This window comes from Ylistrum balloti, unplaced genomic scaffold, assembly GCF_031769215.1.
Source record: "Ylistrum balloti isolate Yb309-2 unplaced genomic scaffold, AGI_CSIRO_Ybal_v1 Utg369958, whole genome shotgun sequence".
Classification (NCBI taxonomy): domain Eukaryota; kingdom Metazoa; phylum Mollusca; class Bivalvia; order Pectinida; family Pectinidae; genus Ylistrum; species Ylistrum balloti.
In genome coordinates, this window is record NW_026782057.1 from 577065 (window position 1) to 865422 (window position 288358).

The window sequence follows — 288358 nt, forward strand, 5'->3', positions numbered from 1 at the left end:
ATGTGATTTTCCTGAACAAAATAACCAGCAAAGAATGAAATGTCATATGACATAGTTCTATTTATCTGGTCTGTCGATGTGTCAAAAAAAAAGTAAAACTTCAGTCCATCACACAAGTTCAAGCAAAAATATTGAAATCAAGTGATCATTCATGTTATGAATATAATCAGACTATGTGACTGCTTTTGTGTTTAAAGCAAATGGAATCTGTAGCAATTGTAAATAAGTTCATGCTTCGTAAGCCATGAGAAAGTCTCCCCCCAATTTACATTTACCTGACCACTACAGCTGTTTTAAATGAATGAATTAATAGTAGCGATATATTTATTTTTTTCAGTGTTATGCATCTAGATTATCACCAAGTTCATTTATTGAGCTGTTACTCACAAAGAATGAAAATCTCTTTTTGAAATAATGGAAAAATTGTTATATATAGGTATACATTTTGTATTACAAGGCATATAACGATACTAGTGCTAACAGGACATATAAAATGTTCATAATTTTCTAATCTCAACAAAGTAGCAAGGAAAACAAACAAAATAAAAGATATACAAGTCCATAAAGCTGATACACTGCGAAAGGTAATAATTCAATGATGAACAATAATATTCTGAAAGGAAATGAAAATTGATATAAAATTTTGTTTACATGCACAGGATTTATCTCCCTTTGATTTGCAAAGTTACTTTTTAAATTTCTTAAATAATAAACGCAATGTAAAATACAAAGAATAGCTTACTATAATTGATGCCCCAATAGATTTTCCTTAATTTTTGTTTATATTTGAACTGTTTGGTGCATACTAACTAAAATGTGTCAATAAAGAGCAGAGACTGCTTGAATTTTTACCCGGTATCAATGAAATCCAATAATTCTGTCCTTTTTGAACTCGCTAAACTTAAGGATTTTCCATGATGGAATTGACTGTCTGGAATTCTGTTATTGATCTAAAAATATCCTTTGATTTAAGTAAATTGCATACCATTAACTGTAGCAATAAAATTGACTAGCTTTGATTTCAGTTCTTGTACCAACGTAGAGTGCAACTCAATGGGATAAGATATAGATGCCTGGAAACATTTATTGTATGAGTTTGCCATGCTGGCAAGAGAAATACTAGGGTTGCTAAATTACGTGGTCTGCCAGACTTGTCTTAATTCTTCTCTATGTTGTGGCAGATTGAAAGTACCAACAGACAAATTTATATTTTGACTTAATGCCAAAAATTCAGGACCCTTTGCGCCAACTGCTTCACCTGCATTTATACATTAGCATAAGTGTAATTGATAATTATTAAAGGTTTGTATTATTTAAGTAAAATACTAGATGTGATATTTGTTTACATTGTTGAATTTGAAATCAGTTCCCATAATTCCAAAGTCTGGTACTCCCTCACATGATTTCCTGGATCTGACTACCAAAACTTACTGCTGATATCAAAGCTGTACTGAAACAGTCAAGACTCTCATGTCAAATTGCACAACAGCTTTACACAGCATCTGTTTTAGATCTGGCCAGCGTTTTTCAGATTATCAATACTCGAGTAACCAGTGAATAACAAGAAATATATCGCCCCTATTAGCAAAATTAATTATAATTAGAAATGAAGCAGAGATATCATCGTAACTTGTATTATACAATCATACACTTTTGTTAAGCTCAAATTTTAAGCTTTTACAACAATTTCCGTCGGCTCTTTGACTTTCTGGATAGACCTTGCTCACAAAATCTACTAGTGCTATAATCCATGTCAGTTTTGATCTGTTTATCTTTTTTGGACATATGAGAAAGGGAAACCACAAATTCAACTAAATTAACAAAACAATAGTAACTCATAGTGACACATTTAGAAAATGGTGAAACTTTCGGATATGACCATGTGGGTAGATTGAAACTTTTACAAAATATAAACTATCAATCAGTCGTGTTGATTAAGGTTGAAACCTTGAGATAAATTTAACAAATGTCCTGTAAATTTTGTTTAGGTTTACTTATATCAGCTGATAAAATAACTGCCACAATATATATTGTATATTTGTTTTATGTTTTTTAATTCACCATGTATTTGTTGTACACTATATTGCCCCAATGCAGAACAAACACATGTTTCTGTTACTCTTATACAGTGTGCCCCTATTTCCCCTTAATGACGATATAATAACCCCTAAATTTGTAAAATTCAAAATTTGTAACCCCAGTTTTTATGGGCCCTTCTATATGAATACATTGTTTGAGGCATACTGTACCCTGAGTTTTAAAAAGCAACGGGGAACACTGTTTAATGCTTTTCTATAAAACCCTATATATGGTATATATTGATACGGTAAGTAAAATTACATTCAAGTTAATTATCTGAATCTGAGTTCCAATAAAAGTGACCTATCATATGTTCATACATTAAAACCAGCTTAATATCATGTTCCATTTGTGAAGGGGAAATGTGATAATAAGTGAAATGTGACATTAACAGTTGACACAATTTTCCATGATGTCTGAACCTGGAAGTTAATTTTCTGATGCACTAAACTGACTTGTTTCTAACAGAAATTGTTCAAGACAAAAAAAATTTTCTTTAACATACCATTTTGCTCTTTTCAAATTCAATAAATCACTGCATACCAAGACATACTTAGTATCTTGCACCAAAATTTTGCATTATAAATATTAGTTTAACAAGTTAACTAACTGTAAAATTAACAGATCCATAACAAGTTGGTTACAAAACAATAACTTTTGCTTAAAAGCATCTAAATAGGGTAATAATTGATAACAAAGATAAATTTGAGAAAAATCTGGTTTTAGGATTAAATTTCCAGAAGACATTGCAGATTAAAGTACAATTTATTGTTATTTTTGCATCAAAGAGAGCAGTCTCTATTTGGTGCTACTTAAATATGATAATCTCAAACATTCTCTAATATATATCATCTGAACAGAAACATCATCACATCCTGTATGTTAATAGCCCAAAGTTTTTTTTATCAACATCTGATTTTATTGAGCTTGTAACATATTCTATATCTAATACAAAAAATGAAAAAAATCGAAACATTTCTATTGACAGCAAAATGAAGCTGTAACATTATATTGAATATAATATTGCTTTGTTTTTTTTTGTTTTTTGTTTTTGTTTTTGGTGGAAGACTAGACAAATAAAATTGGTAAAATTGAAAATTGATTAATTGAAATATATATAACAGGTGCTTTTTTCAGGTGACTAAATGATGAATTTTTTTTTTTAAATAAAGAATATTACACACTGACACATCAACGTTTCTAGCTTCTATGTAAACCTTATTAAAATTACAATGGAAGGCTACATTCTTTATCAAATTAAAATGAAAGGCTACAGTCATGAAATAACATGGCAAGCATCCATCAGTATTTATGATGCAAATGAGTTATTCAAGCCTGTTTCTTTAAGGAGACATTGCTTCATGTACAATGCCAAGGGGTTTATTAATGTACTTCCCCCGTATCTTTTTTCCCCAATATCATAAGATTAACTTATTTTTTAAAGTAACAAAAGAAACCTTTGCCATTAATGGTACATACAAATATTTACATGTGAAACAACACTGACTGATAACATAGTGGATATAAAGTGGTTTATAAGCCAAATGTCTACGCTCAAGGCAGGTGTGTTTTTAATGAAAATGACAGAAAATTATAACTTTTTTATATCACTCTGCAAATTAATTGGCAAGCAATATCTATCAAAAAATTGAAACTCGATCTCCTGAATCGGAAATGCAACAAATAACCAACAATTACAAAAGACGGTCGGCAATTCTTTTGATTAGCATTTAATTAGTGTTAAGAGTAGCAAGGGCATTAACCTTGTAATAGAAGAAAATTACGTAACATTTACATTTAATGAATATCTTGAAAACATCAAAAAACAACTATATGCGTCACTGATAATCTGCATCAAATATTTTTAAACAATATTATAAATAAAACTGGTATTTGTTCCTTTGTAACTTGTGCCAAGTTGTTTATCATCATTAAAATCAGTCACAAACGGTCAACAATATTTCAAAATTCTGAAATAATGATTCTATAATATCTATTATGTTGTTACTGGTTCTCCATCAGTCTACCTATACTAGACATTGACTTACTGATGAACGTCATTGTTATCGTGAAATTTATTATTGAGTACCATATAAATATATGTATATCTTAGGAAAACATTTTGCATTGATATATCATTTGCTTCCTCAACATATAAAGGATATAAAATGTAGACAGAAATCACACTGATTTGAAGGCATTCTAACATGATTGAAATTAATTTGATCTGAATTATCTGTACTGTAATTACAAGCATCGGTTTTCCACACACAATATACATGGTAAACAGATGTATTGCGAAACCTTGCATGTAAATGAGAATTTAAAATCACAAACAAGATTTCCTGATGGTTTTAGATAAAACAGGTTAAGAAAAATTTTTCAGTAATGATGAAATGAAAGGATAATCATGCGGTCAAATTTCTTGCTACCTTTCATTCCAGTAACATTCCAAACATAACTATGCTATTCACAGATACATAAAACTATACGATAATTCAACTGAAATACATAATGAACACATGGGAAGAATACTGATAATAAGGAGGGAGTTCAATCCCGACAAAAGAGAAAAGAAACAAATGATACGAAAAAATTGCAGATACTAATATCTCTCAAGCAGTACATAGGTTTGTTAACTTCCATGCCTGGAATGTCATTAATTAGCAATTCACACGCAGACCTATGATATAGAACTTGTATACAGATGACATATGTGATTGCAGACTTTTATAAAACAGTGACGTCACTAATATGTGTCGAGATGATGACAATTTTGGTGACAAAGTTATCATAAATTTCCTTCGTCCATCATTTTTCTTAAATTTATTACTATATTCGCCATCAAATCACGGAATTTTCCTTCTGGTGCAAAAATCACATCCATGAGATTTTCGTCACAGAATGACTGGAATACATAGTCTACACGTCCTTTTGTCTTGTCCGTTAGATGTCGGTCTATGAGGGTGTGAAGAAGTTGTCTACATTCTTCGATGCTCGACTTAAGAAAGCCTGAATCATATGTAAACTCCACTTCATGAAAACTAATGACAGTCATTGCTAGTGAATGAAACTTTTTCTTGAATGATTCAGCCATAGCTAATTCGTCCGAATTGAATTGATCATTTCGGTATAATATTCCAACTTTTACAACAATCTTGATAAGATATTTCATCATCTTCTCAGCATCCTTTTTGTTGGAATATTCCTTGATGATTTTGTAGGTGGTGTCCAGCACCTTACTTGTCGTTTCATCAATAAAATGTTTTGCAATTGACTTGCTAGACATTTTTCCGAGGAGTTTTTTCTGAATCCGAAGACCCATTCCTCTAGAGTCAAAGCCAGCCCCTGGCTCTGCCACTGAAACACACAAAAGAATTCCTTATCAAACAATTTTAAAAGCAAACAACATGTTTTAAGATATCGTAATTTTACTGTATTGATGGAAATGATATGTTTCAATTTAGATAGATCAAAACCTTCCTACATTGATTTTACGTATATTAAGACATGATGATTTAGATCACATATATGTAAAATTCTGAAAACAAATAGTATCGAAAACAGGAAAGGTTGAAATAAGGAAATACATTGTATACATAGTAATTGTTCTAGTGAGTGACCCTATCCCTAATCTATCATTTTTCTAGTCTTAAAACACAATTTATCACCTTCAAATATCTGTACATCCATGTATGCTAGACGATGCTGTACTGATTTAGTATCTAACCGTTCCAAGTTCTTTACTGTGCATATTATACAAAACCAATAATAATCCTGATTTTTGATGTCAATACTGTGAAATGAAAGGGATGACAGAGGTATTTATCTTAGAGAGTATTACAGCAACACGCATTACAGACCCTGAACGAAACAGCAACAGCAAATATCTGATGATTAACATGACATGGAGTTGAATCTACAGAAGATGGATAGAGATATCACATGATGGCAGGTAATGAGAAATAGCGAATGACCTTATAAAGTAAAAAAATGCTCTACTTTCAGACACAAATGACAATACTGCTGTGTAAAGATAAAATTTCTGTTTCTGTATCCTGTGGGTGACTGTAGCTTATTAATGTGTAATTGACTAAGAGATCCCAGATGGATCAACAAACTATTGTTTGATCTTTATTTGTTTTTTTTTTTTTAAAAAAAGGCGTTTCCTTCTTTTAGAATGTTTTTCTGATCAGTCCCAAAATCAACAGTCCAACTAAGGACCAAGGGGAAGGTACCTATGAAATTTGACAAAATATCCATTTGATACTTCCCAAGAAAAAGCCATATTGAAAATCCAAGATGGCCATCTGTCAATCATTTTGTTTCCTTGAACAGTCCCAAAATCAAAAGGGCACAACTTGGAACCATCATATAAATGATATGAAAACGATACATTCAATACTAGAAATAACAAGAACTGTTTAAGGGCTGACAATGGACAGAGGTATCACCACAGGCCATGGACTCGCACAGAAATTTCAACAGGCCACCATTATTAGAGAATCTGCCAAAGATATTTCTGAATTTGGAGACATCAGGGTAACTAACTCAAAATAAGTGGCCCAAGGTGCCAGCACCTCTCACCTGGCTAATTCAGCTATTCAGCCTTGTGGTCAAAGATAAAAACTGTTTCTTCTGCCCTAAGGGTCTATGGCCTATGGTCTATACAAGACTGATTCCCTATCACCTAATAAAACTTCAGACCAAATATTGGCAATACCCATTCATTCCTACAAGAGGAATAGGATTTTTAAAGAAACTTAAAAAAATTCCCCTCTCAGACCCCTATGGGCCGAGAACCAATATTTCTACAAACTTGGTCCCTAAAGATGCTTTTAACCAAATTTTGTTAAAGAAATTTTAAAAAATTCCCTCTCGGACCCCTATGGGCCAAGAACCAATATTTATAAAGACTTGGTCCCTAAGGATGCTTCTTACCGAATTTTGTCAAAATCTCTTAAGTTGTTTCTGACTAATTTTTAGTAAAAAGCTGACAGATAATGGACGCTGGACAGAGGATGAAATCCCCGCCATGAAGTGAGCTGAAACAGCTTTTAATCTGCCTTGCAATAGGTATAATTCTGAACATTATAAGACTGAAAAAGATGCTGCAAATGATTTGTCAGCTTTTCATTTGTTACACGACAAAAATTTCAATGTAGCAATACTTAAAGGGAAAAAGCACATGAGAATATTAAAAGAAAAGAAAGTTTTAAAATGTTAGTTTTATTTCCCATTCAGCTTGTAAAGTTCATCTATGGATTTATCAAGTGAAAAAATTCTTCAATCCAATGTATTCCATTTTTTGATAATTGGATTTAACACTTTCATGAATTTCTCTACCAAATCACAGTATATATATCGTAATACTATCATCTGCATTTACATATGTTTTAAAACAATTTAATTGAAATTTTGAATTTATTTATAAGTAAACTACAAAATACAATCCATTACACTAGAGTTGCTTCCCTTGAAAGTCCAAAGTAATATTTATATACTTTCAGGTAAATGTTTGAAATATAAGGGGAAGCAATTATCACAGAAAGGAATAAAGAGTTTTAACAACTTCAATCAATTCATTGCAGCTATTCTTGTTTGTTTTTGTTTCCTCTTTTTGTGGGTGGGTGGGGTGGGGGGGGGGGGGGGGGACTTTCCTGAGATTATTTTCTTTTATCAAAAACAATAAACATGTCAGAAGATACTAAGACACAAATAACATTACATGCATTAATATGTATACACTACTGCTAGATATGGGAAAGATGTCAATTAAGAATAATAAATAAAAGATAAAATTTTGCTCAGAGTTACTTTGAGGCTGTGAGTGTAACTTTGTCCAGAGTTACTCTGAGACTGTGAACATAATTTTGGCCAGAGTTAATTGAAGCTGTGAATCAAGTTTTTGCAATAAAAATGTTACTGTATTTTTATTTCGATTTCCTTCCTGTTTTGCTAACTGACATAATGACAGGATAAAATTGGCCTCAAAGTCACCTGAACTTGAAGTGAAGACAATAATAAGATAAAATCAGCAATTATATCAAGGTGCCACTAAAGATTAAAAAACAAATATGAATAATCATGACCATTTTAAAAATCATCTAATATCATCTGTCACTGGTCACTTAAGGTTCATCCTCATTCTAGCCCCCAGATTGAAAGATTGGGGGCATACTGTTTTTGCGCTGTATGTTTGTCTATTGTCAACTTTAACCTTGCCCATAACTATTGCACGGTAAGAGGCAGGGCTTTCATATGTGGTGTGTGTGTTCTTTGTGACAAGACCTTTCAGGTGGTACCTTTGACCTTTGACCTACACTTGAAAAATTTTAATAATGGCCATAACTACTGGACTGTGTAGGTAGGGATTTCATATGCAGCATGTGTGTTCCTTGTGTCAACACCTTTTTAATGGTACCAAAAATTTTCACCATGTGACCTTAACCATGACCTTTGACCTACATTTGAAAGTACAAAAAAAAGTCATTATCACAATGAAGACAAAAATGTTTCACAAAGTGTTCATGTAATTGGCACATGCCTTACACCGTGCAGTTTTAATATCACACTTCAGAATTTCGTTACAACCGGGGACAGTGTTGTCATAAACACAACTTGTTTACAATTAAAATGAGAGTTAACCTTAGGAATCCAGTGAAGACACTGAAAGGTAGTTCTTACATCAATATTAACATCATAACAGTCCATTCTCAGGTTAAATTATTTATATACAGCCATAGATATATTACTGTAGATAATACTCTAGGGTAAGCAACAACATTGGATAATCAAAAATGGAAGCAACGATAACAGGTGGTTAATATTCGTCTATAATTTAGTGATACAGAAATGAAAAAAAAAAAAAAAAAAAACCACAACACACAAAACGTAAGCTAACCCTTCTTAGTAATACCACCTTCATCAGTGTGTGAAGTCATATTGCTACAAAAAAACAAAATCATATTAAAAAAAATCCAAACATTGAAACAACAAATGTACACCTCTCCATCCTCCATTATCCAAGGTTTACAAGATCTGTATTACTCTGTACACCTCTGGAAAATGTCACAGCAAAATTGGCTCCAGGAGAAAAAAAAACCTGAATAATCACAGGCTGATACAGTCTCTCTGAAGATTACAAAAGGTGTAACACCCACCTTCAAAGCCATTATAATATACTGTTATGCATGCGACCTCGAGATTCGTTTGATGTACATCAAAGGATCAAACAAGTCTTTTCGTCTTGTCCACAATGTCCAATGTGAACCTTCAATTTTGCAATGACATGTTCTTGGGGTGCAGAGAGCAAAAGTGATCATAACCCCTTGAGTAGCAAGGATGACACCTCCCTAGCACACTGGGTTAGATCATTTTCAACCAGGTAGCATAGCTGTCAACCTGTGTTATTTTCACAGTAAGTCTCCTAGCTATTCATTCCAAATCATTATACGCTGAATTTTATCTAAATTTATTAAATCTATCGAAAATGAATTAAAGTAATTGCAATACATTCCTGAGCTTGAATAAGCAGGTTTTGTCATATAGAGTTTTCTCCAGAATTTTGAAGACATTCCTTATAACGGTAAATTTTCAGTCACTTTCTCCCTCATTTCAAATCTGCAAAGTTCTAGGCTACCAATGTCATATTTGTAAATATTTTACAGTTTCACATAAACCACACAAACAAAAAGTGGCATCAATTTAATTTTGAAAATGATATACAATCTATATTTTGTATAATGTTTTGAATTTGTGCAGTGATATTTTTCACAACTTCACCAGGAAAAAAAAATATTGCTGTATTATTTCAGATTGGTCACTGCATATCGGTTATTTTCATAAACTTCCAACACCTCCAGTTTGTAATCACATGACAGCCATGTGACACTTCTTTATATATATGGAATACTAGATAGAATAAGATCACCTATTATGATGAAGAATCCATTTGATCACCATGGCATTACTTTAAACCAGCTGAGTAGAAAGGAATCAAGCTTTATACTAATGTCTGCCTATGAGCATTTTTGCTGTATTTTAACATTTATGGTTTGATGTCATGCTACCAATGTGAAAAAAAGAATTTCCATCAAATTTAAGAAATACACAACATATTGCTACCAAAGAAAGATCCTCTTTTTTTCAAATGAATCTATTTTAATCATTGTTGAAGTTGTTCTACAATAAGTCAAGTGACCAAAACCAAAGTTAAGGATGGGATTATTACAAACCAATGATTATAGTATTTGCTGGAAGTTCTACTAAAACAGTGAGGGTAGGCTAACTACAAGCAAAGGCTTATTGATAAAGGAAGTGGTAAATAAGAAATCTAAATTTTTCATTTCTTTCCAAAATTCTGTAAATATGACATTTGTTTTCAATTTTTAAATGCATATCGGATTATAATCATGTATATATAATTATAACCTTGTTTATCTGATTATAACCTTATATATACTGCAGATTCACAAGTTATAATGTTCTGAACTGTTAGATCCTTCCATATTCACTCCAATTATTGAGCAATGATTGTACATTAAGATTACAAATGACAAGGATTAGCTAAGCGAGTTGGAAAGCTGCCTTGTGATTCACACTACCAGGTGTATTTACTTACTCTTGTGTCTGGGTCACCAGACTGTTTGTAGGACTCTTATGTTAGGCCTGTGGTGGAGTTTGTCACTCAGCTGTTGCCCACTAATTACATCTGAAACGAAAAAGGTGAAAGGTCAGCAACATCAATGTATGACACATTTATAGATGAGCTTTGGGGCAGAATTAGAAAGCATGATGGCTAATTCTGTCATTGGTACATTTACATATCAAACACATCCCCTGGCTTTGATATATATATATATATATATATATAGAGAGAGAGAGAGAGAGAGAGAGAGAGAGAGAGAGAGAGAGAGAGAGAGAGAGAGAGAAAGAGAGTGAGAGAGAGAGAGAGGAGAGGGAGAGAGAGAGATAGAGAGAGAGACACAGAGACACAGAGAAGAGAGAGCGAGAGACAGAGAGACACAGAGAGAGACAGAGACAGAGAGAGAGAGAAAGAGAGTAAAAGAGACATAGAGAGACAGAGAGACAGACAGAGAGAGATAGAGAGAGAGATAGAGTATTTCTACAGAAAGGTTTTCTAATTCTAATCAAAATACAATTGTAAATATATCTTTTGAAAATGATCAGTTTACAAACGTCCACTCTTGCTTTTCATTGGCCTGGACACTGAGAAAGGAACCATTCATTAACGCTGTCTGGCTTGTATCATGGCTAGTATAGATCTAGTGAACAGCATATCACTTTCCCTTTCAAATATCTATATCACTTAGGTTTTAAAGGGACTTAAATGACAACGTAACACTCCATAGAATAACTGAAAGGAAATACACTTTAATCTTTCTTCAAAATTGAAATGACTGAAGTGTCCGATAAGAAAAGTGATCAACAACTTTATAACCTTTTATGAGATATTTCTCACATAAAAGAATATGAATTGGTCTGAAAGAGCCTTCAATTACCATTAAACAGCTAATAATTCTATCAAATGGGACATTTAAAACCTACTCCTGCTATAAACTTTAAATATATATTACACACATACTGAGGCCTGGTGTAAACTTTCAACATCGTTTCACTAACTGACCAGGTATGCTGCACAAACTAACTGACCAGGTACGCTGCACAAACTAACTGGCCAGGTACGCTGCACAATAAGTACATCTTTTTAATGCTCTTCATCTTTAATATGTCAAGTTTTCATTTTAACAAGTATTCAATACATATCTGTTCATAAATCCAGTGGGTTAACAACAACAGAGAAAACACCAATTTGTCAATAAATAGTAATTCTAATGCAAACCTAATGGAACTAGGAAAAACAATTAAGATGTAGAGGCCCTGAATAAGTCCAAGGACAAACAACCAGGTGTTTCAGAAGGATAGGCATTTTTTGCTTCATGGACGACACCTACCATGTAGATTTTGGTAAATCCAAGTAAATAATGTCATTTTACCAAATGAGAAAAAGGTAAACGACAATAGGACCACAAAGTTTGCTAATGTGCATCAAACATGCCAGAATAGAAACCGAATATTTCCACATGACATTATTGTGACGACTGCAAAACTTTCTCCCAAAATCATCATTATCAACCTGCATCTCTCAAAACCCTAAGGGCTTGGGTTAATCAGATGCGACAGAGAGGCATAATTTTGTTGTCATTTCCACCTAACTGCAATTTATATGGATAGGCTTTTTACAGGATAGGATCATTGTTTGCTAATATGAATTGCACTTCACTGCAATACTACTTTCCATTAATATTTACTCTTTAAAAGAATTTTAATTGTTTAATACATACAAAAACAAAAAAAACAGGTCTTTAAGTCTTTCTAATTCCAAAAGATAAAACAATTCAAACATTATTCCTCATGTTGACTGCTTCTTATTTTCTTCATTGATTATCTCCCCTTTCTTTATGATTTCCGTTCCTTTAAACTGATGTGTTAATGAAAATAATCTGATAGTTTTGTCACGATAATAGACCTTCTTTAATTTCGTCTATCAAGATTACTCAATACATTAATTTTGAAAGGTATCTAATATTTTCAAAGTCAGAAACATTTCCTTTAGCTATGTTGAGTCACACCTTGCAGCCTCCTATTTCTGTGATGTTTTATTACCAAGTGTAAGATAAGCATCGTTAGATTTTCATTGGACTTTGATCCCCACCCACATTTGTTAATTACAGTATGACACTAGAGCTTTCTGATCAGAAAAGATTAAAACACCATGTTTTTTAAGTAATACTGCAAAACGTACATATTTTGGTGGTGATCTTATTTCAGCACTTTTCATATTTATGTGCTAAAATTTGATTGCGCTAACTATAGTTTCTGTGTGTTGTCTATATAGCAATTGTTGTGGTGTGCTATGTCATCATTTGCTGAAGAGTAATTATGTGCTAAAATTTATTGCATCAATATATGTATATTTACATGATATCTACAGGAAATTTTAAGAAATAATTAAAAATTATGACAACTAATCCAGAATCTTTTGTTTAAAAGTTGAAGATAAGCTACAAGGATCTTAAAGAATCTCAATATCATTTCAACATATTATTATATGGTTTCAACAGATTATCTCAAACCATGATTTCAACACATTATCTCACACCATGATTTCAACACAATACCTTACACCATGATTTCAACACATTATCTCACACCATGATTTCAACAGATTACCTCACACCATGATTTCAACACATTACCTTACACCATGATTTCAACATATTACCTCACACCATGATTTCAACACATTACCTTACACCATGATTTCAACATATTACCTCACACCATGATTTCAACATGTTACCTTACACCATGATTTCAACATATTACCTTACACCATGATTTCAACACATTACCTTACACCATGATTTCAACATATTACCTCACACCATGATTTCAACATATTACCTCACACCATGATTTCAACACATTGCCTTACACCATGATTTCAACACATTATCTTACACCATGATTTCAACACATTACCTTACACCATGATTTCAACACATTACCTTATACCATGATTATAACATATTACCTTACACCATGGTTTCAACACATTACCTTACACCATGATTTCAACATATTACCTCACACCATGATTTCAACACATTACCTTACACCATGATTTCAACATATTACCTTACACCATGATTTCAACATTTACCTTACACCATGATTTCAACATATTACCTCACACCATGATTTCAACATATTACCTTACACCATGATTTCAACACATTACCTTACACCATGATTTCAACACATTACCTCACACCATGATTTCAACATCAAGAGTAAGTTTAAATGAGTGTTTTTTCTGTCTTTTGATAAGCCCACCTTCTTACTGAAGTTCTGTCAGGTTGAGTAATTAAGTTTAGCTACCAAGTATAGACAGTTGACTTGGTCAAACCATGTATCATCTGATCAGAAAACGATGTTGTTTTACCATGGTGTGTCCAGAAAAAAATTACCAAAACACTTTTAATTAATGAGAGACAGACATGAAAATCCAAATCCCTGTTGGGCTTGTTTGAAAATCAAGACCAAATATTTATAAGAAAAACTTACTGGTACCGAATTCCTTTTGGTATCAGTCATACTTGTTTATATCAAGGAAGGAAAGGTACTTGATTAGAGATAACTGCACTGGTTGCTTGATTCACAAACATTTCCCGACACCTGACATCAACAATATGTAACTAGAATGATTTACAACTTTATATCATTATTTTCATCTAGCAATTACGTGGCAAACTCATGCACTTCCACAAATGTTCGGCATGTACAAAATAAGAACAGACCATGGCTAATTGTGAGCAGCTGGTTTAGTCAGTATAGATTAACGACATCTTGAATATTACATTTAGTTACTATTCAGAATGGACATATATTTGCCAACTGTATAATGCAGTGCTGCAATTCTACAGCGAAAATGTTGCTTAGGTTTGCATGAAGATCTGCAGTGTTTTAATTCTTTGTGTTTCTTTCATCACTCTACATCAATGTATGTAAGTGTGTATCTTATTTCATTTTTTGAAAAAAAATGATTTCTTTAAAAAAAAAAAGAAGTCTGCATTGCTATGTGTATATTTAAGGTAATATCCTTCCGGTGTCATGCATAAAAAGTACCCTTACTAAAAAGTACCTGGCTACTTTTTATGCATGCTACCCAAGGGATGGGGATTAAGAGAGTGGAATGGATCGCCATTGACTTAACGATTGTTTTGTGAGCATTTGGTTAATATTGAGGTCAATGGATAGGTTGGGAGGGGGTGGGGAACTTTTTATTCAGGAGAGAGGGAGGTGGTTACATTTTAGTCAGTGTAAAAACAGTATACCTTATATGCAGAAGGTACATTTGTTGCATTACGCGGTTGACAGCAGGATAAATATGGTACATGGAGTCTTAAGAACAAAGTGTATATTCATCATTAAATAATGTATTGTTTCTAATAATCACCCAACTCTTATTCAATTTTCTAACGCATTACTATCAAAGTAAATAATACAGCAAATACGTTAAATGTAAAGACTTCAGTCAGCCATTAATATCTAAATTTACATAAAAGCATCAGAAACTGAAATTCATATTTCATTTATTAAAGGAAACATCTCATCTACAGAATTTTCACATACAAGTATTTGTAACATGTCTTTTCTTTAAAATTGAATCACAAGTACTTTTATATATATATATATATATATATATATATATATAAAAAGTTAAGTGATTTTTACACCCACCTCAGATATGAATGACATTTTACATCTGTTTTACACAATAACAACCATTGGATTAATAATACAACTTCCTCTTATTTCAAGTTATAAACTTTTTGATCCAACTTCTGTTTAGATATCAAAATATTTTTCAAGTGATCATGCATATTTGTTGTTTCCGCTGATTAAAGTGACAAAATATATTAAATAAGATGATCTTTTTCTCTTTGATCTGAATGGAAATCAATACCAACATTCCAGAAAACAGTATTTGTAGTTTGTGTTTGATTACAGATCAATTCAAATTTTAATATGAATTATGTGATGCCACATGTTCCACCTTTCCTTCTTACAGTATTGAATTAAACTATGTTCTTAAACTTTACTGACAGAGTTAGTATCTAAATAACCATATAAAAATTTTTCAAGATTTCAATTAATATCTCTGTGTGTGTGCCTGTGCCAGATGTTCAACAAGAGGTCCATAGGGCCTGTATTATGCATCTGTTTCTTTTGTTATATGACTTTACCAATATTAACATACTCACTAAAAACCAAGGTCCCAGCCATCTTGTACATTGTATTTACCAGAACACTTCACTAAATCCAATGAGGCTACTATCCCCCTCCCTCCTGTGATGCAAGGTAGTCTGTGATTCTGATAGTTAAAAAAAGTGCTATCTTCATTATGTGTCCTTGCACAAGACATTAATCCCCAGCTGCTCTGAATAGCAGGTGACAGACCTCCTGTATTTTGTTCAGTGAGGTAACTATCAACTTCTATGAAGAGACCCTACCTCAAAACAACCCAAGCTGTTCAGAGGGTGGTAAACCCAACAAAACAAGATTTTTTACTTCAAATGTAAGGACTGTCAGCACACTGATGATGCTGGGTACTGTAGTTATTACAGAATATTTGGAAAGTCTCCACTTATCTACTGGAAAGTCTCCACTTATCTACTGGAAAGTCTTCTACTGGAAAGTCTCCACTTATCTACTGGAAAGTCTTCTACTGGAAAGTCTCCACTTATCTACTGGAAAGTCTCCACTTATCTACTGGAAAGTCTTCTACTGGAAAGTTTCCACTTATCTACTGGAAAGTTTCCACTTATCTACTGGAAAGTCTTCTACTGGAAAGTTTCCACTTATCTACTGGAAAGTCTTCTACTGGAAAGTTTCCACTTATCTACTGGAAAGTCTCCACTTATCTACTGGAAAGTCTGGAAAGTCTTCTACTGGAAAGTTTCCACTTATCTACTGGAAAGTTTCCACTTATCTACTGGAAAGTTTCCACTTATCTACTGGAAAGTCTCCACTTATCTACTGGAAAGTTTCCACTTATCTACTGGAAAGTTTCCACTTATCTACTGGAAAGTCTTCTACTGGAAAGTTTCCACTTATCTACTGGAAAGTCTCCACTTATCTACTGGAAAGTCTCCACTTATCTACTGGAAAGTTTCCACTTATCTACTGGAAAGTTTCCACTTATCTTTCCACTTATCTACTGGAAAGTCTCCACTTATCTACCAACTGGAAAGTCTCCTGAATGAAAGTTTCAACCTTCAAAACTCTGTTCAAACAGACTTGGAGTTGAATCATTAATCGTTAATGAAATACATAAGAACTACTATCTATTTTCATGGCATATCTACTGGAAAGTCTACCATGAATGCAGTTGGTAACAACCTGAAAGTTCTTCTACTGGAAAGCAAGCATTCAGGAAAGTTTCAATTGAATTTCAAACAAAACCAATTGATGAATCACTGGAAAGTCCCCCATCGATTGAAAGAACTTATCTAGCAAACAAAAAAATCTTGGAAAGTGTAGATCACATGAAACATGATACACCGCTAAAGTGAATTTCAGTGACAGGTAGTGTAGGAGCTGGAAAGTTTCCCTGAACAAGACAGTAGAAGGAGAGACGGAAAATAGCACAAAACTGAAAGTCCCACCCTCCCCAGTTAGTTCTCTATGAGAAATCAAAAATCTATGATGAGAAATGACAACATGGAAAGTTATATATTACATATCTGATGATCCAATATCATGGTTAAAGTTATTTTCAAGGAACTGGATCTTTCTGGAAACAACTTTTTAGGAAAGTTTCCAATTAAATAAATTTTACTTGGAAAAAACTAAAATTAGAAATTTTTTAAAAAAAAGTATACCATGCTATCTCACTGCAACAAAAACATTGGAAAAGGAAACTATGGAAAGTCTCAAGTTACACTGGAAACTTTATACTGGAAAGGTAAGCTTGTCTGGAAAGACACAGAAATACTGGAAAGTTTCCACTAATCTACTGGAAAGTCTTCTACTGGAAAGGCCACTTATCTACTGGAAAGTCTTGTCTGGAAATCTACTGGAAAGTTTCCACTTATCTACTGGAAAGTCTCCAGTTAGGTCAAGTGATACATTATCTACTGGAAAGTTTCAACTTTCTGGCAAACTTATTCTTTTCCATCTAGTGAAGTCTGGAAAGTCATCCAAGTTTCCAAAATTACAGAAATTACCCTTAATTGAAAGTCTGGAAATTCTCAAAGTCTGTGTTGAAAACGAAAGTTTCCACTTATCACTGGAAAGTTTCCACTTATCACTGGAAAGTTTCCACTTATCTCTGTGTACACCTGGAAAGTCTCCACTTATCTACTGGAAAGTCTCCACTTATCTACTGGAAAGTCTGAAACGAAAGTTTTCAGTTTGCAGCATGAGGAAAGAAACATGGAAAGTCTATATTGTTATAGGAAAGTCTCCTACATTGAAAGTTAAGAAAGTTTCCAATCCTGGAAAGTTCCACACACTGGAAAGTCTCCACTTATCTATGGAAAGTCTCCACTTAATGGAAAGTTGCCAGACACTGGAAAGTTAATGGAAAGTTTCCACTTATCTACTGGAAAGTCTCCACTTATCTACAGGAAAGTCTCCATTTACCAACTGGAAAGTCTCCTGAATGAAACTTTCAACCTTCAAAACTCTGTTCAAACAGACTTGGAGTTGAATCATTAATCGTTAATGAAATACATAAGAACTACTTATCATTTTCATGGCATATACGATACCATGAATGCAGTTGGTAACAACCTGACATTCTTCACGAAGCACAGCATTCAGGATCAATTGAATTTCAAACAAAACCAATTGATGAATCACAGTCCCCCATCGATTGAGAACTTATTAGCAAACAAAAAAAATCTTTGGTGTAGATCACATGAAACATGATACACCGCTAAAGTGAATTTCAGTGACAGGTAGTGTAGGAGCTGGAGCCTGAACAAGACAGTAGAAGGAGAGACGGACATAGCACAAAACTGTAGTCCCACCCTCCCCAGTTAGTTCTCTATGAGAAATCAAAAATCTATGATGAGAAATGACAACATCGTAATTATATATTACATATCTGATGATCAATATAACCATGGTTAAAGTTATTTTCAAGGAATGTGATCTTTCACAACTTTTTAGGATTGAATTAAATAAATTTTACTTAAAAAACTAAAATTAGATTTTTTAAAAAAAAGTATACCATGCTATCTCACTGCAACAAAAACATTGGAAAGGAAACTATAGTCAAGTTACACAACTTTGATACTGGAGGTAAGCTTGTCTAGACACAGAAATAGAGAAAGATTGGTCCGATAATTCCTGATCATGGGGCCCATACTATTGTAGGTAGCAAACAACTGAGAGGTCTTCCCTCCCAGCAGTTAGGCAAGTGATACATCACAACAAGAACGATACAACTTTCTGGCAAACTATTCTTTTCCAGCTAGTGATGTCTGGTCATCCAATTCCAAAATTACAGATTACTCTTAATTGTACAATTCTCACAGTCTGTGTTGAACGAAAAAATATGACATGAGTCGAGGACACTAATTTATCAGACTGTGTACACCGTAACAAGAATTTCCCTGTAAATGAAACGGTTTTCATTTGCAGCATGAGGGAAACATGGTGTCTATATTGTTATAGGATTTGTCCTACATTGGTTAAGATTAATCCTGTGGTTCACACGCAATGCCTGCCAATATCTCCCAATATGTTGCCAGACACTGTTAATAACACCACAAGGTAGAAGAAGGGCAATCCTGTTCTATTGATTTCAAAATCAAAGATATGTCATCTTTTCAATGTCCCGCTTTGTAGGATGTCATGTTTACAATGTCATGTTGTCGATATCATATTTTTGGATGTCATGTTTTTTATGCAACATTTCCAATGTCACATTGTATATGTCATGTTTTCAATGTCATGCTATCAATGTCACATTCTGGATGTCATGTTGTCAATTTCACTTTTTAGATGTCATATTTTCAAAGTCACACTGTCAATGTACCATTTTCAATGTCATGTTGTCAATGTCATATTTTAGATGTCAAGTTTTCTATATCACATTTTCAATATCATGTTATTGCCAACTGTATGAAAAAAAAGGTCACATTATCAAATTATTCAGACTGACATAAAATGGTTTGATTGTATTTCAGGAGTAATACTGAATTATAGATATTTTGGTAAAAAGATAATTCCATGGAGTATAATGGCTTCTCATTTCTGTCATTTAGAGCTACTTAATAATGAATGGAAGACCTTCAAAATGATATAACCATGGTAACAGATAATATTATCAGGTGGTATTTTTAATTGACAATAATTGTCTATCTACATTAAGTCAATGTAAAACAAAGTTCAATACTGTTTATATGATGAGAAAAACTAGGGAGTCCTATTAATTCATACCTACAGTTTCTATGTATGAAAACTTTACCACATCACCCTTCTATGAAATACATTAAGGACCACAATTTCTTGTCCTCAATCAAAATGTGTGTCTAATATAGCTTGTACATGAACCATCAATCTTCTTGACAGAAAATGAGTGTCTGTATTTATCCCACCATACACCTTCGCCTGCTAATAAGTCAATCAATGCTTATTGATGTTAAGTAGAATAACAGAAAAAATTCTATTTCAATGTCCTGTAATAAGCCCATCCATTCAGTAGAATGATAAACCACTGTTACTTCAATGTCCTGTTATAAGCCCATCCATTCAGTAGAATGACAAACCAATGCTACTTCAATGTCCTGTAATATGCCCATCCATTCATTAGAATGATAAACCAATGCTACTTCAATGTCCTGTAATAAGCCCATCCCATCCATTCACTAGAATGACAAACCAATACTACTTCAATGTCCTGTAATAAGCCCATCCCATCCATTCACTAGAATGACAACCAATGCTACATTGTTATTTCAATGTCCTGTAATAAGCCCACCCCTTGACTTTCTGAGTAAGACTGAAAGTACATGATGGCATGTGTTGGTTCCCTGGTCTTACTGATAGTAAGTAAAATAAGAACAAATTTACATGTACAGTCGAACCCACTTAATTTCAACTTGATTATATTGAAAAACCAGTTAATTTGAAATAGAAAAATAATTCCCGTCAAAATGTCTTCTTTGTCTTAGTATTTTCACCTCGTTCAATCTGATATCGGTTAATCTGAAATCCTGCATTATCTGAAAGGTAAACACTGGCCCTAAACAGTACTAATGAACTGTTTTCACATTGCTTGATTTGAAGGCCACCCTGGCACCCGTGAGCTTTGACACCACGCTATATCTCTAGTTCAATGTCCAGGTTAAAATATGATACAAAAGAAATAAACTATGAGTATCAATCAATGAACTGTGTTTGTTATTTGAACAAATGTTTTGGTTAGCGTAACTTTGTAGGTAGGAGAGAGCAACAGGTGTTTTACAATGACTTCGTCCAGCAAGAAGTGTAAAAAAAATGACAAAAAATACAAACTTATTCAAGCTGTAGATAGACTACTAAGCTGTTTCTAATGAAATATTATTAAACTGTAAAAAAGAACGTCTTTATATGCTTTGTTTCATCATTAATGTCTGATAGGCCTAGGTTCTAGAAAAGAATCTGAAGATTTTTTTCATTCCCCTGAGAATTTCGACAAAACCAGGTTTGACTGTATATATTAGGAATGCACAAGAATAACATTTACCATTTAGCAGCCCTGTCTTTTCTTGAGTGTTTTCTTTACTAGCAAAAATTTTTGTTTTTATTATTTTTTTAACCATTACACCAGATAAAAGTACATATTGTGATGGCAAGAGAGGTAGGAATGTTTAAACAGAAATGCTACTGCGGATGTCAGAAGCAATTCTAAAGTACAAACCAATCCTAAAAGTACCCTCATCTAAACCAAAAGTACCAGTCATTAGTTACTGATAAACCATACACTTCCCTAATGTTTAGTCTGTTCACACTCCTCACCAGCTCACAATAGGTCTGTATTTATAAGGGCTGCACTCATCAAACTGGAATCTCAATATTATCTAAATTTAAATTTGATTTTGACTACTAACTTGTCAATAAAATTCGTTGACTGTGATATGTAATACAGAGAACACCGTCTAGAAACTATTTGTCATCACAGATATAACTATGAGGGTTTAAATTTTTATTTGAAGTTTTAGAAAATCCTCTTATGTGAATCACAATGATCCATGATTAATCATGATTCATGCTACAATATTTCCATATTGAGACCTGAAACCTTACACATCAGCTGGTAAAATGGATGGACATGAACCGTAAAAATCAATCAATCAATTTTTTTAAAAAATATCAGCGTCTGTATTCAATGCCTATTTATATACACAAAACTATACTATAAATTCACATTTTACATACACAAAATGAATTCCTTTTTAAATGAAATTCAAAGCCTTGGCAACAGTTTTAACAAATTGAATATAAGATTTTGATTGGATGGTTCGGGGACAAGTTTTCTGTCTCCATGATTCTTCCCATTGTCCGGTATCGTCGATGAACGTCAGTGTTGTGGTGATGTGTAAATATCATGCATATATATATATATATATGTAAATATCAGATGCAGGAGTACCGATATTAATAATATTTTCATCATAAAGAGAAATTTTTCATCGTGTATTGTACATGCAGTATTTCCTCCTTTCTTACAAACAAAACACTGCTGTTTCTGCTGTACTCAATTTATTAGATGGACTTGCATTGATCTCAGAGTGACCGCTAATCCTGTAAAGCACTATATAGTTATCCAGGGAATCTGCCTGATCTATAAAGGACCTATCAGGAAAAACCTTGTAATATGGACTAGATCAGAAAATGAAACATCTCAGGTGCATAATAAGAGGCCTAAAGGGCCTTAAGGTCACCTTGTTACAATGCTCCCTGGAATGTGTGATAGAAGTAATCTTGTTAAAAAAAAAATTAAGATAACTTGTACAACAATGCGCATGTAATGTAAATGTAAACTATGCATAATATTACCTGCCATCCCATGCCAAGGCTTCTAACCAGCTTGAAATAAAAGAAATTGCATCCAAAAATGTATTTTTCCTATATAAACTCTTCCATCCATGAACAGTATTTAACAGATTGTATCATATCTGGGTAATTAAAAGATCATTAAAATAACAGTAAATCTGACTACTTTTGACCCCGCCCACCTGCCACTGCGGGTTGGACAGAATCAATATGTACAGAATCATCAAGGTGTCATCTTATATGAATAATTCTAACCATTAGCTCGAACTATTTAAAATAAAAAATAAACAAATTAGGCTCAAATATGTAATTTTCCTGTATAAACTATGGTAAACTTAAACCCCTTCTCAGGGGATGAGGTGAGACAACGGGGTCATGAAATTTACAGCTGGAGTGAAACACCTTAAGCCACTTTCATCTAAAAATAATATTAGGTTCTACCTCATTGGTATATTGAAAAGAAGATTTTTTAATTTCAGTCAAAGTTGACCCCTTTTTTGGGACCCGCCCATCAGCCCCTGGGGGTCAGCCAGGGTCAATATGTGTGTATCATAAAAATGTCATATCATAGTAACCATTCTAACCAAGTTTAAATTATTTCTAATAGAAAGTTAACAAATTATGTTCAAAACTGACTGACCCACTTTACCCACCCAGTGCTTAAGGGTACAGATTGACCCACTCTACCCAGCCAGTGTTGTATCAGACAGACTTACTCACTCTACCCACCCAGTGTTTAAGGGTACAGACTGACCCACTCTACCCAACCAGTGCTTAAGGGTACAGATTGACTCACTCTACCCACCCAGTGTTTAAATGGACAGACAACCCACTCTACTCAACCAGTGTTTAAGGAGACAGACTTACTCACTCTACCCAACCAGTGTTTTAGTGGACAGACTTATTCACTCTACCCAACCAGTGTTTTAGTGGACAGACGACCCACTCTACCCATCCAGTGTTTAAGGGTACAGATTGACCCACTTTACCCACCCAGTGCTTAAGGTTACAGATTGACCCACTCTACCCAGCCAGTGTTTTATTGGACAGACTTACTCACTCTATGCACCCAGTGTTTAAGGGTACAGACTGACCCACTCTACCCAACCAGTGCTTAAGGGTACAGATTGACTCACTCTACCCACCCAGTGTTTAAATGGACAGACAACCCACTCTACTCAACCAGTCTACCCAGTCTGTGTTTAAGGGTACAGATTGACCCACTCTACCCACCCAGTGTTAAAGGGTACAGATTGACCCACTCTACTCGGCCAGTGTTTTAGTGGACAGACAACCCAATCTACCCATCCAGTGTTATAGGGTACAGATTGACTCACTCTACCCACCCAGTGTTATAGGGGACAGATTGACCCACTCTACCCACCCAGTGTTATAGGGGACAGATTGACCCACTCCACCCACCCAGTGTTATAGGGGACAGATTGACCCATTCCACCCAGCCAGTGTTATAAGGGACTGACAGGCCTATCATTTTGACAGTATTTCAGGGAACAGGTGGCCAAATTATCAAGGGTTCAAGGAAAGTGAACTGTGGAGTATGACTTACCACACTTACGGAGATATATCCGGTTTATCCTTCCCTTTGATAGGCAGAACAACCACACTGTTAATACATTATCTAATATCAAGTGTCATACACACGGAAAACTTTTAATAACTGTTCCCGCCTGAATCAGTCACAACTCAACTAGATCGAGTTTCCTGTCTTTAGGTTTTAATTCACAATACATTAATGACTTTTACATGGGATTGTGCTATCCATCATGTATTTATCACTGTTGACTGGAGCACTGTAGGCTTAAATATATCCTATCAGGCCCTTCCACTGTTTATAACCCTCTACTTCAGTCTTATTCCTGGACTGTTACAATATCACAGCAGCACATCAAAATTACTAACAATCTCATTCCTTCCTGGCTTGTTATAGGATAACATCATCTAGGGGAGATAATCTCTTGAATTTTTAGATTATTTCATGGCTTTATGGCCAATAGATCCAGTTTATTTGTAGGCTGATAATGACAAAAGATGCCAATTGCTGTGGGTGGAGATAAGCCAAATCCACTCCGCATACAAATTGAGATAGATACCAATGATATTGTAATACAAGCTAGTCTCTTAAGATATGCATAACTCTCAAACAGATCTCTTTCCTTTTAATGATTATCATGTAAACTTTCCTAATAAATCTCACAGCATTTAACCATGATTTAAACAAAATATGGGAGCAATCCTTTACAATATTATGGCTGTAGATTTACTGAAACAGGATGATATCATTTAAGTGTTAAATTTGAAAGTCATTGATTTTTTTTTCAATGGCAGCAATTTCAACTTTTTACTAACCATTGGGTAAATCTAACCAAGCTGTAAGCAACTGGGGCCTATAAGCTTTAATCTTGGCCATATTTATAAGACTATTTTACTGTCATGACAGACATTATGAAGACTAAATGATGACATTCCTTTCCTTCACGATCGTCAACATGGTATTTTTAAGTCTGAATTAAAGAAAACAATACCTATTATCAAAACACTGATTCACCGATTTAAAATTTGAACCATTTATGTAAATTTACAATTTGCATTATCAAAAAAATTTTAACATTACAGTTACAATGCCTTGTAAATATTTATAAATAGTCTTCAAATGGAGCAGACAGCCAACATCATTAGGTATTCATTATATAACCCTGTAAAGTGTTCTCTGATTGGGTGACACATAAAAAGAACCAACTGCAAAGTACGTTCTATACATCTGTTCTATATTAACTATAAACACTTACGCAACAAGAATGCCGCCCTTCCCTAAACTAGAACTTTTACCCTTAAATGAACTGTACCCTTACCCAGAAATCAAGAACATTGTATATGGCGATCAATCATAGAAATGGGTCCATTCTCTGAATAAATGTGGTTTGAAACTCGTTCGACAATGAAATGTAAATACGCTTCCAGCATGCAGAGAAAAAATACTCGTATTAAAATGCTAAAACTTTTATAACAAGAGGCCTAGCAGCCTTGATAGTCACCTGAGATAAACAATATTAAATATGAAGGTTAAAGGATAGTTATCAAGTGTCATGAAACAGAAATTCTGATACTAAATATTGTAAGCCAGTGTTAATACATACATACCATCAAAATTGGCATCCTATACTGATAATTCTTATAAAGTTATTTCCAGTTGGAAATAACTAATGTTATGCTTTAAAATGCTATTTTTCTTTGAAAATTACAATAAAGTCTAAAGAAATATTCCTCTCCAGGAAGACATGTGAGACTTATTCTCATAATTAAAGCACCTTAAGGATACTTCCATTCTTGAAGAGCATTTGATTCCACCATATCTGGGTGTTGAGAAGAAGATTTTTGAAATTTAAGTGAATTTGACCCCTTCTGGCCCAACCCATCAACCCCTGGAGGTCAGTCAGTACAAAATGGGCATAAAATCAAGCTGTCATCCTTCACTTATAACTCTAACCAAGTTTGAAATATTTCCAATGAAAATTAAACAAATTATTCTCAAAAATAGTTTTCCTATATAAGTATATAGTAAGATTTACCCCCTCCCCAAGGAGAAACATGAGACTCTGGGACCATGAAATTTTCAATGTTGGTAAAGCACCTTAAGATGCTTCCATTCAAGAAGAGAATTTGATTCTACCATATCTGGGTCTTGAGAAGAATATCTTTGAAATCCAAGTCAATTTGACTATTTTTGGCCCCGCCCCTCAGGCCCCTGGGGGTGGGGACTGTATGATTCGCAATTTCAATTCATCTTAGGCCAGAGAAGGTTTCTGCAGAATTTCACTGAAATCGGATCAGGGGCTTTTGAGAAAGTCAAAAGTGTTTAATTGTTTACTGACGCACCACACCAGATGAATGGTATAAGAATAGGTCACCATGAGACCTTGTCTCAGGTAACCTAAAAATATAAATTCCAACATAAAGTGCATCAATGAAAAAGACGTTTCCTCAGACAACACAAATGACCAGATATCTATGCACTTCTGCCTGCATTTGCAATTATCTACTTACCCTATCATCCAAACCTTCGAGGGAATGCACTTTATATCACAGTGTGACTGTTACTGTACAGGACATAACTTGTAACAGAAGCCAGGCAGAAAGGCTGATAATTTTCAAATTTACAACTACCAACACATGAAACCACCAACCATTAAAGGTGACAATTACCTAAAATCACCATCAAATTTGTGTTATTAACCGTAGAATGCCATTTCCAATGTACAGATCCTAAATGTGGGTTTTATGTTAACTGGCGATCAGATCAGGCTGTCGTTTGTTAAATGCAACAAATACACTTAACACTGTTGAGAATGGTGCCTTCTTAATGTAACCACCTGTTGCCTATATCTAATGCAATGTGTTGCAAGATTTTAGTAGTAAAATTTTGTTTGGGTGTAATCTGAATTAGGATTTACTGTACAGAAATAAAACGGATGTGAAGACATTAACACTGGGGTTGATCAATAACATGCCCGCTAATACCAGACACAGAACACAAAACCATCCCGCAAAATCAAAATACTATAACATTGAACATATGTCTTTTGAATTAAATTTTCCAAATAAATATTAAGTTACATCTAATATTCTTAGCCAAGTCAGAAGTGAAGGAATTGATGCTGACCATTTGCCAGTAAAATTCAGGTACTCTGGTCAGTTTGGTCGTATGCATGATTGGCACTGGTCAGTTTGCAATAAGATCAGCAATGGTCACTTGGCTTAAACCTAAAACAGATCACTCATCATACAACCATACTGGTCACTTGCAACTGGCTGAGGTTGCTTGTTGCTTTGTCATTTTTCGCTTCGTAGCAATGACAATACAGCCACCAAATAAGGACAGTGTGACATTAATCTGTACTTAATACAATTCAGGACTTTTTTGGGGGGGATTTTTATTGCCAATAATGGGCCCCATTCCCCACTGAAATTGTTCCATATTTATGCCAAATTCCCAAACTTGTTTAATGCACTTCTGAAAATTTCTTCCCTGGTTCACCAATTTTCTTCTGAAAATGAGTAAAAAATGCCTCATCCCAAACCAGTAAAAACTGAGGCTTTGTAAATGTCAACTTCTACACAGTACAGATGTATCCAGCAAAATATCACACAGGCACCAGTATCATCAACACCTACCTTCAACGAAAAATAAATTACACAAGCTTCAAAACACCAACATGTTCCAGCAAAAAATAACCAATTCGTAGATCTATGAAATCCATCAGAAATAAAAACAACAATTGTATTAAAAATGTATTTAACGATGTTAAAATTCGATAAACATTAACTTGTTGAACATTTAGATATAATCGTCCACTTTCCCTAAAATATATCAAATATATTAAGTGAATTTAAAATAATTTCTTCCCCAAAGTATTTAGACCATGTGGCCCACATCCTTGACCTGTCAGATGAAATCTGTAAAGACAAACACCTCCTGGAGCTTAATCAATTTGTCTGTTCCCCTGATCTGTGTGGTATTCACACACAGCACACTGGAACTAACATTCAGATAGTGTCGTTTAACCTTGAAGATTTAACTTGTCCCATGTAACATCCCTGTCTAATATACAGAATGCCTGATGTAAAATTTAACATGTCACAATGCTTGAACTGTATATATATCCAATTGCCTATTATCAAATTGTCACAGTAAATTGTACAGATATTTAACAAGCATCAGTGCATGTATTTTTCCTTCTGCTGCCATACCCATGGTTTTAAAACTCATTTTCCATTTTATTGTTGTATCCTTGAATTTGATAAGTTCAATGCTATTAGATTTGCTGAATGCCCTTTTATATCCAACAGCATTAAATGCTATTGAATTTGTGATATCAAACCCACCCATGGACCTAATAATTGTGATCATGAAAGGAGAGTCACAATGTTTGAAATGCATCATTCTATGTCATATACTCAGACGATATTGACAATGTATATGAGTTAACATAAAAATGTCCTTTTTGTTTGTATTTTAATATCTCTGCAGACAGGAAACAAGTCTATATTCATCTGTTTATAAACTGCCCTTTGGTGATCATCTGTCCTTTTCATTGCAACACTAGTTTAGACCTAGTCCACAAACTATCACTTCCTTTTGGTTGTCTGTCCTCTGTCCTATTTACCTACAAACCTTAATTATCAAATATTTTTTTCTATCCTTTAAAAGTGATGGAAAAGTTAGAATTAGATGAAATAAACTAATCTTGCATCTTTTTATACGACATCCATCAAATGAACTAATTTAGTATACATAGTAAAACCTTGTCTTTATTGTGCTTTTACATTTGTCATATCACAAATAGCTACCATCAAGGTCAAATGAAAGGGGAGATCCCATCACATATAGCTGCCATCAAGGTCAAATGAAAGGGGAGATCCCATCACATATAGCTGCCATCAAGGTCAAATGAGAGGGGAAACCCTATCACAGATAGCTGCCATCAAGGTCAAATGAGAGGGGAGACCCTATCACAGATAGCTGCCATCAAGGTCAAATGAAAGGGGAGACCCCATCACAGATATCTGCGATCAAGGTCAAATGAAAGGGGAGACCCTATCACAGATATCTGCCATCAAGGTCAAATGAAAGGGGAGACCCCATCACAGATATCTGCCATCAAGGTCAAATGAAAGGGGAGACCCTATCACAGATATCTGCCATCAAGGTCAAATGAAAGAGGAGATCCCATCACAGATAGCTGCCATCAGGGTCAAATGAAAGGGGAGATCCCGTCACAGATAGCTGCCATCAGGGTCAAATGAAAGGGGAGACCCTATCACAGATAGCTGCCATCAAGGTCAAATGAAAGGGGAGACCTTATCACAGATACCTGCCATCAAGGTCAAATGAAAGGGGAGACCCTATCACAGATAGCTACCAACAGGGTCAAATGAAAGGGGAGACCCCATCACAGATATCTGCCATCAAGGTCAAATGAAAGGGGAGATCCTATCACAGATAGCTACCATCAAGGTCAAAGAAGATTAAAGGGAGACAATTCACTGCATATACCAGTACACAAATGTTAATTTGAACATAATCTTTTCACTAGTAACTATAATGCTGTTGTTATTAAAACCTGTAGTCAACATCAAGATCAAAATTGACCAACTCTATCGTATCAAAGGAAGTAAAATACATGTACAACAATATGTAATTTGCATGTTCATAATCTGTGGACAAGAATGACTGTACAACACCAGAAAATGGTGATAATGATGAGGGACTTGAGAATACATTAAACATCAACTATTCCAGATTGCAGGCATGTGTAAGGGTGTATCATTTAACATGACCACACAAGTTGTTGATAGGTAACTGGATATGTAAACAAGTAAATGCACTAATGGACAATGTATATGTTTAATGGCCTCTGTGTTGTAATTAGGTAGTGATATGCTGCCATGATTTTTACTATACATAGATACAAGGTCAGAGGTCAGATGTTCCTGATAAAGACTAATGTGAGTAGTGGACTAACATATAGTTGTACATAATTGAAAGTGACAAATATAACTCCATTTCCTTATCAGAAGTATTCTAGTATCATATTTGTTTTATGTATCATTCCCAATCAGTATCTACAAAAAGTCAGAGATGGGCTTATTACAGGACAATGTAATAAAAGCCTTATAATTTCACTAAACAGCAATTTAATATGGGTGGGTTTATGGGTAACTAGAATTTTGGTTTATATATCATACTGGTGATTAGATACAAAAAATTTGATTTAGTTACTGTACCAATGATAGGTAACCAGAATTTGGGTATATTTACCATACTTGTAATGGGTGACCAGAATGTGGGTATAGTTACCACACTTGTAATGGGTGACCAGAATGTGGGTATAGTTACCACACTTGTAATGGGTGACCAGAATGTGGGTATAGTTACCACACTTGTAAAGGGTGACCAGAATGAGGGTATAGTTACCACACTTGTAATGGGTGACCAGAATGTGGGTATAGTTACCACACTTGTAATGGGTGACCAGAATGTGGGTATAGTTACCACACTTGTAATGGGTGACCAGAATGTGGGTATAGTTACCACACTTGTAATGGGTGACCAGAATGTGGGTATAGTTACCACACTTGTAATGGGTAACCAGAATTTGGGAATATTTACCATACTTTTAATGGATAACCAGAATTTGGGTATATTTACCATACTTGTGATGGGTGACCAGAATTTGGGTATATTTACCATACATGTAATGGGTAACCAGAATTTGGGTATATTTACCATACATGTAATAGGTGACCAGTATTTGGGTTTATTTACCATACATGTAATAGGTGACCAGTATTTGGGTTTATTTACCATACATGTAATAGGTGACCAGGATTTGGGTTTATTTACCATACATGTAATAGGTGACCAGTATTTGGGTTTATTTACCATACATGTAATAGGTGACCAGGATTTGGGTTTATTTACCATACATGTAATAGGTGACCAGGATTTGGGTTTATTTACCATACATGTAATAGGTGACCAGGATTTGGGTTTATTTACCATACATGTAATAGGTGACCAGGATTTGGGTTCATTTACCGTACATGTAATAGGTGACCAGGATTTGGGTTTATTTACCATACATGTAATAGGTGACCAGGATTTGGGTTTATTTACCATACATGTAATAGGTGACCAGGATTTGGGTTTATTTACCATACATGTAATAGGTGACCAGGATTTGGGTTTATTTACCATACATGTAATGGGTAACCAGAATTTGGGTATATTTACCATACATGTAATAGGTGACCAGGATTTGGGTTTATTTACCATACATGTAATGGGTAACCAGAATTTGGGTATATTTACCATACATGTAATAGGTGACCAGGATTTGGGTTTATTTACCATACATGTGATGGGTAACCAGTATTTGGGTTTATTTACCATACATGTAATAGGTGACCAGTATTTGGGTTTATTTACCATACATGTAATAGGTGACCAGTATTTGGGTTTATTTACCATACATGTAATAGGTGACCAGTATTTGGGTTTATTTACCATACATGTAACAGGTGACCAGGATTTGGGTTTATTTACCATACATGTGATGGGTAACCAGCAGGTTTGATTGTTTACAGACAAAGATACACCAGATCAATGCTGTACCCTCTACATGCCTGTGAAAACCTGTTACAGATACAAGACAGTAACGTAGAAACACATAATTTGATTTGATAAGCTATAATACACTCAATCTTTAGTTACTAGTTTGATAGGATTTAAAGAAAAAAAAACCATATCATCAATAACGGGGAAAAATAACAGTAGGACACAAATGAGGATAGAAAGAAAATTATAGCGTAGACAAAGGATAAACAGGAAAGAGGTCAATATGGGGGAAATGAGAACAGAAGAAAGATGATTTATCTCTATCCACCAGCTTATTAAAGAGGGAAAGAAAGAAAGATGAGGACAGTAAAGAACCATTAATTCTATTGTGTATATAAATATGTCTGACATGGACTCATCACTTCCACCTAACAAGGTATAGAACATCTACTTCCACATATCAATTTCCTTACTCTGTAGTCCTGAGTGAGCCTTAATGCCTCGTCACTATATGTAAAGCTATATATATATAATTGACTTACCGCTTATACAAATAGCCAACCCAATCCAAAGTAAATATCTTCGTCAGAAACCCAACCAACTTTCAATGATGATAACATAAGCCTCTGTTACAAATAAAGACTTCACCTTTCAGAAATTCAGTAATATAAGAGAATCAAATATTGCGCAGTAAAACATGGCCTCTCCCATTTTTGCTAAGTCCACAACTTAAAAGTCAATACCAAAGTATTGGCTATTCTGTGAAATGAATCTGGATTAACATGTAACTTTAGAACCAACAACATCTCCATTAAAAAAAATGTTTTAATCAAACAAGCCTTGTGTCCCTGAATCAATAGTGTAACGGGCACTAGTTATGTTTTCATCCATTTTATAGTAAAAGACACTCTCAAGTACCTCCAGTCCCGATGAAACCTTCCAGTTTCATGATAAAGTCCTGAATCAGTACAATACACTTTCACACACAAGCACACTCATTGATTTTAAACAGTAAAGTTAAGAACTCTACAACACTGTTAGCTTCTTTTATAATCCTGATTTTATCTCTTATCAAGCTGAACTTTTCTTTTCCCGACTGCATGATTTGAACAAACAAGTAATTTCTTGAGTCTGTATCAAATCACCATTAAGATATCTAATCTTATGATAACTAGACAGGTGTTCATGTCAGGAACATCTTTCAGTTATATATTTCTGGTCAATAGTTCGTAAACACATGTTTGCTACAGAACTGGATGCAATATTCCTTTTTACAGTCAGTGTACATTGTCTGCAGCTACAATAAATACATTGTCATTCTGATGTGTAATTTTCTTTTTATATTTCCTGATGAAATTATTCGGAATAAATACATGAATCATGTTTTCGGTTTCTGTGAATTATGCATTGTCAGTGATGGGCAGATTGGGAATACAAAGGGAAATTGACCCGAAAAAGAACAATAAAGGCACATGAATCATTTCAAATTTACATTTTTCAGGTATTTTACCTGAATAACAACTGTCAAAATGCATTTTGGTAATTGACATTCTGAGTTGAATGATAATAAATCAAAACACAGATGGAAAGCATGATAGAATTGCAAGAAACATTAGATACAGATGAATAGAGGCTGCAGCACTACAGGAGAACATTGTGGATAGGAATTCTATACTTACATTTCAATGATAAATTATTGATAGTCTCTTTTCCATGGAAAACATTTAACACGGTTAAAAGTTATAAATGATTACGAAGCTTTATATCCTATCATCTGTGAAATACAGTGATCCATTAGATATCCTTTTCATTTCCCTCGTATTTCATTATGTATCATGTTAATTTCATAACAGCTGATTTAGATTTGGAGTCATTATCTGATGACAAAGTTTGAGTCATATATTTTGAAACAGGGCTGAAGCTGCAACGTAGTACTCTATAAGACATGATTCACCCCTTACAGTACCTATTACGACACAGCTAACTAACTATACCACTGTAAGAGAGTGGAGTTCTGACATTACTGCCAGAACCATAATCTTTGAGGGTTGATATTTTGTGGTTTTACCAATAGAATGTATTATCACAGAAATAATGAAAAGTAAGGCTCTTTGCAAAACTCCTAAAACAATAACCTAAACAGTGTATTGAAGACATTTTCTGATGGAATTTGCTTCATAGTGACAGAACCATCTAGAAATGGACATCAAACCATATAGAAATGGACATCAAACCATATAGAAATGAATATCAAACCATATAGAAATGGACATTAAACCATATAGAAATGGATATCAAACCATATAGAAATGGATATCAAACCATATAGAAATGGTCATCAAACCATATAGTTATGGATATCAAACCATATAGAAATGGAAATCAAACCATATAGAAATGGTCATCAAACCATATAGAAATGGGCATCAAACCATATAGAAATGGATATCAAACCATATAGTAATGGACATCAAACCATATAGTAATGGATATCAAACCATATAGAAATGGTCATCACACCATATAGAAATGGACATCAAACCATATAGAAATGGACATCAAACCATATAGAAATGGATATCAAACCATGTAGAAATGGTCATCAAACCATATAGTAATGGATATAAAACCATATAGTAATAGACATCAAACCATATAGAAATGGACATCAAACCATATAGCAATGGATATAAAACCATATAGTAATAGACATCAAACCATATAGTAATGGATATCAAACCATGTAGAAATGGGCATCAAACCATATAGAAATGGTCATCAAACCATATAGTTATGGATATCAAACCATATAGAAATGGACATCAAACCATATAGTAATGGACATCAAACCATATAGAAATGGTCATCAAACCATATAGAAATGGATATCAAACCATATAGAAATTGATACCTAACTATAAAGTAATACATGCTAAAACAAAACTTGAAAGTCTAAACAATCTTGATTAAGTTTAGAGCTCTATTTTAGTGCTCCATTTAAATCGTGAGGTTTATTTCTTACTTTAAAACAGCTAAGTAATCATTTTTGAAAGGGTAACATGAAAAGCTACATGTCAATAAAGCAAAGTGGCTGTGACTACATTTTATATCCTATAGCAAAAAGATTTTATCACACTGTAAACACTTTCCAAAAACAAAAGCAATTCCAGAAATTTCACACATAAACCCAAATATTATATGTTACTGGTTCAATGTTACATCATTTCATACCACAAATCACTTTTACTATGCTTCCTGTGGTGTCAGACTGTTATAGTATTAGAGTTATCTCCCCATTATAAACCAGACATATCAATCTGCATTGTCAATGGCAAGGGTTATAACATGAAAAATAGTAAGCATCAAATCTTCAGTATCACACCATATCTATACACTGATGCTGTATTGGCACACATCCATTTCTAAATCCATTTTGGCCTCAGTCTTCTCAATTGCCTAGTCTGCTATATATACGACAAAATGTCAATTTGAATTAGAAAGAGTTTCCACACCTATAGATTACAAATTTATATATATTATATAAAACTGATCATTAGCTTATCCACATGAATATTACAACTATATCAATCTCACAGAAAGATCACTGATATAATTAATATCATGACATTGTCAAGGAATGTATAGCTACAATATGGTGTCAAGGAATGTATAGCTACAATATGGTGACAGGAATGTATAGCTACAATATGGTGTCAGTAATGTATAGCTACAATATGGTGTCAAGGAATGTATAGCTACAATATGGTGTCAAGGAATGTATAGTTACAACATTTACAATATGGTGTCAAGGAATGTATAGCTACAATATGGTGTCAAGGAATGTATAGCTACAATATGGTGTCAAGGAATGTATAGCTACAATATGGTGTCTAGGAATGTATAGCTACAATATGGTGTCAAGGAATGTATAGCTACAATATGGTGTCAAGGAATGTATAGCTACAATATGGTGACAGTAAGGTATAGCTACAATATAGTGACAAGAATGTATAGCTACAATATAGTGACAGGAATGTATAGCTACAATATGGTGTCAAGGAATGTATAGCTACAATATAGTGACAGTAAGGTATAGCTACAATATAGTGACAGTAAGTTATAACTACAATATGGTGTCAAGGAATGTATAGCTACAATATGGTGACAGGAATGTATAGCTACAATATGGTGACAGTAATGTATAGCTACAATATGGTGACAGTAATGTATAGCTACAATATTGTGACAGGAATGTATAGCTACAATATGGTGTCAAGGAATGTATAGCTACAATATGGTGACAGGAATGTATAGCTACAATATGGTGTCAAGGAATGTATATCTACAATATGGGGTCAAGGAATGTATAGCTACAATATGGTGACAGGAATGTATAGCTACAATATGGTGACAGTAAGGTATAGCTACAATATAGTGACAAGAATGTATAGCTACAATATAGTGACAGGAATGTATAGCTACAATATGGTGTCAAGAAATGTATAGCTACAATATGGTGACAGGAATGTATAGCTACAATATGGTGACAGTAATGTATAGCTACAATATGGTGACAGTAATGTATAGCTACAATATGGTGACAGGAATGTATAGCTACAATATGGTGTCAAGGAATGTATAACTACAATATGGTGACAGGAATGTATAGCTACAATATGGTGACAGGAATGTATAGCTACAATATGGTGACAGTAATGTATAGCTACAATATGGTGACAGTAATGTATAGCTACAATATAGTGACAGGAATGTATAGCTACAATATGGTGACAGTAATGTATAGTTACAATATAGTGACAGTAATATATAGCTACAATATAGTGACAGGAATGTATAGCTAAAATATGGTGACAGGACTGTATAGCTACAATATAGTGACAGGAATGTATAGCTACAATATAGTGACAGGAATGTATAGCTAAAATATGGTGACAGGACTGTATAGCTACAATATAGTGACAGGAATGTATAGCTACAATATAGTGACAGGAATGTATAGCTACAATATGGTGACAGGACTGTATCGCTACAATATAGCAATTTAATATTACTCTACACAGGAAAGTAAACCTGGCCCTGAACATGGATATTTGGAAAGGTTACCTACACAGGGAAGTAAACCAGGCCCTGAACATGTATATTGGGGATTATTACTTTTCACAGGGAAGCAAACCTCTTGCTTTGAATATGTAAAAGCATACTGTTTCTACCTAGGAGTATTCACCCTGAAATATACCAAGGAACTAACATTACCACAAACTCAATGTCAAGGGATGAGCTTACAAGAGATCTGTGTACATCTAATGAGATACAAAATAGCATTCACAAGAAGCACATCTCTGCCTATCAATGTCACCAAATGACAATCTTCAAATGTTGGATCAGTGCTAATAGAAACTTTCATTGGTAAAGTCCTCAAAACAAAAGTCAGTGAACCATGTCTGGAGAGACTACATTATATAACCACATTGAATACTCAAAGTAACACAAATCGACAAGTTTGTTGTGAATCAATGTAGCGGTTCTAGAGGAGAAGTTAGAAGTCCAAAACAGCCTTCTTGACCAACACACCAAGTGACACTTACACTTAAACTTGTGTCTTAGGTCTGTATAAAAACCTATCTGAACCCAAGAAAAGAGCATACTCCCAAGGTAGAACTTTATATAAAACAGCTATCACAGGGGTCTAACTTCCAACATGAAAGGTAAACGATAACTGTGCAACAGTATATTTGGGATTTCAAACACTAACGACAACCCTACATTACAGACAGAATCAATCAATACTTACTCCACATCTGTGAAACGAATTATCAGCTAAGATAAGTATTCCTTATAAATCAGGTCCCAGATCCCCAATGTTGAACTATATTTGAAAACATGTGTCTATTCAGCAGAAACTTTATTTGAATCTTTATTACAGACAGAAATCCATTAAGTATACAATTGTACAGACTGTCAGTGATAAGTACATATATGACATCTAGGAATTACATAACCCATCATTTCACTGCACTGTCTGCACAATTTTGATGTACCACAACCCTGTATAACTTTACATTGGGTAATCCCTTATGCTTCACAGTTTGCACTTCTCAACATATTATGATCACCTCACAAAATATATCAGATAATGTGTCTGGCATTTTCAATGACTTGACAAGTAGCCAACTACATACCACAGCCAGGTTTTCAGTCAGTCCAAACTCACCTGTGATCAAGTTTGCAGGTACAAAAAGAGGTACAATAATTAACAATCAAAATTGAATCATTTTCACCTGTGTCATGTTAATTAATATCCAATATCAAAATGATAAATATTCCATTAATATGTTGGTGATTAATATTTACAAAATATCAGGCCAAAATATATTGAAATAACAACAAATTTTAGAATGATTCAAAAAGGAGTAAAATTATCTGAGATTCTTATTCAGCCTGTGAACATTTACATTCAGTTACCTGTAGGCCACCACTTACCTGTAGGAGATATATACGGAAGTAAATATTTACATTAACAAATCATTGATTTCCTTGAGCAACAAAACAATCCTCAGAGGGTATCCACACTTTGTGTATATGTATATGTTTTACTTTCTCGTCATAGTAGACCTATAAACTTATAACTACACTGCAGATTGCATCAACTTTTACACATGAATTTATGTCGGTTAATCATAAATTTACCTGACTTTATACAACGCACTTGAGGAAACACAGGTAAGAGGTCCTATTGCAAACAAACAGTTCATAACAGTGAGACTGACCGCTGAAGAAACAGGTGTCTGGTCACAGCATTACATTATTAAATGCTTTGCCAGGTTTTCTTCTAATCATCCTCGTGTAACTTGGATCTCCACACAGAGCTATTCTGTCTAATCACTCAGGTGGGACGTCACCTATTGTCCATGAAGCTAAGGTACATACAAACTGTTACGGAGGTTTTAAATAAGAAATATATTCTTATTTACCTAGCTATTGTTAGTGGCAGGTAACATATACGGGCACTTATCTTATAATACAAATACACAGGATGTGTATCATCTTTACAACACTGCTGTCAGCTGGACTTATTGTCACAAGTTAGGCACAATAAACCAATCAACCTATAACAATTAGAACTACTACAACAACTTTTCACCTGTAAACTACCACATCCAAGCAGTTACATCATCAACTCCTCCTTGCATTCTTCAATCATGCTTTATCAAATAGCTGAACTCAAAAACCTACAATACTTATATTGGCAGTAATGATAAATATATGATATTTAACCCTTATTTCACTTAATCTTGGGAATGTGACTAAATCTTGGAGTATGACTGGATCTTGGGAATGTGACTGAATTTTGGAAGTGTGACAAAACCTTGGGAATGTGACTAGATCTTGGAGTATGACTGAATCTTGGGAATGTGACAAAACCTTGGAAATGTGACTGAAACTTGGAAGTGTGACAAAATCTTGGGAATGTGACTTAATCTTGGGGATATGACTGAATCTTGGGGGTGTGAACGAATCTTGGAGTGTGACTGAATCTTGGGGATGAGATTGGAATACTTTATTTGAATCTCTCGACCCTTTTCACTGAATCTTGATTATGGTATGGATGTTAGAACATCCGAGAATTATAATACCACGCGATAATTTTCTAGCTACCACAATCTCCATGGAAAATACAGCCATAATTCCATCAAGTTTTGAGAAAAACCTGAAATCTGCACCACTGAAATTAAAACCTTTACAGTTAGTGGTAATAAACCCCAGATAGCTCATCACTATAGGCAACCTTCAGAGCTTCCTTATAATGAGTGACAAAGGTTATATGACCTCCAGGTTTCCTCCTGTCAAAGTCCTGATAAATGAAATGATTTACTATTCAACCTACCGCAAACTATGTTAGATTTGAAATAGGAGAAACCTGTCCTCCCAAAGGAAAAAGAGTTCCGTGATTCAACACCAATCGTCCTATAACTATCATGTGTCAGCCAATCTTTACGCAGTCTTCCATCAAGTGAAATTAAAGTCTTTGCAATATTTATTAAAAGTGTCAGAACTCTTAAGCCAAGGTTACTTTAATAATCCACCACCTAAAGTCTCTTGTTCTCTTTACTTGTTACTATATACAAGTAAACATTTGCCCTCCATGTCTTTAAATGTTACTGTATACAAGTAAACATTTGCCCTCCATGTCTTTACATGTTACTGTATACAAGAAAACATTTGCCCTCCATGTCTTTACATGTTACTGTATAAAAAGTAAACATTTGCATTCCATGTCTTTACATGTTACTGTATACAAGTAAACATTTGCCCTCCATGTCTTTACATGTTACTGTATACAAGTAAACATTTGCCCTCCATGTCTTTAAATGTTACTGTATACAAGTAAACATTTGCCCTCCATGTCTTTACATGTTACTGTATACAAGAAAACATTTGCCCTCCATGTCTTTACATGTTACTGTATACAAGAAAACATTTGCCCTCCATGTCTTTACATGTTACTGTATAAAAAGTAAACATTTGCCCTCCATGTCTTTACATGTTACTGTATACAAGTAAACATTTTACATGTTACTGTATACAAGTAAACATTTGCCCTCCATGTCTTTACATGTTACTGTATACAAGTAAACATTTGCCCTCCATGTCTTTACATGTTACTGTATACAAGTAAACATTTGCCCTCCATGTCTTTACATGTTACTGTATACAAGTAAACATTTGCCCTCCATGTCTTTACATGTTACTGTATACAAGTAAACATTTGCCCTCCATGTCTTTACATGTTACTGTATACAAGTAAACATTTGCCCTCCATGTCTTTACATGTTACTGTATACAAGTAAACATTTGCCCTCCGTGTCTTTACATGTTACTGTATACAAGTAAACATTTGCCCTCCGTGTCTTTACATGTTACTGTATACAAGTAAACATTTGCCCTCCGTGTCTTTACATGTTACTGTATACAAGTAAACATTTGCCCTCCGTGTCTTTACATGTTACTGTATACAAGTAAACATTTGCCCTCCGTGTCTTTACATGTTACTGTATACAAGTAAACATTTGCCCTCCGTGTCTTTACATGTTACCGTATACAAGTAAACATTTGCCCTCCATGTCTTTACATGTTACCGTATACAAGTAAACATTTGCCCTCCATGTCTTTACATGTTACCGTATACAAGTAAACATTTGCCCTCCATGTCTTTACATGTTACCGTATACAAGTAAACATTTGCCCTCCATGTCTTTACATGTTACTGTATACAAGTAAACATTTGCCCTCCATGTCTTTACATGTTACTGTATACAAGTAAGCATTTGCCCTCCATGTCTTTACATGTTACTGTATACAAGTAAACATTTGCCCTCCATGTCTTTACATGTTACTGTATACAAGTAAACATTTGCCCTCCATGTCTTTACATGTTACTGTATACAAGTAAACATTTGCCCTCCATGTCTTTACATGTTACTGTATATAAACAAATATTTTCCCCTAGTGTCCATACATGTTACTGGATATAATGAAACATTTTTCAGGTTTCCTTTGCTCTTGCAAAGATATGCCGTGGAATTTTCCATCTGTACAGTAATATCCACAAACAGTGACAGACATAAATCACCTATCATAATTTCTATGTATAAATCGTATCCTTTAATCTCTAATTCCACCTGTCTTTCTCACCTGTTGGTATGTTCTAATAGGAGGTGACAGGTGGCGGTTTGTCAGATCAATGACTACACTGTGCCTGGTATAAATGTAAATACTAACAGCAATGTCCTGTCTAAATACATCTATCTGCTGGAAAATAGACACGATTCTTATCTATTCTGTTTTAATTTGGTCTGCTTCCTACAGATCAATACACTCACCAATTTACTTACCAGTACTAGAAATAGAGTACAGGACGTTCATTTAGCAGAAACTCTAGCAATATTGTTTAGGCAGTGTAATCTCTGATATTGTATCATTATCAGTCAACAGCATTTGATAGTTAGAGTGCATGTCTGTAGACCAGTTTGGGACAAAAGGCTACATATTCTGCTGTCTTGTAATAAGCCTGGCTCATGTCTTTGAGACACAATTTGAATGTCAATGCCCTAGGCTTAGTATAGAATAAATACAGTGGAATCTAACTTCAGTGTCTAGCTGTTTCCCTGGCAACCAACTATAATTCCTATTTGGCTTGAAAACAAAATTGATGAATCATGAGTGAAGACATTTGACAAAAAACTTATACATGTCGCTTGATTTTAAACTGGACCAGTCACCAACAATTTATGTCCCGACGATCGTAAACAAGAGCTGATGCAAGATCACTGTAAAAGTTTCAAATCCCCCTGATACAATTTTTCAAGGAACTCAATGTGGCAAAACCTTTTGAAACGACAAACTGTATAAGTTAAGCTATCGCAATGTAATTTTAAAGAAAATATCTATAAATTTAAGCAGAAAATTTTAGTTCTGTACAAAATTTATGAATATTTACCACATACAATGACACATAAACCAGAATGTCAACATAATTTTTGTTTCTTGAATGCAGTAGTCTAAGTATCATTTAAGATACCTGCAATTAAATGATAACATCAGAGGCCTGTGGTCTTGATCTAAGAAGACCAGAACTGAAGTAATCATGTCATATAAGAAATGTGTCTTAAAGTCTTCAGTACATACCTTTCTGTAAGGTAGCTTCCAATTAGTGCTGAATAAAGTAGCTTTAAAGTTGAACACAATCCCTTCATATACAGGTACTATGAAACCCCCTTTCAACCTCTGACCTTTTGACCCGGTCTCTTTCCCAAAACAGGCAGGTTGAAACCATTCCCATCAATAAACAAGGACTTAGTGGGTAAATAAAATGTACTGATTTATGATGTATCTGCCTGCAAGGAGACTGCATGTTGTTGATATGAATCCTATAACCGAAGCAATGGCTGTAAAAAACGAAACCTGTAGGCGAAATTGTGGCCTGATATAGATGTTAACTTAATTGGTATTCCACGCAGACAAAATTGAACTCTATCAAACATTTACTGAAAATAATATATCTATAATGAAGTTCTATTGGGCGGCACAGGATCTTGTAACATTTTCTTACAACAGGTACCTCATCATGCAGGGATATCTTAGCCAGCCTTAACATATGCCTTGTTGACAAAATTTTATGATGGAATTCTATAAAAGCTAAGTGAAAATATGTGTTAAAAACTTGACCTGAAATAGGTTGTAGACAATATGTTTCTATAACAATGAAAATTTGAAAAAACTATAGTATTCAATCATTTTTGTCTAAGATGCTTTTGTATATCAGGAGTTATAAGGAACTTGATTCAACTTTGATTCCACTGAAGTAAAGGAAGTTTGTACAAACCCTATATTTGTACACTGATTTTCTAGACTGCTGACTCGTAGTTACGATATGGTTAGAGTATCAAGATAAATTCTCACTTTTTCAGTGGTATCACCTTCAACATCAAAGAAACTAGGATGAGCTACTCAGAATTCGGTAACTTTCCCATTACACATTCATACAGAAAAAATTATTACAACATGCTGAAAATGTTATCAAAAATGTATATCAAATTTTTTGAAAAGTGTATTAAATAATTTTTCATGCAAATTCACCTTTAATTGAATACAACAATAAAATCTATTATTTAAATTGGATGCGCTATGTGTGTACAAACCTGTTTATAAAGACCACTCCAGAGAGTTGGCAGTTATTTGTTGTAAATTAGAGGCCTCTAAAGCAGGTTTGATTGGTGTTCCAAAATTGTTTTAACTGGCATTTAAAAATCATTTAATATATGTTTATAATTGCCAGGTACCATCTGTTATCCAATCACCATTAAAGTTGTTATTTACCATAAACTTGCTCATCATTGAAAGTCACTAGGGCTTCATTCATATACAGGGCTCTCATGAATGGATATTAACGAAATTCTGTTCTGTAAGAAAAGTATGTGAGATGAATGCTGAGATCATTAAGGGTCACCAAACAATACCTGGTGACAACATACAGGTCATGGTAGACATGTCAAGCATAAGAACGTTTTTTTTACAACTTTTTTAGTTTTTATTGAAAAGTGTTGTTACTTGATACTTAAAGATTCTGAACCAATATAATATATTCTAGGTATACTAGGTATACAGAGAAACTCAAGTGAAATTTGATGGTGTTGTTATTTGATCTTGTACTTCATGTTTTCAAAAGAAATACAAAACATCTAAAAACAGCTACATTATGTACTCGTGTCAACCTACCTATATGCTACTAGTATAGTTAGCTATATACTGTTCAGGTAAATTTGTATGCACTTCTTTGTTATAACTTACTACTTGTATTGTAGTTGAGTAATATTTCATCTTAGTAAAACAGACACACTTATTTTCAGTGCATTTTATCCTGTTCTCAAGAAAACAACAAAAATATTGATAGAACCTATGGATGCTCCCAGAATAAATGGAAGTTAAAAAACAGCAAAGTTTTTTAGATATTTTTTTTCCAATAACTCTGCTAAAAAAAAAAAAAAATAACAAAGGGAAACAACTCCTAAAACTCCTTATCAAGACCTAACTACCTATGAAATTTCATGTTGATACCTTTTGTAGTGTTTGTGATATGTTCCGGACAACATTATGATGGACAAAGTGGCGACTATATGCTTGCCTTTCAGGATGCATAACAATTAGTCAAAGATTACATTGCTCACTCAAACATATTACTTGGTCCATCAAATAAAAAGTTACATATCCTTTACTTATGTAAAGCTGTTTGGTTTGTGTGGCATCTAATGTAACTACAATGTCCCATGCCTGTATCTTATCCTTCATACGAAGTTCAAGATGGCAACCAAGTTGAACTTTTTACTTAACTGTTAACTTTTTTCAGTCAATTTCCTGTTAATTCCAATCAGCTTAACTTCATAAATTCATTTAAAATTCTTTACCACTTAAATAATAAAATTTATCACCTTTACCTTGACCTTTGACCTCAGTTCCTGATTAGTTGCCTAGATGACTTAGTTTGATGTCAACAAAACCAAATTTTTTTTGTTATTATCAACTCATAACAAACATCTACCAGTTAAGAAATACAAAATTTAACGTTTATCTTTAAACCAAAAACCATGACCTTTGGTCAGTGACGACTAGTGTGATTCTTTACTTCATGATGGGTCAATAAAATATTTTACCTGTTAAAAAGAAACATAATTTTAAGCTGACCTTTAAAACAGGTCAGTTGAAATCATTTTCGATTCTGACCACAGATTGGGTAATTATAAGTCATTGTTCAGACCAACCTCATATGTCCAGAAGTCCGTAATTAAACCATGAAATATAGATAAGATGTAACATTCACAAAATGAAATCATTTTTACTAATCACCCTGAGATGTATAACTGGTAATTATTTCAAAACTGATTAATACATTGCTTTATACCTGTGTCATAACAAACAATCATGCATCATTTTTCGTTTTTTCAAAAAAAAAAAAAAAAAAAAATTTTTTTTTTTATAATTCTGTACAATTATATCAAATATGAGTCTCTTCAGCTCTGTTTGTCTCTTTCTTCCAACTAGTAAAGCTAAAGATATGAAAAATACACATTTTGATAATTCTGTATAAATTGTAGTAAAAACGGGTCTCTTGAGCTCTGAGTGTCTTTCTCTCAACTACTGCAGGTAAAGATGTGCTAAAATTTTACCTTGTCCAATCTGTATCTATTAGGTTTCCATAATATAACCATCAATCCCACAGAAGTACAGACACTTTCGCATGATACGTCCTGTATCAGTTCCAAAATGTTTTAACACTATTCTATAATGCTATATAGGAAATCGATGAATTATCTATTCCTCCAGGAGCCTCTTGAGATCGTATTTTTTCCCAGGAATGTAGGTTTCCATGTTTAATGTGTTGACAAGAGATAAGGGGTGCAAACAACCCATCAGCAGAATTTACATTCATCTTTTAAACTTACGTCAATGTGTAAATCGGCATGTTTTCCCAAACATTTAAGGATCTGTGAGAAAGATCTGTACTGTCTGAAACAAGGCAACCCTATTGAATGTTTATTCATCAACGTCATTCTTACTTTTTTTAATCAAGTTCTAATCTTTCAGAAAGCAAGAAATGGTGTCAATTTTTTTACACATCTTATTTGTGTCGACACAAACTGTGTGATGGCCATCACCGCTACAGTAAATAGTCTCTAAATCCTACAAACATACCTCGACCATGTTTGAAACAAGTTGTCTCTATGTTTCGTAGATCATGTGAATGCCAGAAACGTCAACACTGAGACATAAACACAACATCAAGTACAATTTACAGACAGGAAGGTGTCAGCGAAAAAGCCAGCCAGATGTTGCTAAATAGTTGATGTCCTTCATCTTTTGATAGTTCAAAACCAGACAAAATCATTCATTTGCAACTTGCCACCTTTAACGGGATCTGTTTCTGTGATTAATATCATCTACCACGTGACATAAAACCAATAACCTCAGTTTAAAACAGTAGAAATTTTTAGCAAGTCCCGTCGCACTAAAATGATAGATTAAGTGTACAAGGAAAGGTCCTGAAGACAGCATACCTAGTATGCCAAAACACGTTAACACCATTAAAACCTGCCAAGATCTGAGAATGTTTTCCACTTCTCTATTTTGTCTACACTGTTAATTCCTAGATTGCTCTCTTTATTCACCAAGGAGTCAATTCTACAGAAAATTACCGTTGATACTGATATGCCTGTATTTGGATGTTGGGTCTTTTTTCTGGTGTATTGTTCACAGAGTAGGAAAAGAATTGCTTTAATTGCTGAAAAAAAACAGAAATAAGAGAAAAAAATCCATTAAACCACTATTAACCAAGCTTAGAATGAAGATTTTGATCCTTATTCATGTTTTTTGTCTGGGGTTTTTATTCATGGAACAGGTGTTTTCCCTGGGTACTCTTGTTTAGAAAGGTCCCTCCCACACCGCCATCTCTACCAACAACGGCAATAGATATAAGTTTAACACTTTGTGAAAAAAAATGAAGTTTGTTCAACAAACTAAGGTGTCCCATTAGAAAAATCTACTTTCCCCTTTTTCATCTCCCACCTCCCCCCACCCCCCTCAAGTTTCTAACACACTAACACACCCAGTTTGAGGATGGATGCGAGGAAGTATGGATCAGATGGTACTAAAATTAAAGCTGCAAATTAAAATGCAGCAGTGTTAATATCATTTTCTTGTTGCTTGCTAAAGAATGAGGGAGATTTATATGCATATCCTTTGACAGGAAGTGACAAACAGGATGTAGCAATTACCATAACGACACTGTGCCATCAGTACATGGCGTGTAGGTGGTTACATTTATAAAACAATTTTCTTTCATTAATTGCCCTTTTTTTGCTTGTGTGACAATTTCTTATCCCAGATAACAGAATTGCATGCTATAACCGAACAGCATTTCAAACAACACATTCACGACCATCTGTCACTCATCTTCTGAACATGAATGAAACAAATATTGGGTCAGCCTGGCAGCAGGTAGTACCATATCCTGGTGATCAAAATTATTTTTAGACCATGTAACATAATACAGATGACTGAAGAGGCATATAAACAGAAGTAAACATAATTTCTTTGAAGCATTTTTGGTGCATTTTATGACAAATCATAACAAAGACATTCAAAGGCAGATTCTTCCTGATACAGCACTGGTGCCTTTATTTTAAATTTCCTGATTATTGGCAGACACAAAAAGGAAAACAGATGTGGAAATTACAACCAAGTTACTGCTCCCCTGATAAATCACAGCAGGGTTAACAGCTCCAAGTATTCTGTTGTTCCCAAATTACAATCTACAGATTACTATAGCACTGACCATAGAAATGATTCTACAACAATGGTTCTGTGTAGACCCATGTTTTGTTTACTGGGTTTATTGTCCCATGAGCAACAGCTAGGGTTGTCTCCCTGAAGCAGTCAATGGCTACATTACTGAACAACATACAGGAGGCCCATGGAATCCCATCCAGAAAAATTATTCTGTGGTATAAACAATTCAGTATGGATACATGTATCACATGACTGAATCATATTTCAGATATAGCACATGACTAAATCATATTTCAGATATAGTCACAGGACTCTCATTAGCAAAATGGCGGCCAATATGAAGCTATTGGATACCGTTGTGGAAGATTTCCCCGAGTCTGTGTCTCTAATAACTTATAATTCATGAATTAAAAATAATTTCCAGGCTAGTGTTCACGAAATCATGTATTCCCGAATGTCTACACAACTGTTTTTGCGAGATAAAATATTCGCCAAATTGAAGTGGTTTACTGTATCTCCATATAAACAAAACATTGACCATCGCATATGGTTTCTGTTAATTAGCTTTTGTACATTACAATACCACAAAGATAAAAATAAACACCTCTTGCCAGCTCTATTGTCATGAAAGTCAAAGAGAGATTGTAGGTTTATTATCATAAATCTATATTTCATTGAAATGAATCTTATGATCAATTTGCATAACTCTGAGATCAGTGAAGTGTAGCGGTGTGTTCTATCAAAGGAATCAATGGATTGTGTTTCCTATAAAACCCATCCTATAACTTTTTACATAAAGACTTGATGTCAGTACAATTATGGAAATGAAAATATTGACAGCAACTAAAAGCCGACTATCTATCATAGATGAGTTAATTGGCAATATTAACTGTCACTGTATTAATGGGAACAGTGGTAGAAAATAGTGTACATCATTCTCTATACTTTCACTTTTGTATACAAATATATTTGACATACATGTGATATGCTAACATATAAATTTGATTTCATTTATAATACCAAGACCAAGAATATGAAAGCATCTTTATCACTTGAAACAGAAATGAAAAGTTTGTTTGCTGTTTTTTTTTTTAATTTGTTCGTTTAATCACCCTGTGAACAGCCAGGTCCATCCCAAGGCAGTATCTCCTTGTAGTAATTATTGTCTACCTCACTGAACAACATACAGGAGGCCTGCCACTTGTCAACTAAATCAATAAGGGCAAAGTGTCTTGCCTCGGGACATAACCGTATCAGCTCACACTGGTTCCTTTTTCAGCTTACAAACCACCACTGGTAATGAGTGCTCAACCACTCACTTCAGATCTTTACTTGAAGTTGCTTAGGTCAGGGTTCAACCAAATGAGATGCAACACAGCTCTTGGTACCAATGTTAGCAGTGGCTCTCTTGAATAAGATGACTGTGATAACTCTGTTCGTTTTCTCAAAAGCTGGAATTACAGACCTGATTGTCCTGGTTGTAGGAAGATATTATGTTACTACAGGAAGACCTCCCTTACAATTTCAGTGGCTGTTCAAAGGACGATGAATCCAGGAAATAAACAAAGTTTTAACGCTAAGTTCATATATAGAAATTCATAAATAAGGTTTGTATGGCATCATCCATACAAAAAAGATACAGACCACTTTTGTTAAGTCAGGCAAAAAAAAAAAAAAAAATACAGATATCAGCTGAAACATATTTTTCCTTTCAAAATATTAAGATGATAAAAACCATCAACACTTATTCAATAAAGGCCTATTTCACAAGACAAACTGTGTTAAGAATATGATCAATTATATCAATAGTTTATTGGTTTACACTCAGCTGATCTTAATGTTTTTATCTTTTATGTTTAACCTAATTATTCTGCCCTGTCCCAAGTCAACACTAAACTCAAATCTGTATTGTTAATGAGTCGGTTATCAGCTGTGCTAGTGGCATGTAATTTGTTCATTAACAAATTTATGATTATACCTTTAGCCCCGAAGTATCAAGCTTTCAGGTTTGATTAAGTATAAGGCTCCTTTCTACATTCTCAATTGAGTTGTCCAAGTTACATAATTTTCATGAACTTTTGGCAAGTGACAAGGAATGAATTTGGCCAATGAAAACTCCTCATCAGGCTTAATAACCAAATATTGCTATGATATTATCCTTGGCTTATACCTTTAGCCCCGAAGTATCAAGCTTTCAGATTTGATAAATTATAAGGCTCCTTTCTACATTCTCAATTGAGTTACATAATTTTCATATACAGATGAACTTTTGGCTAATGAAGAGGAATGAAACTTGACCAATGAAAACTCCTCATCAGGCTTAATAACCAAATACAGTCTAACCTGTCATAACGGCCACCTTAGTTAGACGGCCACCTGCTTATAATGGCCGTTTTCAGACCCTCCCAATCGTTTTTGCTCATTAATGATACCTAATTTAACGGCCACCTGTCTAATGTGGCCAGCGGCCACCCTTTTCGCCCCAATCTTGCGATCGAACCTCGTTTAAACGGCCGTTTTGACCACAAGTCATTTGACAAGCTTTCTTGACTGCGAGTCACGTTTTCTCGCCACGTGAACATTCCTACAAAGAAAACAGTTGATGGCACGTAAACACAATTCACCATGCATTTTATATTGAGTTTGATTTCATTTACGTCACTAGTATACATAATACAGGCATTTTATTACTATTGTGGCAATTCACTTCGAAATATGAGCAGCAAACAAACTCAGACCGAACCACAAATTCCCAAGTACAGGAAGACAGTGACAATCCTGATTATTAAACTGTATTCAAATATCAATGTGCAAATTGCCGCAACTTGGGTTCGAAAATAAGGAACCTCAATTAAGAGGCAACCTCTCTATAAAGGCCACTTTCATAATTTCCCCACGGTGGCCATTTAATACAGGTTAGACTGTATTGCTATGATATTTTCCTTGATGGTAAACATTCTATACTGACAGTTTTATATTTAAGAAATATTAACCAAATGATGCTATAACAATTACTGAAGAGTTTCTTATTTTAGTGGCCATAACTGTTCCAAGTATCACTACCATGGTAACCAAAATATACCAAAATAGTTAGAGAGGTAACTAAGGGTGTCTCGAATTTCAGAGGAAGTAACTGTTACCAGTTTCACTACCATGGTAACCAAAATATACCAAAATAGTTAGAAAGGTAACTAAGGGTGTCTCGAATTTCAGAGGAAGTAACTGTTACCAGTTTCACTACCATGGTAACCAAAAGATAACAAAATAGTTAGAGGGGAAAGACATACACTGGCAAAGACTTACACTGGCAAAGACTTTCACCTGAGAAGAGGTTTACACTGGAAAAGACTTACACCTAAGAAGAGACTTACACTGGCAAAGACTTATACCAGGAAAGATTTATCCAAGGAAAAACTCACACTGGCAAAGACTTACATCAAGAAAGACTTACCCCAGGTACCCCATGAAGATGTGCCTTCCATAAAGACATTCAGACCCTCTACAGGGTGCTGTAACCCTCACACCATACAGACATTCAGACCCTCTACAGAGTGCTGTAATCCTTACACCATACAGACATTCAGACCCTCGACATGGGGCTGTAATCCTTACACCATACAGACATTCAGACCCTCTACAGGGTGCTGTAATCCTTACACCATACAGACATTCAGACCCTCTACAGGGTGCTGTGATCCTTACACCATAAAGACATTTCATGTTGACCCTCTACAGAGTGCTGAAATCCTTACACCATTCAGACATTCAGACCCTCTATAGGGCGCTGTAATCCTTACACCATAAAGACATTCAGGCCCTCTACAGGGTGCTGTAATCCTTACACCATACAGACATTCAGAACCTCTACAGGGTGCTGTCATCCTTACACCATACAGACATTCAGGCCCTCTACAGGGTGCTGTAATCCTTACACCATACAGACATTCAGACCCTCTGCTGGGTGCTGTGATCCTTACACCATAAAGACATTTCATTCAGACCCTCTACAGGGTGCTGTAATCCTTACACCATACAGACATTTCATGTTGACCCTCTACAGGGTTCAAACAAATGTTTCTTGTACATACTATGCCAATGATATGCAAACAGACTTAATTTGGCACAATTAAATTTCAACACATTTATCACTTTTTTGGCAAATTAGTACGATCAGAAATTCTGTTTCTACATTAGTTATAATATGAGCAGCATTAAAAAGCTACAGTTATCAGCCCAATCATATTTTAGTACCTTCAGTGCAGACACCACTAAAATAACAATACCACTAAAACTTGTAGGTTTACAGTAATTATCTTCACTATTTTGCACAAGTTATCAGAATCTGTTTCATATCTCTCCATGCTAAGATTCCTTTAAAACATGGTACAACACTGATAAGGTTTTTTATAACAAAATTTATTTAAAGCTTTCAGTCTGAACTTTTTAAACAGTTGAAGGAAAACTTCGGTGTTAGTTTCTGATCACTTTCCCAATAGAACAGAATTTGATATCAAGTCTACAGTAATTTGTGCTTTCTGTAGAAAAGAAGAAAGCATGCAGACTTAACCGATTTTAACAAAGTGTTAACCAAAACTCCACATCACCCAACATCAAATCAACTCAGCACACATGGCCAGTGGAATTTGTTAAAACACATTAGGAGGAACAACTCATAGAACATAAACGGTCCTGTAGATGTGATATGTAAAATACACATACAGTAACATATGGTTGCCATGTGCTCTCTCCAAAGATTTGCTAAACTTATCTGTTCTTCGTCATTAACTTAAATAACCTTGGTAGAACTTCATTGATCAAATTTCTCAAAGCCAATATCAGGAAATTTTACTCATTAAATAAAAATTTCATTTTGACTATAATACAAAAATGAAAGAAATTTGAAATAATGGCAATGTGTACCAAACCAACTAGATATTTCAGTGGGGAAAAAATATATATATTTTTATTCTCAGCCAAAAGTGGAATTCATAATATCAGTATATGAAAAACAGTGCTATTTTTACATAGGGGCAAGGATGATATAGTTTAGAACTGAAAACAGCAATATAAGGTGGGCTCAAATAGGAAGAACAAATAATTGGTGTCACATTTTATATCTACAGTAAATATTTTTATAAATACCAGGAGTAACTCATTATAGACACGTCTACTCTAATCCCTCACTCCAGTAAACCAAGCCCAGATAATTGTACCCACTTAAACCAGTTTAGTCATCCTGGATAGGGTTGATACACAAGGCTGTACCACACTGTATCCACTGAGAGACTAGACTTGTGTCTTTATCCCCTAAAGCAATATATGTATATTTTCATGTTTGTTATTGTAACTGAAGCTTTTTAGTCTACATCTTGAATCTAAATTCTCTGGAGGCAAAGATGTCTACATTTTGATTACTTGTTGATAAATCATTCTCAAGAAGCTATACATCCTGTGTTTGTGTTCACACTTTTTAACAGGTTGGTATACAAATGATAGAAGTGTTCTATAGATACAAAATGACATTTTATCTTCCTAACCTTATTGATGACAACAGATATGAAAATAAAAAAAAACCTTCACTTACCGATCTCAGTCTGTCACATTCTACAAACACGGAGGAGTATCAAATCGTGACCTTTGTATATTAACTTCAGTTTTCGTCTATAGTGTATCCCACACTCTTCCTGAACCTGCAATGGAAGTAAGTGACGACTATATCCAACAGAAATCAAATCTGCGTCCTTTGTATTCATTAAATAAAGCTTAAATACAGTGTAAGGACCAGGCTGGTTGTGTCGTGGCCAGATGAAGTGTTCCTAGTATACACTTCCTCCAGCATTGTAAAGGACAGCTTACCGGATATGTATGCATGTATATATACACCATATACATGAAAACAAAGTTAGATATATACATTTATAGAGTTACATATTCAGGACAAGAAAATTTGCATGCTGAGCAATTTATCAATATAACAATGGGAACCAAAATATCACTGGTCAAAAGGGCTGTAACTGATTTATAACTAATATCATCTCTTGGAATACTGCAAATATTTATACCAGTTAGATGTTTTGTGACATCTTTACTGAGAGAAGTGACATACCATGACAGTTTAATGCTTATATATATATATTTTTTTTTTCTAGAGCTCTGAACATCATTGTAAATTTAACCAACTATCTACAACTATTAGTAAACACCAGTCTATATACACCACATGTCTATATATACTACCTGTCTACTACCTGTCTATATATACTACCTGTCTACCTATACTACCTGTCTAAATATACTACCTGTCTATATATACTACCTGTCTACTACCTGTTTATATACACCATCTGTCTATATATACTAACTGTCTATATATACTACCTGTCTACTACCTGTTTATATATACTACCTGTCTACCTATACTACCTGTCTAAATATACTACCTGTCTATATATACTACCTGTCTACTACCTGTTTATATACACCATCTGTCTATATATGCTAACTGTCTATATATAGTACCTGTCTACTACCTGTCTATATATACTACCTGTATATATATACTACCTGTCTATATCTACCAACTGTCTATTTATACTACCTGTCTGTATATACAACCTGTATATATATACTACCTGTCTATTTATACCAACTGCCTATATATATTAACTGTCTATATATACTACCTGTCAATATATACTACCTGTCTATATATACTACCTGTCTATATATACTACCTGCTGTCTATATATACTACCAGTCTATATCTACCATCTGTCTATATATATTACCTGTCTACTACCTGTCTATATCTACCAACTGTCTATTTATACTACCTGTCTATATATACTACCTTTATATATATATACTACCTGTCTATATATACAACCTGTATATATATACTACCTGTCTATATATACTATATGTCTATATATACATGTCTTTATCTACTACATGTCTATATATACAACCTGTATATATATATACTACCTGTCTATATATACAACCTGTATATATATACTACCTGTCTATATATACTACATGTCTATATATACATGTCTATATCTACTACATGTCTATATATATTACCTGCCCTGGTTGTTATCGACGGGTGTTAGTGCCTTTTAACTTTTCTTGCCAAGTTATTCTTGCCTAACATTATGTAGTTTTGCCCATCTACTCTTGCCTATAAACAAATATTCTTGTTTACTAACTAGTATTCTTGCCAAGCTTTTACCTTCACTGATAACTGATAAAAATATTTCCAACGAAGGAAAATGTTTTAATTGTAAGGTTAATTAATGTAAAAATGGAGTAACCATATGATCTAGAATCTTTGTTGTTGTCTTTTGGGATTTTTTTTTTCACATCTCAAACATTTCAATAAAGTGCAAAATAAAAATTTGACAAATTCTTTTTTTCTAACAGTGGTATTAAGAGGTGAGAATTAACAATTCTGGAAAAATACACCTACATGTGACAGACTGATGGCATTACAATGTGGCATCTTTACTGCATATTTCTACACCTGGTATTGTCAGAAACACGAAATATTCATAACTCTGGGACACAAAATCTTTTATACTTTTTATACTTCAGGGGAAAAAAAGAAAAATATTTTCTATGATTATAGATAATTATAGAACATTAATATTGTTTTCTTTTAATACAAGGGGTCTAGCGGCCTTGACTGTCACTCGAGATATGTAATACTGAACATAAAGGTTCCTAGAAAAAGAAATTGTGACATTGATAAAAGAAAGCCAGTGTCAATACATGTATAACATCAAACTGTCGTCCTACGATGATTCAAAAGGGAAATAAACAATATTATGCTCAAAAATGCAAAGTTAACCTCCTCCCCGCGAAGAAATGCGAGATTTATTGTGGTAAATAGTAATTTTCAGTTCCTCCGTGAACATCCATGATTCTTTATTCTTTAAAGAATAAATAAAGAATAAAGAATCATAGTTCCTCCATGAAGATTCTACCATACCTGCATGTTGAGAAGAAGATTTTTAAAATTTAAGTCAATTTGACCACTTTTGGCCCACCAATCAGCCCCTAGAGGTCAATCAGGGTCACTATCTCAGGTGACCTAAAAATATATTGAAATGTGCCTGAAGTGGTAGTAGAATATTTGGCTTATCATTGGTGTCTATATTGATATGAACTTGTTTTTGATAACAGAAACATTTCCCAATCTTAAGTGATGCTTATGAACCAAGCCAGAGAGTAAACTGATATTGAAAGCTATAAATTACTTACAGCCTTCGGTTATGTTCACTTAACAAACTGACTCTGGTGATGTTACAGGGAAACCACTAATCCTAGGTCAAGGTACCCAGACCTTAATCAATGCAATACTTGGATGTGTCTGGTCAGTATCTCTGTGATATGATGTACAATACAATTTGGCTGTTGATATTAGTTCATTTTTCTGTATTGCTATCTTGGATATAACCACCAGTCATGCCAACGAAATATAACCATAAAGCTTACACATATAAGAACATTTGGGAAATATTAGGTGAAAAAAAATTGTAGCCTACAATTAAAGTCTTTATTATGTTTCTGTTTGATTCTGGCTGTTAACATCATTCATTATTTTCATTTTTCCTCACAACAAACGGTTTACAGGGTCTATGTATACCTACTGGCACCCTGAGAATCTACACAAGTGTAAATGCACGACTCACTGGCAGCGAACAAAGTAAATCGAGTTAATGTTTCATTTTCAAATAAGTTAACTCCAACTCAAAAAGAAATATTCAATATGATTTTCATGATCAATTTGGAGTAAGGGTCACTTGTACATCTGAAATGAATTAACATGCATATATAAATATACAGTCGAAACTTGTTATCTCGAAATTCAAGGGATTGTGGTAAATGTTCCAAATTTCGACTCAAACGACGAGTATAAATAAGCTTACTGACCAAGCACATACACATCATATATTTTACGCAATGACAATATCACTAGTTGGGTCACTATCTAACCTTATTCCCTTGAGGAGTCACTATCTGATGTTTTTCCTTAGTCCAGTCACTATCTGACCTTATTCCAGAGTTGGGTCACTATCTGACATTTTTCCTTAATCCAGTCACTATCTGACCTTATTCCACAGTTGAGTCACTATCTGACCTTTTCCTTAGTCCAGTCACTATCTGACTTTACTCCACAGTTGAGTCATTATCTGACCTTCTTCCTCAGTTGGGTCACTATCTTACCTTATTCTACACTTGGGTCACTATCTGACCTGACCTTATTCTATAGTTGGGTCACTATCTGACCTTATTCTTTAGATGGGTCACTATCTGACCTTATTCTACAGTTGGGTCACTATCTGACCTTATTCTACACTTGGGTCACTATCTGACCTTATTCTACACTTGGGTCACTATCTGACCTTATTCTACACTTGGGTCACTATCTGACCTTATTCCTCAGTTGAGTCACTATCTTACCTTATTCTATAGTTGGGTCACTATCTTACCTGACCTTGTTCTATAGTTGGGTCACTATCTGACCTTATTCTACAGTTGAGTCACTATCTGAACCTTATGCTACAGTTGGGTCACTATCTGACCTTATTCTACAGCTGGGTCACTATCTGACCTTATTCTTCAATTGAGTCACTATATGACCTTATTCCTCAGTTGAGTCACTATCTAACCTTATTCTATAGTTGAGTCACTATCTGACCTTATTCTATAGTTGAGTCACTATCTGACCTTATTCTATAGTTGGGTCACTATCTGACCTTATTCTATAGTTGAGTCACTATCTGACCTTATTCTATAGTTGGGTCACTATCTGACCTTATTCTTTAGATGAGTCACTATCTGACCTTATTCTATAGTTGAGTCACTATCTGACCTTATTCTATAGTTGGGTCACTATCTGACCTTATTCTTTAGATGAGTCACTATCTGACCTTATTCTATAGTTGAGTCACTATCTGACCTTATTCTATAGTTGGGTCACTATCTGACCTTATTCCTCATGCAACATTTGTATTTCCTGATTATTTTTTGTTCCCTAATGTTTTATTAATATAATGTGATATTGATATTGTCGATATGTTAATACTACATGTATGTCAATGATATTTATCATTATTAGTTGTTATAATTGTATTATATTCTACTGATAGACTCAGTATATATTACCAACGAGTACCTAATTAAGATGAAAGATTTAAAGTTCATTCAAGGAGTAAAACAAACTGCGTCCACCAATCAAATTTTAGTGATCAGTTCAAATCAATTTCTTCGTGATCGAACTGGCAGTTCGAGATCTGACTGACAGCTAATGGTTAGTGCCTGTTTCCAATCATCTGAGTTAGCAATTTGATTTCTAAGTAATATATGTACTTATGATTTAATATATGTATAAGTATAACTGGAATATGAAAAGTAGGGATTATTACGATAGTACATGTTATTGCAACTTACATATATTTGTGATCGCTGCTATTGATAAATATTCGGCTTGTATCTACATATTTGTAATTATATCATAAGTTTCTATTGAATAAGATTGTGTCCATCTCAGGTGTTCATTAGCACATAGTCGATTGTATGATGCTGGTCAAAATGTTAATCATTCTCAATGCTTTATTTTGATTTGTTTAATGTGTGTTTTTGTCTGTATATAACATATTGCAGATGAAAGACTTTCGTCTTTATCTGAAATAAAAAAGAATCAAACTGAAAGACTGAAGCAGAGGCTCTGTTGTTTTTTCTGCTGGTTACACTTAGCTGAGTCACTATCTGACCTTATTCCTCAGTTGGGTCACTATCTGACCGTATTCCTCAGTTGGGTCACTATCTGACCTTATTCCTCAGTTGGGTCACTATCTGACCTTATTCCTTAGTTGGGTCACTATCTGACCTTATTCCTCAGTTGGGTCACTATCTGACCTTATTCCTCAGCTGAGTCACTATCTGACCTTATTCCTTAATTGGGTCACTATCTGACCTTATTCCTTAGTTGGGTTACAACTTACTTCATTTCCTGGTTGAATCATTATTTGACCGTATTCTACAACTGGGTCATTATTTGACCTTATTCTTTATTTGCGTCATTACTAGACTTCTCATCATTCAACTGATCTAGGTCACAAGTCGTCTTTCTGCAAAGATGCTCTATTTCATATTTTATGAAAATCAATTCCCGCACATGTACTGTTGTATATGAATAGACAATGGATGCTGCATTGTAAGAACACATGAAAACTTGCTAGTTGGTGAAAAATTAGACAAGACAATGCTACATCATAAGATCACAACTAATTCCCTTTATATTAAAACATAGAGCATCTTCCATTCTTTAAACATTTTCATTCCAATTCTATCTTTAATATCATTTTTTATGTTGTATGCAAGAAATACCATCTGATCAAAAGAAGGGTACTATAAGTCAACTTGTAGATAAAGCAAACAGCTCTGAATTTTAATTTACTTTAAAATAAATTAATTCAATTTTTGTTTTATTCCCCTCTCACAAACTGACTGATTGATCATCAAATATTACACAACTTCTGCAATAAGATATTGTTTAGCACCTTATAAATTCTGACAGTTAAATTTTGAAATGTAAACAAAAGCCATACACATTGCTAAAGTTTCCCCTCCAGAGACCAAGTCTGCTAATCCTAAAGACAAGATTTATTAGAAGCACAGTACTTTTAACAACTGCCAGAAATCACTATAAATTCCTCTTCCAGGATTTGTTGTCAGAATCTGTGAAGGAACAGGCTATAAACTGTCCTGAATTAAAACCTTTCTTATGATAATTCCATTTCCTTCCTATTTTTTCAGCGAGATTTTAAGTTAAATCACAACTGAAGTTAATGGCCAAGCATTTGACTTTAATACTTTTAATTTCAATCTTTTACTTGTTAATTCATGAGAATTGTTACTTCTCCATTTTCCAGAGATTGAAAAGAGACATTTAGAATAATACGATGATAAGGTAAGGCAGAAGATGAAAATTCAACGAGGTCATTAAGTATAACATCGTACAAAAATGACGGAAATCCTACCAAGCTATGGTATTTACAGTCAATATGAATGACAAATCTTTGCAGACAAACATCACATTGTGAGAATTTAACCACTTATTTAACGATAATAAACACAGAATCGCATACAGCAGAGGGCGACCATCTCAGTTTAAAAAAAAACCATCATGTACATTTTTAACTAAGCTGATTTGTCCCTAAAATGAACAAAGAAACATTTCTTGATTTGAAATTTTCAAAACAGAAATTATCTCATTCATCCCTATTCCCTACAATGAATACCAACAAAAAAGGACTTCTTTTTCTAAAATGAAATGCTTTGGTGAAGTATATCTTCTTTTTGTAAATACCAAAAAGATGGTAATGTTCATCTCATTTTAAAGTATCTCATGTAAGTTTGATCAAATTCTTTCACTTAATGGAGAATGTACATCAATGTCAGTGTGGAGACCAGTGATGTATGTTGATAAATACCTGATTTTAATCTTCAATCAGTTCCTTCCAATTCTATCAAGTATCTACCAGCCTACATCGAAAATTCTCCTTTGATCAGAAAACTGGGTAGATTAACGTTTTCAGTACTGAATTACTTCTCGCGTAATATTGTAACAATTGTTCAAGACAAACAGCCGAGTCATTGTAACATCTATCAGACTGCGGGTGATTACTGAACTCAAAAAAGTATCTATCCTTGATTTAATTGAAAACTTGTCCATGAAAATGAGCAATGAATTACAGTTATAAACCTGTTTCCCCACAGGTAACAGAAATCCCTGACATTCTGCCATAACACTAAATAACATCCTATATCGGTCTAGCTGGGAATGCTAGCTGAACAGTGTATTACCTAAACTCCTATTTGATACATCTCAAAACAAAAAGAGGAGGAATCAATATAAGGCCCGAAACCATGACTACTTAACTATGATTAGAAATGATTAATAAATAATTGAGGCATGAAACAAAGCCGTTGATTAATCTAAATGAGCTGGCTAATAGTAATTTCTTCTGAGATCAATAGCAGACCACCTGATCAAATTGGGTCAATTACTTGTGCGTTTACTGGTAACCTATCAAATGCCTAGGATATCTAGACAAAGAGACACTACAGAAAACTTAACCTACTAACTTTGCTGCAGTATTCATTTACAATTATCAATGAATTCCTGTATTAAATATCTTGAATCAATTAATTTTTGTACTTATTTATTTTCACAATTAAGTATCAAATGACCATATTTATGAGGTAAGAATATAAAAGCAACACAGATTCTTAGGCTAGGCTGTTAAATCCAACATGAATTTCTCAATTAAATGTGATCATCCCCACAGGGACACATAATCCCTTTAGTCTACCTAGCTAAATAACAGTATGCAGGGAAGTATTTTTATGACAGACCGACACACCTAAATCAAGCATGCCCTATCATTGGCAACTACATTACTATGCGTAAGTGTGACAGCTAAAATAATACTAAAGTAAAAGTAATGTTTGCCCATACTGATAAATTGATGTACATCCACAATAACTGCTATATATATAACACACAGGAAGTGTTATTAGCATGATCATAATTTGCACAATCATATTTCAGCACAATTCTTTAACATCGAAAGGGTTCAAATAAACCACAAAGATATGTACATTTACAGTATGTATTAGGACTAACAAAGAAAGTCATCACACTCGGCAGCAGCATATTAATGTGAAATTAAAACAAATAATGAGGTTTAGAAATATTGACCTATCAGAGTGTTAAATACAGAAATACAAATGATAAATATATATCTGAAAATTTTAGTTCATGACTAAACAAGGGGAAGTAAGTCTGTCGCTTCTTTTGAGATGGTTACCAAAATCTATATTCGATTACATTACCATATACATGAGTAGTCAGCTGTACATAAAACTTTGCCAGATCATTGTTTTTTTTGTTTTTTTTTTTAAACTTTAATCATGAAACTTCAAGGAAAGGTAAATTGGTAAATGAATCTTGGATCAGTCTCATTAAATACCATGTACCTACAGATTTCTTCACGTTTCACATCATAAAATGTGTTAGCATGGGTTCTGTTGGTCCAAATTCTAAATCCCGGTTGAGCGTAAATCCCGGTTGAGCGGAAATTTAATCAATTGCCTCCAAAATACAGGCTAGCCTTTTCTAATTGAAAAATGGTGTAGAAATTTTTGGAAGTCATGGAGTCTCCTAATCTTAACTAACACTATTGGAAACTGTGAAATGTCGTTTGCTGGATACCAAACCAGAAAACTTTTTATTTAATCTCCAAAAATGTAATGTCTTGGAAATTCAACTAAACACATCTCACTGTTCATGTTATCAATAGGCATTGATTAAAAGTCATCAATTTGAATTTTTTGTGTTGAAAGACACTTCAGTTAATTGGAATCAAATCACATCACCCCAATATGCCATGTAATCAAATTTGTATAAAAGACTTTAAGAGAGCATTCTGAATGCTCCAATTAAGACTGTTAAATGAAGAAATATCTTTACATGGAAACATATGCCTAAAGCAGATATGCAAAACTGCAATTTTATCCATGTTTCATTTTCAGTCTTCTTACCCTTCAGAACATACATTTTTGCAGTTTTAAATCAATATTATACACGGCATAGTCAGCAAAGCTAGGAAATGTTTTGTTTTTAAAGACCCTTGTGTCATCCTTGACAATATAAGTGTGACTTCAAACACCAGTATAAAGAACAGTTTCAGAAATGGACAAGTTTCAGTGAATTGTTTGAACTTCGCCAATTTCAAATATTACAACACAATTTCAAAATTCTGCCTCGAAATTTTTTGAGAACATCAACAACCAATAAAACTGACACGCAGATAATCGTAACTTAAGCCACTAAAACAATTGAAAGTTGTGCAGAATTCGATACTTTAATAATAATTATTTTTGTAGCAAATTTTGATGTCAATCTTAAAAGAACTCTTTTATAAAACAATGCCATTTTCTCATTTTCTAAGAAATCCTTTTAAGGATTCAGTGTTGTTTATTTTGATTTCAACAGAATGTCATAAACCATTTTTTAATGATTCTGTTAAGAAAAGTGTTTATAAAATCTATGCACCAGTTTCATGTGAAATAAAGCAAAAAATCTCAAATAGAGTCAAATCGTCTGAGTATGTGAAAGAACAGCTTACTAAAATAATATTGTATTTCTGTCTATCACTGCATGTATGCATGAAATACAAAAAATCCAAACTCCATGCACAGCTTTAAATTACCTTAAATATCCTTTATATATTGTGTTAAGCTATCTGCATAGAAATGTGTTTGTGGGTATATTACCCCCTAAACAGCCAGGATCATTTGAGGCAGGGTTCCCCTTTAGTAGCTGGTGGTTGTGACCACAGTGAACAACATAAAGGAGGACCGTCACATACCATTTTGAGCATTTGGGGTCAAGTGTCTTGCTGTTGAACACAACCAAAACAGCACAAGACAGTCTCTTTTCTGAGCTTTCTGAGAGGATCATAAACAACCAAATTTTCTTACTTGTCTATCACTACTACAATCAACCAAAAATACACCTACCTGTAAAATGCACACTATTCTTTGTATTTTTCTCAATAAGCAAATTTTATCCGGTCTTGGTAGCTTGTATCATCCTTGTGTTTTAAGAGAAATCAAAAACAATTCTCTATTCATACAAAAACACCAAAAATCTTCAAGAACATTCCACTGATCTCTTTTAAACCTCCTACACCCATATTGTTCTACACTACCATCTGATCCCGTTTGTACATTAAAACAACAATTAACTCTACCATTCAGCTGAGCATGTGGCTCCCTGTGAGGAGGACATGAGTTTCATAATCGCCTTTTACCAGCTGGCCAAGGTCTGTAATTAGATAATTTGTGATTTGGGCACATTGGGGCCTAAGGTTCACCAAGGAGGTGGAACATGTTCTAAAGTAGCAAAGAGTCAGGGTCTTAATTATGTTTAAATTGTACACAGTTGAACAAGAAATCATAAAGCTTTTTTGGGGACATGACAATGCCACAAAATTAAAATTTTCATGGCGGTCAATGCATATGAAGACTAAGGTGGGGGGGGGGGGGGGTGGGGGGGGGGGGGGGGAGAGAGAACTTCTTTTTAAATAATTTTCATCAGATTATTTGAGTTACATTGTTGGATATTACAAAATTTCATACTTTACAGACTTATAAATAAAAGACATTGGAATTCCAATTCCATAAAATAGAGCTGTAAAGACCAATGTACTTCTATACACTGTTTGCTATTCCTTCTGCCTTCAAAAACTTATATTGAAAAAGGAGTTAAATCAAGCTTTAGAAAAAAAATCTAATTCCAATTCAGTTTACGTATCTCCTCTGTCATTCCCTTATAAAATTCTGTTTATTTTGATTCAAACTTCTGATAGAACTATAGTAATTTCATAACTGTACACTGATGACTGAATACAAAAACCAATTTTCAATACTCATCTGTAACTTGACAAATAATCATAGCAAGCATATCACTTTTCATCATACTGACACCGAAATAATCACTTGAAAAAAGATGCAATTATATTTTGACATTTCAAAGAGACAATATATTCTGATAAAGTTGACATTTAGTTTGACGTATGTATATTTCAATATCGAATCTATGACAAATGTTTGTAATAAGAGATGATTTTAACATGATCATTGGATATAATTCGAGCAGAAACAATAGAATATTTACAACGTCCATGTAAAAGTAAGGTAAACTGAAACCTCAACATGGGAATAGACTTTTAAAGGCCTATTACAATGTTTGATTCATTGACAAATGTTTATGGTTCTAGACAAGAACCTAAATCACCTCTTTATACCGTAGTATAGACAAATCCCAATGTCTAGTTGGACACAAAAATCAGACTAGTCCTATAACTGATGTATAAAGCTCAGAGTCATGTCTAATGAAGTCACTTGAATGGAAATCTCGGTCACATTGACCTAAATTTCAGACTGTGTTTAGCATGTAAACTCCTTGATAACAGTATACTTAACCATAGTAACACAGCTGAATATATTGCGACTTGTCATCCAGAATTTTCTAACAAAGCCAATTCTGTGTATGCATCTATATACCTTACATGTCAACAACTTGTAACGAAGTGCTGAAACTAGTGGAATATTTGACATCTACTATTTATCACAAATAAGAATGATATATCTATGTACCTCTCTGCTTCAATTTCATATTTTCTGCTTTGCTTATAATCTAAGACAGTTTTAATCTACTCTATGATAAACCCATTTGTCATTAATCTAATATCTCAACTGGATTGCTGGAAATATGTTGATTGCTGGTGCTTCATGTCCTACCAACAGCCAGGGTCATTTAAGGACATGCCAGGTTTAGGTGGTGAAGGAGTGCTGGAGTTCCTAGAGAAAACCACAAACTTGCAGGGAGTACCTGGCGTCTACCCGTATAGGCCTCAAACCCGCGACCGTAGTGGAGGGCTAGTGATAAACACGGTCTGATGCACTTAACCACTCGGCCACCATGGACCTGATTGCAATAAGCCGACTACAATGCTAAAAAAATATTGAAATGATTAGTAAGTGATAAAGACAGTCTGACACATTTTTTTTCTGAAATACATCATGAGCAATCTGATTTAAATAAGATTAGACAAGGGCCATCAGAGATCGGTTATGCTCCCAGAATGGACAAAATTTTGTGTGGGATAAGTATGAAAAATAACAAAGGGCTATAACTCTTATATTATACAATTGAGCGTGATGGTTCTTGTACACTACACTTCTCCATGTTGAGATCTATCTATCTATGAACATTCATGTTTATACCCCATACAGTTTTAGTGTAATGCTCTGGACAAATATTTAAGTATGAAAAATAACAAAGGGCAATAACTCTTATATTATACAATTGAGAGTGATGGTTCTTGTACACTACACTTCTCCATGTTGAGATCTATCTATCTATGAACATTCATGTTTATACCCCATACAGTTTTAGTGTAATAACAAAGGGCGATAACTCTTATATTATACGATTAAGAGTGATGGTTCTTGTACACTACACTTCTCCATGTTGAGATCTATCTATCTATCTACACTTCTCCATGTTGAGATCTATCTATCTATGAACATTCATGTTTATACCCCATACAGTTTTAGTGTAATAACAAAGGGCAATAACTCTTATATTATACGATTAAGAGTGATGGTTCTTGTACACTACACTTCTCCATGTTGAGATCTATCTATCTATCTACACTTCTCCATGTCGAGATCTATCTATCTATGAACATTCATGTTTATACCCCATACAGTTTTAGTGTAATAACAAAGGGCGATAACTCTTATATTATACGATTAAGAGTGATGGTTCTTGTACACTACACTTCTCTATGTTGAGATCTATCTATCTATGAACATTCATGTTTATACCCAATACAGTTTTAGTATAATGCTCTGGACAAAAATCAAGTATGAAAAATAACCAAGAGCAATAAGTCCAAAATCATCCAAAAGAAAGGGATGGTTTTCATGCACTGCACTTCTCAATGTTGAGATCTACCTCTCTACCAAGTTTTATGTTAATACATCTAACAGTTTTCATGTTCTGCTCTGAACAAATCATGACGAATGGACAGAGAGACAAAGCGGCGACTATTTGCCCTCCCCTCTTGTCAGCATAAGAAACTGAGACAGTGTGAAATTCCATATCTCAAGTTGCCTTCATACAATGTATGGCCAACAAAATCCTCAGATACAATTATAGTAACAAACAAAGATTTCATGCTGCATCATGATTTGAGGCACAAGTTTTGTATGCAAAAATTCTTGGACAACAAAAGTGAAAAGTGGACTCCTAAAGTTGTTCTTTTGCTACCTTTTCCCCTGGTGCCAGAAACCTCCTGTGTGGCTTACCTCCCTTGATTCAGACCCAATCTGGGTATAGGCCAAGTGGCATAGTGGTAATTCATGCATAATCACCTTTCACCAATACAACCAGGGTTTGACTTCCCGACCAGGAGAGTTTTTCTGTTTACTCAAAGTTGGTTAATTAAAATTTGTTGTAAAATAAACAAAATTGTTATCTATATTCATGAGCGAGAGTGACCTCTCCATCAAATATCAACATCTATTATGCTGCATGGCTGAAAGTGAAAATTACCGCGACCCAAAGCCAATCGTACTGTGGATTTACTCTTTTGTTAATGCTGATGTTGGCAATTTATACCACATTTGATGATTGTAATTATCAGTAATTTGTGGACATACATTTTTTGTTTTTCCTGAACAGTGTTTTAGGTTTCACAATTCACAGAAAGTAAACAAATGTCCTATAACTTTTATCAGAAATCTATACAAAAATCAATAGAATTAGAGAATCTTGTTAATTTCATAAGACTGAATATGTTAATATTACCCATACCTGGCAGAAAAGTTAGGGATCACAGTTTAAAGATAAATTTATTTGTATCAAAAGGCAAAACCTTTTGGAATATGAACTAAGAGAGTTAAGTCAAATGGTAAGAAAACAATTTTGACCTTTACTGAATGATTACATAAGAAGAGATCCAAGAGGGATCTTGGCACCAACCATTGTTTGATCTTTACATGAAAGTTGCATCTTTTCCTTTCTTTTCTCTTTTCTTCTCTGTTTTTGCTCTTAATGATAAGAAATTTGAACATTCCTCTGCAGAAAAAGCAATGATATTCTTTACCTGCCAAATCCAAAATGGTCCCCTGAAAGCCATTTTGTTCTTCTGATCAGTCCCAAATTCAAACGAGCACAAGAAAATACTAAAGGGAACACACATATGAAATTTGAGAGATACCTATTCAGTACTTCCTAAGAAATAGCGATAACAATCTCTACCAGGCAAAAAACTTGCAAAGTCAAAATCCAAGATGGCTGCCTGTTAGCCATTTTGTATTTCTGATCAGTCCCAAAATTAGACTGGCACAACTAAGGACTAAAAGGAACTATATATGAAATCTGAGAAAGATCTTTACAGTACGTCTTAAGAAATAGCAATAACAAACTTTCAAAGTCAAAATCCAAACTAGCCATTTTGATTTTTTGATCAATCCCAAAATCAAATGAGCACAATTAGGGACCAAGGGGAGAACCTACATATGCAATTTGAGAAAGATCCATCCCATACTTCTCAAGAAATAGCGATAACAAAAGTTCTTTAGAGACAGACCACTGACCACGAATGCAGAGTGATTTGAATGGTGGGCTAAAAAGTTCATAATCCTCTAAAACAAGAATAAAGTCCCAATGGCACTGAAAATTCTAAATGCTTCAGTGGGTTTAGCAACACTATCAATAGTGAGTGTGTCCTCCATTGGCCCCAATAAATGCACATCATCAACTCAGCAAGCTGCAAATCAGGGTCATGTTTCCATTTGTGAAAATCGTGGCCATTCTTGACAAAGACAGGAAGCCACTGCGATCGGTAATGCATGCTCGATTGTGTTAAGGATGGATGAAAGACTAGGTCAGTTATATGTTTGAAGGCACTCATCACACGTCTAGCTTTATGTGGTTGAGTAGAATCGTCCATCAGACGAACTCTGGGCTGACAGCACTCACAAAAGGGTTTTTGCAATTGGATGAAGGATTTTACAGTAAACCTTTGAGGCTATCACCTTTAATTACATACAAGTCGGTCCAACTTCAAAACTGATCCCTGCCCAAACCATTACCAAGCAACCACTGAAAGAGTCATGCTCAGTGATAAAGCAGTCAGTATACCTTCCATGCACACCTTGCCAAGCTCGCCTCCTGCCATCATGAAAGTCCATACAAACCTGGATTCATCTATGTTATGATTGTCAAGCTTACAGCGTCCCGACTGCTCGGCCAGCCTCTGCAGCTTTCATATCATGTCACATCTCATGCTAACAAACGTTCAAAACAGGATACAAAATAACAAACATTCAGAATAAACACAAAATTTGTTGATTGACTGACACAGACTTTCAGTAAAACCACAATTGACAGTTTAACTTTAATCCCGTGTAATATAATGTCTTGCTGCATGTTTACTGTAGGTTGCCGGAGAAATCGTTACCGAAAAGTTATTGTGCATACATTGGTGACAAAACAGTGATCAAGGAAGTGTCAAGCTTAACTTATTGCGATGACAGAAATTCATCTGTGACTGCTATTAAGACCATCCAGCTCTATTGCATTTTCATCTTGATAAACAACAAATGCAATATGATTGTCATTAGTCAGCCTATCTCTCTATGATGTGTCACATGTACAGTTGTGCATAAGCCCTCTAAGCTTATAAGAAACATACCAACATGTCAACATAATCCAAACCCAAAGTCAATAAAACTAGGGCAAAACATGAACAAAAGACAGATTTACATGGAGACTCCTGAAAAAGTACAAGAAGAATATATTAGACTAGCTGTTCCATGGTCAATCAAATTAGGTAATGTTGCGTTACCAAATGAGAACAAGGTATTAAACAACAGAATCCACAGGCAAACTAATGAGCATCAAAATATTTCTTTACGAGATCACTATGACAACCGTAAAACTTCCCCATGATTTTCATCAACCTGCATCTTTTGAAACCCGGTGTTAAGAGTTCGTCAGTTGACGACTTCTTGCATGAAAATCGTGAAAATGCGAATAATAAATGGTTCATAAAATATCATACTTAAACAAATCGCTGGACTCCTATTTCTCAAAGACTACTCTAATATTCCTTTTCTACAGTTCGAACGTTGGATTACTGAAAGTTTGGTGAAGATCTAAGATGTGGTCTAATGCTCTAAACCCATGACGGCTAGTGTTTTTCAGGAACCTTGATAAAGACACTTCACCTTAATTGCCCTAGACAGTTTGTGATGGGCCTCTCATATATTGTTCAGTGAGGTAGCTACCAGCTACTAAACGGAGACCCCACCTCTAAATGACCCTTGCTGTTCACAGGGCGATAAACTCTGCAAACTCTGTCGGAGGATTATCATTCTAGTTTATTTATATTCTTTTTAATTGATTTCTTTGTGTGGAACTCCTACGAAGGAGGTCTGAGCTTATACTTACATGGTAAAAATAGCCTGAAATAAGCACAAGAGAGACATGATCCATCACAGAGAGACAGACAGTTCAATGATTTAGCAGGTACATGTCACGTAACATTTACACACCATCGTTTACTGCCAGATTCTGTCCAAGCATCAAGACAAAAACAAATTATTAGGGTAATAAACACCTGGTTCTTTTACAGGTATCCATTACGTCTATATATCAGACTGCTGACTTTCATGATTTATTAAGAACTGTTCATTTGCCAATGACATTCTCAAAGCAAGAACTGTTTAATACATCTCTGGGGTTTAGAACAATCTACCAATGTCCTGGCCAATTTGATCAATAAATATTTAAACACAAAGATGTACTGTAAGCTGGATAGCCAACTATCTATTAAACCAATTCAGTTAATTGCGGAACATGTGTAAAAAGTTACGAGCTTTAGTGGCGTGTAAGACATCAAAAGTCTGCTGATTTTCCGATAGTGTTATGTATAGAAAGTCCAGAACTAATCTTCAACTCTCCTTGTCAAATGGTGGATTAATACAAAACAGAAGCTCCTTCACCAAAGGATGTTTAAAGGGCAATAGGGATAGAATCTATACATTCCTATAGAGGAAGAAGGATTAAAAAGATTTTACTCTTGTTGGGCCAAAACCAACCTTTCATACAAAACTGATCTGTCTTCTAACTAGGTTGCTTTTCTTCCAGAATTTGGTCCAAATCTGCTGATTCATTCATGTCTTGTACTAAGTATTTGTAGGAAAAGTTGACAGATGGACAGAAGGAGGAATGGATGAGGAATGATGCAGTATGCCATAAAGCTCACTTGGCCCTTCTGGTCACTAATGAGGTAAATAAAAGTTCTTAAGTTAACCTTGTGCAAAAAACACGTGCTGTCTCACAGTTGTTTCATTATAAAATGTATCATCATCTTAGCATGAGATTTTTGTCTAATTTCAATTTCAGTTGCATTTCATTACCTCAGTAAAACCTGTGTAATAAGTAGATGCCAACTGGATTTATTAAATTGATAGCCCATGTACACGCTATCCACATGCCATCAGGCCAATTTTGGGGTTTAGAACCGTAGTCTGGTTTTCTTATCTCCAAGTTTTAATCTACATACACATGTATGACACTTCACAGAAGTTTCTTAATATAAGTCACTTTACAATAGTTTGTTAAAAAAGACTACCTTGTATGTCATTGATTTCAGCTCAAACGTTTGTGCAACATTTCCATTTAAACACAACATCCAATTTAGGCTAGGAGTTTTCTGATCATTTATGTCTCCCTAACAACCAGACCAAAGATTGACCACCATATTCAATGTATAGTGTTACTATCTGGCTGAAAGGTCCAGACAACTTAGTGATGTACATTTCAAATTAATAGCGCAGAAATTGTCAAGTTCCATTTGGCAGGCTGTGACATAACTTACTGACTACATAAGGAAAAGAAACCCATTCATTTCATTTCTCAAAGTCTTACTACCATTTGAAGTTTTTTTTACTTCTGCATTCTGATGATAAAACAGAGGTAAATGGAAGGACATATAGAATAGATTCAAACTCACAACACAAAATATCACTGAAAACCACAGGGTCTTCAATATTATGTATTTTCCTATGAGTTTGAATCCTCCTTTCTATCTTGGTCCTGGAATACCAGGGAAAATGTTACAGAATTAATTATGACTGCCAAATTTTTCAATCATTCTTAATAATTTTAATAGCAATAGATAAGTCCATCCTTGATACTCCAGTGGTTACAATCACTTTCGTTTTCTACATCCCTGGAATATGTCATGGCAAAACTGAATGTTCCATGTGCTATACTTTGTGGACAAGACTAGTTTGATACTTTGATATACATCGAATGAACATGAATTCGTATAACATCACAATTCCAACCCTCATTCCACCAATACACAAATCCAACTCCCATTCCACTTACACACAAATCAAACCCCCATTCCACCAACACACAAATCCAATTCCCATTCCACCTACACACCAATCCAACCCCCATTCCTCCTACACACAAATCCAACCCCCATTCCTCCTACACACAAATCCAATTCCCATTCCACCTACACACAAATCCAACTCCCATTCCACCAACACAAATCCAATTCCCATTCCACCTACACACCAATCCAACCCCCATTCCACCTACACACCAATCCAATTCCCATTCCACCTACACACAAATCCAAACCCCCATTCCACCTACACACAAATCCAACTCCCATTCCACCTACACACAAATCCAACCCCCATTCCACCTACACACCAATCCAATTCCCATTCCACCTACACACAAATCCAATTCCCATTCCACCTACACACAAATCCAACCCCCATTCCTCCTACACACAAATCCAATTCCCATTCCACCTACACACAAATCCAACTCCCATTCCACCAACACACAAATCCAACTCCCATTCCACTTACACACAAATCAAACCCCCATTCCACCAACACACAAATCCAACTCCCATTCCACCTACACACAAATCCAATTCCCATTCCACCTACACACCAATCCAACCCCCATTCCTCCTACACACAAATCCAACCCCCATTCCTCCTACACACAAATCCAATTCCCATTCCACCAACACAAATCCAACTCCCATTCCACCAACACACAAATCCAACTCCCATTCCACTTACACACAAATCAAACCCCCATTCCACCAACACACAAATCCAACTCCCATTCCACCTACACACAAATCCAAACCCCATTCCTCCTACACACAAATCCAATTCCCATTCCACCTACACACCAATCCAACCCCCATTCCACCTACACACAAATCCAACCCCCATTCCACCTACACACAAATCCAACCCCTATTCCACCAACACACAAATCCAACCCCCATTCCACTTACACACAAATCAAACCCCCATTCCACCAACACACAAATCCAACTCCCATTCCACCTACACACAAATCCAATTCCCATTCCACCTACACACCAATCCAACCCCCATTCCTCCTACACACAAATCCAATTCCCATTCCACCTACACACCAATCCAACCCCCATTCCTCCTACACACAAATCCAACCCCCATTCCTCCTACACACAAATCCAATTCCCATTCCATTCCCATTCCACCAACACAAATCCAACTCCCATTCCACCAACACACATCCAACTCCACACTTACACACAAATCAAACCCCCATTCCACCAACACACAAATCCAACTCCCATTCCACCTACACACAAATCCAATTCCCATTCCACCTACACACCAATCCAACCCCCATTCCTCCTACACACAAATCCAATTCCCATTCCACCTACACACCAATCCAACCCCCATTCCTCCTACACACAAATCCAATTCCCATTCCACCTACACACCACAACCCCCATTCCTCCTACATACAAATCCAACCCCCATTCCTCCTACACACAAATCCAATTCCCATTCCACCTACACACCAATCCAACCCCCATTCCACCAACATACAAATCAAACCCCCATTCCACCTACACACAAATCCAAACCCCATTCCTCCTACACACCAATCCAACCCCCATTCCTCCTACACACACCAATCCATTCCACCTACACACCAATCCAACCCCCATTCCACCTACACACAAATCCAACCCCCATTCCACCTACACACCAATCCAACCCCCATTCCACCTACACACCAATCCAACCCCCATTCCACCAACATACAAATCCAACCCCCATTCCACCAACACACATATCCAACCCCCATTCCACCAACATACCTTACCAACTATTCAAACATTAGACAGTAGATGTTATTTTGTGATACAAATTAATTTATTAGTTCAAATTTACTTACCACTGAAACCAACTTGAATCTAACTGCACATCTATTCCAAAAGTGGATCACACAATCTGGATGGAGATTTCTTAGCCAACCACAGCTTGTTTATATATCTATAACAGTGCATATATATCTAATTCTTAGTATATCCTGTCTACTTCAGGAAAAATGTCCTGTTGTAAACTGTGTTCACGACATCCTGTTGTAGTCTAATAGTTGACTTCTTCCTGTTACAAAACTTCCATAGGAATGTTTATAAAATTTGATATATCACAATGTGTGAAGTTTAAATCGGACGATCAATATTTAGGCTTTTGATCTTGTTATGATTTCCAGCAATGATAAGCAATCTTGTCCTCACTTTCAATTGAATAAGTTAATCTACACCAGAATTAAAAGCCTGAACATACAAAGGATAACCTAATCTAAAGTTAACTATATGTATATATACAGTGGTACATAAATCCGTTCAAAAGTGATTTTTAAATGTCAACTGAATTAAGTCTACTTGAACAGGAATTGAAAGTGTACACAAAAAGAGACCAATACGCTTCACAGTCATGTGACATATAAATGGAAAAAAAAAAATCAAATAAAAGCTGTAGTAGCAGCAAAACCAGTTACTAATTATTAAAACAGTTTGGAATAGCTGTAAAGGTTAGATCACCTTTAATTTCTCAATGACAAGTGAAACTAAAATTCTTTTTTAAGATGGCCACCAAGGCGGACATGTTAGTTTGTGTACTGACCAAAAAATTAGTACCACCTGGTCTGGTCCATTTCAGGATTGTTTTAGGAAATACTGAATCCCACACGTGGCACTTAGGAAAAAGTTTTTAACTAGTGTTGTTCAGGAAAACCATGCAACTATGTTACAAAATGGCCGCCATGGCTGTCATAATGATATTTCAATTAAGGCATCTTATCAATTTTCTCTTAACATCCAAGTATCATAGTATTTGCTTTCCATGAAAAACAAAAAATTATTATCCAAAAAGGTTGCTGCAAAAATAACAATGAGTAAATTTTATTCAGGAGAAAATAAAAAAACAATTTGTGAAAAATTAATTACTTCCTGTTACACATTCTGACGCCTGTTTCAGAAACAGAAGTCTAACAACATATTGATTTTTTGCTTTTAAATTACTTTCTAAAAATCCAATCTTACAAAAAAAATCATCACCAGAACTAAAGCTTAGTACTGAATTTTACTTACACCTCAGAGGAGTACATCTTCAAAGAACAATTCCAATGTCAGTGCCTGCCCAAATAAGGACATTCCTAACAAGTGTGCTTACTCTAAAGGAAATCCAAAAATGACTGCTTGCCCAAATAGGAACATTCTACACACCTATACCTACCTTAAAAAGAAACCTCAAATGGTATTGTCTGTCCATATAAAGGCATTCAGTATAAGCGTACTTTATTTTGTGTTTATTCTGTGAACGGTGTCTTTCAATTTCCAGGAGCTTAACAGTCATCCAGTACCAAAAGGTCAAATCTGTGGTGTGGTCTCATTTACTTCTATATAACTACCACTTCCAATAGCCATATAGTGGTTATAACCCAAATAGGTCAAAATTATGTCTCTGGATGTGAGAGAAGTAGTATACCTAACAGTAAAATTTGACCCAAGGGATTTGTCTTGGGTCTGCAATAGTTCAGTCAGTAGATTCTTGGCCTATGTAACCTAAGGTGATCAAAGATGTGTTGTGTGGTTCAACGCTACCTACCTGTTGTATCCTTGAGCAAGACTCTTTACCTCAATTTCTTTTAGGTAACCATCTCATATTACAAGGAGCCTGGCTGCCATATTTATGAGGCAATGGAACCAGCCAACATAGAGACTTTGCTTGTACAATTTTTCATCATTACCTTCAGTTATCTACAGTCTATATCGGTTAGTTGTGGCATTTTAAGAACCACACAAAAGATTTTCATAAAAAAGTGAAAATTTTCCCATTCTGGCCCTATAGTTCCTTTCCCTGGAAGAGCAGGGCTTTAATTTTGCCAGAACAAAAATATCACTGGCCAAAACCAGACAATAAATCAAATATGAACCAATAATGATCACATGACCACCGTGTCTGGGCCTCGGTGAGAACTTAAATAACTTTTAATCCTTTCTCTCTAAAGGTTACTACTGCAAATTGTAATAGTAGCCACTGCAATCTTCAGAAGATTATTTCTAAGAAAAAAAAAAAAAAAACAGTAAAATATGTAAGACACTGAATGCATGATGCATGATGCACATTGATGGACATGAGTATATGGACGATGATATACAGTATGATAGTGAGCATAGATTGAGTGGCTGCTTGTGAAGCAAGCCATAAAGATAACATGTGCAAAGAAAAAAAAAAGTGGACATTTTTTACACCCACTATCAGTCATAATGATGCAACACAAAAGTGGAATTCTCAATAATGCTTTGCGCCAATGGCGGAGAGCAAGATGTCAGACAAAGCAACAAATAGTCTCACTAATCAAGATGTTCATCACGTGTGCATGTGGCTGAACAAGACTTCGCGATTAGTATCTTCCTCGACAAACACACAGAGAGTGTCTGAAAGAATAAACAACCAAAAACAAAACACCATGAACTAGTAAGGACCACACTAAATACAACATTCAAAGAAACAAGAGTTCCTTAATCTTAAGTTTAAATGATTATTGTCAAAATGATTTTGTTACATTTGTTTGAAATACATGAGTTACAATACCACACTCACTCCAAATGGCTTAGCCATAATTCTTATTAATGCTTTTTAGAAAGAAAAAAAATTCCATTGTAAGACAAAAAAAAAATGGCATAACCTTATAATTCATCTTAACGTAACATTTTTCCCTACTAAAATCATCTCTCTAAATTAGAGAAAGAAAATCTGGAAAAGTACATATTGTAACTTTTGCTGATGAAAACATATTGTATGAAGTCTTTACATCAAGTCTCTTAAAGATTCTGTCTTCATTTCAAATTCTATGGGATCCAATATTTTTGTATCAGATTTCCACATAAAATCATGAGTTGTCAGTTAAGTAAATATAATAATAATAATAAACAATAATAACAATAAATAATGATAACAATTAATAATAATAATAATAGAAGACTTAATTTAAGGTTGAGGACTCTTTGAGTTTACAACAGACTTCAGTGGCTGACGACAGAAATGTACAATATTTACAATCGATACTGATTCAATCAATATTGAATCATCCTGGCTGATCATAAGAAAAAAAAAATCTCTTATCCGTTTCAATATAGGTCCTATTTATACATTTACAGCTACAAGTAATTGATCAATGTTTCAGACTTGAAATTACTAGAGATATACACTTGTTTTTGGGTTTGTTGCTAGGGTCATTTTGAGGCAGGACCTCCTTGTAGCTGGTGGCTACCCCACTGAACAACATACAGGAGGCCCATCACATGTCATTCAAAGCAAAAATGGTAAAGTGTCTTTACCATGGATACAACTATGTCAGAACAGACTGGTCTAAAAAATACAAACTGCCACAGGTAGACAGTGTCGTACTATGCACCATGGTACTTCACTTGATGTTACGTAAGCTAATGCTACAACTGACTAAGTTTTACCTGTACAGACTAAAATGCAAATGTTTATGTACACATGTTTATTTGAACACTCATTTTATCTGAAATGTATTGGATATAAGTATACATATGATTCGCTACCATTACACAGGTAAATACAAATATATTTATGTTGTAACATACCTGTACAGGTAAAGTTACATACAGACATTTTTGAAAGTGAAATCATCTGTACTAAATCCTACTTACCTATATCTAAATCCTACAATACCTCAGGTAGAGCGTCACTGATTCCATTTGATGCCTGAAAAAGTTTGAATAATGCACAGTCGTCTATGGCACAATAAGCCAAGTGTATAAGGTTAGTGTATCAAAACAGAAGCCTGATTTAACACACACAAAAATGATAGGTTCCATTTAACATACAATGTGCCACAATTTCAAACTCCTGTCACAGAAAATACCATAAAGAACTGGAATTAAAAATAATGTCACGATAGAAAAAAAACATGCAGCCAATGCTTTCCCCGTGTGACACTAAACATTCAGCTTAACATCCTGTGTTAACTGTTAAAGAGCCGCTTGTCGAAGCACCCATACTGATCAATGAAACCAACTTCACGCTTGTCCCTAAACAGGAAGATTACATATGAAAGCTGTGTTTTGTCTGCTCTAACATTGCAGGTACATCTTTGAGTACATACTGTATTGAGATAAATGTCCTTCAAAAAGCTTTCTCCCCCAACTTAAAATCCTGTTCTATTTTCAACTTTTCTACATGATGAAGACATATGATGCTAAAGATCCTGAAGTAGATGTCCTAAGACATCGCTGCTGCTATAAACTGGATCAATGAAACCAACTTCAGGTCAATGTTGACACTGCACTGGCTCATTCACTGAACAACATACTGGAGACCTGTCACATGCCCTCCAGAGACAACCATTTCTTAGCTTCTTCAAAATAACAAACAGTATTCATCGATAAGGTTGTTAATTATGGTAAATCATCTATGTGATCTGGTTGTTAATTATGGTAAATCATCTATGTGATCAGGTTGTTAATTATGGTAAATCATCTATGTGATCAGGTTGTTAATTCTGGTAAATCATCTATGTGATCAGGTTGTTAGTTATGGTAAATCATCTATGTGATAAGGTTGTTAATTATGGTAAATCATCTATGTGATCAGGTTGTTAATTATGGTAAATCATCTATGTGATCAGGTTGTTAATTATGGTAAATCATCTATGTGATCAGGTTGTTAATTATGATAAATCATCTATGTGATTAGGTTGTTAATTATGGTAAATCATCTATGTGATCAGGTTGTTAATTATGGTAAATCATCTATGTGATCAGGTTGTTAATTATGGTAAATCATCTAAGTGATCAGGTTGTTAATTATGGTAAATCATCTCTGTGATTAGGTTGTTAATTATGGTAAATCATCTCTGTGATCAGGTTGTTAATTATGGTAAATCATCTATGTGATCAGGTTGTTAATTATGGTAAATCATCTCTGTGATCAGGTTGTTAATTATGGTAAATCATCTATGTGATCAGGTTGTTAATTCTGGTAAATCATCTATGTGATCAGGTCGTTAATTATGGTAAATCATCTATGTGATCAGGTTGTTAATTATGGTAAATCATCTATGTGATCAGGTTGTTAATTACAGTAAATCATCTATGTGATCAGGTTGTTAATTATGGTAAATCATCTATGTGATTAGGTTGTTACTTCTGGTAAATCATCTATGTGATCAGGTTGTTAATTATGGTAAATCATCTATGTGATCAGGTTGTTAATTATGGTAAATCATCTATGTGATCAGGTTGTTAGTTATGGTAAATCATCTATGTGATCAGGTTGTTAATTCTGGTAAATCATCACTGTGATTAGGTTGTTAATTATGGTAAATCATCTATGTGATCAGGTTGTTACTTATGGTAAATCGTCTATGTGATCAGGTTGTTAATTATGGTAAATCATCTATGAGATCAGGTTGTTAATTATGGTAAATCATCTATGTGATCAGGTTGTTAATTATGGTAAATCATCTATGTGATCAGGTTGTTAATTATGGTAAATCATCTATGTGATCAGGTTGTTAATTATGGTAAATCATCTATGTGATTAGGTTGTTAATTATGGTAAATCATCACTGTGATCAGGTTGTTAATTATGGTAAATCATCTATGTGATCAGGTTGTTAATTACAGTAAATCATCTATGTGATCAGGTTGTTAATTATGGTAAATCATCACTGTGATCAGGTTGATAATTATGGTAAATCATCTCTGTGATCAGGTTGTTAATTACAGTAAATCATCTATGTGATCAGGTTGTTAATTATGGTAAATCATCTATGTGATCAGGTTGTTAATTATGGTAAATCATCTATGTGATCAGGTTGTTACTTCTGGTAAATCATCTATGTGATCAGGTTGTTAATTATGGTAAATCATCTATGTGATCAGGTTGTTAATTACAGTAAATCATCTATGTGATCAGGTTGTTAATTATGGTAAATCATCACTGTGATCAGGTTGTTAATTATGGTAAATCATCTCTGTGATCAGGTTGTTAATTACAGTAAATCATCTATGTGATCAGGTTGTTAATTATGGTAAATCATCTATGTGATCAGGTTGTTAATTATGGTAAATCATCTATGTGATCAGGTTGTTAATTATGGTAAATCATCTCTGTGATCAGGTTGTTAATTATGGTAAATCATCTATGTGATCAGGTTGTTAATTATGGTAAATCATCTATGTGATCAGGTTGTTAGTTATGGTAAATCATCTATGTGATCAGGTTGTTAATTCTGGTAAATCATCACTGTGATTAGGTTGTTAATTATGGTAAATCATCTATGTGATCAGGTTGTTACTTATGGTAAATCGTCTATGTGATCAGGTTGTTAATTATGGTAAATCATCTATGAGATCAGGTTGTTAATTATGGTAAATCATCTATGTGATCAGGTTGTTAATTATGGTAAATCATCTATGTGATCAGGTTGTTAATTATGGTAAATCATCTATGTGATCAGGTTGTTAATTATGGTAAATCATCTATGTGATTAGGTTGTTAATTATGGTAAATCATCACTGTGATCAGGTTGTTAATTATGGTAAATCATCTATGTGATCAGGTTGTTAATTACAGTAAATCATCTATGTGATCAGGTTGTTAATTATGGTAAATCATCACTGTGATCAGGTTGTTAATTATGGTAAATCATCTCTGTGATCAGGTTGTTAATTACAGTAAATCATCTATGTGATCAGGTTGTTAATTATGGTAAATCATCTATGTGATCAGGTTGTTAATTATGGTAAATCATCTATGTGATCAGGTTGTTACTTCTGGTAAATCATCTATGTGATCAGGTTGTTAATTATGGTAAATCATCTATGTGATCAGGTTGTTAATTACAGTAAATCATCTATGTGATCAGGTTGTTAATTATGGTAAATCATCACTGTGATCAGGTTGTTAATTATGGTAAATCATCTCTGTGATCAGGTTGTTAATTACAGTAAATCATCTATGTGATCAGGTTGTTAATTATGGTAAATCATCTATGTGATCAGGTTGTTAATTATGGTAAATCATCTATGTGATCAGGTTGTTACTTCTGGTAAATCATCTATGTGATCAGGTTGTTAATTATGGTAAATCATCACTGTGATCAGGTTGTTAATTATGGTAAATCATCTATGTGATCAGGTTGTTAATTATGGTAAATCAGGTTGTTACTTCTGGTAAATCATCTATGTGATCAGGTTGTTAATTATGGTAAATCATCTCTGTGATCAGGTTGTTAATTATGGTAAATCATCTATGTGATCAGGTTGTTAATTATGGTAAATCATCAGATTGTTAATTATGGTAAATCATCTATGTGATCAGGTTGTGATCAGGTTGTTAATTATGGTAAATCATCTCACCACTGTGATCAGGTTGTTAAATTCATGTGTAGGTTGTTAATTCATCTATGTGATCAGGTTGTTAATTATGGTAAATCATCTATGTGATCAGGTTGTTAATTATGGTAAATCATCTATGTGATCAGGTTGTTAATTATGGTAAATCATCTATGTGATCAGGTTGTTAATTATGGTAAATCATCTATGTGATCAGGTTGTTAATTATGGTAAATCATCTATGTGATCAGGTTGTTAATTATGGTAAAAATCATCTCTGTGATTAGGTTGTTAATTATGGTAAATCATCTCTGTGATCAGGTTGTTAATTATGGTAAATCATCTATGTGATCAGGTTGTTAATTATGGTAAATCATCACTGTGATCAGGTTGTTAATTATGGTAAATCATCTATGTGATCAGGTTGTTAATTATGGTAAATCATCTATGTGATCAGGTTGTTAATTATGGTAAATCATCTATGTGATCAGGTTGTTAATTATGGTAAATCACCACTGTGATCAGGTTGTTAATTATGGTAAATCATCTCTGTGATTAGGTTGTTAATTCTGGTAAATCATCTATGTGATCAGGTTGTTAATTATGGTAAATCATCTATGTGATCAGGTTGTTAATTATGGTAAATCATCTATGTGATCAGGTTGTTAATTATGGTAAATCATCACTGTGATTAGGTTGTTAATTCTGGTAAATCATCTATGTGATCAGGTTGTTAATTATGGTAAATCATCTATGTGATCAGGTTGTTAATTCTGGTAAATCATCATTGTGATCAGGTTGTTAATTATGGTAAATCATCTATGTGATCAGGTTGTTACTTCTGGTAAATCATCTATGTGATCAGGTTGTTAATTATGGTAAATCATCTCTGTGATCAGGTTGTTAATTATGGTAAATCATCTATGTGATTAGGTTGTTACTTCTGGTAAATCATCTATGTGATCAGGTTGTTAATTATGGTAAATCATCTATGTGATCAGGTTGTTAATTATGGTAAATCATCTATGTGATCAGGTTGTTAATTATGGTAAATCATCTATGTGATCAGGTTGTTAATTATGGTAAATCATCTATGTGATCAGGTTGTTAATTATGGTAAATCATCTATGTGATCAGGTTGTTAATTATGGTAAATCATCTATGTGATCAGGTTGTTAATTATGGTAAATCATCTATGTGATCAGGTTGTTAATTATGGTAAATCATCTATGTGATCAGGTTGTTACTTCTGGTAAATCATCTATGTGATTAGGTTGTTAATTATGGTAAATCATCTATGTGATCAGGTTGTTAATTATGGTAAATCATCTATGTGATTAGGTTGTTGATAACAGTAAATGATCACTGTGTATCATCATGCAAACGAGACCTGACAATAGAGACAGTATGTATATATCTAGAGTACAGTTTCACTATGATAGATGCATATCAATATTCCCATAACACAAGTTGCTGACATTTTCAGATACAAAGAGAAATTCAATATATCATGATCTGTTATAAAGATCACAAAGTCTACTATACTGGTATGTATCAAATACAGCACATTATCTTCAATGTTTACATCAAGGCAAGAGACAAATTCTTTTAAAAACAAAATCAATATTATACTGACTCATTTATTCTATCAAGTCTGAAGCATGAAATTTTATCTCCCCTCCAGATCTCTTTGATCTGCCATCAAATGTGTTCATTTAGACCTGATCATCAACTTCTCTTCACGAGATCTATGTACATCACACTATCACTAAACAGAGCTTAAACATTATCTTTCATGTCGTCTTAATTATAATCAAATCAACTGCTTGGCCTGTATAATGCAAAGACATCCAATCATTTCTTTTAATCTTAATTGAAAACATTCAGATAGCAGAATTCTAAATTTTTCCTTTTTAAAAATTTGGCCTTTTCTGAAGGAAACAAAAACAATTTTAGATCATATTGTAAAGGTTAGATACCTGATGATACTGTTTAGTGACTGATGTATATACAAATATCTTTTTGACATAGTCAGTATTCTCCATTTATTACTGTAACCTTCACAGGGGTTGCATTGAATATTTCAGATATACTGTTCAGATAAAATGGTGTTCTTCTATATTTTTGGAATAGCATATTCCTGAAATGAATGGGGTGTTTTTAATTTTTTCCTATGCTTCAGAAGGCTAAAGGGACAGCATCAACACCAATTTTGCCTCCATCAAGGTTGAAAAAAACATTTCCGGAGGAAAGAAGTAAAAAAAAAATGGGAAATTACAGAGGTTAAAAACTTTTTTATCAACCTAGGTAAGTAACTTTTTTGTTATTAATGACACATCATAATAAATTCAATAAAATTTTTAATAAGCCATCTATGTATGGATGCATGTTTGTGCAGAAAAATAAATTTGATTACAGAATTTCTGAAATAACCATTTATAAATGTAATGAAAACAAAAGTAGGGAAATTTGCAGGAAACTCCCAACATATCACTATCTATAATGATTCCAATACAAACACCTCGAAGATGTCATCATTTTCAATGTCTGTGCAGATTTCTTTTAGATTTAAGTCACAAAAAGATAACAAATATCACTATTTTTTCATTTATAACTTCACTTTTTCATAAATATCAGTTCAATTATATCAGAGTCTGGACCAGTCAACTTTCTATACTTTTACAAACCAAACCCTCCAAAACCAGTCTAATATACAAGTTCCACTGTATATGTGAATGTTATGTTTGGCACTGGAGAATGATATCCATACACTTTAAGACCAAGATTGTTACAATTATATTTATCTGACTTTATCTCGTGAGAACTGTCTTTTTGAAATTGAGGTCACACAATTCATGTGTGTTATAGAAAGGCAAATAAGAGCTGGTCCAGTATTTATTGATCTTAGCATCATTTAAATATAAAACAGCAAGTTTAAGTAACAGTATCTTAGGAGCCACAGTGAAAGATTTACTTATCTGATATATAGACCAACACTGATCATTAGTGCAACCCTTATATTTCACTGCGTGCGTATAACCGATGGACTCATACCTAAAGCTCCAAAACTCATTAAAATGTCCAAAGTATTTCTTGACAAACTGAAACATATACAATTCTATACCAGTATATATATACATTGGACCATAAATCGACAAAATATCACTTCTGGTTAAAAGTTGACATTCCTTGGTGTTTAGGATATGATAAGCATTTTATAGTAAAAAAAAAGCTGTTTGACTGTGACAACAGATGCCACACTAAGACATTTCGGGCCATGTAAGCTAAATAAAATCAAAATGTTTACTGGTATTCTGGCCTTGACCTTCACTGCCCAGCTATATAGGGCCGAGATTTGTGTTTCTAAATCAATCAACCGTTATTCCACATACAGATTTAGTTCAGTTGAAATAAAAAAGTGATTCATAGCATAAAGGTCAAAACTGGAAAGGAATATGCAGTACTAATTAAGCTAGTGGCTGTAGGTTTGTGTCCATATCAAAGCCACATAGTGTCAATTTTGGCTCTTTTTCAATACTTTCTTTGGAAAAAGCAATTTTGATTGCTATTTAGCAAAATGATCATGCAGAAATTTTTTTTTCAGCCTAATATAACACAAAGGGAGATAATTAATTCAAACTGTATCCATAAAAGAGATTTTGTCAAGAAGTATTTTTGTACAAACCTAAGCACATATTAAGAACTGCTTTTTTCAGGGTTGACATTTACCTGTCCACCCTAATTGAGCTAATGAAAATTTAACCAACTGGATCAATGTAACTCTCATGTAATTAGACCTTAAATAACAAAGGTAATGACTTTAAAATTTGGCCTTCTATAAGGTTCTTGTCTATCTTTAGTAAAAGGAGATAAAATATTAGAGCAGTTTCATTAAGGTAAATAACCCTTCGAACATAAATAGTTTTCTAATTCTGGATGTACAACTATATGTAACTGTATTCCATTTTTTTTTTTTTTTTCAAATCTGTTTGACCTTTAAGAGCACACAAACAACCTGGTATTAGGTTAAGATAAGAAATTACCTACCAGATTTTTACTTTTTATTTGATTGCAGTTCATACCTTAATGGTATGCATACAATAATATACAAAATAATGCTTAGTGGAAACATTCAAAATATTAAAATGAAGATTTGTTGCTGATAAGTCTCTACCTACTGGGAACTCTTTAAAGACTGCATGGCAAAATTCACAAGCAAAATAAAGATCATGGTTACATGATAAGATAAAAACACAACTAAATATACCGCTATAAATATCAATATCTAGAGGTAGTAATTTTCAGCATATTTATTAGAACCATAGAAACATACACAAATGCGTGTTTATTTTCTGACACTCCATTTACTTTTTTCAGCTAGATGATCCTATTCCATTTCTTTAATTTCCTTTTAAATGTTGTTTGAATTTTATTTTGTATATCAAAAGAAAAAAAATGGAATTAGATGGTATGATATACAAATTGATTTTTCACATTTTTATGAATGTGGCAATTTCCTAAATACCTTGTTAATATAGTAACAATATCCCAACATATAATGGACCTTAGTAAGGATGAATCAACTGTATGATGCAGATTAATTCATTATTTGACTAAAATTCTAATTTGTATTAAAAGGTAAAAATTCAAATAACTGATCTCAATTAAGTTCCAATATAAAACTGATTTTTATTCTGACAACAAACATGCCGAGTGCAAACCCAATCGATAATCTAATATTTTCAGATAGCACAGCTTCTAACTCTAAATGGTATGTTTAGTGTAAGTTGTCCGTCTATTTATAGTAACAGTGACCTGACCTTTATCATTAACATCAGATAAATATCTTTCAATGTAACTAAAGTATTGTTGTAGAAACGAGTAGTCCGATCTCAGACCTTCATGAACAGAAGTAATCCAAAACACCTTTAGAAAAAAAGAAGAAACATTGGAGAAATGAAGTTTGAATTCCATGAGCCAAAAATATCAAATTCTTGTGTTTATGCTATAAACAAGTTTTTAAATAGTAGGATAGATCCACCACTGGTATTCTAAAAAGAATTTGTTCAGTTCCTCATATCTCTCACTTGAATAACCATCTGTATGCAGGGTGATCTGAGTAAAGGGGCATTTAACCATGAATTAGAAATAAACCGCATCAAGCCAGGGGTACGTTGTTTCTTCTTGTTCATCAGTATATTGACTGGTTTCACCCACACTTTTGAGCTTTGACATCAAGACAATAACAAAGAGAATTTTTTTACCTAAAGTACCTGGTAATGATATTCTGAGCACATTTCCATTGTTGAAAGTGACGTTATAGAACGGCATCATGTGACTTTAACAATACTATCACATGACTTCACTGTCTTGTTGTTTCCTTAACTTTCTTTAATATACACAAATTATGACATTTAAATGCCATTTTAAACCTACCATAACAAGCAAGCACTTTGCTTTCAGTAAGAATTATCACACTAAAGTTGACTAATGTTTTTTAATTTTCAATTATTATACTGTAACTCTGACCTTCAAAACCAAATGTAATCCTACACAAGTTTTCTTCTATAAGGAAGTATTCTACGAAGCTCCTGTGTGATGAGCCATGAAGCAGTTATCACATCTGTTTAACAGATAGTCTAAAAATCGAATCCCTTTACATAAATGCAGTAACATTTTTTCAGGAAGGACAAAAAGAAAAAGAGAGATACCTGAAATAGACACCAGAACTAAAGATACACCGACTATTATCACTAAATTTCTGTTACGGGCTTGAAACACTAGGATTTATGTGTCTAGAACACAATTACAATAATCAAACCAAGCAGATTAGGGGCCAGTGTTTATTGGTCAGGAAGGATTCTGAGTATTAATGCAAAATTCTGATGTGGGAGTAACACAATTATCTCTCTTTCATACAAGAGATCCAATTACATGTGGATGAGAAGGAAATCCTTTCTCAAGTAAATCATCTACTGTTTTGATGCCATTAAAATCTCGTTTTCTCACATCTTGCTGGTTCTTATGTAACACATCTTGGAATATAAAAAGAACAAGCTGTCACTTTGGGGAGGGTAGGAGTGTAGCTACATGTTCATGTTTATGGAATAATTTAATCAACTTCCTACCATAAGTTAAAAACATTCTTAAATTTATTAACTAAGCCCACAATGCTACTACAAATAATAACAGAATCCCTACAATGTCACACAGCAAAGTCAACTGTGGTCTCTGAAGGTTTCCTAAGTGATAAATTTTATATGCAATATAATAACAGAATAATTTCTAGAAGGACCCTAGGCAATAAAAGTACATCTATACTCAAATCATCGTCATAGCAAACAGGTAACTGGTAAAAAAAGCTGTACTTGATTATCAATTATTTTATCTCCTTATAAGGGAAACCTTCTTAATCTGAATTATGTGAGATGAGCTTGTAATAAGGGATATACAGAGATTCTTCATTTGGAAAATGACAGTTTGAAAAGGTTCCTTTCTAGATCTGAACACACATTTCCATACTAGTGCTTGCATGAGCAAACACTCTCATAGGAACTTTCACCACCGTCTCAATTTCACGTCTTTTCCGCCTCTAAAAACAAGGGCCGTCAGAGACAGGTTTAAGCTCCTGGAATGGGACCAAATTCATGTATGAAAAAACACCAAAGGGCATTAATTCCTATATTGTACAAAAGCAAGTGATGGTTTTTATGTACTGCACTTCTCCTTGCTGTGATTTATCTATCAATGATGTTTTATGTTGAAACCTCTTATAGTTTTTGTGTTATGCTCTTGACAATATTATCATGCACGGATAAATGGACGCACTAACTCCTTCAGTGTGCATAATGAAAGTTGGAATATGATTTCAAGTTAAAGATGAAATGTTAATTTTTCATGTATTTAGAGTAATTTTAATTAACAGACTGAAATGTGGGCAAAATAACCCTGAGTGAATGTTTCCCTGGTATAATGTATAGAGGACTATTTATTGATGTATACATGTCCTAAGTGTTTGTTTTCTGAATAAAGACAACAATCCATCATCTCCCAGCCCAAACTATGAACCAACAAAAAATCTGTAACAGATCCAGATTTCTATTCCTTAAGCCTAGTGATAGAGATCACAGGGTGAGGGACAAGTGAGAAGGTCAGTAGATATAATTATAGGAATAATCTGTGTGGACAGAAGTTTGACAGTCAGTAGATATAATTATAGGAATAATCTGTGTGGACAGAAGTTTGACGGTCAGTAGATATAATTATAGGAATAATCTGTGTGGACAGAGCCTCCACCTGCTACCCTCTCAGTTATGTATTGGAGCATAACATATCCATACAGGAGGAATAAAGTTGATATTGATAAGCCCTGGTGAAGTTCCAGTACATATTGAATTATGACATCTGTCCAGTCTTCTTCAGTGGCCTTAATGATAACTACATATTGATTTGTACGTAATAGTACAAGTCACACAATATATTATTGCAACCTCTGCAATCAAACCTTTATCACAACTAAATGCAATATATATTATACATTGAATCTTCAGTAGTCAAACCTTCATCAAGACTAAATGGTAAGTCAAATATTATAATTTATGAATATTGGAACTTTTGTAAACAAACCTTTACCAAGACTAAACAGTAAGACACATAATAATATATCACATATTGGAACATCTGTAATCAAAACTTTATATCTTGAGGATTTCCAAATATTTTTTAATACTGGTGCATGTATTATTCTTAACATTCATTGCCACAATTTGCAACAATTCTAATAACACAATTCTTACAGAACCTTGACAACAATATCCATATATATTCAAATCTTGGGTATTTCTGTTTGGTTGCTCATTGTGGAAAAAAATTATCTCAATCAGTCGACCTGTCAGTCCAAAACCAAGGCAGAGTGAACAAAGGGCTGTAACTCTGCATATCATGGAAACGTATGTAACACAACCCAATCAAAGGTTTACTGGTATAAAAAATAGTTATACATAACATAGTAAGTAATAAGCAGAGATTGTAATCATGTTTAGCGGTACAAACTGGCACAATGGTGGACTGATATACTGTTTTGTTTTTTCCTTCAGTAGAGAACCTGGTACAGGGCAAGTACTTACAACCTAAAAAATCAACATCATAAAATATTGTCTATTGGAAACTTCATATATATTTCAAAAATGTTGAATTTACACTTGACAAGTCAGACAAATAATAAACATTACTTATACTTGTAGTGAACTACATGATATAGAGAACAATTTGTGAGAACGATGCTGTTTTACAGATATATCTTTTATCATAGCAATCTTAACTGTACACAGCTGAGCTGTTTTTGTAATTGTTTTTTATACTGGTATTTGTTTCCTTTCAGTTAACTCTTTACATCAGATGGAAGATTTGTATCGTCTTTTTTACAGACATGAAGGTATGCATACATGTACATCATACCACCGCCTGCTTATGTGCGAATAAATCATTAATATCTTATACTCTACACCTTAGTACAAACATATCAATTATGAGTGCTGTATCATCTCATACTATGTTACTCATCTGCTGAAACACTGTCAAAGCGGACATGAAAACCATTAAAAAAATGTTATGTCTTCATTTTGTCTACACTGGAGCTGCTGCAACACTTATATAAATAGATCAATACTTCTATTAAACCTGGTCAGCTGGACATCCACTGGACATCCCTCATTAACAGCTTACACTGGACACAGGTCAGCATCTTATACAGGACACTGGTCAGCATCTTATACAGGACACTGGTCAGCATCTTATACAGGACACTGGTCAGCATCTTATACAGGACACAGGTCAGCATCTTATACAGGACACAGGTCAGCATCTTATACAGGACACAGGTCAGCATCTTATACAGTACACTGGTCAGCTCTTACACAGGACACTGGTCAGCACTTACACTGGACACTGGTCAACACCTTACACTGGACACAGGTCAGCATCTTATACAGGACACTGGTCAGCTCTTACACAGGACAGTGGTCAACACTTTACACAGGACACTGGTCAACACTTACACTGGACACTGGTCAACACTTACACTGGACACTGGTCAACAACTTACACTAGACACTGGTCAGCACTTACACAGGACACTGGTCAACACTTACACAGGACACTGGTCAGCAACTTACACTGGACACTGGTCAGCAGCATACACAGGACACTGGTCAGCAGCTTACATTGGACACTGGTCAGCACTTACACAGGACACTGGTCAGCATCTTACACTGGACAGCAGCATACACAGGACACTGGTCAGCAGCTTACACTGGACACTGGTCAGCACTTACACAGGACACTGATCAGCAGCTTACACTGGATACTGGTCAGCACTTACACAGGACACTGGTCAGCACTTACACAGGACACTGGTCAGCAGCATACACAGGACACTGGTCAACACTTACACAGGACATTGGTCAGCAGCATACACAGGACACTGGTCAACACTTTACACTGGACACTGGTCAGCACTCATTCCTGGTCAGCAGCTTATGCTTGACCTTGATTATCACTTAGGCTATACTCTGGTCAGCATCTTAAAAAGTTTTTACTGGGTATTAATCTACACTTCTCTATATTGGACCCTGATCAATGAAGTTTTCATTGATTCTGATCAACATTTACAGACACTGTTGAGGAACATGTTTCTGTTTACCAATCCCTGATGTAAAGAATTTGCCATGTTTAATTTGGTTTGTTTAACGTCCTGTCAACAACAGGACAAAACACCATTCATATTACAAGTTGCATCAGAGTTAAGGATATATGCTACATATTTGTAGAAGAGTTACCACCCTTTTTTAAAACTTTTAACTCAAAATTACCTGGTTTTGAATATTAAAAATTTTACATTCTTTTGTCATTTCAAAAATACCATTGAGATATGACTCACTTACATATTTTCTTAACTTTATCATTGACAATACAGGAGAAACTGCTAAAGTGATTTATTAAGGCATTATATGAATGAAAGGCATTTGAGGGATGAATTGAAATTTTAAACTTTTATAAGAAATTTAAAATGACCGCAGACATGTAAGTACTAGTCTCAGTTAGTCTATCCATCATAGGCACCACACCTCAACATAATTGGCCAATCATTCTATCTATTCTGTGTCCCAGATAGATTTTTATATTGCACTTTTATAAAGAAGGTAGAAATTAAGCTATTGTATAAAAGAGATGTGTCATCACACAAATGGTATGTATATAAAACCCAAGTATCCATGACATCAATTATACAAAAAATATGAGTTTAAAGAGCAAACCAAAACAATTAAAATTGAAATAATATAATAATTTGAGTAATTCTAAAGCATTTAAATAGGACAATGAAATAAACATTGAAAATTCAATAATGAAAAAGACAAGTTCATACTATGCTGTTTTTAATCTATATTTTGTTAATGATATTTAAAATCTTAATGTTTCTATATTTTTCACATGTTCTGAAGAAAAATTTGTCACATAAATTCAGAATTTATGTCCCCTTTTCACTTTAAAACTAAAAATTATCTTTAAAAATAAAACTCTCATATATCACTGATAAAATATTTTTGTAAATGCCTATACTTAAAATTGTTTTAATGATAGCATTTAACATTGGTAACAAGAGATAACAGGCTGATGCCAACATTATGCATTCTTGTTGCTAATCAATTCAGGTACAAGATTTCACAGTCTGTTACCCAAAATAATAGACTTTATCTATATATTTAAATCCTGCCAAGATGACACATGGAATTATAAGTCTTTTACATGCTATATGCTATTTGAACCTCTCATAATGTACCAGAGCAGATCCACAAGGAATGTCCAGATATCTGCTTTGACAGGCTGATAAGAGTTAAATGACAACACATTAGTTAACAGGTAACTATTTCACTAGGAATTTACTGAAGCAAGCTTTACTGGACATTCAATGAAACATTTACACTTGTGTAAAACAAACATCCTACCCTCCTTCCCCCACCAACAAAAAAAAAGTGGGGGGGGGGGGGGGGGGGGGGAAAGAAAGTCAACTGTAATAAACATGTATTCACTCAAACAGAAGAGATTGTCAGACTGAAGATTATCTAAGGGTAAATAATTTTGCAATAATTTCAAGATACAAAAATGTGGAAAGGAAAAGGAAAGTATGATATTACCACTGGGCCATGATACAGTTTTCATACATGTGCAAATGCAACCCTGAGAACAAGGTAGCAGATCATTCCAAACGTAATTATAAATGAAAATCTATGACTGATTTTGAATTTCAAATTTACATTTATAAAGTGAAAGTACACTTGCAATAAGTTGACATTTTTCAATTCAGTTAAATATCACCACTTTTTAACACTTTCTAAGCATTGTTTTTGACTTTTTTTTTTAATACAAGACATGTGAAGATCCCAAAGGAGCACTATACTATTTTAGTTGTTCAGCTATTTTGGCAATATGCATTCATTCCTACAGGAAGAGTAGGATTTTTAAGAATTTACTCCATTTCCCATATTAGGCCCTGCCCCTCCCACCCAAGGGGGCGGAGACCTTGTACCTATACAAGATTGATTCCCCTTTTGTCAAAATTTGTTCATTCAATCATGACAAGTAGTGTTTTAATAAAAAGGGACAGACACCCGATGCAAGATGGACTACAGATGCAGCACCATGGCATAAGCTCACTGCTCATCTTCAAACCAGGAAATAAACACCAGTTAATTGCAACATCCAATTGCAGGAATATGCACGCCCATACCAGGTTATGTATGATATGATATGCATTTGAATGCATTCCAAAAATGTGCCAAATCAATATGCCAATATTTCCTTTCATCCTTTACAGATATAACCACACTATTGTGATACTACCAAGGGGAGGAGATCTTGGGGCTGGAATTCCCTTAAAATGACAATTGAGTAACATCAGAGGGGTAAGAGGAAAGTAAACATTCATTCTCCTTGAGAGTGAGATACAACTCTGTTGGGTAGGGGAAGCACAGATCTCAAACTTAACAAGTTGGGAAAAGAACTTGGCAAATGATGTGCAAGCCCTACTTTGCAAACATGTTCATCCTACTGTTCAGGTTGTGATCCCTCTATCTCATCCCGCCTCAACAGTCTAAGATAAAGCTATCAATTATCCTTGGGATACAAGGAGGTACATGCATCAAAATGGCTATTCCTATTGTATAATGTAAGTAATGAGAGTGTTTACAAGCCATAATGTCAACAACAACAATTAATGCTGTTTATTTGAACCATATTGATATCAATGTAAAACAACAAAAAGTGTAGGAAATAAAGATTAAACCATAGCCTACATGGAAATTATAATTTATAGCAGACAGAGTGACAGTTATCTTGGATAGTTTTTAAGTCCTGTTATGCACAACCTGTGCAGCTATGTTTCTAGGAATTAACGCAATGAGAGGATATAGTTTTAAGTGTTCCATTAAACGATTATATCTACTCTGGTACTCATATGTACATTTCATATACCTAAACCAAATTTTATCTTCAAAATTAACATTGGAAATAAATTGACAAATGTAGATTACTAATTAATTAATCTTAAGCTAATTTATAACACTAATCACTGTTAATTAATATGTCTAATTAACTTCAAATCTTGTTGTTTTTTTTATAATTGTGTGTGACATAATTGTAAACACAGACCAAAGACACAAAAATATGACATAAAATCGAAATATTAAACAAATATTTCTGTTTACAAGCAGGACAAACTGTTGAAACAACCCATTTCACGAGCGAATGGTGAGAGCATGAGTCGATAGAATAATGTCGTTGTCATACTTTTCCAGATCAGCTGTTCCGTGACACTGAGTAATACACACCTAACACTGACATAAAATACTTACCAGACAGGAAAGAGTATCACCCTGTCTTCTCCTAGTCACAGTCGTGTCTGATATGTGTCAAAACAATGATATTTCTCCCCACTTGAAACTCTTAGCAACTTGCTTAAGTTTGTTCGAAGTTTGTGACATGTGACGTCACGAAAGCGGAAGAGGTGACACGGTTCGGAAGTAACTCTAAAAAAAGTGGGCGTGGCCTAAAACTTGCAATTAAAAGGACTTTAACGGCATTTAAATATTGAGCACGTGGCATTTACATGTAGAGACAGTTTGCGGAAACCAATTACATTTATAATTTGTTATGGGTTTGCCAACAAGTTCTGAAGTACATATGACAAGCCAAAGTTGAATAGGGTCACTATTTATGGATATCCATCAGTCGATTTAATGATATTCATAAATACGTATATATGGTACTTCATATTGATTTATGAATATCCATAAATAGTGACATATTGCTTCTTTGGCTTGCCATACTTAAGAACCAGATGCCTTTAAAAATTATACATGACTGTTACCAGAGTAAATATTGCTATATCATAAATATACCGTATATTAAATCGATAGAACAAAAGACACACACGTGATTACTGACAAATTCAGATACGATAGAGCAGAGTCAAGCAATGCAGAATACAGTTGTTTCGTCCCTCTAGGTCTCATCAGTGATGCTAAGGATCTAAATTTTAAACCTAGAATCCGACTGGGTAATCAAAAGAAATGTCAAAATCATTTGGGGGTGCGGCAGTAGCACCATAATTCAGTGAAATTTCGTAAGTTTCATACATCTGATCATTCTGAGTCGTGTCACAATTCGAATGAATTAAAACATGCAATGCATACAGCTAAGGAGATAGTGGGGCTAATGTATCTCGCGCTTCCATCTGAGAGGTCCTTAAAATTGGAAGGTATAATTACAGTCTCTTTTAGACTTTTGTGGATTAAGAAAATTGGTCTCTGCTACTCCTGACTAGCCTGACGAAGAGTACATTTCGAATTTGTGTTATTGCTGTGTAAATGAACTGTACAAATTTCAACTTTAACATTTTTTACATGTGCGCGGTCAAAGTTATGAACGATATAGGATAATTTTCTGTAGAGGACGGTCTTAAAGGTAAATGACCGGAGGACAGTACAAACAAACATGTTTTTCCCAATATAAAAAACGAGAATACGAAGTCATTAAAATGTATTGAATTCTGTATTATCAGTTCCTCGTATCAAGAAGGTGTGTTATTGGATATATACTTCCCTTTATAACGCATCTATCTGCTATATGCTGCATTATAAAAAGTCCTCTCTTATACTTTTTATGACACTTTTCAATCAACTCAAAACACAAACACACGAATAAAATGACAATTAATTTTCAATATAAAACGCACCGAGAAGCGGATTTTACACGGTTTTTGTTATTCCAATCGAACACAGACATTGTAAATATTAATCCATATGATATAAAAATTCCCACACTACTGTACTGGACCTATTTACAATATACCTGTCTCTGACAGTACTAGACTGGTACTGCATGGTTTCAAAAGGGTTAAAGTTTTCAACGATAATGTAAAATTAAATAGGTTGTTCAATTTTTACTCGCAAATCGGTAAAAAGGGAAAATGGTATGGCCTAACAAAAATATCTACTGGTCTATTCATCTATTTTCGATAAAGTTCCGCTATAAAATACAGGACTAATTTGTCCGCTGCACTTGGCCTACTGAGTATATGAGAGGTCGCCTTGTCATGTGCACATACTGATCCTTCGCTATTAACCAAGCTTTTTGGACGATATATATATATATATTGGTCCCTGTTATGTTGTATTAGTGTGTTCAATATAATTACTACAATTGCTACTATCAAGATAGCTCCTCCAAAATAACTTTAAAAAAGAAGATATCAACAGAAACGAACGCACATCGAATCGGAACATCTATAGGCTTATACAATGAAAGTGGTAGGCTTGTAAAATCACGTGAGAGAAAAAGCTATGCTCACTATGAGAAAAATATTTTTTTAATTGGAAGGAATTATATAACACATGTACCTTTTTTTTTTCAGATTATCTTTATTTGAAAACAAATGAAGAAATATTATATATTGATCACTTATATCAATTAGGAGAAAGCGCAAGGGTCTAAGCTCGTCGTACTATGATAAGGAGAAGAATTTTGAGTAACTATGAAAAACTCACGTGTGTTAGCACTGAGTCCGGGCGCCTCCCGTTTAGTTTGAAAACATTCACTTCGAGTCAGCAACGATAACAGATTTAGACTTTACATTGTATTTTGCGTCTCTTATCGAAAATGATTTCGGGAATCACATTTGTTCTTCTCTCAGGAGTAATTAATCCTTGCTTAAATTGTTCTTATCATGTTGAAGTGGACAATGTTGGGTTTTAAACTGCTTTACTTGAGTATCTCAATCATGATCAATCACTGAATTTCAAGGAAAATGCACATGAACTGTTTTCTGCTACCTCACTGTTACACATTCTCTATTGTAAGAAGAGGGACAACTCTTTGTACAATTGTCGGTAATAATTTTTTTTTTTTATATTAAAATGAAATAAATTCTTTCACATATGTTAGAGTAAGCGTTAATACTATTGATTTTTTTTTAAACAGATCATTAAACATATATCACAACCTTCAGGAATAGCATTAAAGTACGTCACTGCACATCGGTTCACATGAGCGTATGGATAGGTCTTGTGTGTGTTAAGTAATTCCAAGATGGCGACTCCCAGGTACACGTGTTGGTGAACCCATTCCTACTAAAACGGTGCAAAATACACTATCTTATACATACATATTCCAGTTTCGCCATGAAGAGGAAGCACAGAAATCCAGAAAATGTCTTGGACAAGGTAGGTTAATAATTAATAATGTGGATTTACATTTCTGTTAGGTCGATCTGGTGTAAAAGCAGTTAACCCTGTCAATTATTATCAAATCTGGCCCCACTTGTATAAAACATCTCAACTTGAGATTTCCTCAGCTAATATCTCCTTGAAAATATCTTGTATGAAAGTTCCTCAAGGAATTTCAGGACATCCTAGCCGATGACTTCCTCCTGTTCCTTGAGAAAATTTTATACAAGCCGTTTTTGAGGAGATATCAGCAGAGGAAAATCTCGACTTGAGGAAATCTCAAGTTGAGATGTTTTATACAAGTGGGGCCTGAATATATTAAATGTAATGGTCAGTATCCGTAAATCGTTTACAAAAATTATACGTAACAATGTGTCTGTAAAAAGTGTATCGCTCAAATTGTTAGAGAATGTGTTATAATCTGATCAGCAGGTTTTGACGTTACGATGTTGGTTGGCATATAGTATGCCGAGTACTTGGAGGGATGAAGACATTTTAATTCATGCCAATTGCGTTTGTGTAAATCATTTCATGTCTTGTAAGAATGGAAAGTAAGTGAAAAAAAAAATTCAAAAACGCAGAAATGCTTTCATAGTTTTTTCTTATTAACATTATTACAGGTAAAGTGCAGAGCATTTTTCACTTCTGGATGCTCTATGTCTTTCAGTGCCGAAAGAATTTTTCTCAGATGAATTCCTGGAACCACTCATCTTGGATGTGAACGAACATGGTCTTTCATAACATGTTACCTGTATAGAGCTTCACAGATCACATATACATAACACAGGCCCTAAGATAGGTTAAATGCTTTCAAATCTAAGGCTTAATAACTAAATTAGGACTCTTCACCAATATCAGGGGCATATAATAGAGGGATATGAAACTGTCCATATATCTTTGTAAAGCTACAGTGAAGAAATTCAATTAAAAAAGGTTGATATTTCTTAAACAAATGTTTAAGCTAGTTACAACTAAAACACCACCCTAAATTATATACAACTTTTGGTAAGCCAGATATATTAAGAAAATCATTTTTAAATTGATTGCATTATAAAGCTGAGTAATTTTCTGTTTTTACTCATTTTGTTTTTGTATGTCCTTTTACATCAATAGTACATGTACTATGTTTGTTATGAAAATGAGATTCACTTCTCACTGGCAGACAAAACTGCTCTGTCACTGCAAAGTCCACACTACATTAGTATAAATTTGGACATATGTAGTTAATTAAAATTATATAACTATTGTTATATGACTTACCTGTTATAATAACTACCTGCCTTTTTATTGGCACAAGCCACTCTGACCAATCATATTTGTGTTCTTTGATTCCAGCAAATCCAGGTAATAGTCTAGTCTGAATTTCATTGGTTTGTTTTTCCAGTATTCATTCAGGTTTCCATTGAGTGTGTTGGTAATACTACTTTTTCAGTCAAAGTGTTCTATGAAGTAACTATACAGTGAGAAAAAAGAATACTTCCTAATATCTAGACTACATTGTTTCTTTTGGTATCTAATAGAATCTCATTGTTAGTTGGGTTTCCTGGGGTAATTGATCATGTATGTTACATTTATCTATGTCTGACATAATATCATACATTTCTATCATGTCAGATCAAAGTCTCGAAGGGAGGGACTTCCTGATGACTTAATTGTTCAGTGAACAAACACAAAATCTATCACCAGGAAAGTGTCTACTGGGCCTAGTTTTCTTATCTCTCCATATTATATGTCCCTAACGTTTTAGAATATAGAACTTTCTTCCAAATTGCCGAACTCAGTCAAGATGAGCAATTCAGATTGAGTTGATGTCTCTATGTACCAGTAAACTTTATAACCTAAAAAATGGTGAATAATACATCTGTCCATTTGAAATAGGAGTCAATAATTGTTCTCACTGAGTTTGGAATACATTTGCTTTTTCAGATTTGATATTGTGCTTTATTTCTAGAATGTGTTTTAACACCTGTAGAAGAACATTGGAATTAGATCACTAAAGATTTTTTTTTGATAAACAGAATAATAAACAACAGAAGCTGGGTGACATTGACAGCGAAGATAGTGAGGAATTAGATGATTTTGAGGCAGATGAAGATGTCAATGCACAAAGTGATGATGTAGATGAGAGTGAAGATGGAAGTGAAGGTGAATTTGAAGACGATATAGATGTTGATTCAGGAATTCAATCATCTACAGCAGATGACACACTTTCATCCACAAAGATAAACAAAAAAAGCTTGTTCAAACCGCCATCTAATGATGAACTAAATCAGCTGAAAGAGACAGAGAACCTCTACCATTCAAGTCTGTTTCGTATGCAGGTAAAAATTATGATAATGGTTTTGGATAGTGACATATCAACACTTTAATCATTTAATTGACATGAATGTTTATACAACACTGTTGATATTATTGATATAATTCTTAGTCCACCATTATCAAATGGTGGAATATTCATATTGCCCTACATCTTTGGTCTATCATCTGTCCATCAATTTTCCACATGTAGATTCCCCTTGATCCCAATTTGATTTTAGCATCAATCAGAAAAACAAAATTGCTGACAGGCAGCCATCTTGGATTTTGACAATAAAACATTATCACCACTATCTCTTCTGAAGTACTGGATGAATATTTCTCAAATTTCATATATAGGTTTCCCTTAGTCTCTTGTTGTGCCTGTTTGATTTTGTTACTGATCAGAAAAAAAGTGACATTATACTTCGGAGGAAATCAGAGGACAGTATACAGAAAAGAAGGGAAGAGGTCCTACTTTAGAGAACAAATAAAGATCAGACTGGATGTTTTCTTTAGGATCTCTTGACATATCTATTGATAAGACTACACAAACAGTATATATCTTCAAGTGGGTTTAAACTGACAATGAAAAGTCAGATTTGTTGCTGCAGGTTGAGAAAATGTATGCCTCGATTTATCAAATGTAATTTGTGGATAATCATACCTTTTTTTAAATGCATTATTTCATTAACTTATTGATTTATTTTTTAATATATAGATTACAGAGCTTCTGTCAGAAGTAACATTGAAAGCAAAACGACAACAACAAATAGAAAAAGTCTTCACAACTGTCAAGAATTTGCTTTTAAATATTCCAAAAGGAAAACCCCATGAGGTAAGTATGTCATGGACGTTAAAAACTGCCTGAATTAACTGTCAATTTATTCTGCAGAAACATGTTAAAAAATGATACAACAATGGTTCAACTTTTGACTTTTAAATAATAAAGATAGATCTTGTATTTAGAAATGTCTCTCAATTCGAAGGAAATAAAATGGAAGTCAGGAATAGGCTCATTTTCTTGTCACTTTGAAATAAAATGTTTTTTTTTCTTTTTACTGAAATGACCAAACAAAACAGTATATACATTTATATAGATATATTATGTGTGATTTTTTTCCCCAGTTGATGGACCAAGATTGGTTACCAAAGAAATTTGTCAAAGTCCCATTCTGCCAGTCACCAAAAACAGTTAAGGGACGATTCCAATTTCTTCCTCCTGTCGAAGTGAAGATAGTGGGCAGCTTTTTGTCAAGAACTGCTGTAAAACCAAATGTGAATTTAGACATATCTGCTACAATGCCAGCGGTAAGTTTTATACAGTGTTTATCTAGATATTTCAGTCAATAGAATTCATTAATATAAAAGTCACTTTGATAGAGACAGATGTTTTCATATATCATCCATTCTTGACAGAAATTACATTTCTTTAGTAATATGCATTAAAATAGTGCTGTCAGATATTTATTAAAATGGAAAGCAATTGATTATTTCTACCTGTACTTGTCACACTTCCATCTTCTGCTGGTTGTGTTATAAGAACGTGTATGTTACTGGCATTACTTATCTGAAGAAAATGTTTTGAAATATCAGAGAAAAGACAAATTTAAGCGAGATGATATCTAGAAATCCTAAAACAAAATATCTGGATATTCATGGATGTCCCTATTAATAACAAAATGCTAGATGTTGTTCGCATATTAGTATACTTTGTTCTGTTATAGGAATGTCTTCAGAGCAAGGACCACCTGAACCAGAGGTACCTGAGGAAGAGAGCTCTTTACTTGGCTGTTCTTGCTAAACACCTGAGGAAGAAGGAGGAAGTGGAAGACTTAAAGTTTACATACCATCATGGCTGCCACTACAAACCTATCCTCATTCTACAGGTGAAAGGTAGGCAAAATTGTTCTCATGTTTTAACTGACAGAAAAACAATAATCAGTTGTTTTCATTCTGGTGCAATGTTGATTTAAAATTCGGTTCATTTTGAATTTTTTCTTTCCTTTTACAGGTGACACAGGAAAGCCTGTTACGGTACATTTACATGCGGTAGCTGCAGAGGGCATGTTCAAACTGCACCGTTTCCATGTTAACAAGAACAATGTGAGAAAACAGTGGTACCACGGTCAGACAGAGGAGGTCGAGGAAGGTAATGGCAAAATCTGTTAGGTGATGTTTTACAAACATAGATTCTTTATCATATCATTTCTTCAGGAGGAGGAGAGTAATTATAGCTTGTGTACATGAATGTCTGTCCACCCTGTTCTATCACATCGCAACATTTTGCATTCTGTCCCCATCATCATAAAATTTCACTCGTCAACTTTGACAATATCTTGGTTAAATTCACATTTCAGTTCTTCTGAAGCCACTTGACCGAAGCTGGTGTTAATCCCTGTTGATATATAATACATAGAGACTACATGGAAAATAAAATATAAGCAGTGTTTTGGTGAGGATGAAGAAAGACAGAAGTGGTGAGCTTCTGGCGAGCCACTTTCGTCTTTCTGTCCCGAGTCAAAATATAGGTTTGTTTTAAGACACTGACCATGTATTCTATTCATCCAGCAACATTGATTGAAAATCAGACTATTGAAACTTAAATAATTTTATTGTTCAATCTTTGTTTACCTGATGTTGATGTTGATGTTGACGTTATGCTGAGTTTTGCCTGATGACATGTGCCAAAATTAAGTGATTTTATGAGCTCTTGTAAATAAACTTCTTCATTACAAAATATATAAAAGCACTTATTTCAGCAGTTATATAAATTGTTAAAAGCAACTTTTTTCGTTAATTCAGAAAAAATTCTGTCGCAAAATAAATGTACTTAAGTTTAACTTACTTTGTTACTGTACTCAGTAGGGGTATTGTTGTCATTACAATAACGTACGTTTGGTGTTTGACAGGGGACCAGCCTGCTACATCCTCGTACAATATGGCTATTCTTAGTGACCTGACGATGGCCCAAAACAATGACCACTTGACCAAGACAGTTGGGGATAGCCAAGGGATCAGGGAGGGAATCCATTTGCTGAAAGTTTGGCTTCATCAACGGGAACTCAATATGGTTGGTATCCTTCGCAACAGTTTATTAAGAGAAAAGAATATTCAGTGAGATACAATGTAATTGCCAAATACTCTAAGATGCCTTAAAATAATCTTTCTGTTTAGTGGGCAATAAACACATAAAAGAAACCAACAAGCAAGCAAAAGTTGTTTTATGTAACTCGATTTATATGCAGAATGATACTTATTCTTCGTTCTACATTACAGGGTTATGGCGGCTTCTCGAGTTATATCCTGTCTATGTATGTGGCCTATCTATTGTCCAAGAGACGCCTCAACAACATGATGAGCAGCTACCAAGTCTTCAGAAACACTCTTTTAAATCTTTGTAAGTGTCTTCCTCAGGCTTGTTGAGGTGTGCTGCAATTAGAGATTGTCGTTTAGAGTTAAAATGAATTTCTCAAAATTTTATGGTGAAATAAGATTTATTACATCACATACAAATGAGTAATCTACTTTTTATGGTAAATAATGCATTTAAATTGTAGGGGAATTATTTTTCATTTTTCTGTTGAATTTTCAGCTAAATCTGATTGGACAGTACAAGGTATCACGCTGTGTGATGATAACATAGATTCCCAGCGCCCTCTGTTGTCTGATTTCCTGGAGACATTTGATGTCGTGTTTGTGGATGTTACTGGTTATTTCAATATCTGTTCTTGTGTGAACAAGACTTGTTATAATCGGGTAAGATATTGTGTAAATCTTTGTATATCTTATTAATTGTATGTGAAAATCTTCAATACTGTTTTTAGTATGATTAAATTCTTAATATTTTGGAAATTTTCTTCCTGTTGTACCAATAAGATAAACAAAAGATATCAAATATTGTGTGAAAACAGCTGAAATTTTGTGGTATTCTGTGGCTTCTGTCATTGAATCTATTGGAAATAATTAAGTGAAAAATTATGAATGGCAAATGCTGGACATAACAATATTAATTTAGGTCCTGATAAAATGTATCACTTTTCTCACCCTGTTTTCCAGGTTCGTCATGAGGCTGGACAAGCCATGCGAATGCTTGAGGATCATTCTCTAGATAGTTTCTCTTTTTTTTTCATGACACCACTTCCCTTCCTCCGCACATTTGACAATTTATTTCAGTAAGTTTTCATAGACACAGTTCTGTTCTACATGTAACTTCTAAATTTGTGTCTCATATAAAAAGGCTGTTGCTTATTAAATGTTCTCAGTTCACAAATTTAAGAAACATGCTGCCCTGATCTTTGAAATTATTTACCATTTTCATGCTTGTGCTAATGCTATATGTTTAAAGGCATTATAGAGGACTGACATATTATATGCTCATATTGTTAACTCTTTAGTCACTAAGATGGTACAATCCCGTCTTTCCCCAAGAAAAAAAAATTAGTGAAATTGTTTAAAATTATGGTATTAACTTATTTTTTCAAGATTTGGGAAGAAATGGCCATATGATTTGATTAAGTTAAATAATCAGAAATTTTTTTTGAAAATATGATATTAACTTAATTTTTCAAGACTAGGGAAGAAATGCCCACATAATTTGGTGCAAGTAATAATTTTTATAAAAATAATGTTTTTTTTCTCTGAATATACTTTTCAGCATCAGAGAGTTGTCTTGCCTTGAGACATCTGTAAACAAGTTCGACCTGACGGACAAAGTAATGGACCTGGGTGGCAATATGGTCGCGGCTGTTACTCCTAGTTTGGTCTCAGTACTGCAGCGTTCACTGAACAGGAGGATCAAACTATTACAGGTCAAACAAGAGTGCACACCACAGGTTTGTATTTTTCATGAGTAATTTTCAGTCTGATTGTTCCTTGTTTTATGATGTCATAAGAAATATTCAGAGTTTTGTAGAACATAAATAAAACACTGAAAGAAATCATCAAGCTCTTAAATCAAATTTGTTCAATTTTTATTTATTTATCTAATTGGTTTTGCGTCCACTATTACAGCCTTTTGACCTTTCAGTATTCTCTTCACCTTTGCATTGAGGAAATGATTTTGGCATCTAAGAAACATTATGGGGATACACGTTTGGTTAATATAATAACAGATGTTTTACTCTGATGGAAGATAGGTCTTTATTCTAATGGTTAATGACAGTGGTTGGGTGTAGTCATACACTTGTCTATGCTGACCAGGCAGGTTTTGCCTGGGTACTCCAGTTTTCTCTCACAGTTAGACCCCTTGCATGCATCTGTCTAGCCTAACAAAAATGTTAAGTATACTGTAAACAAGGAAACTTTCACCAGTTTATTTTAGTCCATTTTGCTCTTTTATCAATAAGGCAAAAACAAACCAGCAGCTAAAATTTCAAGTTAGAGCTGAAATATGGCTTATAATGCTTTTAAGACAAGTTTGTTATTAGGCAAAGATCACTATCTTATGGGAGGGCAGGGTAAAAATAATACTGAGCAATTGTTTCTCCGTATATAAGATATTGATATAATATGTTGTACAACTGTTGTGAAATGAACAAGTTTATATGATACTGATATAGGTCACATGCTAGTGCAAGCAGGTGTCTCAAGGGCAACAAAACCTTATTGTACTATCACTGTTAGTATAGTCTGAAGGGCAGTACAAAGAAGTTGAAAATTACTGAAGGAGATGCAGATTGTTACCATGATAAGAGAGGTGTACTGTACCCATTTAACATGTGCATTAGATTGGATTCATTGATTTCTAACTTTGGAGAATTCCTGTTAAATTTTGGCAGAAAGAGGGGTCAAAGGTTGTATTAGACTCTGTATATGAGACATATTGAATAGTTTAATGTGGTTATTTAACATTTTTTTACTGCATTTTGAGTTTCTTATATCTATTACAGTGGGGCATCATGGATGAACCACCTAAGCCTGGCAGTCAGGGGCAGATAACTGTTGGAATTTTGCTCAACCCAGACACCTGTACTAGTATACTAGACAAGGGTCCACCAGCAGACTCTCCAGAGGTCAGTCTCACATCAGTGTCAGTTTAAGTTAATTTTTCTGATTGCACTATTTCACAAAATCAAGTGCCCATGAAATAATATTTTTGTAAATTCTACGAAATTTGAATCCCACAAAAAATTGATAATATTGTTCTGTAGGTTGAAACTTTTAGTGTGATAGGGTTATATGACTCATTGAAATCTCAGAAAAACAGATTTTGACAACATTTACTTTTACATAGTCAGTTTTCATTTAAAACTTTGCATTTGGTATGTATTCATAGGCTGATGACTTCCGTGATTTTTGGGGAGAAAAATCTGAACTGCGTCGATTTAAAGATGGAAGCATATGTGAAGCAGTTGTATGGATGGAAGGGAATTCTGAAATTTCACTGAAAAGGACAGTTTGCTCGATTGCTGTCAAACACATTCTACAGAAGTATGTGTTGTCTAGTCTATATCCAACTCACAGTAACTCATGTACATCATTGCAGTTTTATTTCACATCACGCAAATTTCTCCATTTGGTGTCGAAACCAGAGTATCTAATTTAAGCCGTGTCAAATTTATGGCACTAAGGAGAAACTTAACAAAGATAATGTTATTCTTCCTCATTTCAAATTTTTTGTATTCATAGTGCAATCTTAAGTCAAAAATATAGAAAATGAGACACTTTGAATAGAAAACCTGTCACATAGTATTTCTGTAGTAACACATTTTAATACATTATTTTGTATGTGTAAGTATAAATCTATACCTGGCACACATTTTGTAGTTTATATTTACATAAGTATATACAAGTAATTTAGCTCACAGTAACAAAGTAAAGATGATTTGTTTAGGCTAATGATAACAAGGTTTGGGCTAACAGTAACAAGGTTTATGCTAACATTGACAAATTTTAGGCTAACAGTGACAAAGTTTAGGCTTACAATGACAAGATCTGGGCTGCTAGTGTCAAGGTTTGGGCTATCAGCTACAAAATTTAGGCTTACATTGCAAGATCTGGGCTGTCAGTGACATCATTTCTTGTAGCGTGTCAAAAGCAAATTTTAATTTTGTTTTATTGTCATTCCATAAAATATATGATGTATATGCGCTTGGTCAGTAAGGATATTGTACACATGTACAGGATGGAACCACATGAGTACAAATGTATTTGATTGGAGTTGTTATTACATGTTTTGTTGTTTGGATGAATAAACAATGAAAGGAGAAAGTAGAAATCAATCTATTGGTTTATTTACTGCCGTTTCAAATAACAGATTAAACTATGCTGTTTGGGTGCTATCATAGCTACTTTGTTCAACCTTAATCATTGTCAGGAAACAGATATCATCAACCTTATCTATACGCTTCGTTTTAGTCGAAATTTGGATAAGTCGAAATATTTTCCAGGGCCCTTGAATTTCAAGATACCAAGTTTCAGCTGTAGTGTTTTGTAGTGACATTGATATGAGTATACTGTGAGTGTTAACAAATGCAGTGATGAAGAGACAGATTTATTATTTCTCTTGTAGACAAGCTGGCATACCTACTGAGTCCATATGTTTCATTGGCCCCCAACTTGACCCACTGTTGTACCTGCCAGTCAGGTCAAAGAAAGGAATCAAGTGTTATGGTACAGGGGAAGAAGAGAATGTAGCCATTATGCAAAGCTATGACTCACTCTGTAAACTTCTACGTAATCTCAAGGACTTGCCACTCACAATAAACTCAATACAAGGGACATCTCCAGCATTTCGATTTACAGAGGTGAGTGAAACATTAAATTGACTTTGAAATAAAGTTTGTAATTTATAATTGTAACTGTGTTAACCCCTATTCCACTGGTTCCTGGTAATCTGTAGTCCACTGGTTCCCGTCGATCTGTAATCCACTGGTTACATCTGTAGTCCACTGATTCCCGTCGATCTGTAATCCACTGGTTACTGTCGATCTGTATACCACTGGATCCTGGTGATCTGTAGTCCACAACTGGTTACTGTCGATCTGTATACCACTGGATCCTGGTGATCTGTAGTCCACAACTGGTTACTGTCGATCTGTAATCCACTGGTTCCTGTCGATCTTTAATCCACTGGTTACTGTCGATCTGTATTCCACTGGTTACTGTCGATATGTATTCCACTGGTTACTGTCGATCTGTAATCCACTGGTTCCCGTCAATCTGTAATCCACTGGTTACTGTCGATCTGTATACCACTGGTTCCTGTCGATCTTTAATCCACTGGTTACTGTCGATCTGTATTCCACTGGTTACTGTCAATCTGTATTCCACTGGTTACTGTCAATCTGTATTCCACTGGTTACTGTCAATCTGTATTCCACTGGTTCCTGTCGATCTGTATACCACTGCAATCTTTATTACATATGCCACAGGTGCAAGTTGCATTTGTATTCTGTTTCATCTCATTATTTTATATAAATACACATTCTTTTTTCCACAGGTAATGTATACTATCCTGTTGTATTTTGTTATTTTTAGGTGTTCCCTGCCCTTCAAGCAACCTTCCCAACACAACTTACAAAGACAGACAGCAGTTTTCTTTGCCCTATATCCTCAAGGCCTACTCCTCCGTACACACCTGTTCACAAGAGTAAGTCATGGTTACACAGTGGTCGTTCAAGTGGTTATTATGACTTTGACTGTTTTCCTTTTGTTAGTTTTGTAAAGAAATGAAAGATATTTTGTATGTTAATCTCTGTATTGTCAACCTTTTAGCTGTTAATCTCTGTATTGTCAACCTTTTAGCACATTTTCAACAAAAATCAGGAACAGGGATTTACAGTTTTATCTACTGTGGCACATGTGCTCAACCTCTGACCTATAAGCTTAGCTGTACAATTAAATGATTCTTTTTTTTAAGTTGTGCAGTCAGCAATATGGGATATCATTTAAAAGTCCAGAGTTCTAAAGATATTTAAATTTGAAAGTGACATAAGTCTGGCCAATTTATTTGTGATTATTTGGTAAGGTATATTTAAATTCAATAGAAGTGTAGGCAGAAGCAGAAGTAAATTAACGTCAGAATAACAAGGATGTCGTCAAGGGATTAGTATAAATGTCCGTGAGAGATTTGAATGCATGATTGGCTCTCCTGCATTAGCTCTCCTTGCATGTTAATATGAAAATAAACATCTAGGTCGTTGTAACTATAAATAGAAATCAACAGAAATTTATTTGTCACTGTTCTAGAAGCTGCATTTCTAAATTGCTTGCTACGAGACACATAATCACAAACATCACTTCTTAGAAAAGTTTGACTTCCAATCTTGTACAGTCAAATATTAGGTCACTGTTACTTTAAATAGAAAATAATAAAATGGTCACGTCTTTGCTCTGAAGGCTCTATTACTTCTCCGATTCTTACCAAACTTCACACATGTGTTCACAAAGATCAACTTTAGTATAAGTTCATTCTTTTACTGTTAGTGGTTAATAACTAGGTCAACTCAACTGTAACAAGAAATTTGGATGTCACTGATCTACAGACTTCAATTGTGACATTAATGAAATGCTAAATGCATTGTCATTCATAAAAAAAGTTATCAGCAACATATCAAGTATTGGTATGTGGTAGCTTAATAGACTATATCTACGGCAGAGACATTCACATCATCATATTGGGCAGCGTCTTCCAGTATTACACAGACCACACTGCTATTTATGCAGCATTTTGATAAAAGGTACACCATTCTGCTTATTTATGGTAACTGTAACCTACATTTGCCCTGCAGAAGGTACAAATACAAACATTTAAAAGAGGTGATGTTTGTGAACACATGTAGGTTTCCCTTTACCCTTACCATGTCATACAAATTTGAGGCTTGAGGGTGCGATGCCTTGTACTGTTAGACTTTGGGTAGTAATGGCTGACCTATCAACATTTTTTTTTTTTTCAATTTTATATCATTTAAGTATTCTTTAAGATCACTACCCAAGTACCCATCAGTCATTACTGATATCACTATCTATCTCAAGAGTACAAAATGAAGCACCATGGTTGGTGACTGTTTACTCAAAGTTAATATTCTGTGAAATAGTCCATAATGTTTATAACCATATAAACTTAAATAGTCATTTTTCCAGATGAACAAACATCTTTATTCATAATAATGATATGAAAAGCAAACTGACAAATATCATTTGACACAGATACATTTATCAAGAATCTTGAAATGGTGTGAGCTGTTTACAGAGGTGTTATTTTGGTATCGCAATGCACTCTGGGAAATATTGGCTTTTTAGGTTAAACAGCTACATGTTATATCGTGTTAAATGACAGAAACAAGAAAAGAACATTTCATAATTAATCTTGCTTAGTTTTAAACTCTAACCTTTCAATTCTGAACTAGTATCATCAAGTTAATGATTCATACCAAGAAAAGGGACAGTTTTTAGTTTTCTTTTTCACTGTATGACCTACATACGTTCAATTATGCAGTAGTTGCCACAAAGGTGTTTATCATTTTCCCCGCTGCCTACAATATACATTGTATTCAATTTATCACAGACAACAGTCGTTACTTGCAGCTTGTAAATATGATATAAATATTTATCTATAAAGTTGTATTGTTCAACAGTTGTATGTATGATGGAAGGAAGTGGTAAATGGCCAGATGAAATAGAACCATTTCAGCGTCTGAAGGCTGCCTTTCACATAGCTTTGGGAAAAGCTTTGTCGAGTGATCACAGTCTGATCGTCAGGACAACTCCTGGATATGTAGATGTGAAAAAAGTGAGTTTGATACACTTGTTTAAATTTGTTCTGCAAAGCCACTATAAAAATCTGAAAGATGTGTAATCTTAAGTACCAAATAGATATCTGGCTGTTATGATGTCATTTTTGTTGTTATAGAAGCAACGCTGATACCTTGTCAAAATGGCTTTTCAGATACTTTTTGTTGTAAATTGTGTCATAAGTCCATTGAATATTGTGTATTTTCTGGGTAGATTTTATTAAATGTTATTTTCTCTGGAGAAACATAAATTTACATGTTTTCTCAGGAAAGTTTCTCTCAGAGATACTTTTGTATTTGCAGAATAATTACATCTTTCGAGTAGAGCTTGCCTACTTGCGTGAGATAGCCTTGACTAAGTCTTATCGTACACCTGAGGGCATGATGAAGGTTAGGGACACACCTGAGTCAATAGAACTGGAAAAACAGATTGTTGCTCTCCCTAAACTGACCAGCACATTACATGGGTAAGTCTTTTACAACTGGTTAAAAAATAACATATTTACACATAAAAACTGTTCATCTGTTTAAATGCCAGGTACTGAAAATATATCACGTCTGATATGATTTATATAATTCATGATCAGAAAACTGTTGGCAATGTCCAATGTGGCCAATTTTAATTATGCTTACCAAAGGGAGAGCATATAAATGCCACTTTGTTTGTTTGTTTGTCCATCCATCCATGCGTTTGTCCGTCCATCATAATTTATCCAGAGCATATCACAAAAACTATAAGAGGTTTCATCATGAAACTTCATAGGTAGATAGATCTCAATAAGGAGAAGTGCAGTGTGCAAGAGACATAACTCTCTTTTGCATAATTAGCCCATTTGGAACTAGCGTTTATTCGGGAAGTGTCCGTTGGTTCCACTGATTCTATTGTCTTGGGGGAAGCTGGTAATGTGTCCAAATGCATCATCACCCAGTGCATTTTATTGATAAAATCTGAATTGAAAGCATGAGTTGCACATTATTGTCAAAATCTTGCCCAAAAAATTTTGTACTGAATCCAATACTTTAAATAAAAAAATAGCTTTGTAGTGTAAAAGTATGCTGTGTACACCAACAGGTCAGTGAAATTCACAGCTCAAGGCAACAGGTAATCTTTGAAGGAAAATTTAGTTATGTTGTTGACTAAAAAAAATATGATACATGACACGTACCAGTATGTAAAACAATATGAATCACTCACTCGTGCCTATGGTTGAGATATTGTCAGGATATTGTTATTTATAGAGTACGGTTACAGTACTGTGTAGGTGTATGAGAGATGATCATGATCTGTCATTGTCTCTCTTGAGCTGCAGTAGGTCACGTAAACCATCACTAATCGTACAGCCAACAGTAAGAAGGTCCTTGTTATTTAGTTTTCATTTTCATAGTGTAGATGATTTTGTATTACTCCTTAGAAAAACAAAGGAAAATCAAACGAATAAATGAATATTATGAGAAGAAACTATGGATACTATTGTACAAAATGGCTGAATATCCTCAAAATCCATCCCTTAAGGAATTCATGGAAAAAGTTGGAAATATAAAGAATATATCATAGACTTAATAAATGTGAAAGACTTATGGCATGTCACTGTATATCATAGACTTAAAAAATGTGAAAGACTTATGGCACGTCACTGTATATCATAGACTTAAAAAATGTGAAAGACTTACGGCCGTCACTGTATATCATAGACTTAAAAAATGTGAAAGACTTATGGCACGTCACTGTATATCATAGACTTAAAAAATGTGAAAGACTTATGGCACGTCACTGTATATCATAGACTTAAAAAATGTGAAAGACTTATGGCACGTCAATTTGAAACTTTAAGCACTCTTAGAAAGTTGACTACCCATCATTAACAAACAAAAAAAATGGGGGGGGAACTTGTAATTGCAATGATAACAGAAATGTGTTTTCTTGTCTAATTTTCCAGTATACAACAACAGCACAACACATTCAGTGGTACAGTACGACTTGCCAAACGTTGGGTGTCCTCACAACTTCTGGCTGACCACATACCAGAGGAAGCTCTGGAACTAATGGCTGCCCAAATCTACATAGCTCCTAGTCCATTCAGTGTACCTAAGTAAGTATGTAAGGATTGTTTGTCTAATTAGTACGTACAGGTAAGATTCTGAAGGTCATTATTGAGAGTTTCAAATTGTAATAAATTTCCATTCATAGTTTCGAATTGGCATTGCAACAAAGAAAACAGATTTTTTTTCTTACATTAACCATTCTTATTCAAAATTATTGTCAAAACTATTTTCCAGCTCTAAAGTCATTGATCATTAATGCATTAATCATTTAAGTGATTAACACAAATTACACAAAATGAACCCATTGGTATCTTGTGCTGGATAATAACATCAAACCCCTAAGTTAATTTTCCGTTTCGTGTTTTATAGCTCACCGCTGGTCGGTTTCTTGAGGTTTCTTCATCTTTTATCCAACCATGACTGGACCAGAACACCACTGTTGGTCAATCTAAATCAAGAGTTTACAGGTAATTCTTGTGTCATCAGCATCGCTTTACATTAGAATATACAGCATTTGTAGCCAACCATTATCAGATGGTAGGCTATTAAAATCACCCTACGTCTCTGGTCTGTCATCCTTCTTAAACAGTTCTTGTTATCACAGTTTTTTTAGAAGTACTGAATGGTTCAAATTTCATTATGTAGATTCTCCTTATTCCATATTGGTGCCAATTTGGATTGGCAGGCAGCCATTTTTTATTTTGGCTATGAAAATTGTTATTGCTACTTGGTGTGAAGTACTGGATGGAGCTTTCTTAAATTCTATTGGCAGGTTTCCATTATGCCTAGTTGTGCCTGTTTGACTTTAGGACTGATCAGAAAAACAAAATGGCTGACATCAGCTATCTTGGATTTTGACTATCAAAGTTTGTTAACGCTAGTTCTTGAGAAGGGGATAGGATGGGTGTTTTTTCTCAAACTTGATATTTAGGTTTCCTTTTGTCGTGATTGGTGTCCTTTTTGGACCTGGTAGTTAAAAGTTATCGCTATGTATCAACAAAAATTTTCAAATTTTATATGATTATGAACAAAAACAGAGGAAAGAATATAAAGATAGGGAAAAGATCCAACTTTTAAAGAACATATTAAGACCACACAATAGTGGGCACCATAATCCCAATTGGATCTTGTTTTTTTTCTGTGTACATGTACCATCAGTGTGACCAGATGTGAAAATTCTACTAAGAAGCTTGCTGCAAATTCATGTAATACTTCTCAACTTCTCATTCACATACATTCCAATAAACGTGAACATTTAAGATATATTGTTAGATATATGTCCAACTATTTACTTTTGCATTGGGTGGTCGGGTGGCGCAGTGATAATGCACTTGTCTTACACCTAGTCATCTAGGGATCAATTCATGAAAACCAGACTGCATAGGTTTTACTTAGGTACTCCTGTTTTCTCCCACAATAATATGTGTGCTTACATCGGGGCAAACAAGAGTGAGAAGTAGAAGTTGAAATAACGTGTTTTGCAATATATTGTTATAAAATAAATTATTTTTTTTTATTATGTCTGCATTGCATAGCCTCTAGATGATCCTCACCAAACACAATGTTTGTGTTTATTGATATTATACATTGTAGTTAAACTTGCAAATAGTGTGCAGTCTTGTCACTACTTTTATTCAGTTAGATTTGTCCTGTTCGATGGTTGTTCCTTGCAAGTCTGGCACATGCCATTCTTAACTTTTGCTGATTTTATTTCCAAACTTTTCACACTTTGCTCCTAACCAAATCCTATTTATTTCACATATATAGGTGTGATACACTCATTCATTTTGTTTTCCTCCAGCTGGTGACTATGCAGAGATTTTGTCAAAGTTTTCAAAAGACAGGAAAACTCTTCCCTTGATGTTTATTTCTACACCTGGAGACAAACTGAGCTCCCACTGGACAGCAGGGTCACCAACGGCACCTATCCTCCAGCGCCTCATTTTACTGGCTAAGGAATCACTCAACATCCTGGAGAGTCAACTCAACTCTAATCTGACTCAAAATACCACAGACTTTAAGGTCAGTTGTTACCATAGTAACAATTTTAGTTTACGACATTAGATTGTTGAGAAAAAAATATCATTGTTACTTTGTCTTGACAGTATTTGTAAAAGAAACAATTTTTGGGGTGGAATAAAACTTTTCTTTTGTTGTATTACCAAGTGAAGTTCAACATTTTGTCAAAACTTGTCAGCAACATTTTTAGATATAAACAATTATACTTGTTGACATACATTCAATAATTACAACAATGGACATGGAAATAAACAGACTTACTAAAAAAATATCAGAAATTACAAACAATCACCAATTATACATAAACTTGGTAATACCATCATTATCTGGAACCCTGGCTTCTTCATTGACAAACATTTGAACATGTTTAAAAATGAAAAAAATAATTTGAAACTTGCTGTTTAATTTACTTGCTCATTAACATGTATTTTTATGTGACTGGCAGCAAATATTCCGTCCGCCATTGGAAATCTATGATGTGATCATACACCTGAGACAGAAGATGGTGCCGCGTCAGAACCAAGCTGTGGACATCACTAACGAAACTTTCATCCCTCTTCATCTCACTGATGTGAATTCTGAAGTGATGCCAGTGTACGAGTTTGACCCTGTACAACTGTATCTGTCAGAGCTGCGGGTTAGTATCACTAGCTCTACGTAATACACTCTGACAAGCTTTCACTAATTCTGTGTGGTGCTAGTTGTGCTTACTAACCCTGTTACAGAAATAATCAGTTTGACCAGATAATTTAAGAAACATTTTTTTTGGTAAATATTATTTGTATTCTCAAGTCTTACCTGCTTAGTCATGAGGTCTGCAGCATTTTCAACTAGAACAATATATGCTTGCCTTGTGCCAAAGAAATATTCTTGCTTTAAAAAAAATATAAATATTGAAATGGTAGTAGGGGATCAAAATGTCTAAAGGGAAAATTGTGTAATAGGTTTTAATGATAAGTTAAAGCAAACCAGGTTTTAAAGAGATCGGTTAAAAACTAACAGAAGATCTCTGAACAAGATGAAGATGCTGAAAAAGGACTGTTCTTAGATTTTGTTTAATCAAAATGTTATTCATGAAAACACATCTCAACAGGCATTTCTATTTGCACAAACAACCTATTACACACCTTTCATAGTAGATGTTGCAGGGTATAATATTTTACATGAGATGATAAATGGCTGATTAATTAATCAAATGCAATGGTGTGATAATTAGATTTGCTTCTACATGTAAATGACATTAATATGTTGATTAATCTTGTTTTTTAGGAAGTTTATGGTGAATACGCCCTGTTCTTCTATGATCACCACGGAGGAAATCTTATTGGTGTTCTGTGGAAACCTCAAGCATTCAACAAGGCAGCATTTTCAGTAGGTGGTAGTACATATGCCAGAGTGTAGGATTTGATGAACCCCTTTTTTCAGATGAAGATCGCACATTGTTTACTTGGCATGCAGGAAAAAGTTTTGAACAGATAGCTACAGTTAGTTACAGTAAATAACAGTTAGTTACAGTTATAAGTTAGCTACCGTTAGTAAGAGTTAACTGCATATAGCAACAGTTCGAGTTAGCTACATTTAATTATAGTTAGTTATAGTTAGCAGTGGTTAGTTACAGTTAGGTTAGTTACAGATAGCTGAAGTTAGTTACAGTAAGCTACAGTTAACTATAGTTAGTTACATTTAGGTATAGTTAGTAATAGTTACCTACAGTTACCTACAGTTAGTGAGGGAGTGAGTGAGTGTGGGTGGCTTGTTGGGTGGGTGGGTGGTTGGTGGGGGGGGGGGGGGGAGGGAGGTCGTTCGTTCGTTCTTCTTCTACAATTCACTTCAATGGGATGGATAGATATTTTATTGACAAATTCCTTACATATTTCCCATTGTTGTATATTGATGTTCATTGCAGGTCAACCGCATAGCAGGAAAGATGCCTGTGATGCAAACCACAGACAAACATTCGGACATTCAAATTGTTGCAAATGTTGAGGCTATTTTGGAAGATTTTGAGGTGCTTGGGGAAGGACTGACATCTAAAGTGGAGATAAAGAAGTGGGACTTTGGATCAGTCCAGTGAGATAAGATTAGACCAATTCAACAGATACCGGATTTGCCTTTGATTTCTGAAGGGAAAAATGAAATTAGCCAGACATATTCAGGATTTTGTGAATGGTGTACTTCTGGTCTGCTGCTTTCTACAATAAGTCAGATACAGATATACATTACTTTCATCATGTGTGTTTGTATATAAAACTATTAAATAAAACTATGTACATGTACGTTGACCTTGAAAGTTTGTTTTTAATTAGTTTATACCATGAGGCGTCATCCTTTGTCTTACTGTCATCTGGTATCTTTTTTTTTCAAATGCTAACATAGAGCTGTAATACAAAAAAACTGTCTGATTATTCTTTAAAAACAAATGGTCTATAGCATCCTTTGGTGAAGGGTATATATATTGTAGTGTTAGCCAAGGTTCAGGCTCTTTCAGGTGGCAGACAGATGGGGCCCCAATATGCAAAATTTGAAAATTCTGCTTCTGTTTTGAATGAAATTAATTTTTTTTCACCAGCAGATGCACTAAACTAAAAACTCTGTATTCTTTAATCCCAACAGATGAAGGATTTTTAATCCTATCCTTGAGTCCATCATCCAGCTAGCATCAACTTTTCTATTTAAACTTCTTCTTGATAACCAACAGATCAAATGTCATGGTATTTGTCCTATAAGTTCCTAGGATAAAGCCTGAAAACTTTGCAAAAAGAAATGACCTTCACCCTTACTCAAGGTCACAGGAAACAAATTTGGTAAAATCATTACACAAAATCATAAGACTATTCAGATGGCCCCAAAGTATGGTACTTGGCTGTTAGGCCTCTGGGACGAAGCCTGACAAAGTTTTCAAAAATAAAAAAGAAATGACCTTAGACCATCTTCACAATCACTTGGGTCAAATTTTCAAAACCTGTGAAAGAATTCATCTTAAAAACCAAAGTTTAAGAAGCAGGAAATTTGGTGGAAAAGTGTTTTTTAGGTTAAAGCCCAACATGTTTCAAGAAAAAAGAAATTACACTTACCTATGATTCAGGTCATAACTGTTACTGTTTAGAGTTAAGTATAAGAAGCTGTTTGTTGTGGAAATTAGTTAAAACTGACTGGATGTGCCAGCTTTGAATGCCATTGGAGTACAACTTAATATATTTGTGATGAATGATTTTATTTTTAGTGAACATTGAAATTCCTCTTTACGAACTAGCATCCACTAACTCTTGTTACTTTATCTCTCTAGGAACACAGTCCAGTTATTTCATCAACTACTCGTTACTCTGTGTAAAAATCAGAACATAGACTATTGTTTCACTCTTCATTCTCATAGTACTACATATTTTTGTTTGGAAAGTGATAGGCCCACACAAGAATGCATTTTAAATGAATGAAATAACAATGTATGATGTGACATGACATCATGTCTCTAATTGATAGCAATTTAATGAAAAAAAATCCTTTGTTAAATTTTTATATTTATGTGTTGATTTTGTTTTTGAAATGTATCCCAGAAATTGATAGGCTTTGATATTTAAGTGCTAATCATTCAGTTTGCAAATGGTTTTTTTCTTTTATACTGTTGTGAAACTAAAAATATTCCTATCAGATCTTAAATACAGAAAAAAAAATCTGTGTCGACTAGAACATCCACCTTTACCTGTTTTGGCATGCTAGGTAAGCCCTTTTCAGAATGGTTCTGAAGACAGCATACCTAGTATGCCAAAACATGTTGACACCATTAAAACCTGCCAAGATCTGAGAATGTTGTCCATTTCTCTCTTTTGTCTACACTGGTCTCTTTATTCACCAAGGAGTCAATTCTACAGAAGAATTACCATCTATACCAATTTGCCTGTATCAGGATTTTTTTTCTGTTTCATTCTTTAGCAGACTATGATGGAAAGAGTAAAATTTAAGCTGTTGGTCACAAATTCTGAAAGATGTATTTATAATTTGTGAAAATACATTGAACTTGCCCATATCAGTTAATTGCCTACACTGCTGAAAGCTCAAAGTCTTGAAAATTTGTCCTGTACAATGATTGGAATAAATATGGAAAAAAAACCAGAAAGAACAAAGTTTCACAAAGTCAAAATTTATTGTTTAACAACTGGTTTTCTCAAAAAAAATATCTCAAACATCAAGAAAACTGATAATACAAAAAGACGGGTTATAACAAAAGTATATGGTAATCCAGGTTTATCCAGTAAACATTTATCACTGGCACTCTCTACTTACACTCGTAAATACAAACATCCAATCGCTCAGCGTAATCAGGCCATTATTTAAAACACAATTTGTATCAACTATTACATGATATGACAACAATGTACAAATTCTATGTACAGGTGAAAATACAAAGGAGTGAGTGCAATCTACAACACCTCAAAATATCCTGGTTAGAGTAAGTTTTTGAGAAGAACAAACAATAACTGAATTAGTTGTTCAGATAAAAGTTACATGGAATTGGTGTGTAATTCTTAAGAGAAAGAGAGCATCATGCTCGGTTGAATAGATAATAAGTGTGCAATCTACACAAGCTCAAAATATCCTAGTTAGAGTAAGCATGTGAGAATTTTTTTCCATCAGAAACATCTTGAGTTCTAAAGCCAGTCACAGTTACAGCATACAATAAGTCTACATCAAATATACATCATGATGTACATACACTAAGTCTACATCAAATATACATCATGATGTACATACACTGTAAGTCTACATCAAATATACATCATGATGTACATACACTGTATGTCTACATCAAATATACATCATGATGTACATACACTAAGTCTACATCAAATATACATCATGATGTACATACACTGTAAGTCTACATCAAATATACACCATGATGTACATACACTGTATGTCTCTATCAAATATACATCATGATGTACATACACTGTCAGTCTATATCAAATACATTCCCCTGCTATAACCAATCTTGTAGGTAGGTATTATCATTTGGTATTAAACTCACATCAACATACACATCCAATCTGTTGTGTTTTAAAGAAACACTTTTGGGGAAATTAATAAATTAAGGAGGAAAAACTTCAAAAAAATACTGGGAGTCACAACATTAAGGTTTTATTGACCGGGACAGGTAGAGTACTACCCCTCCTTGTCCCAGTAGTCACATACCTGTGTATGCACAGACATAACAAAGTATCATTAACAAGCAGATTTTCTGATAATTCTCATCTGTCATTGCCATTCCATTAAAATATGAAAAATCTATTAATGTTTGCATCATTTTCCATCAAATACAGTAATAATTTGTACATGACCAAATGCTAACTGTCTAAAAAACAATACAAATTATCTTCACATACAATAACTAAATTAACTGTTCAGATAAAAAGTTACATGCTCGGTTCAAAAGATAATAAGGCAAAAGTGATGAGTGCCCTGAAACTTTGGTAGAACAGAAATTCACAGAACCAATTCTTCTAACATATAAACAAGTATATTTTATCATATGTGCAATACAAATGAATTGCACAACCGAAGTACTAATACATTTTCACAAGTAAAATTTTTCAAAGTATATTTGCAGAGTAGGATCACATGACAAAACATCTTTTAGTGGAACAGTGGTTTTCATGTTTATTTTAACAATCCTGATATAATATTTTAATCATTTCCTTATTCAGAATTTTTTGCAAACAGACCAGGTGTACTCATAGTTGCCATTAATAGTTTGTGCTACTGTACCCGTACAATCAAAAGGAATTTGTCAATCACCTGATACATAGGCACAAACCAAATGTACTGTTTAAAATGATTTACTGAACACAAACACTATAATTCTGAGTTTGTTGGCGCTACCAATTTATTTTACAATTTAATACAATGATTCTTTTGATAAATCTCGGGTCAATTTCATAAAAAATATTCTTACACTGATTACATGCTACATCACAGAGAGTGAAAGTTACACAAGTTACATAACCATCACTTGCCTGACATGTCTTCAATGGCTGTACCTTGTATGTGGGTAAGCATCATTTACAAAAATTTTACAGTTGAGTGAATCTTGCTACTGCTGGAGTTTGAACTAGAAACCCTTCCTTCTGTCTCTAGCCAGACACTGCTGAAGGGAAATTCCCACTATCCAAGGCTAGTAATTGTAAGACAACCTGTAACCTCAACTTCTATAAATATGGACCCTCTCAAGTCCAAGATACTGCCATTTCTATGATCATAATCATGAAAAAAACACATCTAATTGTCATTTCATGGCATGACTCTAGTTGTATTAGAAAAAACATACAAGACAGAAAAAAAAAGACATCAGTGTATTTCCTGAATGTTCAAGTTCTGTGTTCCAGTTTTGTATTTTTAAGTATTATTCTGCAGAAAACTATTAAAAAAAATCTTCATTTCATTATATTACACCTGGATTTCATTATGTAATATTAGCACTATTTGTACACATCAGAATATTCTAACTGTAAATTCTACTGTAACTTAAAACATACAGTAAATATTTGGTACTATTTACAATGAATATTCCAAGACTAAATTTGATTTCCATTGGTATTGTAAATGATTAAGCAGCTCTTGTTACTTTTTGTTCCTTTAGCTATACCAATATGTACGATAAAAACATTGTATTACTGATAATTTTTGAAGGAAACGAACATCTGACAATTTTTGAGGGAAACAAATATCTGAAAAGAAAAACGAAGTCCGATGTAAAATTACCATGTGGAATTGATCCTATTTATATATACCTAGTTTGACAGGGGGATTCAGGACACTATCGGAAAACTGTGCGCTGAATTGCATTGTACAGTCCATGGAACCAGCAGTTCACAATGCTGTGCCTGTTTCACTGACAATTCAGTAAACATTAAACCTATAAACCAATTGCCCAATCATTGATACTCGAAACTCTCTCCCAAAAAGACAAGTTTAATTCCATTTTAATTTGTTTGACCTGTACTAGATTGATTTGTTTATGATTCAGATATGAGAAAGGCCAGACAAGTATACTTATGTAAAGTCCTTTAGAACCATGGAAGATTTCCAAGCATTATAGGAACCTTAACAAGATCACTAATCTCAATAGCTCGAGGCTGATCAAACAGTGTGGTGCTGTGTGTAGATAAGGACTGTACCATTTTTTGTAAGTATACCTACCACCTACATGAGACTCCGATTTACACTGTAACTGTATAATTAGTTCATAATTACCATACCTGTAGTAACAAATCATTTACTATAATACAGAGATAAACAAAATGTCAATCTTGTTCACCCTCATGATAATACTGTAAAATTTTGTGTCTAAATGGTGTTAAAATTTCATGGTTTATCAAATACAAATTGCATTGTGGATAAAGTCTGGTGGATAAGTAGCACTCATGATAACAATTAAAACATCGGACAACAAAAAATCCTGCTGAACCTCCGGGCAAATATTATCTGGTCATACCGTTAACTAAAGATTTATGACAAATTTATGGATTTATGGAAAAAACGTACTAAGGAATTAATGTAAAAAAAAAAACATGAAAAAAATAATCATTTATGTCCAAAAATGATGTAGAGTAACCTCATTTCAAACATCACATAGCTTCTCTAACCCTCTGCTTGAATGGGATATTATTTCTATTGTCACTCCAATGAATATGTTTTTGGTTATGTAATGCATTCAAATGTAAATTAAGTTACAAGTCTTTTGTGACTAAACAAAGTTGACAGCAATACAAGGAAGATGTGAAATGATTAAATATCACCAGTCAAACTGATATCTCATGATAACAACAATTAATCCACATGCACTCTCACTAAACAAATCAAACAATGTTTTTTTTAAAAACACACAATCATACTTCCAGTGTAACAACTCAAATTTCCTCATGTGATCCTGTATATTTCAACTGTGTGTCATTTTTCTCCGTCAATTTGTTTGTGATTGTCTCAGCAACATTGTCTTTTTCACTGTTGGTTTCAGCCATTTTGTTATGGTCCATGAGCTGTTCTGATTGGTCCATTTCAAACTCAACAGGCGCATGAGCATTTGTCGGTATATGCACAGCTGGGGTTTTGGGTGGTATTTCCCAAGGTGGTCCAGGTTTCACAGACACTTGGATACCATAGGGGTCATCAACGTCAGTCTCAACGTCATATCCAGAATCATACAGGAGACTGCGTGACTTACCAGCCATAGGAATATTTTTAGCATCCAGGCTGTCTCTCTTTCCCAGTGGGCTGAAGTTGGGCACAATGATGAAAGCAAAGGACAACACCAACACCTACAGAAAGAAAATTTTCATAAAAATCAAAGAAAAATTCATCACATCTTTTCAAAATATATTATGCTACATCATTTTTATAAATAAATAATAATGTAATTTCCATGCTCTTAAAATAATGTACAAGAAATCATGGTGTAGAAACCCAGGCAAAAAAAAATAACATAAATAACAGGTTTTAACAATGATTTCATATCTATGCGTAACTTTCTACATGGTATCCATTTAAAACTTACCATAATACATGTAGATGTTTGTGGCTTATTTGCTTTTGATAAAATGTAGGACTGTAGTTTCTTTAGCTGCTGTGTGAGTGTTCTGAAGGAATAAAAAATAAGGAAATTTTACAACATTAATTCACATGCATTGAATATGAACAAATTCTTCAATGACGAAAGTGAACTTCAGGAAGTGAAACATAAATGTAATCTTATTCAAGTGACAGTGGTGAATTAACCAAACAAATATTTTTACCTATTTATTCTAGTGACAGTGGTAATTTAACTTAACAGATATTTTTACCAATACTTGTAAAGGATGAAATTAAGTTAAAATATTTCTTAATTTCCAAATAAGAACAAAAAGTGTTGTCTTTCTCATTTCCATCAAGCATAAGAAAATGATAACAACACAACAGGGCTGCTGAATCATCAATATTTATTACCGGTATTCAATAAATGTTACCTTAAATTAACATTCCATGAAAATTTTCAAACACAACTAAGTTGACTTACTGGTTATGACCTTAAATTAACATTCCACAAAAATTTTCAAACACAACTAAGTTGACTTACTGGTTATGATGTTCAAGGCTTTCCACCTTCTTTTTGAGGTGTTGATTTTCTGTAGTGGACATTTTTACTCGCTTTTCTAACCCCTCAACATATCCCTGCTTCCTTTTTCTGCTTTCTTTGGCTGATACCTGCAATCCAAAAAATGTACTAGTTGAGAGGCTGATCAGACCTTGATGAATTTGTCACCTATTAATACTTTATCAATTCATATATCAAGATAACTGAAAAATTACAAATGCATTGCCATGATTTTGAGTGAGAGTTTAAAGACAATTAAAGATGATCTTCATCTAGTTTTGATTGGCAGCTGTGATAACCAACCCTATAGAATAAAAGGCCAACATTTCACATCTTTATGTGCTCAATGCTTTCAACAGAGAGGTGACTGTCATAATCTCCTCTGAATGTTCCCACCTTGTTCCTTATTTTCCTGCGAACAGCTTTGAGGATCTTCTCTTCCTCTTTGGTGAGCGGCATGTCTGTTGGTAGTTGGACCCCTTCTTTAGCCAGCAGTTCTTTCTCCTCATCTGATAGTCGTAGCTCAGGAAACTACAAACAATTGCAAACATCATACTCTTATATTGCTGAAAGTCTATAGAAATTAGAAAATAAAAAGATAAAAACATACATGTGGTAAAATGTTTTCTCTCCATTCCTCTCTACTAACAAGTCCTATCATTCAGCATGTTTATAACACTGGTCATTATATCAGATAAAGACTGACATTTCAGTGAAAACTTTTCAAACCATTCACACACATGGACACAACTGTTTAAATTCCTAAATTCAATCTGTAATAAAAACTGACCATTTCTAACACGAGTAATAAACCACACACCTTTGTAGTTTTGGTGCTGACATCCTTCATAGTGAATGGCAGGCCGTCTGTATGGTGGGAAGAGACTTTAATGATACGGACAGTATTAACACAACTCAACCCTTCACCTTCACTGGTCAGGTCATCTGCAGCAAAAATTTTCTGAGTTATAACATATTCTGCATTAGATAATAACATATTAAATTATTTGTTTCAAATTTAAAGATTCTCTTTCCAGCTGAAAGGAGTTTGTAGATCTTGCACAGCAGTTTACAGACATTACAAACACACTTTGTACTTACAAACTGATCTGTTCAAAACTTAGTCACAGGTTTGTAGTTATTAAAAGCCGAAATCTTAACATAGATATACACATTATGTATAAGGTAGACCTATGTCTGTTATTTTTTGTCACTCTCTAACACTGCTTGAAAACATGTGGACCTAGGATATTTCGAAAGCAAATAAACATATGAGGTAACATCCTCAATACTCTTGGGGCTACAATTATTTCTGGTCTCTGCAACTCTGTAACATATCATGACAAAATTGAAGGTTCCATGCGCAACACCTTGTGGACAAGACTAAAAGACAAGTTTGATCCTTTGATGTACATCAAACGAATCTCAAGGTCACATAACAGTATATCATAATGGCTTTGAAGTTGGGTGTCACTTGTTTGTAATCTTCAAAATGAGCGCATAAGCCTGTGACTGCTCAGTTTTTTTCTCTGGTAGAAATCAAATAATTTTGCTTGTGCCATCAATTTTGCCATGACATGTTCCAGGGGTGCAGAGAGCCAAAGTGATCATAATCCCTGGCCTGGAGTATTGAGGATGATGAGGACACTGGTCAGCCAATTTCCTTATTAAATAATCTGATGCTGACAGATAGCAACATGTTGAACCTTTAAGACATTGATAAGGTCAACCTCGTTTAGCAGGTACTTTGGTCTTTCTGTACCTACCTAAACTAATAGTCACTGCTTCATTGTTTTTTGTAAGTGGATTATCAATATTTGTCAAGAAGTCTTGTTCACTGAGGAGATGCGATGTTGTTAAACCATCCACACCATCCATGCTAAAGTCCTCCATGTTCATATCCTCCAAAGCTAGAGGACTATGTTCTGATAGTTTATCCACAAAATCTGTTGTGAAATTTGTTGAGGAGTCTGATAAATAATATTCTTTTGGACTGTTCTGTAATTGTTCGTCGCCCATGCTTCTTGGCGAGTAAGCACTAGATTCTAACGACACTCCACTGTCACTGTTTGTTGGTGATCGTTGAGCGAAATAATCATGGTCTGTATGGGTAGAGAAAGATTTCTGTTGTGGTTGGTCAATATCTATATCAGTATTTAAGTCTCCTAGATTTGCTTCTTTAAGTACACTTTCCAGCAGGTCACCATCTCCTTCTGAGAAAAGCCCAAGATCTGACTGTAAATAAAACATCAAAATATTATAATAATGTACACTTACATTTACATGGTTTAATAATAAATGATAACTATGTTAGGCACACTTAATTGAAATAAAAGAGTGTAAAAAAAGTCATTACAGATACTGTGAAACTCTTTCCGAAATAACAGTTTGAAGTAGTAAACTGTTTAGTGTAAAAAATCTTGATAGAAACAATTTTGAGTTGTAATCAGTTGTAAGCACATTCTTGTGGTGAAAAAATGAAGTTTTCATGTAATTTAAATTCAAACAGAGTCATTTAGTACCAAAACATCCTGGGTAAACAAGTTCCAGTTAGCATCCTTTATAGAAGAACTATCACTGTCTGAATCACATACATTGGCATCATAAAAACTCTGTGTTTCAGTATCATCCCCATGTAGTTTAAATGGCATGAAGACATCATCTGTCAGGCAGTAATTATTTTGAATACAGTTTTCCAATGCCATTATGAAAACCAAATAATGCTTAGTTTTGAACAATCCAAGTCACAAACTAAACATCTAAGTGCATACTGCTTCTGCACATGTGCATTACATATATTTGCCTATAGGAATTAAATGTAGGACCACTTTTGACAGGAGACTCTTCTATTCTGAATGATGATGTGTAACAAAACAGTTGGTTCCCTGCATATGATGAAATATCCCTGAGCAATTGGGAGTCCCTGGCTACACACATACTGTAATCTCCACTTGTATATGAGTCATACTGATTCATGATAACTTGTATATTCAACTTTTTCCTTACAGATCTATTTCAGACAGCTGTCGCACAAGGTTTAATGATTGTGTAGTTTATACTACGACAGCAGGGTTATATTGATTTACAATAACTTCATTCATAACGTGAAAATTATACCCCGTGAATATAAAAAGCAAGCACTTGCGTGGGCAGTGTCGGTGATGGTGCCGTTTTAATTATTTTTACTTAATATTGGAAACGCTTTGAAGCGATTTATTGCCGACATCAAAATTGGTTGAATGATACTTACGAAGTTAACAGTCTGTATTCCCGAAACTTCAGATTTAAGCAGACCATCATCGTCATTAAAAAGCATGTCCAAAACTTGATTTGGGTCAGATGTGACCGCCATCTTTCTTGTTTACGGTGTTACTGTAATGCGTAAATTATGTACATGCAATTCCACTTGTCGTGGAATATCTATCGTCACATGAGAACACGTCACCGATCAAAACAAAAATCCTTCCTTCGTCAAAACCTCCACGTGTATCAGCGTATATAAAGCACCGATTGGAAAGCCCTGCCAGTTCAATTGTGCAATACACACAGATCGTCTACCATAAAATACGGGTGTTTACGTCCGTTGCCAATGTCAGTTAGGAAAACATTTGCAAATAAGCGGTTTAGTGTAATCAAAATGACATCAGTTACGACAGTACTAATGAGCAATTCATGCAATTTCAATGTCAAAGTTCCATTCTTTACCAAGCTGTACCTATCTCAATGAGGATGTTGTTCTAAATTTAGCGTCAGTGTCATCAGCCACAAGACACACCGCTGGAATGACGTGGAAGCGGAAGTAAACAATTGATTTTCGGAACAAATGTTATCCTTAAAACTGATCAAAATTCACGAGTTATTCCGAAACCAACTGCAACCCTCTGACCAAAATATCTTTAAAATAATGATGCCACATCACTCAAACAATTTTGTTTGCGTCCACTTTAGCGATTCACTGAAAGTGTTTGTATAAACGTAGATGCATTACTTTTGTATCATAAACAGTAAGCACTAACAATTGTTATCAAACGTAATGTCTTTTAGAGAGTACATTAGATACTGCGGGAAAATGTGAACATTCCCAACCACACAAGCAAGCAGCATAAGCCGAGATGTTAAAAAATAGTAAATTAAACACTAAATATTATTAAGCGCTGCTACAACGCAAATCTTCACTTATTCCCAGTTTCACAAATATCTGATACAAACCAGACGGACTTCGCACAAATTTCCATACCAGGAATAAATATACACGTGTGAGGTGTGTGTGTGCGTCTGTGGTGACTATATATCATATACATACATGGACCGTGGATTGGAAATTCATGACAAGTCTCTGTGGTAGAGAGGTACCATGCGATTATGCTATTTAAATAAACATTATCCAAAGCGTTAGGAAAGCTTTTCACGACGAAGAAAAATGTGAAAATCATCCTTTAATACAATCAACTAGTAGTTTGAATGGTATAATGAAAACAAAACTTTTTTTTCAATCCTGACTTTATATTAAGATCACGTGGATGGGTCTACACTGAGATAAGGCATCAAATAGTGTACAAAATACCAACGTGTTATAACCATAATCCAAACTAAGATTCAATAAAACTAGGGCAAAATATGAACTATCGAAAAATAAATATTTACACGTAGACTCTTGAAAAAAAAAACAAGGAGAAAAAGGTCAGATGATACGGAAGAGTAAACATCTTCATATCACACCAATAAATAGAATATTTCTCATTGTGATAACTATAATGACCGTAAAACGTCCCAATAATTTTCATCAAACCTGCATCTTTTGAAACCTCGTGTTAGTCGACAACTTCTTGCACGAAAATTTTGATAAAGGGAACAGGCCATGAATATCAAATTAATTGCGATATGTAAACACCGTAGGTAAGTGATGCGGAGATATAGCTATCCAGAAATGGAAAATTTACACAAGGGAATCATCCCGCTATCATACATTCATTTTAGACTTGAATCTGCAATTGGTTTAGCTTATTCCTTGTCTGCAATCACTACCCGTTACTTTTCGGCCAACAACTTACCTACACTTCCAAAGGAGAAATACTAGCTGATTATGCACTAGCATTTTTATACAACCAATCAGCCAATTAATTATAAGGCTGTGGGTCGTTCTCATTTACATTGGATTTCCTAACTCCATAAGAGCCCATAGAAACACTGCGCGTCATTGCCGGTTTGCTTAGTTGATCAGCAAAACCTTTATCTAAACGTCTCATTACAATTTTCCTTACAATCAAGTGCGAGATCGAGTTTTGACCAATTATGGACATCCTCTCCTCCAAAATAGTATTTTGAACATTTGTTTTTCCACTCTATGATTATACCATACCCTGTTCAGCTCCATTCAAAACCGAAGAAACGCCTTCATGAGCGTTTTTCCTTTATAGAAATGCAAATAGCTATACAATCATATGCTTTTTAACTACTTAACTATAACCTTTTTGTCGTCAAATTCAGATCAGATATCTGGTTGATAATATCTTTGTCGAGTGTAGCGGTAAGATCTTCCAATAAATTGCGCCCCATTCTCGACTGATCTAATTTTGCTCTCTTACAAGGATAAAAGTGTTACCAAAACAGGTTACAACGATCTTGCCAAGTCCTTCCATTCAATATCGATGATGTCTTAATTGTCATAAAACAAATGTAGATTTATTGACCATATCTACTCATAGATAACCACCATGATTGGTGGTAGAGGGTTGAAGGATATGTAGTCCTCGAGGTCACAGTCAAGTTGTGGTAGCTACATTTTGATTAACACTTTAGATTATAACCAGATTTACGGAAATTACAAAATTTATTGAAACATGGGGCAAATGCATCTCCCTATCTAGATTTTAACATTTTTTGATAACTCGCAATATTCCCCTCATTTGTGTCCTAGGTTTAAAAATCGTGGCTTTTAGCATCATTAACGAGTCCTAGAAGGACGAAACAGTTGTATGGCGTAGCATCACTGACGAGTCCTAGAAGGACGAAACAGTTGTATGGTGCAGTTTAATTAACTCTTTTCCTCTTTTGTATCTAATTCTAAATTTGCATTGATATATGCTATTCACGAGTTTGTACGTTTTACAATCATGTGCAATATGAAGTTACGTATATCATTTTCTCGTCAGGGTTTTTATTTGTCATTTTCTTTTTGATTTCAGCTTTCTATGGACTTAATAAAAAAAAAACAATAGTATTGTAAGGTATGTTTCTAGTCGCCTTATATTTATTAAAGTTTTTAAATTGTTGATATTTTTCCACCTCCCACCTGACCACCCGATAATGTTGTGCGTTCTAGTACATGTATTCCTTTCTGGGTGTTTGGTCTTCCTTTGCTCGCGGGTATATGTTGTTCAAAGATGTGTTTGTGCCCCCGGATCGGAAGATCGGGGACATTGTTTGGCGCTGTGTGTTGTCAACATTAACCTTGTCCGTAACTATTGCTCCGTTAGAGGTTGGGCTTTCATATTTTACGTGTGTGTTCCGTGTGACAAGACCTTTCTCGCGGTACCAAATGTTCGACCTTTTGAAAAAAATTGGGCTTAACATAAAACTGTAAAACATAAGTGTTTCAAGAAGTCATGCATGCAATTAGCACATTCCTTACACACTACAGTTTTAATGTCCTACTTCAGAATTTTATAGTAACTGGGGGCATAATGTTTCACAAACACATATTGTTATATATTCCAGGCTACATCTAGATGTATGGTATTTATGTTTTTCCCGCGTGATTGTAGATGGGGGCTTCTGTCTAACCGTTGTAATTACTTAAGCTGTAGTTCTTCCTGGCAGTCTATTGTTTGGTGACATGTTTAGGTGAAGAGCAGTGACATGTGATTAGCCTACACAGAGGCTAGCATTGGAGTCATGTTTTCGTCGTTTATTAGTACGTTACCTGTAAACACGTGTCGGTTCCCTCACATGTTGATACAAGAAGACATCCAAGTCACACGAAGGAACTTTGTAGATATATGCTTTTGTCTTGCTGAGCTTTTATTTTTATTTCAGTTTATTTCCTTAAAACTGAAGTCTCCGAGCCGTCATCAGCAAGCGGGCGTTTGCTATTTGGATTCTCAGAAACAGTCTCTACCGGACTAAATAGTTTTCTGGTGGGCTAATCGGGTTTCGACATACACAACCAGTCAATAAAGAGTTGTTGCCCCCAAATTCCATTTTACACCCAACAAATTCTTGATATTTTGAATCCTCAGTTGTATACAATTGAAATTTTACAGAGATAACAATTCCCATCGTACAGTGTTAATCTGTAATATCAGTTTGATATGTCTTTGCTAAAGTGACTTCTAGTTTGGCAGATGTTAGTATACCTACATTTGAATACAAGATGAACAGTCCATGGCTATTCAAATGTTTATAAACTAACTCCTAACTGTCATTATTTTTCAGTAATAATTACCATAACTTTAATACACGTATCTCCCACAAATTCCCATTTAAGAGAGCGCAAAAACCCAACCCCACCCCGACCCGCGCGTGAGGAGCCCCTTTTACCGCCCGTCGTACATATATCATGGACTCCAGACTTGAGGCGGTTAACTATTTGGAAAGGATCTAGTTCCTTTGTTTCAGACACCCTTTTTCAGGTGTTATTGCTAGGGCCATGCTGTAGTCAGCTTGTGTATCTGATGCAACTTCTATCGTCGATGTTTAGAAGTCATCATTTTCAACCTAATAGCACGCGCCTGTGTCTTCTCTTTGAAGTTTCTTACTATAGTAATATAACCCATTCAAGGTGCTGAATTGCCAATATGGATATTGTCCATGCCTTTTGTAGGTGTTCTTTCCTTTGGCTTTGGATGACTAGCTTTACTATCATATGTCGTTGTTTTCTTGTTTCACCTTTGCCTATTCTGTAGAACATAACAATTTCAAACCTTTCCAGTCCAAGGCTTAGTGCAAGCTTCTTATATTACTTTCATCTTCTTCTTTCTTTGATGTAATGGACACGCTTCTGCAATTTCTGGAACTTTAAACAAAATAAATTTTTTTTCTTTGCTCTTTCTTAAGTCTAATTCTTTAAGTTTTTATACCAACAGGATTACAAGCCTCCCTGCTCTCAGTCTCCTTCTCTACTTTGACCACTCGTTTTCCCTTCCCCGATTCCATTCTCTGTACCACTACACTATCTATGATTAACGATTGGATATTAATATTGCACTATCGCACCGCCACTTGTAGTTCTTGTTAATACTTCTGAAGAAACATGTGCACATGGCGCTGTCAACACTCAACATTTTGACACCATGCTAGTTTGCATCCTTTGCAAACGAGTCCGTTCTTTTTCAATGGTTCCAAAACACATATGTACACTTGTGATACAGAGGTGCCGGTTGTAAATTCGGGACCTTCTTAATTCGTGTGTTGTCTCCTTTACCTCCATCCAAAGTAGCGTAATAGGAAGGAGTATTGGAAACATCCTGTCACCGTTGGTGTTCCAACTAGCGACCCTTTGATCTGTAGGCAGACACACTTACGCTCGCCTAAAGCCAAGGAACTAAGCACTCGACTTCTACGCTACTCTCTCCTTCAACCCTGATTTCTAAAGAAGCATCTCAATCTCTTACCTGGTTCTACACTTCTACTCCTGGAGTGGTCAACGGCACAAACTCCGAAGAAGGAAGGAGTAATGCAAAAATTCTCTGACCCCTGGTCTGGCCGGACAATCTGTCACTTAACTAAAGGGAAATTCCCATTTGTCCACTAGTAAGGCGACTAGTGTGTTCTCAGAGGTTATGGTTACTGGCAAGTGTAAATTTTCCTTATAGAGCACAAAGATGTTGGGATCTTCCGTCGCTCGCATAATCTGTATTAGGTATTAGGGGATTAATTTAAATCCTTTCAAAAACCCGATGTTTTCGACCTTGGGAAGCTTCGGTTAACATTATGACGAGGCAAATCGACTATTTGTATGGGTACTTAGCATCGAACACAGACACTAGCTACTCCACGCAGAAAAAGGAAGAATAGGACGATTTATCCCGACCATTTTGGTAACGAAATAAGGAGGACTAGACATAAGACATACATGTCCAGAATTTAGTATAGTGGCTGATTTCTGCCATTTCGTTGTGTCGCCCCGACAGAACGATGATCTTTGTATTTTCCGACCCCCGCTAATTATTGTCATGCAACATAACGAAATGATGCCACAACGACATTGTGAAATCCTTTGGCCAATTAATTTTCGTCTTTTCGCCGCAACAAAACAAAACGTTATGTCACCCCGCTAGTTATTGCTTTTATCGGCTACAGAACAAAACAACAAAATGGTAGAAATAAGCTACCATGATAGACTAAGATGTGGTGATGGATGTACCTCGTCCTTGAGCAGTTTGATATTGCTAGAGTATCTGGTGTTACTTACCGGACAGACTGAAATTAGGAAGCTCTAAAAGGATCACAATCAGTAAAATGAAAAATATCAACAACAAGAATTTTGACATTAAATTATCGCTTCAGGGACAGAAGCATGTCCGTCTACCACCTCTAATTTTCCATTAATTACGGAATATTCGTAGCACCAGTTCATATTTGGTTCTCTTTTTTTTTCGTTTAATGGTTCTACCCGTCAAGGTCCATGCTATTGTCTCCCTGCTGTGGACAACCTTTGGATTTGTTCCACAACTCAATGGAATTTCAGATATTTTTGTTTGTAGTCCCTCTGCGAGCTCATGGCAGTCCAGTAAGTTGGTGTTTCTCAAGTGTTGTTCTAAAAATCTCCTTGAAACTTAATAAGCTTGTACTGCATATTATATTTTGAGATTGTGATACAGTCTTATAGATATTGGATTAAATATCAACGGGTAATTGTAATTCAAAGTGTACTTGGCAATATTGGGGTTGTTAGTGTGTCCACAAATTTCACAGCTTTTTGAGAAAACAAGATTTCGACACTGTGCATATTTGAACATTTAAACTCACGTTTTAGCCGTGAAATTACTGATTTAGCTTACAAAAATAAATAAGAAAGATTTTCACGGTGAATCTTGAAAAAGTACAAGGAGAGTAAGACCAGAAGATAATGCATCTTTTACCTCATCGCCGACACCCACCATGTAAACCTTGGTCAATCTAAGTAAGTAAGGACACATTCTCAAATGAGAACAAAGTATACAACAACGGAATCAATAGACAAACGAACAAGCATCAAACACGTCCAGCTTCATATAACACAAAAGATATTTCTCAACGAGATCACGATGACGATCATACAACATCCCCATAATTTTCATCAACCTGCATCGTTTGAAAGAAATATGTCGACTGCCGGACATTTTGTTTTGTCTAAATGGTCTGCAAAAATAGGAATCTGGAAACACTCACTTTCAATCTTTAAAATGACACTTCCAGTACTACCCAAGAATTAACAAGGAACGAGAATATTGTTTAAGGATAGACAGACTATTGTTGGGCTGGTGACTTTAAGTGTTTGCCTTATTAATAGCTCCGTCTAGATCTCCAGTCAGTGTGATTTTGAAATAGGGTCTTTGTGTGGTAAATGGTGACTTCCATGAAACCATCACATTTTTTCATGTCCAATTTGGTTAAAATATCCGAAGATACAGCCTTAACTGTGCAGGACAGGTTTTGTGAATTAAATACAGATTCATTTGCTGCGTAAAATGTTTAATAAAATACTAATACTTGTATATAAAAAGTTTCTTATTGGGAATTACATATACAGTGTACTTTATAATTGTTAAAAAATCAACCTGCATCACTGTTTACATGTATCTGATTATAGAACCTCAAACATATAAGTAGAGAACAGAGTAAACTGTAGCCACTTGGATCACAGCAAAAATCTATACCATTCCAAAAGTCAGATTTCCATTTAGTGACCTGTAGCGTGTTTTACATCTAAAGAACTTTTTGCTTCTATTCTTAAAAAGGAACATTTGGTTTAAATGATGCTTTGTGCTTCATGTTGATTTTAATTCAACCCCTGTATCATTCTTTTATTATTCACTAGCTATTGCTAAGTAAATAAGACCTAAAACCTAGTCACCAAAACATTTCCCAGATAGTTCTGGTACTAGAAATCTACAGAAAAAGCATGTAAACTCCTGGCTGCCAAGTCATTTAAATGAACCTTTCAGATTTCAACACCTTTGACCTCATTGAATTTCACATTTTAATGATTTTTATCATTTGAAAGTCTAATTCTAGAGCCAAAGAATTTTTCGGTGAGTGTAACAAAGGCCAACTCTGCAGATTGCTCAATATGACACAGACTAATAGGTTCTGAGGAATCATAGGACACTCCTCTGCCATGGCTGCCACACTATGATGTAAGCACATTTGGACCAAATGGGCCTGTATTGCTAACCTGGTATGCATTTTATAAAGAAGATTTTTCAGTCAAGTCCATTTCGGCAAGTTTTTCTCCAAGCATATTCTTTAATACAAGTACCATGACTTGAGACCTATTGAGAAGAAGTTGTGAGATATTTCAACAACAAACTTGGTAACCTTTCATCTCAGCATACCATACTGTCCCAATGTCATGACCCAGGGCTTCTTGTTACATTAGATTTTCATATATCTGACCCCTGTGATCATGTAAAGATCCATCATAAAAACTTCGTCTTTCATGGAACTAACCAAATATTATGAGGCTGGGCCTATTGGTTATTGAGAAGAATACCTTTAAAGGGAATTTGACAATGAACAGAGAGATGTTGTGACACACCATAAGCTTGTTTGCCCCTCTAACAGCATCCTAAATACTCCAGGGGTTACAATCACATTTGATCACTGTACCCTTGGAACATGTAATGGTAAAAAGTTTTTTCTCCTGGAAGCAATCAAATTACTTCGCTTGTGTATTCAATTTTGCCATGACATGTTCCCGGGGTGCAGATAGTAAAAGTGATCCCTGGAGTATTGAGGATTCTCCAGCAGATGAGTTAAAATAATATAACTTGCTTTCATTGTGACATTATAGAAAGCATGTAGTAGCAATATCCTGATATATTGTAAATAGTTTGGGAAAATGATTAAAAATATTATCATATAAGTGTACTGATGGAATTTTGATTGAATGGAAATAAAAATTGTACTTCATATTACAGTAGCATGTTAGGATCAACCAAACAAGATATAGAAATCAAACCAGTATATGTGCAACAACATATTTTGACCTGCATGTCCACAGAGACTAGAAATGCTGCAGGTCAATTATCCTTTATATCAACTTACCACCAAAGCCATTGACTTTATTGCACATTTAGCAAATTAAAATCTCCTTGGATTCCCCTTTTTATAAAGTACTGCTTTAAGTGAATCAAAATTTATATATATAACATCACTAAAAGTCATTATCACACATGTTAAAACACTTGAAATAAATACATTGCTCTCCCATGTACATCAAGTGATATGTACTTAACGACATTATTCTTAAAAATTATACCCTGAAACTACCAGTAATATTTCACATTTCTGATGACCAAATACTTTTTCAATGCTGAAAATACTGAGTTATTTGTTAAAATCATGAATGTCGTAATCACTAAAAACTTTTACGATAAATTTCTTTGATTTTGTCATCAACATTAACAAAATATGTCATTTTAATCACATGTTCTTTCGCTAAAGCAATATTTTTTTCTTTGAAGGCCTTTGATATTTCAACCAAGCAACCTTCCAAACGTTGGTTGTTTTCTGTCTGTATTCTCAGCAAGGCCTCTGGACAATCCACATCTGCCAGTTCTTCATTTATTTCCATGATCTCCATTAGAAAGTCTGGGTCCACATCACTATTACTTTCTTCTATAGGTTGATTGTTCAGCTCTAGTAGATACAAGGCTCTAGAAAGTGGTTTTGTTAGAGTCATATATGCCTTGTTGACTAAAGAAGATTGTGTCTCGGCTAGGTCTCTCTCTTTCTGAAACAGAATTCAAATCTTTTTGGTCTTTAATACGATGTAATTATGATATTTTTATTTTATTTTATATTGGGGCATATTGTTTTTGTGCTGTCTGTTTGTTTATCTGTTGTCAACTTTCTCCTTGCCCATAACTATTTCACTGAAAGAAATTGAGCTTTCATATATGGCCTGTGTATTCCTTGTGACAAGATATTTCTGGTGGTACCATGTGACCTTGATCATGACACTTTACATACATTTAAAAAATTTCAACATTGGCCATGCCTATTGCATCATAAGAGGTATGGCTTTCATATTTGTCCCATTTTAGAATTTTGTCGCAACCAGATGACTGGATATATGTAACCACACAAGTATTTGCTGAAATGATGTTACATGACAAGTTCAATAGAATTTTGTAAAATTTGGTCGATGCTCAATGAAATTCTTGAAGTTGATAGACACAGTATTAACTGCACATGCAATCTTCATCTCACCTCAGTCTTCTGGCTGTACTTATCTGGATGCAGAATCTTCTGTAGCTCCTTGTAAGTGAACGCTAATGCTTTCAAGTCAACATCAAATGTCTCCTCAATATCTAAAACTTGGAAATAGGTTAAATCAGACACTTCCTGGACAATACCACATTCACAAATAAATAATTCAGATCTACCATTTTGTGTTCTGCCACATTTCCAACAATTTCTCCCAGTCAGCGTGGATAACGATCTGTTCACAATACATGTGATTTCCGACAAAGTGAAAGTAGGCTTGTCACTAATATGACCTCTTTGTAAGACAGGCGAGGCTACCAAATGGTTTGGTTTAAAAACAGTAATTCCATAAAACTTTCTCTTGCAGAAGTATCCATTAAGTATATCTGAATGTACATCATTATTTTGTTTCACTCTAAAATACGTTTTACCGATAGATTTCTTCGACTCTGTGAGGCAACGGCGTAGCATGACTCTGATGGGGGCAGACATTTTGATTCTCGCGAGATTAAATCACGTGCTTACACTATCAGCCCTGTTCAAGAATCGTAAATCCCGCGAGAGTTGAATTCATTTTTCGTTTATCCGTCGATCACCAGTAAGTATCTTTTTTAAATTCTCTAGTTTATTAGTCCAAAGATGACCAACGCTGTCCATACAAAAAATTACTTCTGAACGACGTTTGAGCCGTGTCATATAATCAGTGCTTAAAAGTGACCACACGAAACAAAGAAAGTATTCTTGTACATGTTGAAGGGTTGCGTTAAACAAAAACACAAAATGAAAAATACATAATTTATTGGTAATATTAAGTAGTGGGTTATATGCGATAGTAAGATTTAAAGATGGTAATTTATACGTGTGGAAGCTAAGTTTGTAAATGAGAGGACATGTTACAGATACATTTAGATTATGAATTGTAACTTTGGGTGCAAACAGTACACACGTACATGCGCCATCATAAACATTTTCTTTTTGACCGATATGAGCTCCTTGACTTCTACATACACTTATTAAAGATAGGCTGAGTGTTGCAACTTGCGGTAAGTAACATATATTCTATGACCATGTCTCATCGCCCTTTATATACAAAATTTCAAATTATGAACTTTGTCTTAGCTTTCAGGTATAAGATTTCCATATTACCCTTTTTAAAATGAATTTAAACCAGTTTCATTGCATAACAAAATACAAATGGATTGGACACACACTATCAATGTTCTCTCCATAATACAAGTATACTTCAGTCACTGTTTCATGCATCAACATCAAATTTGTAATGTACATGTGTAGTTAGATTATGAAAACAGAACAACTTATGTTTCATACAATCACTTTTATGAGCAGATCAGTTTGACTTCAGACGCAAGAAAATTACCAGACTTGGTATACAAATCTTGAGTATTGATACAGGGTCCTCAGATGTACCACAGGATGCCACATATTTACATGTAGACATCAGACTTGATATCTTGTGTATCAATCCAGGGGCTTTAGATTAGACCACTTTACTTTCTTAGCATTAAGCTTTCAGTTTGTTTTTGGAGTATATCTCCTCTTCTGTATGTAGTCTTGAAGATTTGTGAACATATAAGGTAAAAGGTTAGGTCATTACATGTGACCTTCCAATTACCTTTGTGGGCAGTTTCTGTTGGAATTTGTTAGGTTAGGTAGACCCCCAGAATGGATAGGATCTGCAAAATTGCCTGTAGCAGTTTAGAATATATGCACTCGTTAGAAAGGAAATGTGTCATATATGGCATATACTGTTTGTTAAAGTCAATGACCAATGACCTACATTACCTGAAAAACTGGTTCTTTGGTATTTGTACCATTTCATATACTTAGGATCTTCAGGGTTTTTTTTATTTGGGTAGTACATGTTCAGAAGTTTGTGAAGTATTATTACCAGAACATGATTTTGACTTTTTGCCTTTATTTGCATCATTCTTTTATCATATTTTGAGTAGCATGAAAAATTGCTGTTATTTGGGCACATAGGACAGGTTGGGTCAATTCAAACCCATCCTCAATACTCCAGGGGTTACGATCACTTTCGTACCTGAAGGTTCTATGTGCCACACCTTGTTAAAAAGAAAAAAAGACTACAACACTAATTTGATTCCTCATATATTCATCAAACAAATCTCAAGGTCGCATAACAGTACATTGTGATGGTTTTGAAATTGGGTGTCGCACCTTTGTAATCTTTAAAAAGAGTGTATCAGCTTGTGATTGGTCAGTGTTTTTGTGCCTTCCATTTTGCCATGACAAGCATTTAAGGGATGCAGAGATTGCAACCCCTAGAGTATCAAGAGTATCAAGGATGATTCAAACCTGATAAAGCATTTAATAGTCTTTGCAATTCTGATTATAAATAGCCAAGATATATTATATTTGCTGTTGTTTGTAATATTTTAATGGAAAATTTTGCTTCTCTATGTGTTTACAATCATTAAATTGCATTAACATGGTACCTTGGTCTGGACTATCGTGAGACTGTGTAGGGATGCTTCTCAAAACAAATTTTAGGTATATGTATAGAGAGATTACTGAAACTGAGACATGAAATACAGCAAATATGTAATAAAAGAAAGTGGAAATGCCACAATTATTATTGTTATTGTCTGTTGAGCTCTGACCAAAATAACATCTACTTTTACTATATTTTACTGCTGGATGGACATGTGTAAATGTGTTGGAAGGGTTGGGCTTTATATCCTAACCTCTGGTAAGTCTTGATCCTATCTATTTAATATGTTGTCAGTCTTGCAAGGGACTGGAGCATAGTATAAACTTAAGGGGTTCCCTCAGAGTCTGTCTAGGAAGACTTCTTTGGTCCGATGTAGTTACTTCAGTGATGGTAAAGATTTTTGATATGTGTTATTAGTTAGAAAAAACAAATTGATGTTTTGCTTACATTTCAGAAATGAGTAGAAAACAAACACCTAGTGAATTTTTGAAACAAATTATTGGGAGACCAGTTGTAGTGAAGCTGAACTCAGGTGTTGATTACAGAGGTGAGTTACTGGATTTTATTTTATTTCTTTGCATCTGTCCACCTTTTTCTACAAATTGTTAATAGTCATGAACAACAGCAGATTTTGCCCAAATTTGGTCTGAAGCATTGCTAGATGAAGGGAAACCAATTTGGTATAAATGGTGGGTCTAAGCCTTTTGGGGCAGGAAAGGCAGGGCCTAGGGACAAAGGATGTTAGTCCAATAGGAAAATAGATATGTTGTGTGTTTTGTGCTGGATATTTAGAATTCCTTTTCCTTTAGATGTAATGAAGCAATTACAGCCAAGCAAAGCCAGATGAGTGATGCAACCCCAATGGACCTCTTGTTTAAGTCAAATTAGCCTCATAATTCCCTTGCAACTGCTTGGGTTGTATGTTTGCATCTGGTTCAATAGTAGACAGGGAAGCAGCTATTTTCCTGCACCCTGTCCAGGTCAAAGAATGAAACATTTTCTTCCCCATTAAAAACATTTCCTGGTAATAGTTTTCTAGGTTATACATTTCAATAAACAAACCATTATGATTTTATTTGTTTAATTTTTGGCATGATGAGATTTTGTCTGATTTTTCGTCAATCTAAAATTATGGTTTGAGATTTCCCAATGTCATGAACTTATCAAAGTTGATTAAGACAAAAAAAATTGAGGTTTTACATGTTCCCTCACCAACTATATTTGTGAGACTACCACAAACGCTATTAGTATTTGTAAGGGAATCTATATTTGCATGGAAGTTGCATCATATCATAGCTCTGTATTTATTCCTAGGTGTGCTGGCCTGTTTGGATGGTTATATGAACATTGCCCTGGAGCAGACAGAAGAATACGTAAATGGTCAACTGAAGAACAAATATGGTGATGCTTTCATCAGGGGAAATAATGGTATGCTTTACAAATCAAAAGTAAAAACAATGCTGTTATAAGGATGGAAAATGAAAATACAAGTGTATGAACTTTATTTTTGCTAAAGGCAGACTGCAATAACAATGTATGTAGCACTTCAGAATATGGACACAGAAAATTCTTGAATTCAGCAGTGGGAAATATCCCCTTTGCCCATTTTAAAACTATACTAATGGTTATTCCAAAATGAATTGCATTGGAAGGACCAATAATATTCACACTGGCATTATGTAAGGAAGGGTAGGATTAAGTCATTAATTACACATTTACATGTCTTTCAGATTAGCTGTTAAATATTCCTGGTATAAAAATGTTAATGACCAAGAAAGGTGTCATCCAGTTCAGAAGTTGGGAAACATTATCCGATAATTATTAAAAATATACTTCAGGGATAATTTGACACTGACATTAGCTAATAAGTTGGTAAATCAAAAACAGCATTTGATCGTTTCAATTAAAGGTAAATATTTTACAAGACCATTTGGGGGGAAAGGACTTGGCATCCAGCAAATTTCTTTGCATACAGATAGTTTAACATGTGTATGTTAATTTTATCGTACCAGATATGATGAATAAAAACTACAACTTTAGACCATTAAAGTAAAATCTTTCTTTTTCCCTTTCAGTATTATACATCAGTACACAGAAGCGGAGGGTATGAGGATTCCTGGACGTTAGTGATGATAGAGTGTAGAAAATGGAAGTGAATGTGCCAAGGATGCAGAGTGTATGTTTTGTGAAGTATGATTGGTATTGAAGTATGAATGTGTGAAAATAGTGGATATCACAGGAAGATGACAATATGACATTGGAAAAGTGCTTTGCATCATATTACCACAGGAATCATATCCAATGGCTATCAATTTGCAGTTTTAATTTTGGCTTGTTTAGCAAATTGTTCTAATTTAAGCAATTTTTGGTCTGTTGATCCAGTTGTCTACTTGAATTAAGTTTAGTATATCATCAGCAAATAAGCTACAATATTTTTTGTATTTTTTTTTTGTCTGGTGTATACTGGTTAATTACTCATAATGTTATCTTTTTCTATCAATTTGATCAAGCAAAGTCACTTTATCACATTACATTTGATATTTTATCATCATGAATATCATGGTCATGTCATTTTATCATAATAAAACAATTGATTTTGTATACTTTATGTATTTTGTTTTATATGACTTTTCTTCTTTTGATGGCAGCAATACAATGAAGTTTTGTCATCGAGTGAGTGATGAAAACTGGTGTAGATTTAGAGAGATTAAATCATTCATCTAATTTTGATGACTTTCTTGAAAAGACAACACAAAAGTGATTTACTACCAAGGATTTATTGAAGAGGAGATCTAACAAACATGTTCAAATTATAACATATTGCAAAGTAACTTTACGAGAACTGACACTATAAATACTGTTATACAATAATCAACATAATAAACTCTCCAATATTTAGGGATAAAACCACAACCATGTGGTTACTACATCATTAACACTAATCTCCAAACAACTGCAGTAGAGTGACCATTTTTTCTGAACAATAACATTGCTGTACACCGAGATGTAACAATACTTCTTGTATACCCTAGCATACTTGATATGGCTTATGGCGAATAACGGATAAGATAAAAGTAGTTCTCGTAAATTGTTTGTTAAAATTCATAATATATAACATGTTTTTGTACCTTTTAACTGATATTATTTATGTGAACACATATTCCGCATGAAATGTACTGAAATAAATTGTATGATGTTAGTTATTAATGTGCATTTGTGCACAGTACATATCTCCAAAATAATATATTGATATATTATGCAAGGCAAATATTGACACATGAAATACATTATTATATTATATGTATGTACTTGTAAAAGATATCTCATGTTCTTCCTACATAAAAATACTGTATACCTAGATAAGTTTGAATATTTCATGGTACATGTATACAGTTTGATTTACAAAATGCTTAGATCCTGTTGATATTAATTTGTATTTGGAACCAGATAAAAATACTGAAGGATGTTTAGCTCAAAGATTGGAAACTAAAAATCACTTAAATTATATAAAGCAGAAGTTTTTCTTTTAGAAATATCAATATATGTATTTCAAAACAGTATTTCATATTGAAGAAAATGAAATTCACCTTTCTTAACATGAAACATTGGATTCAAAATTCAAATGATTTCATTCTGTTGAGAACATAAACTTTTGCTGGAAGTTTCTTTTGATAATACCTTTAAAATCTACAAAGTTTTAGAATTATTAAAGTTTCTGGACCAATTTACAAAGAAATTATGAGTTCATTAACATTTTGACATTTATTGTCACTTAAGTTCTCGTTAGCCTTGTTGCAATACCAAGCATAACTTTTATGCAATTTTGTAAGCGCATGAGCACAAATTCTGTTATGTCTGCAAGAATAAGCATAGATGCCAGTAAATGAATGACCTATAGTAAAACATAACAATATTAAGATCTTATTATTCACAAATGTGTAGAATACATCTTATATATAGCTAGGAGTCACAATATTGTAGACACAGTGTATAAAGGAAATTAAATAAATTTGAACACATTTAATCTTAATATCAAATCAAATGTTTCAGATCTATCACATTACACATAACTAAATAACAATTATAGCAATTTCAATTGTAATGTACAACTATTTGACAAAATCAAATCGCAGAAGGAAGTTCCGTACTGTAAGCTATTTTATGCAATATACCCTGGTACTTAAAAGTTTTAAAGAGAAATACAGGGTTTTAAGCATGTATTTGAAAATGGCTTTTAGATTTAATCTTTTGATAGCTGCAGTTGGTCACTCCTAGAGTGAGAGACATGCTTTTTATTGATGGATATTATTAATAAAACTTGTCAAGTTAATTGACACTTTGTTCTTGTGAATTCAATGTTCTCTGAATCCTTAGTTTTAAAACCAATGCAATGTAAAGTTAATGCAAGTAACCAGATACTGTTGATACTACCTTTGTATTTCAAAACATAAATATACTGGAAAGAACACAAAGCACTTTAATGAAATAAATTATGAAAGTTTCATTCACAACATCTTACTTAACAAGTAGATCAATGTCCTAGTTCAAAAAAATAGTAAAGAAGATATGGAGGTTACAAACAGAATTTTACCCGTTTCTTTTCTTTGTTTTTTTTAAAAATGATGTCATCTACTAAACAACCATTTCACTGCCATTCTTGGTCGCTGATATAAAAAAAATAGTGATAACATGACTTCGTGAAAAGAAATTTACAGGACTGATCAGGATGATTCATAAACCAAGTTTTAATTTTTAGTAACAAAATATTTCTTCTAAGGATAAAACAATGCTTTGAAAGTCTTCTACACAATTTCATAATAATATCTTGTGATATTGCATTGTTTATCCCGAGGCTTGCACTTTCTCACAGATGGCATCGGTCAAGTCTGAACAAGTCGATGATCCACCCAAATCACCTGTTAGAGCCTGGAACAAATAAATTGTCATCCTTCAAAATCATTACAACTGATGTGTATTGCCATTCTGTACATTTACACATTCGTTAATACATGTAAGACAAATATCTACACTTGAAGTAGATCACACCCTGAGTATCATAGAACTTCAACTGTTTATCACACAATTGACCTATTATCCAGTGATTTCCCATAAACTATTTTTGCAATATGTCACTAGTGTAAAATACACTGGACTTTCTTTCTTTGGCTGTGCCAGTCAGAGGTCAACTATGATGTCATAATATGGACAAATGGTGTTACGTCATAATATAAGAGTATCAATGAAACTGATGAATGTTTCCAGAAAACAACTTCATTGGACACAAACTTATAACAAAGGGCAATAATTCTGTAATTGTGGGGTTTAATGCCCTGAAATGGGTACACTGCACATCCTCTTAGTATGACCAATATATCACAGTTTATTATGCCAGTTTAAATGCAAGCAAAATTGTACTACGGACGTGAAATTTTAACGAAGGGCTATACCACCACAGCTTAAAAATAAAAACATTGATGACTTTATTCAAACAAAATCTCACATAAAATGGAAACTCAAACAATATCCCATATTTCTCTCATTTCTAATTGTGTAATACTGGTCTGTCCAGAGCAATATACCCATGTTCGCTGTTCTTGTATTACACACCCATCCGTGCAATACAGGCACAAGTGTATGTTCGTAGAAATGTGACGTGTCCCTTTCCTACTGACATCATCGCCTGATACAATGTATACACATTGGTGTACAAATAGTTATTGCAGTGACTGTTTTGATTTTCTAGGACAGACTTTGTTTGCCAAAGCTAGGTACAGAAAATCAATTTTCCATGTTCATTTGCTGATTAATTGAATAAAAAAAAATATGATTTTTGTGTAATATGGCCTCCTTTATAGTACATTGTTCACATCTGCAGTTATTAGTTCCCAAAGTTTAAGGATGAGAAATGATAGAAAAACACTCTTTCATATGTTGGGATGAAGGATGGGAAATTTCATCCTCAATGTTACAAAATGTAAAACCCACTGAAACGCCTCATATTTTACGACATGTGACCCTTCAGGTGGAATATCACAATCCTTCACCCTGACATATGAAAGAGTCTATTAGTCAGGGTGAAGGATGAGGTATGTCACCCAAGAGGTCACAAAATATGGTAAAAGCCTCGGCAAAGCCTCAGATTTTACGACTTAAGTGACCCTTCAGGTGGAATGTTGTTGTCCTTCACCCCAACCTACAATAAAAAGTCTTATAGTATTGACTAAGAGTACAGACCTTGCCCTCCCGTATCACGTCAAAGGCAGCTGTTTCTATCCTGTCTCCATATGATGATAGACCCATATACCGCAGCATCATGACAGAACTGAGGAGAAGGGCAGTTGGGTTGGCTTTGTTCTGGCCGGCAATATCTGGTGCTGTACCATGGACCTAAGTGTGCAAGTGTATCAATTTATTACATTCAACTTTATCAAAGTATAGTAAAATGCCGAAAGTATATTCAAATTTTAAGGCTTTGGTTGAGTTTTGAACAGGTCAACAAACACAAAGAAGTTTCAATACCTTTTGTAAGTACTTCCTCTTACTAATATATTCATTACAACAAATCACAAATTTCCTTCTTTTTTTTTAGGCTATAACCAGGGTGAATGTTTTTTCGAGGGTGCATCTTGATTCATAAAATGTTGGTGTCCTGTTTTTGCATTTACCTTTGATTGACATTTCCTGTCATTGTTTGCACTTACCGACTCAAAAATGGCACCATTTTCCCCAATGTTGCCACTGGGAGTTACCCCTAGTCCTCCAATTAGACCAGCACAAAGGTCACTGCAACATGTACATGGAAATTACTACTACACATATCAACAATTGCATGTCAATCAATAAAAGAAAAAAAATCTAAAAAATAAATAAATCATGTGCACTTGCCATCTAATACAGACTTTGAGTTTCACCTTCAATCTAATACAGACTTTGAGTTTCACTTGCCATCCAATACAGACTTTGAGTTTCACTTGCCATCCAATACAGACTTTGAGTTTCACTTGCCATCTCATACAGACTTTGAGTACAGACTTTGAGTTTCACTTGCCATCTAATACAGACTTTGAGTTTCACTTGCCATCTAATACAGACCTCGAGTTTCACCTTCAATCTAATACAGACCTTGAGTTTCACCTACTATCTAATACAGGCTTTGCGTTTCACCTAAGTTCTTTAGAAGATACAATATACAAATGTATATTATTGTACATATTTTTATTATTCACATACAAGATGTAAACAAGAGATTGCAGGGGAAGCTTGGTGCCCATCATTGATATTTATTCTTTTATGAGATGAATCTTACCCCTTCTGTTTTACTAACATATATATATATATTAATGGGTAAATCAAATAAATCATATTCTAAAGTCAACAAACAAGGGAAACCTATATAAAATGTATGGCCGATGTATCTAAAGAAATGCCTTATGGTATTGACAACCTTCAAGTGACTATACATACTGTATACAAAATGGCCACCTATTGGCCATCTTGCTTTACACATCAGTCAACAAATTGAACATATGCAACTACCAGGGACCGAGGGGAACCAATATATGGATTTTCAAAAATATAAAGTAAGTCACCAATTTTAACTGACAAAATCCAATATGATCACCATTAAGCCATTTTTGTTTTTCTGATCAGTCCCACAATCAAACATTACCAAAGAAAACGTACATATGAAATAAAAAGATCCTTTAATACTTCTCAAGAAATAGCATCACAAACAAAGCAAAACTAGATGGATCAAAGGAAAACTGTATACAAAATTTTAGAACAATCCATCCAGTGCTTTTAAGAAAACAGTAATAACAAGGATGTTTTAAAGACAGATGCACCAAGGGAAAAGGCTTAAAAACCCCAACACCAATTTCAAAATATTTTTGATATCTTCTGTGAAAATAGAAGTGCTGAAATGTTTGAGTGTAAAATACAAAGTCATGTAACTTTCAGGAAATTCATTTGATGATTCGATATTTACCTGAGAATATCACCATACAGGTTTGGCATTACCAGAACATCAAACTGAGTGGGATCTTGGACCATCTGCAACAAAAAATAGATAAAATACTATACCAGAAGGATCTACAGTTTCTACAGCCCATCACTAAAGATTCTAGAGCCCATCACTACAGTTGCTATTGCCCTACCCTATAGTTTCTATAGCTCATCACTAAACATTCTAGAGCCCATCACTACAGTTGCTATTGCCCTACCCTATAGTTTCTATAGCTCATCACTAAAGATTCTAGAGCCCATCACTACAGTTGCTATTGCCCTACCCTATAGTTTCTATAGCTCATCACTAAAGATTCTAGAGCCCAACATTTCAGTATCTATAGCTCATCACTACAGTTTCTATGGCTTATCACTACAATTAAATCATAAGACAGGTTTCCTGGAGAAAATGGGAAGAAAAAACAGCATTCAAAAGTCTTTGTTTTCATTTAAACAGATGACATGATAGAAATCCCCAATCCTGTAGACATCTCAAACAGCCAACATACAACAACATGGAATTTATGATACAACTTAAGACTATCTTCCTTAAATCCTGAGCGAGAGTATAAGACTTGAAACTTGAATTTCGGTATTTATCTGGTTATCTGAGGGCAACAATAAAATTGCAGTTTGCTTTTAAAGACTTACAAAAAACATTACATTTTAAAACAAGTGTCCCACAGGGCCTGAATCGCTCACCTTGCTTTGCTTGGCTGAAATTGCTTCATTAAAACTAACAGAAAAGGAATTCTAAATATCCAAGCACACAACACAAAACACATCTATTTTCCAAATTTGTTCCCCTTCCTCCAAGGTTGCTCTGACAAAATTTGATCAAAACTGGCTTAGTCATTCATGACAAGTAGTGATTTGTAGAAAAAGGTTGATGGATAGAAAGATGGATGGACTACGGATGCCACTGTATGCCAATAGCTCACTCTGTCTTTTGGGCCATGTGAACTGATAACATCTGATAAATTTTATAGACCAAAGAACTGTACAATATATGTTAAGCTCTTGGTTTGACATTTCAAATGTCTTCATTCTAGAAGAAATACATGGATCAAACAAAGTTTGGTCAAAGAAGCCTGGCTTACATTTAAACAGACAGTGTCAAGATACATCTCCCTGAAGCGGATATCCTTGTTTTCCTCTGCCACTTGCCGACAACACTTAAGGAAAAGGCCATCTGACATTCGCCTGTAAATTCAAGTTACATGTATTTTCTTACACACTCAAACAAATGATTCATCAAAACCTTAAAGAAAAAATATTTCTTCAGGACATGTAAATCTTTAATGTGAAATACTGAAAACATATAGTAAAAGAAAGCACTTTTACAACACTGTTACACTGTTATAATTTTCATAGTGATTTTCTTATCAATTCAGAGACACTAGTAATATAACAAAAGATTAAACCGTCTCTAAACTTCACTACACAATACTAATTTAATCGTCTCTAAACTTCACTACACAATACTAATTTTTACTCTTTATTCTTTACTTAATTTATAAATCATTGAAGGAATGCCAAAAACAACACTAACAGTTAATCTTTATTAATTTGTGATAAAGTCTTACATGATGTTTGCTTTATGCACAGCTGTGACAGTGTCCCTGTTGTTGTCTCGAGCATATTTAAAAGCATACTCTGCCACTCGTCTAGAAGCGTCTTCCGTAATCAATTTAATACTCTGTACCACACCATCTACAACCTTAAAGAGAAATCATAGCAAGCTTAGTAAATATTAAAAACTACATTTGAGAATTTTAAAAATTTAAAGACATTTTTTATTGTTGTATGTATTTAAAGAAAAATAAAGTTTCAATGCTGCTTTCTTTTCTCTCTCTCAAAATATTGCAACTTTTTCCAGTCCTCCAAATAATTTACCTGTACCTTGGATAAGACTTTGATCCCTCATTATTTCTTTGTAAAAATATTAAAAAATGCATGCTTTCAAATGTACATGTATACTGTTTAAATCATAGAAAGCATTCTCCTTTTTCTGTAAACAGCTTGGATTATACAAATTATAGATTATATAAATTAAATATCTCATCAGCAAAATTGACCCTGGAGTACATGTTTATTCACCTCATGTTCAATACCACTGTATTCTCCTTCAGTGTTTTCCCGGATGGTAACCAAATTCACATCTGTGTAGGGAGTCTGGTATCCTTCTATGGACTTGCAGGGACGAACATTGGCATACAATTTAAAAGCTCTGAAAAAAAGTTTGTTAACTTTTGCAACAACTTATAGTTAGCTTCTGCTCTAAAATGTTCTATGTCATAATTAGGAGGAAACTGCATTTACAGATGATAAGACATATGAGAAAAATAAAGTCACAAAAATATGCAACCTCTACAATCATTTTCAAACTTTCAACCTTGTTGTCACATTACAAATTCTTGGTGTCACATTACACAACTCTTCACATTTTAAAACCCTTAATGTTACAAATTACAAAAGCAGTCCATTATCTTGTTTAATACAATCCCTAGACTCCATAAACAGCTCTTGATGTCACATTAAAACAACTCCTGATGTCATATTAAATAACTCTTGATGTCACATTGCACAGCTCATGGTGTCCAAAATAAAAAGTTCTTGATGTCACATAAACAGATTTTGATGTCACATTAAACAGCTCTTGATGTCATATTAAATAACTCTTGATGTCACATTAAACAACTCTTGATGTCACATTAAACAACACATGATGACACATTGCACAGCTTGTGGTGTCACATTATTCACCTCTTGATGTCACATTAAATAACTCTTGGAGCCACATTTAACAGCTCTTGTTTTAACATTAAATAACTCTTTATATCACATTAAACAACACATGGTGACACATTACACAACTCGTGATGTCCCAAATATAAAGCTCTTGATGTCACATTAAACATTTCTTGGTGTCACATAAACAGATTTTGATGTCACATTTAACAGCTCTTGATGTCACATTAAATAACTCTTGATGTCACAGTAAACAAATCTTCATGTCAAGTTAAACAAATCTTGATGTCACATAAACAGATATTTATGTCACATAAACAAATCTTGATGTCACATTAAACAATTTTTGATGACACATTAAACATCTCCTTATGTCACATTATAGAACTCTTGCTCTTTTGTTCAATCAACATTGTTGCCTAATTACAACCCTTGTTGTTACATGATATGGTACAAGTATAATCAATGTTAATTGGATGAAAACAACCTTGAATGTCATGTTACATTGCTGTCACATTACTTAAGAGACATCTGATACATCATTATATAATCTTTGATATGTTATTTTACTTTTCCTATACTCACTTCCTTAAGGCCAAGTTCAGGGACTGGTGACCTTTACCCACAGGAGTAGCTAGAGGACCCTTCAGACCAACTTTTGTTTTATCCATGGACTCAAAAATTTTCTGAGGTAAGCGGAAATTACCATCTGGTCCTTTTACTGGCGTGACATCAACATCTTCCCAGTGAATAGGTGCCTGGAAAACAGACACATTAATGTGCCAGTAACATCATTTTTATTTCTAACCAATATTTTTACCATGCTAATCTTAGTGTCTTTTACATCAGTACAATACATTGTTATGGATAATGGTACAGCCTTCTTTATCCAATAAGTGTTTACAGTATGGGATGGTGTTAAGGGCTGTAAAAATACTGTTTCTCTTGAATTTCACCAATTTCAGGAACTTTGTACCCTCATTAAGGCGTAATAGGGAAGACTGTTATAATTATCATAAGTGACTGTGGTTGGATAACAAATTTCATAAAACATGAATGCATTGCAAGGACTGAAAGTTTCATCACAATATTGAATAAAATTCTTTCACAGTACAAACATGAATGTGTTAAACTAATGACAAAAACAAAGATATGTTCATTACAGTAGCAAAAAGGAGAGAACAGGAATTTTAATGGATATCATATTATCTCTTACCCGCAGCATAAGCTGCTAACTTACCCCTGCAGCACTAAATATTTGTTTAACAGAATCGGAGATCTCTGGTCCAATTCCATCTCCAGGAATCATGGTCACCAGGCGACTCTGTGAAGGCAAACCATTTTTAAAATTACAACATTTTAAAAAAGTATTGAGGGTTGATTGACTTAAATTTGACAACTGTACATTGTATCTTCCATGACCATCAACTTGCTGCACTAGGTATTTTATCATAAAGAAATATATATATATATTCACCTATTTGACCACTCAGCAGGTAAAAGCAGATAAAATTGCAAAATGTGTTGCTTTTCAATTTTAATAATGTCGACAACATTACTGGTAATTTGTAAAAAAAAGTATAAATTAAACTCACCTCTGATGAAAAGTTCCTGGACAGAATTGCATGATCCTGAGGTTGTTTGGAAAATAAATGTGTGATATTTATTATCATTTATAATTCTTATATTGGTGATAACGAATTGGTAGACTTAAACCGATTCACCTTGGTATCACTATTTCGATAAATGGTATCGCAGATTTTTGAAGGAAAACGATTATTGCCAAAACCCATTAATGAGTCCGAAACTGATGAAAGTGATGTATTACTATTAGACTAATAATAAGATATTCGTTGACAGATTTGTCATTTTGTGTTTATACAAGTAAAAAATATATAAAAATCTAACCAGGAGGTAATTAGTAAAATATTCGATGCAAGAAAAATCAACAAGTTGGTAACAATTGCCAATTGATCGTATGACATGAAAAAATCGTCTGCAACACACGTGGGAGCATCGTGATTCGTACCAGACTTGTCTTACCAAATCACTCCCTTTCAGAATTGTGACAAAACGTAAATGCTATAATAATGCATACAACTTCATACAATAAACCAGAAACTTGATTGAAAATGAATACCCGTGCTGGAAGATCGACAATTAATTTCCTCAGCAACCGACGAGCCATTGTTGACCTTCACGAAGATGGCGCTGTGTCATTTCCTTATTCAAGATCAAGAAGGTGTTTACGTTGGATATCGTAACATTAAAGCGATGGGCGCGGTGGTTGAGATACAATTCGGATTTATTTATTTATTTTTCAGTCTTGTAACCAAATAGATTTTAAAAATAAAATTTGCACATGCACTATCAATCTGATTTCAATTGTTTCTAAGTCTACAGTATTGTGACTCATATTGACAGCTGATAGGACTGACAATGATGTACTGCAGTAAAATTGTTTTCACAGTTGCAATAACTTGTCATGTTCTGTATTTTAATAACAAAAAATGCTTGGAGTCCGAACTTTATATACTGTTGGCTACTTCCTACTTTACTCACATGCATGTTTACATAATCGGTAACGTTTTGTTATGAAATAGCAGTATTGGTTTTTTTTTTAATAGCCATGGTATAATTTCTATCAATACCTAATTATGCTCCTGACATTTACGTCATTCACCTCTTGAGCATTGCATTCCTAATGCAACTTTTTGTTTTTTGGAATTTATTTCCCTCTTCATTTTTTTTTTTTTTTTTGCGAGGTTGAGGGGAAGGAATGGAATTTCTTATTTAAATCAAAAGAGAACCATAAGAAAACATGATTGAATCGAGTAATGATTTAAAAGCAAAATAATAAATCTGTCTAAAAAATGGTGAAACGAGAAAAAATATGAAAAAGGAATAATTCTCACGTTGATACCCGGGAAAGAATCAGGACTGATAGGACTAAAAACGACAAAATCCTCCGAAAATGATTGTCTCTAAGAACAAGTACATCGTTTTCTTTTTGTTTGGTTCTTACTTCGTAATGCGAATTCACAGGTATATAATATTACATTTTACAAACTGGGAAAATGTGGTCAAAAAGATCGATGATATGAAAATTATGAAAACCATGTTTCAAACATTTTTCAGCTGGACTAAGATATGATTATTGCTTTATGAAACAATTACTTAACTGGCAGACTAGTCTTCTGTTCTGACGAGCCTTGGCACTTCGAACCATTTCGAGCTGGTTTTGATTTTGGTGGGTTTTTTTCAGAAAACCACATACTTATACAAAGTTTACGGTAAACGAATGTCTTTTTCCGGATTGCTTGTCACCATTGTTAATTCAACTATTAGACTCACCATCTCTATCATGGCGACGCTTTGTTGGTGTCAACATGGTGGGAGACGGGCAGACGGAAGTGACGGCCAGCTGACGACTCAGCTGCGACTCCGAACACTCGAGAAAAGGTTCTGCTAGATGCAGCCGAGTTCAGAAAAGTCTACTCAACTCACCACGAAGGTATAACTATTTAAGAAATGGAAACTTTAGCTCTATTAATAGAACAAAAAGAATGACAGCTGATCGCAGACAAGTACAAGTCACAATAACCATTATGATGCTTTACAGAAATATTTGATTTCCTCTAAATTTGCAGAAATCATTCACTCACGTAATGCTGTTTGTTTTAACTGTATAACGCTTATATGTTGAAGACTTTTCGATTAGTCCAATGTGTCTCGATTAAAAAGCAAAAAATACGAAACCAAAAAACCCAGCAAGAGCAATATCCGGCATTAGTCGAGTTTAGACTACCATTTGCACCCTTATGCATTTGAGTGCATTAAAGGCTTTCTTCCCTTACAGAACAATAAGGATACATTGTATCAATTAAATAGCTCATGAAAAGAGAATAAATTCTTGGTGCTCATTGATATGTAAAGAAGCTAATTTTTATGTAATTATATTTGAATAGGTAACTATGGCTGACAGATATCCCTCCCAGCAAACTGCTGAAGATGTAGACTTCTGTGTTGATCCACGGTTTACTGATCTACAGCGGATTGGCTATGGTGGGAATGGTATTATATATTCTGCAACAGACAGTGATTGTGATAAATCTGTTGCTATCAAGAAGCTGTGTTTTATCGACAAAAAAAGCTGTAAATACGTGTTAAGAGAGATAAGGATAATGCGACGTCTACAACATGAAAATATAGTCACAGTCTACGAAATACTGGGTCCGAATGGATTTGCTATGGGCTGCCATGGCAACATCAATGTAAATGAAATGAAGAATATTTATGTCATTCAAGAATTACTTGATATAGATCTCTACCAGCTTATTCAGCAGGGTCAGATGACAGAGGAGCATGCTCGCCTGTTTCTGTATCAGCTGTTACGAGGTCTCAAATACATACATTCAGCAAATGTTGTCCATAGAGATCTGAAGCCAGCCAATCTTCTTATCAACCTTGATGATATGGTATTAAAGATAGCCGACTTTGGACTTGCCAGAGTGGTGGATACAGAATATTCTCATAAGGTATTTTCTAATTTGCTTTCTTACTCAATAGTATAAGACTCAGTTTCATTTTGTCTTTCATAGTAAGTTGAAAATATAGAAATTAATCAATTGAAGAACTTTATACAAAAGTTAAGTGTTTTTTTTTTTCAAACATATACATATCATCTACTCTGAGAATTAGAGATTATTTTGGGCCATATTTGTAACTTACACTAATCTGGAAGAAACAATAAATTTACAAAATTCTCAAATTACTTTTTAGATTTATAAGTGTATGTCATTATACTGTGTTTGTTAGATATAACTGAAATAACTCTATAAAGTCTAGTAAAAACTTAAAAAATACATACCTCAGTATATTATACGTGTATGAATAAAGGCTGTTTCCCGAGCCAAAATGTGAATTATTTTCCCAAAATGAAGCAAAACACAAGAATATTTTCCAAATTTATCATAAAACCCATCTCTATTTTCCCAATTTATTAAAGCACAGGCTGCTGTTAAATCAACGTTGAAAAAACACTGCATGTGTTGTGTACAGCTGTGTTAAATATAAGGAATGTTTCAGGGTTTTCTGACAGATGGTGTAGGAACATGTTGGTATCGATCCCCAGAGCTGATAGTGTCACCCAGAGACTACACCAAGGCTATTGATATATGGGGAGTTGGATGTATCTTTGCTGAGATGTTGTCATGTAAACCACTATTCCCTGGAGCCAATGAAATGGATCAGATGGGGCAGATAATTGATGCACTCTCTCTTAATGACAATGAGTGGAATGTACTTACACAAGTTCTGCCAGGATCAGTGCTCCGTCAGCGGTCAAAGGCTCCAAAACACTCTCTCAAATCTAATTTCAAAGATTTTAGTTCTGATGGTAAGATTTATTCAGAACCAAGTTTGGTTCTTTGTTTTCTGTGTTTATCGCCCTGTGAAAGTCAGGGTCATTTTGAGGTGGGGTCTCCTTGTAGTGGCAGATCTAGACCAGTCTATTTCAAATTTCTTTTGAAACACATACCGAAACAGATGTGTCAATGTCTCGGGGAGAAAATAATGTCAAGTGTTCAGCTCAAAATTTACCTGTATTGCATGAGTTTTCTCTGACTTTCAAAGAGAACATGAGCACTGCTACAACAGAATCTAACACTGTTTCTGTGTGACATTGCATTTTATGGAACTTGTCCAACAACTTCATGTGACTCTCACCTTAAGATTTGTATCATAGCTATTGTTGGCCATGTATAATGAATTAATATGATTCGTGTGAGGTTATCTGTATAACTTCTATAGTTGGCACTTTGTCCACACTTCTATCCATTCCTTTGTTTGTCCATTTTTTTTCTGTCTGTCCATTTTGATTTGTCTGGAGCATATCACAAAAACTATAAGAGGTATCAACATGAAACTTCATAGGTAGATTGATGTTGATAAGGAGAAGTACAGTGTACAAGAATCATAATGTAGGAGTTCTTGAAATTTGGTTTGTACATTAGCCATACTAAGAGAATGTGGAGTATGCCAAATTCAGGGCCTACAACTTCTTAATTACAAAATTATTGCATTTTGAAAAAAATTTGTGTCCAATAAAGTAATTTTCGGGGAGCATTCACCAGTCTCACTGACATTCTTGTTGCTTTCTACAGCTGTTGATCTACTGGAGAAACTGCTGGTGTTCTGTCCTGGTCAAAGAGTCATGGCAGAAGAAGCTCTAGCTCATCCTTATCTCCAAAAGTACAGTTGTCCAGAGGATGAACCGATTGTCATCAAGTCCTTTCATATAGAACATGAGGTATGTACATAATTACATCAAAATTTTCTCTGAGAATAAATAGAAACCAGGGTTTTAGTTTATGCACAGTTGTTTTGAAATCATTGAAAATAATGACAATTATTGAATTTTAGGGTTATTGGTTCTCCCCATTTGGCTTTTTAGCAAATTTGATTTTCCTCCATCTATTTATAGTGTTCAACAATTAGTATCACCGATGAGTTCAGATCCGTGAAGGATGAAACAGCTGTATGATGCACTTCATTTTATTATTACTTTTTTCAGATTGACGATTTGTCTCCTAAAGTACTAAGAAAAATGATCAACCAAGAATCAATTGAAAAACCAAATCAATGTGGCAGCCATATTGAAGTCACAAGGGTAACAGATATCAAAGATATTTTGGTGGAGAAGCAGACTTTTTGTAATAAGCAGGAGAGTCTAAAAAAATCATTGTCTTCATCATCAACATCATCTGCCACTTCATCAACAAAGTCATCAACGAAAAACTCAGGGATATTTAATGAAAATCAGGATATCATAGATGATTTACTTAGCAACAGTACTGACTCTCTGACAGAAATTCAAATAGTCCCTTCAGATGATATATGTGAAGAAATTCTGCTTATAGAGGAAAGTACTCCTAAAGAAATGCAATTGAATGTAGTGGTAAACTTACCTGATGAGGAAAACAGGAAAGAACAACTTTCTCCAAAGGAGGAGAAATTCCATGAAGAAAAGGAGAGTGAAAATAGGGGAAACAAAAATGTTTTGTCTTCTCCAAGATCTCAGGGAAACAAAGGTTTGAGGAATTTCACATGTCCAAAGGTGAAAGATCGTCTTAATGAAGAAAAACGAGCAGAGTCACCAAGAGATGAGAAACAAAATATACTGAAAGGAAAAATTGACCTTGAAGGAGTCATACATAAAGGTCGCAGCAAAGAGAAAAGCAAGGGGGATAACTCTAAACAGGAAAAAATGAAAAACAATAAGAACAATAAATACAGTGTTGATACAAATCCAGATTTTGACTCCATGTATCGCTTACCAACAGAGCATCTGATGACACAACGACGCAACAGTATACAGGATAGAAGGATTCCGGTACCTACACGTGTAGAGGATCAGCTAAAACTGCATGAACAGTTAAACGAAAAGTTGAGATTGGCAGAGTTGGAACGAGATTCCTGCAGGTGCTCTGGGGCCAGTGGTGGGAATGTGACTTTTCCTGAGTCGGAATTCAGAGATGAAATCTTTGGAGAGCATATTCGTAGTCGCACAGGTAGTGGTAGTTCTGGGTCAAATCCATCTCGTGAAGACAGTCCAAGCTGTGAACTACCTCACAGAAGGTTTGAGCATTGATGTTAGTATATATATTAAATGCTGTTGATTCCTTAGAAAGATTATGTTATATAAAATTTCACCAATCAGTATTGTGACATGAAAAGAGTGCAATGAAGTGTATAGTACTACTGATGTTTTTCTGTAGTTAGATAATGATTCTACTTTAAAAGTAAAAGAAACAAATCCTTAAATTATTTTTCTTCTTATTACTCAATGTTCATTCATCTTGTGGTGGAGTGTTATATTGTGTCTTGATAAAATTTTAGTGTAATACTGGTGATGTTGGGAGTTTTACATTATGACAAGGTTTGACTTGACAGAGAAAAATCATATACCTTTAGAATCTATTTTGATTTTTTTGTCCTCATATTTACAAATACTTGTAATACAAATTAAATCTAGCAGCTAGGTCTTGTTTCTCAGTTGTGTTTTTTTGTTTTTTGTTTTTTTTTTTAATTTTTGTAACAAAACCATAAGAGGAACAAATGTTCCAGTCGCCCTTTTAACCCAATATCAGGTATTTTGAAAAGAAGTTTTTTATCACAACCAATAAGAAATTGGTGTGTAACATTTCAATGACCACTCTGTCATTTTCATTTGAAAAATAATCAGTGCGAAGCATATTAGCACCAAGGTATTTAATATACTTGTAATCTTGTGTCAAGAAAGATGGAAAGAAGTGTGATGAGATGGTGATAAGATTTTATCAAAAACAAGTCCAATAACTTATTTTTTACATACAATTTTGCTGCTTCTTATTAGTTTTTATATAAGATCTTATATATTACCAATTATTATTGTTGTACATATTTGAAAGAAAAAAAAGAAAAGATCTGTAAGGAATTTATAGAGGAAATTTTATTTGTTTTGTCTAGTCATGATCAAGGTAGAAACATCTTGAATGGCTGTCTTCTTTTATATGTTTAAAGGGTAGTAAATTTTTATTAGCTATTTAAAATTTATATCTAATTATGAATAACAAAATTCCATGTAATTAGCATGATCGTCATCATCATGAAATTTAATAATCAGTTGATCATGTGTGATTATATGTACAAAAGATTTAATGAGTTTTTAATCCCAGAAGCACAGACTGAAACTGACATTTACTGAAAGTCCATTTCCTGTAAAATCATTCCTTTTTAAGGGGATTTATTTTCAGTAATTCCATCGGAATTCTTAAACCATGAATTTATGTATTCACAAAATATTTTTTGTTGAGAAATATTGACCCAGGAACCAAATGTTGTCCATGAAATAGTGAACATGTAACATGAAAATTGAGATCCACAAATAATGGATAATTTTACAGCGTTCATTTAAATTTAGTTTTTGCCAGTCTCTTAAATAACATCATTTATGGATTGTTAAGTTTGAAATACCTGCTAGTATTTAGATTAATTGATTGATATATATATAAATATGTAGAGAGAGAGAGAGAGAGAGAGAGAGGGAGAGAGAGATTATTGAATTGCATATGATTTTCTTTGCATTTATAGCTTTTTACGCCTCAAGGTCGAAATATCAGTGGCATTGTTTTTGTGCTGCCTGTTTGTCAGTTGTCAACTATAACCTTGCCAATTACAATTGCACCATAACAGGCAGGGCTTTCATATTTGGTGTACATGTTCCTTGACAAGACTTTTCCAGTGGTACCAAAATTTGAAACCCTATAACCTTGACTGTGACCTTTGACCTACAAAAGACCATGTACGTTTGAAAAAATGTAGCATTGGCCATAATTTTACACCATAACAGGCAGGGCTTTCATATTTGGCGTGCATGTTCCTTTGACAAGATTTCAGTGGTAACAAAATTTGTGACCATATGACCTTGACCTTTGACCTACAAAAGACCATGTATATTTGAAAAATTGTAGCATTGGCCATAACTTTTACACCACAATAGGCAGGACTTTCATATTTGGCTTTTCTCGTGGTATCAACCTTGACCATGACATTTGACCTACATTTGAAAGTGAAAAAAATCATTACCACAACGAAGACACAAGTGTTTCACAAAGTGTGCATGCAATTAACACTTGCCTTACACAGTACAGTTTTAATGTCCCACTTCAGAATTGTTTTGCAACTGGGGACATAGTGTTACATAAACACCCCTTTTTTCATTTCCATTTTATAATTATGGATGATGTCAATGGATATCTTGCCAAATTGACTTTATTTTTTAGACTTATATAGACATATGTTTGTAAGAGATGGTAGATGCAACACTTAACATATGTAGAGAAATGACTTAATGAATTTCTATGTTGTGAAGATACAAATGAAGAACAACCTTAACTACAGTGGTGTTTTAATGCATTTTATTCCTTTGTTTATACATGTTTTGCCTGGTATTTATACATTTGTGAGCCAATGGTGTTTTTATGGAAATGTCATTTCCTTTAGGGTTCATAATGGTATATAGCTGTATACTAAGTATCATATGTATTGGTACACACGTACTTGCCTTCTTTTTACAAAGATAATCTTACATGAGTTTTTATTTATATGAGGTTTACTTTCAAGTCTTACAATTTTTCATTTTACAGTGCCTCTGGTGAAGTATGATGAAAGAAAAAATTGAACTGAGTTTCCAAATCTCAAATCAAAAATTGAAATGAATAAAAGATTCTGTTTCTCATAACTGAAATGTTTTGGCAACATTTTTGAAAAGAGCATTTTCCTCGACTGATACAAAATCTAAATTGTCAATCTCTCTTTGTCTCTCTTTGGTGATGTCACAATGCATACAGTACCATGAAGCACATACTTGCCCATCCTTGTTACTACAGGGGTTACGATCACTTTCGCTTTCTGCACCCCTGGAATATGTCCTGGCAAAATAGAAGGCACAAGCAATGTAATTTGATTGATTCTAGAAGAAAAAAATTGGCAAATGAAGGAACTTATTACAGAGCGACACATGGAACCTTCAATTTTGCCATGACATGTTTTTCAGGGGTGCAGAGAGCGAGAATGATACTATCCAACCCTCACAATTTAGGAGGCAGGCATACGATTTCGGACCCCTAATTTTGTGGTTTTAAACAAGTAAATTTGCTGAAATATTCTTTTATTCTATTTACAAGTTTGATTTCTTTACTGAGAATAGATTTTCACCCAAATACAAAGTGTAGTTAGATGGGTATATTGCCTAAATAAAATTCTTATTTGGGTTCTTAAAATCAATAAGATTGCCTGTTTTTCCATGAAATATGATTTACATATTATTTACACTAAACAAATTCTATGTCATTCTGATCTCCATGAGTTACTACCCTTTGTCAGATGGTATAGCAATGAGCTTGACTGCCGATAGGCCGAGAATGATTCTGTGTATATTGCTACTGTTGAAATGTCAAAGTCTAAGCTGTATACTTTATAGTGTTATCATACTGCATGTATGATTGAGGACTGGATATATAATGTTACCAATGTCCTTCCATCCTGTTCTAGTGGTCATTACTTGAATACCATTAAACATATCAGATTCTCGTTTGCATAGAAGCAGAGGCATTTATATCTTTATAGATTTCAATATATGATAAACATAAGAAATCTAAAATGTACTTAGAATACAGATGTATAACTCAGAAACACATTTGTTATGATGCAATGACTGATTATATCAAGCATCATGAACTCTGATTGCAATGTATTGTTATATTACAGTAATAAAGATGATTTGCGAAGTGTTTAACTGTTTTAAGTTGACATTTCTGGGCCAACTGGACCAGGCTTTGTTCGTGAAGTGTATGAACTATATTCTCTACATGGCAGACACAGTGTTTATTGCTGATACAGGGACATTGTCTTTAGATGACAAATTAATATTTATATACACTGTGGCAGCTATCCATGAAATTAAATTGTTTATTGATGACACAGTGACATTGTCTATAGAGGACATATTTCCTCCATCAGCCATTCCATGTTGGAATTTGCTGAAATGTAATGAAAGTGACACTGCATAGTAATGACATAATGACACTGTCTGATGATGACACAGTGACATTTTCTGTGTTCTAATTTATTATTGTGAGAGTGTCATTGTTTTTTAGGCAGGCATTCAGAAGTAAGTTCCTCATATGAAGGTGTAGTTTTGGATTGAAATAGTGATATTTCAGGATTTTTAGTCTAAACGTGCAGTTATGTTTTCATCCTATTATCACAGCCTTTGGAATTAATTGTTACTACCAATCCTAGCTTTCTGATAGGTGGAAATTTTCAAAAGTTCATCAGTGTCCCCTGGTGGCAGGTGTCTACTATAAACAATGCCACTGTCTTTTTTTTAAAAAAAAAACTGTCATGCATGCATACATTTTCTGTAAGACAAAAAAGTATTATTATACTAAAAACTTACCAAAATTGACAGTCTAGGTGTTCATAAAAATTGCGCCAATTACACACTAGCATTGCATTGGTTTGCAGGGGATTCTCTAATGCATGACAATATGGCTGAACACACAGAATTATAAAAAAGTCGATTTTGCTTTGATATTTGTTCGTAAGTAACAGTATCATTGGTTTTGATTTGTCAATTGGAATAATCTACTCCTTGACTTTTACCCCAAGTGAGGGTACATTCAAGTTCATGTTTCCAACAAGAGTAAAGTTTAGAGTAGTAATCGTTTTCACAATTACATCTGATATTTTCTATAGCTTGGGAGGTGCCGGTGGAAGGCTGGTGGTTTCCGGATGACACTTTTCCTTCATGAAGTAACCAACCCGATTCCTCTAGTGAAAGTAGATTCTCCAATCTTGGCCTTGTTTGAACCTGTAGGTACACTCTTTTAATGTGACACTTGGCTGCCGCAAATGTTGGAGGAAGCATGTGGACTTGCACTGAGGGTTTTCCACGAATGATCCATCTACAAACCTATGGTACAATAAAACTTGTCCTCTCGGCTTCCATTGGTCAGAATGGCTACTGTTTTTTCACCAGTGATGATGATTTATGCAGATGAAGAGTCTCTACAAAGACATCTGCATGTTTTTTCAGGGTGATGTCCGTTTTTTAACGAGACTGCAACGCAGTCTAAGGGAAGGAAAACCCCAACAGAAAAACCCTGGTCCTCTGAGTCTGGAGGTTGGGCAGGAGGCGAACTACCTCCTCCCAGAAAAAACTGATTACAAAATTTATGGACATCAATCAACATGAAAACCTTGGAGGAGAGGGGATTGCCGGCATTGGCACTATGGCGATGATGGGTGAAAGCTTACCGGAAACTCCGCGTACGACGAGATCTCTTGCAAGCCCCAAAACAACTTTTTCCATTGGACATCAGAATGTGAGAACGATGTACAGAGGAGGAGCAACGGCACAGATAGCAAGGGAGATGGAGGGGTACCACATGAATGTACTTGGGATTATTGAGTGCAGATGGACTGGAGCAGGCAGGATGAAGCTGGCAACAGGACAGACACTGATTTACAGTGGAGAGGAAGAACTGCACGAGGGAGGTGTTGCCATCCTGATTAGCCAGAAAGCAGTAACATCGCTCATGGAATGGACTCCTATCAACAAGAGAATCATAACAGCCAGATTCTATTCGAGGTATGGAAGAATAAGCAGCATACAAGTCTATGCCCCCCACAAGGAGAAGATCCTGAGAAGGAGCAGTTCTATCAGGAGCTCCAGGAAACAGTCGATGGATGTAACAAGAACGACATCATCATCATCATCATTGGGGATCTGAACGCCAATGTTGGGAGTGATAACACCGGATATGAGAGGACAATGGGTGTGTACGGGTTTGGAACACAGAATGACAATGGAGAGAGATTATGCGAGTTCTGTCAACTGAGTGGGCTGGTGATAACAGGTACATTATTCCCCCACAAAGACATCCATAAGGCAACATGGGTGTCAGCAGAGTAAAGAACCAAATCGATTATCTCTTGATCAGCGGGCAGTGGAGATCATCCATACTGGACACCAGAGTACAGAGGGGTGCAGATACCAACAGCGACCACTACCTTGTGAGGACCAATATCAAACTACGCCTTCAGTCACACAGAAATAAGAAAAAGGTTAAGCCAAAGATTGATGTTGACCGAGTAAAGGACGAGGAAACCAAGCGAAAATTCTGTAAGTCAGTGAGGAGTAAGCTTGAGGAGAACAGGACTGAGATTGAGGATATAGAAGAGATATGGGAACAACAGAGGAGTGCCTACACCAACGCGGCAGGGGAAGTGCTTGGGTCCAGGAAAGGGAAGAGCAAGCCATGGATAACTGACAACACCTGGAAACTGATAGATGAGAGGAAAGACATTAAGATCAGGACTGACAGTACTTGCTCAGAGAGGGTCAAGAACAGGATGAAGGAGGATTACAGGGAGAAATGCTCAGAGGTGAAAAGAAGTGTGAGGGAAGACAAGAGGAGATGGATGACGGAGAAATCACAGCTCAGCCAGCAACAGAGAACGGGCGACAGAAAGAACTCTACAGCATAGTAAAACAGCTGACAGGACATAGCACCAGGCAAGCAGCTGCGATGAAGAGCAAGGATGGAGAGCTGCTGAAGAACAAAGAAGCTAGGAAGGAAAGATGGAAGGAGCATTTCCAGGAAGTGCTTAACAGAGAAGAACCACCACAAGAAGAAGGTGAAGGAAACTCCATCCTTGCAAGAAATAAGAGATGCACTGAAAACCCTCAATGATGGAAAGGCTCCTGGAGCAGACCAAATTACTGCTGAGATGCTCAAGGCAGACCTTGAGCTGACAAGTATTGAGCTAAGATGGATTTTTGACTTCATTTGGCAGAAAGAAGCAGTTCCTACACAATGGAAAAAAGGACTCATTTGCAAATTTTCAAAGAAAGACAACCTACAGGAATGTGGAAATTGGAGGGAAGTTACGTTGCTGCCACTGGTCAGCAAGGTGCTCAGCAGGATCCTGCTCAACAGGATACTGACAGAAGTGGATTTATCACTCAGGAAGGCCCAAGCCGGCTTTCGGACAGGCAGAGGAACTGTGGTCCAGATATTCATTCTCAGGAATATCTTGGAACAAGTCAACGAATGGAATGCTACATTGTACATCCACTTCGTCGACTTTGAAAACATTCTTTGGATCAGTGTGGAATCCCTATGAAACTGGTCCAGATGGTCAAGACCCTTTATGAGGACTTCCAGTGCTCAGTCATAGATGAGGGTGAAACAATTGAGTGGTTTCAAGTGATGACCGGAGTGAAACAGGACTGCTGCATGTCAGGTGTCCTTTTCTTCCTTGTAATCGACTGGGTAATGCGGCGAACAACAGATGGGAAGAGAACTGGAATCAGATGGAACTTCACAACAATGATAGAAGACCTTGATTTTGCAGATGATCTTGCCCTTCTTTCATCTGCCATGAACCATCTATAACAGAAGACAGCAAGGCTTGAAGAAAATGCTGCCAAAGTAGGGCTGAAGCTCAACGACAAGAAATACAAGGTGATAAAAGCTAACAGAAGGAATGAGAGAAGTTGAAGGTGCGAGGGAATGAAGTAGAAGAGGTAGAGATCATTATATATCTGGGAGCTAATGTAACAAAGGACGGTGGAGGAACAGCGGACGTTAAAAAGAGAATAACCTTGGCAAGTGGACAGTTCAAACGGCTATCGAACATCTGGCAAGCTGGAGACATCAACAGAAAGGTCAAAGTCTCCCTTTTTAAGAGCCTCATACTATCGATGTTGCTCTATGGATGTGAGACTTGGAAATTGACCATGGGGGAGGAAGGAAATTAGATATCTTCAAAGTAAGTGTCTGAGAAGGAATCATTAGGATTCGGTGGGAGCAGCACATCTCGAATAAGACAGTTCTGGAGATGGTAGGGACAGTGAAGATAAGCCAGGAGGTGAGAAGAAGGAGATGGAGCTGGATTGGACGCGTCCTGAGGAAGGATCAACGGGATGACTGTGCTGTGGCCCTCGGGTGGACACCAGAGGGAAAAAGGAAAAGAGGCAGCCGTAAAACAGCTTGGCGAAGAATGGTGGAGGTGGAGTGGAATGGTGCTGGCTGGAGTACCTGGAACTCTGCACGCCGTGCCGCCGAAGATCGAAAACAGTGGAGAAGGGATGTCCAAGCCTTGTGTGCCTCCTGGCACAGAGAGACTTAAGGTTAAGATAAGATGGAGGGTGAAATGTTCAATATTATTCGTGCATTGTACAATGATATAAAATGTGTTAAATTAAATTAATATTTATCTGATTTCTTTAATTGTAAGAATGGATTGTTTCAAGGCGAAATAATGTCGCCGATTTTATTTTCCCTTTACGGTAATGATTTTGAGAAGAATTTTTTTCTAACTAATAATTGTCCACTAGAATTAAAAACTATTAATTCATTTTTATTAATGCATGTAGATGATATGATATAATCAGCTGAATCATCAGCAGGGTTGCAGAAAATTCTCTGTTCAATATACCGATAAACGGGATTTAACTGTAAATGTTGACAAAACAAAAGGTAGGAGTTTTTAGAAATTAATCTAAGTTAAAGATTACCGACAAATGATTTCATAATGGATACTGGTAAAGGTTAGAAAACGTTGATAGTTTTATTTATTTTGGTATTCTGATGATATTCAATGAAATCTTTTTCGGTTTGACACAACCAAAAATAACCGAGCAAGAAAAAAATGTTAATTGACACACACACACACACACATATATATATATATATATATATATATATATATATATATATATTGAAATTCAATTCAGTGTTTTGGAAACCTTTCTTAATAGTATTCTGAACTATTGTTCTCAGGTTTGGGGATTTCACAAAGCGCCTGATACAGATAAAATACATAAATTGTTGTAAGAGAATCTTGGGGGTTAAAATAGTATTTCAAACATTATGATTTACCAAGCATTTGGCAGATATTTCTATATATAATTCGCAAATTTAGAATTTTGAGATATTGACTCAAACTTAGAAACTCAGATAATGTATGTACTAAGGGCTAGTTTTGAAAATATATAAATTCTTATACAATGACTATCTTTCTTTTTCGGGGTGGTATTTCAACTATGTTAAACATATTACATTGCCAAGAAATTATGTCTCTTGTGCCATACCCAAGGGTCAATTCTTGCACCATGAATGTGTTCATCTATTGATACCTCTATAGTTATGCGATGAGGATATCGCCTGTTTCAACGATATAACCCATAGTTAAAAAGATAATTGTGACGTAATGATGGACAGACATAACAATTTTTAGACTGTGGTATCCATTCAGGAACCTAGCCACAATCTGAGACATATAGTGTGTTTTTGAGTTTATGGAGAACCCCTGCATCCTGTAAAGGATCCACTCCAACCCGCTGGTGTCATAAATCATGGCCGAAGGAAACTTCTCAATGAAATAACTGAGCAACATCATAGCGGATATTGAAGATACAAATCCTCTTAAACGAATAAGGATGGAAACTGAAACTACTAACACACCGCCAACGGACACTTCAGGAGACAATCAGCCAACCCTTGATGGTATCAATACTCAATCCAACACAATATCTGAATTTTTTAAAATCTACTTTATAAACCTTCACCTAAAACAAGAACTGTAAAATTTACGTCAGTATAAGAATTGTCATGTCTGTCCATTATTACGTCTCAATAATCTTTATAACCGCAAAGTTATACTTCATACGTCTTTATATTCTGTGAATTTGTCCTGATGACGGTCGCATAGCGGTCGAAACATGTCCACGGATTATTCTATAAATAGAACTACAACAATCGTTCCTGGATATTGAGAATCCTTTATTTTCGCTTTATATTTTCTTTTTTGTAACTAAGTAACATAACTTATATCACTTACTTAGAATTAATGTAAAAACCTTTATCTTTATTACGCATATTAATTTTTACTAAAATTTTGAATTCAATTTTGAAAAATAAAAGAAAATTAAAAAAAAAAAATAATGTCCTATCACCACCATCGCCACTTTTGATGTGAGATTTACATTTGATTTCCATATAACACTTAATGCATTAATAATATAAAACTTAAATTAAAAAGATAAATTGAACAGCATTGTATTTTAATTTTTTTGCAAAGCTTACATTAAAACCTTGGCCAACTTGACACACTCCCAGTCCCAAAATGTTTCAAACACGAGCAACAAATTGAAATCAATTTTCGAGATGACCTCAACTGCATGTACAAACACATGTTTAACGAGTCTAAATGTGGTTGGGTGGATGATACATGCGGAGGACACCTCAAACTTCCTGAGGCATCAGTATGCGCCAATTAATGTGTCCTGTCCTTGATCGGGCGTCCATGATATTTTGTGTTATTTTGATATTGTTAGATATCATCTGGGACGTATAATCGGGCGTCCCTGATATTATGTGGTTGAACGTTGTTGTTGGCCAGAAACTGGTCCCAAAGATGCTCCATCGGGGACAAATCAGGGCTATATGGCGGCCAATCTAGTGGTTGTATGTTGTTGTTGGCCAGAAAGACTTGGCAAATCCTTGCTACGTGGGGCCTAGCATTATCCTGCTGGAGGGCTAGATTATGATGCTGTAAGAAAGGGATAACATGGGATCGGAGGATCTCGTCTCTATACTTAGCTGCTGTTAAATTGCCATCAATAACTACCAATTGTAATTTTAACCCGTGTGAGATTCCTCCCCACACCATTACTGAACCGACCCCAAACCTATCCCTCTCTACAACGCAAGCGTCCGTAAAACGTTCGCCACGACGTCGGTAGACACGTTGACGGCTGTCAAATCAATAAAGACAGAACTTGTCTCCGCTGACTGTGTGGAAACCGTCGTGGAGCATGTGCAACGACCCAGGCCATACGGCGCTGACGTCGAGCAGAGGTAAGGTGTGGACCTACGTAGGGGCGACGTGCTCTTACAAAAACTTCTCGTAATCGATTCCTTACAGTTTTTGAACTTATAGGACGCCCATGATTTCCACGAACATTAAGTGCACTCTCAACGGCAGTAAGGCGCCGAATACGCACATGAGAGACGACGATATAGCGATCCTGACGTCGTGACGTTACGCGCGGACGTCCTGACCTAGGTCGATCGGCCAATCGCCCAGTTTCCCGAAGACGTCTTACAAGACGTTCTATGGTGGAAACATTATCACCAAAGTGCCTAGCAACCTGATTTTGCAGCTGTCCTTGCATCAGCATCTGAATGGCCTGACCCCTCTGAAATTCTGTGAGTCGTACCATTCTTAAAACGAATCGAATTCTCAATTAATTTTAGGGAAGCAGTTGGTCTGTATAAAGACTAACGAAGAGTGACTTGACCAACGCTGCATGAGACCAGAACAACACGGTGCACGAGATTCTTGTTTTTTCCTTCCTCCATTTACCAGTGCCATAGCGGGAAATACTTGTCCTTTGAGATATATACAGAGTTACTGTTCTTGGCGAGTGAACAGTTTCTTGTGCATGAAAGCCCGAGTTTGTTGAGTTTTCCGTCTGTTGTTCGCTATCGATGAAAAATTAAGTCTATTACTTTCGGCGAATTATAGTTGAAGTATTCATGAAAATGTACAATTAATTTCTAATTTAAAAGCAAACGGAATTTCACCGTCAAAAAAGGTTATCGTGAAGTCAGGAGATAGTCCGTGACTGTATACCGAGAGTACGTCTTGCAGGGGTTCCCCTGTTTTCGCGTTTATAACTTTTCTTTTACTCAGCCAATCGCATATCACTTTTAAAATGACGTAGGACGATTATCCATCATCTTATTATACCAACCAATGAAATCGCTTGAATAAAGCAAATGTCGTCATTTCGATCTAATTTAGAGTCGGGAAATTCCAACAAAGGGAATTTCTTACCCCGGTATTTGTCACGACAAATCCAGAGCTTAGCATGCTAAAATATGAGCGCATATGAGTTTTGAATAATTTCGTGATATAAAAACAGTACACTTACTTCACAATAAACGAGAAAGAACTTACGAATAACATGAAACTGTGTCTCCGTCCGGGCGACGAATTCGGCTTGAGCGGGCTCCTATCATGCTTAGCGTTGTAGTCAAGAACGACAACTCAATACCGCTTCAAGTTCGCGTGAGTGTTAATATTTCACGATATGTGCGCACTGTACCGTGACTAAATTTTCGATACATGACAAGGTGTAATATGACCTAATTACTCAATCCACAAAGTTTCACTTTATTTGGAGAACGCGTTTTTAAAATATCGGAATAAATATTACCCTGCGTTTCTTTATCCGTTCAGTATATATATCATTCCCTAAACCTCTGGTAGTGCAGATTATTAGAAACAAATTACATTAATAATTACATACGTGCAATAAACAAAATAAATTGGTCAATAAATCTTTGCTTGAGGGATCTTGGCGCCCATCATTGTTTAATCTTTATTTGCACTTTGAAAAAAATGGATCTTTTCCCTTCTTTTCTCTTCTCTTGTTTGTTTTTGCTCATAATGATAAGACATTTCAACACTGCTCTCCAGAGATTGCAATGATAATCTTTACCTGCCAAGTCTAAAATGCCCGCCTGGGATCCATTATGTTTCTTCTCATCAGTCCCAAAATTGAAAGGGCACAAGGAGATGTGTGGAGCATACGTATGGAACATGAGAGATATCCATGCAGTACTTCTTCATACAGTCCGTGGATATTGCAGCGGACTGTTTCACCATGATGCACACAACCAACAGGTCTCCGAGAGTTACTTCCTTTCGTATTAATTTAGTTAGTATAAATAGTCTCTCCTTATCACGTACAAGATAGACAACTTAACGGAAGATGGACAGCTCTTGTACAGTTACTTTATATAAGTGTACATGGACTTCACATAGAAATACATAGGCTAGACTAGAACCAGAAAGCGCCGTGACAGCATTTACTATCAACATTATCAAATAAAGGCAAACACGGCATACATATACATAGAGTGGTGTAGTCAGGAGATTAACGGCAACAACTCGCTTGTAGATACTCTCCTAAGTTACAAATTTCTTTCCTTTTACGTACAGATAGCAGGTAGACAAGTTGATATGAAAATGGGCGGTTCTAATAATACATTTTAATGAACTTTTTACGAATGTCTACATTTAGTGGACAGATAAGAACAAGATGGAGCTCGTCTTCTACCTGATTCAGATCATGTCTAGCACCTCTAAGACACACAGCATTCCAATAATAAATAGCAGTATTAAACTTAGATGTCAAATTTCCTGTTGACGACACTCTTAAATAAATAATCACTATATGCCATACAAAGCAAGCACACATCTAATAACATTGTATCCTATCAAGTTTCTACAAGATTTCTTCACTGCCCATGTCAGCTTTGTACGTATCAACTGGGATATGACACGAGAATTCCGGAAGTTCCTTCATGTGAAGAATTACGCCCCTTGGATAACACGACTCCATTTTGCCGATATCTATCGTTATATTTTTTTACTATTTTTACAGATAATGTACGGACCGAATCAGAAGACATCCATATCATTTTCGACTTCATGGAGACAATTGACAAAACCAAACATGATTTATTCCTAGCAACTGATTCCAACGAAATACAAAAACAATTCAAAAATAAATATTCTAAAAATTTCATTCTAAATATTCCAGGGAGGATAACGCACAGAGACAGAACAAAGAATGGTGATTTGTGTGACGGCTTTCAAAAACAACTTCTTGATTTTCTGTTATTACGAACTTGTGACAAACTAGTGATGTGTGAAAGTGGATTTAGTATGATGGCAGCTTACTGGCGTGAGGAGAATGAAGGGCTATACTGCTGGACCCGGCGGTCAGTTGTTCCCTGCTCTCGGTACACCATCCACGACATTTTCCCTCTACCCTTACTAAGTCCTCCACGATGAGCATTTAAACCGAAACGATGATGAATTGTTACTTCCGGTAAACGATTGACAAATCGTTACTTCCGGTGAGGTAGAGATTTACTATCAGTTCTGGCACAAAAAGCATATATTACAAGTTGTGATTGCTTTCATACTATGGTATACATTTAAAAAAGTCTTACGTAGCATAAAATAATCAGCAGAGGCCTTGTTCGAGCATTGGTCATGGTCTGTCACTCACGTGTAACAGATAAGAGCACTGACGAAGATATGAAGTCTATCATCTTTTCTTTGAAACATAATTAATGCGGTATTTTCAAGTTGCAGCAGAAACTTACACGAGATGACCTATCTACTGGTGACTAACCAGAATGTATCTGTATAAGGAAAAATTCCGCCCTGATTATTTCACACCCTTGTATCAGGATACAAGAATTCGCCTCGCACATTTAAATGAGGGCGACAATTTTACGGTATACAGCGTCTATACTGTGTGAATTTCATGTGATTTAAATCAAACTGCGTCATGTTTGTATGTTATCGCCAATCTGTTGTAAAGAAGTGAATGCTACAAGATACAAGGCCCGACATAAGTCACTGTCTAATTTCACTGGTATTCTTAAATTAGAGTATTTTGAAATGAATAGAATTTGAAACACCCCGATTAAGATTTATCCTATTGTAAGTATAGAATACAAAAACGTGTTTGGAACATGTTTTTAAAAAGAAGCACAATGTGATTTTCCTGGCCAGCCTGGGTTGTCACATGAACAATGTTAAAGAGTGTTCTCCACTAAATCGCCTGTTATACCTGTTAATTTCCGAATGTATAAATTTGGTATTGCGTCCTCAAAATCTTGTACTTTCAGTGATGAGTTTGAAACGATACCACATCTGTTTTATGATTGTCCATTTATTCAGCCTATAGTTTCTCTAGTTAACTCCTAGATACATAAAATTTCAGATAATAAAATCCCCACTGATTCAGGACTTTGGCGTTTTCGTGTCCCTAGTAGTTTATCTCTGAAATTGAAATTCCCTATCCTGTATTTAGTGGCAGAATTCATTCCCTCCATTTGGCTTATTCTGTGTTCTAAGAAATTTGAACATAATCTCCTACTTCTAATTCTCCCATCTGCCACTTCCACTGTAACATAACTTCCCCGTTAAGAGCAGATCCCCCCCCCCCACAATTTCCTCAAAATCTGTTCTCTGAGTATTAGTTGCTACTGACATTTTCTGTAATATCAAGGAGGCCAAAGTAATTATTAACCCCTTTTTGTAATTGTTATATAATCTGCTGGTGTTGTATTCCATTTATCTCGCGTATTCATTGTTTAACCATTTATCCATGTGTAAAAGTTTTTCTTGTTGTATAAATATCACTGGCATCATTGGCGTTTGTCTCATGATGTTTGAGCATGTTTTTTTTTTAAAAAATAAATATTTATGAGACACTAAAGCTTGGGTTGTCACATGAACAAAGCTGCCTAAAAGAATATTATTATCCCTACAACTAATCACTTATATGAATGCGGCTATGACAGGTCCGTTACGACATGCTTTCCATAAGTTTGGGTTATTCGTTACATTGAATTTTAAGTGAAACTGAACCATTATTCATTAATGTACACCTGAAAGCCCCTTAAATATACTGACCTCGTCATTGTCATTATTTTTCTTGGCATATATTTTGCATTCTTCACGAATACAAACGCACAATATGTTCAACAGTTGGAGAGAAAACTACATCTGTAATAAGATTACTAAATTTTCTATTAATGATATCTAACGTAACGGTAACACATCGGCAAGCTCTCTCCTCTCGACTCTAAAGGCCTCTGAATCGAAACAAACTAACAAACTGACTGACTGACTAACTAACTTACACTAACTAACTAACTAACTAACTAACTAACTAACTAACTGACTGACTGACTGACTGACTGACTTACACTAACTAACTAACTATCTAACTGACTGACTGACTAACTTACACTAACACACGCACACGCGCGCGCACACACCCTCACACACCACACACATATCTTCTTTGGCCATAGTTTTGGAGAAATCCGTGATGGTGGGACGTATTTTACATTGTTAAGTTTTTATGCTATTCCAGTATTTTTTAACAGTAGACTATTTATGCATAGTGAAGTTATATGCGATCCTGAAATTAGCACCAACTAATTAATTAATGTAATGAATGAATTTGATTTATAATTGAAGTGTACTGTGTATATAAACACTCTACTACCAATATTGCAGTAACATAAAATCTTTTCTTTAAAGATGTTTGTTCTTCTTTATCTTTTATTATTCAAGTCTCCGCATTGCAATTTCCTTTGTACCATTTCTAAATTGTTTTCGATCTCGAGAAATGTATTGGGCCTCTTTGGTTCCTGAAAAAGGACGAAATTGATGATAAGCAATAAGCCAAGCCAGCAATCGGATACTTATGTTTACAGACATGGAGTTCGATTGGAAACAATGTGTGCTTCCATTTATATTTTTTGTATGTTAATGGTGATTACAAAATACAAGACGGAAATGTAATCTCCCGCGTCAAATTCTCGATCATTAAAATTTCCGTCAGAGTCGGTGAACACCAAAACCAAGGTAAAATCTGCAAACACTGGAATTTTTCACAAAAAACTCCTTCAACACATCGTCAATCATATCTTCCGATCATCTTAGAAGTCGTCTGTGTTGAGATGTTTGCGATTTGAGATACAAGAACTTCCCACAATTATGAAAGCACAACTTGGTTTTCAAACGGTTTCTTCACTATCTTTCGTCTAGATTAGTGATCAAAAGAATTCACCAGTATCCAAAAATTAAGTCTGGAAGATGATCACGCTGGTCATATTTTATTGTATAATTGTCAAATATTGTAAAATTACAGAAACATATGAGATTCATCACGTGATGATATTAAAATTAATTTGACAATGGAATTCGTGCGATAACAATAAAATATATACCTAAAAGGTAAAAAAAATGTCATACGTTCATTATTTTAAAATGTCATGAACCACACAATACACAAACAAAATAAAACAATTCATACAAATGAAAAAAACTGTTAGCAAGATTAACCCATTTATACAATTCCTTCACATTTTCATTCAATTTTAATTTAATGCAGTTTCATAGAGAAGTAAACCGCGGAAGTAATCCCCACAGTAACATAAGTGATGTTTTCGTCGCACAAAAAAATTGTGTTAAGTGTGCGTGGTAGTTCGAATCTACACAAGAAAAACACTTCAGTAACGTTATGAGAATTTTAAAACAAACCAACTAATCATCAGATAACGTAGCTTAATGCAGGATTTCTTTGCATAAACATATAAAGACTAACTTTGTTTTTTACATTAAGGAACAATAACGGATTTCTTTTTTCTATAATTACATGTATATATGCTGCAATCGATTCCTACCGGCTATAAACATTATATAGAATTTCTTGTGTACAACAAATCTGCGTTAAATTGAATGGTTGATATAAACGAGTGAAAATATAGAATAAGTGTATGATGATTCCACCATCAGTACGTTAGTTCCATTCTCTAGAGTAATTATCCTCGATACTCCAGGAGTTACGATCACTTTCACTCTCTGTGCTCCTGGAGTATTTCCAGGCCGAACTGAAACGAGGTCATTTGGCCTAGATCGGGTTTCGGGACAAGAAAAAAAAACTTGACCAATCAAATACTCATATACGCTAATTTAAAAATTACGACACCAAACTTTGAAGCCAGAAAAGCACGCCGTTATGTGACTTCGATATTCGTTTGTTTTACACCGAATGATCAAACCAGTCTTCTCGCTTTATCCACTAGGTGTCACACAGGGAACCTTAAATTTTTCAAGGAAATTAACATTTTTTACAATATTCACCCAATTGTTTCTGTCTACGAACAAGTTTGTATTAATCTAGTCAGTTCTCCAAATCAAAAAAATTAACAAAACAAAAAAATTAAATTAGATACAAAAAAAAAAAAAAAAAAACGTTCACAGAACTGTTTTCAAAGACACGTAAAACATGCACCACCAGTCAGCATATAAACATTAGAATGTGTTTACGAAAATTCTTTGATTGTATCTACCATGGATAAGTAAAGCAAATACGCATTGTTGAAAATGATTGGAATTTCTTTGGCGGCAGGATACTATACAGAGTCTGAATTAATAAATGGAGAACGTTTCAGAGATTAAATTTGATCTTTCCGAGTATGTAATAATGATACTACCCTTTGTGCAAGCAGCACGATACAACATACTGCTTGCTTACTGGTGTAATATATGCTTAAGTACAAACCGATAAAAGCATACAAATAAAAATCTCTTCAATAATTCAGTACCTGTCATTGCATTCAGAAACACAACTTGGAAACAAACGATGGTGAAACTGTTTCACGTAAAATATTTCGTCGATACATACACTATCACGGAAACTGAATGTGGTAAAAACAACGCCATTCAACACAAGGACAATGCTGCTAAACCGAGAGATAATGGATAAACGAATAAACACAAACATAAAAGCGAAATAATAACTGAAGAACAAGAGACTGGTTGAAACTAGTCGTTACTCATGACATCAGTTTTGGTTGAATTGATATTTGGTTGAAAGAACTGTCAGGAGTGCCAATATGGTGACACCTGTCAGTGATTTACAATTAAAAGTTTTGACTATTGCTACTGCCTCTAATTAAAAAAAAATAAAAAAAGCTAGGTTTTTTTTTCACATTTTGTCCGAGTCACAGTTAACTTAATGTTAAGTCGAATTTTGTTGTCGATAGGGAGGACATGGTACAATATCAATTATTCATGGATCAGCTGAAAACATGATACTTTTTCAGGTCGGTCATATTAAGACATTTTCGAAAAAGTTCCAGTTAACAGTAAAAGAAAAAAAGGAATGTGTTTTTCCGACTGCCATTTGGTACGTGTTTGGTACCAAATACAGAGACATCCCGTCTCATAATCTGTCCAGCACTAACATGCAATGCTCGAAGTCAGAATACACAAAACAGCTGTTAGATCAGCTGATGTTACTATAAATACGTACATCAAAACAGCAGATAGAATAGAATAATATTTTAAGGCTTAACAATATATATATTTACAACACTGAAAAAGCAGTATTAAAAAGGGAACACATGAAAGCGTTAGAATTAATTGATCTATGGTGTAGTGTGTACTGGTCTTCGGTATGGTTATATAATCATATATATGTTCAACAAAAGTATACCACTTCATGTCTACCAAAATATTTTAAAGCCTTACTCCTCCATGTTATCCATTATCTTGCTTTCAAATAACACAGAATTAAAATATTACCTTAAAATTTAATGTTTCGTAAAATGTATCGATAATTCATAAAAATATACATGTACTCATTTGATTTTATCATGACAACATCTTTCATTAACATCTTTAAACAGAAAAAAAAACATAATGCTGATTACAAATCTTTCTTATAATGCTGCGTCAACAACCTAGATTCCTTCATCACAAAAATGAAATTATAGGTTTTTTTCAGTAATCACCATACACAAACCTGTACGTAGAAATCACACTAGAAGTGTAAAAGCAATAGTTTAAAGCAAGAAGCATCTCTCTACAGGTCCAAACAAAACGAAAATCCATTCAATGCAGGTACTCACCTGAACATCATACCATATAAAATAAAACTTCACTGACATCAATGACAGAAAAGTATTCTAATAAATACCATGTGACATAATCTCGCTATATAAATACCACGCTCATCATTAAGTAAAAAAACATCAAATAAATACAGCATCACAGCTCTATCAAGGACCCACACAACATTCCAATATGAAGTTAAGCAGTATACAGTGACTTTGATGATCATTTTCGTATTGATTTTATCACAATGTTCTCATCCTTCAAAACAGGGAGGGAAGTAATTAAATATAAAGGTATTGATTTGATTTATGAAACGTATCATTAACACTGATTTCTCAAAAATACATGTTGAATACTTTTGATTTTTAATGTATATGAAAACAACAGGCCCAAAAGGCCTTTATGGCTCATCTTGATATTTAAGTCAATAATGCAAAACTTTATATTTCTTTGTAAGGAAAATATTTCCCCTGATGAGCCTCACCCCACAGATACAGCTTCAAATTCCCTAGGGGTGGGGACAGAGATCAGTTGTTAATCTCTTGATGTCCAGCAGTGCTATCAAGTTATGGGATGGTAATTTCAATTTCAAAGACAAAATCAGTTCTGGGGTGGGACCAGACCCCAGGACAAATTATCAGTTATGATTGAGTTTGTCTCCTGATGCTCAGCAATGCTACTGTTATTCAGTGGGGATCACAACTGTTTCAAATAACCAAATGTCCAAATGAACTGTTGATGATGACATGAAAATAAAGTAAATCTACTTGGTGGTTAGAATTTCTCTACCGGGCCCCAACACTTTGACCCCAGGTGACAGAGAATTACAATTTATACAAAACTTATTTTCCTTTACCTAAACATGCTCCAGGCCCTATTGGGCCTCGCCCCTCTAGCCCCAGGGGGCCGAGACCCACCATTTATACCACACTGATTTTTCTTGGTCTAAGCATGCTTCAGAACAATTTTGGATAGCATCCTGAATTTCTTGAAGAACAAGATAAATTTTTAAGAATTCCATAAAACCGTTTTCCGTTTCCCCTAGGATGCCTCTGACCAAATATTATTAAACTAGTAGCAAAATATAAGTTTACAGATGCTGAGCGCCATGGTATCCTTAAAGCTCACCTGGCTCGATAAAAACTAAAAAGGATAAAAACATTAGGTTATATAAAAAGCTCATATCTATAACGGCTCAAAAACTGATTCACTGCTATGTGTTGCTGCTGATACTTTGATGCAAGATAAACATTTTCCATATTTAATTGCAATAAGTCACAGTAATATGTATAAACAAACATTTTTGGAATCTTTTATGAAATTGTTTGTCCTATTTTAATGACACTTTAATAAAGAATGCAGAAACTGTCCTTATACTTGAAAAACTACTTAAAGAGTTAATAAATTGGGGCCAAAACAGATTTTCAATTTCTAAGAAACTGATCTGTCATTGCTGAAAGGTAAGTCAAGTGGCTGCAGAATGAAAATATTATTTGTTTCTGATGTGCAGGTATTTCTCGACCACCCGAAATCTCATTGAGAGATTGTGCAATGTTTGGTGGAATATTCAAAATTTGAAAGTACCATGTCTTAAAATGTTTTCATTCTTGATTCATTGTTTTCATCTGTGAATTGAGTATTGAGGACCATAGAACCCTTGTTTTCACGATTGCAGTTGTGGCTTAAGAGCAGAAGCTCATTATATAAACTTAATTCACAGACTCAGCAAAAAGTCTTAGATTTGTTTCATAAATCCCATATTCAAAATAAGACCTCACTTTCAAACATGACAAACATCCAGGAAGACATTTTCAGCTATTGAACAAGGATGACAAGCTGACATCATTTCCTATCAATATGGTACAAACAGAGAGCAACAAGTACGAGAATTAAAGACAACACGAAAAATGAATTAATCCTTGTGTTAAAAACAGATACTGAGAGTCCTGTGGCGACAAGCATGGCACATGACACGACGAACAGACGTGTTATATTACTGGCATGCTTCATTATCACAGACATGATGAGACCGTTGGTGGCCTGTAAAAAGAAAATCAAAGGACTGACTCTCTTGACAGCAAATACAAGCCAAAAGCTATGAAGACAAAATTGAAGTACTGAAAGTTTGAATCATGATAGTAAAGTATGTTACAGCCTATTAAAGCTGTCCATTCATCTTTTTAACATGTCATGTCCATGGTATTGGCAAAATAATTATTTACTGAATATAACAGCAACCTAATATGTATAATAACAAGAGATCCCAGAGGGATCTTGGCGCCCACCATTTGAGGATCTGTTTTCAGTTCTTGAAGATTTGTTTATCTTTTTTTTGTTACAGGTGTTGTAAATGTTCATGAACTGGTCTTCATTGAATGTACTCAATGATGGCAAAAGATATTTTTATTAAGCACCTATTAGCAAATATCATTTGAAAAAGATCCCAAAGTATTATTAGATATCAGTCAGTTACAGGTGGATAATGGACATGGTCTTGAATCAATATGATAGAATATCGAAGAAAATATGCTTGTGCTGTATTACTGTCGACATCCAAGAAGGCTGCCTGTGGGCCACCTTGATTTCAAATCAGTCCAAAAAAGGTACAATGCACAACTAGGGACCAAGGGAAACCAATACCTATGAAATATCAGAAGGATCCATCCAGTACTTCCTTAGAAATAGCGGTAACAAGATTTTACTCTCAAAATCCAAGATGACGGCCTGTCAGCCATCTTGATTTCGAATCAGTCCAACAAAGGTACACTGCACAACTAGGGACCAAGGGGAACCTGCATATGAAATTTGAGAAAGATCCATCCAGTACTTTTCCATAAATAGCGGTAACAAGAATTGTTTACGGACGGACGGACGGACGGACCACGGACCACGGACGCAGGGCAATTTGAATAGCCCATCATCTGATGATGGTGGGCTAAAAAGAGAGAATGACATACATAAACATCTGCAAATTTCAACCTATGATAAGTAAATCTTGATGTCAAACTTGAAATGATATGCTACCATTAATGTGTTGTTGTGTTGACCTCATTTAATTTTTTTACCTGTATTTTCTTTGTCTGACCTCATTATATATCTTAACCCGTATTTTCTCTTTGTCTGACCTCATTATATATCTTTACCTGTATTTTCTCATTGTCTGACCTCGTTATATATCTTTACCTGTATTTTCTCCTTGTCTGACCTCATTATATATCTTTACCTGTATTTTCTCATTGTCTGACCTCGTTATATATCTTAACCTGTATTTTCTCATTGTCTTACTTCTTGACATATCTTTACCAGTATTTTATCATTGTCTGACCTCGTCATATATCTTCACCAGTATTTTCTCTTTGTCTGACCTCATTACATATCTTTACCTGTATTTTCTCATTGTCTGACCTCGTTATATATCTTTACCTGTATTTTCTCATTGTCTGACCTCATTATATATCTTTACCTGTATTTTCTCATTGTTTGACCTCGTTATATATCTTAACCTGTATTTTCTCATTGTCTTACTTCTTGACATATCTTTACCAGTATTTTCTCATTGTCTGACCTCGTTATATATCTTCACCAGTATTTTCTCATTGTCTGACCTCATTATATATCTTCACCAGTATTTTATCATTGTCTGACCTCGTCATATATCTTCACCAGTATTTTCTCTTTGTCTGACCTCATTACATATCTTTACCTGTATTTTCTCATTGTCTGACCTCGTTATATATCTTTACCAGTATTTTATCATTGTCTGACCTCATTATCTATCGTTACCTGTGTTTTTTTCCTTGCCTGACCTCATTATATTTCCTTACCTGTGTTACGACAATCATCCAGGTAAACACACTATAACCTCTGAATGGATGAAACTGGCTTTCTGTAAAAACATTATAAAGTTGATATCTAAGCCAAGTACTTTTGATTCAATTGGAAGATATCAGAATCTATTTAATGTAGATAACTGATCTTTTTGGGAAGTCAAATGATGTTAATTAACTTTTTTTGGAAATCCTTGAAGTCCTGATTAATGCACGAATCTCAACATATTTTTAATAGGGGTTGGGGGCTAAATTCTTAGCAATCTTACTATACACAATTGAAACAAGAGGCCCATAGGGACTGTGTTGCTCACCTAGTAGCGTTTGATGAAATTGATTGACTTAAACAAAAGGAAAAGTATTCAAAACACTTGATCTATTTCCCTTATCTGGCCCCACCTCTCTTCCCAACCGGGAGATTATTTCCTCTTCCCTCAAGGATGCTTCAGACCAAATATGCTCAAAATCCACTTATTCATTCTTGACTAGTAATGTTTTAAAGGAAAAGTTGACAGTCATATGGGTGGAAAGATGACAGACTGTGGTATCCCTAAAGCATATTTGTCCCTTTGAGCCAGGTAAGCTAAATAGTTAAAGAATCCTTGAAAATACTTGCTTTACATTACAATTCAAGTATTCCATGCAATTTGAACTCTTACTGCCATCCAAAGAATAAAACCTAAATATGACAACTATATGATACAGGGAATGAAATATGAAAACATGAACAAAGGACCATAACTTTGTAAATTGTAGTTATAGGTATCACACCACCATTGAAATATATATGGTTTAGAAGGCTCGACTGTAAGTTTCTAACTGTGGGTTGATAATTGTACCTGTTTTTGGGTGATCCATTTCCTGTAAAAACCAGCTACAGAAGTTGATGACAATTCCAAACATATACAGCAGAATATTCTGATAATGTAAAGACATCTGAAAGTAAAAGCAGCGAAGGTCAGTTGTGAATTCAATCAAAACTTATTTCATCTCAATAATATCAAACAAAGAAATATACACTTCTATTATTTCATAAATATACCATAAAACTTCTCTCCACCAGCTGAAGAGTTATAAAAATCTTAATGATTTTAAGACTTAAATAAAAAAATATTGATAAAGTTTTTATTCATTGAAATTCAGCAGTTTTGGGAAAGAGGTTTCATTGATGACCACAAGAACTAACACTTTGTGGAAGAGAATTGCTACAGCTACAATTATGCAGTTCAGATTTAGAATTTTTTTTAATCCATAAAGCATTTGCTAATTCTCTATAAAACAGTTTTAATGAGGATAAAGTTTCCATCAAGAACATTTGATCAAAGTCACAGAGTCAGCCTGAAGACGCCAAACACCAATAAAGATGTAACACAACGTACCACAACGTTCTTTTTCAAGATGTATTCTGTGGCGACACCTGCCAGACCAGACAACGTACAGTAGATCACCATCATAACTAGACCTAGAATAGTCACATGGATTTCTCCAGCAGTTTTCATCTCTCCTTTTTCTTGTAGTCCACCATAGCTGCAATTTAAATTAATATTAGATATTATCAAAACATCCTAATGCTGTTTCTAGAGATAGATAACATATGAAAAAAATAACTAATTCTTCAAAAATCAAACACCTGACACATCAGAGGAAAGATTTGTCAAACATTGATTTTCCTGTTAAAAAAAAGAAAACAGTTTTCAATCACTTTTATCCTGACATTAAATCCTTGATCATATTTAGTATTTTATCTTCAAATTTAAATAAAGAAATGAAACTACAATGGTGATGTGCTGTAATAAGCCTTACCCAATGGAATGTTGCATAATATGTGTTGAATATAAACCTTTTACCTATTACAAAAGCCAGCAAATGTAAGAATTCCAACAGAGAGCCACTGGTTTAGGGATAAATTTCTGAAAAAAACGTATTTATTATGTTATTTCATTGAAATACAAGAATCTATGAACGACCTCTTAGGGTAGACTAAAAATGCATCATGTTAACAGTGGTAATTAAATTTATTGTAGAGATACATAATTTTTATCAAATAATAATTGTATTAAATTGCATTAAACAATTGATTCCAAAACACAATCTTCTACATTTGTTTATTCCTCTTTAGGCAAGGTATCTGCTAGGTATCAGGCAGGGTATCTACTTTTGAACTTACCTTTTGATAATAAGTCTGTATAATATAGCCGTTGATACTATCTTCAAATTACTTAATACCTGGCAAAAGTTGATCAAATATATTGCATTCTTTACATAGGTACAAAATGTCAATTCTATGTTCTTGTACACAATATCAGTCAAGGCCGAAGAAAAATTAAAAAGAAACATCCATATAAAACAAAACGATTTTAAAAAATGAAATTGCCAAAATTGTTTCAATATTTCATGTTTTTCAATAAATAATTTTGCTAATTTTCTGTACTTGAATAAACACTTTTGTTTTTTTGTAGATCTAATTTCATAATTAAAAAACAAGACGGTCAACAGGACTATCAACCATTCTAAGCTACTCGTTAAACATGATCATGTTCAAGTATTGGCGCACACACATTTGAAAGAGTGAACAAAGCTGCATCTCTCAATTCATTTTACAGTATCATAGATTTCTCTACAAAATCACTTTTGAATGCAATTTTTTTTAATTCTTTATGAGTTGTTTAGATGTTTACAGATATTTGCCAAAAGGATGAAGTATTTGTTAAGACTTTTATGCGTACATGTTACAGGTCAAGCGTCAAACAATATAGGTGTTTTAAGAAGAAAGCCTTTTTCAGATCTTTGACCTCACCTAGTTGAAAGTAGATCAAAATTATTTACATTATTTTTACAAACTGTATCTCCATATTCTAAGTAGTACAATGAGTCATACAAGCAAAGATATCATACACTACCTGGTAAGAAGCAGGGTCCATCTGAAGCTGCATGTGTACAGCCAGATTGTTGTTGATAAAATAAAGGACTGCTGGTAGTGCAAAGGGGAGACACAGGGACAACGATGGTGGATGTAACTCATATCCACTGGCATGTAGGAGGATGGCAGACACCAAAAACTGTAAAATATGGCAACCAATTAAAGGTACATCTTCATACAGGGGGTGTAACTCCTACCGAATGACTCGTAGGAGGATGGCAGACACCAAAAACTGTAAAATATGGCAACGAATTAAAGGTACATCTTCATACAGGGGGTGTAACTCCTACCTAATGACTCGTAGGAGGACAGCTGACACCAAAAACTTTAAAATATGGCAACCAATTAAAGGTACATCTTCATACAGGGGGTGTAACTCCTACCTAATGACTCGTAGGAGGACAGCTGACACCAAAAACTGTAAAATATGGCAACGAATTAAAGGTACATCTTCATACATGGGGTGTAACTCCTACCTAATGACTCGTAGGAGGACAGCTGACACCAAAAACTGTAAAATATGGCAACAAATTAAAGGTACATCTTCATACAGGGGGTGTAATGACTCATAGGAGGACAGCTGACACCAAAAACTGTAAAATATAGCAACGAATTAAAGGTACATCTTCATACATGGGGTGTAACTCCTACCTAATGACTCGTAGGAGGACAGCTGACACCAAAAACTGTAAAATATAGCAACAAATTAAAGGTACATCTTCATACAGGGGGTGTAACTCCTACCGAATGACTCGTAGGAGGACAGCAGACACCAAAAACTGTATATACTTTCTGAAGTTGTTCTTCCCTTAATTTCATTTTTCTGACTTGGCTTCTACTGTAAGCTTGAAGTATGATTGTTCACCATGTTTGTGAATATGTATTTTCCCACTCCCATTTTAGTAAAAATAGAGTCCCTAAACCTATTTTTAAAAACAGAAAGACAGACATTTTCAGAAATATATGTACATGGCAATATACATATCTGGTAAATATAATTAATTACTAATTATAACATGTAATACTAGAGTTTGCTCTCTTCAAAGCAATGAACTGGTGAAAACCACTAAAAAATAGAAGTACATGTATTACAAAAACAGTTGTGAACTTCTTATTGCACATATTTATTTAAAAGACTGTGCTTTGTGCTCTTTTGATAAAAGTTTTTTATGGCCATTAAAAAGACCAAAAGGTAATATACTTCTAGTGGTATACTAAAAATATTTAACCAACAATCAGCTTGCTAAAACAATGATCTGGGAATGGAATAACACAACAAATGGCAGAAGCCAATCTGACTTACCTTCCCAATCTCCATCATCAGTACAACAGAGGATGAATTAAAGGGAATCTTGCCATCCACTTCACACAGATTGACAAAAGTAGAATATGACCCATACACCAAAGTTCTGAAAATTACAGAGAACTTTATGAATTCATGTATTTCTGAGAAAATCTCTGATCTAATTTAAAGTTATGGTGCACCCTGTTTTGACCCTAGCATTTTACATAACAGTAGTACGTACATATTTTTATCTGACAGTAAGTCCACCCGGAACTATTGGCAGTAATAATCAGTATCATTGAAAACTGGTGTTGCCGAGGGGGTGTATATATTTATTGTCCCTCTAAAATTTGTTACAAAATTATAAAATTATCATCCCTACAAAAATAACCTTTCATACAGTATTTTAATTCACATACTGTACTAACAATGTTTCAATATACATGTACAGATTTGAAAGACAAGTGGACCATCATATTTTTCCACATTTCAACAATCTGAGTAAATGACTTTCAGTAACAAGTGCATGCTTTTTTGTACAGAACATCTTTGAAAGATCAAAGAAAGTAACTTGGAGACAAGTCTGTCTTTCAGAAATTTTTGTGCCCAAATAATGTATTATGTTTTATTTTATTCCATTGTTTTTAGGATAATCAATTAAAGCATTATCATCTAACACTTCAAACATGGCACACCTTTTGAAAAATTAGTAAAAATTATATTGGTGGCTGAAAATTCTCTTTTGATAATGCAATCATTTATTTCATTATCAAATCAACAATATAGTTTTAGGAACCTACCCGGTGCAGAGAAGTGCTGCCCATCGCAGCGAAACAAACATGTCTTTACTGCATCTGTTTTTCTTAAACTGGTATACATGTGTCGGTAACTTGTTAGTCTGTAAATATAAAGAAGTGAAGACAATAAAGTTTTTATGAAAAATGAAGTTATAACCAAAACAACCACACATAACTTCCATCAGTACAAGAGTCAAATATCTCACGTTTAAACTTTATGTTACCAATTTCGTTTCTTGAGAACAAAAAAAAAATGAAATTTCAGAAGATATGTGATGAAAAATGGTATGCAATTGATCATTTAGATAACAAGAGATCGGAAAGGGATCTTGGCGTCCACAATTGTTTGATCTTTATTTGCTCTTTGAAAGTTGGATTTTTTTCCCTTCTTCTTGTCTCTGTTTTTGTGCTTTATGAAAAGGCATGATAATTTTAACCTGCCAGATCCAAAATGGCTGCTGAGAGCCATTTTGTTTCTTCTGATCAATTCCAAAATCAAACGGGCTAAAGGAGAGACCAAAAGAAACATACATATGATATTTGATAGATATCCATTCAGTACTTCTTAAGAAATAGGGATAACAAACATTACAAGGTGAAATACAAAATGGCTGTCTGCCTGCCATTTTGTTTTTCTGAAAAGTCCCAAACTCAAGCAGGCACACCTAGGGACAAAGAGAAACATACATATGAAATTTGAGAAAGGTCTATAAAGTGCTCTTAAAAAAGAGTGATAAACTTTCAAATTCAAATCTAAGATGTCCATCTATCTGTTTGTGTTTTTCTGATCAGACCCAAATCAAACAGGCACAACTTGGGACCAAAAGAAACCTACAATTGAATAATCTACCATCTGATGATGGTAAGCTAAAATAAAATAGAATCTTAATTCAAACTCAAACTGATGCAACTTCAGGGTGTAATATGAACAAAAGAAAGCAAGAGAACCCAGAGGGATCTTGGCTCCCACCATTGTTTGATCTTTATTTGCCCTTTGAAAGATGGATCTTTTCCCTTCTTTCCTCTGTTTTTGCTCTTAATGATAAGACATTTGAACATTCATTTGTTAAAATTGTGATGATAATCATTACCTGCCAAATCCAAATTGTTTCTTCTGATCAGTCAAAATCAAATGGGTACAAGTAGGAGACGAAAGGGAACATACGTACGAAATTTGAGAGATATCCATTCAGTACTTCTTAAGAAATAGGGATAACAATCTTTACTAGGTGAAATACAACTTTTGAAGTCAAATTCCAAGAAGGCCGTTTGCGGGCCATTTTTTTTCTATTCAGTACACAAAAATCAAACAGGCACAAATAAGGCAAAAGGGAACATCCATATGAAATTTGAGAAAGATCCATAAATTACTTCTAAAGAAATAGCAATAACAAACTTTCAAAGTCAAAATCTAGATGATCGCTTTTCGGCCATTTTCTTATTCTGATCAGATCCAAAATCCAAGTAACCACCTGTTGGCCATTTTGTTTTTTCTGATAAGTCCCTAAACTAGACGGCAACAATAAGGGACCAAAAGGAACCTAGTTCTAATATTTGAGAAAGATCTGTACAGCAGTTCTCAAAATTTAGCCATGACAAACTTTCAAGGTAAAAATCCAAGATGGCTGCCTTTTAGACATTTTTTGTTTTGACTAGTCCAAAAATTAGATGGGCACAACTAGAGACCAAGTGGAACCTACATAACAAATTCAAGTGAGATCCAGCCAATACATTTCAAGAAACAACCATAACAAACTTCATTGAAGAAATCCAATATGGCCACCTTTCAGCCATTTTGTTCTTTTTTATCAATCCCAAAATCATTTAGGACTTCTCAAGAAAGAGGGATAACAAAAATTGTTTAAGGACGGACGACAGATGGATGGACCACGAATGCAGAGTGAAAATGAAGAGCCCACCATCAGATGGTGGGGTAAAAATATACACCTTGAAATAGCAAATGAATAAGACCAGATGTTCTGGAATGGTATATGTATATCTTAAAGGTATAATGGCTTTTAATAAGTCTTTCACCACATCTTTATCAGTCAAAGTTGATGGTTTTATTTCCTCAGATGTACAGGATACATAAGGTATGTGCAGTGCTCCTGATATGAACTTAAGATTCAAAAGATGACACCTCTAAGTGCTCCACTGAACATCCTACTAGCTAAAAGTAATGCTGGTCTTTAAGATTAAATAGAAATAAAAGTTAGTTTTTGAAAGTCAAACAAGAATTAGGCACGATCATTGATATCCCAATAACAATGTAGCTTTATTTTATTGCATCAAACAATTATGATGACACAGCCCAGTAGAATGTCCCTGATTATATCACTTAGGGTAATTTTTATGTGGTACTTATGGTTTCCTGTGTATGCACTGAAAAATCTCAACTTAAACCAAGCATCTAAAATCTTAATTCTGTAGTACCCCCTATTTTCATGGTTATAAGTCGCACTGGCATATAAGCAACAGAGCCCATTTTCATCAGTTTTTTTTTTTACTTTATCCACATAAAAGATGCACTGGAATATAAGCCACACCCTTTCTTATGAAGTGGTAACTGTTATGTCGACCAAACTTTGTTGATATAACAGAAAACGAAAGTCAACACTTATTAGAATTTGCAAGTGGATTATGTACAAATAATCCTTTGTTTTATTGATCTATTTTAAATATTACTGTGATCTTTCAAAATACATAAAACAGTTAATGTTAAACTCTATAACTCCAAAGATTATGTATAGATATAGGGCCTGACATTAAGTGTGATTTACTAAACAATCTCTTTGTAAACCCCACGAATACTTTTAAACCAGGAACAGCAGATGAAGTCACCCATAACAGACAGAAGCCATTTCAGTATCCTCCTTCCCCTTAATTAGTTCATTTAGAAAGTGAGAAGATTTTAATGATCATCACAGTCACAAGTAAATGTTGTATAAATTTGGGAAGTTGAAAAACACACTGGAAGCAATCTATGAAAAACTGTTTTTTAAAACCCCTACCTTTTGTGTAGAGTCACCTGTGTCTGATTTATCATCCATGTTGGCAAGACTTGAGATCAAATGTACTTGTATGATTTATAATTCAGATTCACTGGTCACTTGATGCTACATCTTCAATCACAAAATAACCACTCATCACATTTTTTCAGCTAAATCACCCTAAATATTTTTAAAAAGCCTGAAAAACCACGTCAAACATACACCAGTTTATTTATGTGCATTCTTAGTAACTGCCTTAAGCAAGCAATCAGTTGACAGGCAACTTTCTTTGTTGTTTTCAGAACCACAGATAACATTTACAAACTATACGTAAACGTAAATTTTAATGTTCTTCTTTAAAGTCATTTAACTAACAAGAGGCCCAAGGGGCCTTAACAGTCACCTGAGGAATATATGTCAATAATCTGGGGATTTTAAAATGTTGCAAAAATGTAACAACACTTGTGCAGGACAATGTGTAAAACATCTGTACCAAGTTTGAACATGACCCACCCAATGGTTCTTAAGAAGAAATCCATAATGTCTTAGCCAAACAGAGGCCAGGGTGGCCATCTTGGATTTTGAATCGCCCCAATAAGGTAAAACACTTGCCAGGACCTTGTGTAGAACATTCGCATCAAGTTTCCCACTCCCCCCCTCCTGGGGCCCCTATTGGGGCCACGCCCTTTTTCTTCGCAAACTTGAAGCGGCTTCCCATGGGGATGCTCTGTGCCAAGTTTGGTCAAAATCCATCCACTGGTTCTTGAGAAGTAGTCATTTAATGAAGGTTTTTACATCTGGCCCCGATATTTTTTTCATTCGCAAACTTTGTAGACCTTCCCATAAGGACCATAAATATCAAATATGAATTTAATCTGACTGTTGGTTCATGAGAAGAAGATTTTTAAAGATTTACCTAATTTTACCCCCTTTTTCCTCCTCCTGCGGCACCTATTGGGGCCACCCCCTCTTTCTTCGCAAACTTGAAGTGGCTTCCCATGGGGATGCTTTGTGCCAAGTTTGGTCAAAATCTATTCAGTGGTTCTTGAGAAGAAGACGAATATGTGAAAAGTTAACAACGCACGACACACGATGACAGACAAATCATGATGGCAATAGGTCACCATGAGCCTTCGGCTCAGGCGACCTAAAAAGCAAACAGAATTCTTTTATCATAAAAATATACAATGTTTCTCACAATTTTTAACACAATTAAGTACACAAAATGATAACTTGAATATACATTGTAACCAACACAAAAAAATGTAATATTTGTTTCTAAAAGCCAAATTAAACGAAGTGTTAAAGGGGCACTAGAGCTTATAACTGTACACTTTGTATGATATCTAAATAATATAAATATATATACAATATCTAAGATTTAGAATGCAAGAATGAAGATTTCATAATAATATTTATTTTACTTTTCCACTAGTGCTGTAGTAAAGTTTCACCACCAGTGTTACTTAAGCATACTATTAGTATGTTCCATCACTGTTCTGACAGCATTCCCTCTGGTAGTTTTAAAACACATACACTGATTCACTCACAAGCCTTTATTTGTGATTTTTCCCCCATTATTTTTATCAACATCTACACATTTATATCCGGGATGTATTGCTTCCAAGCAAACAAAATATTTGTACTTTGTAACATACTTAAGAAAATGAATATTCTCAGATCATGAAATATATGTATAGGTAAACACTGACCTAAAAACATCAAAACAAGTTATATAACGATACATCTAGATATTTACACCACTGCTTTCACCTGTATGAAGACCTTTCAGGCATATGCAAAAATGATTTTAGCAGGTTTTGTCACATTTCCTCAGACATGACACATTATTACATACGTTTGTATGGGCTCATTACAAAGATATATCTATATATGATCAAGATCTTAAATGAGTTTTCCTTTCATGTTTCATAATTTCTAATATAAAATGAAAACAAATTTAGGCTTTGACTAATACCTCGGGTTACAGAGGCAACTGTTAATAAGGTTGATGCCACAAAAACAGGAACAGAATTAAATGCCTTGATTAACAACACACAGAATTGAGACAAAGGATATTTATAGAGAGAAATCCTAAGAGGTAGCCTCAATAATGACATGTGAAACCTATTGTTTTGCAATTTATTGGCAAAAAGTTGAGCATGTGGCAAAAGGAATCCAAGTTGAGTCTATAATAAATGTGATCTTTGAGAGGCCTGAACAAATTTTTCAACTTAGATAGGCAGTGTATCATGTATCAAAAGAAAGAAGTCACTCTGTACTACATCTTGACCTTTAACCTAGAGAAAAAAAAAATGAAAAAAAAACCAAGAGTCCCATGAGGTAGTACATGATACCCCCGTCATTGATCGAATGAGCATATTGCAACAAGACAGGGAAGGAAAGTGATGTTTAACACATGAAGGTCATTTACAGACGGTGCCAGTTGTGTAATAGTGGAGGAATCAAGGGGCCATAACTATAATGGTAATGAATCTCCCTATGAAACTTGAAGTTGATCAATTGAAAACTACTTGCAATATTGAGGAGACACTATTTTGATAATTCAATAAAGGGCCATGACTCCGTGAATTACAGTAAAAAAATGCATTCATCAAACTTGTGCAAGTGGTCATTGTAATGAACCTTCCTATCTATTTTGAACTTGAGCTGTGGAAAGCTAATTGAGATATTGAACAGGCACTGTTTTGGTAATTGAATGAGGGGCCATAACTCCCTGAATTACAATCCAAAAATTACGGCGATCGAATTTGTCTGAGCTATCGTGGTATTGAACCTCCTATAAAGTTTATAGCTGATATGTATAAAAATGCTTCAGATTCCATGCTGCAATACTCACCATTTGAACTTCATACTTGAGGATTGGATTCACCTTGGTGAGGGTGTATGTTGGTGTGAGACTGTCATTTCCCAAATTTCCTTGTCGTAAGAAATTTGAAAATTTATATTAAGAAATACAAGAGTATCAGTGAAACTAATGAATGCTCCTGAAAACAACTTTAATTTGTTGGACACAATCTTTTAATAAAGTGGCAATAATTCTGTGATGAAGGAGTTGTGGGCCCAAACATTGGTATACTGCACATTCTCTTAGTATGATTAATGTACACACCAAGTTTCATTATCCTACCTTCATTACAGGCAAAGTTATGCTCTGGACAAGATATCTTAATGAAGAGCAATTACTCTGTAATTGAGAGGTCCAGCACCCTGAATTTGGTACACTGCACATCTACTTAGTATGACCAATGTATACATCAAGTTTCATAATCCTTGTTTAGCTGTCATCAAAGTTATGCTTCGGACATGAAAGGATGGACAGACAGACAAGGCGGCAACTATATGCTTCCTTGAAAGCATCATCAGCAATAATATATTTAACTATTAAAATTTAAAGTTTTAATTTTTTGGATCGGTGTACCTTATTTCCAGTTTAAGGTTCAGGAATTTTCATCTATGAATGAGAAATACAATATCTGTTATGCAGAAGCAGCTGAATGATCCTGACTTGGCGTAAAAACTTATCCTGTCTCCTTATATTTTGATACAACTATATTTATGGATGTACTTACAATATTTGTAATTTATTTTTTTTTGTAATTTTTTATTTTTAAGCATTTTTTACAAGTATAGTTAACATCACATAAGCATACACACACTCCACACACAGAAACTTGCATACCTGTATAGGATTGTAACTATTTGTGAATCAATAACTTAAGTATATTGTAGATAATATCCTAGTTTACACAACATTCTTATCTTCATAGTTGCCATCAGCATTAGAATATTGCAATCAGGATTCATCCATAGATATATAATTAAGAAAATATGGTCTACAAAAACCAATTACCATTTCTATATACACAACAAAACACATTACACACACACACACACACACACACACACACACTTTCCTTCCACATAGAGAGACAGAGAAAAAGAAAGAGAAGAAAAGAGAGGGTGATAGTGGGCTAAACATTCATATCACATCTATGTATCTCACTCACCAACAATTTCTAATCTTTTTCACTTACATTTTGAAACCCTCACACACTTTAGAGGAGAATAGCAGAGATAAAAAGAGACAAGCAGCAAGGAACAAGACAGAGGGCTAGTGGAAGAGAGAAAAATTATATATGAGTATATTGAAAATCTAAAATACACAATGAAAGGTCATTTTATTCTTTGTAAAGTCTGCTAGTCCTGGAGAAATTTTGAGCTGGTGAAGATTTTATCATGAATATTAAGATAGTATCATTAAGTAGTATTAAGTACACATACTATTGAATGGTTCATCAAGTAACATTTATATATACATGTATGAGTAAAGCTTTATGATGTAGGTATATGAAAACTATGAGTATGATTGAAAGAGAAAGGGTGAAAAAAAAAAAAAAAAAAAAAATATATATATATATATACTATATTGGCCTAGTAATTATAATGTTATTATACAGCATCAGAGAGTAAAACCAACTGAGGGAAGACTACAGTATTGATACTACACAGTAAAATGAAACTACATCGGTCTATATAATGCATGCAGTTATTTCAGCATAATCAAGTTATCCTAGTGCAGATTGTAAAATGTTTACATACATTATGTCTGAAAAAACTCATACAACAATAGACACATAATAAATCATAGATTATTAAGGGTTTTCATTTTACAGTGAAGTATATTTACCTGCACAAATTATTATGCAATTTCTATCAAAGACTTCCATTTTCTCCATTCATTTTCAAATCTGACCTTTTTGGAGTCCCCTTGACTATTTGCTATATATTTCTGAACAGAGTAGTATTCTTTGATAAAATTTACAAATGCATTAATGTTTAATCTTCTATGATAGCATCTAGTCTTATAGATATAATTCTTAATAATTATTAGTATTACATTGTCAATTTTTGCTGATGTAAGCATTTGATGTTGTAATGAAAATCCAAAGAGAAATTTTTCTTTATTATAAGCAAAAGGAATAACAAGTGCTTCTAGAAGTACTTCAAGACTTTGTAAAAAATTTTGTACTTCTTGACATTCCCGCATGATGTGGATTATGGTTTCCTGTTCTACATTGCATAAGGGACAGAGTGGACTGGCAACTAAACCTAATCTGTAGATAAAGGAGTTCGTTGTCAGAATGTGATGGACTAATCTATATTGAAACCATTGTAGTTTTGTATTTTTAGTTACTTTAAAAGGAATTTTGTAGATTTCTTCCCATTGCAAATTATTTAATTGGATCTTATCCTCCCATTTTTTTCTGCCAGAGGGAATAATATCGTTTTTAATCATAAGATTATACAAATCTTTAGACCCTTTCATCTTTTTTATGAAAAAATAAACATTGATGGGTATAAAAGGATATTCAATTGAAACTGCCCTAGTATTTTCAAGATCAACTTGACCTAAATATGATTTTATAGAAGATAAGATACCACGGTATGTAAGAAAATCTGTGTTTATTTGATATAAGTGGAAAAATTCCTCAAAAGTATAGAAAGTGAGAGTATCACTGTCTTTTATTAAATCATTCACAACAATAACCCCCTTTTTGTACCATTCCTTATAAAATATAGTTTTCCCCCCAATAGTTAGACTCTCATTGTACCATAATGGAGCTTTAAAGATGAACTTTTCCCATGTTTGCTTTACACCACTTAAACTATTGAATCTTGTCCATGCCAGAAAGACATCCTTCCAGAAATCATTTTTACAATTATTTTGACATAGTTTAATATACTCATTACCACAATTTGAAAGCTTATGTAGGTCAATATATGTATTTAAAATGATTTGCCACTTTCCAGACTTTTGATACAGCCTCCTTAACCAACTTAGCTTAAGCGAATCTATAAAGGATCTTATATTTACCATTTTGAGACCCCCTCTGTAATATTCTTGGGTTATGATATCCCTCTTAACTTTATCAGAACTCCCATTCCACAAGAATTGAAAAAGCATTTTATTTAACCTAATCAAAAATTGATTGTCTGGATTTGGTAAAGAGATAAATAAATGAGTAAATTGAGGTAACAACAGAGATTTAATTAGCTGAATTCTCCCTATTGGAGTAAGTACTCTTCTACTCCATGTTTTAATTAGTGATTTTAATTTGATTATTTTCTTATCAAAGTTCAATTTGGGGATCTCATGCAGGTTAACACTAAATTCTATTCCAAGGAGGGTAAACTTATTCTTTCCCCACTGTAAATTTAATTCGGGTAAAAACATATCTTCACTATAAATTTTACTTCCTATCCAGATCACCTGTGTTTTATCTATATTCAATTTTAAACCAGAAATTCTCGCAAATGTATTTAATTCTTCAATGGATTCTTTCAAAGATCTTTCAGTACCATCTAATATGAGAGACGTATCATCTGCATATTGAGAAATTAGGATTGGACTATTATTTATCTCTATACCCTGAATCATCTTATTGTTTCTTATCCTTATGGAAAGTATTTCCACACACAAAATAAAAATATATGGGGCGATTGGGTCGCCTTGGCGACAACCTCTTTTAATACTTAGAAAAGAGGACAAATTACCTCCTTGATTGATAGTTGAATAAACATCTGTGTGTAAAACTTTCACCCAGTTTCTCAGACTAGAACCAAAATTGAAAAATGTTAAGACTTTAGATATAAATTCCCATGACACTGAATCAAAAGCCTTCTCAAAGTCAATCATTAATAACATACCTGGAATATTATTTTCCTCAGTAAATTGCTTGATATCATAAACTAATCTAGTATTTTCCCCAATATATCTACCCGCAATAAATCCTGTTTGATCATCACTGATTAATGTATTTAAAATATTTTTTATTCTACCTGCTATAGATCCTGAAGCAATTTTATATACAATATTTAACAATGATATGGGTCGCCAATTTTTTAAGTATTGTCTAGGCTTATCTCCCTTGGGAATGCATGTAATAATTCCTTGTCTCTGAGTTACAGATAGTGAACCTTTATCATACCCACAATTTATGGACCGAACAATAAAAACACCCAATTGTTTCCAAAAACACTTAAAAAATTCTACAGTAAAACCATCGGAACCAGGACTTTTATTATTTTTCATATTTTTTAATGTTATTGCTGCTTCTCCCAAAGTAAGTAACCCTTCTAAACTTTCAGATTGAATATCATCTAATTTTGGAACCACAAATGAGTTTGTAAAATCATGCAAGTCTATGTCTTCGGTATCATGACTGTCATAATATAATTTTTCATAAAAAGAGCGTACTTCTTCTAATATTTCATCCTGATCGGTAATAGTAATGTTTGATTTCTGTATCTTAGGGATGATCTTGGAGGTAAAATTTCTGTTTTCTAAACTCAAAAAATAACTAGTTGGCTTTTCCCCTTCTTCTTGCCATCTGGCCCTAGACCTTATAATACTTCCATTTACTTTTTTAAGTCTCAAGCTTTCTAGTTCCTTTTTCTTGCTATCTAATTATTCTAAATCTACACCTTCTTGTTCTTCTAATTCTTGTATCACTTTTTTCAAATTAAATTCGTGCTTATTTTGTTGTTTCTTTTTATAAGAAGAGTAAGAAATGCTTTTGCCCCTAATTTCCATTAGAAGTGTTTCCAGAAAAAGTTGATCATCGATCATAAAAGTTAAATCTGCATCTGGAATATTACTTATGTTGTTAATGTTGTAAACTGGCAGGCAATATTGTACTTTTACATCCAGAATAAGTTGTTTTACCATATTAAGATATTCTTGATCATATAAGAGAGATGAATTAAATTTCCAAAGCCCTTTCCCCCTTCTAAATTCATTAAATTTTAAAACAATTATAGGAAATGAGTGGTCAGATCTATATCCAGATTCGATGGCTGATTTTTGGATACTAGACAATAAATTTTGTGAGGCAAGAAAGAAATCTAACCTTGCCTGTTTTAAAGGGTTTTTCTTTCGCCATGTATATCTTTTACTTTCTTGATTTAATTCTCTAAAGATATCAACTACAGAATAATTCTCAATAAATTCTAAAACTTTCTCTCTGGCTTTCTGGTTATTAATATTTGTAATTTATGATTATACTCAAGTATTGGAATGTTCAAGAATTTTCTAGCAAACACCTATGTGTCACAATAATACGTACACAGGTATTGGAAATAAGAAAGTTTTTTTTCTTCCAAAAAGGCAAATTATGTAATATTGGTGACTTAACGAATACAGTAATTTCTAATGACAAATTTATTAAGAAAGATAACGCCAATACTGATTTTCTAAGATACAATAGAATAGTCCAAGAAATCAAGAAATGTTAAGAAAATTTTGATAACTAGGAGCAGTAATTTTACTCGTCCTGTTCTTCCATGGCCAGTCCAAAATTTTTCATCAGAGAGAAAAACGGAGGGGTGGAGTTGTGGGGGGGAGGAGGGGGTCAAAAGCAAGAAAATTCTCAACAGATTTTAATGACGAGATATGTTAAGGGAGGATTTTCATAAACATATTTGTTCTTTTGGTAAGATAAATGATAACAACATTCAAATTGATTACTTGGTTTAACAATTACATCCTTTTGGCATAAAATAAAGTTAACAATCATCTTATTTTGCATTTTTATAAAACAATGTAAGTACACAACTTCCACAAGTCACTATAAATATTAATTCATTATATTTTCCATCCTTGATCACTATAAAGTCAAAACTTGTAGTAAAGTAGAGATGCTTAAAAATGAATTTGTGTATGAATGGAAAATATTAGAAAGACTCATATAAATTACAAAATAATACATTCTCTTTACATAAATAGTGATAATTATTACCTTTAGATGATTTTGTTACTTGTAATTTTCAATACATCAGTTCTAAATATCCGACATAGTCATCATGTATAAGCTGCATCATTTTGCTAATACCATTGCAACCTGCCAGTTCCCATTCCCTCCTATTTTTTAAAACACCTTCTCATCCTCAAAATCACTCTCCAATCTTGTGGACCACGTTTTAAATGTTTTTGTATACTTGTCCTTTTTTCCTTTTTTCGTGGCTTTCTGCCTTCATGTTGTACGTATGTAAACTTCATTTATTTCAACTTACAATGATCAGTCTTGGTATAAGTGCATAAGGAAACTAGATCAAGATAATCTGAGGAAAGCCCACATTCGTTCTGAAAATAAAAACCTGGATGGCTAAGTGAAAGATAAGTGCATTACCACTGTGACACCTGTTCACCATCTTATGATCAGATGATTGATGTTGATACATTGGTATCAAAATAATGATAAGATGATGATGACGTTGTTGAGGAGGAGGAGAACGACCATGATACGGAAGACACATCTGTACATGTGGGTTTGTCAGATTGTGAATCTTGTTTATATGTATGTTTCAGAATCTTGAAAAATATAAAAACAAATAAAAAAAGACCGATTCAGTGAAGCCATATCAGGCAGTTCAAAATGTGCAGCTTGTTGATCAATTTGAGCTCAATTTTGAGCAGTGTCTTTTGTATATTAGAAATAGTATGTTTGTGTATGTACATGTATAAATGCAAATATCAAATTTTTTGTTCAAGAGATATCAAACAGACAGCTTTTAGTACACTCCTTCGATCCCATGGCATTTCCCAATCACTGCCCATAACCTTGACGTGCAGCTTGTTTGCATGTGTATATAGTGCATATGTTTTGAAATAAACACCTTGCAAAGTGTCTTACTTGAAAATGGAGGTCAAATTTCTTAAATCCATACATCACTAGGGTACATGTCTTCCACTTTCATTTTCAGCCACCTAAGTTTCTAATGCATAAGTCTAGAGGCATTCCGAAAAATAAGGCTAATTGTTCCGAAAAGTCTGTTGGACTTCCTTTTCCGGTACCTCCAAAATGGTGAGATATCCACCATATAATAAACAAATTTATATCCTGTAAAATCATTGAAATCGGGTGTCTTTCGTCTACATTGCCTATCCCAGTTGATAGATAGGAATATAAGCAATATTTTACTTACTTCTTTCAACTTTGTGGGTTTGAAAATAATTCAGATGACACGAATGTACGAAAGGTGTTCACATGGTTATGTTGACGTTTGATTTCGCCGTTTCTTATGTTGGGACAGTGTACACTATCTGTGTCATCTTGTATGGAAAATATTTACAATAATTTTGAAGCGTTCTGTGTGTGAATGCCATAATCAGTCAATGGAACATTTAGCACATATTAAATTCCTAATATCACCGGATTGCATGAAGCATAACAGTAACAACATGATCGTTACATCTAATCAATGCAACTATTCTAAACAACCCAATCATAAATAGTACATATACATATTCACATTGCTTCCACAGTGGGCTAATTCAGTGTGATTGACAAGTATTCATATTATTTTTTCATTAGAAGTTCAACTGAACCATACTCGCAAACAACGAAGTTTTTTTTTTTCAGAAAAGTAGTAAAAGAATCGAGGTTTGTACCCTAACACGAGAACCCTCGTCTTTTGCGAGTATGCCAGTCGGTTGACTTTATACAAGAGAAATGATTTGAATAATTGTCACATTGAATTATCCCACTGACTGCTTCCTGATCTTATAACTGTACTGTGTATTTGTTCAAATTAGTACATTTCCATTCGTAAATAGCGGGGTGGGGTGCGCTTTCATCTATTTGACTGAAATTTTAATCAGTTTTCGGTTGATGTCAAATTTAAGGGTTCCTTATAATTTCTAGAGGCCAATTGGATAATAAGAAGGTGTAATATTTACAGTCACTAGATTCATTAATTATGACAACACAGATTATTTTAGATAGCAATCATGTGTTGTTCAGACACCCTCATTCAGTGCATCATTTGTCTACAATGTAACAGTTTCATAATTGAAATTTTAGTAATGAGTCATTTTCACATGAAGGTAGCACTTTAATTATCACCTACAGAAGTGAGTGAGAATATTGCACAATTAACCAAAATGCCAACAATCAAACATACAGTGGAAGCTTAAAGGTATATTTCTGTAGGGCTGCATTGACAGCGTTGAACTTGTGATATCACATTTGTGGGTTACCCCTATTGAGTGGGTCAATGCAGAATCAAAGGTGTGCATTTCAAATAAATCCCAATAACTGGGAAACAAAATTAACTATGGTGTTTACGTTTTTTTCATCTTTTATTGTATAATATGAAGTTACAATTTAATATTTTGGCTAAATATAGCAAAACACTTTAAGTTAGACTAGGAAACGTGTAGTCCCAACCCATACCAGGACATAAGACATTTTGACTTGCATTTGTATTGGATGTAATTTGTTTATTTATCTTTTTTTGTGCAGGCTCGTGTCAGGACAAAGACGGTCAAGAAGGCTGCCCGAGTCATTATTGAGAAATACTACACGAAGTTGACCCTTGACTTCCACACAAACAAGAGGGTATGCGAGGAAATTGCTATTTTGCCTAGCAAGAAGCTCAGGAACAAAGTAGCTGGGTAACTATAAGATTTTACATAGTATTGTCCATTCAAAAAAGACTGCTGTGGATATCATTTTCTGATTTCCATAGAGTTTGTAATTGAAGTCCACATTTACAAGATACTTTGTATATAACCCAAATTCAACAAGTTCTGTAAGACATCATTAAGTCTACTAACTACCATGGTGAAGTCTGACATTATTTGTGATAACACGGTCTCTGCAGTTCCAAGACCTATGTAAATTGATGTCAGAAAAGGGAAATAATTAAATTGGGAATTTATTGTTGAAGGAAATTACATTATGGTTCCTATAACATGTATAGAATAAGATCAAATAAATAATAAATAAAGCAATTGCAGGGCATTCAGTATGCACTTCAGATTATGTTTTTGACTCCCAACAAGAGTTTTTACTCTTTAGATTGAAGATACACGTCTATTTCACATGTTTGACTTCTGAAATTGCCAAAAGTCACCTGATTTTCCGGGAGATAGAATCGGTTAGATGTTTTTTTAAAAAAAATTATGTACATTGATTGCATTTGAATGCTTGACAATTTATTCCTTTTAACGACATTGTAGGTTCGTCACCCATTTGATGAAGCGTATCCAGGCTGGTCCAGTCAGAGGTATCTCCATCAAACTCCAGGAGGAAGAGAGGGAGAGGAGGGACAACTACGTCCCAGAGGTATGTACATGGAATCTATAAGGGCACATTGAAACAGACTAATAGGGGCTCTAACATAATCTATTTACTTGACTTCATGATGAAAGATTTAAGACTCCACCATTTTGGTAAGTAAATTTTCTTGTACAGTAAATGTTGTGCAAGTTAACCTGATTTTTCTGTAGTTTGATTTATAAAAGATACAGTTTGTACTTGCAGTAGTGCTCAGAAAGTTTTATATCAATCTTAATCTGGAAACCATGGCACCACATTCTAGTACCAGAAATTTTGGCAGTTTAAACCAGCATATTTGTTAGATTGGCAAAGCAATGGAAATACGGTTTTCACAGAACTATATACCTGAAAAGAGAAAGATTCAAAGTCTTTTGGAGTTGCCACCTGTGTACTTTTAAAAAGCCAAGATTTTTTCTTGGTCACTGTTATTTTACTTGGTATAATTCAAAGAGAAGACTTTGATCAACAGCTCTAGAAGCATTTCACTATCATTCTAAGTCTCGGCAACATAGCATTATCATTGTTTACATGATGATCTGCACCAATAATAGAGTTAAGATGCATCTATTCCCTATTATATGTTCTGAAATAACTGACTATTTTTCACTTTTCAGGTTTCCCTTTTGGAACAACATGATGTAATTGAAGTGGATCCCGATACAAAGGACATGTTGAAGTCATTGGTAAGTCCATGTAAATTCCAATACTAGTACCATATTGAAAGTTTAATCCATTTTAAACACGGGGAAATGGCCTTTACAAAAGATACTACAGCATGGCAACATATGTCTTCTGAAAAATTATTTACGATGAAATAATTTACTGATAAGATTTATCATTAACCATTTCAGGACTTTGGAAACATCCCCGGCCTTCAAGTAACACAACCAATCACAGCCCAAGGAGGATTCCGACCGGGCGGCGCTGGTGGACCACGAATGTAATTGTACACTTCGTTAACTTATGTAATAAAGTCAAAAGGGAAATATATATCGAGTTTGTATTTTATTTTGGTAGATTTGATAGAAACTAATTCTTAAATTTCATCACTTAACCATATCAATGAGTTGATACATTCGAGTGTAGTCATTATGCCTGATATCTGGCGGTCTGGTTTTCATATCAGAATCTGAGTATGATGCCCAAGACTGGGTAAGAACTCTTTCAATTTAGGTTGTAGTGGGGGGGGGGAAAGATCCAGGTCACACATAAATGTAGAATTTTGTGTGAGCTTGGTGACATGTTGAGAAGGAACCATTACAAAGACTTGTTGAAGGTGTTTATGAAGATCCCCTGAGGGGAAGTAGTCTGTTCTTTGGGTAAATTGTAAAACTATAATTTTGTGGGGTTAAAACTTTGTGGTTTTACAATAATGTACATTTTGGTTTGCACTTAATTTCAGGGATACATATTAGTAAATCTGCTTGTGCTTATGTCAATTTTTTATCTGGTTATCATTTCCAGGAAATTAATAAATTTATAGCAACCAACAATGCAACGAAAATAAATCTCCCACCAAGATTAATGATTCTACGGTGGCATTGGCCAAGGTGGTCTAACTAAAGTATGATAATACAACTAACGAGACCTTAGATATGATTAATGAAGGAAATTTGAGGTGTTATAGACCTGTCAAGAAAACTTCCCTGGTCAATTACAACTGCCATAGATGTGTTGACAAGGAGAAGGATTGGAAGGAAGTTTCAGGATCCAGGGATAGAAAGAGCGGATGGATGGGACCAAAACAAGTGAAATTGACTAAATTATTAAAAATCTTCTCACACCAAATATTGAAGAACCAATTCTTTTTGGATTGTGAATTTCATGACCCCAGGGTCTCATTTCCTCTTGGGAGGGAGTACAATTTACTACACTTGTACAGTTTATAAAGAAAAATTACATTTTTGGCCGTAATATGTTATTTTTCCATTGGAAAGAATTCAAACCAAAATAGAATTGGATGTTGTGCACATATGACCTTGACTGACCCTAAAGGCTGATGGGTAGGGCCAAAAGGTGTCAAGTTGACTTGAATTTCAAAGTCATTTCAACACCAATATATGGTCAAATTAAATGCCCTTAATAGATTGAAGAATTTTGAGATGCTTTACCAAAATTGTGAATTTCATGACCGCAGGGTCTCACATTTTCCCCTAGGGAGAGGATAAAGTTTACTATGTATAGAAAAATTACACGTTTTGATTATAATTTGGTTTGTTTTTCCTTTGGAGAATTGTTTGATGATGTGCACATATTGACTGACCCTTGCTGACCTCCGGAGGCAGATGGATTGGGCAAGAAAGGGGTAAAATTGTCTAACATTTAAAAATATCTTGTCATCAACACTTGTTGGTACGGTAGCATCAAATGCCCTTCGATTGGATAGAAGAATCTGAGGCGTTTAACTAAACTGAATTTTATAGCCTCATGGTCTTGCTTTTCCCCACTCAGGAGAGCTTACAGTTAACTATTAGTTACACATTCTTAGGTCATGTGATCTGAATGGTCAGGATGACCAATTACTACATACTTTTTCATTCAAACAACTTCTCAATAACCAAAAAAACCTGGTGTACTGACATTAGGCCTGTAGCACGCTGGGTGAAGGGCTACGAATGAGCTAGAGCTACATTCAAGGTCTCATGGATCAAACGGGATTAAATCTTTCAACGACATCTTTACATAACCAAAAGACTCAAAATGTCGTTATTAGGTATGTAGCATACTAGGATAAAGGTCACAGGGGTCAAATAAGTTAAAGTCTTAAAACATATCAAAAACCAAAATTTCCAGGCTACTGATATTAGTTTTTGCAACATTCTGGGATGAAGGGCTACAGAGGTTGTTCAAATGAATGGCCTTGACATACTTTCAAGGTCAGAGGAAAGAAATGTGTTAAAAACTTCAAACGAGTTATAGATATTCAAATTGCCCAGGGTCACAGTTTTTAAGCGACGTTTTCGCAATAACCAAAATATTTATTGTGCTTTAAATGTATCGAACCATTTTCTTTCCAAATGACGTGGTCAAATCAGTACACAGTGAGAACCTAATAAGAACGTAGTAACGACGTTGCTGACGCTGTAATGACGTAACGGAAAACTGAAAGGGACTTCAAAGACGCAGTAGAAGCGAAGTTCACACGGAAAGGATTGTACTTCGTGCTCACTGCGTTGTCCCTTCGCTCTTGCTATGCCAATGTAGTCCCCACTATCACCTCCCTACATTCGTTCTACGTCAATACAGCTTTCACTACGACCTTCTGCGCTTATGTAATGATCATGGTACGCTCAGAGAATCGGTTATAAATACAGGGTACAAGTCTCTACAACCACTAGGGAAAATGGCAGTACAGAGATTTACCATTTGCCTCTTGTTGAGCATAATTTCCTTTAATTAATTCTTTGTTAGAACCCTTAAAATTTGAAGTCAATTATAACTTTTTACCTACAACAATAGTTTGTTTACAAAATGATTGCTCTGCTGTATATTACAAGAACAACAACATTTATAGAACTCGGGTGATAAGTAAGGCACTTGGGCCATTTGTTGTTTTGTTGGTTCACCCTAATCGAAGAATCAAGGTAAGCTGTAACCATCGTGTTTCTCCCATCCTCCTGCACCGTCCGCTGCGTGTTTACCGTTTCAATTTTAAAATTTTCTCAAGTTCCACCAAAAATCCTTTATGAGCCAGTCGGAAATCCATTAGGTCGCTTAACTGAGGAAAATCTCGTTTCGAACTACTTCTCTTGTCCCATTGATTTCATTTAGCTGAAGATTAATGTGAATATTACACACGATGGATTTCTTAGCTTTAGCTTGTATTATTGTTATATATGCTTATTATTAAGAAGACGTTTCTTAATCTCGTTAATTTGCAAAATGATGCGTACATAGGGGTTTTAAATTCATAGGTACAATATATACATAAATAATCGAACTTTAACTTTCTATTCTTCTTCACAAAATTACCACAATTCACTGATTCACTGAATCTTAATAAAGATATTGCTATCTTTATGATTAGCAACACAGTCAGAACTAGATTAGCATGTAAAGACACTGTTGTAACCACCAGTAAACTACCACTGTAGCTACTAATAAATTAATAAACACTGTTGTAACTACCACTAATAACCTAACAAACACTGTTGTAACCACTAATAACCTAACAAACACTGTTGTAACTACAAATAACTTAATAAACACTGTTGTAACTACAAATAACTTAACAAACACTGTTGTAACTACAAATAACTTAACAAACACTGTTGTAACTACAAATAACTTAACAAACACTGTTGTAACTACAAATAACTTAACAAACACTGTTGTAACTACAAATAACTTAACAAACACTGTTGTAACTACAAATAACTTAACAAACACTGTTGTAACTACAAATAACTTAACAAACACTGTTGTAACTACAGATAAGTTAATTAACACTGTTGTAACCACTAATAACCTAACAAACACTGTTGTAACCACTAATAACCTAATAAACACTGTTGTAACCACTAATAACCTAATAAACACTGTTGTAACCACTAATAACCTAATAAACACTGTTGTAACCACTAATAACCTAATAAACATTGTTGTAACCACTAATAACCTAATAAACACTGTTGTAACCACTAATAACCTAATAAACACTGTTGTAACCACTAATAACCTAATAAACACTGTTGTAACCACTAATAACCTAATAAACACTGTTGTAACCACTAATAACCTAATAAACATTGTTGTAACCACTAATAACCTAATAAACACTGTTGTAACCACTAATAACCTAATAAACACTGTTGTAACCACTAATAACCTAATAAACACTGTTGTAACCACTAATAACCTAATAAACACTGTTGTAACCACTAATAACCTAATAAACACTGTTGTAACCACTAATAACCTAATAAACACTGTTGTAACCACTAATAACGTAATAAACACTGTTGTAACCACTAATAACCTAATAAACACTGTTGTAACCACTAATAACCTAATAAACACTGTTGTAACCACTAATAACCTAATAAACACTGTTGTAACCACTAATAACCTAATAAACACTGTTGTAACCACTAATAACCTAATAAACACTGTTGTAACCACTAATAACCTAATAAACACTGTTGTAACCACTAATAACCTAATAAACACTGTTGTAACCACTAATAACCTAATAAACATTGTTGTAACCACTAATAACCTAATAAACACTGTTGTAACCACTAATAACCTAATAAACACTGTTGTAACCACTAATAACCTAATAAACACTGTTGTAACCACTAATAACCTAATAAACACTGTTGTAACCACTAATAACCTAATAAACACTGTTGTAACCACTAATAACCTAATAAACACTGTTGTAACCACTAATAACCTAACAAACACTGTTGTAACCACTAATAACCTAACAAACACTGTTGTAACTACAAATAAGTTAATTAACACCGTTGTAACTACAGATAACTTAACAAACACTGTTGTAACTACAGATAAGTTAATTAACACTGTTGTAACTTCTAATAACTTAATAAACATTGTTGTAACTTCTAACATAATAAACACTGTTGTATAACAAATAACTTAATAAACACTGTTGTAACTTCTAACATAATAAACACTGTTATAACCAAATAATAACGTAATAAACACTGTTGTAACCAATAATAACCTAATAAACACTGTTGTAACTTCTAACATAATAAACACTGTTGTAACCACTAATAACCTAATAAACACTGCTGTAACCAATAATAACCTAATAAACACTGTTGTAACTTCTAACATAATAAACACTGTTGTAACTTCTAACATAATAAACACTGTTGTAACCAATAATAACCTAATAAACACTGTTGTAACTTCTAACATAATAAACATTGTTGTAACCACTAATAACCTAATAAACACTCTTGTAACCACTAATAACATAATAAACACTGTTGTAACTTCTAACATAATAAACACTGTTGTAACCACCAGCAACTTAATAAACACTGTTATAACCAAATAATAACGTAATAAACATTGTTGTAACCACTAATAACCTAATAAACACTGTTGTAACCACTAATAACATAATAAACACTGTTGTAACTTCTAACATAATAAACACTGTTGTAACCACCAGCAACTTAATAAACACTGTTATAACCAAATAATAACGTAATAAACATTGTTGTAACCACTAATAACCTAATAAACACTGTTGTAACCACTAATAACCTAATAAACACTGTTGTAACCACTAATAACCTAATAAACACTGTTCTAACCACTATAAAACATCTCAACTTGAGATTTCCTCAAGTCGAGATTTTTCTCAGCTGATATCTCCTCAAAAACGGCTTGTATAAAATTTTCTCAAGGAACAGGAGGAAGGCATCGGCTAGGATGTCCTGAAATTCCTTGCGGAATTTTCATACAAGATATTTTCAAGGAGATATTAGCTGAGGAAAATCTGGGATTGAGGAAATCTCAAGTTGAGATGTTTTATACAAGTGGGGCCAGATAAACACTGTTGTAATTACTTATAACTTAATAAACACTGTTGTAACTACAAAAAACCTAATTAACACTGTTTTATCCACTAATAACCTCATAAACACTGTTGTAACCACCAGCAACCTGATAAACCCTGTTCTTACCACTAATAGCCTAATAAACAAGCTGTACTCTGCGAGCAACAAATACGTCTGGAAAATTCTGTTTTTAATTCGACTGTGTGCATTTGCTTTTGGCGGCATGACTCTTAAAGCCGAAAGTTTTATTCACGACATATTTGCAACTGCGGCTAAATTCGATACATCAAAAATTCTGTTTGACTTCTTGTTCGAGGGTTTCTGTCCAACACGCGTATCGTGGAAAACGTATTCTTGTAGGATAGTGGCGGAATTTTATTTTAAAAAGTGGCGGGAAGCAATGAACTATTCAGTTCTATCAGGAACGTATGGTGCGATTCACTCCAATCCAGGCCCTAATCCGCTCTGGATATTAAGTCGTGAATTTCCAGATAGCACATGGACGCTAGGAGAACTAATAAAGCTGTCGTATCGGTATGAAAGGAATGCAGTGGTGTGTAGACTTTGTAAAAAAGAAACAAACGATATCCCTATCCATTTCCTTATTTAATGTCCGTCATTGTTCAACAGTCGCGAAAAAATCCTAGAGTTTCTTGTCAATTTCCTAGATGTTTTTGATTACGTTAAATTTGATCACCTATCGGACAAAAGACAATGTCAATTTTTACTCGGTAGCAAACACGATATACAATTGGAGCGAGACAAGTGGGCTGCAATGATGGTTACAATGGCTAACCTGATACCTCTACTGTTAACAGAAATGAACACTCCACTTTAATGTTGTAATTACATTTAGTTGATGTTGAAGAAAAGACAAGATTATGTAAATTTCTGAAAAGAGGAAATAAAGAATGTCTGTCTGTCTGTTTTAACAACTTATAACCTCATAATCACTGTTGTAATCACCAGCAACCTGGAAAACACTGTTCTAACCACTAATAACCTAATAAACACTGTTCTAACCACTAATAACCTAATAAACACTGTTCTAACCACTAATAACCTAATAAACACTGTTCTAACCACTAATAACCTAATAAACACTGTTGTAACCACTAATAGCCTAATAAACTGTTGTGACAATCAGCAACCTGATAAACAATGTTGTAACCAAATAATAACGTAATAAACACTGTTGCAACCATTAATAACATAATAAACACTGTTCTAACAATTCATTACCCCATAAACAGTATTTTTATCACTAATAAACACGGTTGTAACACGGGAGCAAGAAATTCGTTGAGACGAATTTACAATGGTCAAGGGAAGTTCAGTCTTGCACTTAGATATTTTACATGTAGACCCAAACACTTGTACGTAAGGTTCATTTGATAATAATGTAGAATTGTTCTAAATGAAAAAGACTTGATCCTTGATTTGTAATGAGGAATATAACCTGTATAGACAGTACTAGATTGTGAAATTTTACCTGTATCGTGTTGATGATGATTGTGAGGTGCATTGTTGTGTCTGTGACAGTAATGGTATGGTTAACTCCTTGAGGTGTACGACTGTGTTGCATTGTGGCTGTGATTGCATTAATAGGCCTTAATCTGGATGCATCTCTCTCCATAGGTTCTTCCTAACGAAATGGGATTGTTATGCTCTAAATGAAAAACAGATTTGATCCTTGAATAGCTCTGTAATTAGGAATTTTACCTGATAATTATGATTATGAGGTGTTATGTTGTATCATGTTGTGTGAAAGTATTGGTGTAGTCAATCCTTGAGGTGTGTGCCTGTGTTATATTGTGGCTGTGATTACATAAATTAATAGACCTTAATCTGGATGCAGCTATCTTCACGAAGTGATTATAAATGTGTATAGGGTGTATTTGGTAATGGAAGTCAAACTGATAGCGAATATTCATATTTGTGAACTCCCCTCTCATCAATTTTATAATAAATATGAGACAAGTATTCATTGAGAAAAAGGAAGAAAGTCGAGTCTGTAAAACGTGATAGAGTTGATAAAGGTATGAGCTTTGAAACTAAAAAAACAAGAGAGAAGTCCAGCTCCTGTGTTATATTCATAACGTCAAGGACTTGCAGATATTCATTTTGCCAAGTCATCGAGTCCAACAACATACAATCCAGCACATATCTACCCACGACTTACATCTATCATGCCACCTCCTGAGATCGGAGATTTGTAACTGTTCAACGTTTACTATGTATAATGTACATATTGTATAACTACAAGGTGTTCATGAACTGTGCTGCCTTTACGCATCGTCGACGTCATCACAGAATTCCAATATCAACATGTATACTCCTCTCTTGGAAGAGACATTTACATATATCAACATTTTTTAACTTCTATGATTTAATGGAGAGTTCCCATGTGATTTCACACGTGGTTTGATATGTAAATTTTAACTCTACCATTCTATGTCAGAGTCGTAGTTATTGATGTGATGTTACACACACTTAAATGATATTTTCTCCGTTACTCACATGACATATTTATATCATCACTTTACAATACAAATTTACATATATACAATGGATTGGAAACATCTGATGCAGATATAATACCGAGAAGAAGAAGAGAAATAATCTACGTTTCCTGAGATTTAAACTTTTCACTACAACATAAACCTTGAACTTTTTTTTGACACTTCATTTTATCGATATATTCTCAGTATAGTAATATGCAAGGAATCATGTTTGGAAGAAAAGATGGTGGTACATCAGAAGCGACTATTCATTTAATTTTTCATCATAATAAATTATGTAACTAACAGCACATGTTTTCCACTATTCATCAAGATCCTGGACACGGGTATTTTCCACGAACTCAGTAATGGATTTTTATTTGTAAAACAAAAAACTTGTGTTTTTATTGAATGTTATTTGACTATTTAGCAATGGATATGTAGACAAGTTTATACTTTAAGATTTTAATATCTTTATGATAAGTAGCAATGGAATTTTTATATACACTAATAATATACATAGCACTGTAACTTAATGTCATATTGTTAATCTTATAATTCCTCAGTCATCATAGTTTACATGTCGATCTTATAACTCATCACATGCAGTTTGTTTCAACATTGACTGATGATATAAAGGTCAGGCTTATAGATTTAAAGTTAAATTCAAGTTTTTGTCTTCTTTATTTTTCATATGATAAAACTGTATGTATAGCTATTGTTGTCAACTATAAATTATCTACATTGATCATTCTACTGCCGTATTTTTCTATGATAACATTATTACATTCCTTATATCTGAATAGTATATTGAACCCATTATGAATAAGTAACCATTCCTTAACCAGGTAATTAAAATACTTCATCTTTACGACTTCACAAAAATGTTCTTAATTACTAGTGTTACCAGATCTAACCGATCTAGTTGTGTGTGTGTTTTTTCAAGCATTATCTTGATATTTTTAAAATTGTGTTGTTTTATACATTATCATGCTCAGAGAGTTTCACCTAAGTGGTATTACACGAGGATTAAATTGTTATAACTCTAGCATTTTATGTCAGAATTGAAGTCAGTGACGTGTACACGCACAATATTTATTTGAAATATTTCATTGATTTATAACACACATTTATTTATAACACAAATACACTGAAACATTTATATATCATTAATTAATTGCAACACAGCACAATGAAAGCATTTCTTGATTATTGAACTTTACTGAAGTCAAGCGATAGGGTTTTTTTTACATGTTTAAACACAAATGTAAAACTTGAAATGCTCACAGAAGTTAATTACTCCTAAGTCATTCCTTTTGTACAAGTATTGTCACGTCTTACCATCCAGTTGATTTTCGTCTTTTAGCAAAGTGGACATTTTTGCCAATCACAAATAGGTTTCACGTTCTAAATATTTTCTTCATGACAAAGTGACGTAATAAGCCCATGTACATCTTTACTGTACATTAATTAGCTGTCCTTGTCTAATTCTAAATCATATGTGATTTGAAACCATCCAATTACAAAGGGACGAAATGAGCCATCATAAGTTATTTTAGCAAAGTTATTATATAAAGTAATTCAGTTTGAAATACGAATGTATTATGTATGAACACTGTTCTTAGGTTGTGATAAGGTAGGTGATCAGATGTAGGTTTACAGTTGGTGAGCAGTCTTTGCTGAGCTACAGCTAATGTTACATGTACTTAATCATTCAATGCTAGTGAACAGGTCACCATAGAAAGGGCCGTATGAAATGTGTGTGGTCAGTACGACGGTGCTCATTTGTATGCTGGTGCCTAATGTGACTTAAGTAACACTTGTTTGTTCCATCATATCAAATAACTAGTTCAATATGGTCTACTCTACTGACCTCTATCCGTTATTAATAAACTGTAAGTATCAAAGAAAGTCCTACCATGGGTAAAATTGTCACTCCTCGTACATACCTTGTATGTGTACACTTATTAAACTACATACATACACTGGATTGGAAACACAGAGCCATTATCCTTCACATGTACGACTGAGATAGTGGTTTGTGATATACAAGTTTATGCAACATGAACAGTGACAGTGTGTGTGTTTAAAACAAAGGCTTTGTGCATGAGACAATAAAGAGTTGGTAATATTGTTGTTATTTTATTTTTATTGTTGCCACCATTGTCTCCATTATGTATTGTTATACAGATATTATATATATATATATATATATCTTATTTGACGTTTCTGATGTAGTTTGCATTCAATCAATAAAATATTCTTAAATATTTTCAATTGTCATTGTTTCTGAACGATGACGAAATAACACGAAATTACTAAGATAGCAACATATAAATCATAATCCAAATTTAAACTCTAGAAAACTACTGGAAAATATGACCAAAGTAAGATTTACGTGGAGACTCCTGAAAAAATGCAAGGATAAAAAACCAGATGTTCCGGAAGAGTAACCGTCTTCTGCTTCATCGACGACACCCGCCATGTAAACCTTAGTCAATCCGAGTAATTAAAGTAATGTTCTCAACAGACAAACTAACGCGCAACAAGCAATATCAGCTTCATAACACACAAAAAGATCCCTTTGGCGACCGTAAAACTTCTCCATAATTTTCATTAACCTGCATCTTTTGAACCCCTGTGTTTGTCCGTCAGTTGACGACTTCTCGCATGAAAATCGCGATAATGGGAACAGGCCATTGAATATGTCAATATAGGTTGGTCATGCAGGAATTTTGCTATCCAGTAACGGAAAATTCCCCATTGGGAATTGAAAACATCGCGTTTATCTCATTTGGTGGATTCCACATTTGGTGGATTGTAGGAAAAGACCGAGATAAGCAGCTGACGAAGAGAAGAACGATAATTGAAATGTAGAAGATGTGATCCAGTTCACCGTGTATAAATACATATGTACATGTAACCCTCTATTTCCTTCCATTGGGCGCATCCCTTTCAAACGTTTGCGGCCATTTGTATTTTCTAAGTTAGCATTTTGCTCAAATAAATAAATAATAATTTATTCCATTACCTACTAATACATTTATGAAAATATAAGTAAAATGTGCAAATTTCATGCAAATAAGGTTAGTGAAATGCGGAAACTGCTGATGTCACGGAGTAAATGGGCCTGGTTTAGTATGGGTTGACATCGAAATCTTTTTGAACGTAGATTACATAGGGTATCTGTAAGTACTCATATTTGACTCTCAGAAAGGTATAATTGATAAGATATTGTTAACTATGCTTTGCATGGCTGCCCAGTATGTACCACCCACATCAATAAATCATTTTTTGATGCTGTAATAAGTATATTGATGATTCAGCAATGCTTTAATGTATAACTAAATATCTACTGACTTGAGTTGAAATTATAGAGCAAATTTTAAACTATGACAAAACAAAATTGGAAAAAAATTATATCCTTCTATAGCTCTACTTAATTCAACTTTTATCAATAATGAGATGAATGCTGGTTAATAGATATTCACTTTTCCCCCTTTTTCTCATTATTATTTGTTCTTTCTGATTTATTCCCAGTATTTCAGTTATCATCTTATAATAAGGAAACAACTCTGATCAGCTCTTTATCTTGGTCTAAATATCCTTTTTATTTAGAATTGTAATCCTGCGATATAAGAAAAATGTGCTTTATGTGTACTTGGTCCCTTACTGAAGTGGGAGAGGGCTAACTTTTATATCATGGAAATTCTGGCCCAAACCCCTTTTCTATAAGAGAGAAAGTACATCTAATGTGCCTTTGATATCATAAGACATAGTAAACTGAAAAGCTGGTAGATTGTTAATTATTGTCTTATAATCATAACCTTAAAGTACAAAAATAACAGCGTTGTCTCCCATATTCTAAAATTGATTAATCTGTCAACACAAGATTTTTGATTGTATGCATGTAATGTATAGTTTGTATGTGTGTATTGTATTTATGTATGTGCGTGTATGTGTATGTGTGTGTGTTTGTGTGTGTTTGTGTGTGAGGGTGTGTGCGTGCGTGCGTGCGTGCGTGCGTGTGTGTGTGTGTGTGTGTTTATGGTGTATTATATTTATGTCTGACCACCGTGTTGTCTTGGGAGAAGACTTATATAGGCTCTAGCGTGCTGTCTAATCTTATTGATTGTTTTTATAAATAAAATATTCTGAAATGAATATATTGTAAATTCAAATTGAGTTTTGACAAAGAATCTTGAATCCGTGTTTATCGTTACTGTATTGTGAATATTTAAAATATTTACAAAATAATCCTAAAAAAGCTAAAGAATAGCATATGTAACCAGTCTTGGCTATGTAATGGGCACATTTATCGCCGAACGGAGTGAATTTTTGAACTTCCGATTTGTTTGAACGATATCTTGTTTTACAAATAACTTTTCAGGAATTCACTTGGATACTTAGTTATGGTCTTAAATAATTCCAATAAAATTAGCGAACATACATTATTAGTTTGAAACGCATAATGCAGAAAATGTAAAAATGTAAAAAATAAATTTCCAAAAATCAGTATCAATGAACTTTCCCTGTTATCTAATATTCTGTTTTAACTGTTTATTTAGTACAACTAAGACAGATCATCTAGTCCATACGTATATCCCCATTAGACCCTGTGAGCATACCAAGCCTAACAAGCACTCAATGTGGAGTCAAATAGACAAATATTGAGATTCAACTTTGTTCAGTGGTTTACTCGGGTGTCGATTATTTGCAAACATACCGAAGACTCATCATTATCATTACGACTTAATGAGTGAAAAAAAGTGAATGCTCGTTCTGAAACAGTGCTTTTTTGGAACATTAGATTGCCAAACGAAAACAGTTCTTATAATGTAACCAGTAAAAGATTAGAATGTGATGTTTCGATGACTACACGGTCACCTCCATCAGACAAATGGCCAGTGTGAAGCATATAAGCACTGACGCACGTAGTGTTCCAAACATGTCATCTTGAAGACAAATCTGGTGCCCAGGTTGTACGGTGACATTCCATTCTGCTGCTGTGGAAATACCAAACAACATTTGAAGTATGAGGTTGCATACAGCAAAAATGTTATGTTGGCTATTACGGATACGTGGATCATTCTAAAGACGTATAATGTCGGCATGTTTGCGCACTCCGATCAAGTTGCCTTTCACTATGACCAAAGGGGTCCTTTCCTGCTTTCCTGTAAAGCCACCCAAACACCGTAATGCTTCCTCCGTTGAGTTTCGCAAACACCACTCTAACGTTCTCCGCGCTGATGATGCGCCCAAACACGCTGTCACTGTTACCAAGATGCTATTCGGAATCTTCTGTGAATAGCACTTCTGACCAGTCCTTGTAGGTGAATCGCATAGTTTCTTGCATCATGCGATGTTCACAATTCTGCATCGTTGAAACTGTGCGGATAACCGAACGTCACAGACGGATATTAGCGTTTCCCAATCTGTGCGATTCTGAACCAGGTCCGTCTAATTCCTGCAATGCTTCTAGCAGCCAAAGAAGAGGACAAGAATATATAATGCAAATTTGACGTCCTTATATACGTATCTTGCCAACATGACGTCACAGACGGACGTACTGTTCGTTTCCAGTCTCGCACTATGTTCATCTACTAAAACACCTCCACAAAGCATTTATCTTATTAATATACACCACAAACTGTCTTCCCACATCATTCTTAGATATTTCATTTTCTAGCATTCCAAAAGCCAGCCTTTGATACTTCAAAATATAATTATTTCAAATTTCTTTTATTGAGTGCACAGTTTTCCTCCATAAGTATATATACATATATATATTACACTCATCATACTAAACCTGGTAGCTTTGTTTGCACATACATACATTGTACATGTTTGTTTGTTTGGTTTAAAAAAATAAGGCGTTACTGTGGTTGATATACATTAGATAAGATCTACAGGAGAATTCGTCAAAAATAGGATGACGTGAAATATAATACAGAAAAAAAACATCACACAAACAAATCACCCAGTAGGAAAAATTGCTCCACTTTAGTAAAGGATTATTGTTCAGGGTGAAATTTGATATTGCCTTTTTCCTATGGGCACTCAGAAAATGTCATCCTTTGTTCACTTTTGACGGGTTAAGCTGTATCGCTGTCGTCGATCTGATCACAGGTACATCAGTTGCTCTCCAATGCAATTCAAATCATTTGAGCATGGTCTGTTGCTTATAGAACAGTTTTGCGGTGTAACAAGTATAACTATTTCTACATAATCTCCGAGTTGGATGGTGGACAATATTACCTTGAAAATGTGTTTAACGCCGTACAAAACGTTACTGGTTTGTTTACTTCTTTTTGGGCTGCGATCTAAGAGGAAAGGTATGTGTTTTATGATATACGGTTTGTATCTCTATTTATAAAACTCTTTTTGATATAGCATTGATCATATAAACTCTCTGTATCAATCCCTTGTATGTAATCATTGTTTACCAGATAACGCGTCTGTGGATAAAGTAACTGAACACAGACATCTATATCATCCTTGTGATGAAAAGGTTTCAATCTGTATATGATGAATTAATCATTTATTTGCTAAAAGAGAAGGAATATCAAATGATTGACATTTGTATGGAGTTAATTCATTTTCATATTGATAGTCATTCTACATGTCTCTGTCATACCGATCGAGTGCGGCTGCATAATGCCTGTCTATTTGTCGAGAAAAAAAAATTCGTGTTTGCGATCAGGTAGTTGTATTCGTTTTATTTCAAAATCATGAATAAATCATTAGCTTAACCTGTCAACGATCATGTTGTTATTGTACTCTCATCATGTTTCTTTGACAAATGAATCATATTACACAATTACTGGTATTTTCTGTGGCTTAACACATGTATATACTGTATTTTTTATTTAATAATTTAGGTGTACTTGGAAATTTGAGGTCACAGTCTAAGGATGTGAACAGCTTAATCGATATTATTTGATACGTAAAAGCCCTAGCAAAATTGTTATCTAATGTTAAAAAACTTGAAACTAAGGCGAAAATATTCCATTTGAAAAACGGCGAATTAAGACTTTCACTAATGCACAAAGTTAATGTATTCTGCTACATAGACAATGTAAATATTGTTGTCACATTCTAAAATGTGAAGAATTGATATATTAGCTATGATATGACTGGAAATCTCGATGTGAGTCTGAATTTAAAAGCATAAACCTTTCTGTGAAGACAAGAAAGATTTTCATTTAAACAATTTGAAATGAGGATTATAGCCATAACCAGGCAAATTACAAGGTACGCTGTTTCCATCATCACCAACAACACAATGTTAGACTGATACCAAGTTCATGTAACATTCTCAAAGTGGTAACAGAGTGCCACAAAAACTAAAAGACTGAAATAATGGTAGTCGATCTTCAGATCCTCAGGCTATAATAGTGTGACAAATACGATATTCACTCTTTGATCAATGTATTTTAAGAGCTTAGTGTCAAATATAGATAAACATCAATTTATATGGGATGAAAACAAATTGGAGGAACTGAGCAATGATATTTAAATCAACACAAAAATTAGATAATTAATCGTATCGCAATTTTAAGTTTTCTTCGTTTACATATACTGTGATATATATAAAAAGTATTTTCATATTAAACACCATTATTTTCAGTCTTATTTTTATAACCTACATACTGGATCTTTATAATCAACATACTGTATCTTTAAAATCTACGTACTGTATCTTTATAATCTACGTACTGTATCTTTATAATCTACGTACTGGTTCTTTATAATCAACGTACTGTATCTATATAATCTACGTATTGTATCTTTATAATCTACGTACTGTATCTTTATAACCTTCGTACTGTATCTTTATAATCTACGTACTGTATATTTATAATCTTCATACTGTATCTTTATAATCTGCGTACTGTATCTTTATAATCCACGTACTGTATCTTTATAATCTGCGTACTGTATCTTTATAATCCACGTACTGTATCTTTACAATCTGCGTACTGTATCTTAATAATCTGCGTACTATATCTTTATAATCCATGTACTGTATCTTTATAATCTACGTACTGTATCTTTATAATCTGCGTTCTGTATCTTTATAATCTACGTACTGTATCATCTTTATAATCTACGTACTGTATCATCTTTATAATCTACGTACTGGGCCTTTATAATCTGCGTACTGTATCTTTATATTCTATGTACTACATGGTGTGTTGAACCAAGTCTTATCTTCTTGGGTTGTACCTTGTATTCTTTTTAAGCTGATCAGATCTGGATTATTTACAGCTATGTACATCACACACTGGGACACGTTTGTCATTAAAAAATGAACAAAGTTTGTCAATACATAATTCAACATCTGATTTATTTTGTAAAGGCGAAGCGACGAAATCGACCAATGAATCAGAATTTTCACTCAGAATATTTCTAATAGAATGAACATTATATTCTCTCGATTTTACATTTTCATACACGCACCTAGCATGAATTTGACTACCAGGTAAAGTCTAGTTTCAGTCTGAATGATACAGATTACCCGAATAAATTCTGTTACATTATCTATATTTTCTCTGTCAACTAAAATATTATCAATGAGATGGTGCCAACTTAACTACAATATTCTAAAACTTGTAGATTTACATAATGATAATAACTGTCTAACAAATGATTTAATGAATGGACCTATATTTTGCCGCATTACTTGAATTATCATTATCATGTCAGGTTTGGTATCACTTCTGGTATTAAAATCTCAAGTTATATACCCGTTATCATTCGATCTGTAATTTGTAAGAAAATCTCGCAAATTTTGGAACAAATATTTTTCCTCTGCGTTTTTTTTGTAGAAACCACTATTTTTCAGGACACAATGTAGTTATCATTTACATTTCCAGCAAGTTTTACCCATATAATGCTATCATGAATGTTCAGCCTTCAAACATAAGATTAAACTATAGTTGTTTACACAAGCCTTGACTTGAAAGGACAATGACAAAATGCGAGCCTTAGTTTACCTTAATATATCCTAACTGAATGAGATAATTAATGATTAATGGAATATTCCAACAACTGGAAATCAATCGTTTGTTTTCAAAAAACGTCAGTTTACTTGTCTTATTCTGTTTTGAATTTCTTAATCTAGGGCATGCATATCCAAGCTACTTCAAATAAATATTTTCGTATTTTCATTTTTCAAATAAAACACTAATGTTAGTAATCATTTTGGGTTGAACAGGCTAACAACGGGTTAATGATGAACTAAGTGATATTATGTAAAACAAATAAAACAGTTGTAATAGAAAATACATAACTGATTTTTATGACAAGTTGTCCCATACCCAGTCCTCCAAATAAGCACTTAGCGCGTCATTATCCTCAAATATCTGGCGCAATGTGGCCTTTTCAGTCTGGGAAAGAGTTGGAAGTCGCTTTGAGCTAGACAAGAGGAAAAGTAAGGAACTTCATAGACAAATTCAGCTGCCATCGCAACTTGGCTGATGTACATTGGCGCATTGTTCTGGTGAAGCTGAATTCCACGACGGAAGTTTCTCCATGCTTAAATGGAGCATCTGCTTCGGTAGGTTAGGGTAATACTCCCCATCAACTGTAGTTCCATGGGGCAGGTAGTCGACATGAATCACTTCTTTAATGTCTCAAAAGTATCGCCAGCACCCTCTTTGTAAACCTGGTGGCTTTGAACTTCTTTGTCTATGGAGACGCGACGTGTTGTCATTACATTGAGTCCTGTTTACTGTTTATTTTCCGAATCATAATGACAAAGCAAGGTTTTATTACAGGTTACAACCCTATAATGAAAAATTGTAAATAATATAGAGTTAGCAAGACCCCAACAATGGTGACTCTATATTGATTCATATCACCTGAAAGCGCATCCCATGTACTTATGTAGTTTTTTTTTATAAAGAATGCTATGTATTGTCAACTCATGAAGCAACGCTGGATTTCCATAAGAGGTTTGTTAACAGTGTCGATCAGGACTGACCTGGCGTCATCTAAACTCTTTTTCTCACTTGGATTTCCTTCTCCCCACAAACGACAATATTTGTTTCTCAACTGGATGGACAAATTGACCCTTATAACCACTCCATACTTAGTTTTGTCCACTTTACCAGTTCACTAGTGGTATGCCTCTCCAACAAAGTACTGTGATTAAACCATTGCAGCCAGTAAAACGACCTTACAAAAATCAGTAGCTTCGACAGTGCTTATTTTTTACTCTCCTACAGGGAAAAAGTGTGCGACTAAATACATTTTGATACCCCGTCGTAGATAAGCATTTATAATTCATTAGAAATCTCATTAAACACTAGACGACGGATTTTTTCCTGAATCTATTAAATCATTTATTTAGTCACTTCAGACTTCATGTTAAACATGCCCCCAACGACGCTGTATTGTAGATACGGTACAAAGGATTATTGAATACGTTGCAGTAAATTAAGTAAAAGGTTGATAATATTGAACAATAATTAGATACATATTCATGGGCTTCGAACTGTAAATACATTCAAAATTTTGAAAGTTAAAATCCTCTATTGTACGGTAAACTATGTGATTTTTGTATATTTGTCTGGTGTGATCAGTTGTCAATAAACGGGTTTTACGATAGAAGATTTTAGAAAAAAATACACAAGAGAATATCGCTTTTCAATACAAATTTAGAGTTAGCTACAGTCCTTTCAGCTATTTCGTCCTTCTAAACGAAGCATAAGAAGCAGCTGAGGAAAATCAAAAATGATCGAAAGAAATTTCAAAATCTAAATGGGAAGAAGGAATGGCCCAATAATTCAATATTTTTTTTAGTAATTTCCTTAGAGAAATTATAAATAATCAAACGAAAATCATTCTATTGAACAAACCTTGGTGGCATTGAATATCTTATCTGATTTCTTGTTTCTTTCCCGAGGCGTGTTAAGTTTGATATTTAGACCAAATTACAACGAGTATCTCTTAGTACACAATGTAAAATGGTTTTAAATAGTTGTCTTGGTTTCCCTTTTACTCAGCATTCATGCTATCTGAAAGGGGAAACAGGTTGACGTAAATTTATTCATTTCAAATTAGTATTATCGTACTTGGACATGGAAACCTACTAAAAACGAAAGTGATCTCATTTCTTAAATAAAAAAGATACCACATATCCTGTACATATTGTTAACCTATGACATAAATTTCGTAAAACACGTGTGAAATATATCATACTCTTTTGTGACGTCATAAATGAATGACGTCATTTCTTTATTTAATGCACAAAGTTTCTATAACATTCGCCTAATGCCTTGAGTCGGATTCTTGAACGCATGTTTACAATTCAATAGGGCAAGACCATTTATGTAAGATACTCTTTGTCCATTATAAATAACACTGAAGGGCTGATGGGGTCAAATTATGATCTGTCTTCATTATCTTAACAAAATAATTGAAGTATCTGTTATTCTTGTGTATCCTACTGGAAGGTCTTTGTATTCAGCTACAATGTATCTGAATGAGAATTTTCGAAACAATGGACTAGTTATGAAGGGTGTTTACAGTTACTTAGTCTGTACACTGTGCAAATATGATGTGTTAGACATTTACAATACTCTTTTATGGGGTCTTCGTAAACTTAGTAACAATATCGTTGTTGAGACTACACAATAGTGCACCAAACGTGTAAGGCATCTTGTGTAACTGGGTTAACTTATATCATATTTCTGGGATATCATCCAACTATTTTGTTGTTCAAATGGTGCGTGTTGATTGTTGTGGTGAAGAAAGACAACTATGTGTACCAGTTTCGGCCATAGAGTTGTGATCATAATAAGTAAAATCGATAGACATGATTCCAATGTGTGCCATCATGATATGAGTTACATCCTAAATAAGAATTAGGTCAAAGTCTGGCAGTAAATCCTATTGCTAAATATTATGACAATAAAATAATTATATCTAATTTAAAGGGTCGTTTTCCTACTGGTTCAAATTTTCGCTACTTTCCCAAATGTTGAAAGCAAAAATATATTATTTTTCAGGGAAATCGTGAATTCTCAATTTTATCTACTATTACTATTTTCCATCTTCCTCTAAAATACAGTAAAAAAAAAAAAAAAAAAAACAGCCCCTCGCGATACCCTATCATTTTAACATATTATATTAGGCGTATCATGGAAGACATGTCTTAAATTAGCTAGGCTGTGTAAAAAGCGTTATTTTCGTGTCTTATTACACATTAGTATATGCATATCATGTTTAAATGTATGGAGCAACATCAGGAACTAATATGAACAAGGGTGATTGGAGTTTCATCAAATGATTATCTTCTGACCTTTTTTTTCTTTTTATCTTAAGTCATGAAAAAATAATCATTTAAACAGGTATGAAAGCAATACAGCTGATTGGGAAAAGATTTACTCTTCGACTAGTAATTGTCAGGTATTTAAGTATCAGGGCTAAAAACACATTATGAAGAAGACTTCCTAGGATTTAAAAAAATATTGTCCAAGTATTGTTATAATTTCATTATAGTAAACCTACATACACAGATTGAAGATAAGATAGAATAAGTCGTGATAACAAGCATAAGTCATACTATCCCCCAAGGACACATTGTATTGTGTGTATTGTGCTGAGATATTAAGCTATATAGCACTTTGAAATGACTGAGAATTTAAATCAAAGACTTCTGTCTCTGTATTTACTCGTAATTGTTAAAACCTTAGGGCACTTTCCGTTTATGAATTCCGACAATTTTCATTGTTATCTCTGCCTTTTAAATCATTCCAGTAATGAGTAATGGACACGATATCTATTGATAGAAATTGACACTTACTAACTCTTTGTTCGAAACAGCTGATCCACAAACATGGCTGGTAAGGCCTCTCTTGTTAGAGAGACATACTAACCCAGGACCTGATCTACACACTAAGCAAAAGAAACTCCTGTTACTTAACTAAAATTATAACAAAGAAATTAGTCATATGCTTATTCAGACCTTGCAGAGGTTTATCTATCTATTTATTGATGTTGACTGAACCGAAAAGAAAGTTGTTTTTGAAAGGATGGTGTACTGGAAATAAACCTTTTAAATCTTAATCCAATTTATTGTTAGAAAAATCGAACACTACGATATCGCATGTCTTCGATGATGCTGACAAACACTTCAAAATACTGTGTTTTGCGAGGACATTCGCCTCATATCGAAACTAGCCATCCAGCATCTACCCAATATCCCTTTTTTCTTGTCGGTGAATCAGAAATGATCACTGTATCGTCAGTGTACAACAGCAGGAACTGAGACGACATCAAAATGGCAAAGGGGAAATTGCGAAAGAACACCGATATGGATGTGAAAAAGCAATAAAAGAAAACAGAACAAAAAAGAGACGAATATCCTCGCAAAACACAGTATTTTGAGGTGTTTGTCAGCATCATCGAAGACATGCGATATCGTAGTGTTCGATGCCTCGTTCTTAAAGAGAGAGACAAGGAAATCTAAACAAAAGCAAGGCAAACTCAAAGACATCAGAACCTTCGTTATTTATATCACACAATAAAAATTTTCGGTTAAAAATAAAAACTTGTTTACAAACACCTGTCAATAAAATGTGTTTTACAATCAACAGAAAATCCAGTAGGTAACGGTCCCTGTTGCTTATTTTGTTACATTATGGTAGAATTTGCTGGGGTTGAAGACATAGATAGTACATAGATCAGGGTATATGCTTTATGTAATCAGCGGATGTTTTGTCAGATTTGGGAAAATATCGAATTTTTCTAAAAATAAATCTTGGGGATATATAATTGTCTTTGCTTCATAACATGATAAACTTCTTGATGTATATAAAAAGTTTTATTCAAACGTATAAATTTAAAAGAGTGTACATTTAGACTTTAATACATCTGGATTCAGATCAAACCTGGAAGCAAAAACAGGTTCTACGAACGTTACACATCACGTTTAGGCCTTTATTTGTAAGTCACTATTGATCCAAAACACAAGCGAGGAACAGAAATTCCATCTTAATATGTACTTATAAATCAGTCAGTGTAGAAGTATAGATTAAATGAAAATTCTGCCTTATCGTAATACATCCATATATATATATAAAAACTCGAACGCGGTGTCGTTACGCTTCAATTACTCTGAATTATTCGCCCGAGAGATTAGTGTGAGTCTTTCGTTGGAGGGTGTTCCTTGTTGTTACAACTTTACGTTGAAATACGGTTACTAAGCACAGCTAACGGTACCTTCCTGGTGGTACACATACATGTATTTACGTCAGTGTCCCAAAGGACAAAAATGGATTACATGTACACGGTAGATGGAGCCTGTAAACACGAGGTCCAATTATCTTAAGAGAATTGTGTGTACGCGGAAATCTGTGGATGGTATAAATAGACAGAGTTATACTGCTTTAAGTAATCTGGTGTAACCGGACAGTAGAATTGATGGCAAATTATTTCTGGATCTTGTGATATATTTACGTCTGAATGATATCGTTTTATGGAAGGGTTTATAGAAAGTTATTGAAGGCGTGTTTATAAAGCAGCCATGCATTTTCCTGGATTATATCTAACTGGGATTATTCTTCTATCAAGTTTTAAAGGTAAGCTTCCTCGATTTGATTTTAGAAATGATTTTGTTAACATGACTAGGCCTCTACTGGTACAACCATCATCAGTTCGCCCATTAAGTCAACATTTCGCTGTTACACAAAAGTGTTTTGATTAAAAAAAATGCTGCTTGAACGATAGAGGTAGTTAGCTAGAGACCGAATACGACCTGTGTCACAAAGAGGGAATGTGATTTCCTCAAAACAAACTTTATCTGCTTGACTTAGTCCGCTAGGCTGTGACGGGAATATAGATTACATGTATTGTGTTGAAAAGAGAGTGTCAATGGCGTGCTTATATAACCTAGTATATATATGGGCACGTTGCAACATTATATCGTTTGTATATGACTTAATTTGATCGAAGGTGTAGGTAGGGGTTGGGGTAGGGTTGTGAGTGTCAGTGAACATACCTATCGCATTTATGTATATTTTGACTAATCATCCATACCCAGAAACCCCTAACCCCACTCCTATTTTGTCTTCAGGGAATTGACTCGGATAGACAAGCCCCCAACGCCTCTTTTCTAACAATATTAATGAGCAAAATTACAGTTTTAATTGTATTTATGCCAAGTACACGCGAAACAAGGTAAAATCCCAGATCGGTATTTTTTTTTTAATTTCTAGATGTTTACATTTAGAAGTTTAAAATAATAAAAAGAAGTCACACTTCGTTTGTATCTATTTTAACCTCGAATCTTTTAAATAATTATCCCCAAACAACTAAAACCATGACAGAATTACGTAGTTTCTCTGCATAATACCAGCCCGAGTCTAATTCAATATCAGTAATATAGAATTTACATTGGTACTTTTACGCACAATCTTGAAATTTTATTTTTCAAATAATCATTTTTAGTAGACTCAGAACACGAAACCATGGGTAAGCTACGTATTTGCACCAATAGACAACGCTATTTCCATATATGTATGATCTTGTTGTGCCCTTTCGAAATTTGAAAAGAACACACATGTATATAATTTTAAAATCCAAATACAAAAGGGTCAGAGATATGAGAACAATAAGTTAAATATTGTTTTAATAATGATAATCCTGATCCGTGTATATAAGTAATGTATAGGGAAACCATCAGTCATTTACTGTACAGAATTCATAATACGCATTGTCATGAAGTCATCAATCTGATCAATGATGCGGGACTAATTATCAAATTACACAATCTAGACCATTACTTTAAAGTCACGTTTGAAGTTGCAGTAGTTGTATACCAGTATATGAATATTTCCATTATGATGCAAGGTTTTATATTGGTTATTTTTCTTATATGGTAGGAGGGAAGGGGGTGGGGTGGGTGGTGGAGGGGGGGGGGGGGGCTGGGTGAATGGGTGGGTGGGGTGGGTGGGTAGACATTGGAGGGGTAGAGAAGAGATTGGAGGCTAAATGGGTGGTATGTAAACGGATAATTACACATTCAGCGTATTTAGGTTTTATAAGGTTAAGGGAATTTTAAGCCCTAGTTAAGAAAATGTCAAATGTGTTTTTGTTGCAATATAACAAAGCTTTGTATTGTAGACACAAATAAATCAGAACCACATTAACGCTTCGCGAGACGACAATACCTTCAAGAGATGATCAGATATATATGCTTAGCGGTTAGGTGTTGCGTGTAACTCAAAAGAGTTCCACGGAAGTGTCAAACCTTGTTATGTCACGAAATGTCAGTTTTTTTGTTAACAAAAACAATAAGAAGTACAACCAGTGCCATGCAATGAACATTATTGATTTTATCGGAGTTGAAGCCATTACGAGTTGTAGGGTCCAAACCCGAGTACAATCATAGTTCATAATTACCAATAAGAGATCCGAGAGGGATGTTGTCGCCTACCATCGATTGGTCATTATTCGTTATTAAAAGTTGGGTCCTGTCTCTTCTTTTCTTACGGAGCCCGTTAACTGACATGCTCCATACTTATTTTATTTCGTTTTTTCGAAATAATAATTCGAAATATTATTTCGTTTTTTCGAAATAATAATTCGTTTTATCGAAATAATATTTTATTTCGTTTTTTCGAAATAAAAACGAAATAATAATTCGTTTTTTCGAAATATTTTTTCGTTTTTTATTTCGAAAAAACGAAATAATATTTCGAAAAAACGAATTATTATTTCGAAAAAACGAAATAAAATAAGTATGGAGCATGTCAGTTAACGGGCTCCGTATTTTCTCTTTTCTCCTCTTACTTGCTTTAACTTATAAAATATTGGATAACCTGATATTAATCTTTAACTTTCAAATTCGATATCGTCGCCTGTTAGCCATTTAATTGACATGTCAATATCAAAAACACAATTGTTAGGGATCAAGGGGAACCTTCATGGTAAATTTGAGAAAGATCCGATTGGTTTTCTAAAGAAAAAGCGATTATAAACTATCATTGTCAAAATCAAAGATTGGCGCCTGTTAGCCGTTTTGTTTTTCTCGTCAGTCCTAAATTCAATAACGTACAAATAGTCACCTAAGAAAATCTACGTATGGCATTTGAGAAATGTTCATCCAGAAGAACGACGTTCAACCATCGGACGACGATGTATTTGAAAAACAAAAACAAATAAACAAAGGGGAAAATGCACTTTTACCGATTCGTTAAAATTGCGTACAGGAAATAACTTGTTTTCTTATTTCAAATGTAATAATGTGAAGTAACATTGTTCAATTATTCAACAAATATTGTTTCGTGAAATGTAAGGGAACATCATTGACCGTTAAACATTCTTATCATTTTGGTATAAAGAAGCTCGAAGGAATTTAATTCACTATTTATAAATTACCACAGAAATGAAACAAAAAAGAAACTGAAAAAAGAGCGAAGAAAAGACTGCATGTTATTACTTTTTAAAAAATCTTAACTGCTAACAATATTTTCAAATAGTTGAAAGTGGAAATACATCTGTAATTGTGTGTCGCATGGTCATTGTGTATATCTGAAAAAAATACCTTCATTCATGACTTCGTCAGGGTTCGCAAAGTGTTTGATAGTTCACACAGAAATGGTTGTGTATCTCTTCAGTTAATTGATTAACAGTTCAAGTTTGTTGTTGTGTCAGTTTTTAAAATTGTGTCTAGTAATTTAAAAATCAGAATCTACCTTTCTATTCATTATACATTTACATCATACTGACGATTTTTTTTATAATTGTAACCTGAGTAGAAGTTGAGAATATAGGTTGCCTTACTAGCCAAGGCTAATGAGATTTCCCTTCGGTGGAGAGGTAGAGTGCTAGAGACCTAAAAGGGTCGCTAGTTCGAATCCCAACGGCGATAGTGTGGTGTTTTTCGATACTCTTTCCTAATACAAATTTGGCCCCATTTGACCACTTCCAGGGTAGATGCTTGAGATAGTGAACCTGGGTTGTTATTGTTTTCGGAATCTGGACAGAGAGAGAGAGAACTGTTGAAGTTAAGAGTACAAGTCACCTTACTAGCATTGTCTATCGGGAATTTTCCCTTAATCGAGCGTTAGAGTGTCTGGCTAGAGACCGAAGGGTCGTAAGTTCGAACCCCAGCGGTGGCAAGATGTGTTCTATGACTCATTCCCTTACCCTTCAACTACATAATTACTGAGATCAAGACACTACTTTCGTTATCTTATCGATGCTTCGCCTCGTCATTTCATTACTATCCGGCCCACCTTAATGACTATTATTGAACGGAAATGATCAATTGCTTTAATGAAGGGTCTGACCGGACGTAGGTTGAGTTTGAGCATTTAAATACATTCATTTTGATTAACATAGGATGAACATCACAACACTTCACGATGGTATCCATAATTACATTTATTTTCATTGTGTGCGCATCAACTGGAAAATTTATCACAAATAGTGATTTAGAAACATTTGAATATATATTAAGTAGTTACATTTCCATTTATTTTGTATTGGTGAGTTTATGAGTAAAAATTCTATTGTATTGCAACATAAACCGAGGATGGTCCAGTGGCGTATTGGTAACACACTCGCCTGGAGGTCAGGGGTTCGATTCCCCGAGTGGACATTAAAAGGTATGGTGGTTACCCGCCCGACCATATGGGTTTATCTCGGGTACGCGGGTTTCTTCTCTTAGTCAGACCCTTCGTGCATATCAATTCAGGCCCACAAGAGTAATTGATAAGTGTATAGCTTGTATCACAAATGTTGTAAAATAACGTTTAGATCTATTACGATCTTTTATCCATGTCTTTATACATAACATCAGTCTTAACATCAAAGATGTAATTGAAATTGAATCTGGAAACAAGTTTTACAACTTACAGTGTATATAAATCCATCTCCAGTTAGAGAAAATGCAGTCGATGTTACGGACATAAACTACCAGTAATACTCATAGTATATTGTTTATAGGAGTAGAGGAGGGAGAAAGAGGGACTTGGTCGCTCAGATATACCATAAGACATTTTAAAAATATATACTAAGTGCATATATGTATAAACTTTCAGGTGAATAAAGGTCCTGGACATGCGTGTATTGAGCGAAAATAAAAAAAACACTTATTCAAGTTTTTTCGATCTGAGGAAAAAACATTTGTGTTTATTACAATGTATGCAGAGGGTGAAATAGCACCTAAGTTTACATTTGGTTTATTTTACTCGTAGATAATTTCACCAGATCTGATCTTCTTAAATAATTGCAATATAAAAGATACGCTTCTTTGCATTATATCAAGACGCATTTTGTCCGGAAAACTCGCTAACTAGACGGAAATGTTAGGGAACTGATTTCCGAAACGTTATTTTTCATTAACCAGTCCGGAAATTAAAATTCTGATTTCAAAAATGTTTTTGGGAACAAAACGGGATTTTCTTAACGATTCTGCTGCGGTATTCCGAATACCTTTTCATCGACTAGTAATGTTTTGTATTGGCCTGCGAATTTCACTTGTGTTTCAACATACTCGAGGCACTCACTCATTGGGTAGCACTTGATTGTATTAATAAAAACAGTCCCCGTGTTAAACAAATGCAGCAGTTTAAAGACTTGAGTAACGCGCGGTAGACCAGATGCCTCTTGGAGAGCTGGGCTGAGTGTGACATGTAGATATTAATTATATCAAAGAACAGTGAGCTGAAATAAGTCAGTTTGACATTACGAAAACAGTGTTAAATTATTGTAATATTTCACTTCTGTTGATTTCTTAGACACGTTGCAGTGAATATAATTTCGATAAAAGATCACAAACAATAATAACAAACACTGGTTGATTTTGTTGTTTCATCCTTTTGCCTCGAAAAGACATTTGACTTTCTTAATTATCACCCTTGCAAAATACAAATTACATGGTACGTTTAATGCAAATTTAAGTAATTTTGTTTAGACTGATAAAGTCAAATTGAATACAAACTAAAACGTAAAACACCATCTACCTAAAATTGATTCGTGATACCTAACATGTCCACTTAACTAAAATTGATTCGTGATACCTGACATATCCACTTAACCAGTTAATTTAAATCAATTTCTATCCGACGAGTGATCTAATATGGTGCTAGTCATAAAAAGCTGGCTTTAAATCAATTAGAATAAGGATATTATCGAACTTTCATAGGTATGTTCATACAAAATTTGTCATAGCAACACAAAAAAAAACAAGAACATGTATGCTCGTGTTTAAAGATGTCTTGTACTTTAAAATAATTTATAAGTGAAGTTATCACAATAAAAAACACTTAAGGTTTTGATTGAATCTATCATTTTGACAGACAGTTCTATTGAAAAGTAAAAATCAATTAGGGTGTGGTGAAGACAAGACCCCCCCAACCCCCAACCCCTTATAATCCTAGCGTCCTTCTATATTACCAAAGAGTCTGGGCGAGTGTAAATTAGGAAATAGGTGATCATTTGGAAATAAATCTTGTTTGAAGAAAGCTTTTTTACACTTTATCTGGTAGTGTACGATATCCCAGGGGCTTGTAAATACTTATCAGAACATCAAGATATCCAATCAGTTATCACGCCAGGAAACAAAATTGTAATAACTGGTTCACCATCTCGAAGCGAGCCGTCCGGGGTTCGATTCCCGGAATGGACGTGAAAAGGTATGAGGTTTCCTCCCACAGTAAGACCCCTCGCGCACTTCCATCCGGAAGAGTGATTCATATAAGTTGGTGATGGTAATGCACTGACCTTTCAACAACACATCCGTTGTTCGATTCCCCGAAAGGACATGAAAAGGTATGGAATCACATGCCCGACCAGGTAGGTTTTCCCCCATGGACTCCAGTTTCCTCCTAAAGTAAGACCCCCCTCTCCCTCCTCCCTCGCGATTTCATTCGGGCCAGCTAGAGTTGTTTATATAAATTGTTATTTCGTTTCGTAATTCTTGTAATGCAAAATATATAATAAAGTATATGATATATTGTATATAATAAATATTTGGCCTTAACTCTTAAAATGTAAAATTCGTCCGGACGAATACATTTGAAATCTTGCCAGAAATCATTAAAAAACCCCAAGTATTCTGTAAGAACTATTAAATGTATACGCTTACAGATATTACTCCTCGCTTCCTTTATTGGTTTTTACGGAGAAGACAGCAAAAACTTAAGCCGTAGGAGATCATAGTTCTGTCATGCGAGGCAATTTACCTGCTTCCCTAATAAAAATACACGTTGCATTTAATAAACAGGTGCTATATCAGGATTTCAAACATTACAATTTGTCTTATTGACCCACAGAAAATTAACATCCGGATTTCTTTTATCTGTTTGTTAAATCATGTACGTTTAGTGCCAGTTTCGAGATTAAAATGTTAGAAATGATTTAAACCATAAAAAGATCAAATGATATAGCGTTATAACATGTCTGTGCTGTTATAGCTAGATATTGTAATCAGAAATCAGCCAAGCGGTATGCAGTCAACTTCAGCCTTAATACATGCAACTGGAGTTAAATCTGGTCAGTTGATATTAGGTCCTGTACCTAGAATATTGAGTATCAACAAGATTATTCTACTGTTTAAACTCGAATTCTACAAAATCCCAGAATTTGGTCCTTTGATATGCAGATGCAGTCAACTTCAGCCTTAATACATGCAACTGGAGTTAAATCTGGTCAGTTGATATTAGGTCCTGTACCTAGAATATTGAGTATCAACAAGATTATTCTACTGTTTAAACTCGAATTCTACAAAATCCCAGAATTTGGTCCTTTGATATGCAGAATTATGTAGATGTTGTGAAAATGGCAATATCAAATTTCGTTATACACAATTCAGGGATGGGTGCTTTTAATAAAGAATACATTACAGTAAGATTAGGAAAACAAATTGTTCGAGTCCTACCCATTCTCATTGAAATATCATTTCCTTGTCGGTATCTGTTTGGTATTTGGATATACTTAAATGGTAATGGTGAAATTTAAGTATGTCCGCTATCACGACCTTTCGGTCTGTTAGCAGACGAGAAGGAAATTACCATTTTTTAAAGAGAATCCATATTTCCTTGTTGTTGTGATATTTATGAACCTAAAACGAAGAAGGGGACACAGCGCTTTTGTTCCTTTTCTTCTTACAGATATTTTGATTATTTTTTATTTCCTCCACTTTCTTCCGTTAGTGGAATTTAATGAAACTTTACACGAGCTTTCCTGTATGAGAGGCGATGGCCAGGAACGTTTTCTTTCTTCGATCGGTTTACAACAAACCAGTCAATCGCGGCCTGATTGGTCAAGATTTTGCCAAAATTTCGTCCAATTATCATGAAAATTGGTATCTAAGTCTAGGTTTTCACAAGAAACACAATGGTGACATTTCTTTTCCGATTGGACAAGATGGCCGTCACATAGTCACAACTACAGAATTGTGTTGAGACAGATGTAACGGATCCCGTTACAATAAGTACTTGTATACATTCCAGTGTAATAATATATGTTCCTTTTTTTAATTTTGAAGTTATGTAGGCAGACAGATATAGTTAAAATTGAATTCACGCAAATGAATACTGCCATATCTGAGAGAAGGGTACTCAGCACAAAAACACAAATTGAAACTAAATATCTGAAAGTTAATTTTGCATAATGTATGATTTAATGATTGAGGACAGGTTAACAAAACTAATAATTACGATTTAGGTAATATTAACTTTGAAGATGGCTATTTCCAAGAAGCTTTGGGAAGAATGCTTTGAATATCAAATTACCAAGAGACTGAAGCAATGGGTTGTAAATAATGCCGAATTGTACAAAAGACTCAAACGAATAACACCTTTCAATACAAATTTAAAATTAGATAAAGTAGAGCCGAACAATGGATTGGATTACATTATACAACTGTTTCCTCCTTCTAGTCAGCGATGCTAAGGGCCTAAATTTTGAAATCGTAATATTCTCTCTGATTATTCTTAAAGTACAAAGTACAAAATCCCAGAATTTGGTATTTGGATATAATTAAATGGTAATGGTGAAGTTTAAGTATGTCCGCTATCACGACCTTTCGGTCTGTTAGCAGACGAGAAGGAAATTACCATTCTTTAAAGAGAATCCATATTTCCTTGTTGTTGTGATATTTATGTCCCTAAAACGAAGAAGGGGACACAGCGCTTTTGTTCCTTTTCTTCTTACAGATATTTTGATTATTTTTTATTTCCTCCACTTTCTTCCGTTAGTGGAATTTAATGAAACTTTACACGAGCTTTCCTGTATGAGAGGCGATGGCCAGGAACGTTTTCTTTCTTCGATCGGTCAACAGATCGGTTAACAACAAACCAGTCAATCGCGGCCTGATTGGTCAAGATTTTGCCAAAATTTCGTCCAATGGTGACATTTTTTTTCCGATTGGACAAGATGGCCGTCACATAGTCACAACTGCAGAATTGTGTGGAGACATATGTAACGGATCCCGTTACAATAAGTACTTGTATACATTCCAGTGTAATAATAATATATGTAATATGGGAGGGGGGGGGGCAACTGGTGAAAATCTACGCTTACACATAAAACTATCAGAATCTAGACGTGGGAAGCCCTATAATTCAATAAAATTAGTAATATTCTCTCTGTTTATTCTTAAAGTACGTGAAGTACAAATGTATGTTGATTCTCGATGCTCCTGGGGTTACTTTCGCTCTCTGCACCTCTGGAACATGTCATAGCAAAATTGAAGACACAAGCGAAGTAGATGGAATGGTTCATGCAGAAAAAACCCAGACCAATCACAGGCAGATACCCTCCTTTTGAAGATTACAAAAGAACGACATCCAACTTTAAGTCGTTACATTATACCGTTATTCGACCTCGAGATTCGTTTGATGTTCATCAAAGGATCAATCTAGCCTTTCCGCCTTGTTCAATTTGGCAATGACAGGATCCACGGGTGCAGAGAACGAAAGTGACCGTAACCCCTGGAGTATCAATGATGCTTATGAACGATGCCAGTAATCGAACAATGTTAAACTGAGTTTTGCCTCATATCATAGTTTTGATTTTCCTTATTCACTCTGCCATTTTTATATTGTTTACTGAATTTAATTGATGTTCTGTTTATTTTCACAATTACTGCTCTCAAAGACTCTCTGTAGTTGTGTAAGATACAATGTTACAAGAGTCTAGACAATTCCCAAGAATGTTGGAGATTTAAACAAAAACTTTCAGGAATCTGAGCTAGAATTACGTGTATGACCTTTTTTCCAGACAAAATGAAAATGCTACATTATTTTCAAAGTTATGAATTTTATTATCATGCATGGAACTAAAATTAATGTATAATATAATACATATATATAAAGAAATAACAGGATAAGTGGATGATTAATTTTGAAAATACAAACTGTTTATGAGTTCCTAAACGTAAACGTAATTAACATATCATTATATATGTCGACGTACTTTAACTGTAATCATGGGAAGTGTTTGCAAAAGTTTGCTATATAAATATACACATTACTGTGCAAATTTGCTTCACGCTTTCAATATTTATATACTCGGAAAACCAACATTAAACTGACTTTTTCATTTTGTTGTTTGATAGTCGCACATTTTAGTTAAATGCTTTGATTTCATCTCTAGGAAAGTCAATAGAAATGTATTTGACGTTTTACTCCATACTGTGACCAGAGTCCTACAACATATTTGATAGTTTTATGGATAACGCTCCTAACAATAAAGTGTTATTGCTACAGCCGGGACACACACTACACATGGGAGTATATCGGACGTTTCTATCAGATGTGAAATCTTAGTCGATGTCTCACAGGCGAGATATTTTATTCACCATTAATCGTTATTGACATAGCATTGTGCCTATGCTGTCTAATAGGACATTTAAAGGAATTCTGGATTTCATTTTCCATATCAAAATGTCATAAAAATAAAATAAAAAATCTAATTTTCCGCTCGACATTACGATTGATTGAGAAAAATACCACTGTTTTGTCAACATTTAAACGAGATAGTGAAATAGTCACTACTGTTTGACCGGAAGTTCAGCGTAAACGTAAACTTATTGTTTACACAGCAGACTTACGTCAAAAGTCAGAAATGGCGCTGCCATCGTCGGAATACGCCTGCCCCATATATTGTTGCTGTAAGCGGCAGTGACGGAAAATAGGTGTATTTTTTGTCACGTGCGTTAATTGGACAAAATTACTCTCTAAGTCTACTTAAAAAATATCTTTACACTATAAATGACCGTTGAAAATTCATTAAATCGCTGTCGTTTCCTTTGATATTTGGAATATATTTCTGCGCGGAGGATTAGTTTGGCGTACGTAATCAGGCGAAATTCAGCGTAACGTCAACGTCAGGCAAACGCAGATTGGACAACAAAACTGTTCACATTTTGATGGTCTGATTTTCAATCAATGTTGCAGAATAGATAAAATATAAGCTGCAGTTTTGTTCGGGACACCCTCACAATAATAAAAACTTATATTTTAAGACACTGACCATATATTATCTATAAATTTCACAACAGGTCACAGGTCTCGTGGATCAACCAATGTGGTACCATTTCTATTCTAAAAGCCATAGGGCAGATAAGTCACCAATATCAATCAATATGGTCTTTATGTATTTAAAGGTCAAAGGTGAAATTGGTCATCACTTTCAATTAATATTTGATACTTATTATTTTATATATCAATGCAACAGTTTTATAACAAAAGTCAACGAATCGGTCTGGATGGTCGACATGGGTCACACATTAAACTGACCTTCAACACAAGTCAATATATGATACCATGGATTTTGATTGGTCAATAAGTTATTGCTTGAATTAATGATCGATAAATGATTGGTAGTCTGATATCATCGTTTTCACATTAAGCTGACAACACTGACTACTATGATAAGTTAATTTTGTGTATAAAGCTCCTATTTTCAGTAACCAAAGACAATAGAACATGAGCTACATGCACGTGACTTTGCAGATAGCCGGTAACTATGAACTATTCTTAAATGTTCGGGAACGGATTTTCGTGACATAATTTGTACATATCAGTCCGGAAAATCGGATATATATAGTGAACCCTTTAGAAAAGACAAGACACAAAACGTAACCTGAATCCTGACTAAGGGTAGAATTTCCAGTTGATGGACAGTGATACATATGTTGTCATGACAACTTTAAGGTTTCCAAAAGGCATGACAGATCAGTGTTAACAGATTGCTCCAAAACAACAACGACGCCGTCCAGATGTTACCAATGTGACTGTAGCCGAAGTATCAATTACATCTGTCTAACAACGTCTCAGTCATCGGTATGAACAAGTAGATTGTTTAAAGTTTGAAAACATGGATATCCATTTATGTTTCTGAACATATAGTCCTACTTTTACCTCAATATAACTTTCAGTCTGCCTTCTCTCATACACGTAAAATATGATTTGATCTACATATGATTTAAAACAAATTATTGTCTCTTGTATAAACTTAACACTAACACATGTTACTCTAATTGCCAAGTTAAAGCATATAACTTAACGTTACATAAACTTCTTTTTGAGAATATCATTCTTATTCTATTGCTTCAGTGTTACCAATAATGGTGATAGATAAAGACAGGTAAAGTTAATTAATTATCTCGCCTCTTAATACCGGTTCAGCAATCAAGAAATAATTCACAAATGATAAATAAAACATGTTACCTGTTACCTATCCACTTCGTGCCTTGTGGCACATAAGGCCTTCACAGAACGCTTCCATCTCTGCCGGTCTGTTGCTTTCTTCGGGGAATCACCAAGGGTCAAAAGAAAATACGACAGGGGTTGAAATTATTCTAATGAAATAGTTCAGGAAAAAACAATAAAAGAGAGACCTACGCTTGAAATGAGACACGATTACTGTTTATTAATTCAGATAAATGATAAATAATACTAACGATCTTGTGTATGGATGTTTCAAACTTGCTAACATTTAATCCTGTTCTGTTAATGTTCCGCATGAAAATAGCAGGCGCCTAGTTTTCTTTGACCTATGATCGACATTTTAGTGATCAGAAGGACAAGGCTGGAGGCGATATTACTTATATACGTTGTAGTTATAAGAGATGTATATCGATAGACACCTACATACCTTGATCATTCTCCTTTCACAGGCCATTAAACCTACATGTATATTCTACAGCGTTATCACAAAATTGTAAGGCATTTATATTTCACTTCTCTAATCACAATTCTAGACTTGTCTTTTCTGTCTGTAGTTTAAGAGCCGGATAATTTTTGAAAAATGTATTTATCAATTCAAAAAATATCTAACTATCATTTTACTATATCTTGTTTGTATGTCTATTTTAGCACTTTCTATAATGTAGTACATATTCCTATAATTTTATTAACCGTGATACTGTAATTACTATAATTTTATCAAATGGAATTATGTAATTACTGTAACTTTAGTAACCGTAATTCTGTAATTACTATAATCTTATTAACTGGAATTCTGTAATTACTATAATTTGATTAACCCTAATTCTTTAATTACTGTAATTTCATCAACTGTAATTACTGTAACTTTGTAAACCGTAATTCTGTTTCTACTACAACTTTAACTGTAATTATCTAATTGCTCAAACTTTATTAACTGTAATTCGGATTTCTTTGCAGGTTCTTGTCAGGCCCATACCCACATCATTACAACAACTTTATACAACGACCTTTTCGATCACTACAACAGCAGGCTCATCCCCGTATGTGCCATGAACGGAAATGTCACTCTTTATCTCAGCACTGCACTCCGGCAGATAATGGACCTCGTAAGTACTCTGTTTAATTACTTCTTAATGATCAAAAGTTAACTTAAATAACACAATGCTTTTATTTTAAATTAAAACAAAAACCAAAAAAACAAAAAAATCATGTTGAAAAAAATGTTATCATCCATCATATTGTTTTATGCGTCAGTTTGTCAGTTCACTTATCTTGAAAGTAAATCTTAATCAACATTCGCTATCCGAGAAAACATGTGATATTCTGCAGGACACCAAAACTTCACATTTACAAAGAAGTTTTTAAAAATGGAAGAACAAGCATTGTGAGATTTAGGATAGGATTGATCATTGCAATTAGGGTCGATCGAAATATGCACAAAAATGAAATTTAGTGATAATGCGTACCTACATACCTGAGAACACAGATAGAGAGAGAATTTGTTTTGATTTTTTTTGTTTCTTATAAATAAAATGTTATTTTACGTTAAAATGATAGATCGTTTTACTTTGATTATCAATATATTATTTTTTTATATGAAATTTGTATTTTGTAACATGCAGATGCATCAAAAAATGAAGATTTCATAAAGAATCACCTTTAAACTCGTATTTGAGTTTAATGCAACTTAGTTCATTACACATCATCCCTTGAATCCCACAATTATCTTTACTTGTATTATACCAACATGCATGTCTTTGTATCACAATTATCTTTACTTGTATTATACCAACATGCATCACTTTGTATCGATAGGTTTCAAACCAAAAAGATCACTAATGCTATTCAGGAAGCAGTTTGACACATCAATAAAACTGATATATCTGAATATGAATGTGATCGTATTTGGAACCTCCCTGTTAATACAACCCTGGAAACGGGACGAAAGTTATACTCTGTTTACTGCCATTGACTACTTTTATCAGGTTATACCCCTCTGTTAACTGCCACTGACTACTTTTATCAGGTAATACCCTCTGTTAACTGCCATTGACTACTTTTATCAGGTTATACCCTCTGTTTACTGCCATTGACTACTTTTATCAGGTTATACCCCTCTGTTAACTGCCACTGACTACTTTTATCAGGTTATATCCTCTGTTAACTGCAATTGACTATTTCTATCAGGTTATATCCTCTGTTAACTGCCATTGACTACTTTTATCAGGTTATACCCTCTGTTTACTGCCATTGACTACTTTTATCAGGTTATATCCTCTGTTAACTGCCATTGAGTACTTTTATCAGGTTTTCCCTTCTGTTTACTATCAGGTTATACCCTCTGTTAACTGCCATTGACTACTTTTATCAGGTTATACCCTCTGTGCCATTGACTACTTTTATCAGGTTATAGTCCTCTGTTAATGACTACTTTTATCAGGTTATACCCTCTGTTTACTGCCAATGACTACTTTTATCAGGTTATACCCTCTGTTTACTGCCACTGACTACTTTTATCAGGTTATACCCTCTGTTTACTGCCACTGACTACTTTTATCAGGTTATACCCCTCTGTTTACTGCCACTGACTACTTTTATCAGGTTATACCCTCCTCTGTTAACTGCCACTGACTACTTTTATCAGGTTATACCCTCTGTTAACTGCCATTGACTACTTTTATCAGGTAATAACCTCTGTTTACTGCCACTGACTACTTTTATCAGGTAATACCCTCTGTTTACTGCCATTGACTACTTTTATCAGGTTTTCCCTTCTGTTTACTGCCACTGACTACTTTTATCAGGTTATACCCTCTGTTAACTGCCATTGACTACTTTTATCAGGTTATACCCTCTGTTTACTGCCACTGACTACTTTTATCAGGTTATACCCTCCTCTGTTACCCTCTGTTTACTGCCATTGACTGCCATTGACTATTGACTACTTTTATCAGGTTATACCCTCTGTTTACTGCCATTGACTACTTTTATCAGGTTATACCCTCTGTTTACTGCCACCCTCTGTTAACTGACTACTTTTATCAGGTTATACCCTCTGTTTACTGCCATTGACTACTTTTATCAGGTTATACCCTCTGTTTACTGCCATTGACTACTTTTATCAGGTTATACTGCCCTCTGTTACTGCCATTGACTACTTTTATCAGGTTTTCCCTTCTGTTTACTGCCACTGACTACTTTTTTCAGGTTATACCCTCTGTTTACTGCCATTGACTACTTTTATCAGGTTATACCCTCTATTTACTGCCATTGACTACTTTAATCAGGTAATACCCTCTGTTAACTGCCATTGACTACTTTTATCAGGTTATACCCTCTGTTTACTGCCACTGACTACTTTTATCAGGTTATACCCCTCTGTTTACTGCCACTGACTACTTTTATCAGGTTATACCCCTCTGTTAACTGCCACTGACTACTTTTATCAGGTAATACCCTCTGTTAACTGCCATTGACTACTTTTATCAGGTTATACCCTCTGTTTACTGCCATTGACTACTTTTATCAGGTTATACCCTCTGTTTACTGCCACTGACTAGTTTTATCAGGTTATACCCATCTTTTAAATCCCACTGACTACTTTCATCAGGTTATACCCTCTGTTTACTGCCACTGATTACTTTTATCAGGTTATACCCTCTGTTTACTGCCATTGACTACTTTTATCAGGTTATACCCTCTGTTTACTGCCATTGACTACTTTTATCAGGTTATATCCTCTGTTAACTGCCATTGACTACTTTTATCAGGTTATACCCTCTGTTTACTGCCACTGACTACTTTTATCAGGTTATACCCTCTGTTTACTGCCATTGACTACTTTTATCAGGTTATACCCTCTGTTAACTGCCATTGACTACTTTTATCAGGTTATACCCTCTGTTTACTGCCAATGACTACTTTTATCAGGTTATACCCTCTGTTTACTGCCATTGACTACTTTTATCAGGTTATACCCTCTGTTTACTGCCATTGACTACTTTTATCAGGTTATACCCTCTGTTTACTGCCACTGACTACTTTTATCAGGTTATACCCTCTGTTTACTGCCATTGACTACTTTTATCAGGTTATACCCTCTGTTAACTGCCATTGACTACTTTTATCAGGTTATACCCTCTGTTTACTGCCACTGACTACTTTTATCAGGTTATATCCTCTGTTTACTGCCATTGACTACTTTTATCAGGTTATACCCTCTGTTTACTGCCACTGACTACTTTTATCAGGTTATACCCTCTGTTAACTGCCATTGACTACTTTTATCAGGTTATACCCTCTGTTTACTGCCACTGACTACTTTTATCAGGTTATACCCTCTGTTTACTGCCATTGACTACTTTTATCAGGTTATATCCTCTGTTAACTGCCATTGAGTACTTTTATCAGGTTTTCCCTTCTGTTTACTGCCATTGACTACTTTTATCAGGTTATACCCTCTATTTACTGCCATTGACTACTTTAATCAGGTAATATACCCTACTTTTATCAGGTTATACCCTCTGTTACTGCCATTGACTACTTTTATCAGTTATACCCTCTGTTACTGCCACTGTTATACTACTTTTATCAGGTTCTGTATACCCTCTGTTTACTGCCACTGACTACTTTTATCAGGTTATACCCTCTGTTTACTGCCATTGACTACTTTTATCAGGTTATACCCTCTGTTTACTGCCACTGACTACTTTTATCAGGTTATACCCTCTGTTTACTGCCATTGACTACTTTTATCAGGTTATACCCTCTGTTGACTGCCATTGAATACTTTTATCAGGTTATATCCTCTGTTTACTGCCACTGACTACTTTTATCAGGTTATACCCCCTGTTTACTGCCACTGACTACTTTTATCAGGTTATACCCTCTGTTAACTGCCATTGACTACTTTTATCAGGTTATATTGACTACTTTTATCCCTCTGTTAACTGCCATTGACTACTTTTATCAGGTTATACCCTCTGTTTACTGCCACTGACTACTTTTATCAGGTTATATCCTCTGTTTACTGCCATTGACTACTTTTATCAGGTTATATCCTCTGTTTACTGCCACTGGCTAGTTTTATCAGGTTATACCCTCTGTTAACTGCCATTGACTACTTTTATCAGGTTATACCCTCTGTTTACTGCCACTGACTACTTTTATCAGGTTATACCCCTCTGTTGACTGCCACTGACTACTTTTATCAGGTTATATCCTCTGTTTACTGCCACTGGCTAGTTTTATCAGGTTATACCCCTCTGTTAACTGCCACTGACTACTTTTATCAGGTTATATCCTCTGTTTACTGCCATTGACTACTTTTATCAGGTTATATCCTCTGTTTACTGCCACTGGCTAGTTTTATCAGGTTATACCCCTCTGTTAACTGCCACTGACTACTTTCATCAGGTTATACCCTCTGTTTACTGCCACTGATTACTTTTATCAGGTTATACCCTCTGTTTACTGCCATTGACTACTTTTATCAGGTTATACCCTCTGTTTACTGTGTTTACTACCCCTCACTGCCACTGACTACTTTTATCAGGTTATACCCTCTGTTTACTGCCACTGACTACTTTTATCAGGTTATACCCTCTGTTTACTGCCATTGACTACTTTTATCAGGTTATACCCTCTGTTGACTGCCATTGAATACTTTTATCAGGTTATATCCTCTGTTAACTGCCATTGACTATTTTTATCAGGTTATATCCTCTGTTAACTGCCATTGACTACTTTATAAGGTTATACCCTCTGTTTACTGCCATTGACTACTTTTATCAGGTTATATCCTCTGTTAACTGCCATTGACTACTTTTTTCAGGTTATATCCTCTGTTAACTGCCATTGACTACTTTTATCAGGTAATACCCTCTGTTTACTGCCATTGACTACTTTTATCAGGTTATACCCTCTGTTTACTGCCACTGACTACTTTTATCAGGTTATACCCTCTGTTAACTGCCATTGACTACTTTTATCAGGTTATATCCTCTGTTAACTGCCATTGACTACTTTTATCAGGTTATACCCTCTGTTTACTGCCATTGACTACTTTTATCAGGTTAAACCCTCTGTTAACTGCCATTGACTACTTTTATCAGGTTATACCCTCTATTAACTTCCATTGACTACTTTTATCAGGTTATACCCTCTGTTTACTGCCATTGACTACTTTTATCAGGTTATACCCTCTGTTTACTGCTGACTACTTTTATCAGGTTATACCCTCTGTTTAATTGACTACTTTTATCAGGTTATACCCTCTGTTAACTGCCACTGACTACTTTTATCAGGTTATACCCCTCTGTTAACTGCCACTGACTACTTTTATCAGGTAATACCCTCTGTTAACTGCCATTGACTACTTTTATCAGGTTATACCCTCTGTTTACTGCCACTGACTACTTTTATCAGGTTATACCCTCTGTTTACTGCCATTGACTACTTTTATCAGGTTATACCCTCTGTTTACTGCCACTGACTAGTTTTATCAGGTTATACCCCTCTGTTAACTGCCACTGACTACTTTTATCAGGTTATACCCTCTGTTTACTGCCACTGACTACTTTTATCAGGTTATACCCTCTGTTGACTGCCATTGAATACTTTTATCAGGTTATATCCTCTGTTAACTGCCATTGACTACTTTTATCAGGTTATACCCTCTGTTTACTGCCATTGACTACTTTTATCAGGTTATATCCTCTGTTAACTGCCATTGACTACTTTTTTCAGGTTATATCCTCTGTTAACTGCCATTGACTACTTTTATCAGGTTTTCCCTTCTGTTTACTGCCACTGACTACTTTTATCAGGTTATACCCTCTGTTTACTGCCATTGATTACTTTTATCAGGTTATATCCTCTGTTAACTGCCATTGACTACTTTTATCAGGTTTTCCCTTCTGTTTACTGCCACTGACTACTTTTATCAGGTTATACCCTCTATTTACTGCCATTGACTACTTTAATCAGGTAATACCCTCTGTTAACTGCCATTGACTACTTTTATCAGGTTATACCCTCTGTTTACTGCCACTGACTACTTTTATCAGGTAAAACCCTCTGTTTACTGCCATTGACTACTTTTATTAGGTTATACCCTCTGTTAACTTCCATTGACTACTTTTATCAGGTTATACCCTCTGTTTACTGCCACTGACTACTTTTATCAGGTAATACCCTCTGTTAACTGCCATTGACTACTTTTATCAGGTTATACCCTCTGTTTACTGCCACTGACTACTTTTATCAGGTAAAACCCTCTGTTTACTGCCATTGACTACTTTTATTAGGTTATACCCCCTGATTACTGCCATTGACTACTTTTATCAGGTTAAACCCTCTGTTAACTGCCATCGACTACTTTTATCAGGTTAAACCCTCTGTTTACTGCCATTGACTACTTTTATCAGGTTATAACCCCTGTTTACTGCCACTGACTACTTTTATCAGGTTATACCCTCTGTTAACTTCCACTGACTACTTTTATCAGGTTATATCCTCTGTTAACTGCCATTGACTACTTTTATCAGGTTATACCCTCTGTTAACTGCCATTGACTACTTTATAAGGTTATACCCTATGTTTACTGCCATTGACTACTTTTATCAGGTGATACCCTCTGTTTACTGCCATTGACTACTTTTATCAGGTTATACCCTCTGTTAACTTCCATTGACTACTTTTATCAGGTTATACCCTCTGTTTACTGCCATTGACTATTTTTATCAGGTTATATCCTCTGTTAACTGCCATTGACTACTTTATAAGGTTATACCCTATGTTTACTGCCATTGACTACTTTTATCAGGTTATATCCTCTGTTAACTGCCATTGACTACTTTATAAGGTTATACCCTATGTTTACTGCCATTGACTACTTTTATCAGGTAATACCCTGTTTTCTGCCATAGATTATATTGATGAGCTGATACGTTTTTAACCAAAAATAAAGAGAAATGTATATGATGAAGAATTGAAATATACATATACATTGATAATTGTTTAGAACACCATGAAACTGCTCGTTCTTGACCAACAACGAATTCTTTATTGCGTAACCGAATTTAATTTAGGTACTTATAAAATTTTGACTCATTTATATTGATTAACATTTGTATCAAAACGATACAATTGGATTATTTTATCAACATTTCCAATCGCAATTTCAAATTCATATTTAAAATATGACTACTTTGTAGACAGTTATACATAAATGTACCCTGGTTGTCAATCAAAATTTAATGTTTTCCAAATTTCAATAACTATCGCGTTTTAAAATACTTTATTTATAATAAGTTTTAGTCTATATAGATTATGCTACACCCTACCATGTTTTTGCCATCAGGGGTGCAGGAAGCGATTGTGATTGTAACCCCTGGGGTATCGATGCTATAGTGCCATGTGTCGCCGATAAAGCAAAAGAATATATTCTTTCAGAAACTATCGTCTTATTTCGCTGTTAGCTTTTACACTTGTAGTTATCAGACATGTGACCAGAACACGATTTTCTGAAATATTGATATGTTGGGATGAATACAGGATCTCGCATGTATTTCTATTTGATGTGTGAATCTATGATGCTGGTTTTAATTTTAGGAGCCTCATGCAAGCTGAAATGGAAATAAAATCATGACTTTCTGAATTATTTTTTTACATTAGTATTCTTTTTACCACTTGATCCATTTTTCAAGCAAATATAGCGCAGAAAGGACATTTCTACGCCAAAGTTGAAGTAATGTCAGGTGTTTACCTGTGGTCTCCGTTGTTACGTCACAATACTATCTGTGAATGTTTGATATAATTTCCTATCTTAATTGACTTTATAACAATCTATATGACACAAAATGCGCCAAAATATATCGAAATATTCATTGTGATAGAACAAGAGTAACTGTGAAACTAATGAATGCTCCCCGAAAACGACTTTATTGAAAATAAAATTCAATCAAAGGGCAATAATTCTGTAATGAAGAAGTTGCAGCCATAAATTTGGTACACTGCACATTCTCTTAGTATGACCAATGTATACACCAAGTTTCAATATCTCCTAAATTATACAAAATAGAGCTTTGGTTTTTCTACACTTCACTTACGGAGATCTATCTACAGGTGAAGTTTCACGTTGATAATATGCTCTGGACAAAATTAGGACAGACGAACGGACGGACAAAGCGGCGACTGTTATATAAATCTAGTTTAAAGGGGATTTGTGTTTTTTATTATTTCAGAATGAACGAGAACAGGTTATTTCCATCAACGTTTGGATTCGGATGGTAAGTGCTTAATTTACAAAAGAGGGATTTGAAACCGCCGATCTTTTATTCATGTTTCAACTATACAATAATCAATACTTTAAGTACAAAGTCTATGTCCCCCTTCGTCGAAAAATTTTGTAATTTCCATTTGAAAAAAAGTCAATTTTCTTGAAATCTACCTGAAATATGTTTTCATCTTGTTGAAAACCGAGTAGTTTTTGTAAAAGGGAGTTGTTTCCCCTTAAATGCTAACTGATCGTGCCGCCTTCGTTACAAATGTAAATGATAAAATTTAACATCGCATCATCATTATTTCCTCTGTGTAATCCACAATACTGACTGGATACCATTTGCATGCATGTTCGGTTCTTTACACGAAACAAGACAAGACAGATAAACATCTATTTTTTGTTTACTAAAGCGATGGAACGATTGCAGTATGAAGTGGAACGTTTCAGACTATGACGGAATCGACCACTTCTCTGTGCCGTATGATGCAATTTGGATCCCGGATATCTCGCTATACGACAGGTAGGTAGACATTCAATATTTCTATTAGACGAGTTTTGTTGTTTTGCTATAGAAATAAGGAGAAAAAAATAATTATATTGTTATGAAATCAGAATTTTTAAAATGATTAATCCTTGTTCTCGAAATCACGTAAGTGGATAATACATCAAAGGAAAGTTGTGTTTGATGTTTTAATTTACTTTTCCTGGTAGTACCTCCCGCTACGTGACTACGATAAAGACATGGATTCCTCGATTTTGCAGAATTCCCTCTATAAAGTTTCTCCGAAATTTCATGTGGTCATAGTGAAGCGATCACGTCAACACTTGAAGTATCGCCTTAAGGCAGAAGTGTTACTTTTCATATGATTTGTTTTTAAGTCCGAAGGAAACAAAGATGAAAAACAACTCTGACAAGTTAAAATTAGGTGATAGCGTGCATGTTTTTATGCACATACTGGAGATTGAATAATGAATTTTGCCGTTTTTACACGAAACGTAAAACCCAAATTAATTACTGACAAATTACTTGAAGCAAAGAAAAGTAAATCGGAAAATGTTACCAAGGTTTTCATGTGCTTTCCACTTCACATTTCGATGACACATTTTTGCATGTCGAAATACATTTCTTCTAGGTCAATGTCGATCATCGGCCTCAATCGGAAAAATGGCCGCTGTCTTTGGGCAAGCGTCAGAATTCATGAGTAAATCGGGGATTAGATCGTGAAAATTATCCAATGAAAAGACGCGTTACATAATCATTATGTAGATGTATGTAAATGTATGTAGTGGAGAAAAAACCAGGTATGATCTTCTGTATTTTTAGTGCCAGTGATGAAGTTATGATGCCAGGAAAGGAGGACTATAAGGCTACTGTAAGCAATGACGGCACTGTCAACTACAACTTTCCGACAGTACTCAAGAGCATCTGTCGGGTTGACGTTACATACTTTCCTTTCGACGCACAGAGCTGTAGTCTCAAATTCGGCTCATGGTCTCATCATGGCTTTGAGATAGATTTAATCAACTTAAAAGAAGAAGGTAGGTGTCCTAGTGTTGTTTGTGGTGTACTGAACTCATGAGAAAGGTGTTCATTCTTTTTTACTTTCAGACTCATTCAACAACGATATGTAGACAGGTGTTCACGATTCCAAACACACAAGACCAAGGTATCAGCATGATTTCAATGCAGCATAAGCATCTACCATAACTGAAGATAGATATCCTCTATTGGCGAAACAATGATAGGTTCACTTGTATAAGAATAATGCTTGTTCTGTGGACAGTAAAAGTTTACCAGAATGATACGTTTTGTATTCGCGTCAGAATTTTAGACATAATTTACTCATACCAATAAGGCTTGTGTACCTTTCGCACTGTGGCTCTATAATTAAAATAATCAGAGTAATTTTGTTAGACATTGTACAAAAACACAAAAGTGAATGAAAAATTTGAATTCAAATTTAGAAAAAGAAACATTAGAATCAAGTTATGAAATAAGCTACATCATGTTTCGTCCTTCAGGGACTCGTTAGTGGTCATAAAAACCTTTACTATGAAACTTATGAGACGACAGAGGATGCTAAAGATTGGCAAAAAGAAATGCCGAAATCTTTCAAAGAACGACAAATACACGCGAGCAGGTTACAGCAAATCTCGGGGACTGAAAGTCCACCAGCAATTTCTAACACCTGTTATCTCGGTGATTGTACAATTAATACACACGTAAACAGTTCGTTTCAATACAAGTTTAGAAGAAGTATAGCTAAATGATGCATTCAACAACATTGTACAACGGTTTCGTCACAATATACACAATGATATTTTAATAACATGATATGTCTTTTCTAAATGGTTAAAAATCTTTTATTTCAGCGGATTTGTCCTACTATGTTCGACATAATGAGTGGGAGTTAACCGGTATGCCAGCGCAGAGGAACGTCCTTTATTATGCCTGCTGTCCAGCGCCATACCCTGACATCACATATAGCATCAACATAAGACGAAAGTCTCAGTTTTACGTGATGACTGTATTGTTCCCCTGTATTTTGACTAGTATCGTCGCCACGCTTAGCTTCATACTCCCGGCTGAATCGGGCGAGAAGGTTTCCTTAGGCATTACAGTTCTACTGTCTCTCGCCGTCTTCCTCCTCCTGGTGTCCGAGTCAATGCCAGCATCATCCGACTCTTTTCCGTATATTGGTAAAGATGATATTTTTACCTGTGTTCCTATCGTGTCATTATTTGCAATATATATTCTTTACAAAATGACATTTCGTGGGTATTTAGCTTTTCAGTTTGATATTTGCTTTGACATTAAATTACGTCACACATACAGCAAATGTATAAAGTCAATTACCTAATAGCGGACGATATTACAAGTTTGCCATAGGGAGAGAACATATCTATACATGATCGAGGTAAAATGTGAAAGAACATGCCATCCCTGGTGTGCAATGTGCAATAGTTTAAAAAAACTCACCCGCTATCAATAGTTCACACTGAAAACATTTTGCCCTATTAAACATGCGGTAACTTCATCACGTGATTTTTCCTCTTTCATGATCGATGCTTAATTTTGTTTATGCAAAAATAAGTAAATAATTCAAATGGAAAAAAAATCTTGCTCAGAACGAAGGTAGTATCATGTCTGGGTAAAGATGTGAAGAAATAAGGTACCCTAAAAATATATTTTTTTGCATTTTTTTTTTAAATCAATGAGTGTTTTAGAGGTTTGTGTTATGACCCCATTGCATGCACTACTGTTACTGACACAAAGAATAATGCTTGTTTGGCTTTCCGTTTGTTTATTATCATAAAAAATACATCGACAGGAAAGATTTCGCGTCGATGTTGAAAATTATTTAGAGAGGTAATTATCATATACAGAGTTCCTGTTTTTTCATTGCTTTCTTATGTAATCGTATTGCCATCAATCAACTCACTAATTGTGACATCAGTTGTGCAATATATATTAAAAAATATTGTGCAAATATAGTTCAATATACATTAAAAATGATTTGCAATTAGTTACATCAAAGACTTTACAAAAGACGCACAGGTGAGTAGCATTTTTTGATACTAATTTAGTTGGAGTAGAGCCAAACAATGAATCAAACCTGATCATACAGCTTTTTTGTCCTTCTAGGACTCGTCAGAAGACAACTGGGGATAATCCTAAGGGATCGAAAGAAAAAATCAATATCTAAACAGGGAAGTGCACAGGCTCCCGATAATTAGATAAATTTCTTAATTTATATATAGTTGACAATTTCAGGACAATGTCAAGTACATGTGTATTTTGTCTTGTATCCTCTGCTCACATTTTTGTCTAGCGAGGTAACCGTATCATCCCTTCATTTCAGGAATGTACTTTGCTGCTTCCATGGTCCTAGTGTCATTATCGTGTACAATGACTGTTATTGTTCTGATGTTCCATTCACGAGGGTGTTCAGGCAGGAAAATTCCACTCTGGGCAAAACGTATCTTCATTGAAAAACTGGGCAAGCTGTTTTGTTCTCAGTCAGGAAAATATCTTCTGGACAATGCAAAAGACCTCGAGCCAGTGGAATTGGTGGGTGTATTATATATCTGAATTACATGTGCATTTTAAAGTACTTTGTGCAAATAAGACGTAGGTTTTCTTTTAATTGTGGATGATCTTTATATCATAAGTTAATCTTTATCTATTCATTTTAAAGTATCTGGATTGCATTGACAATTGCCGGTGTAAATGGAAGAGTGTGGTCGACTAATCTTGTGTTATCATTAATTTTGTATCTCTTAAGTCGTTCATGTTGTTTCTTGTCTAAAGAACACTGATTTCTAAGTCTGCAGTCATGTTTGTTGTCTTCTCCCATTAATATTCAAATCTATTGTGTTTTCCGTACGTCGTTTTCTATTGTTTGACCAGCTGCCTTCAGTGTCCTTTATTACTGTTGTCTTTTTGTCTTTTCATATCTTTTCGTAACTTTTTCTTCTGTGTTCAGAATGTTTTTGTCCTTAAAAATGATATTAACTTTCGTTCAGTGTTTGAAACCCTAGGGAGTTATTCTATTTCCTTGTGTGATATGAAGCTGGGAGTATTTGATGCTCGGTAATTAGCCTGTTGGTTACATTGTCGTATACCTTGTTCTTATTTGAGAACGTGACATTACTTACTCAAATTGACCAAGATTTACATGGCGGGTGTCGTCGATCAAGGCGCTTACATCTGGTCCTGTTCCACGTAGAATTTGAATTTCGAATTATGATTATATTCCTATATTGGTATTATCTTGCTGTTTTTATTTTCCGTTTGTGTTAAAATTAAGTAGTGTTAACGTTTAACTTTGTCGCTTTATGCTGATCTTGACGTCTGTTTTATTACATTTGTTCCAATATGTCCACGATATGACACATGTTCTCTTTATTTTCAGTGTGTGAACGGACACACCAATAAGGTAGGTCACTCAGAGATACCAGCGGAGCAAACAACCAACTTTGTTACAAACAATTCCACAACGGATGTGCTTCTACGGACCAAGGACCCAATAGCGAAACTCATGCGTACACAATCGGTCGTTCTAGAAAGACTAGAAAACAGTTTAAACAAAACCAATGTTTCTGACAACTTAGAAGATGAGTGGCACCAGTTAGCTCGCGTGCTGGACCGATTGTTTCTTTTCTTATATATAGTCATATCACTCATTACGTCATCAGTATTTCTCGGAATAATGTCAAGTAATTCATGACAGAAGATCATGTGACGTACATGTTTGGATTACTGCTGAAATTGTCTTAAAATCACACATAAGGATCGTATCACATACATTTTTGTCAAAACGATAACAAAAATGTATTTGAAATTTTTAACATATATCAAAATGCAATACAGATGCCTGCTGTGCTCTATAACGTTTGTATCTACTTTACATTTTTTACTAATGAAATAATCGTTTTTTCATGAGATAAGTTACGTAAAACATGCATCGACGTAGCCATACTTAAGGTATTGAACTAATATCGGTGATCGGTATTATTCTGCTTGTGCCAAATCCTATAAACTAATTGAACGACATTTTGTGTCAACAATGACATAATGAAGTCACATGCAGTTTATATATATATGGAAAATACTTCATTTTACAATGTATGTTAATGGTACATATTAAAATGTTAATATTATTTATAAAGCGTCGAGCTCATTTGCCTCGGATCGCTGGTTCGATCCGACATGGACGTATTAACCTTTCTGTTATATTTTGTTAGTTAAACGTATAATGTTCTCGTAAACTTGCCAACATTTTAGTGACTTAAAAATCGATGGTTATTGTAAACGACGGAAAATACCATCTATACAATACATCTATAGAAATCTAGGTCAAATTATTTTAAAATGAGAATCAAGGACGTAGCAAAAGACCACCAGGTACCTTATCGGGCACCATACACGTCGACCTTCATATCGCGAATGGAAATGACCAGGAGATACCACGATTGCGATATAAATGTCATGAAACTGTATAAAGAGAGCACAGTTCTTCTTTCATGAGTCAACGTCCATTATAAAAATTGTAGATCTTGATTCCAGAACATCCTAACAACTCAATGTAATTTACTGCAAAATAGGAAATCAGGACTGGACTAACAAGAAATAGGAAATTAATTACAAGCATTGCGTATCACTAATATGTCCCTGTTTGTTATGCTGTACACAGTCGTATTCAGAACAGTTAATTGTACATTGAATGCTAATCTTAGAAGATAAGTGTGATCGACTTGGTCAATTAAATGTTTTTTGAAGGTGTGATCATTGTGCCATGAATATAATGAAAACTAAATTCCAGATATCAACCTTTGTGAAAACCTACTTATACATATATGTACTTATACGAATACTGAGTATTTCAGTAACGGTTTTATTGATGACAACCACATCAATAGTGGCATGAATACACTTTCACTGTTTATCTGTTGTTGTTTGTGTCTAAAGGTAGTACTTTAATATTGAAATAAATAAGTTTGTTCAATAATGTTGAATTTTGTTGAAAACATATCACATTTTAACAATTCAAAAATAACGGTTTATTGTTAATACTATATCATTGATAATTTTAATGTCATTTACAAATATGATTGCTTTCTTAAAATTCGTGACACTGTTTTATAAACAATTGACTTTTCTCAGCAAACCAATTGTAATGTTTTAGACATGATTTTATTTCATATTTGATATATCATATGTATTGCTTAACAAAACCATTTTGTACTTTGATTTGGTTTTAGACTTAATCAGTTTACATTACCGTTTTCTAACTTATTGTGCTGTAAAAGACAATTTGTATCATTTTCCTCCTGTGTCATATTTCAGAATATTAACTTTTTATATACATGGTTATCTTGCTAATGTGTGTTTTGCAAGTTTGACAGTTTTGCAACTTCATTTCACGGCTTTGTTTATAACCAAGTTGACGATTTTGCTGATGGAACTTGTAAATTTTTCACATTTTATTTTTTTCAAATTGTTTACTGATGTATTCGTGAAAAAAACAGATACATGTTCCCACTGTCGGTTTGATATATCTACAAAACGATAAATATGCTAATTATCTTGCATTGCTGAAATCATTAGTTAAACACATTTCTTGTGACTCAATATCTTGTGATACCAAGTTTGTAAATATATGTCTTGTTTGAAAACAAGATAGAAATTAAGTAGAATACAGGAATAGATACATTAAATCCTAAATTCGGATTTCCTTAATACTGTTGCGGATAAATGAGTATTTTATATTTAAAAAAAAAATCCGGATGAATGAGGATATATTGAACGTATTTGAAAGTCGATGTGGCAGGTTTGGTTTTTACCGTTACTGTGCCTCGGATAAGTGGAGTGGAATGATCTGTTCATTTGCTTTCCCATCCGACCACTACTACTTTAAGGTATTATTACACGTATACTAAAGCATCTCCGTGGTTATACATGGATATAAAAAACAGATGTGGACAATTTCGGAAAAAATATTATTTTCCCGTTTTTGAATAAATTTTTGTCTGAGTCATTCATACTCAAAATACTGGTTTTACAGGTTATATGTCCGAGAACCATTTCTTACGGAACACTACCGACTAACAATGTGAGGATGAAATACATACAATTGTTTTTTCTTATTGTTTTTCAAATTCAAACTTCAGACATGAAAGGAACCGGCATGTACAAAAAGTAATGTAACAGAAACGAAATAAACATTCAAAAATTCTTGTCTTGACGACTTTATCGATACATAAGCAAGGGAGATAACTCTGGTTAAATTGGCTACTAAACACAGTCTGGAAAAACTCGTACTCCGGACGATTATGGACATGTAATTTGATATTTCACTTCAATACAAAAAAATCTGTATGATATCATCTACACTGTACATCTGTTTCATTTGCAACATCATTTGCAAAGATAGGGCCAAAAGCTAAAGGTACATGATAAATGTGTCAGACACTTATAAAGTCGTACAACAATCAAGTACCTCAAAATCGTCGGATATTATAACAAAATGTTCTGTCTTCTATAGCTCTACGGAATAATGTAGACATGGCTATAATTTCTCATAAATCTCCATCAATAGACATGTATTTATATACCGGAAACCAATGTCTGACTGTAATACATAACCGGATAAAGTGCTACTGTCGTATGACGATCTAATTTATCATTTCCAAATTGTTTGTACGGTATGGCATTGTGTTGAAGATACGGGACACTCGGTTTTTATCGTAGGTGTGTATTGTTTAATACATTGTTTAATTCAACTGCAGATTTCACCACAGAACATATGTTGTTAGTTGAGATTTAGGGCTAATATTGTGTATATATTACATGTAGATGTTCATGTATTTTTGATATTGTTGAATAGTGATTAAAAAATTGATACTAATTGATGCTATATATCTATTTATTCAACGGGTTTTACGTCCTCTGAGCGGACGAGAATATTATCTGTACCTGACGTCATCTTATGTCACGCAACATTGCGCATAACGTATTCTCGGTTTGATTCTTTCCCATCCATTACGTCACTTTATTCTTGTTTTTATACATCAAAAACATCCACCCAATCAAACTTTTAATTAGATTCAACATTGTATGCATTGATGAATAATTGTATGTCGCCTCAAGTAGATGAAACTATTTTTTGAGAAATTGTAAGTTCAAGGACTTTTGTGAATCCTTGGTCATTTGACTATAAGTACATGCTTCATTCAACATCACTCATTAGTCATTACCGTCACTGAACTCACCGTCTAACAAAGCATAAGAGTATTTATATTATGAAACGCAGACTTCTTTATAAACCTATATCCATTGGATGAAATAAGGCTTATAGATCACAAGTACTGTATAAATAGAAAAACAAATAAGGTCACATATGACTGATCCGATTGATCTTCAAATGAAGTGCAATATGCACGATTATTTAGAACGAGGGTAAAGCAAGCAAGAAGTGGTCATACGAGGCCGTGACTGTATGGACAATGTTCAGGTAAGCTCGGGACCTGCCATTCACATTTGTAGACATCTTCAAGTGATCCTCACTTGTGTGTATATGTCCTTGCTGTCAGTGACTTTCTTATAGATCTTGACAATTTTATCTTATAACTCTGCGTCAGTCATTTCGTGGCTGTATTACAGTACACAAAAGCAGAATAATGTTACCAAATATAGATTGTATGGATAGGCATTTATTAACAATTAGTGTTAAACATGTATTCAGTTTTATTGACAAACGAACAAGCTTTATTTCATATTAATGCCATAATGACATGGCAGTGTGTCATGATTATTTCCAACATTATATATCTATATACCCTGTAGTGATATCTATCTTCGCGAGATGACTTCTAACACAATTTTCACGAAGTGTATTTCTACAGATGACTGTTATTATCTTTTGTATCTTTAAGTCATATTTCAGGTGTTTAACATATGGTAAGTTATCTGATTACAGTCTACCACTAATAATCTATATAACATAAGTGGGTTTACTCTGCATTCTGCCTTCCACCGAGCGAGTCAATGTCCCCATATACGGCAGATGAAGGGAAGTAACCTAAGTGCATCGATTGATTAACATAACTCGCCAAGTCATCGCAGGTAAATCGGGACACCGAGACCCCTAATGATCCGCGGAGAATCGATCACTGCATATTTCGTGACAAAGTCACGTAACACAAGTCATCAGGATCCGCGGTGACAATGGTTTCAATGTCCCTGACAGGGATTTATCACCGCAATCTGTCGTCCAAAACAATTCTTTGTCACTAAATGAAAGTGGCTGAAGTGCTATGACGAGTATTGTATTTCTATGTTTTGTGTATAAACACTTTCAGTATTAAATTGGTTTTTCAAAATGTAAAAGTGAAATGAAATAATGGTTCTGATATACGTCTCTGCATTGGTGACGATGGACAGACTATTATTGCTATCGATGTCTAAACATATGTGGATTTTGCATTATCAACCAAGGAAAATAATGACATCTGCCTTTGTATCCAAGAATAACATTACGACATGCATTTATCATCTATATACTCAGTTCCATACATTCATCTAGACTGTGTTCTGTTATAAAGTTTATACAGGAAATTAAAAGCAAACTAATCTGAAAAGCAATTTTCTACAAGGACTGATTTGTAGGTTTTGAGCCTTGTATTGACGAAGTTAAGCATTGATGTCCTTTTTTAGCTCTACTATTTCCCGATTTTATACCCGAGTACTGATATCATTTGGTCATTTTATGTCGAAGAGGTAGCATTCTAAAGTAAACAAGGCAAATGACTTTTGCTAAATGGACAAAATCGCTGAAAGAGCACTCATTCAACAAGATCTGGCACCTAAGGATATCCATACAGATATTGTAGCAACACTAGGGAATGATGCCCCTTCATATGCTACAGTGAACACATGGATGGCGGAATTTGTGCCTAACAGGCAAAGCCATTGGGATGACGCCCGTCCTGGAAGGTTTTTCACTGTTGCAACCCCAGAAATGGTCAATAAAGTCCATGATTTTTTTATGGCTGACTGGCGAGTTACACAGAGAGATATATTCAGTACAGTTGAGATTTCACAGGAAAGTAATACATTCCATTCTTACGGAAGATCTTGCAACGGGAAACCTCTCACCACGTTGGGTACCAAGACATCTGACATTTGATCAGAAACACACCAGGCGGACTTTGTCGCGTGCTTATCTGAATATTTTAGAGGCAGATCCTACTAACTTTCTGCAGATGTTTGTGACTATAAATGAAACGTGGGTCCATCATTTTCTTACGAGAGGTCAAACAACAGTCTAAACAATAGAAGCACCCTGGTTCACCTTGGTTCACCCCCGCCAAAGAAGGCAAAGATTGTTCAATCAGCTGGAATGGCTATGGCCTCAGTTTTCTGGAATGCTTATTATACTCTAATGGTATTATTATCTTCAAAAGGGACAAACTATCAATGTCACATATTATACATCACTTCTTAGGCAGTTTAAAGAAATGCTAAACTCAGTAAAGGTATATTGTTCTACCAAGACAATGCTCCTGTTTACAAGTCTGCCATGACTGCCATTAACGATTGACGCTTTGAATTGATTCGCATGATCTCGCTCCATCAGACTTTCAACCGTTTTCCAATATCTGAAAAAGCCATTTCTGATACCAACTTTCGGTCAGATGGTGACGCTATACATGCAGTGGAGGACTTTCTACATGGACAAAAAAGGAATACTTTAAAAGTGGCACTGACGCCCTTAAACATCGCTAGCAAAAGTGTACAGGTACTGAAGAGGATTATGTTAAAAATTAATGTCCATCAAAAGTCAAACCCTTAAATAAGAGGCTCACAACTTATCAATCAGCCCTCGTATTAAGACATAACTTATGTATCGGCGAAGGTGAATTTAAAACAGTGAAAATGTGATCATTTACCATAAAATGAGTGTAAAGAAAAAAGTTTTCAGTAGTGAAATGGAACAATGTTACATCGAGATAAAGCACAAACTTAGAATAACTGGGTGTATAAAATTAGAATATTCTGCCACGAATACGCATGATATAATTGAAAAATGACGTTCATTAACCTGACCGTAAATGATTCATATACAATGTAAATATGTGTTATTGAAATGGATTAATATATAACACTCTGTTGAAGTACATCTGTACTGCTGACGTATGATATATCACTTAAATAAACAATGAGCTGTGATGCTGAAAGATCAAACAGATCGACTTCTTTAGTATCACATTTTGTACAAAGGAAATAACTATTATAGGGAACATATGCTGTCATTGATTTCATTCCGACACGTGCAACAAAATTATTTATTTTGATGCTTTAGATACTGAATATCGATGTATAATAGGAGTTTAAGGATTCAGACGTTGCATTTAGGGTTACCATAAATCTTTGTTTGACTTGACTGTACATAATTCTAACACTGAAGTGTGCTACTAACTTGTGAATCTTTTATTTAATCTCCGAGATTGTAGGCGGTAGACATTGCTAGTGGACTCAAGTCCTTGAGCTTTGCTGCAGTCTGCATGCCACATTTGAATTCATTCGAGTTGTGGCACAGTTACCATTACGCGCATGTACTAGATCTTTTTAATCAATTTTGAAACTTATGAAATTCGTGGAAGTTTGGGGTCACGCCCTTGTTGGGTTTTTAACATTGATATCGACCTTTAAATTATCGCTTTCTAGATTTTATTTTTAAAGATGTTGACAACACAATTCGCAAAAACTGCTTCCAGACACAGCAAATTCAAAGGCGTTTGCTTTTACGAAAGATAAATAAATGAAACAAGTACACAACTCTTTTCCATATCAATCTAGGATTATTGTAGAATCAAATAATATATCTAAAAGTTGACAGTGATGCTAGGAGTCAAAACTGCGGAAATCTAGTAGGCGGCATATATACTTCAAACCTACCTAATTAAGCGATAATCACATTTTCAGTTTTTGGTAAGTTAGCGCAGTGATGGATTGGAGCATCAACAGTAATTCCTACGTTTAAAAAATACAATATCCGGACGCGATAATAAAACTTTCTGTGTTGTGTCCTTTTAGAGTTTTTCTTATTGCCTGTCCCCATCTTCTATACGCAATGCGCATTATGTAATCATTCTTTGAGTCTTGAATTTATTTTCCGATGATATATATCGATAACGGTTCATATTTCATGAAAAAGAGACTAGTCTTACTCTCAACTGAATTTTTCAAGCAAAATTTTGACGGACTCTAATATGGTCTGTTGGTTTTGGAGGGAGGGAGAAGGAGTCGGAGGGTTGGGTTATTCCATTGTAAATGAAAACAATTTTCTTTGTATGCAATTAATTCAAGGAAACTACCATATATTTAATGTGACGAGAAAGACATTCTCCTTACTTTCGAATATATACGCATATTCATGATGAATGAGTCCAATTCGGTCAATATTTTGCGAGAGTAAACGAAAGTTCCATTATACTGCAAACTACAGATTTTAAGCAATAAATAGATTGAATTACAATTGATGCTGTTTTTTTTTTGTTATAAAAGACATTGATTTAAAGCCGGTTGTCCATGACTTCAAGAAAACAGATCGTGTTTAAACGACATTGTAATTATGAAAACATATTTGCAATAACATAACACAAATATTGACCAAGCGTGTAGGCTAACAGGTGATCGATAAATATCAATCATATGAACCCTGCTTCTTTAGCAGTTTCTTTTAATCATAGCTTTACTGCTAACAGAAGTTTGATGAAAGATCAAAGTAGTGACGTTGTCTCTGGTTTGAGTGGAATACAAAAATGTATATCGTATAAAATAAATATCTCGTCGCAGTTCAGTCAATACATTGAATTTTTCTTGAGTAAATATGTTTTAGTAACTTGAATTTCGATGGCAAAGGAGATGGATCAACGCCCATTCCATAACGCGATAATTGAATTACCTAATTGATTTTCCCTGTTCAAAATTTTGAACGACAAAGTGATCATATTTCCTACAGTTCGATTATCGTTGAAATGAATAATATGACTCTATATCCTTTAAATGATTTATTATTGCTTAAGACGGATTAACATCTAAATTACACATGTGACATCGATTTTATTGATTTGTGTAACCTGTCGCTTGAAAGTGTAATCAACTACCTTTTCCCCCATCCACACACTTGGGAACCGCTTGTTTCAGTGTTCACCTGTGCCTGTGGTTGATATACTGCCTTATACACCAATTTTCATTACATATGGTGTACAAGAATTAGTCCTATATAAGTGGTTAAGTCCTTTTCAAAATGAAAAATAAGTGAATAAATGACTTCCATACTTCCCGCCTTTATCGGAACAAAAGTCTGATTAATACGAGATGGTCATTTCAGTGTTTAAATCGTGTAAAAATGCTATAAAATTTAGGTAACATCACTGACTGTCAGATAATTAATTTTCCTGGAATACCTCTACGAATTTCTATGCCCAAGACATATGTTTTTGTACTTAATGTAATACTTTTTTCCCTCCAAAACTGTACTGAAAACAGATTTACGACAATTAAATATTTTTCTTTTCATTCAATTTCAGAGAGACAATTTAGATATAGCATTTGCCGTAAAATGAATTGAAAGACATATATTGCGTTCCGGTAGGGAATCTTGCTAAAAATGAACCAGGTGATGAAAAGATTGTGTTTCACCAGTAAAATGTCTGCTATTCTTTAACACCACCTTCAAAATACATGTATCCTACATTCGTGTTTTACAAGCTTCACAACATTAAGACTGTGTTAATGAAAACGAAATCAAGGACAGAACATTGGAAATCAATGTTTTTTCCTTATTCTTACATATCATTTCAGACCAGATTTTGATGTGGTCATAATAACGACAGAAGGCGTTATCAGTACATGTATTTATACCTCAATGTCCTGAGGTCGTCTTTGTCAATGGTGGTACCTTTGATGACAGTGAATTAAAATAATCTTTCACTTAATTGCAGAATGTATTTCATCACAATATTTTTTAAGATTTCAGATAGTACACACTGCTGATGGACTTTTAGTCTCCGACGTTTGCTGTTACCTGCCTGGCATGTTTCGATATATACACAACATGTACAATCTGTTCTTTCGAAATTATCAGATATGTGAAATTACAAAAGTTGACGAAGCAGTTGTACGATGAAGTTAAACTCATTTAACTAGATATAATTCTACATTCGTATAGAAATGTCCTATTCCCCTGTGTAGTTTGAACATATAAAAACATTAGGTTTTCTTGACATACGTTAATATTGGTATACCTATGGGAACCAACTGTGCCTCTCTGTTGACAGACTTGTTTTTGTTTCCATACGAGACTGAATTTATCGATGAACTTTGAAAACATATCGCAAAGACCTTCCAAAGTCGTTAAAGTTCACTTGCAGATATATTGACTTCTTTTCTTTAGATAAGTTTTTGACCACGTCCATCGTAAATACCCAACATAATTGGAAATTAAAGAAACGACAGACTCTTCTACATAGACTGCTTATCTCGATATTTTCTTACAACGTTTCCACTATGGACTGCTTTCCATCAAGCTGTATTATAAGCGTGACAATTCCATTTCACTATTATGAATTTTACATTTTTGGATAGTAATCTCCATGTATCCCCAACCTATAGTGTTTACATGTTGCAGTTGATTGGATATTTAAGGGCCTGTTTCCATTATCACGATTTTGATGTTCGTTGGTTTGCCTTCATGCTTATTGTTGTATTCCTTTTTCTCATTTGAGATCGTGACACTTCTTACTTAGATTGACCAAGGTTTATATGGCTTGTGTCGTCGATTAAGCAAAAGACGCTAGCACTTCCGGAACAACTAGTCTTATTGTCCTCGCACTTTTTCAAGAGTCTCATTGTATATATTAATCTATTACAACATTCTGTCGAAGTGCTGTTGGAGTTAAAAGTTGTTTACTCAAACAAGGAAAGTTGTATTTATCTGAGAAGTAGAAAAATTGCTGGTATTAAATTTGTAATCTGGTGATGATTTTTGAAAAAGTTGAGTTGTAGAAAGTAATTTTTGAGTAAATTTCTGATACAGGCGTCAGAATATGTGTAAGTATATCGTTGTTTAGTATTGTTTTTGTTTGTTTGTTCGTATTTTATCTCTGATTTATGTTGATAATTCATTAAATTGAAATGTATCAAAACACAAAAGTACAAAATAAAATGTTTGAAGTCATTTTATATGGAATGATACAGCATTTTGGTTAAAATCTTTGTCGAAATAGATGTATTTGTATTTGTAAACTGAAATAAAAAACACCCGAGAGATCGAACACCTTGTTAATATTCGACCGTTTTTTCACAGATTTTTAAGAGACGAATCAACAAACATAATAAGCAAGGTCCTCACAAAAATGTGAGACGTATTTATTAAATTCCGTAATGTAAATCCCTTTAAATCTAGGACATCTCCTTACCTAATAATATCTTTTTTTAATGTCCTTATCAGCTCTGATATATTATATATGATATACAATGATTGTATTACTGACTTTTTCTGCATATATATCTTCGTTATTACGAGTTTAAAATCTTCGTTATTTCGTGTTTTTTCGCGTTATTACGAGTTTTAAATCTACGTTATTACGTGTTTTTTTCGCATTATTTCGAGTTTTAAATCTACGTTATTACGTGATTTTTCGCGTTATAACGAGTATTCTGTTTGCGTAATAACGCGTTTATTCGCATTATTACGTATTTATTCACGTTAATATATAACGCATTTTTTCGCGTTATTACGTAAAAAAAACCACGTTATTTCGAGTTTATTTACGTATTCACATGTTTATTTCGCGTTATTGCATGTTTCCACGTTTTAATTTTTCTGCTTTGACACCATTAGGCTTTCGTAAATTTGAATAACAGTAATTGAATTAATGGCGAATATCACTAACTGAACCATATTTGTGTCGATAATGTATGTAACAAGATTTGTTTACGCCATCGAATGATCCAATAATGTTGAATGAAATCGATTAAAATGTGTAGACTTTCCACACCGATTATAGACGCATATAATGGTATTGATTTGTGTTTCTGTGATGTGTAAACAACGACAAATCACCAGTAAACACTTACTTTCATTCCTGTATTGTAGTAAACATTATGAACGATCGATCAGAAGTTATAGCGAGTGTCCCAATATTTATCTTGAGGAGATAATAATGTCGATTGGATAGAAAGTAGTTCAGCAAAGAGGAACCATAACCTGAGTAACACTATAGTGATCTGGAGAACACAAAACATCTTACGACGTTAAATTCACCCGTGCGATCTCTTGCTAAATTATGCGACAGGCGTTGAGGGGTTTTGGATTTTGAAAAAAAAGTCAGGTAAGATGATAATTGTCTTTTATAAGAATGTTGTGAGATATTTCTGTTTAACGCATCTGGTCGTGATCAGAATATTCATTACGTCTGCATCACAATGAGTTTTTGTCGTTATAGACTAGAAATATCTCTGGATCTCAATCTAAAAAAAATAATGATCCTGTGATGAAAATATATTTCGTAACGTTTAGGCGTACATTTGCTATATTGACATGTCACTGAGAAACAAAATCTGTAGAGACTTGATCAAAGACATTGGCTCTTCGAATCTCATTTGTTATCAGAATGTGGTTTTTGAACTGTAACTTCGGAAATCCTTAATTGAACCTTACTTGCAGCGTTCAATAGAAGTTAAGAATGACAAACTGTAGTTATAGTTCTATATTGTGGATATATGGCGAGAGAGAATGCATGATCGATAAAATGTACAGCGATTGAAGGTATGGCTTCCAAATGGCTTAGATAATAACAACGCTATGCTGTTAGCTGTGTAATGGTCTTCTTTATGATAAAAACGGTTTGTAAATGTATTTATCACTTTTGATGTTAATTTTGCAATAATCTTTTGTCATTTCCTTCATGAGTTTAACAGCAATTACAGTTTTAAATTTTAATCTCTTAACGATATATATACCGATTTAGATTTTTATTTTCTTTCGATCACTTTGGATTTTCCTCAGTCACCACTTTGGCTTCGAAATTTCTCTGACGAAACCTAGAAAGATGAAACAGCTACGGGATGCAATTTTATTCATTGTTTTGTTCTACTCTATCTAACTTTAAATTAGTTACAAAAAATGTTCTTCACTTATATGTCTTTTGTGCAAATTTAAAAAAAATCTTACTTCCTATGACCGGTATATGGTTATGTACATAATACTAAGTAAGTGTAAACTCTGTTTTTTTTCTTTGAAAGGTCTTATAACTTATGACGAAGTATATGATTATGTTCTTATAAGTAATTATAAATACTGATTATTTTCTTAACAAGGATACAACTTTACAGAATGCAAGACGTTTAGGGTAAAGATATTTCTTTACATACCATAACGGAGCTAAATAGCCTGGTCCTGATCATTTAAAAAGGTGACGAAATACAATAATTTTGCACTGTTAAACTATTATGTTTACGGGAAATTAGTGAATCGTTGAAAAATTGTAAACCAGGGAATAAAAATCGGGTGTTTTTTTCATCATACAACAACAAGACGCCCTGATGACAAAAACTTTAATAAGCTTAGAGGCTTTTCACTGATAGCGGTAATTGAAACTTTTTGGTGGTTTATATGAATTAAATATCAGGGTCTTTTTCTCCTTTTTACAATAATATTAACCCGGGTTTAGTGTCTGTATGTTTTTCTATTCTGAGATATTTATACTGGAATAACTAAGATTTTTTCTATCCATATTTGTTTTATGTTATTTTTCATAACTTTGAATGTTATATATTATTCAAATCAACTTGCAAACGTAAAATATTATTCATTTGCTAACAAGCTTGCAACTGATTTGAAACATTTAAACTATTAAATCGTCTGATACCGTCGGATTTAAAAAAATGTTGATACATCTTGGCGATTTTTCTCGAACCAATTAAGCTTTAGTTTTTCAAAATTAAAAAAAAAATGTGTTCTGATTTATTAGCAGTGATTAATCTTGTCTATCATATTCTGCATCATCTTAACACTGGTTTAAATAGTTATTTATAAAAACAAGCACAACAAAGTCGAAGAAAAACAAGATGTGTAATGTTACATGGCAAACATTACAGATCACATTGGTATTGAAACATACAATATGATTCTCATTAATGATGACTGTTATTAGTCGGTCGGGCGCACGCGATGAACATCCCTAAGGGGTGATGCTGGTGATGTTATCGGGCAATTTCAGAGCGAAATGACGCGCGGTTATCTAGTGTAAATAGCATCGTTAATTATGTATTATTCATTAATTATGTACAGTGAACGCCGACTTTTCATGATGTAAGCATTAGTCGGGACATTCAAGCCATATGTCATATTTGGTCAAGCTGAACTTGCCTGGCCTGGCGAAAATCATTGTGAGGGTATTGGTCAGTACTTCGTCCAAAGAAGGAAAATAAAGAAAAGAGCTACTTCAGCATTACAGCAGTTCTTCAAGTTTACTATTTTGAAGTTTTAATTACTACCTGTATAGTCCGCCATTGAAATATCCTCAAACGCTTTACTCAAAATAATGATTAAAAAGGTTATGAGATATATACATTGTATTAACTTTCTTGAAGTTGTAAAAGATTTAAGGTTAATTTTATACAAATAGATATGTAATCTATAGGACAGTTTCTATATAGTAACATTATAATTGTCATTGAAGAATTGTGTATTATATATTCTTATTTTCATTCACAAATTGTTTAAACACGAAGGTGTCGGAAAAGATGCATTTACTTAACGCTAATGAAACGTGTTTTCACTATCAATTTATACATATAATATATAGAAAAATTTTATTGAATTTTTGCAACGATTTATTAACATAATTTGTGTTCTCTGTACAGCATTTTCTCTGTCAATTTTACTAGATAAAATTTCGTACCATAAGAGCAATTGTCAAAGAAATGTTATATAAAAACACACAGGTGGATAACACACTTCATTTACAAATCAACAATTAGAAACAGAAACAACGGAGCTAAATAATGGATTAAACTGTATAATACAGCTGTTTCATCCTTCTGGGACTCTTCTCATCAGTGTTCTAATGCTAATGTTCCCGGCGTCCACGGCAGCCCCGATTACCCGAAACATTTTGACCATTTTTGTCTCCCTATCAAAGGTTTGTTAGGTTGTGCTAAGTTTCCTCGCGTTTATTTTGGTATCCGTGACGAGCGAAAAACGTAGCTCTTCCAAGGCGCGCTAAAGTTCGGGCTACAGTCTACCAGGGATGTAAACATGTGTTGCTTCCCGGTTCAATGCATTCTGTGTCCCTTCTTCTTCTTCTTTGACTTTATTCCTCCAGAAATGAAGAGTACATTACAAATTTAAGACAAAGAATCAGAAAATTAATACAAATATATAAGGTACATACAATATTAATGACAATTAGGAATAGTACTTAGACGAAAATAGCCATGGAAAAATATATATATGTTCACGTCTTCCCGGTTCAATGCGTTCGGAGGGGATCCCTCACGTTCTTCACGCCTTCCCGGTCCAATGCATTCTGAGGGGATCCCTCACGTTGTTCACGTCTTCCCGGTTCAATGCGTTCTGAGGGGATCCCTCACGTTGTTCACGTTTTTCCGGTCCAATGCGTTCGGAGGGGATCCCTCACGTTGTTCACGCCTTCCCGGTCCAATGCATTCTGAGGGGATCCCTCACGTTGTGCACGTCTTCCCTGTCCAATGCATTCTGAGGGGATCCCTCACGTTGTTCACGTCTTCCCGGTTCAATGCGTTCTGAGGGGATCCCTCACGTTGTTCACGCCTTCCCGGTCCAATGCATTCCGAGGGTATCCCTCACGTTGTTCACGTCTTCCCGGTTCAATGCGTTCTGAGGGGATCCCTCACGTTGTTCACGTTTTTCCGGTCCAATGCGTTCTGAGGGGATCCCTCACGTTGTTCACGCCTTCCCGGTCCAATGCATTCTGAGGGGATCCCTCACGTTGTTCACGTCTTCCCGGTTCAATGCGTTCTGAGGGGATCCTTCACCGTGTTCAAGTTTTCTTGCGTTTTTCGCGTTCTGTCAGGATACGTTAAGAATCAAAGGTAGACACCGGAGAGGTTTCGAGCATGATTGTGCACTCGGTATAATCATTATATAAAAAATACTTCAAAGAGTGAATATGAATGCCGAAGACGACGCAGATTTTGTGATCTGGTGGCGTTAGGCAAGGAATAGGACTTTCTGATAGCTCCTCAACTGGCACTTCCTTTGTAGGACTTGAAGCCGTTGCTCCACGCTTACTTTTTGGCATCGTATTACTTCTTTTATGTAACTTCCTCGAGTGCTTAACCCTAAGAAGGTCTCCTGACTAACACGACCTTTATACACCTCTCAAGAACGCGAGCACCATGTCAGACCGTACAACTCAACGTGCCGTAACGCTTCTGCCTGCAAAGCGTCACACAAAGGAACGCATCGTACGTGAAACGTAACGAAACGACTAGCGCACATCCTAGCTTGCCGTGAGAACGGAAAACGGAACCCAAATTAACAAAATTGGGATGATACTTTACATATGCGTGTATGTAGGATTGGGATATTCCACCCGAGGGTCACAAAATATGGTGAAACCCGAGGCTCTGCCGAGGGTTTTACCATATTTTGTAACCCCGATGGTGGAATATCCCTATCCTACATACGCTCATAATGAAAGAGTCTTTTTCTCTCATATCTTTACCAAAATTTTGGGAAAGGGACAGTCGGTCGGCCATTATCTTCATTTTTAATTTTTTTTTAATCCGAGGTATTTATAAAAAACGAACCGGATATTCTTAACGATCATACCCATATTTTGCAAACTTCTAGTTTGCTGTCAAATTTCAAACTATTTTTCGGTATATTGCAGGATGAATATATTATTCGCAGATGAAAAGAAAACCAAAAATGATCTCTGTGTGATTATATAGTATGTATAAGTAAACATCCGCGGAAAGAAATTGTTCCGTCAAATACTTAAAAGAAATCAACAAGGAACGGATTTTTATAATTCAACATATTTTTTATCATCAAAATCACATATTTGATCATTTTAAGAAATACATCAATGTATCTTTTTACTGTTTTAACATTTTTTCAAAATACTGTGACGCTGACATAACTTCACCATAGTCAAAGGAGCTCTATTCATAAATTCATGGCGTGACGTCACACGATCTCCTATTCCGAGTCGCTGTCGCCATCACCATGATTCGACGTTTGGGCAGTGGAACATTTGTGGTGATATATACGATGATTTGGCAATTTTCAATGTGAGAAGCAGACGACGCGCTAGGAGTTGTCTCCCCTGAACACAGATTACTCCGCGCACGTGTTTGCCCATGTAAGAATTTTCTTACATAGCTATCTTACATGGGCAAATTCTATCCAATATGGCGGGATATGAGAGAAATATGATTCCTGTCCCACTACGGACCACTTCCGAGTAATGTTTATGGCCTACTATCACGTAATGTTTAACATATTAAGTTTAGACTATTACGTGTCTCATCCGCACCGTGGCTGCCGTGGCAAATTTAAGTTTAAAATTCTAGCCTGGCAACCAAGGCATTTACGGACTGTCATGCTTGCCTATCCCCTGTGCCTACGTTGTCTAACGTTCGTTCCGTTATCCCCACTGTGACCTGAACCGTGATTGCCGTAGCTGCCGGGAACTTAGTGTTAACGTAGCATTAAGGACCGAAATTGTGAAACCTACTGTCTAGGAGGCGACTGTGAATGTTATAACTGGTGATGAAACATCGTACCCAAAGGTAATTAAAACAGATCGAAATTTATTCCGGTTCTAGGTATATGTTTGTTAGAAAACGAGAGAATTATTATCCTTTGACAGCAATGTCAATGGACACGGTGTCATTTTCATTGATTGGTTACGAGGCCTAAAGCGATTGTTAGCTCTTCCATCCCATCGCGCTAATAGGCGTGGGTCCAACTTCCGGCGCATCCGTCTCTTTGCATTCGTCCTCTTATAAAAGCATTGAACGAATTTTAAAGATACTTTGGGAAAAAATATTGGGAAGGTTTTGAATTTTACACACTAAGTTTGCGATTAATGTTTAAATGTAAAAAAGTGATAAATACCTGGAAACTTTGAAATATAATGCCCGGATGTAGCTATTGTTCTTCAATATAATTGTGAGTATAGTAAGTTGTGTACAAAGATGTACAGTGTAGTGACAAGGACAATGAAGGACATAACTGACATTTCAATACACAAATGTCCTATTCAGTCATTAATGTTACACATACTTCCCTTTGTATCTGAACATAAAAAAATGATGGCGTTAGTCCTGTTAGAAGTATACCTTATCTGAATTCCCTCACGACCAATAACAATCAAAATTTATCAATGATATTTACAGATTATAAATGACTGCTCACTTGAGATAATACGCTTTCCAGTGCACATCAATTAATCGTAAAAGTGTCCATATTAAAACAATGTAAGATCAGTAAGGATTGAGTGCTATAGTGGTTATACCAAAGGTCCGTATCGAATGACATTTCGTTGTTATACACAGTCCTTTGTGCTTTTATGATATGTTATTGGAATACGTTAGCATTAACGCATTAGTCGCCACATATACATTGGTCCACTGGGACGCTTGGTATTTCATAGTTCTGCATATGTCATTTATAATGATATGAATGCATTTCCCATCACATTGTCTGATAGTATTGTTTTATTTCTCATCCCACAGAGAGTATTTATAAACCTTCGGCAGCGGTTTCAGAACCCATACCACTATTTTCCAAACACTCGAGGCCGTCCTTGCTTTGATGTGTGTACATGACACCAAAAAAACACTGCATTAGTGAAAATGAAGCTGCATGGGATGGTCCTGATTTTGTTGGCTGTCAAAGGTATGTGGTTTTAACATTATAGTTTAAAGCAAATCTGTGTTAATCTACTCAAAACATTTTTAGGAGAAATGTAAATACAAAGTATTTTAGAAAGTAATGCACACTCATTCATTGATTCAACATGCTGAATATCTGAATTTATACTTCTAGAAAATGTGATTGGAATAAAAATCGATTAGAAAATCGCTGAAGGACCAGGCAGGTTTAGTAATTAAACAAAGAATAATGTTTGTTGAAATTTTACCAAACAAATATGATCGTCGTTTGCAATATGAATTTTAAATAAAAGGGCCAGTTTAGACACGTCATCTTCTATTTGTACAAATTTACCTGAAAATGTGTCAATACAACACATGTGATTCATAGAATATGAAATATGCGTGGTATTTATTCTAACATTTCTTCATTTCCGGTATATCTCTATAATAATTCATGAATACACGTGCATCTTTCAATGTGTTTGTGCCTTTCACACATGTCATATTTCTGTCTTCAGTTCACATTGTTAGCTCCTATCCAAGTGCACCATGCATTCTAGTGTACCTTTCAAATGTGTCAACAACTCTTATTTATTGTTTGTATCTCATAATAATGCATGCCTGCTTTGAAACATGTCATCCTTTAATTGACCAATTAATGATAATATCTATTTAAAAAGGATTCAATTCAATTTCCTGGAAACGACACGTACTTACAATTATGATATCAAATTTAGTAGTTATCTTGTCATCCAAATCCAAAGAGCAAAGTATGTACTAAGTGTGAACAATTGTCAAATTAATGCCTGATCATCGAGGACGTCAACACTGTATGATTAATCTTCAAAGAGAAAAACAACTGTATTTTAGCACGTGCAGTACGGCAATTTGACATAATTCCTCTCTGAATTTACCATTGAAATAAGCCATGATTTTACATGTTGTGATGAATAAGTTTATTTACGAAAATTCATGAAATCGCGGTCATATCCGTTCAAGTTCGGAAATAAAGTTTAGAGCAGTTATTTTGGCGTCCGTCATCAGGCAAAAGTCAGCGTAACATCAACGTCAGATTGAACAACAAAACAACTGATATATTGATGGTCTTATTGTCAATCAATGTTGCAGGATGAATAGCAAAGACAAAAGTGGCTCGCAAGCGACTCTCCACTTTTGTCTCCTTCTCCCTCGCCAAAATACAGCTTATATTTTAAGACCATGTATTCTCTATTTATATGTCTTTATGTTATTGTAACATTATTCATATGCACACAGTTAACCTTTAAGCACCGATCTTGTTGTAACGTAAGTATATCATGCCAGTGATTTCAGGGGTCGTCACGGATCTACAAGATCAATTGGTCCGTGACCTTTTCGCCAGATACGACCGTGACGTCAGGCCTCAGTGTGAACACAGCGACAAGGTTAATGCTACAGCAGATATGAGTCTACGCCAGATCATTGACCTTGTAAGTAAATCTAAGGTCCTCTATTTAATATCTTAAAATAATGAAGAACAACGCAATGCAGTTTGTTTCAATATTTTCACAATGCGGTCAATTTGCTTTGAATTCTTTGACAGTAAATAACAAAAATGTATTAAGATATAAATAAAAACGTCTACATTCAAAAATCTCATTTCAGGATGAGCCGAAACAAATTCTCAAACTGAACGTGTGGATAAGAACGGTAAGCTGGATCAATTTATCTTTTATTCTCATTTTTGTTTTCACAAATAGCATAGTTTGCCATCGACTGCTCTCTCATTCATGTCTTGCAGAGCATATGAATTCTATTTGAAAGAGACAGCAACATCTCAATTAATCATAGGATATAACAAGCTTGTTTTAAAAGTTTCCAAACTAACTATCTTCTCTTTACATCCAATCCCGTGGCAGTAAAACATGCAATAAATTGAATAATTTTACAGTAAACAGTAGACAAATACATTCCTTTTGTAAAACTTCGTCTTTAGAGATCTAACACTGTCTAATACAACAATTTCAAACTTTGTCAAAAACTTCAAAAAAAGTTTCCCTTGTCCATAAATTATATACATTTGTATATCAAGGCAGGGTTAGATGATGGCGTTCTTACCGTATATTTCTAAACTTCTTATTTCAGAGATGGACCGATTGTAGACTGACATGGGACCCAGCTAATTACAGCGACATTGATCACCTCGTGTTGCCCTACAGCCGTCTATGGGTGCCCGACCTCGTTCTGTACGATAAGTAAGTCAATTGAATCAAGAGAAAGATAAGTACGTCAAAATGAACTAAGTGGACCTCACCACGTAACGTTAATTTTAGGTAATGGTCCTCCTTCGGATTTTCACTGAGGTTTATAGTGTATATATGTTTATCATTGTAAACAATATAACCCACTAATATTAATGAAATAATTCATTAAAAAACGGTTTGACTTAATATCTAAGTAGATACCAGTATACCACTTTTACAAATATTGACAGTTAGACACAACGTAACTCCACACACCGTAACAAATAATGTTAAAAAGCAATATGAAATAAATATTGATTATATAGCATTAGAGGCAAACTGGACATCGTCACCATGAAATGGGATATATTGTTTAAACTCATATTGCATGTATGGTACAGCAATATCATGAGGACGATTTTTCAATTCATTATGTTTGTGGACATCAGGACTTGGCACATTACGGGATCAAATGATAGTGTGAAATATCGTTTTATAGGTAATTGTATCGTAATTGTATTATGTCGTTAATGACACGATTAACCTAATAGCAAGCTTTTTAAAATTAGATTGTCTATGGAAATGCTAAGTGCTTTTTTTATGGTTTTAGGAAAAAAGGTTCGATCAAAATACCAAATATAATCCAAATATCCTGATTGTGTACGTGACAAAAATATTCTGACCTTTCAGTTTATCCGAAAACATTTATACACAGGGTTGTTGCAATTTTCTTTTATATTCTATGGCATATTAATGAAATAACCCCGCAAGGAAAGCATATAGATAACAAACGTCATTCCTGACGTCATCAGTATTATGACGTCATAACGATGACGGCGCGAGTAATTTTTCATTTCCTGGATAATAATTTAAAGATACGATTTTTAATTTTGATTTTGTATGTGTTTTTTAGTTTTTAATTAAATAAAGCTTATCAATATATTACCTTCATGTAAAAATATATTCAATACGAGTTCATATGAGTACCAAAATGAAGCTACCAAGTACGTGTTTACGATATGTTTATTACGACGACTGATCAAATAAATTACTAATTTTATACACTAAGCCAAAATGATTTGGCATTATGTTTAATCTTCTTATATCAATACTGATACACGTGTTTGCGAAATACATTATTTATCACAGATGAATCACTTCGCGAAGCTACGCCAAAAGATCCCTTTGAGAGTTCGATATTTACTATCCATTAATAAGAGCGATGGCCTATATCTATATATCATGTATCACGTGACGTTTCCTGATTACGTTTATTTTATAATTAAAGGCTAATATGTTGCTCATGTTGACATTAATCGAAATCGATGAACTTGTCAACAAATGGGTGTAAATTACGATGTTTGACATGTTTTTCGCTGACCTCAACTGATATGGTGAATTCGGATACACTGTATATATTCGGAGCTTTTGAAATACATCTGATAAGTGGTGCCAAAAAACCAACTTTGAAAAATAAATAGATATTAATTAAATATGTTTAACATATAGTAAGTGACCTTGTATTAGAATCGATATCGTAAAACTGTTTTTATATTTAATACAGATATATGTATATATATTTACAGTGTTGAGATACTACTAAGTGATAATATTTTGATACATTTATAGTTGGTTTTTTCACCTGGATTTGTCCTAGCTAGATTTGGTATGTCACAACGACTAACACACAGATATGAAAACAGTAGTTGACAAAAGTTAGATATCCTGGGGAGTGACAGATCAAAGGTTGATATGTCAACAGGGACAGAGAGGGTTAGTGTTGGTATGTCACCAGAATAAGTGTTGGTATGTCACAAGGGTTTGACACAACTGGTGTTGATGTGGCACCTGGGTTAGACACAGATAGTATTGGGATATCACCAGTGTTAGTGTTGGTATGACACCAGGATTTCACACAACTAGTGTTGGTGTATCACCAGGATTTCACACAACTAGTGTAGGTGTGTCACCAGGGTTAGTGTTGGTATATCATCAGGGTTATTGTTGGTATGTCACCAGGGTTAGTGTTGGTATATATACCAGAGTTAGTGTTGTTATATCACCAGGGTTAGTGTTGGTATATCACCAGGGTTAATGTTGGTATATCACCAGGGTTAGTATTGGTATATCACCAGGGTTAGTGTTTGTATATCACCAGGGGTTAATGTTGGTATGTCACCAGGGTTAGTGTTGGTATATCACAAGGGTTAGTGTTGGTATATCACCAGGGTTGGTGTTGGTATATCACCAGGGTTAGTGTTTGTATATCACCAGGGTTAATGTTGGTATGTCATCACGGTTAGTAATGGTATGTCATCACGGTTAGTGTTTGTATATCACCAGGGTTAGTGTTGGTATGTCATCACGGTTAGTGTTGGTAGGTCATCAGGGTTAGTGTTGGTATATCACCAGGGTTAGTGTTGGTATGTCACCAGGGATAGTGTTGAGGTTAGTGTTGGTATATGACCGGGGTTAGTGTTGGTATGTCACCGCGGTAAATGTTGGTATATCACCAGAGTTAGTGTTGGAATATCACCAAGGTTAGTCTTGGTATATCACCAGGGTTAGTGTTAGTATATCACCAGGGTTAGCGTTGGTATGTCATTAGGGTTGGTGTTGGTATATCACAGGGTTAATGTTGGTATGTCACCAGGGTAAGCGTTGGTATATTACCAAGGTTAGTGTTGATATGTCACCAGGGTTAGTGTTTGTATATCACCGGGGTTAGCGTTGGTATATCACAAGGGTTAGTGTTGGGTATAGTGTTGGTATGTCTCTCCAGGGTTAGTGTTGGTATATCACCAGGGTAAGTGTTGGTATATCACCAGGGTTAGTGTTGGTATGTCACCAGGGGTAGTGTTGGTATATCACCAAGGTTGGTGTTGGTATATGACCGGGGTTAGTGTTGGTATGTCACCAGGTTAAATGTTGGGTATAGTGTTGGTATGTCTCCAGGGTTAGTGTTGGTATATCACCGTGGTTAGTGTTGGTATATCACCAGGGTAAGTGTTGGTATGTCACCAGGGTTAGTGTTGGTATATATACCAGAGTTAGTGTTGTTATATCACCAGGGTTAGTGTTGGGGTTAGTGTTGGTATGTCTCCAGGGTTAGCGTTGGAATATCATTAGGGTTAGTGTAAGTATATCACCGGGGTTAGTGTTGGTTTATCACAAGAGTTAGTGTTGGAATATCACTAAGGTTAGTGTTGGTATGTCACCAAGGTTAGTGCTGGTATCTCACCATGGTTAGTGCTGGTATGTAATCAGGGTAAATGTTGGTATATCACCAGAGCTAGTGTTGGAATATCACCAAGGTTAGAGTTGGTATATTACCAGGGTTAGTGTTTGTATATGATCAGGGTTAATGTAAGTATATCACCAGGGTTAGTGTTGGTATGTCACCGGGGTAAATGTTGAGGTAAGTGTTGGTATTTCACCAGGGAAAGTGTTGGTATATCATCATTGTTTTTGTTGGTATATCACCAGGGTTATTGTTAGTATATCACCAGGGTTAGTGTTGGTATATATACCAGAGTTAGTGTTGTTATATCACCAGGGTTAGTGTTGGTATATCACCAGGGTTAATGTTGGTATGTCACCAGGGTTAGTGTTGGTATATCACCAGGGTTAATGTTGGTATGTCACCAGGGTTAGTGTTAGTATATTACCAGGGTTAGTGTTGGTATATCAGCAGGGTTAATGTTGGTATATCACAAAAGGTTAGTGTTAGTACATCAACAGGATTAGTGTTTCTATGTCACCAGGGTTAGTGTTGGTATATCATCAGGGTTAGTGTTGGTATGTCACCGGGGTAAGTGTTGGTATACCACCAGGGTTAGTGTTGATATGTCATAAGGGTTAGTGTTTATATGTCACCAGGGATAGTGTTTGGGTTAGTGTTGGTAGGTCACTAGGGTAAGCGTTGGTATATCACCATGGTTAGTGTTAGTATGTCACCAGGGATAGTGTTGGGGTTAGTGTTGGTATGTCACCGGGATAAGTGTTGTTATATCACCAGGGTTAGTGTTGGTATGTCACCAGGGTTAGTGTTGGTATATCACCAGGGTTAGTGTTGGTATATCACCAGGGTTAGTGTTGGTATATCACCAGGGTTAATGTTGGTATGTCACCAGGGTTAGTGTTGGTATATCACCAGGGTTAGTGTTGGTATATCACCAGGGTTAGTGTTGGTATGTCACCAGTGTTAGTGTTGGTATATCACCTTGGGAAGTGTTGGTATATCACCAATGTTAGTGTTGGTATATCACCAGGGTTAGTGTTGATATATCACCAGGGTTAGTGTTTATATATCACCAGGGTTAGTGTTGGTATATGACTATGGTTATTATTGGTATATCACCAGGGTTAGTGTTGGTATGTCACCAGGGTTAGTGTTGGTATATCACCAGGGTTAATGTTGGTATGTCACCAGGGTTAGTGTTGGTATATCACCAGGGTTAATGTTGGTATGTCACCAGGGTTAGTGTTGGGGTTAGTGTTGGTATGTCACCAGGGTAAGTGTTGGTATATCACCAGGGTTAGTGTTGGTATGTCATCAGGGTTAGTGTTGGTGTAAGTGTTGGTATGTCACCAGGGTAGGCGTTGGTATATCACCAGAATTATTGATGGCATGTCACCAGTGTTAGTGTTGGTATATCACCTTGGTAAGTGTTGGTATATCACCAGGGTTAGTGTTGGTATATCACAAGGTTTAGTGTTGGTATGTCACAAGGGTTAGTGTTGGTATATCATCAGGGTTAATGTTGGTATGTCACCAGGGTTAGTGTTGGTATGTCACCAGGGTTAGTGTTGGTATATCACCAGGGTTAGTGTTGGTATCTCTTCACAGTTAGTGTTGGTATGTATCTAGGGTAGCGTTGGTATGTCATCAGGGTTATTGTTGGTATATCACCAGGGTTATTATTGGTATGTCACCAGGGTTAGTATTTGTATATGACCAGGGTTAGTGTTGGTATATCAAAGGGTTAATGGTGGTATGTCATCAGGGTTAGTGTTGGTATATCACCGGGAAAGTGTTGGTATATCACCGGGGTTAGTGTTGGTATATCATCATTGTTAGTGTTGGTATATCACCAGGGTTAGTGTTAGTATATCACCAGGGTTAATGTTGGTATATCACCAGGGTTAGTGTTGGTATATCACCAAGGTTAGTGTTGGTATGCTACCAGGGTTAGTGTTGGTATATCACCAGGGTTATTGTTGGTATATCACCAGGGTTAGTGTTGATATGTCACCAGGGTTGGTGTTTATATATCACCAGGGATAGTGTTGGTATATCACCAGGGTTAGTGTTGGTATCTCTTCACAGTTAGTGTTGGTATGTATCTAGGGTTAGCGTTGTTATATCATTAGAGTTAGTGTAAGTATAGCACCGGGGTTAGTGTTGGCATATCAACAGGGTTAATGTTTGTATGTTACCAGGGTTAGTGTTTATATATCACCAGGGATAGGGTTGGTATATCACCGGGGTATTGTTGGTATATCACAAGGGTTAGTGTTGAGGTTAGTGTTGGTATGTCACAAGGGTTAGTGTTGTTATATCACCAGGGATAGTGTTGGTATCTCCTCAGGGTTAGTGTTGGTATGTATCTAGGGTTAGCGTTGGTATATTATTAGGGTTAGTGTAAGTATAGCACCGGGGTTAGTGTTGGTATAACACAAGGGTTAGTGTTGGTATGTCACCGGGGTAAGTGTTGGTATATCAACAGGGTTAATGTTTGTATGTTACCAGGGTTTGTAATGGTAGATCATTGGGGTTAGTGTTGGTATATCACCGTGGTTAGTGTTGGTATATCACCAGGGTAAGTGTTGGTATGTCACCACCAGGGTTAGTGTTGGTATGTCACTAGGGTTAGTGTTGGTATATCACCAGGGTTAGTGTTGGTATGTCACCAGGGTTAGTGTTGGTATGTCACAAGGGTTAGTGTTGGGGTTTAGTGTTGGGGTAAGTGTTGGTATGTTACCGGGGTAAGTGTTGGTATATCATCAGGGTAAGTATTGGTATGTCACCAGGGTTAGTGTTGGGGTAGGTTTTGGTATGTCACCGGGGTAAGTGTTGGTATATCACCAGGGTTATTGTTGGTATATCACCAGGGTTAGTGTTGGTATCTCTTCACAGTTAGTGTTGGTATGTATCTAGGGTAGCGTTGGTATATCATTAGGGTTAGTGTTGGTATATCACCAGGGTTAGCGTTGGTATGTCATCAAGGTTAGTGTTGGTATATCACTAGGGTAAGTGTTGGTTTATCACCAGGGTTAGTGTTGGTATATATATGACTAGTGTTGGTTTAGGGTTAGTGTTGGTATATCACCAGGGTAAGCGTTGGTATATCACCTGGGTTAGTATTTGTATATGACCAGGGTTAGTGTTGGTATATGATCAGGGTTAGTGTTAGTATATCACCAGGTTTAGCGTTGGTATGTCATTAGGGTTAGTGTTGGTATATCAAAGGGTTAATGTTGGTATGTCATCAGGGTTAGTGTTGGTATATCACCAGGGTTAGTGTTGGTATATCACCACGGTGAGTGTTGGTATATCACCAGGGTTAGTGTTGGTATATCACCAGGGTTAGTGTTGGTATATCACAAGGGTTAGTGTTGGTATATCAAAGGGTTATGTTGGTATGTCACCAGGGTAGTGTTGTATATGGTATATCCAGGGTTAGTGTTGGGTCACCAGGGTTAGTGTTGGTATATCACCAGGGTTAGTGTTGGTATATCACCAGGGTTAATGTTGGTATGTCACAAGGGTTAGTGTTGGTATATCATCAGGGTTAATGTTGGTATGTTACCAGGGTTAGTGTTGGTATAACACCAGGGTTAGTGTTGGTATATCACCAGGGTTAGTGTTGGTATATCACCAGGGTTAGTGTTGGTATATCACCAGGGTTAGTGTTGGTATATCACCAGGGTTAGTGTTGGTATATCATTAGGGTTATTGTTGGTATGTCACCAGGGTTAGTGTTGGTATATCTCCAGGGTTAGTGTTGGTATATCACCAGGGTTAGTGTTGGTATATCTCCAGGGTTAATGTTGGTATATCACCAGGGTTAGTGTTGGTATATCACCAGGGTTAGTGTTGGTATGTCACCAGGGATAGTGTTGGTGTATCACCAGGGTTAGTGTTGGTATCTCCTCATGGTTAGTGTTGGTATATCTCCAGGTTTAATGTTGGTATATCACCAGGGTTAGTGTTGGTATATCAGGGTTAGTGTTGGTAGGGTTAGTGTTGGTATATCACCAGGGTTAGTGTTGGTATATCACCAGGGTTAGTGTTGGTATGTCACCAGGGTTAATGTTGGTATGTCACCAGGGTTCACCAGGGTTAATGTTGGTATGTCACCAGGGTTAGTGTTGGTATGTCATCAGGGTTAGTGTTGGTATGTCACCAGGGTTAGTGTTGGTATATTACCAGGGTTAGTGTTGGTATATCTCCAGGGTTAATGTTGGTATGTCACCAGGGTTAGTGTTGGTATACCACCAGGGTTAGTGTTGGTATATCACCAGGGTTAGTGTTGATATGTCATCAGGGTTAGTATTTGTATATGACCAGGGTTAGTGTTGGTATATCACCAGGGTTAGTGTTGGTATGTCATCAGGGTTAGTGTTGGTATGTCACCGGGGTAAGTGTTGGTATACCACCAGGGTTAGTGTTGGTATGTCATAAGGGTAAGTATTTAGATGTCACCAGTGATAGTGTTGAGGTTAGTGTTGGTATGTCACCAGGGTAAGCGTTGGTATATCACCAGGGTTAGTGTTGGTATGTCATCAGGGTTAGTGTTGGTATATCACCAGGGTTAGTGTTGGTATATCACCAGGGTTAGTGTTGGTATATCACCAGGGTTAATGTTGGTATTTCACCAGGGTTAGTGTTGGTATTTCACCAGGGTTAGTGTTGGTATGTCACCAGGGTTAGTGTTGGTATGTCACCAGGGTTAGTGTTGGTATGTCACCAGGGTTAGTGTTGGTATGTCACCAGGGTTAATGTTGGTATATCACCAGTGTTAGTGTTGGTATATCACCAGGGTTAGTGTCGTTATATCACCAGGGTTAGTGTCGGTATGTCATCAGGGTTAGTGTTGTTATGTCACTAGGGTGAGTTTTGGTACATCACCAAGGTTAGTGTTGGTATGTTATCAGGGTTAATGTTGGTATGTCACCAGGGTTAGTGTTGGTATAATATTAGTGTTACTAAAAAACCCAACATAAGCACCTCATTATCACCCAAACTAAAAGATGAATTTGATATTTTACATCGGACCGCTGACGTTTATATTCATCAGGGGTTTGTACACCTAGAATTAAATTCATTGGACATTCACACTACTAGGCTGAGCATTCAAGCTTTTTAAATATTTGATTATGATAATACACTTTTGAGATGATTTATACATTGTTATTGACAGTGCGGAGTCGGCCCTATCTGGTATCAAGGACTTCAGAGCTGGAGTGACACATACAGGATACATTTCCTATAATTTTCCTTCCATCCTAAACAGCCTGTGTGCCATCAACGTGCGCTATTTCCCGTTTGATACACAGACATGTCCCCTGATATTTGGATCGTGGGCCTACAATGGATTAGAATTAGATATATCAAATGCCTCTTCCCACACCGGTTTAGCTAGCTTTGTCCGTAGTATTGAGTGGGAAGTATTAGACGCTCCGATCTCTTACAGCCAGGATTGGTACGGCGACACGTACTGGTCCACCGTCACTTTCACGTTCAATCTACAGCGGAAACCACTGTTTTACATCATGAATATCCTGTGTCCATGTCTGCTTATCACATTCGTGGCTGTCTTCGGATTCATGCTGCCGCCAGACTCTGGTGAGAAGGTCAACCTAGAGATCACTGTTCTGTTGTCACTGGCCGTGTTTCAACTCATCGTCCTGGAGACCATCCCACCGTCTGGAGATAGCACACCGTTTCTTGGTACGACCTGACAAAACAAAAATAAAATTGTAATCAAACGTTTTATTTCAACAAAACATGAAACTGGAACCACGTATTTAAACGTATACTACATCATAACGACAGATAAAATCACTGATGATGTCAACTAACTGAATATGATGTCTTGTATTGTGTCTGGTGCCATTTAATTGTTCATTACTAATTTATAACGACCATTGAATCTGTTAGTTGTTAGGTATCATATCGAGGCTTTCTGCAGTTGGTTCCGTGTCTAGTGTTTCCAAGGGTATTGCTTTAGGGGAATACACACTTTTTCCCTATCAAATGGGCTGGTTCACATCTCAAACTAGATTTTGACATTTGTGTCAGTTACTTGTGTGTGTTTTGTACAATCTTTAAGATAGCAAATGGTAGACACTACTGGTGGATTTTAAATCCTCGAGGTTTGCCGTAACCTGCATGTCACATTTTAATTCATTCGAATAGTGGCACGGTTCAGAAAACACACATGAACTTGACGCTTTTATGAAATTATCTGATGTATGAAAATCACGAAATTTAACTATTTACGGGGCTGCCACACCTCCCCGTCCGGATTTTAACTTTCTTTTAATCACTTTGGATTTTTCTTAGTCGCCTTCGAGGTTTCAAAATTTAGGCCTAGAAGGAAGAAACAGCTTTACGATGCAGTTTAATTCATTGTTTGGCTCTGCTGTATCTTAATCTTAATTATGAAAAGGTGTTATTCACTTGTGTTTCGTTTCGTACAATCTTAGGATTTCCCTCTGTAGATTTCAAACCATCTCAGACAAGTCCTAAACGGCTGAAACAGCAGTATTGATACGGTTTAATTCCTGCGTGATTTGGTTCCACATCATCTAATTCTAAATATTTATCAAAAGGTGTTATTCACTTGTGCGTCTTATGTACAATCGTTGACGGTTTGTTTGGCTATGTTATGAAAAAGAGCATCGTTGATTAAAAAATCAGCATTAGTGATTAAATGACGAATATGATATAATTTCTAGGAATAATGTAGAGTTTCTTTTCATATACTAAACAACCCAAAAATTTTTGTGGGCAATTTACTTTCGTTGAAGTCGTGCACACTAAAACCACGAATTTATAGATTTACGAAGCAGATAAAAGTTAACATAGATAAGTGTATTAGCGTGTTCGTGAGCAAGATTTAATCACGAACAATATACCAACGAAAATGTACATTTTTGAAAAACCATGAAATTTGAATACCATGACAATGTATGATTTTACATCAAAACATATGCCTGTTGCTTTTGAAGACGTAAACATTCGGAAAGGTTATGTATTATGCATTGAGTAACAGACGTAACTGAAGTTATGAATTTATAATTTCTTTATCATCCTTTTTTATGTTTCCCCCAGGTGTGTATTTTATGGTATCGATGACGTTGGTTGGATGTTCATGTCTCCTCACTGTATTTGTGCTACAAGTGCATTACAAAGGTAACAACGGAACACGTATGCCTGATTGGGTGAAACGCTGCATCATGATGCCTCTGTCACGTGTCACCTGCGTGAAGACGACTCAAAACGAAAACATGAACTCCAGTTTCTCGGGGGAAAACAACTGTGGGCTTATTGTACGTTACTTGTGCTAATATATATTTATTTGTTTATTTGAATATATTCCCATTTTAAAAAATTTATTTCTTGTGATATAGTTTTGTTTTGTTTTTGTTTGTTTGCTTGTTTGTTTATTTCCTTTTTATATGTAAGTGTGATGCATATCAATTCTAATTCAATTTTAAGGATCGTACATCAATTATAATATGACAAACTCAAGTATTGTTCAAGGTATTGTTTATTTCTTTATTACGGGAAACCTACTTTTGATGTTTGTGCTTATAGATCCCAAACGGGCCAATGCTGTGCGAACAGGTAGAAAAAATAAATCACAACAACCAGTCAGACAAAGAGAAAATGCAGTCCACCACTCCAACGACAGATGGACGACAGCAGCTCTTTTCTCTCCACGCGGTACTCAAAGGAATTTTGGACAGACTTGAACGCTTCCGGAACCATTTAGATAGTCAGCAGGAAGAAGATAAAGTTGACAGAGACTGGAACCTTCTGGCCGTCATGATGGACCGTGTTTTTATGGTGATGTACGTTATAATTGTCTGCACGGTGGCGCTGTCGATGATACTTCCGGTTGTATTACGCGATCGGTCTATCCATACAGAATGAGGAAAGGAAAATGGTCAGCGGCTATTCCACTCCAAAAAACAACATATTTTACTTAATTTTTAGGGTGCCAAAAGTGTGTTGTGTTTGTAATCGCGCATAACGGATCTATTTCGCCACGCGCAAATCTCGCTATTTGGCTTCAAAAAACGGCATTTCTAATTTTAGGCACGTCATATTAAAGCCATTGAGGAGTAAGAACTAAAATAAACATATAGGGTCTGAAATGATTTTTCATTTCATATGAAATTTCATGAAAGGTATTTGAGAATTTTTCAGTTTTGCAAGCTTTTGGTCAACAAAAATTAAATCTTCGAGATGAGTTTCTTTAAATCTCTTATGAAACGAAACCCAATTAATGTTTCGCTTCATTACAGAGCACAGAAAAGTAAGTTTTTAACTGGTTTTAAAGTCAAAATGTGGAGGAAAATTCAAACGGATGCAAACATTTCTGACCGGCACAACCAATAAAAAACGCTCGGCAGTACTGTACATTGATGAACTATAATAAATTAATACATAGGCGGATTCACCGGATAACAGGCAGGTTATTGAGTACATAAGTAATTATTTATCACTTATAAAATTCAGTTCAACATTTGTCGTACAATCTTGTGCCGAAAAAAAACGAAAATTAAACACTTGCCAAAATATTATATAGAATTAAATCGCCTAAAAGATTGGAGCTTCATAGGTAGTTTATCTAGATATAAATTCGAAATATGTCTTTGTGTAGCAATCAGCATTTTTATGGTCAAATATTATTTGTTTCAGTATTAAGAATGTCAGATCTTGTACCTGACGGATTATAATATTGTGATGTGTTATTTTATAAAGCAAACCGGGGAGTCAGTATAACTAATGTGTAAATAGTGTGTCGTTCGAGTGATAGAAAAGAACATTGGATTTCCTTGAGTAGTTCGGAGTCATGGAGAGGTGATGATTATTAATGATGTTGATGACAGTATTGAATAATAAGCGTTATATGCAACAGGCAACAAGGTAGTGAATCAGAAGAATATCTATCATATTTATAATTATTCATTATATCTATGAGTAGCACCATTGCAATGGAGTTGTACAGTTATATGGTGAGATTAAAACCACCCCGCGATCCCGCCCGAACATGTCCGACAGAACATCGCTCCCGCAGCGATGACGAGTGATAAGTATTATAGAAAGCCTGTTTTTTACCTGGGCGATGTCGCGGGAAGATCGCTCCCGCGGAGATGGCGAGAAATGAGGATTAGCGGTATAGTAGACAAACTTCTTTCCACCTTGGCGAAGTCGCGGGAACATCGCTTCCGCAGCGATGACGAGTGATGGAGATTTTTAGACAGTCTTCTTTTTACCTGGGCGATGTCGCGAAAACATCGCTTCTTTTACGATGACGACCCAAAACCTCTGTCAAACTTTGAATAAAGTGTGATGTATGTTTTAGTATACAACCATACAACCGTGATGTAGAAACAATATAGTGATCTTTGTCGTTATAATTTTCCATCTTTTCGTTTGAACCATTTTTTCACGGATTGTAGTTTTATCAAACATACAATGACATTTATTCAATGTTCATATTTATTCATATGGAAAAGATATAGGATTTCTGTCACTATATATTTTTCCTTTATTGGACACAAAAAAATGAAGACTATATTTGTTTCTATGTTGTAAAGGGAAGCAATTTGAGTAGGCATTTCATTTACCTAACAATTATAGTGTATGTGTGTATATCAATGGAGAAATATTGATGGATAATTAATTCGTTCGTAACATGTAGACTATATCAATACATAAAATGTAATGTTGACAGAAAACACGTTTCATATACAGATTTCTTATATATTCTTTGATATGTATGTTATATGTTTTAGTCGTCTTCCATCCGTAAACGTCTTCTAGGACGATACTTTCAAGTTGTATGTAATATTTGTATAAATGTCAATAAAGTAGAAAATTGACAAAACTTAAAAGCTGGTGCTTAGTTTTAATTTCGAATTTGTAAGATTGGATTAATTTGAAACAAGAAGACAAACCTCATTGGATGTATGATTGTTCTATTTTAAGTAAATAATAAAAAAAAGTCAGCTGAAAACATCGACAAGCATTTACTAAGTAAAGCCTTGTCAATTAATAGCAAAATCATGTATTATTTCAAGATATCATTGATATGACGAAATTTTAAAGCGCGATCGTTCCTAGAAAGATTTTGAAATAAAAACAAGATCTAATTCAATCAACCTGAACGAATGTCTTAAGATATCCGTTCAAGTTTCAAAGGTGGCAAAATTGTCAGGTTCAATTTGTTTTATAAAGTTTTTATATCTGTCTACATTTTTTAACTAGTTTATATCTGTCTACATTTGTTTCGACCAGTTTATATCTGTCTACATTTGTTTCGACCAGTTTATATCTGTCTATATTTATTTCAACCAGTTTATATCTGTCTACATTTGTTTCGACCAGTTTATATCTGTCTATATTTTTAACTAGTTTATATCTGTCTACATTTGTTTCGACCAGTTTATATCTGTCTACATTTGTTTCGACCAGTTTATATCTGTCTACATTTGTTTCGACCAGTTTATATCTGTCTACATTTGTTTCGACCAGTTTATATATGATATAATCTAGATAGAAACAACAAGTTAAAAGGTACCCCCAAAGTAAATATTGTTTGGAGAATAAAACAATGAGATATAACAAGGAAGTGGGTATGCTAGACAGACGATTGGATATACGGATATACCCTGATCGATAATCGCATTGCATGTATTTAGTTGAGAGCAGGGCGTGAAAGTTTTATTTGTGATACCAGTGACCCTCCTTATTCAAAATTGATGAAAAGTTTTTAAAGATAACCATATGTGCGAATTTGAACAGATCCTCAAAAAATATCTTATCAAGTGATGAAAGAAAAATGTGACAGATAATTCTATTTTTAGCAATAATAACTTTCACTTCCGACTCTCATATTACAAATAGTTCGAACTGAACTTCAGATAAAGTGTTCTAGACGGGATAAAATGTGTAACCTGCTCATCGGAAGTCGGTGGTATGTTAATATTTTCTTTCACTGAAATAGTTTTCCTGTGTTAGTGGTTGTTTTTCATGATATTAAGACCGTGATAGATCCAAATATTTACCCAATCAAGCAAAATATGCTTAACGATCACCAAGACATATTTATTATCATTAATCAATTAATTACTGAAATAATAAAAAAAATTGTTTGTTATGGAATAATTAAAATTAATCTTAATTGATCATTCAGCTTTAGACATTTAAAGGGTTTTTGACCTGGTGACCGTCAGTGTCTCTATACAACAATGATTAACGTGTGTACAATACGACAAACAACAATTCCTTCTGTGTATCTAATCCATTGATATGTTTGTCAAGAACATTGATTCATCATTGACATGCTAATGAGGAAAAAACGACACACTTTGGTAATGAAACACTGATATTAGTAACAGTAATTTATCTCGTAGTTATATCTTCCTTAGAGTGCTTTGTCACACGCGCTATTGATTTATAGTAATTACTTCCGGTCGGTGAAGAAAGACAACAAAGATTTCCATTAGCTCACAGGAGCGACGTTCAGCAGATATGTATCCCTAGACCCCAGATGCGTTCTTACTCTCACAAATGGATTTGAATATTTTCTAACGAGAGTCAAGATACCTGTACAAACGTACCTGTAAAATTACGTGATGTTTTCCTGTTTACCATAAGGACAGAAACGCAAACGTTTATGGTTATTAAAGTCTTTCTAAAAACGAAATGCATTGGGTAGTGATTTGACGGCAGAGTTACAGAGTGATATCGATTTTCCCCCTGTTTTTAATGCATATGTAGATCCAGCCATTGCGTTAGGTTGAAATGTTCAGAGGTGGTGTAAATTATGAATTCATGATATACATGGGTTAATATATGTGAGTACATTATTACTATCCCACAGAATATGGATCTAGTTGGCTCCAGTATTGAAACATCAACGTGTCAGCTCAGCGCATCCATAACATTGCTTACATTTCAGAATTCCTCATGATGATTTTTGTTTTGCTCATAATTTTAAACCCAGAGTTCTATATATAAAGTACGTTAAAACAATTCAGGCCACTGGCCATTTCCTGTTATTGTTTTTATCTAATACAATTTCGTTTTACAATTTTTTGAACAGTCAAGATTATCATCTGTCGATGTCACTTTAACGTTCCGATAACAACGACAAAATACCTAAAACTCAAAACCGATGAAAACACCAAGAAAGAAAAGTGAAATGGCAATAGTTGCTAAAATAACATGGCGTATGGAGTTTTTCGAAAGAGTAAATATCATCTTCTTCAAAATCAAATCCTCCTTGTAAATAACATTCGTCAGTATTAGTAAGTCATGTCCCTATTTCAAACGAGAGCAAAGTAAGCTACAACAAACGGCTAGGTATACTAAAAAAGATAAAGAAAATACCAGGATGTCAACATAATCATAATTCATACCCAAATTCAATTAAACTAGAGCAAACTATGAACAAATGAAAGATTTACACGGAGACTCCTCAAAATGTACAAGGAGAATAAGACCTGGTGTACTGGAAGAGTAAGCATCTTCTGCTAAAGTTCGGAAATATCTTATTTCATATCGAACTATAAAGAGGATATCTTCCTTAGAAATCATGATGATCATGAAACTTCCCAAAAGTTAAGACATTCATTTAGTTTGTTTGTTTTGAGAAAAGATTAGCAGTTTAAAAGTGGTATCAAGCTTACTATGTTTTAATTATCTGCCTGTATAGTAAAGTACAAAGCATGCACCAATATCAACTTTTGTTTTTAAATGTATGACTAAGACCAAAAACATAGATTGTAAACAAAGCATTTTCTTGTTACATCTGGCAGGAAGTTTATAAGAATCACGTCATGATAATATTTAACCATATTCTGAGTTCACACTTGCCAGACATATGAATTATGTCTGAGCAAGACATTATGCCGTTCGTGTTTCGATTAATTTTCCTGAATAGCATGTGGTGTGTTTTGAGAATTATGACGTTATTTCTATTCTGCAGTGTGTAAGGTGATATTACATCAATTTGTACGATTTAGAATGTAATCATTCGCGGTATATCCTTGGCGAGTTTTCAAATATTGAAAATTTACGAAAAATATAAAGTTATGCCGTTTATCTATGCACTTTCCAAATTATATACTATTTAAGACCGCCCAGATTTTCTTATCTCGCTTTCCTGAGAAAGGACAACTGTTTGAAAGTGTAATTCACTTTTCGTCATAACCTGAATTGAATCATGATTTTCTTTACAGTTGCTTTATTTTATTTGTACATTTTTCAGGAATCTCCGTGTAAATCTTTCTTTTGTTCATTTTGTGTCCTAAGTTGTGGAATTTGATTTTGGATTTTGATTATGTTGACAAATTGGTATTTTCTTTTTGCTTTTCATTAATGCGTCCTTTGTAAAATCCTCACAAAGTAAACTTATCTGTATTGTATAAAGCGTTACAGTAAATAAGTCTATTGAAACATTGCAGTACTTGCCTAATGCTGTATGCGCCTTATTTGTTAATTTATTGGTAAAATATTGGAAATCGATTTTAATTGAAATGAATAACAC

The 288358-nt window shown here is 34.6% G+C and overlaps 13 protein-coding genes across 18 annotated transcripts; 8 read left to right on the plus strand and 5 right to left on the minus strand.

Annotated features, from left to right (window-relative positions):
- Positions 1-3626: 3626 nt before the first annotated feature.
- On the minus strand, positions 3627-94124 carry LOC132547492 (tumor necrosis factor alpha-induced protein 8-like). 5 transcript variants are annotated; one of them, XM_060211248.1, is made up of 5 exons: positions 94056-94124; positions 53301-53406; positions 10703-10792; positions 9002-9027; positions 3627-5439 (listed from the first exon to the last, which is right to left on the minus strand). In XM_060211248.1, the coding sequence occupies exons 4-5, from the start codon at positions 9021-9023 to the stop codon at positions 4871-4873; spliced, it is 591 nt and encodes a 196-aa protein (XP_060067231.1). In that variant the 5' UTR covers positions 9024-9027; positions 10703-10792; positions 53301-53406; positions 94056-94124; the 3' UTR covers positions 3627-4870. The 5 variants fall into 5 exon arrangements, with proteins under 5 accessions (XP_060067231.1, XP_060067230.1, XP_060067229.1 ...); XM_060211247.1 differs by lacking the exon at positions 94056-94124 and adding an exon at positions 73665-73706; XM_060211246.1 differs by lacking the exon at positions 94056-94124 and having other exon boundaries at positions 53301-53443.
- On the plus strand, positions 71700-73610 carry LOC132547509 (uncharacterized). Its single transcript, XM_060211265.1, has one exon. The coding sequence runs from the start codon at positions 71700-71702 to the stop codon at positions 73608-73610; it is 1911 nt and encodes a 636-aa protein (XP_060067248.1).
- Positions 94125-96825: 2701 nt separating the features above from the next.
- LOC132547470 (nucleolar protein 6-like) lies at positions 96826-116295 on the plus strand. Its single transcript, XM_060211225.1, has 23 exons — positions 96826-96923; positions 98945-99247; positions 99943-100059; positions 100350-100532; positions 100949-101117; positions 101236-101373; positions 102134-102294; positions 102501-102621; positions 102817-102980; positions 103281-103396; positions 103879-104056; positions 105113-105235; positions 105499-105653; positions 106735-106969; positions 107703-107814; positions 109802-109956; positions 110261-110424; positions 111895-112047; positions 112370-112467; positions 113802-114022; positions 114465-114656; positions 115289-115390; positions 115926-116295. Exons 1-23 carry the CDS (start codon positions 96882-96884, stop codon positions 116091-116093), a joined length of 3570 nt encoding a protein of 1189 aa, XP_060067208.1. The 5' UTR covers positions 96826-96881; the 3' UTR covers positions 116094-116295.
- A 1846-nt stretch (positions 116296-118141) lies between these two features.
- LOC132547471 (cyclic AMP-responsive element-binding protein 3-like) lies at positions 118142-126835 on the minus strand. Its single transcript, XM_060211226.1, has 7 exons — positions 126394-126835; positions 124910-125378; positions 123964-124088; positions 123540-123674; positions 123126-123253; positions 122568-122649; positions 118142-122331 (listed from the first exon to the last, which is right to left on the minus strand). The coding sequence occupies exons 1-7, from the start codon at positions 126493-126495 to the stop codon at positions 121924-121926; spliced, it is 1449 nt and encodes a 482-aa protein (XP_060067209.1). The 5' UTR covers positions 126496-126835; the 3' UTR covers positions 118142-121923.
- Positions 126836-133816: 6981 nt separating this feature from the next.
- LOC132547472 (iron-sulfur cluster co-chaperone protein HscB-like) lies at positions 133817-137048 on the minus strand. The gene is made up of 2 exons (XM_060211227.1): positions 136560-137048; positions 133817-136080 (listed from the first exon to the last, which is right to left on the minus strand). The coding sequence occupies exons 1-2, from the start codon at positions 137046-137048 to the stop codon at positions 135706-135708; spliced, it is 864 nt and encodes a 287-aa protein (XP_060067210.1). The 3' UTR covers positions 133817-135705.
- A 53-nt stretch (positions 137049-137101) lies between these two features.
- Positions 137102-141590, plus strand: LOC132547473 (U6 snRNA-associated Sm-like protein LSm6). The gene is made up of 4 exons (XM_060211228.1): positions 137102-137154; positions 139484-139576; positions 140344-140457; positions 141105-141590. The coding sequence occupies exons 2-4, from the start codon at positions 139486-139488 to the stop codon at positions 141137-141139; spliced, it is 240 nt and encodes a 79-aa protein (XP_060067211.1). The 5' UTR covers positions 137102-137154; positions 139484-139485; the 3' UTR covers positions 141140-141590.
- Positions 141591-141790: 200 nt separating this feature from the next.
- On the minus strand, positions 141791-151980 carry LOC132547474 (isocitrate dehydrogenase [NAD] subunit alpha, mitochondrial-like). Its single transcript, XM_060211229.1, has 11 exons — positions 151925-151980; positions 151380-151415; positions 151025-151108; positions 150370-150542; positions 149134-149263; positions 148620-148753; positions 148134-148236; positions 147017-147081; positions 145731-145812; positions 145264-145416; positions 141791-143955 (listed from the first exon to the last, which is right to left on the minus strand). The coding sequence occupies exons 1-11, from the start codon at positions 151970-151972 to the stop codon at positions 143872-143874; spliced, it is 1092 nt and encodes a 363-aa protein (XP_060067212.1). The 5' UTR covers positions 151973-151980; the 3' UTR covers positions 141791-143871.
- Positions 151981-153211: 1231 nt separating this feature from the next.
- On the plus strand, positions 153212-157833 carry LOC132547520 (uncharacterized). Its single transcript, XM_060211274.1, has 5 exons — positions 153212-153298; positions 153753-154322; positions 154873-155182; positions 155949-156094; positions 156359-157833. Exons 1-5 carry the CDS (start codon positions 153257-153259, stop codon positions 157433-157435), a joined length of 2145 nt encoding a protein of 714 aa, XP_060067257.1. The 5' UTR covers positions 153212-153256; the 3' UTR covers positions 157436-157833.
- A 5451-nt stretch (positions 157834-163284) lies between these two features.
- LOC132547510 (uncharacterized) lies at positions 163285-163878 on the plus strand. Its single transcript, XM_060211266.1, has one exon. The coding sequence runs from the start codon at positions 163285-163287 to the stop codon at positions 163876-163878; it is 594 nt and encodes a 197-aa protein (XP_060067249.1).
- Positions 163879-174103: 10225 nt separating this feature from the next.
- LOC132547485 (probable UDP-sugar transporter protein SLC35A4) lies at positions 174104-198490 on the minus strand. 2 transcript variants are annotated; one of them, XM_060211240.1, is made up of 10 exons: positions 198443-198490; positions 185740-185837; positions 184958-185063; positions 183635-183793; positions 182902-182960; positions 182582-182644; positions 182114-182261; positions 181574-181670; positions 180732-180793; positions 174104-178947 (listed from the first exon to the last, which is right to left on the minus strand). In XM_060211240.1, exons 1-10 carry the CDS (start codon positions 198476-198478, stop codon positions 178750-178752), a joined length of 1026 nt encoding a protein of 341 aa, XP_060067223.1. In that variant the 5' UTR covers positions 198479-198490; the 3' UTR covers positions 174104-178749. The 2 variants fall into 2 exon arrangements, with proteins under 2 accessions (XP_060067223.1, XP_060067222.1); XM_060211239.1 differs by lacking the exon at positions 198443-198490 and adding an exon at positions 188748-188830.
- Positions 198491-199614: 1124 nt separating this feature from the next.
- LOC132547512 (small ribosomal subunit protein eS17-like) lies at positions 199615-201862 on the plus strand. The gene is made up of 5 exons (XM_060211267.1): positions 199615-199635; positions 200054-200205; positions 200773-200878; positions 201487-201555; positions 201724-201862. Exons 1-5 carry the CDS (start codon positions 199615-199617, stop codon positions 201814-201816), a joined length of 441 nt encoding a protein of 146 aa, XP_060067250.1. The 3' UTR covers positions 201817-201862.
- A 34005-nt stretch (positions 201863-235867) lies between these two features.
- LOC132547513 (neuronal acetylcholine receptor subunit alpha-9-like) lies at positions 235868-251125 on the plus strand. Its single transcript, XM_060211268.1, has 8 exons — positions 235868-235901; positions 237569-237717; positions 245857-245901; positions 246305-246414; positions 247219-247433; positions 248268-248594; positions 249758-249966; positions 250811-251125. Exons 1-8 carry the CDS (start codon positions 235868-235870, stop codon positions 251123-251125), a joined length of 1404 nt encoding a protein of 467 aa, XP_060067251.1.
- Positions 251126-269319: 18194 nt separating this feature from the next.
- LOC132547476 (neuronal acetylcholine receptor subunit alpha-10-like) lies at positions 269320-282729 on the plus strand. Its single transcript, XM_060211231.1, has 7 exons — positions 269320-269362; positions 270664-270809; positions 270985-271029; positions 271465-271574; positions 279989-280518; positions 281905-282122; positions 282391-282729. The coding sequence occupies exons 1-7, from the start codon at positions 269320-269322 to the stop codon at positions 282727-282729; spliced, it is 1431 nt and encodes a 476-aa protein (XP_060067214.1).
- The last annotated feature ends 5629 nt before the right edge of the window (positions 282730-288358 follow it).

What these genes read in the sequence shown, in the direction of transcription:
- LOC132547492 (XM_060211248.1), bottom strand. Translation starts at nt 9,023, where the DNA reads ATGACTTCACACACTGATGAAG. An exon ending in GACTTCACACACTGATGAAG is followed by an intron (nt 5,440 to 9,001) that starts GTGGTATTACTA and finishes TGTGTGTTTCAG; the next exon opens with TGGCAGAGCCAGGGGCTGGC.
- LOC132547485 (XM_060211239.1), bottom strand. Translation starts at nt 188,786, where the DNA reads ATGGATGATAAATCAGACACAGGTGACTCTACACAAAAG. An exon ending in GCAGCACTTCTCTGCACCGG is followed by an intron (nt 185,064 to 185,739) that starts GTAGGTTCCTAA and finishes TGTAATTTTCAG; the next exon opens with AACTTTGGTGTATGGGTCAT. An exon ending in TACAGACTTATTATCAAAAG is followed by an intron (nt 182,645 to 182,901) that starts GTAAGTTCAAAA and finishes CGTTTTTTTCAG; the next exon opens with AAATTTATCCCTAAACCAGT.
- LOC132547520 (XM_060211274.1), top strand. Translation starts at nt 153,257, where the DNA reads ATGCAGCCGAGTTCAGAAAAGTCTACTCAACTCACCACGAAG. An exon ending in CTACTCAACTCACCACGAAG is followed by an intron (nt 153,299 to 153,752) that starts GTATAACTATTT and finishes ATATTTGAATAG; the next exon opens with GTAACTATGGCTGACAGATA. An exon ending in CAAAGATTTTAGTTCTGATG is followed by an intron (nt 155,183 to 155,948) that starts GTAAGATTTATT and finishes TGCTTTCTACAG; the next exon opens with CTGTTGATCTACTGGAGAAA.
- LOC132547474 (XM_060211229.1), bottom strand. Translation starts at nt 151,972, where the DNA reads ATGGCTCGTCGGTTGCTGAGGAAATTAATTGTCGATCTTCCAGCACGG. An exon ending in TTGTCGATCTTCCAGCACGG is followed by an intron (nt 151,416 to 151,924) that starts GTATTCATTTTC and finishes AAACAACCTCAG; the next exon opens with GATCATGCAATTCTGTCCAG. An exon ending in CTGTATGGTGATATTCTCAG is followed by an intron (nt 145,813 to 147,016) that starts GTAAATATCGAA and finishes TACATGTTGCAG; the next exon opens with TGACCTTTGTGCTGGTCTAA.
- LOC132547510 (XM_060211266.1), top strand. Translation starts at nt 163,285, where the DNA reads ATGGGTGTCAGCAGAGTAAAGAACCAAATCGATTATCTCTTGATCAGC.
- LOC132547472 (XM_060211227.1), bottom strand. Translation starts at nt 137,048, where the DNA reads ATGTCTGCCCCCATCAGAGTCATGCTACGCCGTTGCCTCACAGAGTCG. An exon ending in AGTACAGCCAGAAGACTGAG is followed by an intron (nt 136,081 to 136,559) that starts GTGAGATGAAGA and finishes ATTCTGTTTCAG; the next exon opens with AAAGAGAGAGACCTAGCCGA.
- LOC132547470 (XM_060211225.1), top strand. Translation starts at nt 96,882, where the DNA reads ATGAAGAGGAAGCACAGAAATCCAGAAAATGTCTTGGACAAG. An exon ending in TATCTGCTACAATGCCAGCG is followed by an intron (nt 100,533 to 100,948) that starts GTAAGTTTTATA and finishes GTTCTGTTATAG; the next exon opens with GAATGTCTTCAGAGCAAGGA. An exon ending in CACCAGCAGACTCTCCAGAG is followed by an intron (nt 105,236 to 105,498) that starts GTCAGTCTCACA and finishes ATGTATTCATAG; the next exon opens with GCTGATGACTTCCGTGATTT.
- LOC132547471 (XM_060211226.1), bottom strand. Translation starts at nt 126,495, where the DNA reads ATGGCGGTCACATCTGACCCAAATCAAGTTTTGGACATGCTTTTTAAT. An exon ending in GAATACAGACTGTTAACTTC is followed by an intron (nt 125,379 to 126,393) that starts GTAAGTATCATT and finishes TTTTATTTACAG; the next exon opens with TCAGATCTTGGGCTTTTCTC. An exon ending in AAACATCTACATGTATTATG is followed by an intron (nt 122,332 to 122,567) that starts GTAAGTTTTAAA and finishes TTCTTTCTGTAG; the next exon opens with GTGTTGGTGTTGTCCTTTGC.
- LOC132547509 (XM_060211265.1), top strand. Translation starts at nt 71,700, where the DNA reads ATGAATTCGTATAACATCACAATTCCAACCCTCATTCCACCAATACAC.
- LOC132547512 (XM_060211267.1), top strand. Translation starts at nt 199,615, where the DNA reads ATGAGTCATTTTCACATGAAG. An exon ending in GGGACAACTACGTCCCAGAG is followed by an intron (nt 200,879 to 201,486) that starts GTATGTACATGG and finishes TTCACTTTTCAG; the next exon opens with GTTTCCCTTTTGGAACAACA. An exon ending in AGGACATGTTGAAGTCATTG is followed by an intron (nt 201,556 to 201,723) that starts GTAAGTCCATGT and finishes TAACCATTTCAG; the next exon opens with GACTTTGGAAACATCCCCGG.
- LOC132547513 (XM_060211268.1), top strand. Translation starts at nt 235,868, where the DNA reads ATGAGCTACATGCACGTGACTTTGCAGATAGCCG. An exon ending in CGTGACTTTGCAGATAGCCG is followed by an intron (nt 235,902 to 237,568) that starts GTAACTATGAAC and finishes ATTTCTTTGCAG; the next exon opens with GTTCTTGTCAGGCCCATACC. An exon ending in TCCGGCAGATAATGGACCTC is followed by an intron (nt 237,718 to 245,856) that starts GTAAGTACTCTG and finishes TTATTATTTCAG; the next exon opens with AATGAACGAGAACAGGTTAT.
- LOC132547473 (XM_060211228.1), top strand. Translation starts at nt 139,486, where the DNA reads ATGAGTAGAAAACAAACACCTAGTGAATTTTTGAAACAAATTATTGGG. An exon ending in CTCAGGTGTTGATTACAGAG is followed by an intron (nt 139,577 to 140,343) that starts GTGAGTTACTGG and finishes ATTTATTCCTAG; the next exon opens with GTGTGCTGGCCTGTTTGGAT. An exon ending in TTTCATCAGGGGAAATAATG is followed by an intron (nt 140,458 to 141,104) that starts GTATGCTTTACA and finishes TTTCCCTTTCAG; the next exon opens with TATTATACATCAGTACACAG.
- LOC132547476 (XM_060211231.1), top strand. Translation starts at nt 269,320, where the DNA reads ATGAAGCTGCATGGGATGGTCCTGATTTTGTTGGCTGTCAAAG. An exon ending in TACGCCAGATCATTGACCTT is followed by an intron (nt 270,810 to 270,984) that starts GTAAGTAAATCT and finishes ATCTCATTTCAG; the next exon opens with GATGAGCCGAAACAAATTCT. An exon ending in TGAACGTGTGGATAAGAACG is followed by an intron (nt 271,030 to 271,464) that starts GTAAGCTGGATC and finishes TTCTTATTTCAG; the next exon opens with AGATGGACCGATTGTAGACT.